General features: G+C 40.4%; 3 protein-coding genes and 1 non-coding gene across 7 annotated transcripts; 2 read left to right on the forward strand and 2 right to left on the reverse strand.

The window, feature by feature from the left end:
- The first annotated feature begins 33,724 nt into the window (after positions 1-33,724).
- Positions 33,725-41,454, forward strand: VGLL2 (vestigial like family member 2). The gene is made up of 4 exons (XM_030314603.1): positions 33,725-33,907; positions 36,145-36,451; positions 38,473-38,994; positions 40,272-41,454. Exons 1-4 carry the CDS (start codon positions 33,827-33,829, stop codon positions 40,310-40,312), a joined length of 951 nt encoding a protein of 316 aa, XP_030170463.1. The 5' UTR covers positions 33,725-33,826; the 3' UTR covers positions 40,313-41,454.
- A 17,204-nt stretch (positions 41,455-58,658) lies between these two features.
- On the reverse strand, positions 58,659-176,183 carry ROS1 (ROS proto-oncogene 1, receptor tyrosine kinase). Of its 4 annotated transcripts, none has more exons than XM_030316230.1 (45): positions 175,875-176,183; positions 175,703-175,739; positions 169,364-169,408; positions 168,169-168,228; positions 166,439-166,465; positions 159,714-159,774; positions 152,150-152,298; positions 151,335-151,473; positions 147,902-148,103; positions 147,165-147,241; positions 145,706-145,828; positions 145,349-145,533; positions 143,864-143,961; positions 139,468-139,964; positions 137,805-138,017; positions 136,725-136,835; positions 135,539-135,717; positions 132,022-132,213; positions 128,509-128,609; positions 120,827-121,044; positions 120,006-120,166; positions 119,016-119,160; positions 116,559-116,821; positions 113,334-113,397; positions 112,820-113,022; positions 111,059-111,264; positions 109,899-110,185; positions 106,910-107,086; positions 105,061-105,263; positions 103,235-103,379; positions 102,233-102,465; positions 101,969-102,145; positions 97,972-98,140; positions 97,121-97,238; positions 93,553-93,743; positions 91,670-91,753; positions 88,572-88,707; positions 86,896-87,058; positions 84,975-85,039; positions 83,911-84,040; positions 77,344-77,441; positions 76,925-77,128; positions 75,836-75,970; positions 68,474-68,637; positions 58,659-59,843 (listed from the first exon to the last, which is right to left on the reverse strand). In XM_030316230.1, the coding sequence occupies exons 3-45, from the start codon at positions 169,385-169,387 to the stop codon at positions 59,533-59,535; spliced, it is 6,888 nt and encodes a 2,295-aa protein (XP_030172090.1). In that variant the 5' UTR covers positions 169,388-169,408; positions 175,703-175,739; positions 175,875-176,183; the 3' UTR covers positions 58,659-59,532. The 4 variants fall into 4 exon arrangements, with proteins under 4 accessions (XP_030172090.1, XP_030172089.1, XP_030172088.1 ...); XM_030316229.1 differs by having other exon boundaries at positions 175,855-176,183; XM_030316228.1 differs by lacking the exon at positions 175,703-175,739 and having other exon boundaries at positions 120,827-121,041; positions 175,774-176,183.
- A 2,391-nt stretch (positions 176,184-178,574) lies between these two features.
- On the reverse strand, positions 178,575-178,681 carry LOC115515199. Its single transcript, XR_003969230.1, has one exon. It is a non-coding gene; the product is annotated as a U6 spliceosomal RNA (small nuclear RNA).
- Positions 178,682-221,556: 42,875 nt separating this feature from the next.
- On the forward strand, positions 221,557-281,365 carry DCBLD1 (discoidin, CUB and LCCL domain containing 1). Its single transcript, XM_030316232.1, has 15 exons — positions 221,557-221,692; positions 231,275-231,487; positions 248,107-248,241; positions 249,951-250,002; positions 252,373-252,445; positions 263,365-263,498; positions 269,468-269,508; positions 271,110-271,319; positions 271,924-272,048; positions 272,321-272,468; positions 272,569-272,676; positions 275,045-275,129; positions 275,365-275,414; positions 276,283-276,402; positions 279,333-281,365. The coding sequence occupies exons 1-15, from the start codon at positions 221,572-221,574 to the stop codon at positions 279,821-279,823; spliced, it is 2,106 nt and encodes a 701-aa protein (XP_030172092.1). The 5' UTR covers positions 221,557-221,571; the 3' UTR covers positions 279,824-281,365.
- Positions 281,366-288,358: the final 6,993 nt, after the last annotated feature.

The following is a 288,358-nucleotide window of genomic DNA, read 5'->3' on the forward strand; positions in this document are numbered from 1 at the left end:
TGTAAACTGTTTCTCACTTTCTTCAAGTCTTTTAATATTGCCTTCCCACACCTAATTCAACACCAATATTTGTAGTGACTTGCCTTTCACAAAGCATTCAACAAAGCGTTTTCAAAATATTCAATTGACTTTTCAGATGAAAACACCTCTTATCTCGCACATATTTTATTAGTTTACTTAAAATTCAATTAAATGACATAATGACAGCATGCACTTCATAATTTGTATTTCTATAATAGTTGTGTTCGTCTTCTAGGGCTGCCATAACCAAACCCACAAATAGGGTGGCTTAAACAACAGAAATTTCTCCCAGTTCTGGATGCTAGAAGCCCAAGATCAAAGAGCCATCATGTTTGGCTTTTGGTGACTTCTCATCCTGGCTTGTAGACAGCCGCCTTCTGGCTATGCCCTCATATGTCCTCTTTTCTGTAGATGTTCTGATGCCTTTTCCTCTTCCTATAAGGACATCAGTCCTCTTGGCTTAGGGCCCCACCCTTATGGACTCATTTAGCCTTAACTCCTTTCCTAAAAGTCCTGTCTCCAAATATAGTCACACTGGGGGTTAGGGCCTCAACATATGAGTTTGGTGAGGGGGACATATTTCCATCTAAAACAACAACATATGTATTTCACATGCAGATATGGGATTTTTCTCATCATGTTTGGTAATAAATAGATGTGGGGCAATACAACGGACTCTCAGGTAAGTTTACAAATCAGTACATAAGCACTAAAGGGCAGAGATATCTAGAGTGGCCTACTCACCATCAGTCAGTCTGTTAGAAATGAAATGGTGAGCATTGTTCAGCCACCCTAAATGAGGTCATTTACAGGAATATCTGCAGTATTATGCTTATATTTTTTTCAATGTGTCAACTTTTAAAAGATCCTAGTGACTCCAATGAGCCCTACTCTACGTCTCACTTCCCCCTCCTCCCTCCTTTTGCTACTAATATTATTTCAATTCTTCTATAATTTTCCTCTATAACTTAGTGCTTGAAATTCTATTTCTTGTTTCAGTAATTTTAGAGAGTTTATCTTGACACCATCATCTGCCAGATGAGCAAATTAGTACCCTCATAATTGCCTTCCATATTTCCCCCGTCTCCATGTCCCAACCTCTAAACACTATATTATTATTTTTGCAATGTCTGGGTTTCTAATATTAGTTTTCCAATCTGCAACTGTACTTAACTCATAAGTGTTTATACAATGATTCTAAAAATTGGGGGAGGGGACGGGAAATAAGCATTAAGAGTCTGTAAGCATTAACAACAAAAACAATAGTATGGTTGGGCCCATAAAGAAGGAAATGGCAATTCTATCTCCACAAATCTGGGTTGCTTAAGGAAGCATGATACAAGTATTACAGGCAAAGGGATCTTCATTTCTTATATCCATCCAGTGTGACAGAAAAAAGTAACAGATGCTGATCTGATTCATATTCTGCTTTGATAACCTCTTTTCATTTTAAAGCTTCTATGATTGTCTCTTTATTTTTAATGTTCTAAAATTGAATGATGATGTGTCTAAAGGTGAATCTTTTGTTTCCATCCATCCAGCTGAGTATTCAGTGCCATGTTGTCACTCTAAAGATTGCATCCTTCAAGTCTGGGAATTTTTTTTCTATTATTTATTACTTTCTCTCCTTTTTTCTCTCTTTTTTTCCACAGTGGTGGATAACATGGAGCTCAGGGCCATCTAATTGTGTGCCTTATTTCTGCCCTCTACCCCTGCTCATACCTAAGCCAAGAGGTACCAGCTCCATTTTACAATGATTTCTGCTAGGCATTCCTGACTCTATAATTTGGTGAATTTGACAAAACGCAGTTCATGATGTGCAGTCCTAGCCCAATGGTCATTTAATGTCTCATGGACAGGTGGTGCTCCATCTCTCCCAGGGCTCTGTATCACATCAGTGATTTTTGAAAGATTCCAGAATGTTATGTGTCTGCACTGTGATTTTTCTGTTGAGGTTGGCTGTAAACTGCACATGGTATCTTCTCTACATCTAGTAGTCTGCCAAGTTGTATGGCCCAAGAGGCAGAGCTGCTGGCAATACAATCTGGACCTGTTGAAAGCCTTTTTCTGTTCTGGGCCCCACTTGAATTTGGCAGCTTTTTCTCTTATCAACATATAGTTCAGAGCAGTATTAACAGTATGGGACTTGCTATCTCCATAGCCTAAAAGGAATTTACGACATTGTCTTTCCTCCTTAGTGGGAGGAGATACAAAATCCAATATTTTTTTCTCTAACTTGGAGAGGTTGCTCCAGCAAGCCCCACATTGGGCTTTTAAAAAGTTCAGTAATGTGGCATGCTCCTGCACCTTCATAGGGTTTATCACTGCTCACCTTCTGGAGCACAGTTGCACTTCCTGCTCCTTGCTCATCTGGTCTGATTAAACTGCTGTTATCAATACAGTGAACCAGGTAACGTTCTATGGGGTTTCTAGATGGCTTGGATCCCTTCAGACTATATTATAATAGAAAGCAGAGAATTAACATAGCCTGGGGCTGATACTAGCTTCAGGCTATGTTAATTCTCTGCTTTCTGTGTAATATGTATTATTCTAATCAAAATAAGTCAGAGAAAGACAAATATATAATTTCCCTCATTACATGAAATTTAGGAAACAAATGTTTATAGCAGTGTCATCAGCAATAGCCAAATTATGGAGAGACCAAATGTCCATTGATTGATGAATGGATTAAAAATATGAGGTGTGTGTATATATATATATATATATATATATATATATATATCACACTCTCGGCATATTACTCAGCAATCAAAAAGAATGAAATCTTGCCATTAGCAACAACGTGGATGGAACTATGCTAATCAAATATGCTAATCAAAATAAGTCAGTCAGAGAAAGATAAATATATGGTTTCACTCACATGTGGAATTTAAGAAACAAAATAGATAAACATAGGGGAAGGGAAGGAAAAATAAGGTAAAAACAGAGAGGGAGGCAAACCATAAGAGACTCTTAAAGACAGAGAAAAAACTGAGGGTTGCTGGAGGGGAGGTCAGTTGGGGGTGGGCTAAATGGGTGATGGACATTAGGAGGGCACTTGTTGGGATGAGCACTGGGTGTTCTAGGTGAGTGATGAATCATTGGGTTCTACTCCTGAAACCAATACTACACTGCATGTTAGCTAACTTGAATTTAAGTAAAGAAATTTTTTTAAAAAACATAGCCTGAGCCTAAACTATAAATGTATGCTACTGTCCTTCCTTATCCTTTCTGACAGGGATAGAAAGGATGGCACTCATCAGATAAGTGACCACATACCATGTACCTGAGGCTGTTATCTGCAGTGGCAAAGATATTACATCTGATATAGCTGCTGCAATCATGGCCATTAATTGGTGACGTTCACTGTTATCTTCCAGAATCTACCTGAGTTGTGTAGAAACCAGATTGGTGAATTAAATGAAGATACGATGGGAGCCACTATCTCTTGATCCATCAGGTCTTTAAGGATGGCAGTAATCTCTGCCTTTCCCCCTGGATTCAATATTAGTTTTAATTTACTCACTTGACCTGAGTTTTCTTTTTGTACTGTTTTACTACAATACTCTTATAGCACATGCCAAGGGAAAATTTCACAATTGTAAATACATTCCAGTTGTACATCATGGGATGGGGTTAATATCTGACCTCCACTCTAATAGAGGATTCAGGATGATGCTTCTGGTCCCCTGGTATCAATGCCACCTAGGAACCTCTGTCCAAGAATTCTTGGGAACTGAACATATTTCCCTTTCCCCATTGTCTGGTTACATGACTGAATAGCTAAGATTCCTTTGAAAAAGAGTTGAGGAACCATATGTTATAATGTTGCAGTCTTTCCTCCTGAAGACCTGACTATTGCTTCACTCTAATGGATCCCAGGCCTGAAAACCAGCTCATGGCTAGAAATTGGGCAAAGGTTTATGACTTTTTATTGTTCCAGTTTCCCTCTACTACCTGATCATCTATCCTTGATTTATTTTTGTTGTATAGATTGAGCAATACCCTTGGTGGCTGCCCAAATATCTTTCTCCTAGGAACACTGTGCTTTGTTAACCATCTGCATCATTCTCTATAGACCAGCCACCTTTGGCTCTCAGTTTGAACTTGGTGCTCATTACATGAATGGCATCCACCTCACTCTGATGGTTAAGTGCCACCACCTGACTTCTGTTATTTTGCTCTTCTGGTATTTTGGTATCATGTCCATTGCCACCAGTGAGTAGAGTTCTGATATCACATCTTCCACCATTCATCTTGGGCTGCAAAGGACAACTGTAATTGGGCTTCTCTTTGATGCTGATGACCCTCTCACCCCTTGCAGACCTTATAGCTTTGCTGGCAGCCTGTATCTAGATTGGTCAATAAAGGAGTGTACAAGACCCAGATTCCTCTCTCTTCAACAATTTTGAAGCGCCATCCTAGCTCCAGAGCTCCCTCTAGGATTCACTGGGGTCTTTGTTAACAACTTCATCACTCTACCTTTTCCCTCCATTCAATACCGCTTTCTTCACTCCCCAACAGGCACTGGCCCAAGGAGCACTCCCCAGTAATTCCCTGGATGGAGATCTTTTCCTCAAAATCTTCTTCCCAGCAACTGAGAAAGTGGACCCTAAAATGAGATTTTGGCACTGAACCAACAACTGATTACCTAGCGAAGACGACCCCATTGTGATCATGGGCCAACTGACTCCCTTCAGCTGAGGCAAGGATTAGAGGACTCATCTAAGAGCTACTGGACATCAATAATATCCTAGAAGCTTGGGGAATGAAAGTTTCAATTCTAGAAGAGGGAGCCTGGACAGTACACCAACAGCATCTACTACCTTTGTGTTCTCCAATCACTCCTTTTTCTTAGTAGACCATTCCTGTTTTATGTTGCAATATATTTTTTACTTCCTCATAGAATGCTAATTAAAAATTTTAAAAATACTCTTTCTGTTCCTTAAAGTAACTGCTTCCATTAAGGTCAGCAACCTTTATGGTCTATTTTGTTTTTGTCTTTCTTTCCGCACCCCCCCCCCCACTTTGGTATTTCTGGTTGTCCTCAAAATATAGTGCTTCTTGGTTGTTTAAGAATGAAAGACCATGGAGGCCCCTGGCTGGATCAGTTGGTAGAGCTTGTGACTCTTGATCTCAGGGTTGTGACTTTCAGCCCCACGTTGGAGGTAGAATTTACTTAAAAAAAAAAAAAAGACTATGCTGATTTGCATGGGAGTCCACTGGTCTTTTATAAGTCTGTTTCCCCAGCATGCCTTTCTACTAATTGGGAGTGTTGACCACAAACCAGTGGTGATATTAACTGGCAGGTTTCTCTTTGGGTGATCTGGAGGGGTCCACATAAGCAGTCGGGGGTGCCTTCATCCCAAATGTCCAAACAAGTGAGGATTTGTCCTGGAGCGCTAAATCCTGCTTAAAACCCTAAATTTTCCCATGTAGAGAGTTCAAATTCTTTAAAGAACAGTCTTTGGGTTTTATCCTGGGAGTAAATAATATTGCCACTAGTCACTATGCATGTGTAGGGAGTCCAGAATATTTTTACAGATTTTCATACTTGGTGTTAAACTGTCCTACATAAAAACTTGCCAATTTATTTGCCAACTTATTCTTGCCATTTCACCACACTCTTGAAAGCACAAGCTATTACTGACTTGTAAGTGTTTGCCAGTTTTATAAGTAAAATATTATAGTATCATTTAATTTGCATCAAACTTTTTTTCGTATATTGATGAGCTCCTACAGGTGTTCAAACCTGTAGGAAGACTAGGACAGCGAGACAAGCTTTGACATTCATAGCATTGTGTTTTTCTGTTCATTTTCATATTTCAGAGAGGTCACAGCTAGAAAAACATGTTTATCGCTATGCCGTTTTCGAAAATATTCACCTCTTAGCATATTTATAGTCCATCTGAAGGGTAAATGAATTCCGCACTGTTTTTACCAGCCAGGTATGATTTGTAACAATTTATGCTTCCTGTCTCAAATCCTTAACATTAAGGATATATTTAGGCAGCTGTATGAGCTATGTCATTTTTCCCAAAATAACACACTGACCCTAAACCAGGCAATCAGATAATAAGGAATTACTGTGCAATGAACACTGTAAACAGACAAAATATTTCTGCACGTGAGGAGGATTTGACCTGTCCAAGGAGCTCTGTCATATTCAGATGTTCCATCATGATATTTCTGGGTTTCTCTTGCAAGCTTCAGCTATGATTTCTTCATCTGCCAGTCAGGAGTCAGCCTATCCTGCCCACAGGCACGTCCTGCACTCTTCCCATTGGCCCAGGAGAGAGTGACGGATGGCAGCAGCTGTGGCCTCTGTCAGTCCCGGGCTCCACCTTCAGCCTACAGAGATCACTGATTGAAATGCATCAGAGACCACTCAGCTGTTCATTTAAGAGCCCACCTAGAGGGCCAGCATCTCGTGCACTTACACGTGAACTGAATCTAGAAGGTCTGGTTCAGAGAAAAACCAATATCCAGCCCTATCCCCTTCCCCCCCCACCCCCACCTGGCAACGCAGAGCACAAACTAGGGCCTAGTGCCGCAGGCATGTCAGACATGTGTGTGCAAACTGGCAATCAGTAGATCAACCTTAGTTCCTGAGAGAAAAGTAGGCAAAATGGAAAGGGTCTGACCAAGCATTCTGGAGTTGGGTCGGCAAGAACCTGTGGATAGTGTTCCACAAACAGGTGTTTGCAACACTCGCCGGGTATGTCTCAGGAACTCCACAGTCACTAAATCTGGAACTAGAGTAAAGTGATGAGGAGGAAGTGGGATGAGAAACAGGCAACATCCCATAGTGCTAAGACCTCTCAGGGACCCTGGAATGAAGAGATCAGTGATTTTTATCCAGCTGCTTTTCTGAGCGTGCAGCTTTTGGGGTATATGTGCAGCATTAGTTTTGAGGTGATGACTGGATCCTAGCATTCTGTGCATAGGGCTGAGGGCCGACTGCCTTCTAAGAGCTCCAATATTCTGAATTTGGGACCCATATTGACCCCAGGGCTCCTCTACTGCACTAGAGTATCAATAATCTCTGCAGGCTGAGCGACAGGGCGAGGCTGACAGCAGCATCTGCTGCTCGTCCATCATCTCTTCTGGCCAATAGAAACAGCGCATGGTCCCTGTGGCCTGGGAAGGCCCTCATTCTCCCTCTCCAGTGGTTGTGCCAGATGAAGAAGTCATTACTACTCAGGGCTGGAAAAGAAACCAAGGATGCCTGGAGGGAATAAAAGAATGAGAGAACAGGATACAGTCAGCCAGTTGGTCACTGGGGCACATTACAGCCTCTGGGCACTCTTTCCAGATGCCTTGCATTTTTCAGTGTGCAGCCGCTTTCCCCATCCCTGCACTAGGGGAGTTCAAGGTTTCAACATCCTTGTACACTGTAGCAATTGGGAGAGTGATAGGGATGTCTTGAGAAAGAGAAAGCAATGTGGGAGCCCAAGAAGAGATTCAACATACGCTCATTGTTTTGAGATTAATTCAGGAAGCTCAGGAAAGGAGCCATGGGTCAATGTGTGTCTTTTCTGGTTGCCTTTCATCACTATTTTCATGTGCTGTTTCTCAAAACCCTTATGGTTATTATCAGTGATGATAATACTAATAATATCTCCTTTCTGAACCATGCACAACATTGACAAAGATTTTTCACATTCATGACTTCACCTGAAGCCCTAGGAAATAAAGGAAGTGTGTGGTATCATGCCCATTTTAGAGATAAAAACCCAAAAGGTCAAAAAAGGTGACAGGAGTCCCAGGTAACAGAACTGAGAAGAGGCCAAGATGGAACCCGACCTCAGATGTTATGCTTCCAAGTCCAGGGCTCTTTCCACACTCACGGCTCACTTTACATCGGTCTTGTCTGCAACTCAAGTAACACCAGTCAACTGTGATCCAGAAGCAGGGGCAAGGTGAAATACCCAGCACCTAGGAAGTTTGGGGGATGTTTTCATCATGATGTAATTTCCATGAAGGGAGCCACACCCATGCTGTTAGTGGGGGGTAGGGAGGGCGCTCACACACACATAATACACTGCAATGCTTCCACTCTCCAGATCAATGACTGCTACACTGGAGTCTCTGATAATCTCAGTCCCTTTATGAAGAACATCCCCTCTCATGTGAGATTCGACGTCATTTTCTCAAATCTTTACTAACTGAAAAAGGGACTCAGTAACAAACAAAATAAGTCAGTTGATTTATACTGAACGCTGAAAGGTAGAGTCCTACATGCTCATGTATGTGCATATGTGCTTTCAAAAGCAATATGATTCACTTCACTAGCCCACAGAACACAATACTGAACATTTAAGAATAGAATTCATACAGAAAACATTTAGATATGGCAGAGCACACACAGAGCAGAAAGTTAGCTGTCCTCAAACCATTGTCAACTTCTAATAAATGATGTTTCAGTTTCCCTCCCTCAGCATTCATACTTTTAAATGTTCTTTTCTTTGCCTTTTACCTCGCTTAATTAAAATGGAATATATGACAATAAAATCTTTTCCCCTAGACCTTCTAAAATATGTAAGAAAAGAATTCTGTTGCTAGCTTGAACTAAATAAAGTAAAACAGCATGACCAACCAGTGTCTCACTATTTTGAAGAGGATCTTTTTGCTGTTTTGACTTTCCACACTAATTAAGAGATTTGGATTAGACCCTGGAGCTTGGACAGACTTTCACAAGCCCTCAGAGTAACTCTTAGCATACTTTGATTCATAAACCCTAGAGTGCATGACATTGCCTGAAAAAGATCCACAAAGTACATCAGTTAACCAAGAAGAATAACAATTCTTGATCTCTTTTAGATAGTTGTCAGAAGGATTAGGGATACGAGATAAGACCATTAAGAATGTATAAAAATGGAAATTCCACTAAGATCCAAATTATTCTCTGTACTAGAAAAGCAATGAAATCTTTGATCTTTCTCTAACTTGATCCCAGAGCAGATTTCTACTCTTAAGTCCATTTTCCTCTCAAGTTGTAGGAGCTGAAACAAAGAAGAGGAAGGAATAGGAAAAAGTAAGGAAAAATTAAAAACCATACCCCTGAAGCATACCATCACCTCCTCTAAGCACAAATAAACTGTAAAATGTATTGAGCCAATTATATAATATACTCTCTTATTGAGGAACAGGCAAGAAGCTATAACTCTATTCTTTAAAGTATATCAAAGATTGTCTTTATGTTCGATTTTGGAATAAAATTAAGCAGCAGTTCTAGAGTAATGTATGATCAATATCATTCAAAATGTCCATACTAAAAAAGAAAAAGAAAAAGCATTCTAGCATTCAATGTGCCTTTACTGCAAATCACAGTGGGACTGTAAAATTTAAAAAGTAACTCCCAATACCAGCTCCTATATTCCTTAGAGCAGTGGTTCTCAAACTTTATCATGCATCTGAATCACTTAGAGGGCTTATGAAAACAGATCCCAGGTCCCACCCCCAGAGCATCTGATTCAATAGGCCTGAGAATTTGCATTTCCAATAAGTTACCAGATGCTGTTGATGCTTCTAGACTGGGGACCATACTTAGAGTACCACTTCTATAGAGGAATTAAGAAAACAGGAAATAATAAAGGGCCTTTGGCTTTGGGCCAAAGAAATTTATTGATTAAATAGAGGGAAAAGTTTCAGAATAGTCAATTCATTCAACAAATATTTAGGTTCCTACTAGAGGCCAGTAACTGTTCTAGATACTGGAGATACAGTGGTAAACAAAACTGGCAAGATCCCTGGAGTAGATGCATGATAAGTGGGTAGTCAAGAGTGGTGGTATAGGGGCACCTGGGTGGCTCAGTCCATTGGGTGTCCGACTTCGGCTCAGGTCATGATCTCACAGTTCGTGGGTTCGAGCCCCATGTGGGGTTCTGTGGTGATGGCTCAGAGCCTGGAACCTGCTTCAGATTCTGTCTCCCTCTCTCTGCCCCTCCCCATGCTCTGTCTCTCTCTCTCTCTCTCTCTCTCTCTCTCAAATAAATAAAATAAAAATTAAAAGAAAAGGATGATATAAAGAAAAATGAAGTAGAATAAGTGGGCGAAAATGATGGAGGTGGGGTACTATTAGACCTGGTGTTTAGAAAAAGCCTCTTTGTATAGGGGCTTGAATTAAGTGAAGAAGGAAGCCGTGGCAAGGAAGACTGCAGGAGCAGTCTAGGCAGAGGAATAGCAAAGTTCAAATACATGTTCTACCATTGCTTCTACGTGTTTCATGACCAACCTTCATTCAACAAAGAAATTAAATGTCAGTGTAGCATACTAATTTTTTATTAAAAGAAAAATGTCATGTGAACATCATTTAGCCAAATAATGGACCTATCGGTATGATATATACAGAAAACAGTGAACATTTTTTTTTTTTTTTTTTTTTTAATTTTTTTTTTCTTTTTTTTTCAACGTTTATTTACTTTTTGGGGGGACAGAGAGAGACAAAGCATGAACAGGGGAGGGGCAGAGAGAGAGGGAGACACAGAATCGGAAACAGGCTCCAGGCTCTGAGCCATCAGCCCAGAGCCTGATGCGGGGCTCAAACTCACGGACCGCGAGATCGTGACCTGGCTGAAGTCGGACGCTTAACCGACTGCGCCACCCAGGCGCCCCAACATTTTCTAAATTGAATGGAAAGGATCTCAAAATTCGATGCTAGAATGGCTAAACATTTAAGATGGATGAAAATAATAAAGCAATGGATCACTGACTCATGTGAAGACTTCAATGTGGGATTAATTTAATGAGTAATAAAATGAAAAAATATATACAGATAAAATTTGAAAAAGCAGGTGTTACTCCATTAAACTATATTGTACCAAAGATAAAGCCACATTTAAAAGTTAACATTGTTTTCATGTACTGTTGGACTCTTAGAGAAGAAAACAAGAATATCACAATGAATTCGTGTTTCCTTACACTAATGTAAACCGAATGTTTACACCTAATGTAAGCATTAAAGAGTTTTCTTTTTTTTTTTTGCAAAGGTGTTGACTGCATGAAGAATGAAACAATAACCTTAAATTGTAGGTGTTAATTTTAAAATTTGGAGAGGGGAGGCCAAAGATAATGACACTAATGTTGGAGAAGAAAAAGGCATTCAAGTCACAATTTTAGCTGAAAACCGGAAAGGATTCTTTCTGCCAAGTACAATGCATACTTTGAATTTGTTACTAAGAGACATGGCCTCAACTGTGCAGCTAGTAATGGCTTTTGCGGAACAATTTAACAATTATAAACAACATTTTCTGTATCCACTCAAAATAGAACATCTTGATGAAACATACCAAATGGGACTTTAAAACTACTCTTGGACACATGACAGGAATCCTGACTAAATGTTGTCAAAGCAATTAAATTTAATTTAGTCGAGATATGGGATGCAGACTGAGAGTTAAGCCAAACCACAGAAGATCCTCAAAGAGTGAATCATGGACATTGGCAGGAAATAAAATTAATTTTGAACTTGTAGTGGCCACAGTTATTGGTATGAACTGTTGCTTGCTGTTAATAATGTTAGCAAAATTTACCAAAAAAAAATAATTATAACTTTAGCAGTTTCACTTTGTAAAGGATTTTTTAACTTTTTTAAAATTTAAAGATAATTTAAATATGTACATATAATATGCTACTACAAAAGTAACATTCCAATAAATTATAAGGAAATTAAAACATGAAGGGAAAGTTCACAGGAGTATGAAGTTGATGATTCACATACAAATAATTCTGAAAAGAATTTCCATTCATACTATTTCCTGGCCATTGTCAATCAGGTTATAGTTGATCAATATACTGCTTTTTTTTCCCCTTGGAATAAAATGATGTTAACACTTTTGAAAGAAAAGAACTTAAGAAATATTGTGTTTGATTGACATACTGCTTTTAAAGTTGATGAACAATTGTGATATAAATGATAGCAATTTACATGAAATTAAAATATCTTTTAACATTTTCTATAATAACAATACTTTCTCACACGCTAAACCATAACAAAGTTTGAACCTGATTTATAAAATTCATGGTTCGGGGCACCTCGGTGGCTCAATCAGTTAAGTGTCCAACTCTCGGTTTTGGCTCAGGTCATGATCTCATGGTTTCATGGGTTCGAGCCACATGTCAGGCTCCACAATAAAAAATAAAAATATATAAATAATAAAATAAAATAAAATTCATGGTTCATTTCAAATCTAATTATTCCTTTAAGAAACTTATTGACAGTTCCAATAAATACTGCCTTATTGACAATTCCAGTAAATACATATTGAGAGCCTACTATGGGCTCTGCACTGTGCTCAGTCCTGCGGTAAGAGTGTCCAGCAAAAGGAGACAAGGTCCCCTCTCATGGAGCCTAAAAGCAAGTAGGAAGCATAGAAATTGATCAAATACTCACACCACTGAATATATTATTTCAAGTTGAGTTCTGAGATAAAGTCATCCTTCCATGAAAAGAGAATTAGTGAACTTGAGAACATATGGAAAGGTTTGAAAAGGCAGTCTCAAGTCAGCATAATATTCTTGAACTTAGTAGAGAAACCAAAGAAAAACACAGGAAAAGAGTAAGACTCAGCACCATATCTGAAGGCAGTTCATATCTCATCCCTAAAAGAGACCACTGTGTGACTGGGAAATCACCTGTCAGATAGTTTTATTCTTGTATAAATTGTGGCTTACTTTTGGTCTTAAAAAAATGGACAGTAAAAAAGAAATATTCAAAAACCAGAAGAAAAAAACCCACAAATGTTCTTACAAGTGAATAAGTGAGCAAATCATGAGTGAACTATTAACTCACATAATAACTTGGGTGAATCTCAAATGCATTTTGCTAAGTCAAAGAAGCCACACAAAGAAAGGTTACAAACTGCATGATTCCATTTCTATGATATTCTGGAACAACTACAGCGACAGAAAAGATATCAGTGGTTGCCACAGTCTGGGGCTGGGAGGCATCAGGAGGTGACTACAAAGAAGTTTGAGAGGATTTTTTTTTTGAGTGATAAAACTTTTATATTTTGATGTAGTGGGGGATATATTCTTATATGCATTCATCAAAACTCATATAACTATATACTGCAAAGGTAAACTTTTCTGATGCAAATTATACCTTAATTAAAAATTTTTGTTTTATTTATTTTAAAGTTTATTTACTTATTTTTGAGGAGGGGGAGAATGAGTGGGGGAAGGGCAGAGAGAGAGAGGGAGAGAGAGAATCTCAAGCACGAACTGTGAGATCATGACCTGAGCCAAAATCAAGAGTTGGATGCTTAACCAACTGAGCCACCCAGATGCCCCTAAAAATTTTGTTTTAATGTACCCAAAGAAAAATGAAAAGAACAAAAATATAAAGAAATCTTGCAGTGCCGCAGCTTGGTTGGTGATTTTTCTCCAATTTACTGCATCTTCCATTTTGGAGACACCACTCCCTGCCTGTGAAATCTAGTTAGATCCTAACTGCAAGTGGGAAGTCAAGAGTAAGTGCAAGTGGTTATCTTCAGACTCTCTTGACAAACTTCCGCAGGTAGAATGAAAATGCAAATTCAAGGTAGGTCACTCTTGTGTGGTTCGCTCATTTATTCCACTCTGTTTAGATTCTGAAGTGCACTTATGTGTCAGAGTTAACCCAGACTAGAAAGGCATCTAATTTGAAGGCTATCTTGTTGATGTAGAAATGGAATGTGCTCAGTAAAATGTTTTGCAAGTCTTTGTTATGAAACCGAAGAACATAAATGAGCAGTTACTACAAGCAGTAACCTAATCTTCTAGCAGTTGTAAAGGAGCTGAACTTTGACAATAAAGGTTTTATGGGAAATATGTCTGGAATTGGTTGCCATAATAATCCATTGGTAGAAATTGGTATGGTGACCCAATTTAACAACTGTGGGCTTCAACCATGCAATAGCTAAACAAAGAACACTTGTTCCTGAAGAAGATAATTATTCTCTGTGCTCCCTGACTTTCAGAGGAAAATGTATTTGATTACCTATGCTAAAGTATATTTCCTGCCTTTTCCAACAGCTGAGGATCGTAAGAGTTGAGGTACAATTATTTCCCCAAGCCTGTTTCCCAAATAATTTGCAAGTCGACCCACACTTCTCAGCAAGGAATTCACTAAATTTTAACAAGCAGACTTTTTTTTCCCCTCAAATTGCTGGACACTTTCCAAGACTACTGATCAGTTAAGAGATGGTGAATTAGTATCTCCCTTTTCCCCTGTATCTAACTTTTATCAGACTCCGTATACATTACTATTTTCCCTGTATCTGACTATTGTTTGACTCTTTATACAAATGTGAACTACCCTATAGCCCAGATGTGAATTGGTTCCATCATAAAGGAGAATCCAGATTTTAAAAAAAAAAAAAAAAGTAAGCAATACTAGATCCAACCCATTGACTATAATTTCTTTGCTGCTATAATTGCCCAAAACTTGAATCTTTTAAAGATAAAAATCTTCAATTAATTGCCCAAAACTTGAATCTTTTAAAGATGAAAAATTTTCAATTTCCTTTCAACGGACACACGCAATGTCTTTCTAAATGACTCTAGGAATAGGTTTGGCTGCTTTGATATTGACATCTGGAAGTAATATTTGCTAGAATACAAAAGAAAGAACATCCTGATTTCTTTATATGAGGCTAGCATAGTCTTGGTAACAAAACCAGCTAAACATAATACAAGACAGGAAAACAGCAATATAAGTTTATTCTTGAACATAAATGAAAAATCCCAAACCAGATATTAGCAACCAAGTCCAAAGAAGTATGAGAGAGATGAGGCATCACAACCTTTGTTGGTTAATACTAGGAAACCAATTAATGTAATTAATCACATTCACAGATTAAGGAGAAAATCTGTCTGGTCATCTTAATGACCTCAATGCGAGAAGAAAATTGGCATCATTTACCAATGATGTTATTGCTCACGTAAACTAGACAAAAAAATCTATAAGCAACTTATTGGTATTGATAAGCAAATTTAGATATAAAAGCAACCAACATACAATTGTATCTCTCTTCACTAGCAGAAATAAATTAGAAAATGTAATTTAATAAATACCATTAAGATAAAAAGGGGGAGCATCTGGGTGGCTCAGTAGGTTGAGTGTCTGACTCTTGATTTCAGCTCAAGTTCTGATCTCAGAGTCATGGGATCATGTTCCACATGGGGCTCCTCACGGAGTGTGGAGTCTGCTTAAGATTCTCTCTCCTTCTCCCTCTACCCTACTCACTCTCTCTCTCTCTCTCAAAATAGATAAATACATAAATACATACATAAAATTAAAAATAAAAAAATACCATTAACAAGAGCAATAAGAAGTGTAAAGTGCCTAGAATACATCTTGAAAGACATTTTCAAAGATCTAAATGAATAGAGAACTATTTCATGTTCTTTTACAGAAAGATCCAATAGGAAAAGGCTATTCCTAAATAGATCTAGAAGATTTTTCATGGAACTTAGCAAGCTAATTAAGAAACTTATATGGTAATTCAAAAATCCAAAAATAGTCTGGCTACTCTAAAGATTTAAAAAAAAATCATGTAGGAACATGCCTTACTGTATATGAAGACTTATAAAGCATACTCGTTAAGGCTCACTTAGAATAAGCATGCTCACATAAAAAAAAAAATATATATATATGTATATATATATATATATATATATATATATAATTTGTACTTTGTATTGTAAAATGTGGTGTTTTCTGGGGTGCCTGGGTGGCTCAGTTGGTTAAACGTCTGACTCTTGATTTCAGCTCAGGTCATGATCTCACGGTTTGGAGCCTGCTTGGGATTATCTCTCTCCCTCTCTCTCTCTGCTCCTCCTCTGCTCACACGCTCATAAATAAATATAAATAAATTAATAAATAAATAAAATACTATAGTATTTTCAAAGGAAGAAACAACTTAACAGAAGAGAAATGCCAGAAATAAAATCATGCATATATAAAAACTTGATTCTTGTCAGATACCAGGTTGGTAAGGAAAGAGTAAACTATTCAATAAATATTGCTAGGACAATAGATTACCCATATGGAAAAAATATTAATTAAAGTCCCAACCTCACACTCTACTAAAAACTACTAAAAATCAATTTCTGGTGAATTAGAGAATAAACGTGAAAAGAAAAATTCAAAATATTAGGAAGATAACATAGAACAATATTATGATCTCAGGGAAAAAAGCATTTAGTAAGCAAAACATAACAAAACCATAAAGGAAAAAATGACCATTTTCAACATTAAAATTAAGAGCTTTTGTTCATCAAAAGAAACCATAAAGGAAGGAAAATACAAGTTACAAACGGGAGAAGATATTTACATTATCTATAACAAAGGGTTAGTATCCAATCTATATGTGAATGTACAAGAAGATAAGCAATCACATAGAAAACAATGTGAAAAATACATAACAGACTTTTCACAGAAGAGTAAACATTAATACCTCATTGTCAGAAGCGATTAGAAAATGAAAATGAATATCAAACTCCAGCGCGCACGTAACATATTGGCCAATTTAAGAATCAGCAAGACCATGCACTGGCAAGAATGTGTAGAGGTAAGAACTTTCTCATTTCCTGTTAGTGAGGAATGTATCTAAATGATACAGTCATTTAGAAAAACATTTTGGCACTCCTTGGTAAAGTTGAACATGCATAAACCACATGACTAGTAATTTCATTCCCAAGTATATACTGCAGAGAAATTCTTTTTTTTTTTTTTTGAGAGAGAGAGAGAGAGAGAGAGAGAGAGAGAGAGTGTGTGTGTGTGTGTAAGCAGAGGAGGAGCAAAGGCAGAGCGAGAGAGAGAATCTTAAGCAGGCTCCCTGACCAGGGCAGAGACTGCCATGGCTCAATCCCACCACTGTGAGATCAGGACATGAGCCAAAAACAAGAGACGAATGCTTCTCCAACTGAGCCACCCAGGAGGCCCTGTAGAGAAATATTATCGTATAGCAATGTATACAGCATAAAATGAATGGACTTCGGCTTTATATATCAATATGGATGAGAGGCAAAATCATAAATTTGAGGAAAAGAAGCAGGTCACAGAAGAATACATGAAGTATGAATCAATTTACATGAAGTTCACAGATGAAGCTAAACAGTGTGTATTGTTTAAAAAATACCCATCACAAATGGTAAAACAAAGGGAAATAGACAAAGAAATGCCTTATTTAGAAAATCGTATACTTTCCTCACTCTGTTAAATCTCTATATTTTATAATCGGTTCTTCACCTCAGTGATCTCAGGACTTAGGTTAGGAATTGTGCCCTTATCCCATGGGACTCTGACCCATATTATTGTTTACAAAATGAAAGGATATCTGGTTCAAAATAAACCTAGGAAAAGTGGCCAGTAGCCTCTAACTTCATACAGTAGAAGTAATTTATAAATTTCCAGTTTCTTGTTGTCAGACTCTAATGAGGGCATACTTTTTACACATAAGAAAAATAGAAATACAGGGGCGGCTGGGTGGTTCAGTCGGTGAAGCGTTAACTCCCGCTCAGGTCATGATCTCATAGCTTGTGGGTTTGAGCCTCGCATCAGGTTCTGTCAGCACAGAGCCTGGGGCCTGCTTCAGATTCTGTGTCCCCCTCCCCTGCTTGTGGTCTGTGTGTCTCTCTTTCTCAAAAATAAATAAAACATTTAAAAATTTTAAAAAATAAATACAAAGAATGTGTTGTGATAAACCTACTAAAATCTACTTAGTACCTTCAAGGTATTTGTACAAGCCCATGCTTATCAAGATACAAAATATTAGTAGATGTTTAAGCCCCAGGCCCTGCTAAGTAAATACTGGAACATTATACAACCAATAACGTCTTTTACCTGAGCATTTATGTAGCAATTCCCTAGACAAAACCAATACCTACGGCAAATCCTTCTTGTGACTCAGAGTGAGAAACTGTGCTAACCCACTTCTAGAAAAGAGGTCATAGAACCAGTAACGTGCACGAGCACTGGCTCTCTATTTTTTGGCTGATCTCAGGATGTTTTTCCGTGATCTCAGGATTACTGAACTCCTAAACATCAGCTCCCTAAACACATAAAATGAACATAATAACAGGGCGGTTAGAAAGATTGAGTAAAATATATGTGAAGTGCCAACTAAGTATTCAAAAATGTTATTATTAATGCAATTATTAAAATATTGTATCAGTAACATCTAAATTTATCTGGAGCCCTTACAATTGAGAATGCCCAAAAGACACTTTTTGCTGCTGTTTGAGTTTTTCTTACACGAGCTCATTGGCCTAAACATTTTTCTTACATGAGCTCACTGGCCTAAAAATTCTTTATGCAAAGAAATGGAGGTAGAAATTAATTTATTGATTAACTGGAAAATTCAATGATTCCTTTTGCTGTCTATACAGTTTGTATGTGCAGTTATAGCTTGAAGTGATAGAGTGTAAGTTTTCAGAAACTCCAAGGAACAGATACATTTGATCCATCTCTCATAAAGAGGCATTTCATTTCAAACTATAATCAATAGACAAAAAAGACAAACTATAATCAAAAGACAAAAAAATTGCTTCATCTTAAGGAAACATCCAAAACTTGCCTTTAAAGATGCATAATAATTTTTGCATATACTTCTTGTTGTAACACATTTCAAAAGAAAGAGAAAGACACAACCATAATAAAACTCTTGTACTCACTCCCCAGCCCTATCAAATTTTGCTAGGTTTGCCTCAGGCTCTTTTAAATCATAGAAATCCCCTGTGCACCTCTCCGTATTCCCATTTCCCTCCCTTCCCAGTAGTAGCTTAATCCTATTTCTTTTGTGGTTTTCATGTTATTAGCGTCTATATATGTACCCATAAAAATATACAGCATTGTTTCACAGGTTTTCAACTTCTACAGAAACAGTATAATCCCATTTTGTCAACTATCTTTTATTTATTAGCAATGCTGTTAGATTTAACCATGTTGGTACTTATAGTTCTATCTGCTGCAGAGTGTTTCATTGTATTGATTAATGCATCACAATTCATTTATTCTTTTCACTTTTATAAGTTTGTTGGCTTTTTATTTTACCTTGTTTTGTTTGAGGTGGGTTTGTTTTGTTTTGTTTTTTTTTTTTTTTTGGTTATGTTTTGTTTCGTTTTTGCTACTTCAAAATACAGACCTACCTCCTTTCATTGAACTTCACTCTATTGTGCTTCACAGATACTGCGGTTTTTTTGGAAATTGAAGGTTTGTGGCATCCTAGCAGCATTTGCCCACTTCATGTCTTGTGTCATATTTTGGTAATTCTCACAATATTTCAACGTTTTCATTATTATTAGATTTGTTATGGTGATCTGTGATCAGTGATCTCTGATGTTAGTATGGTAATTGTTTGGGGGCACCACAAACCACGCCCATATAGGATGGTGAACTTCACAAGTGCTGTGTGTGTTCTGACTCCTCCATCAATTGGTTGTTCCCTTGTCTTTCTCTCTCCTTGGGCCTCCCTATTTCCTGAGACACAGCAATACCGAAATTAAGCCAGTTAATAGTCCTAAGTCTTCAAATACAATTGCCTCTAAGTGTTCAAATGAAAGGAAGAGCCACACATCTCTCAATTGAAGTCCAAAGCTAGAAATGATTAAGTTTAGTGAGGAAGGCATGTTGAAAGCCAAGACAGGCCAAATGCTAGACTTCTTGTGCCAAAGAGCCACGTTGTGAGCGCAAAGGAAAAGTTCTTGAAGGTAATTAAAAGTGCTACCCCAGTGAACAGATGAATAATTAAAAAAAAAAAAAGCAAAGCAACCTTATTGCTGATGTGAAGAAAATTTTAGTGGCCTGGATAGAAGATCAAACCAGCTACAACATTCTTTTAATCATCTAGCACAAGTCCTTAACTCTCTTCAATTCTATGAAGGCTGAGAGAGGTGAGGAAGCTACAGAAAAAAATATTTGAAGTGAGCAGATTTAAGGGAATAAGCCATCTCTGTAACAGAATAGGACAAGGTGAAGCAGCAGGTGCTGATGACAGGCTGCAGCAAGTTACCCAGAAGATCTAGCCAAGATCATTAACGAAGGTGGCTGCACTAAACAACAGATTTTCAGTGTAGACAGAAGAGCTCTCAAGTGAAAGAAGATGCCATCTGGGAATTTCATAGCTAGAGAAGAGAAGTCAGTGCCTGGCTTACCAGCTTCAAAGGACAGGCTGACTCTCTTGCTAGGGGTTACTGCAGCTGGTGACTTGAATGCTCACTTACCATTCTGAAAATCGTAGGGCCCTCAAGAATTATACTAAATCTCCTCTGCCTATGCTTTATAAATGGAATAACAAAGCCTGGATAACAGTACATCTGTTTACAACATACTTTACTGAATATTTTCAGCCCACTGTTGAGACCTACTGCCCAGAAGAAAATGATTGCTCATGTATCTGGTGGCTCAAAAGCTCTGATGGAGATCTACAACTAGATGAGGTTGTTTTCATGCCTGCTAACCCAATATTCATTTCGCAGCCCATGGATCAGAGTAATTGCAAATTTCAAGTCTTATTATTTAAGATACACATTTCACAAGGCTGCAGCTGCCATTGATAGTGATTCTTCTGATGGATGTGGGCAAAATAAATTGAAAACGCTCTGGAAAGCATTCATTTTTCTAGGTGCCATTAAGAAATTTTATGATTCATGGGAAGAGGGCAAACTGTCAACATTCACAGGAGTTTGGAAGAAGTTGACACCAACACTCATGGATAACTTTGAGGGGTTCAAGACTTCAGTGGAGGAAGTAACTGCAGATTGGGGGGAAATAGCAAAAGGACTAGAATTAAAAGTGGAGTCTTAAGATGTGACTGAATTGCTGCAAGCTCATGATGAAACCTGAATGCATAAGGAGTTGCTTCTTAGGAATGAGCAAAGAAGGTCGTCTCTTAAGATGGAATCGACTCCTGGTAAAGGTTTTGTGAAGATTGTTGAAATGACCGCAAAGAATTTAGAATAGTACAAGAACTTACTTGATAAGGAGGCATCAGGATTTGAGAGGATTGACTCCAATTTTGGGGGTTTTTTTGTTTTGTTTTTTTTTTTCGATATATGAAATTTATTGTCAAATTGGTTTCCATACAACACCCAGTGCTCATCCCAAAAGGTGCCCTCCTCAATACCCATCACCCACCCTCCCCTCCCTCCCACCCCCCATCAACCCTCAGTTTGTTCTCAGTTTTTAACAGTCTCTTATGCTTTGGCTCTCTCCCACTCTAACCTCTTTTTTTTTTTTTTTCTTTTTTTTCCTTCCCCTCCCCCATGGGTTTCTGTTAAGTTTCTCAGGATCCACATAAGAGTGAAAACATATGGTATCTGTCTTTCTCTGTATGGCTTATTTCACTTAACATCACACTCTCCAGTTCCATCCATGTTGCTACAAAGGGCCATATTTCATTCTTTCTCATTGCCCTGTAGTACTCCATTGTGTATATAAACCACAATTTCTTTATCCATTCATCAGTTGATGGACATTTAGGCTCTTTCCATAATGTGGCTATTGTTGAGAGTGCTGCTATAAACATTGGGGTGCAAGTGTCCCTATGCATCAGTACTCCTGTATCCCTTGGGTAAATTCCTAGCAGTGCTATTGCTGGGTCATAGGGTAGATCTATTTTTTTTTTTCAACGTTTATTTAATTTTGGGACAGAGAGAGACAGAGCATGAACGGGGGAGGAGCAGAGAGAGAGGGAGACACAGAATCGGAAACAGGCTCCAGGCTCTGAGCCATCAGCCCAGAGCCTGACGCGGGGCTCGAACTCCCGGACTGCGAGATCGTGACCTGGCTGAAGTCGGACGCTTAACCGACTGCGCCACCCAGGCGCCCCTATTTTTAATTTTCTGAGGAACCTCCACACTGCTTTCCAGAGTGGCTGTACCAATTTGCATTCCCACCAACAGTGCAAGAGGGTTCCCGTTTCTCCACATCCTCTCCAGCATCTATAGTCTCCTGATTTGTTCATTTTGGCCACTCTGACTGGCGTGAGGTGATATCTGAGTGTGGTTTTGATTTGTATTTCCCTGATAAGGAGCGACATTGAGCATCTTTTCATGTGCCTGTTGGCCATCTGGATGTCTTCTTTAGAGAAGTGTCTATTCATGTTTTCTGCCCATTTCTTCACTGGGTTATTTGTTTTTCGGGTGTGGAGTTTGGTGAGCTCTTTATAGATTTTGGATACTAGCCCTTTGTCCGATATGTCATTTGCAAATATCTTTTCCCATTCCGTTGGTTGCCTTTTAGTTTTGTTGGTTGTTTCCTTTGCTGTGCAGAAGCTTTTTATCTTCATAAGGTCCCAGTAATTCATTTTTGCTTTTAATTCCCTTGCCTTTGGGGATGTGTCAAATGAGAAATTGCAATGGCTGAGGTCAGAGAGGTCTTTTCCTGCTTTCTCCTCTAGGGTTTTGATGGTTTCCTGTCTCACATTCAGGTCCTTTATCCATTTTGAGTTTATTTTTGTGAATGGTGTGAGAAAGTGGTCTAGTTTCAACCTTCTGCATGTTGCTGTCCAGTTCTCCCAGCACCATTTGTTAAAGAGACTGTCTTTTTTCCATTGGATGTTCTTTCCTGCTTTGTCAAAGATTAGTTGGCCATACGTTTGTGGATCTAGTTCTGGGGTTTCTATTCTATTCCATTGGTCTATGTGTCTGTTTTTGTGCCATCCAATTTTGAAAGAAGTTCCACTGTTGGTAAAATGTCATCAAACAACATCTCAAGTTACAGAGAAACCATTTGTGAGAGAGAAGAATTGATGGATGTGGCAAACTTCATTGTTGTCATACTTTAAGAAATTGCCACAACTACCCCAACCTTCAGCAATCACTAGTGCTGATGAGTCAGCAGCCATCAACATGGAGGCAAGACCACACACACCAGTAAAAGGATTACAATTCACTGAAAGCTCAGATGATGGTTACCATTTTTAACAATAAAATATTTTTAATTTTTTTAATGTTTATTCATTTTTGAAAGAGAGAGAGAGACGGAGTGCAAGCGGGGGAGGGGCAGAGAGAGAAGGAGACACAGAAACCAAAGCAGGGTCCAGGCTCTGAGCTGTAAGCACAGAGCCCAATGCAGGGCTGGAACCCACAAACCATGAGATCATGACCCGAGCCAAAGTCGAATGCTTAACTGACTGAGCCACCCAGGCACCCCAACAATAAAGTACTTTTAACTGAGGTATGTACACTTTAATGACATAACGCTACTGCACATTTAATAGATTATAGTGTAAACATAACTTTTATATGCACCGGGAAACCAAAAAATTCATTTGACTCACTTTATTATTGCAAAATTCACTTTATTGCCGTGGTCTGAACCAACTCCACAATATCTCCAAAATATGTCTGTAAATGTTTCAGAAACTTCCCATAAGTACTTCATTGCGCTCACATGCACGAAATTCCCTGGAGTATATATCTAGAAATGTAAGCACTGGATTGCAGGACATATGAATCTTCAAGATACGCTACTATTGCCAGAGTTCTTTAAAACTGGACTTTATTAATGTATGTTCTCATCAAAAAAGTTAGAAAATTTCCTTTATTTCAGAACTTCGCCAAGATCTGGTTGTTAGGTTTTGTAATATTTTCCCAAAACAGATGGTTAAGGTATCTTACTGGTGACTCATTACTCTGGTGACCATTTTTAATAAGACTAAATATCTTAAAGTTTCTAAGTACACAATCATATTATTTACAAATAAGGATATTTTGTCTCTTCCTCTCCGATTCTCACACTACTTTCCCCCTTGTCTTATTAGATTGGCTAGCATGACTAATAAAATGACTAGAAGTAATGATAGCAGGCATCCTTATCTTGTTCTAATATTTAGTAGAAAAGCTTCTTAAATTTATCCATTATGCATAATTTCTACACAATATTTTTGATGACTACCCTTAATCAAATTAAAGAAGTTTCCATATATTTTGATGTTTATAATGAATGAGGGTTAAAGCTCACTGAGTGCATTTTTCTACATCCACAGAGGTATGGGTTCTTTTTTTTTTTCTTTCTTTCTTTTTTTTTTTTTTTTGTCTTTTTATCTGCTAATGTGGTATGTGCCAATTAATAGATTTTCTTCACTTGAATTCCTAGGATAAGACCTTCCTACCCAGTCACCATGTATCTTTCTCTAAGCTCTACTGAAACCAAAATGCTAGTATTCTATTTAGAATTTTTGCATCAATGTTTCCAGAAAATGCTGGTCAATGACTTTATTTTGTTGTTGTTCCTTAGTCTGGTTTTGGTATCAAGACCTTTAGGTGGCTAAAATTAACAAATCAGGAAATAACAGATGCTGTCGAGGATGTGGAGAAAAGGGAACCCTCTTGCACTGTTGGTGGGAATGCAAACTGGTGCAGCCACTCTGGAAAACGGTGTGGAGGTTCATCAAAAAAATAAAAATAGAACGACCCTACAACCGAGAAATAGCACTACTAGGAATTTATCCAAAAGATACAGGAGTGCTGATGCATAGGGGCCCATGTACCCCAATGTTTATAGCACCACTTTCAACAATAGCTAAATTATGGAAAGAGCCCAAATGTCCATCATCTGATGAATGGAAAAAGAAGATGTGGTTTATATATACAATGGAATGCTACTTGGCAATGAGAAAGAATGAAATCTGGCCATTTGTAGCAACGTGGATGGAACTGGAAGGTATTATGCTAAGTGAAATAAGTCAGGCAGAGAAGGACAGATATCATGTTTTCACTCATATGTGGATCTTGAGAAACTTAACAGGAGACCATGGGGGAATAAAAGGGGGAAAAATAGTTACAGAGAGGGAGGGAAGTAAACCATAGGAGACTCTTAAATACAGAGAACAATCTGAGGGTTGATGGGGGCGGTGGGGGAGAGGTGAAAATGGGTGATGGGCATTGAGGAGGGCATTTGTGGGGATGAGCACTGGGTGTTGTATGTAAGCGATGAATCACGGGAATCTGCCCCAAAATCCAAGAGCACACTTTACACACTGTATGTTAGCCAATCTGACAATAAATTATATTTTTTAAAAAAGACCTTTAGTATTCTCTCAAGCACTCTGGGAAACAGAAAATTAGATAAAACTTGTCTTCAGATTCTATAGAACAATATTATATGTTGTCTTTTGAATGAAACAATACAATTTTTAAATCCTTTTATTTCATGCAAGATACTTTTAGCTATCTACTCAATATCATTCTCCCTTTTTTTCTTTGCTAAGAGAACCCTAATTTTGCTGGAGGTTGAGATATATATGTGAGTATATAATGTATATATACACACATACATACATTCACATACATGTATAAACATATACTATATATATACATATATGCACATATACTATATCATATGCATATGTTATATATGCACATATACTATATATACACGTTTACAAATGTCACATATGTATATATGTTTGTTTTATCACGTAAGTGTTGACTAAAAAATAATGTATTTTAGTATATAAGCATTTACTCCCTTGTCCTCCCTAACACTTTTCCAGTTGCCTCCACCTGCCCCTCCCACCATCAGATGTACACATCTTAGTCCATATCTTGTTCTTACTCATATATTTCAGACCTCCTGCTCCATTGGGATAACAAAGATGACACAAACCCAGACATGGAGTCAGAAGGCCATCTAGCCCAGTCTGAGGTCATGAAGCTGTTTACCTGCCAAGCCAGGAAGAGCGCTTTAATAAAGATATAGCCAAGGGCAGCAAATCAACAGCCATTTTTATCAGCCTCCTTTGTGGGGCTGGGAGTCCTTGGTTTCAGGTTGTGGGTCCAGCTCAGGACTTTTCATCCCATTTCCCTGCAGGAGCCAAGAGCCTGACTGCCAGCTCTCAGCCCAGAGCCCCACAAGCCCATGGCAACTGGCCCTGCTCATAGCTTTCGGTTTCTGTTTTATTTTTTGCCTTAGAATGTGTATTCTATTTTGGAGTCTGGTCAGGTTTTCTGGCTATCTCTTCTTACATTTTCTTTATTATTTCTATGGGTGTGAACAAAAGGGGTGAGTCTAATGGTAACCTTACTGTCATCTCTACAGGAAGTGATTTTCAAATATTCCTTAGGATAAACAAAGCATCAAAATTCTTATATATGCTAAGACTCCTGACATAGTGTGGGTTATCGCTCATTTTCTTCCAGAAATCTATGTAAGCATTCACCTGTCATGGGCAGGAGAATTTGCAGTACTAATCACCAAATAAGATGTTGTGACCAGGGGCGCCTGGGTGGCTCAGTCGGTTAAGCGTCCGACTTCAACTCAGGTCACAGATCTCGCAGTCCGTGAGTTCGGGCCATTGTCGGGCTCTGGGCTGATGGCTCAGAGCCTGGAGCCTGCTTCTGATTCTGTGTCTCCCTCTCTCTCTGCCCCTCCCCCGTTCATGCTCTGTCTCTCTCTGTCTCAAAAATAAATAAACGTTAAAAAAAATTAAAAAAAAAGATGTTGTGACTAATAACTTCTAGTAAACTTATTTCCTCTATTACATAAGCTACATATTACTGCACCTTGAAATACGCAGTAATTATGAAATGTGATAAAAAATGAAAAAAATTCTAGTTTCAAAACCCCAACTTTCCAAATGAAAGAATGGTTATTTTTCTGTTCTCAGTCTCGTGAAAGTTCAGAAAAGTTGAATTTTTATTTCCCAAGAAGCAGACACTAGATGTACACACACATGCACTGGGGCCCCCAGAAAGCAAGTGAAAGGGCAGTTTTGTTTCCAATACTGTGTACCAGAGACTTCAACTTCATTCATTCAGTGCTTGAAAGACACAACTCCCTTTTGTATTACATTTCCCTGAAATTCTAAAAGATCTCTGGCTAACTAGTTCTGTCCAAACTTTGAGATTAGGCCTTTGTTTGGTAAGGATTTCGGGACACAAAATTATTCATTTTCTTTTTTTTTTTTAATTTTTTTTTTTAACGTTTATTTATTTTTGAGACAGAGAGAGACAGAGCATGAATGGGGGAGGGCCAGAGAGAGGGAGACACAGAATATGAAACAGGCTTCAGGCCCCGAGCTGTCAGCACAGAGCCCGACGTGGGGCTCGAACTCACAGACCGCGAGATCATGACCTGAGCCGAAGTCGGCCGCCCAACCGACTGAGCCACCCAGGCGCCCCAAATTATTCATTTTCAAGTAAAGTTTGTAAGGTGCTATTTTTCTTTTTTTTTTTTTTTCAACGTTTATTTATTTTTGGGACAGAGAGAGACAGAGCATGAACGGGGGAGGGGCAGAGAGAGAGGGAGACACAGAATCGGAATCAGGCTCCAGGCTCTGAGCCATCAGCCCAGAGCCTGACGCGGGGCTCGAACTCCCAGACCGCGAGATCGTGACCTGGCTGAAGTCGGCCGCTTAACCGACTGCGCCACCCAGGCGCCCCAAGGTGCTATTTTTCAAGAAGGATGTGAGGTTGGAAATAACACTCATATTGAAAATGCTCATAAATATTGCACACTGTTTTTAAATCAAACGTGAATCTGTTCTGATTTCAGAGTTTGGAGCCATTAACATCTTTATGTAGAGATGGTCTAGTCGAGTGTCTTTGCCGTAAAGGTGAACAAACTGAGGGCTTGAAGGGATGACGACGTTTCACACCCTGGGTGAGAACCCAAGGTCCTGATGGGCTGGATATCCGGTCCATACAATGTCATCAGGATGAGGCTGTATTGCTTTCACAGAGAAGTAAGGGCAACGTCCCAGGAAATGTGGTCAATGGGCTGAGTTCCCAAAGTATGTGACCTTTAGAACTAGAGGCACTCAGGAATTAAGCGTGCCACCTCATGTGCTTTAAAGGTGGCAATCAGCGGCATGCCCTTCAACCTTTCCCTTCCCCTTCTAAGAGCTGATGGTTCCCTCCAGTTCTCCAGCTACTTACCCACATCACAATTTGACAACATGTGCTTTGAAATGTCTTCTTTTTGACACCTACTGTTGGGAGTTTCCTTCTGGTGAAATAACTCTTCATAGCTCTCAGGCTTACTACCAGAGGTAAAAAAGAACCTTTGTTTCTCTTTGATTTGTTGGTATGGTTGCTTTAATTTAGCACTTTATTTTCAATGCACAGATACAGCCTATTTTTCTAAATACAATAACTGTTTGGTAATAGAGTCATTACACTGCATTACTGAAAGGCTGCTTTAAAACATTCATTACTAAAAATAATAACAGGCAGTGCCCTCATATATACAGGGGCTAAGCTACTGATGCACATTAGGGCTTCAAATTTAGTTTGCCACTGAATATCCACAGAGAGAAAAAAAGCTACACGGTAAAAAACAGGTGTTCATTTTTAACCATTTCAGAATCACTCTCTTCTTAAAATAGTTACAAAACCAACAGATATTGTTAAGGTCACAGCCAAATACTGAGGATACATACATTTGGATAAAGAATTAGCCGTGCTTAGGAGCATAGGCATTAATTAGCTAATATGGAAAGAAGTTTCCTTGGTGAAAGCCCACTTTGAGACCTGAATTTTTCACTTTGATTTATTACATGATCTTTAGCTGGTTTTCACTCCAAATTATCTGGACAGCTGCCAAATTTCTACTTTGATTCACTGAGTGGCAATATTCTGCATGAGGCAGATAAAATGATATACTCTTCTTTAAATTTTACATTTCAAATTGTAAAAACTTAAAAAAAAATTTTAGGTAATGTTACAGGTTAGATTATTTTACAAATTGATTGATTCATGCATCTTCTAAGGAAATAAGAAAAAATAATAATATCAGCCAGTGAAATTTAAATATCATAGTCAACAACCTGACTTTTACTTTAAAATATGATGTACAGGGGGGCGCCTGGGGGGCGCAGTCAGTTAAGGGTCCGACTTCAGCTCAGGTCACGATCTCGCGGTCCGTGAGTTCGAGCCCCGCGTCGGGCTCTGGGCTGATGGCTCAGAGCCTGGAGCCTGCTTCCAATTCTGTGTCTCCCTCTCTCGCTGCCCCTCCCCCTTCATGTTCTGTCTCTCTCTGTCTCAAAAATAAATAAACGTTAAATAAATAAATAAATAAATAAATAAATAAATAAATAAATAAAATATGATGTACAGGATTTGTAGTATAAAGTTAAGAACAAAAATAAACAACATAGTCTGCTTTGGGCTCTGCAGGCTAAATGTCCTGATGCACCATTAGACTTCATACTACATGTTGTACTTAAGGCATTGTTAAGCCTCATTTACTTATGTCATCATGAAATTTACTTAAAAGTCAGTCACGATAACCAAAGAAATTAAGGTGGTCAATGCCAGTTGGTGTTAAAAATTCTTCCACATGTGCCAAGAGAAACTTCCTATGAGAGAATTTCTAAGAAGCTGTTTCAAGACCTCTTGAAGCATGTGACAGGACATCACACTCAGATGGATATCCTCACCTTCTGTCTGTTATTGCTGTGGTGTCCTTTTAATCCCTTTAGCATCCTGCTGAAATGAAGTTTATAAACACAAGTTTGGGGATGGATCAACACCAATACTGTCAAATATCTAAGTCACCAGTTTAAATCCTTCCGTCTCCTTCCAACCTTCTGAATCTGCAAATTCCCCAATGTCTCTATATCTCACAAAAGGAGTTTCACAGATATGTTAGCTTCTAGGATGTCACCAGACTGTGTGTCTTTTTTTTTCAAAAATTGTTTTCACTATAATCAGAAATTAAAGGCAATTAGAGTGGCTTTTCCAGTCAAATAAAGATGAAAACTCCTCCCCACTAAGAAATAATTGATACATGCTCTCTGACTTAACTCTTTGTGTCCAAGTAAATAGCAGAGAATGTAAATTTCCTTCTAACTCTTACTCTCTTGTAAAAAACATAGCAAGCCAAAATATTACACACATATCTATTCCAAATCTCTCTTCTTGCCATTTGTATGCTACCAGTTTGAAAGGTTTGAATCATATGAATTTATGTAATAATATCTTTATACTAAGCATTTCATAGAGACTCATTAAAAAGAACTCATTTCTAAAAGAACAAATTTCTAAAAATTTGTTCTATTCATACACCCTTCCTTGAAAGCTGTCTCTTTGCCATTTTCAGAATAAGATGGCACAGGTGGACAGAAAAATTCAGAAGGTATTGGGAAAATGATGAGCAACCCTTCTGAAGAGAAAATAAACTACTTCATTGAGATGCTATCTTTAAACATATGGTCACTCAAAAGTAATTGAATGTCACTTATTAACTTCAAAATAAAGGCACCTTTTATTTTCAGTTCTAGCTATGGTTAGAATTGCACACTAGAATTGGATAGTACAATGTTTTCATATGGCAAACTCCCTCCTCACAGTTCAATATATTGCCAAAAAGCTATCATAAAGTGAAATTCATTTCTAAAAGAAGTTTGGATATTCCTTCTGCCCAATTAGGAGGTTTAAGGGTAATTAGGCTAGCTGTAATAGTAATAGCTGACCTTTCTGGGGATGTTGATACATTTGTGAGGGACATCTAACTGTCTGGCATAGTCTCTTCTAAAATTACTGGGAAAGAGAGAGGGAAAGAGAGGAAGGAAGCGAGAGACTTTCTGTCCTCCACTCCCACCCGAGGCTCTGAATCAAAACCTCACTTACTTGATGACTTAATGTCCTGGTGGTTTGAATATCTGGGAGAGGAGAGGGTGTTAAATTTAGTTGTTTTACCTTCTATTTCAGCACAGAAACAAGACACAATCTCATCAGATTGAGAAATATCACCTTTTTGTAAATGACAGCTTTCCAGATATACGGAAAAGACTGACCTTGCTCCAATCAGTGGGCTTACTTTAAAACCACAGGCTCTTCATTTTTCTTCCTTTACCTTGGATTTGGGGGGAGGCAAGTGTTTTCCTGCCTAAATTCAAACTGATGCTCACTGGCCCCAATTCCCTGGGTTCCTTTAAACTCCTGTGCAGCGAGTGCCCTTACTGAGCTTAGGCGAGGTTTTTAAAAACTGTTTTAAGTAAGAGGAGACTGAGAAACGTGAACAGAAAGCAACCTCGGGCAACTGGCATCACATTCTCTTCGTTTTCTTTGTTCAAAATGTGGGCTGTCACTGCTCCTGTAATCCTTTTCAAAAAGAACCTGCATTTTGCTGGGCCTTGCTGGATCCGGGGAGGTTGTCGTTATTTTCTCCCCAATTTGTGGGAAATCAAAGTTCCTCTGGTACCAGGGTCAGAGTAAAATAAAAATGTCAAAGTGGGTGGGTACAGGGTTTAGGATGAGCTATTGCAGGTGTGCGGGGACGAGAGTCGAGCTTGTCTGAGCGGGCAAGCCCTCACACACACACACACCCCACACACACACCATTGCTTTTTCGCGCAGTGCTGCGGTCAGCCAGCTACGCCGCCAAGCCTGGGCTTCGAGGGAAGGGGCGGGCTTCGGCGAAGATTGCTGGGTCCCCGAGATGCCCTAGCTGCAGCCAGCCAAGGTAGAACCTCTATGTCCACAGATAGACAGCGGGACCTGAGCGGGGGGGTGGGGGGGGGGCGGAAGAGTGTGACCCTCAGTGATCACGCCTATTGGCCTCGATCTGTCCTGGTCTCCGCGGCTGCGTGGGCACCTGGGCTCCTGGGCTCCTGCTCAGACCAGACCCTGGGCGCGCGGGCCAGGGCTAAGCCAGGACCTGGCGCAGGGGAGGGCGGAACAGGCCCCTGCAGCCAGCTTGCGCCTAGGCGGCAAGTGACACTGGAAGCTACACGCCCACTTCCCGCCTCTAGGAGGGCACTGTGTGGATGTTTGGTTCAGGTTCGCTCTTTTGCCTCCAGAGAAAACAAAGGTGGTTTTTGCCGTTTTCCCAAACATCCAAGGCGGGAGGGTTGGGGTAGGGGCAGGAAGGATGTTATGCTCCACCTGTGCGCCTAGGTCGCCAGAAGCTCTAAGGAGCCTGCAGAACTCGACACCAAGGCAAGCTGGCTTCCAAAAAGGCTTGCGCAAAACTGGGCTGAATGGTGTCCTTATTTATTTATTTTTATTTAAATCTTCTTTAAAATCGGTTACCGCGCTCGGCACGGCTCACCATTTATAAACCGAACTGAAGACTGGGAGCCATTACCCATTTATTATTCGGGCAAAACCAAAACCTCAGCCCCGAAACAATTTGGCTTAAAATATTCACATCTTGAAGACAAATATATCTTTAAGGGTGCATTTGTTTCCAGTGTTGCAGCCTGAGAATCGATGTCAGACTTTTTGTTTTTGTTTTTGTTTTAATGGGTAATAACCGGAGTTCCCTAATGCACGCGGCGTCTCCCTTGGTTCTGGGCTCTCCGAGCTCCCAAGCCCTGCCCCCGCCGCCACCTCAGGTCTCACCACCGCTATCTCCTTAACGCTCTTTCCACCACCTGCCCCAGCCGTACGGACAGCCTAGTCTCGATTCGCCCCTAAACTTACGGGATGCAGGACTCCCCTGTGACACCCTCCTCCCCAGGGGGCTGTGATGGGAGTGGGGAGTGCTTGGGGAGGATGGAGAGCAACGCCAGAAGCCGGTCCAAGCCTGCCGAGCTCTCAGAGAAGGAAAGGGAACAACGACGCACGTTTCGCAATCAAAATGCATCCTTTCAACGCTTCGAAAATGAAACCTAAAATCCCAGCAGCTGTTTTACTGGTTGAAGAGACTACATACAACAGCCCTCTCTGACCTCCCTGCATTCTCTAGGCCGACTCCTCTTGCAGTCCCCAAAAGTTACCGCAACTTTAAAGGACTCACGCCGAGGAGACCGGGGGCTGCCGGGGGCTGCCGGGGGCTGGGTAAGGCCTCCTGGACTCCTCGAAAGCAGCTCGCACGGGAGGGGCCGGATGCGGGGCGCCAACAACGCAGATGGGGCGGGTTCGGGTGGGGGACTTCAAAGAGAAAGTGCCGGGATCGAACACTAACGAGGCAGAAGGGACCGACCCCAGAGAGCTGAACTGAAGTGTGGGAGCTGGAGGCGGTCGGGCGGGCGGGGTCGGTAGAGGTGCAGGGGCGGTCAGTACTGGCTTCAGCCACCGCCTTCCCCCCCCCCCCCCCCCCCCCCCCCAGAGGGAGCTGCTCCGCTCCCGGGAGGAGTCTTCGGACTCCCTGGACTTCCTGTCTGAGACAACGAGGATCCCCTAGGGGATTCCTGGGGAAGGCGCTACCCTCCCGGCGCTCACCAGGCGCGGAGAGCCCACCTCCTGCCCCACCTCGCCAACCCCGGGCGCACACACTCTCAAATCTCCAGTGTGAGGCCGGGGCTCTCCCAAGGGACCTTTGCCACCACGCATCAAACTTTTTTCTCTCCCCAAGTGCGAGAACCCCCATTTCCCCCCTTCCACACTCCCCCCCTCCTTCTCTCCCATTCCGTCTCTCTCTGGGTTTCTCTGTCTCGCTCTCTCTCGCTTTAGCCTGAGAGTCCTACTCCTCGCGGTGCAAAGCCTCCAGCCTCAAGCTCGGGGGTGCGCCGTTCGCGGTACCCTTGGCCCCCAGCTCGCCGCCGGGCAGCCCCGAGAAACACCTCGGTAGCCCCTCGGCCCCGGTCCCCGGCTCCCTATTGGCCCCCGGTCCCCCCCCCCCCCCCCACGGCCCCCTCCCCCTTCCGCGGCCCAGAGTGGCGTCAGCACGCCTTCCCGGCGTGGGGTTTAAATGCCCACTAGCGGGAGCACCGGCGCTTCTGTCCCGGAGCAGCGTCCGGGTTGAAATTGCCGGGTGGGAGGGGAGCCTGCGAGCAAGCGGGATCCCGAGCCGCGGAGCGCGCTGCCCACCGCTCCGCCCGCAGATGACTCGGGAGCTCGAGCCCAAGCGCCGCCCATGCAGCATCCCTGCGCTCCACCGACCGAGAGTTGATGATAAAATACTTAGCCGTCTCCGCTGCGGGGAGCCATGAGCTGTCTGGATGTTATGTACCAAGTCTATGGTCCTCCCCAGCCTTACTTTGCAGCCGCCTACACCCCCTACCACCAGGTACGTGTCTCCCCCGGGCCGGGACCTCGGAGACGGGTGGCGCGCCCCCGCTGCCTGGAGCACCGCCTGTACCCCGAGGTCCGGGACGCCTCCGCACGGGTCCGGGGCGTCCTACCAGCGGCGGGAGCCTCGGGGATGCGGCGATTGCCGGCGCTGCCACACGGTCGCTTGAGCTAACCCTTTAGCGTGTCCACTTGCGCTCCCGGGAAAGCAGCTAAGCCCTGTTAATGCGTGCCCCGTCCTTCCGGGGAACAATCAGACGAGGTTCGTGTGAGCTGAATTGCCTCCTTAGAGTCTGTCGGACTCCAGATTCTTCGGTGCGGGGTAAGGGGAGCGGCGATCAACGCTCACGCAGGAAAAACCAAACTTTGGTATCAAAGGTGAGAGTGACAAGAGAACAAAAGTAAAGACCTGCCTGTGTCTCTTTCTGTCTGAAATGCAAAGATCTGGCCACTCATCCCTGCAAGCTTATCTAAGGAGTAACTTTATTCCGTTTAAATTCTCAAGGGATCAGGCCAATTAATTCCGGAACCAGAGAATTCGTTACAAAGAGAACTGCGCAAAAGCATGGGTTTTATCATCTTTGCTCTGCAAAGTTCTGGGGATTATTATTGGGGTGCAGTTGACCTGGCAGAGGAGGGCTTCAAAGATAATATACTTTTCGCTTTTCTTGAGGCTGAGTAGCTGCATCTGGCTGTCCTGCTCTCCACAGGACAGTGGTTACCTGTAAGAAGACCACTTAACCCCAACTGGGCAAACTCTTGAAGTTTCCTTTAATTATTCCATTTTCTCTCTTCTCCGAGCTGAGTCTAGGCGACCAGTTTTTCTTCCCATTTCCTCAGCTAGTGTAGTAAAAACTGAGGACCGTAGTCCAGTAAAAGAGTAAGTTCACACACCCAGGAGGCCGTAGGGGTCCCAAGCAGATTTCAAAGTGAGGGCTTGGACCCCTGCTTCAGAGAGACAGAAGTACATCCGGACCCCCAGTCCAAGTTTTTGCCCATTTTGCTTGCAAATTCGGAACGTCTATTCGAAAATTTCCTGCTGAATTAATGATGGAAGGAGTAGGTTTTGCTTTTTCCTTTTTTCCTTCTACCTCCCCCCTTTTTAAACTTTCCATCCAGGGAGTTTGTTTAGTCTCACAATATTCATTTGGGGAATCCTCAGAGTCCCTCATTATAAGCCAAGCGGGAATGTGGTGAAAGTGGTGATATTGCTAAATAACTACAGTCTTTTGGCTTCAGTGTCTGAGATGGTTCCTTCCCAGGCTGTGACTATTGCAAAGAGGAGAGGTGGGTTGATTTTCTGTCTGCTTGGTCCTTTCTCCCCCCTGGGCCTGGACCAATAATCTATTCCATTAAGATCTCCGTTCATCTTTGTATGATCAGCCCGCTTTGAGGCCATCTCTCCCTGCATAAATGCTTTAACACTGCATTCAGTCCATTGCTCACTTCTAAGAAAATATTTCAGCAACCACACTTGGTTTTTAAAATCGCTACCAGACAGCCATAATTCACTCAACCTCACAGCCAAGATCTTCTTCTCTCCCTTTTATTACTTGTTTCCCCAATGTGCATAGAGATGGTGAAGGCAGAAGTGCTCAGGTTTTTCCTTACTCAAAAGAAGAGCTCTTTAAAAACTGAGCTAGACTCTTGAGTGGACATTTTATGGGTGACCAAACAAATATCAACTTGCATTTATTTAAATGATTCATGTCAGGATGTCATTCCACGTTTGTACCCCACATGATTCCTTCCCAAATAGAACTACCTCATACCTCTTCGCAGTTCTTCATTCACATTCCTGGCTGTGCTGCACAGAGTGGATTTTGGTGTTTTCGTGCTCTGTCACAACGATGCTTAAAGTCTTGCATCTTGTGCATCTACCTTGGATTCTTAAGCAGGGGACAATCAGGCCCAAACTGGAATTGGATGCCCTTCACCCTTGGAGCCTGATTTTAAAAATACATCTGCCCTGAGCCTGGCTCTGCGGTCAAACTCCGCTTATATCCTGGCTGCTTAGGCATCTTCTGGGACCTTTACCCTGACACCTTCAGAGAGCTTTCCGTGTGGTCTAGCGGCGATTCTGGGGAGACAGAGACACCAAGAAAGGCAGTCTGCCTGTCAAGAAGCTCGCACAAGAAGCACAGGGGCGTATGCATGAATGTCAGTTTTCCCCTGGATACCTTAGGGATCTGACCCCAACTTGCCATCTCCTCTATTCTTTCTCTCTTTGAGCAGAAACTAGCCTATTACTCCAAAATGCAGGAAGCCCAAGAGTGCAACGCCAGCCCCAGCAACAGCAGCGGCAGCTCCTCCTTTTCCAGCCAAACTCCAGCCAGCATAAAAGAGGAAGAAGGCAGCCCAGAGAAAGAGCGCCCACCAGAGGCAGAGTACATCAACTCCCGCTGCGTCCTCTTCACCTATTTCCAGGGAGACATCAGCTCCGTGGTGGATGAGCACTTCAGCAGAGCCCTGAGCCAGCCTAGCAGCTATTCCCCAAGCTGTACAAGCAGCAAAGCACCCAGGAGCTCGGGGCCCTGGCGGGGTGAGTAAAGGGCCCGCTTCTAGGGGCAAATAGAGAGCCCTCTCAGCCTGGGGCCCAGCCACAGAGGCTCGAGGGAAGGCAGCTGAAGGAATCCTAGGTGTCAGAGGAGTTGAGGATGGGCATGTGGGGAGAGTAAGTAAAAGGAAGGAAGAAAGACCTCTCCTTGCAGAGGCAGAGCGGAGTAGAGCAGCGACCTAGAAAAACCACCAGCCTTGGAATTGGGAGTCCTGGGTTTCGTGCTGGCTCCACCAACTTCCTAGCAACATGACCTTGGGCAAGTCTCTTAACCTCTTTGAGGTCACTCTATTTACTGGTCTCTAAAATTAGAATGATACCTGCCCTCTTAACTATCCCTGGAGATGGCTGTTCAGCAAACAGAAAACTGTGTGTAAATGTGCTGCGGAAATGTGAGGTTTCCAACACTCTCCCAAGCCCTGAGGGAGATCTGCATCTACAACAACTTACAGGGCACTTGTAAGTTCCTGAAAATTTGCCCAGAGAACCCCACTGTCAGCAAAACCTGCTGAAGAATGTCTCCTAAACTGTCCGTATGCTTTTTGCCAGGTTTGAATTCCTTAGGAAATTTTGAAGCAGAAAATGTCTTTCAGAAAGAAAATTAAAGTACCAAAAAAATAAAAATTTAGGTACAGCTGAAACATCTCTAAGGATTTTCGCCAAACACACCCCCCTCTTTATTCTACCCTTCTCACAAAGCACTGCTTTCTCTAGCCTGGGAGAATGATTTATTGGACAAGTCAACTAAATCTCCCTTCCATTCTGAAATCTCAATCTCCTTTAATTTCCAGGACAAGGAAACAAACTTTCTCACTAAACTTAATTCTTGATGTGTACCAAGCTGAGAAACAAAGACTTTGCTGTAAAAAGGAACACAAGTATTACATTTTATGGGGAAATGACAACCCCCACCCTCCCTTTTTTTCTTAAGAGTGTCTGACAGTTTGTACAAGCCTTGCCTAGATAAGATCCCCAAATCATGAGTTTTGAACACAGAACATTCTTTTTATTCTCCAGTTACCTAAATATTTTTAACAGGAAGACAGTTCACCACTTAGAATGCATTTTTAATTTTTAATTCTTTAGAATGTTCTGCAGATGCCTTCCCCAGAGGAGATGCTCAGTACAGGTCCCTAGGATTAAATCTTTCTTTCCCTCCCCTTCCACTAAAGGCAACACATTTGACCTAAATGCTGTTCTCTTAAAAATGCCTCCAGGCACTAGGGGTCAACAGTGATACTGGCAATAATAATTATTATTCCTGGCGTCCACACTTTAACGAACAAATATTATTAATTAAAACGTAAAAGATCTGTCCCTTTGTGTCCCTCTGCAAATAATACAGCTGCCCTTTTAGTAAGTCTAGTTTACTCTTTTGCTTGAGTTCTTGGAAAAAAATATTTGAAAGAAGGTTTCTAGAAAGGAGGCTAATAATAGCAAGACTTCGAAATATGTCGATGGACTTCCAGTCTATCAGAGGCCCTGGAGGGGCACATTTTCTGGAGCTGGGGAGGGTGAAACGCGAGAGGGGGTAGTGAAATCTCTAGGCTGCCGACCAAGAGTGGGAAGAGGTATCTTTAGCTAGGGGAGAGAGAGGCTGCGGGTTGGGAATGGGAGGCCGTGTCTGCCCCGGAGCCGCCGAGGCAGCGCAGCCCGCAGTGGAGGAAGCTCCCAGCGCCCCAAAACTGGAACTGCAGAGGGGAATCTCACCGCTCTGCCTCCCCAGCCTGTTCTGGGGTTTCCGCACTGGAAACGCGTCTGCGAAATCCGAGGAAGCCGCCCTCCTTCCCAAAGAGTTTCTCCCATTTTGCGGTGCCTCGACCTCGAATTCGCAGGGTGCATCCGCCTCCGAAAGACGCCGCCCCCGTGGGCGGGCAGCGGGTCGGCTCCCGGCCGCGGCTCGCCCGCACTTTGCCCGCCTGGCGCGTTCAGCGCTCCCGCTTCCATCTACCTGCGGTGACGCGCTCCTCTCTTCCTTTCCTCCCCTCCGCCTCGCCTGCCTGCAGACGGCTCCTTCCCGATGAGCCAGCGCAGCTTCCCCGCCTCCTTCTGGAACAGCGCGTACCAGGCTCCGGTGCCCGCGCCGCTGGGCAGCCCGCTGGCCACCGCGCACTCGGAGTTGCCCTTCGCCGCCGCCGACCCCTACTCGCCCGCCGCGCTGCACGGCCACCTGCACCAGGGCGCGGCCGAGCCCTGGCACCACGCGCACCCGCACCACGCGCACCCGCACCACCCCTACGCCCTGGGCGGCGCCCTCGGCGCCCAGGCCGCCGCCTACCCGCGGCCCGCCGCCGTGCACGAGGTCTACGCGCCGCACTTCGACCCGCGCTACGGGCCGCTGCTGATGCCGGCAGCCTCGGGGCGCCCGGCCCGCCTCGCGCCCGCGCCGGCGCCCGCGCCCGGCAGCCCGCCCTGCGAGCTCTCCGCCAAGGGCGAGCCGACCGGCGCAGCGTGGGCCGCGCCCGGGGGACCCTTCGCGAGCCCCGCGGGGGACGTGGCCCAGGGTCTGGGACTCAGCGTGGACTCAGGTAAGCGGGAGAGGGACCTTGGCCTCCCCGGACCCCTCCTGCCCTGTGTCCGACCCTGGGTTGAGCCCCGGACCTCCCTTAGTTCTCCTTGGAGACCCCAGTGACCTTGTGGCCCAGGGGTCTGCATGGCAGGGTTGTGCTTCAGTAAACAGATGACCCAGTGTCATCGGTGTGGGCAGAATGAGAAAGTGGGCTTTTCCCCCCCAAATTAAATTTAAATAAATAAATAAGTAATAAATAAATTTGTTGGAAAGGTTCTATAGCTCTGCGCTGTTCAATCCTGTAGCCGCTAGCCACTTGAAAGGTGGCCAGGAGGAACTGGGATGTGCTTACGTGCCTGACACACACTGGATTTCAAAACTGTACCAAAAAAGAATGTGAAATTCATCTCACTGGTATTTTTATGTTGACTGCATGTTGAAATACTTTCGACACGTTGCATATTGAACATACTGGGTTAAATAAAATATATTGCGAAGATTCATTCTCACCTGGTTCTTTTTACTCTTTTTCAACGTGGCTGCTAGAAAATTTAGAATTATGCCTGTGGCCCCCATTGTGTTTTTATTGGACAGCGCTGATCTAGAGGACCTGCTCAGAGTGTAGTTCATAATCTTCTAAAGTGGGGGGGGGGGGGTACTGTCTCCTGGTGACAGTTATAAGGAAAGGAAAATATGATTTTGTTATCAACTTAATCGCCAATTAAATAGGTGTCTTAAAATGTAAAACTTAAGAAGGAGAATGTGCTCTTAATGACGATACTGAATTTCTGACTTAAGGAGTTGAATTTGAAAGGTACATTCAAATAAGGGTTTACTCTTCTGCTTGCTTTACTTTTAGAGCATAACCAAAAAAATGGTTATATTATAAATGCAATCATTGGCTTGTAGTCTTGCCCACTCGCCCTTCCTGCAGGTGAAGATTTGACATTTCTGTTTGCTTTGCTTTTACTTTCATTCATGCCCTTTAGATGAATTCTGCGACATTTGCAATAAAACTGTGGCGTTTGTCTTTCTCTTTCCTTAAATACCTGTGCCTTCCCGTCCCCAACCCCTTCTCTCTCCCTCTCTTGTTTTTCTTCTCCGTCTCTCTCTCTCTCTCTCTCTCTCTCTCTTGTTTTCTCTCTGTTTTCAGGTTTGCAGCCTCAGGACAAAAGCAAGGATCTGTACTGGTTTTAGACAGCCCACCTTCTTCCCTGTAGGTCTCTGCATAGCGCACTTGATGGCACTCAGCTGAAATCGAGTGGGTTTGTAACAGCTTCTGATCTTGGTTTGCAGCTCGTCGCTATTCCCTCTGTGGTGCATCCCTCCTGAGCTGATCTGCTGACCCAGGGTTTCCCCTTCCCTTTCCCTTCTGACCAGCTGTGGAGGCTCAGCATCTGTGCCTCTCACTTCATGGATGAGGACATGGGGGAAGGCAGAGACTTCAAACTTCTCCGTGTATTGGGAAAACCAAAACACACATCTACAGAAATATTATCAAACCATAATTCCTTCTGTGGAAAGAGCAGATCCAAAGACTGAATTATGTTGAATGACTTTTGGGCACATCACTGGAAATATCTGCGGTGAGGTCACTTAGATGATACGATGTCATAAATTTTCCTGGAAAGAGGAGGAAAAAAAGAGACTTTTTGGTGTGAATATTTTTTATGCTGATGTGAATTATTTCATTAAGTAGTGTGGCCGTAGCACTACGGATGTCAGTATCCTCACATTTGAAATGTATTTGTATTTGCATCAAAGACTGTGGTAGAGAAGTAAAAGAGGCCAATTCCTTCTTCCTCACCTCATAGCCTCCAGTTCCCTTCCTGCCAGCTCCCTCGCTGCAATACCCACTCCAGACACAAAGACACACTTTTTTCCTTTGGACTGTGAACATGGAAGCCTCAGGCTAAATGTGAGTGGCAAGTGGCTTATCTGGAGCCACCTGCCCAAGTCTTACTGAAATGCAGCTGTTGTAGGACAACTGTTTAAAACTCCAGAAATACATCGACCAAGGTGGCACTTCCCAGTGTTTGGCACAACAATTGCAATTTCACTGGATATATTTTATATGTGTGTGTGTGTGTAGATATATATCATATTTTTTACGAGGAACGTTTTACGATGAAAGAAGAAACCCTTCTCTGCCTTCTCTCCCACAAATTCTGCCTCTCCTTCTATCCTCCTCTGGATGAAAAGAAGCAACAAGAGATCCCCAACTGTCTCTGTGAAGAACTAGGAATCACCACAAGGGGAAGAAATGTCCATGGAGTCTCTAATACCTCGAATATTCCTCTCAGTCTCTATGGTCATGATTTGGGCACTTCAGTTTTGGGACAGGGGAAGGGGTCTGTGCGTGGGCAAAATTGAAGGTGATGAGGAAGAAGGAACAAACATTAAAGATGTCTCTTTACTACAAGGTAACTGTGTTATTTCATAAGAAGAAAATAAATGTCCTAGTCTTTCTCCAGTAGAATAAAATAATTTATAGTAGTACAATCTGATGTCAGTAAGTACCATTACTTTATATGTAGAGTGTCTGTGTTTTTCCAAAGTGTTTGCCATTCTGTGAAAGCTGATAACTCTTTTCCACTTCCCATCAACCCTGGAGGTGAGAAGTTAGGTAGCCCACCTCTGTTTCACAAATGAGAAAATTGTGGCCCACGGAAGCCCAGGGCTTATCTGTCAGCATTCACTGGGTTAAAAGCAGAGATGATGCTGAAAAGGCTACCTGTGCACCATTCAGTCAGGTACATTATTATTGTTACTTTGTAAATTCTAGACTCTTAAAACAGTATTCAGTTAAAAGGTGTTTTGGGAATATTGGTTATATTATATTTTAATAAGGTAGGCTATGAAACCAAACCTACCAGGAGGAAGAAAAAAAAAAAGGAAAAGCGAGAAAGAGAGAGAGAGAGAGAGAGAGATTATCTAAGAAATTAGTGGTCTTTCTCTTAATTTTCTCTTGATGCCAAAGTTGCGTTCACTCACTTCATTCACTAAAATGCCCAAGGGAGAGATTTTGTGTTATGTTCCAATTGCCCTTGCAGATTGTGAAAACATAAAAAGATGAGTTCAAACATTGACCTCCATTGTAACGTGAGAAACAAATTTATCTTGGATGATCATCTCAGGAGTTGGGGCGGTAAGGGACCCTATTCAGTGTATGGCTTAGGGGAGTTACCCAGCCCCTCTTTCCATCATTATGGTCATCACAAGAACCTATCACTGGTGTTGCTCATACGGAAGGTACTCTCTGGTCATGGTGCCCAGATGTGATAACACTCATAACAACTAATGCTGTTTCTCAGGCACTGGTCTGAGGGCTTTGCATGTAGGTTAACTCATTTAAGTCTCACAACAATTCTATGTTATATTTATTATCATGATCCCCTTCTTACTGAGACAACAGAGGCTCACAGAGGAGAAATAATTTGCCCAGCCACACAGCCATTAAATGGCAGAGCCAGGGTTCCAACCCACTGTGGTAACTACTACTTGCCCTCTTCTAATTTGTCTTCAGTGGCTCAACTTTGGGTCCACTTTGCCCTCCACAGTAGATGAATAAGGAAGGGAAGGAGGCAGGGCAGCCAAGGATGACACATCATAGAACTTACAAAATCCCTGGTCTCAAAGGAACTATCCTAAGACATTTTCACACCCTTTCATCAAATGATACTAACTATAGACCATTCAGTCAGAGGCAGATATCCATTCTCCTCCAGGAGGCAATTATTATTGCTTCTCTTATTAATTCACTTCAGTATTTTCCAGACTTCACTGCTCTGAAGCTCCTCACACCCAACCCGACCAAGTCGTGTCAGAGTTAGCCTGAGGTTTGGACATTGAAGCAATAACTAAAATTAACTTTGGACTTCTCTGTGGATTTTTTTAATCCATGTTCCATTGGCACGGATCACCGGTATATACAAGCATAAATAAAATGCATTAAGTTCCGGCTCGCTTTTTAGAATTTGCCGCTGAGTATGCAGTTAGGGAAGGAAGCACGGTGGTAGTGCGTTCTTTGCTGGACATGGTCTCCAAGTGTCCCCATTGGAAGAGGCTGTGCCCGTGCCCCACTGCGACAGCGCTCACAGGATCTCTGATCAGGACCCACAGGGAGCACTTTCCCAGCCACGGGCCCCTGGTTACTGAAACCTCTCTCCTGAGCTGCATCTGACCTGAATATCAGGTTGCTGGTGAGGAGACTCATTCACTGGAACTGGCCTTTGGGGCAGTCCTGAACAGACCATCCAGACTCCAGCGACCTGGCACATAGGACACACGGATCACAGCATTTTCCTCCGTGTTGTATGTTCCCAAAGTAGAAATGCACAATAACCTAGAACTAGAAGGATTCTGTCCGTGTAATAAGAGCATCAAAGAGAACCTCGGTGAAAGAAGAGTCCTGACTGACAGGCGGTAGGCCCACCAAACCCACGCAAAATACGAATTCCCATGCCTGTCATTAATTTTCATGAAATGAGGCAGCTTTGAGAAGGCAAACTAGTGGTTGACAAAAGGACATTCAAGGGAATGAAAGATGACAGGAGACAAGGCAAACAGGACGTTTTCACGTGTGTTACACCTGGTTGGGAGCCCGAGGGAAAGATAAGCTTCTGCTCCCCTCATCCCCGCTGGCACTGGCGGCCTCCTCACGCACTCTTCCCTCCGCGCTTGGCCTCCGCTGAGCCAGAGGTGATGAAAAGGGGAGAGACAGCTCTGCGCCACCAAGTAATCCTTTTGCCGATTGCCCTCTGGCTGAGAACTCAGTCACCCAGCTTCAGGGAACTCTATCTGTTCTACTCCTTTAGTTTAAAAGGAGTTTCCAGCCTGTCTCATTTCCCCCTTTGAAGTTCTATTTCAATGTGTGGCAAATTCTAGCAATGACTTAAGATTGATTTGGGCCTGGATGGGAAGGAGGGCAGAGGTGGTGGATGTGAGGACTTAGATCCCCTGACTGGAAGCTTCTCTTGACACTCTTTCTGGGTAAGTACTGCACTTTCTGTGCTCATTTTTATCTGAGGAAACAACTCTTAAGATCAATTTAACCTCCAGTTTGCTCAGAATCATAAACCCTGCATTCATGTGCAGACACCCATAACCCTCCTATCGAAATAAACAAGAATTTTTTTTAACACGTAGCGATTGATCACTGTGGGGTTGGAGGAGATAAAAAAAAAATTAATACAACTTAGACAAACTGCTTTCCATATAAATGCTTTTTCTGTAAATTACACTTTAATTTTTTTTTAAGTTTATTTACTTTGGGAGAGAGACGGAGAGAAAGCAAGCAGGGGAGGAGCAGAGAGAGGGAGAGACAGAATCCCAAGCAAGCTCCAAGCTAACAGCGCAGAGCCCTACATGGGCCTTGAACTCACAAACGTTGAAATCATGACCTGAGCCGAACTCAGGAGTTGGATGCTTAACAGACTGAACCACCCAGGCGCCCCTCTATAAATTCCATTTTAAATGTAATTCTTATAGTCAAAGCATTAAAGAAAAATTGAAAGATATTTGCAAAGACTTTAAAAATAAATGAAACCAGGGGCACCTGGTTGGCTCAGTCCATTAAGCAACCAACTCTTGATTTCGGCTCAGGTCAGGATCTCTCCATTCATGAGACTGAGCCCCAACTAGAGCTCCATGCATGGAGCCTGCTTGGGATCCTCTCTCTCCCCCTCTCCCTGCCCCTCCCCAGTCGTGCTCTCTCTCAATAATAAATAAATAAACTTTAAAAAAAAATAACTGAAACCAAAAAACCTAAGATTTGTTTATAAAATTGCATTAACTCTGTTAATAATATACCTGCAAATAATTCACATTTTGATCATACTTATCAAAGTCCATACTCTATATATTCCATTTTCCTTGCAAGACTTTTAGGAATTAATATTATTCATTATTTATTACATACTCCTAAAATCTGGAGTAAAGGAATAAAAGTCCTGAAGGCAGTATCATTATTAGATTTGCTGTTTATACGTAACTGAAGTTTTGACATTTATACAAGCAACATGGTTAGGCAAACATAAATCTCCCATTTCCCCATGAATAAATTAAACTCTAACAATATAAATATGGTCTCCTCACAACAGAATCTATCTACAAATCTTTCTCTCTCTTTCACACACACACACACACACACACACACACACACACTGATGCAGGCCTAAAGGGAAATCAGAGACACCGTGCCCTCAGACAGGCACAGACACAAATGATTATTCTCACTTGACAGACCAACTGTACCGCTCTTTCCTTGTATTTCACTCCAGCCCCAGAGGGCTGGATCAGGAAAGAGACACTTGATAGCTGCTGGTTCCGTGGCTGAAATATTTGTAAAGTTAACGCATAATCTGAAAGCAGAAGCTAATAAATTATAGAGTGCTAATTGGAGCTGGAGTGGAGCTGTCAATCACGTTATCCCAAACAGAGAGACCCTCATACCCTAAAAAGGCAAAGCAGCCTACAGGAACAGCTCCCAGTTGTTTCCAGCCTTCACCTGAACCCCAGCATAAACATTGAGTCCAGGCAGCGTGGCCTCAGGCAGAGCTGGCAGAAGTGATTCTGCTAATCCAACCTCACTTTAAGAAGACACAGATTCTCTTTTAGGAGGAGAGAGTAAAATGGTTTCACCAAAGTATTGTGTTCCGAGTAAAATAGTTTTACCGAAGTATTAATGTTTAGAGAAACATATTTACAGAAATATATATATATATATATATATATATATATATCTCAAATTTACTAGGACACTACTCGGGTAAAATGTTAACCTTTATTTGGAGTTTTTCACTTAAACAAGTTTAACTCAATAAGAGAAAAATCTCAAGTTCTCCACAAATTAATGTCATATCTACCTCAAGTTAGAGTACCTCTAGGAGTTTTCCAATATACTCTTACAGAACCCAGTCCTATAGAACAAAAATAAGATGTCCACACTTCTAATGCCTTACTGGAACTCATTCAGTTCCTCCTGAAAGAGCAGCAGCAGATTTTTTATTCTTTTGTTTTGTTCTTATAAAATCTTGGTGATCTCTGGTTCTACTTATCTCCCACTGTTTCAGATGGCTAAAGTCATTTTGTTCAAACTGTCCTCCTCTGTCATCATCATTTCCTACCCATCGTTTCCTACCCAAACCGTATAAATCAATAAATATATAATTATTACATATAAGAAAATTTAGGTTGAAGGTAAACTAAATTTTTGGAAAACAAAACTAAAGAATTAAAATGTTTTGATTCCTAATCAATATTTGTGTGACTCTCATGACCTAGTTACCAGGTAGAAATTTTTACCAACATTTACGTATGGGATCTATGCTTTGGTCTTTATGTGTATTTACAACTAGTAAAATACTCTTATAATTTAGAAACTTCTTTAGAATGCTTGAAATAAAAATAGTTCTCACTCGGGCAAAGCAAATCGCACATCTTAAAATTTCAAACACACAATGGCTCAAATCAACAATTATAATAATGGGAATGTCATAAGCTTATTTCTTTTCCGGCTAATTCTCATTGCTATAGCCTTGCCCTTATTTTTGGCAACTACGTTACTGGCCCTGTGCCAATAATGGCACTATCATGAAATGGGATGGAAAACAAAAATACGTATTTTGTTGTTGCTGCTGTTTAGTTTTACTAGGTGCAATAGTATTTCTTTTTTTCTTCATCTACCACATTTTACGCAATGTGTTATGCATCCCACAAAATGATTGGATGTTTTTCATCTAGTATCATATGACTTTTTTTTATATTGTACCTGCTTTTTTTAATGGAGGTTCTGATATCTGAAGAAGCACTGCCTAAAGGTTCTGTATTATTAGTGTTATCCCACCTTGCTTGGTGGAGTGTGAAATCCTGTTTTTACTTCAGGCAGTTTCTCCTCCATACCCAGAAACTGATGGACAGATTTTGGTAACAAACATAGAGAATAGAGCTTATGATATTTGTTCTTCCTTGTCAAAGACTTCTAAGAACACATTTTTTTGCTTGCACTTTAAAAAGAGAATTTTTTTTAATGTTTTATTCTCTAGAGAGAGAGAGACAGAGCGTGAGAGGGGGGAAGGACAGAGAAAGAGGGAAACACAGAATCTGAAGCAGGCTCCAGGCTCCAAGCTGTCTGCACAGAACCCTCACGAACCGTGAGATCATGACCTGAGCCGAAGTCGGACGCTCAACCAACTGAGCCACCCAGGCGCCCTTTGCTTGCACTTTTTTAAAGGAATAAGAGAAGAGTCTAGGGAAATGTCAGATTTATACCCTGAGGGAAAACCACAATGAAACTGTATTCAATTGGAATTGGTGAGAAGGAAAATTATTCACAATTTTATGTTTAACAGTTCCAAACTATGTAGTTAATAAATAAAAGTTACTAATACTGACACCTTCATCTTGCATTGAAGAGATGTCTGGTTATTTGATATTTAAGGAGCGGTGTTATTATAAATATGACCGAAAAATTTTTAAATCCACCATTGGGATACTGCCATCTCCCTTTTTTGCCTGAGATATAAAGTGTATTGGAACTAAAAAGGAAAAATAAACAATGCTTCCCAGCCACAAAATGTACCAGGCCGCAGGTTAATATAGTCTTTAGGTCTTGGGAGAAAAAAGAAAATACAGGTACCACTGAATCTCCCTATGTTACAGAACAGCAATAAGGGCAATACATTAAATGTTAAAATAAAACAAAATTAGACAGTTTAATAGTGTGTAATTTTTCGGGTCCTAAAAGCTTATGAGAACATTTCTTACTGCTATTTTAGAGTCCATATTTAATTTTTGTCACCTCCTTTATTAGAGGAATTTCTAACTTGAACTCAGTTACACACCATTTATTCTTTTTCTCCTTAACATAAACAGAAAAGTCCTACAAGTGACAGGAGAGAAAATACTTTGTATGTTGTCTTTTCATTTTCTGATCTACTTCTTATGCTTTCTTGTCCTGTGTATCCATAGCAACACTCAGAATGAAGTTAGAGCTACTTTGTCTCAGTTTTCAGGAGGACATCAAACTCACCTTCAGCTCAACAATGCACAATGTAGAAATTAACAGTACCTAAACACAACTCTAGTTGACTGTTCTGGGTTAGAGCAGTTTGCAATGTTTAATCATATTCCACACTTCCATGGAATTGTAAATTCCTTGTAAATTCCTACCTCCTGCTGTATTAGAAAACCTTCACTCTAACTACCCTGTTACCCAAATGTTATCTCTTCTTCGAAATCTAACAAGTTCTGCCTCTTCCGTGAAGCCTTGTCTCCACCCCAGACCCGGTGAGTATTCTCGTCTTTATCAGGACTCTTCCCATCTAATGTCTGTGACATTCACTTGGCATTTATTTTCTAACCTCTTGGGACAAAAGTTCAGAATTTAAGAGGTTGCGGTAACCCTAAAGATCATCCCATTCACCCTTGAGTTGTAATATTCTTTACCTCCTTAACTAGATAGTAAATACATTGGGCAGGGACCACCAATTATTTTGTGAAAAACACACTCAAATTATTGCATTAATTTTTTTATATTTTATTAGGTGCAAGTGAATTTAAAAATAGAAGTTGAGCTGAAGTTTGAAGTAAAAGTTAAAAAAAAAAAAAAGAAAAGGAAAGGAAAACTATCTGGAAGCCCGCTTCGGTAAAGAAAATCCTTTTGTTAAAAGGAGTGGGGAGCTCACCACTTTTAGTAGGAGCCAGTTAGGGTCAAATATCATTTTTCTTCACTTGTTTCCCACTCCTTGTGCTCAAGACATCACTTCAACAATTACCGTCTCTTCTCCCTGTATCATCAGTCTGCCCCCTCTACTGGATCATTCCCACTAATACAAAACAGGTTGCAATATTCCTGCCTTTATACAAACGAAAACAAAACAAAACAAAAAACTCCCTTAACCCCATCTCCTTCCAGTTATTTCTGTTCCCTTTAAATGACAAAACACCTGACATGAGTCATCTGCTTGCTCCCTCCATTTACTTATTCATTTTCCTTTTACCCACTCTAAGTTTCCTCTACATACGCAACAGTCAAGGCCATCGGTTAGCTCCCTATGTCTAAATCTGAAGGTCAGTTCTCAGTAATCCTTTTACCTGTCTCATCAATAGGGTGATACACCAGTTATGATTTTCTGATAAGCAGATGCCAAGACACGTACCACGTGCTGGAGGCCTTATTATGTTCTAGCAAAGATACTACATCTGGCAGAGCAACTATAATTGGAGCTCTATTTGATTTAACTGCGGGTATGCTTGTTCTTTTCCAGGAGCCATGCAGTTTCTGTAGGACCTCTGGTGAATTAAATAGCAAGACGACAGAAACCTTGAACCCTGCAACCTTTAGATCTTTACTGATGGCACTAACCGCTGTCATCCGCTGGGTTTTGACTTTTTTTTTTTTTTTTTTTTTTATTTTTGGGACAGAGAGAGACAGAGCATGAACGGGGGAGGGGCAGAGAGAGAGGGAGACACAGAATCAGAAACAGGCTCCAGGCTCTGAGCCATCAGCCCAGAGCCTGACGCGGGGCTCGAACTCCCGGACCTCGAGATCGTGACCTGGCTGAAGTCGGACGCTTAACCGACTGCGCCACCCAGGCGCCCCTGGGTTTTGACTTTTTATTTGACTTTGTTTCGACTCGGCCAGGGGAGGGAAACTAGGAGGGCCGGAGTTTCAGAGGTTCCCACTTGGCCTGACACCTTTCAAGGAGAGAGAGAAAGGAGGATGGGATAGAAAAGAACCTCCGATGACAGTGCCATTCTGGGAAAGTCTCAGCTGAACTGAAAGAAAGTCCCCAAGTCAAAATGGCCAGTTAGCGGCCAGTAACGTCCACTTTGGGCAGGAATGGCACATTTCTGGTACTCCTCCGTATTCAGTCATTGGAGGGAAATGGCCTGAGGGAAGCATGACCTGGCATAAATGTCACAGTAGATCTGAAAGTACAGCAGCTGGAGGTGTCAATTAGCCACGCTCCCAATAGCAGGTTCTCTTGAAAGATGATCCAAATAGCACACCTCCACGTCCACCACAGGGGACCATACAATTTATGGTCTGAACAAGATCACTTTCTAATTTTTTTTTTCAACTTTTTAATTTATTTTTGGGACAGAGAGAGACAGAGCATGAACGGGGGAGGGGCAGAGAGAGAGGGAGACACAGAATCGGAAACAGGCTCCAGGCTCTGAGCCATCAGCCCAGAGCCCGACGCGGGGCTCGAACACACGGACCGCGAGATCGTGACCTGGCTGAAGTCGGACGCTTAACCGACTGCGCCACCCAGGTGCCCCTGAACAAGATCACTTTCAAGTGTGAAAGGGACACTGGTAGTAATTAATCGAGGATGAAGGCATACAGGGGGACTATCCTGGACAAGCTGGTCCATAAGGCTACCTTCCTTATCAATAATATTTGACACAGTTCATAATTCCATCCTTCTTCAAACACTTTTTCCACTTGGTTTCCAGGATTCCACTCTCTTGATCTTCATACTACTCTTCTGAGTCTTCCTTCTCAGTCTCTGCTAGTCTTTCCTTCGCTCCCTAATATCTAAATATGGAGTGACTCTGGCCTCATGCTTAGATGTTCTCTCTTATTTACATGAGGCCCTGGCTGAGCTGAGCCAGTCTCCTGGCTAGTCTCAACCTTCTGTACATACTGACAACTCTTGAGCCCGAGTCCACCCTCCTTCATCCCTCTCCACCTGCACACTCAGCCTCTCCCCAGAGATATCAACAACCATCTCAGAGCGAACACACCCCAACTGAACCTCTGCTGGCCACCCCGCCTCTCAACATGATCAGCTCTCCGGCAGCCTCCCGCACCTGAGTAAGTGACAACTTCCATTCTTCCTACTGCTCAGGTTAACGTCTTAAGCTTTCTTCTCCTGTACCCTCTATCGGATTCACCAGCGAAGCCTTCCCAAAACCCAAAGGCAACCACTTCCGTCACTTTCACCGCTCCTTCATCACCTTCACGGTCAAGTCATCATCATCTCTTGCCTGCTGGCTCATAGATTCTAGCTGATCTTGCTGCTTCTACCTCTCAGCCCCGCCCTACTCTCAGACTTCTCTCCACACATCTGGAACGATCCTTTCAAAACCTAGGTCACGCTATAGCTCTTGTTTGCTCAGAACTCTTCCGCGTCTTCTATCACATGCAGGGAAAAGACCAAAGTCCTCCTAATGGCTTACCATGGCCTGCATGATGTAACCACCAGCCCCACACCCTCTTCCTTCAAGTCATTCCCGACCCTGGTGCTACTTCTTTCTCGGGCCAGGCAGACTTTCATTTCAGGGAGCTTTTGAATTTGCTTTTCCCTCTATGATATAGTCATATGGCTACTATTTTATTTATTTCAGGTCTTTAAGTATCTCTTTATCAAAGCGGCCTTCCCTGGCTATCATACATAAAATAACAACTGCCCTCACTTTCTCTCCCTCTAGCTATGTCTCATCCCCTGATTCATAGTTCTATTAGCACTCAACATTCTCTGACATATCATATATGTCACATACACACACACATACACACACACACACACACACATACATATACAATAAAAGAGATATTTATTAAGCACTTACTTACAGTAGGAATGTTCTAGACTATTGGGACTATGCTCAAAATGGACAAAAAATATAATTCTCTCGATAACAACAAAAAACAGTTTGAATTTTTCAAAGATGAATGGGAAGAAGTTAGAATGAAGTCTAATGTAGTTATGGAGGTTTGGCTCAGAATATGTAATCCAGTTTTCTTCTCTTGTGACTTCCCTTTTCTGTGGAGAGCCGAAAGCTAAAACAAATGTTTCCCCAATCCATGCTCAGCTGGTGATCCAGGTTTTATTCAGGTTCTATATCAGAGGCAATCACATGACACTCGAAATTTGAGCTGAGATAAATGGGATGTTGGGCACATATTTTATCAGTGGGTGTTCTGGCAAATGTGGCAAAGTTCTGCTTCCACACTCTGTCTCTAAGGCTTGTTGATTTGGCAGAAATGGCTTCTTAATTCTAGAAAAGGTGGCATGATGTGGGACCCCGAAGCTTCCTGATTTTGCTACAGGAAGTTTCCTGACTGGAGCGATGTTGTTCCAGAACCAATAACTGCAGCTAATTTAGCAGCTCCGACTGAGGCAGCCCTGTGTTTATATGCATAAGAAGGGACGCCTCCGGATTTGACAAGCAGTTTCCTGATCATGGTAAGAGAAGCAGCTTCTTTAGCAGCCTGGTTCTGCGGTACAGACCTGGAAATAGATTCTGGAATTTCATCTTACAGAGTTCTATTCAACCATCTCAATTCTGAAAAGCCATCTGACATGCTGTAATAAATCCTTTTATTCAAAATTGTCTAGAGTGGAATCTGTTCTCTGCCTCAGAATATTGACCAATATGAAACCTTAAGCAGAACATACTGAACACATAAAAGGACAGTTTTAAAGGGTGTTTTTTAAAGTAAATCAAATAATTGAGTTGAATAATAAGATGACCTCTCTTTTTCACTCTCAGCTATTTTCTGCTGCTTCTCTCTATTATTGCTGTCTGTTACCTTGCCATTCAGAGGAAAGGTAAAAAAAAAAAAAGTAGACTATACAGGCAGCTATAATATCAGCAAGCAAATGTTCTTTTGATATGTAATGCTTTTATTTTTAGTTTTTTACTCTCCTCAATATGGTATAAGATATCAATTCAAGTCAAACTTATTTCCCATCTTATCATCAAGTGTACATTCTTAGATTTTTCTTTCATTTAAAAAAATCCTTACTGCTAAACTTGTTTCCTTTTAGTCCTCATTCCCTTTTTACTTTTGAAAAATTACACTTTTGTAAAAAAAAAAAATCTTATTCAATTTCTTTAAACTCCTCCCCTGCAAAACAGTTCACTATCTTTCCTGGTTCCTCACTCCCACCTCTTGCAAACACCAATCTGTTCTCTGTATCTATGAGCTTGAGTTTTTTTTCTCTCTCTCTTTTTTCTTTTAAGAGTTCACAAATAAGAAAGATCGTACAGGGGCGCCTGGGTGGCTCAGTCAGTTGAGCATCTGACTTTGGCTCAGGTCATGATCTCACAGTCTGTGAGTTCAAGCCCTGCATGGCGCTCTGTGCTGATGGCTCAGAGCCTAGAGCCTGCTTTGGATTCTGTGTCTCCCTCTCTCTCTATTCCTCCCCCACTCACACTCAGTCTCTCCTTCTCTCTCAAAAATAAAGATCAAAAAATTAAAAAAAAGAAGAAAGATCGTACAATATTTGTCTTTCTCTGTCTGGTTTGTTTCACTTAGCAATGCCCTCAAGGTCAATCTATGTTATCATAAATGGCAATGGACATTTAGGTTCTTTCCATAGCTTGGCTATTGTAAGTAATGCTGCATTGAACAAGGCATGCATACATCTTTTCCAATTAGTGTTTTCGTTTTCTTCTGATAAATACCCAGAAGAGAATTGCTGGATCAAATGGTAGTTATCTTTTTAATTTTTTGAGGAACCTCCATACCCTTTCCCGTAGGGGTTGTACCGATTTACATCCCCATCAACAATGCATAAGGGTTACGTTTCTTCCCTATCTTTGCCAACACTTGTTCTTGTCTTTTTGATAATAGCCATTCTAACAGAAATGATATCTTACTGTGGTTTTGATTTTCATTTCCCTGATGGTTAATGATTTCCCATCTTTCCATGTACCTGTTGGCCATCTGTATATGTCTTCTTTGGAAAAATGTCTATTCAGATCTTCTGCCCTTTTTTTCAGTTTTTATTTTAATTCCAGTTGATTGATATCCAGTGTTATATTAGTTTTAGGTGTACGATATAGTGATTCAACAATTCCATACAGCACCCAGTGCTCATCATGACAAGTGCCCTCCTTAATCCCCATCACCTATTTCACCCATTCCCCCACCCCCTCTCCTCTGTTAACCATGAGTTTGTTCTCTACAATTAAGAGTCTGTTTCTTGATTTGTCTCTCTCTTTCTTTTTGCCCTTTGCTCATTTGTTTTGTTTCTTAAATTCCACATATGAGTGAAATCGTATGGTATTTGTCTTTCTCTAACTTATTTTGCCTAGAGTTATACCCTCTAGCTCCATCCATGTCATTGCAAATTCTTCTACCCAGATTGTCTTTGAGCTATTGAGTTGTATGAGTTTTTTGTCTATTTTGGATATTAGCCCCTTATCAGATATACAATTTGCAATAATCTTCTCCCATTCAATAGGTTGTCTTTTCATTTTGTTGATGGGTTCCTTTTTTGTCCAGGAGTTTTATACTTTCATGTAGTTCCATTTGTTTATTTTTGCTTTTGTTGCTTTTGTTTTTGGTGTCAGATTCAAAAAATCATGAACAAGACCTATGTCAAGGAGCTTACTGCCTATGTTTTCTTCTAGTTTTATGGTTTCAGGTCTTATATTCAAGTCTCTAATCCATTTTCTGATCCATTGTGTAAGTAGTGGTCCAGTTCCAGTCTTTTGCATGTGGCTGTCCAATTTTCCTAACACCTTTATGGAAGTGACTGTCCTTTCTCCATTGTATGTTCTTGTCTTCTTAGTCATCAATTAATCAACCATGTATGTGTGTCTCTCTGTTCTGTTCCATTGATCTATGTGTCCGGTTTTGTGCCAATATCATATTGTTTTAATTACTATAGCTTTGTAATATAGTTTGAAAGTAAGAAGCATGATGCCTCCAGATTTTTTCTTTTTTAAAATTTCCTTGGATATTTGGGGTTCTGTGGCTTCACACAAATTTTAGCATTGTTTGTGCTGTAAAAAATACCATTGGAATTTTGATAGGGATTGCATTGAGTCTATATATTGCTCTGGGTAATATGGATATTTTTAATAATATAAATTCTTCAAATCCCTAAGCACAGAATATCTTTCCATTTATTTATGTCTTCTTCAGTTTGTTTCACTAATGTCTTGTGGTTTTAAATATACAGGTCTTTCACCTCCTTGGCTAAATTTATACTTATCTTATTCTTTTTGATGCAATTGCAAATTGCATGAATTTCTCTTTCCGATAGTTTGTTATTAGTGTAAAAAACACAACAGATTTTGTGTATTGATTTTTGTATCCTGCAACATTACTGAATTTGTTTATTAGTTCTAGCAGTATTTTGATAGAGTACTTAGTGTTTTCTATATATAATATCATCTCATCTGCAAACAGTGACAATTTTACTTGTTTGTTCCCAATTTGGGTGCCTTTTATTTCCTTTACTTGCCTAATTGTTCTGGCTAGGACGTCCGATACTAGGTTGAACAAAAGTGGTGAGAGTGGACATCCTTGTCTTGTTTATGATCTTAGAGGAAAAGCTTTTAGCTTTTCACCATTGAGTGTGAGCCAGCTGTGGGCTGGCTATAAATAGTCTTTATTATGTTCAGGTACATTTCCTCCATACTCAACTTTGTTGTGAGTTTTCATCATAAATGGATGTCAAATTTTGTCAAATGTTTTTTCTGCATCTATTGAGATGACTATATGATTTTTATCCTCCATTCTGTCAATGTTGTGTGTCACATTGACTGCTTTGTGGATATTGAAACATCCTTGGATCTCTGGAATAAGTTCCACTTGACCATGGTGTAACACACTTTTAGTGTATTGTCATATATGTTTTGATTTACTCATTATGTCTTCTCCCCCAGCTAGAATGCTAGAACATAATCTCCATCAAGACAGAGACTTTGCTTCGTTTATTACTCTAGTATAGTGCCTATAACAATGCTTGCTATATGTAAGCACTCCAAAAATATTGAATGTGGGACGCCTGGATGGCTCAGTAGATTAAGTATCGACTCTTGGTTTTGGTTCAGGTCATGATCTCAAAGTTTCGTGAGAGCCCTGCGTCAGACTCTGTACTGGCAGCACAGAGCCTGCTTGGGATTCTCTCTCCCTATCTCTCTGTCTCTCCCTTCCCCACTTGTGCTCTCTCTGTCTCTCTCAAATAAATAAATAAACAAAAAAATATTGAATGAGTGAATGAATGAATGAGCAGATCTACAAGGGAGCAATAAACCACAACATATCCATCCTAAGAGATTTTATGGAGCCATTAGAAACATTTACAAAAAAAAAAAAATTGTAAGGGGAAAGCATACACAGTAATGTTAAATGAAAAACAAAAGCAAAAACAGAAGAGATAGAACTACTTCAGCCAAGAACATAAGCTCACATGGGGGAAGGAAACAAAACAAGTTGAAAGGAAATACCCTAAAATATTTACGGTAGAGTTTGGGTGGTATATTTTGGCCCCTTGATTCTTCTGCTGATTGTGAAGAAGCCTGGAAAGATTGGGATAGGTCATCTGGTTCAGGCGTACTGTAGCCCTGATCAACTGTAAAAAGCAAAATTAGATGGGCTTTTCATTTTACCAAGGAAAGAAGGTCAAACAGAAGTCAAGAGCACCATAACATTTATTCCACACTCATAAAGGCCATTATGAGAATAACAGGCCATTTGAGACAGGGAAGAAACTGATAGTGGTAAAATAAATTTTTGCCTCCTTTAGCATATGTTCACCATCATTTCAAGGGCTTTCAGAATTTCAGGACTTGCCTAAGTCTGACCTGAACCACAAAGCAGTCTCCTACCTTCTATACTCTATCTAGGTCTTAGGAGATGACTCAAGATCAAAAGAATCCTCTTGAGTCCCCCATGGCATTAGACCAATTTTCTGGCATCCTTTCTAAAAGCTACAAGTAAAGACTTGTCATGAAATGTGTTGTAAAAGGGTGATGAGAAAATCAACCAATTAATCCATTAAACATGAACACCTATTTTGGCTTAGAGAAGATACAAAGGGTTAAAAGACATCACCTTGACTTCAGAGAGCTTGCAATTTATTCCAGTTGGTAAGATACATAGAAATTGGATGGAAATAAATGTGGTTACTGCTAAATGAGATGTGAAGATGAGAAGGACAACAGTAATTCTGAGAAGGGAGAAGAGAAGGAGTTAGGGACAAGCCCTTCCAAAAACTTGGCATATGAGCTGATCCTACTTGACGACTGGGATTTAGACAAGAAGAAAATAGGTAAGGAGTTCCAATAGGCCAGGCAAAACCAGTATGGGTAAACAACAGACAGCACATCTGGGCCCAGGAACAGACTCTTGTCTTAAGAGCGTTTCAAGTAAAGCATTTTCATCAGAATTATATCAACATATTCATTTTATCTAGGTAAATCTTTGTCCAGTTGGCAATGTTAAATCATTAACAACATTTATTTCTTTTCTTTTTTGTACCTGTCAATCCCTTTCATCTACTTCACCGATCCCTCTGCCCCCCTCCCCTCTGGCAGCCACTAGTTTGTTCTCTATAATTATGAGTCTGTTTTTCTCTGTTGTGTTTTGTTGTTGTTTGCGAACAATATTTTTCATTTGCAACTCACTCTTCCTTATGAATTATTTCTTTTCCTTGAACAATTTAAAATGAAGGTAAGAGGGGCTTCCTGGATGGCTCAGTCAGTTAAGCATCTGCCTCGTGATTTTGGCTCAGGTCGTGATCTCACAGTTTGTGAGTTTGAGCCCCGCATTGGGCTCCATGCTGACAGTGTAGGGCCTTCTTGGGATTCTCTCTCTCTGCCCCTCCCCTGCTCGCTCTCTCTGTCTCTCTCTCAAAAAATATCCCCTCAGACATTCTATAAATTTCTCTGTTGTCCAAATTGTGATGCACATGGACTGAAAATCCAATTCTTCTATACACTTCTGACTTCTTTGTGTCTTCCAAAATAAAGGTCCATACCACTGGCGGAGCAAAAGTCCCAGCTGCAAGCAACAGAAACAGACTCTGGTTGATTTAAAAGAAAAGCATTTCTTAAAAGGATCTGAGGGTAACTCACAGAATCACCAGAGAGGGCTTCAGAGCCAGACTAGAGCCAGGAGCACTGGCTCAAAACAGCAGAACCAGTCTAATCTGGCTACCCCGACTGCTAGAAGCACCAGGCTCCAGATTTGCTCTGCAGACTCTCCTGGCCCTGGACACCGGATGCCAGGAATCAGACCAGCTGCAGTTGCCACCAACCACCACTGTGGTCCCTGTTTCTTTGCTTCCTTACCTCTCAATTTTAGAAGCTTGTGGTGGGGATGTCTGAGTGGTGGGGGTCACATGCCTGCCTTCTTGCTGCAAGAGATCTTGGGGAAGCAAATGGAACATAGCTCCCACCCAGGAGATAAAGGTGGAGGAGCCCTCCAACAAGGGAAGGGGCGTCATATGCCAGGCTATCAAAAAGAATGATAAATGTCCAGTAGAACATCAGATCAGACAGAAAATATCCTGCCCCGTTCAGTGGAATAACAGATGTAGCAGGGGACACAGATCCTGGACCTTTATTTGGGGGCTGTTCGCCACAGAACTCACACATTGACTTCCCTGTGTTCCTCACCACACAGCCAATTATCCATGCAGCTTCTCAGGCCGTAAGCAAGTTACAAAATGAACTAAATGATCCAAAGTGGAGATGCACAGGTGATCCTCTTCCAGGAGTGGCTTTTAGCAAATTTTATAATCAAAGTGTTTTCTATATCTAGCAAGCATCCTGTATACTGCAGTGGAATAACAAACAGAATGCTTTCATTAATGTTGCTGCTAGAGTACTTGAAGCATTCAAATTTAAGTGGGTAACTGCAAAAAAAAAAAAAAAAGATTGGCTTTAAATCAGAGTGTTTCTCTGAAGAAATGTTTTTAATAGCTCTCATTTCAATATGTATTATTTCATGTATTTTTAAAAATCATAGAGCTTAAATTAACATCATATAGTCATTTATATTTAAGGATACTCGATACTAAATGTAATCGTAAGTATTTTATGTGTAAGACACACGTGGCAAATAAAAACGATTCTCCATATTAGCGAATTTCCATAGCAGCACACAATCACAGAGCTATTTTTATACAACCCAAAGTCCGTGGAATGCTAAACCTTAGGATTTAGAGTGGTCTTCATGGTCCTATGCTCAATAGAAGCTACTGTTCCAAGCCTCCAAAATACAAAGTACTTTAGAGTAGTCATAAAGACAATTATTTTATAGTGATAGCTTTCCAAATGATTTCTCATGTCCTAGATGCTGGTTCCTTCTGTAGACGTAGGGTTATTTAGTCATTTCCTCATGTATATATATACATCCTTTGGGGATAATCTGTAGTTCAGTCGGCCCCCTGAGCACACTCTTCATCGCCCTCCTTCAGGTCCCTAAACGTAGCTATTTGGTCTCTCCCCATCTAACCAAGATGCTTCTGGTGCAGCCCAGACTGAAGGGTGAGCAATGGACTAAGGGACCTCAGGGGAGAAGGGGAGCAGTTTCCTTCCAGAGTCTTGAGTCTTCCTAAGCTTTCCGATGTTTAGTGGTTCACGTCAGAATTCTACTGAAGGTTAGGCAGTTGTTATGGGGATTGCCACAGTTGAAATCAAACGGCTCTTGGAACCAAGAATTCAGGAATTCAGGAACTTTTCAGTGTTAATTTGGAGTCATGGACTACCACAGCATCTATCGTTCTACCAGGGTTTTCTTTCAGTAACTACTTAATGGGAGTGTTTATCTCAGCCCTGCATTTCCCAAACAGAGCTATTAATCAGACCCATCTCTATATCCACTGTGAGTGAGACAGGCATAGTTCAGGCCTTCGGGCTTGCCAGGAGGGCAGTAAGCCACTTGTTTTTCTTGGCAGATATCTTTGTCTGCATGTGGTTCCATCTCTTCTTTCCTCAGACCACAAGATTCAGATTCCTTGGAGCCTAGAGGACCCTCAGAATTTCCTTCACCTTGGCTACACTCTGTAGCAAGTACCATATAGTTTAACCCTTCTTGGTTCTTGGTTTCCATTAAAGCAACTGACGTAACGTCACCTGAATTCAAACAGATCACACTGCCATCTTCATCTGTGAAAAAAAAAATGTAAAATTATGCTAGTTTCTATTTGACTTCTGTATCTGTAATATACAGACTGTACAGGAATTGTAACAATGCCAACCTTACGCATGGGCTCAGCAAGCATTTATGAGGGCCACCAAGAGAATACAAAAATAAGCAAGACCTGCTCCTTGTCCTTGAAGCTATCATAGTCTTGTAGAGGAGCAGAAACATTACTATAGATGACAAGGTGTGCTGTATGTAATAAAGGAATATGTAAAAGGTGGTGAGAGCTCAGAGATGATAACTCTACCAAACTGAACAGGTCACCACCTTGGTGATAGGAATTAAGTGCCCTTATGTTGGCTTTTTTGTCTGAAGTCCTTACGTTTCCATCCCGCTGGCTAAAATACCCCCCTTTAAATTAAAGATTAAGTAATTTAGTCATTTATTAAGATAATATTTATCAGATGCCTACCACGTGCCAGGCTGTGTTCTAGGTATCGATGAAGCAAGAATGGACAAAACAAAGTTGTCCCTCTTTGGGGTTTACATTCTGATGGGAGGAGACAGACAATAAACTAACAGACAGCTAAGCCTATGTCAGGGGGTGATGAGCACTATGAAGGAAAATTTGGCAGAAAAACGGAATGAGAAAATAATGGTGGGGGTGGAGGGGGCTGCTATTTTAGATGAAATGTCAGCGAAGTCCTCTCTAGCAAGGTAAAATTCAAGTAGAAACCTGAATTAAGTGAGAGAATTGGACACGTGGATATCTGAGGGAGAACATTCAAGGAAAGGAGAACACCAAGTATGGACTTGTGTGGCTGGTCCCCCTCAACTATCTCCCTGGGATAAGGTGCGTTAACACTAATTAGCAAATACATACACCAGCATGCTTATGACCTCATAGGGCTGACAGGGAATGGGTAGGCCTGGCAAGTTTTGATGACAGAGTTGAGGGAGAAGGAAAATAACATGAAAGATAATAGTGATTATTGTTGTTGTTAACATAGAGCACGTACTACATACCAGGCACTGTTCTAAACTATATACATATAGGGGCGCCTGGGTGGCTCAGTCGGTTAAGCGTCCGACTTCAGCTCGGGTCACGATCTCACGGTCCGTGAGTTCGAGCCCCGCATCGGGCTCTGGGCTGATGGCTCAGAGCCTGAAGCCTGCTTCCTATTCTGTGTCTCCCTCTCTCTCTGCCCCTCCCCCGTTCATGCTCTGTCTCTCTCTGTCTCAAAAATAAATAAACGTTAAAAAAATTTTTTAATAAAAAATAAATAAATAAAATAAATAAACTATATACATATATTTACTCATTCTTCTATTAAATAAATGCTAGTATTATCCCCATTTAACAGTTAAGGAAACTGAGGCACAGAGGGGCTAAATAATTTGTCCAAGGTCACAGAGCTGTAATTTGAATCCAGATTGTGTCCCCATATTCACCCTCCCCAGTGGGAGGGCAGAGCTGCTGTTCTCTGTGAGGAGGAATCAGGTGGGTGGGCAGTGTGCCCTGTAGGAGTCCTTGAAAGACACTCTGGACATGTGTGTGGGGGGTCAGGGCGGCAGCAGAAAAATGGGCAGCCAGAGGGTAATCGGCCTTCTTCACAATTATGCTCATATTATTTTGTCTTCTTTACTTACAGACTGACCTTTTTACAGAGAAAAGTACAAGAACTCTTGCTGAAACCTAACAGCAGAGCTTCTGAAACATTTCACAAGATTCTAGGTAATCAAAAGGGACAAATACACAATCTAAACATAAATATATAAATGTGTATTATGAGGATGGTTTTTGATCAGTGCTTTTCAACTTCTGAGTGTCAGTACCTAAAAGAAAAATTTATGATCAGAAATATTACTGTTCTTGGGGATGCCTGGGTGTCTCAGTTGGTTAAGCATCTGACTTCAGCTCAGGTCACGATTTCATGGTCCATGAGTTCAAGCCCCACGTAGGGCTCTGTGCTGACACTCAGAGCCTGGAGCCTGCTTCTGATTCTGTGTCTCCCTCTCTCTCTGACCCCTCCCCTGACTCATTCTCTCTCTCTCTCTCTCTCTGTCTCAAAAATAACCATTAAATTTTTTTTAAAAAGGAATATTACTGTTCTTTCAGAACATATCATATTTTACAAATCAGAAACATTTCAGGCCACAGATGATGCTCCTTCCTTTGTCCTTATCATCCTTCCAGCAAAAGAGCATCCAAATGTGTGTCGCTAAGGAAGGTGACACCTGCATTTAGCCCTGATGTACACCCAGGCTGGGTTTATTTGGAATGAATTTAAATGGAAATATGAGGACAAGAAACAACTTCAAAGGACTAAGGGAGGTACCATTATACCTACTTTTTGCCAATGGAATTTAATGGATCTGCATATTTATCAAGTTCCAAACCTGACCTACGAAGCTTATTTTATTATAAGAGCTTGTGAACTCTGTCCCTGCTCTGTCTTACTAGGTGCATGTTTCTTTTGCAGAACTTCCCACTGGGCTGAAGGACACAATGGCTGAGCTACAGGCTCACAGACTCCTTGCCATCATTTCATGTTCCTCTTCATCCTTCAAACATCATCATAGCATATTGCAAACCACATGGATAGTCACGTAGTGTTATAAAATATCTCTCCCATAGAAATAACTTTATCAGATGCCAAGGTTCGTTAATGCCTAAGTGCTGAATATCTATGGAAACATCCTGCTGTTATGATTATGGTCAATATGTACTAAGAGCCATTGAGAAACTCGTAAGAATAATTTCCTACATATGATAATAGCAATCCAAAATATCAAAAAGTGATAGGAAGAGATAATAGATTTAACTCTAAATAGTCCAGTGACCCAGATTGAGGAAAGTAGGATGTTCCTGAAGGGCTTAAAGAAATTAGACTAGGGGCACCTGGGTGGCTCAGTCGGTTAAGCATCTGACTTCAGCTCAGGTCATGATCTCGCAGTTCGTGGGTTCAAGCCCCATGTTGGGCTCTGTGCTGACAGCTCAGAGCCTGGAGCCTGCTTCAGATTCTGTGTCTCCCTCTCTCTCTGCTCCTCCCCTGCTGGTACTCTGTCTCTCTTTCTCTCCCAAAAATAAGTAAACAAAAAAAATAAAATAAAAAATAAATTAAGCTAAAGGAAAGTTTAGAAAATTTCAAAACTAAACCTACAATATAGGTCTAACTGCTCATGTTATCAGACGCTTCATTTTCTTAAGTTTAATTCATTAAATAGCATACTGGGAAACTTTCTACCGATACATGATTTAAATTTTCTTTTGCCTCTTGTTATTTCAAAAACAATTTTTATACGAGGCAAATGAACTCTTCTTACAAATTCTGGCACCGTGTGTCAAAGAAAAATCATTAGCTAACTACTCCACTGGTTTATAGTACTTAGAGCAATATTTAGTAACTTGACCCTGGCAAGCTTTCAGCAATTAGTACATCTTATTGCATAAAGAACTTATGAAAGATGGTGGGGAGGAGGGTGTTTTGTTTGTTTATTTTTGTTGAAAACGAAATAGAAAGCCCGCAGTTCAGACCTTAAAGCAGAGATCCTGAACAAAGATAGCATGTGCTCAGCAAGTCTTTCTTTAAGAGGGAAATATTAAAATAAAGACTTCCAAGCAAGACGGGGTATTTACAGACGAGACATATGCCGGCTGACTGGCTATGTTTAGAACAGCAGAGGAGCATTTAGATTTGTTTCCTGTAGAACTCTCTGGGACTGATGAGGTGATGTTTACAAAAATGTTTGGATGAAGTCACTGGGATATTTTTACTAGATGCCCAGATACGTTACTAATCTTCTCTCCCTATCCCTTCTCTACCCCATTAGGTCAGTAGGACCATAGGATAGGCATGGTATTATTGCTCCTTGTAAGCCTACCCCCCCTTTTTTTTTCCAAAAAAGTCTTTCCAGTGACTTTCTTATCTTCTTATGTATCTCCAGTAATAACAGTCAAGACAGACGACATCTTCCTGCTTTGCTAAATATGCCCAGCAGTCTGCAGGGCAGTAAACTATTATTAAACACATTCTCTCTTATTAAAAAGGTAATTAAGTTTAGGCTTCCCTTGAAGGCACTGTTTTGTGATTTCTATCCTTTGCAAATATGCAAACTCTGCCTGGCAGTCTATTTCTTCTCTCTGCCCCTTTTGCTCAGTCGTATCTCCACAACCAAAAACTTTAGCGATTCCCATATCCCTTTCCATTCCTTATCTTCTGGATTTACATTCATTGTAAATAATGGAACAAGAATTTCTCTTCTACTAAAATTGAATTTCTGTCCTGGCACAGAATTGCTTGTTTCTGGCTAAATTATCAAAGTTTGGTTATATTCCCCGTTAAGCTCTTCCTGCTTCGTTATTGTGCATGTTTGTCTGCTTCTCTGTTTTTTGAACATTATTTAAAATTTTAATTCAGTCTGCCAACCATGTGGCATCTAAATAACCAGGATAAACTGGTGTATCTTTTCTAGCAAGCCACAAGTCATAAGTTCTTTCATTACACCTAGCTGCCCAGCACACTATTAGTAACAAATTGGGGAAAGTGTGTGGGTATGTTCCTCACCTCAGCCATGTCTCTGTGAAGGCTGAGAGCAAAGGTTCTGGAACAGAAGCATACACCAGCCCCACCTCAGCAGTATGACCGTTGGCAGGTTGCTAAACCTCAGTCTTCTCATCTATAAAATGGTGATATAATAATATCCATGTCATAGGGCTGTTGTGAGGATTTAACAAGTTAACCCACATAGCACAGTGAATTACACATAAAAAGTACTAAAATAAGATTAGCTAATATGACAATTAAAAGCCATTCCCAAAAAAAGTTTTGTTCTATGTATTTAATGTGAGCATTGTTACTTATCTCGGCCTCACGGATGAGCTAAGTAATGCAACATAGTAAAAAGGTCTTAAGTGTTCATAGAGACTTCTGAGAGAGGCTAAGGTAAAGCTCAGATCTCGGGCCCTCCTAAACCCATCATGGCAGCCTCTATGATTTTTATAGCTGTCTGCACACGTTAGAAGGAAAGGATTCCATAAGTAAAGAGTGAGATTTAAAATACAAGTCAACTGTAAAATCCTTACAGCCCTCTGGAACTCTTTACTTCTGCAGCATTTGACCACTCCCTCCTTCATGAGCCTCTCTCTTTTGGATTTGACAATACTCTCTTATGACCTTCCTGTCCCCTTCTGGCTTCTCTCGGTCCACCATCTTTCTTTGTCCGTCGCTAATATATTTATTGGCTGTTCCTAGGTCCCATCCACCGTTCACCTCTCTTCTTATTTTATACACCCTCGTTGAATGACCTCATCTATACCCTTGACTTCAACTACCTGTATTTACAGGACAGACCTTTCAGCTGAATACTAGGCTTCTTCACTTATCCCATAACCAACTCCAACCAAACACGTGCAAAGCTATTCTTCCTGCTATGCCCCCCATCTTTGGAAACAGCACTACTCTTTACGTACTTTCACAAATCACTGGGACTCACCATTGTCTCCTCTCTCTGTCACTCAATTAGATGCCAAGTATTACAACATCTACCTCTGGCCTTCATTTCCTCCTCTCTACACCTATTATCATTCATTAATTCAGCTTCCATTAATTTCCAATTTTTTACCTGGTCATTTATGTACAACCACTATCCCTCCAATTTCATCACTTGCCCCCCCCCCCCCCCGTGTGATAAACTACATGCAGTTTTGTGAACACCCCCATTCACTGTTATCCCATGCCTTTCTACATATTGTTCCTTCCACCCTGAAATATTATTTTTCTGACCTCCCTGCAAAACTCAGCTTGGAAATAACCTCTTCCCAGTGGCTTTTATTGACTCTCTGACACACAGTATGGATTTGGCATCCCTCCTCTGGAGGCCCACAGAACATGGATTCCCTCTCAATGGCAATAGAGAATGCCTCCTGGATTTCTGAAAAAGATATAGCATAAAGTCATCCGCTCCCTGAATCCTTACACATCATCTCACTTGTAAGAAAAAAAAAAAGTATAAAAACTGACCAGAGAATCTATATCCCACTCATTTCTCTAGATTACATAAATTTTACCTCTAAATCCAGCCAATACATACATAAATATATATAAATGAACATTTCGGTCAATGGTTGTATATGCGTATAAAATATCTAAAAGCATATAACCAAATTGCTAACTATGGCTAGCATCAGAGAGTAAGAATAAGGAGGAAGTAGGAGACTTTGCTTTTTAGTCTGTTTAGATCATGTTATATGCTTTTCAACAATAAACAAAAATCACTTTCATAACAAAGATCCTTAAAATGTAGACACAGTTATAAAATAATATAGCAAGAGGAGTTACTATGAGCAATTGCTGGAGAAGTTCAAAGGAAAACTGGAAAGGACTCAGGAGTCATTTTGACGATTGATGTAAAATAACATAGAAACTATTTTTTAAGCCCTTAAAAAGATAATAGTTGTGCTTAATTTTGGAAAGTCTACTAAAAGGATATTCACAAACAAATTCAAATCTGAGTCTTATCAGTTAAGTGCTGCTTGCAGAAGTAAGAGCAGTCATCTAGTTGTGAGGGTACCAAAAGTAAGAACGAGGCCGGGCAAGCGCAGGTTCAAATGGAGTCAGCAAAAACACTAGGGATAGAGACATCATCCTATGACAAGAAGAGCCAATGAAAGCAGCACTCCTATTAAACTTTATATACAAAGTTAAAGAAACTTTCTCAAGGGAAAGAAATATTCTTGCCTCCTTTTTTTTTCCTTAAAGCAAACCCACTGGAATACATTAAATGTAGGTGCTTAACACTATGCCTTGCAACAAGTCAATAAGTATCTGTTGAAATAATTTTTCAAAATTCTTACCGAATTGCATTTAGAAAAATACGTTAAGTAAACACTTAGAAAATGAGAAGGACTTGATAGTGTCTAGAATGGGTTACAATCTGTTTTTTCCTTATCCTGTGTGATCGTCACCCAGGCACGTGTCTGTACAGAAACCCCCAAAAGGCTGGGGCTGCTGCAGCAGTTGTAACCCCTCAGGGCTCGGTCACTGGAGGTGAGAAGACAGGTGCAGCTCATGTGAGACCATGAAGAAGGCTCAGCTGACAAGGGTTACGACGCCCGCTCAAGACAAGCACAGCCCTTTCCAGTCTGTCGCTTGGCTATTCATGTTAAAGAAGCCAAACCACCAGTTTTATTTCCATGCATGTCATGGATCCTAATTTACCCCAAATATGTATTCAGAAATACAGCATGCAAGACAAGTAGATGTTCACCCTGTGCTGCTTATTCTTCCCTGCTATTTATTAGTCAAGTGCATCACTCCACAGAGGTCTCACGCCCGACTCCACGTCGGTCTTCAGCCTCTTGTAATCAGTTACCACAAACACTAAGAGGCCTGATTGCTGAGAGATTTCTGACTCATGGTCCATCTTGCCAGCTTTATTTTTAAGCAAAAATGTCTGCATTCACAAAGGGCCCTGTGAACGTTTAATAGCTGGAAGGAGTTCTAGAGCAGCTGGAGAGGATCATTTGACAATTCAGTTTTCTGCAGCCAGTACACAAAGGTATGATAAATCTGATTTTGAAAATGAATTAAGTGACTGCTGCATTTTAATTCCATTTTGTGCTTTTCACTGAACTAAAAAAGGTTAGTCTGTCTATCCCAGTTGAATGGTTCCAAAGGATCATTGCCTTATTTACAAAGTTCCTAAAATTGTGGTATCAGACTAGACCTTCACAAGGCGTGAGCCACTACAATAATCCTAGCAAAATTCCTAAGCCAACGATTAGACATACGCACAGCAACACGGATGGCTCTTAAAAACATAGTGTTCAACGAAAAAGAAGAGAAGCTTTACAAACACAATAGTATCTGTGTGTACAAAACAGTACACGTTTTGTAGCAAAACACACAAATGAAAAGATGCACATTAAAGACACTAGAATGGTTGCCTGGCAAGAGGAAGGAGAAACTAGAACAGGAGAAGAGGGAGATAAAAGGACTAAACAAACAAACAGGAGTGAAGCCCTGCATACACCAATGATCATGATGTACCATCAACTAACAGTCTATAATTAACTCAGCTCTGTACTTGAGGGTGAAACGGGTATGAGGGGTGGAGGGGAAGGAAAATAGATCTCATAAGAATATAGTTTAACATGTTCATTCTCCTCCTTACTATCTGAGATTGTAAAGTCCAGGGGCCATGTCACTATTCTTTATTATTTTTTTTAATTTAGTGCCCAATTCAAAATAATTTCCAGGGCCATGCAGGTGTCTCAGCCAGTTGAGTATCTGATTCTTTATTTTGGCTCAGGTCTTGGTTGCAGGGTCATGGGATTGAGCCCTGACTCTGGCTCAGTGCTGACCATGGAGCCTACTTAAGGTTCTCTCTCTCTCTCTTTTTCTCTTTCTCTCCCTCTGCCCTTCCCCCGCACATGCATGCGTGTGTGTGCATTGCCACGCTCTAAAAAATTTTTTTAAATAAAGAAATCATAGTAATTTCCAAAGAGGAGTACAATGAATACATAGTACCAGTATATTCTTCTTCTTCCTCACCATAAAATGTCTTCTATGCATATATATACCCCCATTTTAACCTGTTCAGTTCAGACTAGAGAGAAAACCAGAAAATTCTGAAAAAGAATCAAACTTACATTCAAAGCCCTCATTTATGACTCCACTGGGGTCTGTTTCTTCTCTGCGTTGAGAAATACTATTTAAGGAAACATTTTTGAATAACTGAAGCTGATCTTGTATTTTGTGGAAAGTAGGTCTTTGGTCAGGTTCTTGAGCCCAGCATTGGGTCAACAGATTCCACCTGGATACACAGGTAAAGGCACAAAAATAAGTGGTGATTGGAGATCATTAGGCAACCAGTACTGATAACCCAGGTAAGGTCATTTCAGAAGGCAACAAATTTGAGTTATTGCCAGTTTTCCATAATTAGTATAAATAAGCCAGAACAAAATCTTTGGTTTCCACTTAATAGTGTCTTCCAATATTACTACCTTTGTTAGATAACACCTTTCTTTCAAAAAGCCATTACTTTGAACAGTCATTAACCCAAATAAATAAATAAAATAGATTGTTGGAAAATGATTGCTTAACACGTAAGGGCACTAACAGCTATAGAAATTACTGAAGAATATGAAGACTTTATACTCATACATTGATATCTAGAACAAAATCTAAGATTACTCTAAACCACATAGATCTTTAGCGGCAGAACCCGAGGTAGAAACCACATTCAGTTCTAATGCTTTTAACTCCTCATTATACTGTCAAATTAAGTAAGAGACTCAGTTTCCTCAGACATTAGTAGCTGGTTTATTAAACATTATTTTTTCCTTAACAGTTGTCTAAGAAATATCTGTGTAACACTCTTAACTGTGTTCATTCATTCAGCAAAGACTTGGAAACTTATTGTATACTGGCAGTATATAAAGAGCTAGGGATGTGGTTGTCCTCATAGAAATACATATAGTAAATGTAAGAAGGTGACAAAAATTTATCTCACTACAACTCATATGAGCTGGAAAAAAAAATGTAGTTTTTTTATATTGTCTGCTACTAATTGGGTCTTTCTTAGAGCCCTCACCTAGAAGGAAAAAAGTTAACCTCGTTAAATACAATGGTATTTAAAACCTGGCGCAATTCAATATTTTAAACAATCTTTTTAGGTAATGCTCAGTCTTTTCTGGATAATAAATCAACCTCTAATTTTAGTCTATTCCTACTCCCTCTGTCCTCTTCTAAAAGATGGTGGCAGGATATATGTTGGGTGAAAGTCTTACGTGACTTATGATGGCACAGTGAAAAATTCTTTGGACTGCACTGTGCCCTCCAGATCATTGCTGGTCTCAGAATAGAATGATCAGGAATTCAGTAAGGAGTGACTGGTCTGGCCCATTCTGCAGGCATCAGCTGCTATCTGCAGTCTCCGATTTCTTTACCTTTGTATCCTTCAGCTCCCCCCTCCCCCCACCCCACCCTCCCACTCCCCCACCCCCCCCCCACCCCTGCCCCGTGAACTGGTCTTCCCTTTCCTCTCTCTAACCATAACCATCTCTGAGACTGCCTCATGCCCTGTATATGCTGACAAGGCCCAGGGAATCCCTACCTGTTTCTGTTGTGTGACTAAAGGATGCTCCTTGCCCTAATGTCTAGCTTTCAACAAAATGTCCACGCTGAATGGGAAACAAAGGAAGATGGGAAGTGCAACTTGACCTTCTCTGTCTGGACATGCCCTTCTACCTTACTCATGATGCTGGGTCTCCATGTCAATGGGATGAGGCTGGGTGGGGAGTCCCCAGCTCAATGATCAACTTGCCATCCTCCCAAATTGGGAGAGGTGGGCAGTTTTCCACCTTTAGTCTAACTGAAGCTTACACAGAAGGTTTTTCAGGACCTAGATATCCAACATCTTCATCCTCCAACCTCTATCTATCAAGGTCTCTTCTTCCTACACTTCCTTAGGGCTTCGAAGAAATGGGCTTCTACTACTCCCTCTTTTTAATTAGATTATCCTTATATAGAATTATAGGTTCTAGTCATTCAAACCTGGCATTTAGCATACTAACAAGAAGCTAAAGGATTCTAGATAACCACGCCTTCCTCCAAACCTGGCTTTCAAGTCTACTGATTTACTAAAAAGGTCAAGTACCTGCTTTTTTTTTTTTTTCTTACTCTCTGGAGCTAGAAGGCATACTGGGGACAGGGAGAGAAAAACTGGTAAAGAAATGTAAGATGGAAAGTATTTAAAAATATTAGTACTACTATATCAACAGATTACTATACAATTACAAATTACAAGTTCTAAAAAAAGTACTAAAGAAAACAAATGTGAGATCTAATAGAGATGGAACATTTTTAGTAAGTTGCTGTCAGAAGGACACTCTGAAAAGGTGACATTTAAGCCAAAGAACTTCGTAGGAAAATAAGATGCAAGTCACGGGAATAGGGTGGGGATGGGAGTCAGGGAACACATTAGAAGAGGGAAAAACATGTGTAAATTCCTAAATTAGGAAAGAACGTGGCTCATTTTAGAATCTGAAAGAAAGCCAGCTTGGCCGAAGAGCGGTCATTGGAAGGGGAGAGTGTTAAGAGAGGAGATCGGAAGAGGAAGGAGAAATCATGCAGGTCTCACAGGCCAGACTAGGAGTTGGATTTTATGGCACTACAATGGGAAGCTGTTGAAGGTTTTTAAGAAGGCATGATCTTAAATTCTTAAAGAAGTTACTCCAGCTGATATATGTGGAGAGTGAATTGTAGAGGGGAAAGTTAGAAGCAAAGAAGTTATTAAAGAAGACAAAGTGAGAGATCATGAAGGTATGGACTAAGGTAATGGCAATGGTAGTAGAGTAAGGATGTCTCCAGTCACTAGACGACAATGACCAAGAAATCATTACAGGTACTGTACTCAAAGTAGCTAGTGTCTATGTTAGAAATTATAATGGAATCTCCATTCCCTTATAGTATGGTGCAAAGTCCACTTCTGTCTCATTTCTTGACAAGCACTTCAGGTCAGAGTAAGTACTCAAAATCAGAGTATTATGGGGAAATCTAATATTGGTCGATTTTCCAGTATTCATCTGACAACTTCACATATATTACAAGGAATTTACATTCTGGAAATAGAATGTGAAACTTGACTCTATTTCTTAAAAATGAGAATCACAGCCGAGAACCTACCTTTTACATATTTCTTTATAACCTCTCATTTAAAAATAGGGATGATACAAAGATTTGAATGAAGGATGATTAGACTCTGAAATAAAATAGTACAACTTATATGGAATCATGAAATTTAAACCAATATTTAAAGTAGAATCTTGAGAGGAGAAAGTCTAATTCACCACAGGAATCATATCCCTTCTGAAAATAAAGTTGTGATTCAAAGTTATTGCCAAAATGTAAGTAGAATCTTTCAAGACTTGCCATATTTTAATTATGGAGTTTTTTTACTTATTTATTTATAAGGTGTCTCGTTTCTACAAAGGACTCAAGATACTTAATGAAGATTATTTAGGAGAGAAAAGACAAAGCAAGAAATGGGGCGCCTTGGTGACTTAGTTAATTAAGCGTCTGACTCTTGGTTTCAGCTCAGATCATGATCTCACGGTTGCCAAGTTCAAGCCCCACACCAGATTCTCTCTCCCTCTCTCTCTCTGCCCCTTGCCTTCTCTCTCCCTCTCTCTCTCTCTCAAAATAAATAAATAAACTTTTTAAAAAAGTGAGACAGAACAAGGAAAGGGAGAAGGAGGGAGAGTGGAAGGAAGAAAGCCATCCCTTCAGTTGCCAGACCTAGCTAGTCTGTTTCTCATCCACTCACACTACCCTCCAAAACTTCAGCCTCTTGTTTAATCCATGTAAAGTATTTAAACAGACTTTCCTCTTGTCTTTCTTCTATGGATGCTTTCATTTACATTGAACCCAATCATTATTCTAAACTTTCTGATGGCAAAAATATATGACCTGATAGTATATCAAATCTTCCTCTCCCACCATCCAGGAATGAACGTGGAATTGCTCTAGATTAAGAAAAGAGGAGCTTTATAAAGCAACAGCTATTTAAAAGTAAAGCGCACAACCTGTGCTCTGAAACAGCATTAAGCTGGCAATGGAATGAAAAGGCTTTTATGAATTTAACAGCTTCTAAAAAATGGATTACTTAGGGTGCCAGGGTGGCTCAGTTGGTTGAGCATCCCACTCTTGAGTTCAGCTCAGGTCATGATCTCGAGGTTTATGGGTTTGAGCCTCACATCAGGCTCTGCACTGTCAGTGCAGAGCCTGCTTGGGATTCTCTCTCTCTCTCCTTCTCTCTCTGCCCCTCCCCTGCTTACACTCACTCACTCTCAAAATAAACAAATAAAAACTTTTTTAAAAACTGGATCTCTAATATCTTTCAGATAAATTAATAACAACAACTATACGTTTGGCATCCGGTCTTCCCTCACAAATATGCACTTGTCACTATTCAATATCATGTATTCGATACCTGTACTAAGTTTTAGTTACAAATCTTTGAGAATGTTACCTAAAATAAATTTACAGGTCATTCACTTTGTAAAAATTTCCCTACCCTGGTTTTTCTAGCTAGGTAAAATACTCACTTATACATGAAATATCTCACTTGGCTAAATGTTCAAGTTCAAATTCCTCCATTCACTATGCCAACCCTTTACTCTTCCTCGCCTCATGGGTTTTTAAAATAGCATGAGACTCATTAGCCATGTGCATTATTGGTCTCTATGAGTATTAAAGTCCTTGAATTCATAAAGCAATCAAAATTCAACAGATGAAAATTTCATATCATCTTTCAGTATTAAGGGGATGAATTTCCATAGGAATTGAAACAAAGCACATAAAATACAGATTTGTAAGTATTCTCTTACTCACTATGCCCAATCCCAGAGAGACCCAGCTAGCATCTAAATGTACATATCTTTTAAGAGGTAAAAATAAGATGGTGAACCTTCATGTTCTCCCATTGTTGCCTCCTACATATGAGAGACCCTCCAGTAATTCCAGTTGCCCCTCTGATACATCCATCACAGAACCCCAAAGAGCTCGCACTTGAAGTAGGTTGCCCTTTGATCCCGTTTCTTCTCAAGAGTGGTGTGGCTGTTGTGCAAACTGAAAGTTGAAGAGAGTACTGAGGACTGAGCTTTCCACCATACATCCCAGGCTACGGAAAGAAGGGCAGGAATGCTCTGAACTCCTGCATTCCATTAATAGCTGAGCACAACGTGGCCCTGTATGGACTCACCTGACCCAGAGTGCATCCAGGTGCTGAGCATTTAGGCAGTGAATGGAAGGTGCAGCATGGCTCAGTGAAGACTTTCAACCCTCTAAGCTGGGCCTGTGATCTCAGAGAACTGCTTCAAATAAAAATCAGTTCCCTCTGTACTCTAAGGAGAGTAGTTAATCTTTATCATGACAACTTAAGGCCACGGCCAGATTGAATGGCATGGCTGAGAGATCCATTTCCTAGCACAGCTTGTTTTCCTGGTTGGCAACAGATCCTTAACCCTTCCCAGGGCTCTGAGAGCATGTAACACTCGGGGGTGGGGGGGTGGGGGTGGCTGGGAGCATTGTTGACTTTTTAATCACAGATGTTCAAATGAACTTCAAAACCAACAATGGAAAATTTTGGCTTTAAGGAAACTATATTTTTATAAAGTTACAGCAATAATGTGTTCAACCAATGAATTAGTCAAGATAAAGTTATGTAGAATATTAAGTTATATATTTATATGTTATATAAATATATGCTTTATAAACATATAATATCAATGTTGTATAGAGTATATGTTTCTGCCTATAAACAGGAGTGTTCTTCTAAGCAATTTTCTAGGATCTCTTCCTCCTCCTTCTAGTTGCGTTTTGGGATCCATTTGGGCAAAGTACATACCTACGTTTTTCTGCTCCACAACCGCCATGTAATCATCCACCTCCATCCTCCCCATAATAAAGGTAGGTATGATTTGCGTCAATCAAAATGTAGAATTCTGTGATTGAATCCTAAACTGTCTATCCAATAAAATTGCATCATTGTGATGAGGTACCCTCTAGGGGGGAAAGAGGCCAGATAAAATTCTAACGGGATAATGCAAATTTTGTGCAATTGAAATTCTGGGGAAAATTTCTGAGCGTTTGACAGATATGTAAGAGCTGCACAGCAGTGGTCAGTTTGCTACCTAATAAAAATGTATTTCATGCTTAGGTATGCTGGGGATTTCCTCAAGCCCTAGGTCAAAGGCTTTCCATTTTTGTATAATTTCTTACTTCTAATTTTGAGAATTTTTTCTGTCTCCCCCAAAAGGATCACAAATCATTTTTAAGCACTGTCGCCAAACTTGGTCAGGTATGTGTACATCTGATCTCCCTGTAAATGTCCCAGTAAAAGCTAAATCAGAAAGAAGCAGTGACTCAAATCTTCTTATTCCGACTGGAAGATTTAAATAATACAAAACCATTCACCAGTAGAACATCCAACCAAGGTGCCCGGTTCTTAATCATCTTTTGGCTCCAGTCTGAATAATCCTCTAAAATAACACAGCATAGTCAAGGCAATACAACCACGGTGTGTATCCGCATACTGCTAATTCCTTTTGCACTTCTCTGTACCACACAGTTTAGCACTTTATTACGTGTTGGCTTGTTATCCAACTGTTCCATGTGTGTTTCTTCTCCTTCAAAATACATTCTGAGACGCTGAAGCCCTGGGGCTATTAGTTAGACACCCATGTATTCCAGACAATGCATGGCATGGTACTGTGCACATAACAGAAGAGTTTATACTTGTTCAGTACTTGTTCCTTTCCAAACATGTCTTGGAAAAAGTTTCAAAACTTGTTTATTTCTGCTGACGTTCTTCACAAGAAGGTAGATTACTACTCAGCAAAATAACTGAGCTTATTTTTCTTTTGTAATTAGATCAAAATCACCTACTCTCCTGAGAATCATGAATTATTAGACTTCAAGAGGAGCCAGGATCAGTTTGATAGAGTCACTAATACTTAGTCACTTTGAGCTAAGTTCATAAATAGATCGCAACCTGTATAACTTTTAGTAGTACTATATCCCAATATCAACTGCACCAACAAAGGCAATCCAACTTTTAAACAATATATTCCTCTTTAATGGAATCTCTTAATATGCAAATAAAAATATTAGCCAAATTAGATCTTCCAAAGTCAAATGAGTATGTGTGTGTATATGCATACACACACAAGCCTTTTATTTATTTATTAGGATTCATCTCTCAAAAGTATAAATATATTCTATGCTTCTAAATTTGTTTCTGAAATGAAATATCATGGATATACATAAAAGAGACCATCATGTATTTAGTAAATTAAATGTTACAATCAACTTACATTTGATGTAGACAACACAAATATCCAAATTCCAGTTTTTATTTTAAAATACCATGCCAATGAGGCATAAGATTGCATAGGTACATGTGGTTTTGTTGTTGTTTTTAGGTGTTTATATTAGCATAATTAACTTACAAATCATCAGGACAATTTCTCGGTGGCTGCAGTCTCCCTCCTGTTTGCACATAGTTTAAAACATCAAGGTTGGAATGAGCTGGATAAGGCTGATGACCAAGAGTTAAAATCTCCCAAATCAGAATTCCAAAAGACCTAAGGATGTTAAAGAGTTTACTTTAATTCTACTTACTACAAGCATCATGTTTACAGTAGTTTCTCCAATGTAACTATTCCTGGGGCTATCCGGGTCTACTTTGTGATTGGCATTATTGGCCCCATAAAAGGCAAATGGGAGACTTAAAAGCAAGTTGACCTCAAGAAAAAGTAGAAAAAGCAACTGCCTACTAGCAATACTTCAAAGGTGATAGGTGATAGGAAGGCTTAGTGGGGACACACACGCGCACACACACACACACACACACACACATTTTTTCCTTCTCCCCAGCTGAAACTGCACCACAGACCTCCACTAAAGGTTTGCATAGCATCAATATGCAGACTCACATGGGGATAAGCAAGAAAGCAGTTCACCCCTTTCTCCCTGACTTTGAATGCTGGTAAACGTGGAGGGGAAAGGCATGAATGTGAACTGGCCACACTGGGGACCAATTTTATCTCATCACCAATTTTGTCTATGGCCAGTTCAGCTTGAAAGTCGTTAAACAAATCTTTACATTTTGAGTAGCTCTAATCAAGATTTGGGATCAAAAAGCAAAAATGAGGGATCCTATTCTAATACTAAAGACATGTCCAAACCTCCTCAATGTCATAATGTTTTTGAGATGCATGATTTAAAATCTACCTATAAATTAACGATCATAAATGCCAAAAGAGTAGGCATTTGGACATATACTTGGACATCAATTCATATGTACCAATTCCTATTAGTCATAGCCTCTATGCTTTTGGACTGTGATAAAATACTTGAAGTAAATGTATATATTTCACATATACGTGTAAGACAACGGATCAAAACTAATTAGGGTGAGAAGGGAAAATGTTGAGATCCAGGAATAGTCTCACCAGGTTAGATGACCTTTTAAATTCCCTTCTGGCCCTGACACTGGGTGGTTCTGCCCAAATTTCTCCGTGTCCTGTTAAACTCACCATACGTCAGACTGAGTAGTGAAGATTCCATCCATCAAACTTTCTGGAGCCATCCACCGAACGGGGAGTAGGCCTTCCCCTCTCTTTCTATAATAATCATTTTTATAGATGTCCCTTGCAAGTCCAAAGTCCCCAATCTTCACTACCCGTGATGGACTGGTATAGTCTTTCACAGAGACAAGGCAATTCCGAGCTGCCAGATCCCTATGGCAGAAGCTATATTTAATAATGCTAAGAATAAAGTTCCAGAGATCAGACAAGTAACCCAAGTCGGTCTTTAGAGAAGGGAGACTTTTTAGGGAAACGTTTGCTATTTTGAAGTAATGAAAATGTTTAATTATCCTACATGTTTTACACAAACTGCAGGTAATTGTTGTGCCGATGTCCGTAGGAACCTCGTATCTAGAATATCACTGTACCTGTGAATGAAGTGCATCTGTTCCAAGTAGACACAACCTTTTGAAATATCCACACACAGATCTACAAGGTCAACCAAGGTGAGTAAAGGACCATGAAACTGTAAGAAATGAAAGAAAAGTTACAGGTACTTTTACAGTTTGTACAAAACATATACATATACATATGTACACACACATATGTGATGTCTCAAAGGTATTTTTAGTTATGGTTATAAGAATTCAAATAAGGAGTAAAAGAACTAGGTTTACATACTTTCTACTGAAATAAACATAAATAAGACTATTTTTATTAAGCAGAGGCAATATCGGATCTTTATTGGAAAGATCTCAGGGTGTCAGGTCATACAGACCAAGATTTGAAACCTAGTTCTGGTACTTACTAGTTGTGTGAACTTGTTTACATTGTTAAATTCATTAAGTAACTTTCTCATTTGTAAAATGGGAATAACACTGACCATATAGGATTTGAGATAAGATATGTAATCTGGCTGGTATATAGCAACTTAATAAATAGTAGCTTCTTCCCTAAGTAGTAATAATGCTAATTTAATCAGTACTAGCTAGTTTAGTCATTGGCCCAATGTCACACTGTAATGTCAGTCATGACAATGGGCTTGTTTCTCAGGTGAACCCCCATCTGTTAGCAATTGTTAACAATACTCTAGTTCAAGGTCACAGATCACTCCTCTCCTCCATGAGAGCCAGCATGAATATATAGTTGAGCCTATACTGCTTGCAATGATTTCAACACGAAAAAAAGCCAGTTGAAGTTTTTATTGGCACCACATGGAAAAAATTCAATATTCCTTCCTCAAGGCTACATTCATATATTGTCTTTCCCTTGCCATTTCCCTAAAATAACCCTAGCTCAGGTCTTTATCGTTTCTATCTGACACATCCCAAACTTGTGTCCAGTCTCTTGTGCTTTAATCAGCCCTCTTCGTTGTGACCTACTGCCTGTGGAGTCTATTACAGGTTCCAAAGCACAGCCTCCATGGCAGCCCTGGGCTGCACCAGTCTCTTTTTGCCTCCACTTATGACCCTAGTGTCTCTTCTCACAATCTGTGCTTCAGTCATGCCGGGACACTGGCAGTCCTTTATCCCTGCTCTGCATTTCTCAACCTCTCTTCTTTTTTTTTTTTTTTTCAATATATGAAATTTATTGTCAAATTGGTTTCCATACAACACCCAGTGCTCATCCCAACAGGTGCCCTCCTCAATACCCATCACCCACCCACCCCTCCCTCCCACCCCCCATCAACCCTCAGTTTGTTCTCAGTTTTTAAGAGTCTCTTATGCTTTGGCTCTCTCCCACTCTAACCTCTTTTTTTTTTCCTATCCCTCCCCCATGGTCAACCTCTCTTCTTTAATTCTGCTATCATTCTAGAATGCCCTTATTCTTGATTTCCATCCACATCCTTCATTGAGCACCTCAAATGATTCCCACCTTCCCTCAATTTCTCTTAGATGAGTGCTTTTACGTGCTGCTCCCCCTTGCCTCCCCCAACAAGCCCATGTCTTGTCCCAAAACTAAGAAGACTCCTCGTGTTCTCGGACTCAACATTGCCATGGTCCTGCTCAACCGTACCTCAATCCGACACTGAGTCTTGATCTTACTCCCAAGAATCAATCCCCCCACAACACTGTTTGGGTCCAGCAGACACCAGACACTGGTCTCTTGGCCTATGTCTGAGTCCCTGCTGGGGGTCCCGACTGGCTCATTGGTTCCTCTGTGAGTGGAAGCCTGCTTTGCTATTGGCAAAACCCACTCTACTGAAGATGTTCCTCACTTTGAACCTTGCTTCTGAACTTCAGTGTGGTGGCTAACACCACGTTCCCTGCCAACGGGTTTTTAGAATGCTGCTTGCCTGCCTCAATCTCTATCACTTGCTCCTGATAGCCCCTGTGACAACCTGTTGGGATACCCCCATGTTGGGTCTCCTTGATTCCAGATGCTGCTGCTCTGGGCTCACCTGTCATCTTTCTCTTGCCAGCCTCCCCCTAGGCACATTCAACCTCCACCTGGGTCTGATCCTAGTCATGGCTTTTCATGACTCACATGGGAAGGTATAGTTTCAGAGACTGTTCTATCCCCTACTTTAGTTGTGTCTCAAACAGAAGACCTCCTCCATGAAGCCTTCCCAGGACTCCTCAGTTGGAAATCATCTCTCTCCTCTGTGTTCACAGTATATTCTCTATTGCATTCCAGTACGCCCTCCCACTTTCTATCTTAAATGAGTTCTTTATATTGACTTACCTCCCTACCATGTGGCAAGGTCCTTGAAAGAAAGAGTCACAGCCCTCACTATTGTATAATAAAAATGCAGCAAAAAATGGATAACTTGATGGTATCTGACTACATATTTATACTGTTTTGATGGGTTGGTTTTTGGTTTTGTCTTTTACTTTCTTCCATGTGAATATAATCTTAGGATATCAAAGCTAAAAAACGCCTGAGGACGTTGTCAGTTCAATACCCCATTCTAAAGACACAGAAACTGAGGTCCTGAAAATAAAAGACTAAACTAAGGTTTATGGGCCTACTTGCAGTCAATCTTTCTGTATTAGACCCAGCACTGTAGTCTTGGAGCAGGGCTAGGCAGAAGGATGCTTGCGGCCCTTCTGGAATGTTGCCTCTGAGCACTTCCTGTGGAGAGAAGGCTGCTTCCAAATGAGCTGAGCATGATGGGAACATAGAGCCCGCAGCGTTCTGGCACTCTGCACCTAACAGCATCCTGTTGTCTGGCTGGGGTGAGGGCAGTGAGGCATGGAAGCTGTCCTGGGCTGGAAAGGCAGTGGAAGAACTCTTGAGGACCAATCAGCATAACCATCAGGCCCCTGACTAAATAGGAATAATTTGGAAAGAGCAGGTCCATATTTTTATTTAGTCTTTATCCCCTCTTCTCTACCCAAAACAAACAACATCTACAGATAAACTTCTTGTTAAAGATGGAGGACTCAGGATGTGCATTTTTAGTTCTACTCCCTCCCCAAACCTTACTACAATGGCAATATAGGGGAAATGTGTATAACCACACAAGGATAAATGTATCAGGAAGCTAGATTTAGTGCACGAAACATTTTGGGAAAGGGAAGCAGATGGAAGGGTGGTCATTCAGCAGAGCCAAGAGAGAGCCTGGCTGCCTGCAGGGGGGAAGACAAGAATTAAGCTGTGTTTCACTATAAAACCCCCTAAGGCTCTGCAACTGGAGATAGCAGGTATCTCTGGATGTAGGGGTGTGGGGCAAGGCTGGAATCAAGAGGAATGTTTAGAAGTATATTTTAGGAGCTAACTAGATCCTAGACCCTCCCATGACAGCAGGAGGCTTTCCTCTTCAAAACACACACACATACACACACACACACACACACACACACACACACACACACACTGAACCAGAACAACTCCACGTCCAAAGATACCAGTCGCACTAAGGCTCTGTGCTGAAAATGGAGAGGAAAATTAAACAAGAGTCCAGATACTCAGCCTTGAGACCTCCACCCCCTTCCCATCTCACCTCCCTGAACTGAGGCTTAGGCATTTATCACTCAGGCAGGAGACTAGCAGATTCCCCTCTGGTGAACCTGGCGTGTGCCAGGAAAGACACACAAATACTGTCATTTGAGGATTAGGGAGACCCCCAACGAGAAAGCAGGGTCCCACATAACAACCAAAAGGCAGCTGCCACAGACACAGCTTCCAGTCGGCTTCTTAGGCCTCACTGTCAAAGAGGAAGACCAGCCACAAATCACCAAACATTTGAGAAAAGCTTCTCACGTTACAAACAGATTCCAGAACAAAGAGGATAAAGGAAATCAGGACAATGCAGGAAGCAAATTAATACTTAAAAAAAACCATAATTAGTATCTTAGGAAAGATTAGAGAAGATTTTTCACCTATGAAAAAAAAACAATACTATTTTAAGAAGAATGAGTCTGTGGAAAATTAAAATTTTTAATTTTATTTAAAAATGTATGGAAATCTACCAGAATTGAGAGCAAAGATACAAAGATGTAGAAAACAGGAGAAAACAACTATAGAACAAAGGATAAAACAGAGGGTTTTTCTAGAACCAATGGTGTTTCTAGAACAAGGAAGCAGAGGGGACAAAGAATTTTATTTATTATCCCAAAAAATAACATAGGGGCGCCTGGGTGGCTCAGTCAGCTAAGCATTTGACTCCTAATTTTGGCTCAGGTGATGATCTCACGGTTTGTGGGTTCAAGCCCCACATAGGTCTCTGCGGTGACAGCACAGAGCCTGCTTGGGATGCTCTCTCTTCCTCTCTCTCTCTCTGCCCCTATTACACATGCTCTCTCTCTGTCTCAAAATACATAAATAAACTTTAAATAATAACAATAATAATAATAATAGTAATAGTAATATCCCAGAACTGAAGGAGGTGATTTTTCCAGGGTGAGTGTCCAGATTGGTTAAAAAAAAAAAAAAAGTACCACACATAAGAAGTTCCTAAACTTTTCCAGAGAGGAGGGGCAAAAAGCAGGTCACTGATCATCAGTCCAGGACTCAGAATGGCATGAGACTTCTTTTTTTTTTTAATGTTTATTTATTTTTGAGAGAGACAGAGACAGAACACAAGCAAGGAGTGCTTCTCAAAAAGAGGAGGGGAAAGGAGATTTTTCCTTCAGATGCGTGTTTTCTCATGCTTTCTCTCTTCTAAAAGAGAACAAAGAAGTCATGGAATAGAGGAAGGTAAGCTCCAGCAAGGAAATCACCAAGGTAAATGTGAAGCAAAGCCCTGGGATCACGGCTAGTCAGCTAACCCAGAGGACAAGCACCACACTGCCTCTAGGAGGAAAGTGTGCAAGAAAAACACCATTAGGTGCTGGATCATGTGATATATTTAACATATACATTGATAGAAGTGTTACAATTCTGTCCAAGAGTTTAGTTAGGTATACAGAAAACTAAGCAAAGGGGGGAAAACAAGAGGCATTTATTATTTTAGCCCAAGGGGGGAATAAACCCCACAGTCACAGTATTTGAATAACTTAGCTGCAAGTAATTGTCATAGTAATGTAAATCTGCAATACTGATTTATCTGAAAAGTGTGACACAGTTTTTGATGGGTGGAGCTGGTGGGGTTGGGACTGATAATGAGTAAGTCTAAGGGAGTGAAAGCCTCACCTCTCATAGTAGGTAGTCAGTAGATTTCCCCCAAGACTGAAAATTCAATGTGCAGCAGTATAAACAGAGTTTGTAGGAACATGAGGTAAACACCAGAAGAAATTGGACAGATCTGGGATGAGATAGTCTTTCTTTCTTTTTTTTTTTCAATGTTTATTTATTTATTTTGAGAGAGAGAGAGAGTGAGCAGGGGAGGGGCAGAGAGAGAGGGAGAGAGAATCTCAAGCAGGCTCTGCACTGTCAGCTCAGAGCCTGATGCGGGGCTCAAACCCATGAACCGTGAGATCACGACCTCAGCCGAAATCAAGAGTAGGATGCTTAACCGACTGAGCCAACCAGGTGCCCCCAAAATAGTCTTTCGCTATAAACCTTGTTATATATTTCAAAGTTTTAGCCATATAATGTGTACTTTGACAGAAATAAAAACAAAGAATAAAAAAATAAAAATAAAAATAAATAATTTTTTTTTTGAAATCTACGTTTAAATATTAGTTACTTGTTTTGTCTCATGTGTTTCTCATTGGAGATAAAAAGTAGGTTCCCACAGGTGCTGTCACCCCTGGCCCTCCTTCCACGGTGTTTGCAGTGCCCTCGCTGTTCCAGGCACTGCTGTAGGTAAGCACAGGGGAAGGAGGGGTGGGCAGAACTACTGACCGGGCTTGTTAGTGTGACCGTGGAAGAGAAAGCAAGGAACTGGATGGATGGCATGAAGGAGGAGATAGGAAATCAAGAATTCAGTTCTGGCCAACATAAGTTTGAGATGCCCATTAAAATCCAAACAGGGGCAGCTGGGTGGCTCAGTCTGTTAAGCGTCCAACTTCAGCTCAGGTCATGATCTCGCAGTTCATGAGTTCCAGCCCTGAGTAGGACTCTGTGCTGACAGCTCAGAGCCTGGAGCCTGCTTCAGATTCTCTGTCTCCCTCTCTCTCTGCCCTTCCCCTGCTCATTCCCTTTATCCCTCTCTCTCTCTCTCTCTCACAAATAAATAAAGCCATTAAAAATTAAAACAAAATCCAGATATGCCAACTGGGTAGGGACATATAGTTCGCAATAAAGACATAAGGGGTTGCAAATATCAATTTGGGACAGACAGGCATATAGATAAAGTGCGGAGAAAGATGTGCCTTTCCAACTCCACACAATCTCTGTTCTCCAGAAAACATGATTCGGGCAGTGAGGTACCTATTTTCCCATTAGATACTAAAAACGGGCTCAAATAATCAGAAAATGCCAGAAGTTAGCCCAGGATTCTAATTGTCTTAATCCAAATGAAGGAAATACAAGAATTCTCTCTACAGAAGTCTTCAGAGGTTCTACCATCAGTCCAGATTGAATCAGCCTATTGAATTTAAATACATTTAGCAGGAAATTATAGAGCATTTGCATTACAAAACCAATACCGGGACCCCATTTCCTACCTTTGTCATCCGGGCTTTACGCAAATAGGTAAGAAGGTCTCCTCCTTCCATCAGTTCCAGGATAATGTACTGGGGTTCATTCAGCAGACAAACTCCAAGCTGCTTCAGAATGTTGGGATGGTTAAATTTGCTAAAAGGTGGAAAGAGACAGACAGGATGTTGTGACAGTAACAGACACCCTGGCTGAGAGCCTTTGGGAAATAGAGCAATTCTTTATCGTTTCCTCCAAAATTCCTGTTGTTGTTGTTGTTGTTGTTCTCTAATAAATGGAAGTCTCCTTTTCCCAGTACTGTCCTGTGTGCCTGCCTTAGAGAGATGATACGGCAACCCCTAGTGGCCAATGCATACCGATAGAATAGGGTGATCTTTAGAAAAAACGTTTATATTTCATGTTTTGGAAAAGAAAGTAATTTTAACTAGTATCCTTCTTCAAAAGATATTTGGAAGTATTACCTTTTGGGTCATCACAGGTATGGAATGTTATTCTCTTCCTTTTGGAGAAGCAAGTCAGACATGCAGGTTTGGCTTCAACCAACTTTCTCAATGCGTTAAAGCCAGTAAGCCCTGACCTGCTGATTAGAACCCACAGCATGGATCCCATAGACCATGGCCTCAGGCCATCCCTTTAAGATGCCTCTGAGCAGTTTTCATGACCAGCAACTGACTCTACCCTTGAAGACAAGTTTACCAAGACAGAGGATATTTTCCCTGACATCGTTGTACTTAGAGCTCTCCCTTCCTCCGTCTACTTGACCCATTATCACACGGTTCAAAGAACATAAGCATGCTTAAAGCTAAACAGCTTCAGAAGTCACTTGAACAACACACTTCTTATCGAAGGTAAAAGAAGAGAAGACCTTTTGCCAGAGGACTGCCTTTTGAAAGACTGGCTTCTGTATAATACTCGTCACTACAGACTATTTATTTATGTTTAAACTTGAGCCATGTTTATTTTGGGCATGATCTGTTACGTCAGGTCATTTTGAATGTTAAAAATTTACCAATTGGATATAAAAGCTTGCCACTCATACCAAGGAAAAATTAATCCAGAGCTGCCCCAATACCTCATCAGATGTGCCTCTTTCAGGAATTCAATCTTCTCCTGGTCTGTGGAGCCCTTCTTCAAAGTCTATGCAACATAAAAAGAAGCCAGGAATCAGTATAGCAGACATTTCTGTGCTCAGTGGGTTAATGGAGACCATCTTTGTTTTGTTTTGTAATATTCACCCTGACAGCTGGAAACAGATCATGGGTAATACGTGCGCATGTGCTCTGTAAACTTAAAGTTAGCCGGTGTTATACCCAGTGTTCACGTGAGAAAACCTGACAGATAAATGATTGAGTATCACTTAAACAAATTCTCTCCAAAATGTAGACATTTTTACAAATTTGGTATGTAGGTCAGTTTCTTGCTTTTCAAAGTTTTCTACTCAATATCTGTTTCCCCCTGCATCCTTGTTAACAATACTCAATTTGTTTCTTAGAGGCATGATGCCCAGTCCCAAACAATTGGTCTAAGCTAATCATGAAAATTGTGTTTTGTGATTCTCCGGCCTCCCTTGCAAATAGGGGCGGTCATCTTTCATCTGACTGAAAGTTGTGGAAAACTTTCACTTTTTGAACATATACGTCTAACGTTATCCTTACCCTTTCCCTTAACCTGAATGAAGATGTGATGCCTGATCTTTGGCAACCATCTTGGGACCATGAGGCAACACACATGTACAAAGTCAAGAGAATTTCAGATTTACTGGTTCTGACCTAACACAGTACTGCACAAAGCCAGCAGTCCTCTCATTAGGTGAGAAAAATAAACACTTGTCTACACCAGTTGAGGCTACAGTAATTTAAGTCCTTTTAGATGATATCATTTGGAAGTGGAGAAGATTTTGCTAACTTTTCTAGTTGTATAGCCCACCCTCAAAGCAACAAATTCCTAAAAAGCAGTGACTAGGATATTGCTCAGTTCCATAAAGGATTCATCATCCCTCAATCAAAAGGTTTTACACAAATATGAGAATATACCCAGTGCTTCCTTAAAACTACATTAAATACACCATGATGAATAACCCTATAGTACAGTGGTCAGCAAACTATAGCTTACAGAACGATTCCAGCCTGTCACCTATTTTTGTACAGCTTGAGATCTGAAAATAATTGTTAACTTTTAATTTTGTATTTTCCCAGCTTTACTCAGGTATATTTGACATGTTACTTCTTCAAATGTTTGGGGGAAAAGTAAAAAAAAAAAAAAAAAAAAAGAATATTTCTTAACACATGAAAATTATATGAAATTCAAATTTCAATTCTCACAAACAAAATTTTACTGGAACACAATCACACTCATTAGTTTACGTATTGACTGGAGCTGCTTTTGCACCACGATGGCGGAGTTGCATAGTTAAAACTGACACCAAATGGTTAACAAGCCATCGTTGTTTACTATCTGCCATAGAACCTAAGACACTGAGAAGGTGCTTTTACAACCCTCATTCTAAGTATATTTGCAGGGGAAAACTGCCTGCTGAGTCTTAGCAAATTAGTAACTTTAGAGGTAAGTGAATTACAGGGCTTATGTAAGAAATGGAAGAAAAATTATAATTTCTGGAGTCAGGCGTGGACTTCCACCTTCTACCAGTTCTCTTTCCAATTAAGATCACTCATGTTTTGGGGCGCCTGGGTGGCGCAGTCGGTTAAGCGTCCGACTTCAGCCAGGTCACGATCTCTCGGTCCGTGAGTTCGAGCCCTGCGTCAGGCTCTGGGCTGATGGCTCAGAGCCTGGAGCCTGTTTCCGATTCTGTGTCTCCCTCTCTCTCTGCCCCTCCCCCGTTCATGCTCTGTCTCTCTCTGTCCCAAAAATAAATAAACGTTGAAAAAAAAAAAAAAAAAAAAAAAGATCACTCATGTTTTATTATAGTTTCGTCCATGTAAATTCATGTAGATATGTTGAGCCAGCATGTCAAGGAATTAAAAGATCCACGTTACCTTCACTGCTACTTTGGTTTCTCCACTTCCAGCCCCTAAGATGTCTACTGCTGTCCCTTCATACACTTCTCCAAAGGCCCCGCTTCCCAACAGGAGACGCAGAGTCAGTTTTTCCCGAGGGAAGGCAGGAAGACTTTCAATCTCCTCTTGGGTTGGAAGAGTACTGGAAAACAATATTTTTGGTTTCCCAAAATACATCTGGTTTACAAGTTGGTGTTGGTGTCAGTGTTTGAGAAATAAAGAGTATGAGAAAGAGAAAGGGAAATCTCATGACTTTGCAACATTGTTCTATGTAATATAGCGATGTGGAATTTTGTGTTTCTATTCCTTCCCTATTCCACCAACCAGAATATTCCTTCCCTATTCCAAAACACAGACAGAGCATGTCACTTCACTTCAAGTCACCGTTATCTTGATAGAAACATGCATATGCGTGCATTGCCTCAAGAGTTTTAACTGTAGTTTGTTTTGTTAAAGTTATGAGTTATTAATTTCTTTGGGTTATCAATTCATGTAAAAAGCTACTGCAAATTAGTAATAAATATATCTGGGTTTATGAGCCTAAAAACTTTCATGTTAACTATTTCACACACCTGATCTCTTATGTAGAACAACATTTAGCATGACCACAAAAATCAACTCTTTCTCCATAAGGTTAACTTTTAGAAGCCAACTCTCACCTGGAATATTATGAGGGGGAAAAATTGTCTGAATTTAAAATGCTTTGAGTGTTTGAAACAGAATCTTGAATATAGATTTGCGGAGTATTTTCTCAAGGAAAAGTCACCTCTGAATCACTAATTTAGATCGCCTCTGTGTCTACTTTTCAACTTCCATCTTTATGTCTTGGAATTATAAATTTCAAGGCCTATGACTATATAATTCTTTTTGCATAGGCCATAATACAGTGTCTTGTATAAACCGCAATATAGTGTCTTGGATAAAAAGACATTTAAATATTTTCTTTAACTAATGACAGCAACATAAGTTCAAATTCAACGATCTTAAAGAGCTTTTGTAGGCAATCACCATACAACGTTTGAAAACAGATGAGGATTGGGGCGCCTGGGTGGCGCAGTCGGTTAAGCGTCCGACTTCAGCCAGGTCACGATCTCTCGGTCCGTGAGTTCGAGCCCCGCATCAGGCTCTGGGCTGATGGCTCAGAGCCTGGAGCCTGTTTCTGATTCTGTGTCTCCCTCTCTCTCTGCCCCTCCCCTGTTCATGCTCTGTTTCTCTCTGTCCCAAAAATAAATAAACGTTGAAAAAAAAAAATTAAAAAAAAAAAAAAAGAAAACAGATGAGGATTGACTTAACGGCACAGGCATGGGACCCTTGGAGTTCCTCTCTTCTAGTTGCCTCCAGTTGAACCAAGCGTGTTACCATCTGTTCTCTTCAATACAGTATTTATTTCCTTGTTTCATTTATTTTTTAACTATGTGATAAAACACTGGAAAACAATGACATTTTGATGATCTTCCTTACACTAGCATAACCACATAATTTGCCATCCATCTCAGGTCACATTTGAAAATGGAAGGGGTTGTTATTAATAATTATGCCAGAGTAATGAGCATTACTCTGGACAGGACCAGGACAATCCTGGGATCCATGAGCACTCTCTTTATAGTTGCCCACTGTTCTCTAAGTGCCCCATAATGATGGCCCCGGTTACATACTGTATTGCATAGCAGGCATTAGCCAGTCCTACTCCAGCGGCCAGCCCTCGAAGTTCAGCCAACTCTTTGTCTTCGTGTATGAGACCCGTCAGCCCTTCCGTGGGAGTTTTTTGCTTCTTTAATTTTCTATGCCAGACTATAAAATAAAAAAGGACATAATTTACAAAATGAAACATTGCTTTATTTCTGAAGAAATGTTAACAATACATTTGAAACGTTTAGATGTAAGAACACCATTGATAGGATAACAGAATTTGATTGAAAAATTTGTCCAGAGCAGAAAATCAAATTAAATCTAGGTAGAAAGACATATAAAAACACATAAATTATACCACGTCCCTTCTTACCTTGTGTCGCAAACCAAAGCTTAATGCATTTCTTATTGCTGTTATAAACAAGTTGAAGTCTCTTAATAACAGAACTTATTTCTCAAAATCACCCCTAAACTAGAGTCAAAATAAGGCAAAACTAATTTGCATTATAATTATTAGTGAAACAAATTTATATCTGAGTCCAGATATGTCCAGGTTATACTCTTAGAGTAGATCTGAGGAACACTTTCAATATAATGGCATGCTTTTTTTTTTTCAGAGTACAAGAGTTTATACCATTGTTGTTCATACACACACACTCCAATATACAGGAAAAACTATTGCAATAAAACTCATCAAATATAAATTATCTTCCCTAAGCTGTGAAATCATGGATGATTTATATTGTCTTCTTCATACAATGAGCACATATTATTTTCATAATCATAAAGATAAGTGATTTTTGGAAGATTAAAATACAATTATAAGGTCAACCATCTATACTAGAACATTGGCTCAAAAGTTGAAAACAGCAAAGATGTTTTGTAAGATGATCGTTAAAGTCTGAATTTCATTCCAGAGTAGCTTCTGTTTCCAACAGGTTAGAGTTTCGTTCGAGCGAAATTCCATCTGAGGGACCACATGGGGGAAAGATCTTAAGTACCTTTGCCAATGCAATTTTTCAAACCTGAAAAGCTCTCACTCCCCCCTTTCATTTTTAAAGGCACAGCTCAGGCCCCCATCCTCATCCTCAGCGATGCCTTCTAAGACCTCTGCAACTCTGCTGATCTCTCATTTACGAATTTACAAGACCACTTGTAGCTCTCAGCACTTCTATGTCAGTGTCCAGTGCATTTCCTGTACTATTGCCTTTTATATCTCACTCTTTATAGTTTCACACAGGTTATGTCTCATTAAACGGCAAGCTGCCATGATAAGCAATTGCATTTTACAACTTATTTCCCTCTGCTCCCAACATGAGGCTAATGTTGCATGTTAGATATGACCACTCACCAAAGCGAAGGCTGTCGATGTTTATTTTTAAATACTTGCTTCAATTTTATATTTGTAAGTACGATTGCTGAGAGCCCTCCGCCCAACACAGATTTTTAAACAATTGCCACTTCTCATTACTTTAATAACTCAATCTTTTCTCATGCACTCACACACTCAGACTAGTCAAACCACATGCACTGCTGCTAAAAGCAAAGAACCAAATTAGCTTAACTGTACTACAAAATTCGTAAGTTCCAAATAGAATAGAGACCTTTAAATCCTGAGAAAGTCAGATATCCATGGGATGTCTCGAAAGCACAATATAGGTTGTCTGGAATTATCTCATGCTCACCCACTAGAGTTATGGGTTTAAACAGTGGTGATGTACAGTAGGCAAGCAAAGGTCAGATGGAAGACTCTTCCTGTAATACTCCTTCCCCGTAGGAAAGCAGACAAGCAGTCAAGCCTATATGCCAACTGCCAAATATACTACAGCCGTATGTGTAATTCTGGAGGGGCCGGCTTAGTGGCACTAGCATCAGCTGTGCAATACTTAGACTCCCTGGAACCACAGGTTAAGATCCTGGCAGGGTCAGCTGAAATTTTTAGCTTTCCAAGTGAGCTAAAGGAGTTCCGTATATTATCTGGGTGGAATCTGTGAAAAGAAATCTCAATTCAAGTGTCAGTGTGCTCTCTGATAGCTTACCACTCCAATCAGTTTGGGGAAAGAATAAAGATTCAGACCAGTTAGTAAAATCCTGGCTTTCTTTATCCTGAGTTTTACATTGGTAACTTTTCCTTAAACTTTCCCTTCTTTCCCTTATGCAGGAAAAAAAAAAAAAAAAACAAGCCAAAGTTTCCTAAATATGTACTTGAGTATTCTTTTCTGGTAAGTATTGTGTCTTTCTTACAATGCTTCAGCATGTCAGGGACTCATAATATTAGTAAGTGATAATAGGATGATATCTTGTAATCCAAACCAGGATATTTGGGGCACTGAAAGAAAGTCCTATTAATGTTTATGCTGAAACAAAAGGAATGATCCACGATATATGATCACCAAGATAACCCTATAGGCCCAATATTTGACCCCAATATTTCTGGAGTTGTCACTATATTTTCTCATCATTAAACCAAATCTTAAAAAAAAATTTAGGACTAGCACATTAGTATAAAAATGAGTAGAGAGAAACAGCTACCTTTCTATCCACCTAACAAATTCTTCTGCTTTCCTGGTCATTTATAAATGAGCAGGGATTTGAAATAAGTAAGTTAGACATCTGAAAGCCAGTGTGGACCCTACAAGTCAGAGATGGGTTGTCTGCAAAGGAAGAGCTATTCCTTCCAAACCAGTCTGTCTGCCCAGAGACCCAAACTATCCCAGCAAGGACTGTCACTGGTCTCCTATTAATCCTACACTTTTTTTTTTTTTTTTTTGCATCCAGAGTTATTTTTCTTTTACTTATTTAAAACTATAAGCCACAAAGCACTTGGCATGTAGCCAATCCAAAATACTGTTTTAAAGAAAGCTAAAAGTTGGTGCCCTTATAATTAGTTTTATCTAAAGTACACCATGAAGTATAAGTGCAGATATATTTTTCATAAAATAGTTACTCCAAGAGCAGAAAACAATTCACAGAAGTTAGTGGTTATGAAAATCTAGCCAAAAGTAACTGTGAAATTTGTGAATTTATTTCATGTGGGAAATACACTAAGTGCTAAATCAACTAAATATGATCAAGTAAATAGTTTACTACTTATATTTTTAAATCAATTTATTATTATACTTACCAAAAATCAATGAGATTATAACAACCAGAAATATTCCAATTATAATAATAAGTATAAAGCTTCTTTCTGACATCCAAAAACCATCTAATAAAATAAATGAAAAAAAAAGTAAATTTGCAGAATAAAGCTAGGTAGTTTCAGATATGCCTGAACCAGCTCCTACTAGATTTTTGCAAGCCACTTGTTAAACCACTGGTAGTTTGAAATCACCCACAGAAAAAGTGCTTAATACCACAGGAAATTAAAATCAAGGTTTTGGTTTTGTTTTGTTTTCCAAAGATCTGGCTTACCAATACACCATTGTTATGTGCCCACCCAATCTACTTAAAAATAGCGGAGGAAACACCTATAATCTTTTTAATGAATTTGGAACAAAGAAATCTCAATCTTCATATAGTATATAATCAGAATTATTGTTTCTTCTATACCGTCTTGCATTCCATTCAATTCTATAGGTGTTAAACTGAGGAATAGAACCATGGAAACATGGTACCTTCTCTTGGTAGTTTCAGCTGAGGAGAGGTGAGACATGTAGGGCAGAGCTTGGCAAACCATAACCTGTGGGTCAAGTCTGGCCATAGTCTGATTTGCACTACCCATTAGCTAAGAATTATTTTTACATTTTTAAAGCATTATTTGAAGAAGGAGGAGAAGGAGAAGGAGAAGGAGAAGGAAGGGGAGGAGTAGAAGGAGAAAGGGAAAAAAGAGGGGGATGGAGAGGAAAAGAATGGGAAGAAGAAGAAACAGCAGCCACAGACATCAGATGTAGCCTGCAAAATGTAAAATATCAACTATTTTGTGTTTTTTTTTTTTTCAGAAAAAAAATTGCTGAGGTTTTATCCAGGTAACTAATTATAATACAAATAAGAATGATGCAAACATTATATAGAATAATATAGGCTGTGTGTATGTGAAATGCAATAATTCATCTTGCCTAAAGATCATCAGTTAAGCAACAGCTCTGGGTTCATTTAATTTAGGCCTTGAAGGATGAGAAGGATGAGAAGAATTTCAACTGACAGAAAGTAAGGGAAAGGAAAACCCAGCTAAGGGGTGAATGGTAGGTGGTGGGAACCCACATTCTAGGCTGAGGGAAACAAAAGCTTAAAGACCTAGTGTCATAAAAAGGTTTTTACCAGTATGGCTACAACATAGGGGCAACTATTGAGAACAATGAACATGGAAGGCCTTAAATGTCACACACACAAGTTTCCACTTGACTCTGAAGGCAGTGAACGGAGAGTCGTTTTAGGGATTTCAGAGATGGGTTAAGTGATCCAGCTTGTGCTTCAGCTAGATTAACCATCAGCAGTGTGATTAAGCCTAGAGCACAGACAAGAAATGATAAATTAGGAAAGCCAAAGTGGAAATAAGAAGATGACCCCCCCATTAAACAGAAATCAAGATGGTAAATAAATAGAACTTGGTGAAAGAGTAGCGCGAAAATTAAATATGGTATTGAGATTTCTAGGCTCTGTGATCAGACAGATGATATAGCACCACCTACAATGGGATACACAATGGAAGATGAAGATATTGAGGAAGAGTCAAAGCATAGTTTTAGGCCTGTTGTGTAGCAGGTGAGAATATCAGGAAAAGGAACACAAGGCTGGATCCAGACCAGACTGTGGACAGCCTAGGAAGCCTATCCAGGAACACGGACTTGATGTGCCGGGCATTAAGAAGTAGCTGATTATTACTGAAGAGAAAAATGACACGAGGACACTGATGTTTTAGGAAGATCACATCACATGAAATGAATAGTTCCATAGTCTAGATGATAAATTATACAGTCATCCAACTCATTTCTATTGTTAAGAATTCACTTATCTTTCTCTCTGAACCTTTATGTAATCAGTTAGAGCGTAGACATCGTAACATACCTCCAACTAATATAATATTCTCACTGATTCCACTATAGTCACCAAATCCCAGATTATTTGCAGCTACCACTCTGAACTGAAATGTTCCTTTCAGGTTTTTGGACTTCCATGTGCAAATACTACCGCAGGATCCATTATATGCCATCCTCCACATTAAATTCTGGTTCTGTGAATCATTTGAAGTACCCTTTCAAAAAAAAAAAAAAAAAAAAAAAAGAGCAAAATGGTCAATATAGAAAATATAAAAGAGACAATATATGTGTTGTTTCTAGATGCTCCTGTACCATTTCAGCAACAGAAATCAAGAGCATCTCCTACTGCACACTTTACCTTTGATCTCATTCCTCCCACACAGCATAATCCTGTAAAGACATCCTGGCAATGCATGGAGCCAACAAACTCAGCCCATTGGGAAAATAACAAATAGTGAATGGCCAGGAGAGAGCTGAAGAGGTTTTTCCTACTATTAGAATGTATAAACTTTCTTCAGAATTCCAAACACATCGGACAGTTGTTCCATAATTTCTAACCTGGAATTTTTTATACTTTCTTAATTCTCAGTCTCTTATGCCATGTGTAGTTTATGTATACCATAGCTCTGCATAAAATGAAATACAGGACATAAAATTGATAAGGAAGGTGTAATAGTTTGAATACCAAAATTATCATTATACCTGAGATTCCAAGGTTTATTTCTTCCATTTTTATTGGCATCTACTCCACCTCAAGTCAACCCACATTATTCTTTATATGAAACATGGAAAGAGCACAAGAGTGGGGCTCAAAAGATATAAATGGAATGGCTTTTAACAGAATCGTAGACTGAGGACAAGCTCCAGGCCTTCCAGTTATGTCCTGACAATGAAGAACTTTTCAAGTCTGGGACTTTTCAGACAACAACAGTTTTAGGACTTGGTACCAACCCACAGTAAGCTTAGGGATAGCTAGTTCCGCTTCTACAAACTGAGTGGACATCCTGAAAGGGATGGGAAGGCTCAGCCCTTGAAGGACAGGGAAAAGACAAGAACTTCAGGACGATCAGGGCAGCAGAGTTGTTCATAACTGTTGCCAGGAGCTAAGTGTCCTAGGGACCATCCTGCATAAGACTCTTTGTACAATGTCTTCGTACATTTTGTGAAGTCTTGTGTTAGGCACTGGCAATTTCATTGTTCAATTCCAACAACTCTGATCCAAAGGAAAGAAACACTTAAAAATTCATAAAATGGCTCTTCACAGTTATTGGCCATTGAGGAAGACAAGAAAGAATTTTGATATTGGTTGAGAATCTTCTATTTATAACACACCATACTGATGCTTTTATTTCATTTCCTGTTGTTGAGTTTTCACAACAACCTAAAGAGGTAAATACCATCATCCCATTTTACAGTTGAGAAAACTTAAATTCAAAAAAAAGAGTAAAGTAAGTACTTAAACACGGTACGGGGTTGAGTAGTATCCCCCAAAACTTACACCTACCCAGACTTTGTGAATGTGACCTTGTTTGGAAATAAGGTCTTTTAGATGTAAGCAAGTTAAGATGAGGTCATATTGGATTAGGGTAGGCTTAAATCCAATGACTAGTGCCTTCTTTTAGTTTCTTTAAGTTCATTTTTTTACTTTGAGAGAGAGAGAGAGAGAGTGCAGGGGGGTGGTGCAGGGAGAGAGAGGGAGACAGAGAGAATCCCAAACAGGCTCTACCCTGTCAGCCCAGATCCCAGTGTGGGGCTTGACCCAAGAACCATAAAATCATGACCTGAACCGAAGTCAGATGCTTAACCATCTGAGCCACCTAGATGCCCCATTGACCAGTGCCTTCTTTTTTTTTTTTTTTTTAATTTTTTTTTCAACATTTATTTATTTTTTGGGACAGACAGAGACAGAGCATGAACGGGGGAGGGGCAGAGAGAGAGGGAGACACAGAATCGGAAACAAGCTCCAGGCTCTGAGCCATCAGCCCAGAGCCCGACGCGGGGCTCGAACTCACAGACCGCGAGATCGTGACCTGGCTGAAGTCGGACGCTTAACCGACTGCGCCACCCAGGCGCCCCGACCAGTGCCTTCTTAAGAAGAGAGGAATATCGGCACAGATATACACAGAGAACTCCATGTGATGACAGAGCCAGAGTTGGAAGTGATACATCTGCAAGCCAAGGAATACCAAGGATTGCTGGGAAGTCTGGATCACCAGAGGCTAAGAAGCAGCAAGGAAGGATTCTTCCCTAGAAACTTCAGAAAGTGCATGGTCCTACTGATACCTTGATTTCCGACTTCAAGTCCCCAAAACTGTGAAAGAATAAATGCTGTTTCAAGCCACCCAGTGGTGGTACTTTCTCATGGCAATGTTAGGACACTAATACAGTGTATTCGGCTTCCACGTTCACACACTATCACTATGACTGTACCACCAGCAAGTACCTAGTGTATACTAGTATCCTGAATGAAGAAGTGACTTTGAGATACAGCAATTCATTCTATTATTATCCCATTATCCCTGTCATGAGAGTAGAGGCTTGGGGCAAGAAAATGCAAAGAATGTATGGAGTTCTGCTCTTAAGGAGTCACTGAAGGGAACACACTAAATGGTTCCTAGCAAGACAGTGGTATGGGCTGGCTGGCGAATATAATTAGAGTCCCAGACCACCAACACAGTTCTGCAGATCAGAATGCATTGGACTCTGCATGAAAAACAGTAACAGAATTTACAAGAAGGTTTCAGTTAGAAATATGGCCAGTGTAATCCTCTGCCATGAGCAGGAAAATTTTTTAAGGTTATGGGAATGCCAGATCAAGATGGAGCAAAAATAGATCTAAAGCTCAAATTGCCAGGACTATAATTATGGAAGTGACTTTTGTCCTTGGAACTTCTTAAAAGATAGCTTCATAGATCCATGAGAGGAGTGTCTGTGGAATTTGGAATTCTCCCCTCAAGCTGGCATGAAATCAGTTCATCTGAGCCAGTTACCATTATACAGAGCTCCCCATACTGGCCAGCTCTGAGGTTGTACATGTTCACTAGCTGCCTGGTTTTCATTGAAGGCACGCTTTCAGACCCTCGGGCACATAGTGCAAGTTATACTCTTCACAAAGGATAAAGAATCCAGTGTAACTTATATAGTTCAGACCATTTCTGTGCTTGACCTGTTTTCACATTCTGAAATATACCTGGTTCACTGCCAGTTCTCACCAGACGTTATTCATCTTGCTAAAACAAATTATCATCAGAAATTTGCATGCATACCATCGTCTAACATCAAATATCAGCCCTGTTTCTTGGACAGAATAGAAATTAAATAAATATTAGCTGCACGTGCCAATGACTGGATTATTTCCATAACGTTTTGACAAGTAGTTGCAGATTTCTGAGAAGGATGATGTGATCTCCTTCTGATCGGAGTGCCAAGGCTGACCACTAGGCATTGGGCAGAGAGCACAATGGTGCACTGAAGATCCTTAAGCTAAAGATCCTTCATATTTATTTATAAATATTGCTAATTTTGATCTAATAATACCTTACAATTAACCACTTAGCTCTTTGTAGTTTACAAAGCACTTTTGCAAACAGACATACCTGACCTCAAGGACATAGTACATAAGCCGGCTTCCATTATCTTCAGCTTTTTCCCACTGTATTGAATCTTTACTCCCTTCTAATAATTTTGGAATGCCTGGTTTACTTGGGACTCCAGCTTTGGAAACATAAGAAAGTACTGATTGGTATGTCGGAAGTAGAAAATATTCTGCATAACATCTTTCCACAGAATATATTTACTGAGAGGAAAGTCAAATACTTAATGAAATATTCAGAAATATTCTCATATGAGTGCATATTTTTAAATGAGTATCTGAAGTTTTTATTAGTGATGGATTAGATGGACCAGTGATAGGAATAACAGTATTATGTTAGCTCACCACAAAATGAGTGATGTGAATAAAGAAAACTGTAAATTTTGGAGCATTTTCCCCTTGATTCTTACAGGGATCAACTTGGAATTACAGTATACCTTTGAAAACACTAATTAGCATTCTTTTTAGATTTTTTAATTTTTAGCATCTAGAATACAGTAGTCAGTAAGTTAATATTTGTTGAACACTCAACCACACCATTTAACTTTTGTTCTCAATGCAAAACGTCACAGATAGACAAGAAAGTAGAGAATACTGGAAGGTGGAATCATCTTGCTCAGTTCAGGATTCTGCAAAACCTGGCATTATCTCAGTATTATCTCATTAGTGCCTGTAAAGACTCCGGATTCTTTTCAACTCTTACCTCAAACTCTAGAAATAATTTACTCCTCTTCAAAAAGAAAAGAAAAGAAAAAGGTTAACCTCTAGCATTAGTGAAATAAGTGATAAGAAACTAATTGAGAAACTTACAGGGCTTTTTGAGTATTGAGGATTATTGAGGCTATCAGTACTCACCTTTTGTCTTAAAGCTTTCTGGGAGTGAGGTGCTATTTTCTCCCGTCCTATAAACCACCACTACGCGGATGTTATAGGACATATAAGGCTGTAGATCTGTGATGCTACAGACATAAGTAGGGCCTTGGATGCATGAAGTGTTCACACGGTAAAACTCATTATACTTCCACTGGAAAAAAGAAGTCTCAATTAATATTTTTGGTTCTTTAAGAAAACCTTCTTAAGCATAGAAATTCACAAGTCTATGGCAAGCAATTAAAAATTTAAATAAAATTTATTTTCAATTAAAATAAGTGCTCCTTTATGAATGTTTGATCCCAAACATTATCTCCACCACTGACCACCATTTTAAGTTTGTGACAAGCTATAACTGACTTGAATAACAGTTCTTAGGATGAGTTCAAGGTGGGACAGGCACCTCTTATTACATAGATGTCCTTAGGGAAGATCTGGACCTTGGCTTTTTGTTATCCCTCCTTGGAGACACCTACATTAAATTAGGATGGCTGAGAATGCAAATCCATAGCTGAGGGACCATGCTGGATCAAAATAATGACATTTTCAATTCCATGGATTTGTTAATTTCAAAATTATAATGTTTTTACACATTTTGATTCTATCAACAGGTCTACAGTGACTTATAAATTAAAACATGTAGTTTTTCCCTTCAAACTCTTTTCAGTCTAACCAGCGTTCCTTATTTTTTATACATATGAAGCCTAGTTCCCTAAAAGAGGGAAATTTTTGTCTATCATCACTCAGTCACTGAGTAGAAGTGTTAGAAGTTAAACATAGGAAATCTTACTTTAATTCCAATGTAGATACTGGGTCTCTAATTATAGCTATCTTACACTTTCTTTGTGCATGGCTTTTGAAAAATCTGTGTATTTGGACCCTTCATGTGTTATTTGAAAATGGTGATTTTTTTTTCAATGTACAAATAGGGAAAGACAGAGGATGTGGCATTTTGTCAAGGGTTCTTAGTGTATTTTCTCCAGTAGAGTTTCCTAAGAAGGTCAGTTTCCATAAATAAACCTTACTTTACATCTCGTTTTTCATTTAGCACTCACAAGGTCACATCATTTCATTGGATGGACACTTTATATTAGTTTTCTATTCAACTAGGAATGATTCCTACAGCACCTTCAAGAAGTAGACCACCTTGTTACAAAAAAAAAAAAAAAAGAGGAAAATGGGAATGGAAGGAATGAAAAAAAATTAAAAAACAAAAATGCTGATGTCCAGGCCATTGCCTGCTAAACTCATAAATGTATCAATCCTACTAAAACATACAGGCTAAAGAAACAGACGCATTGGATCCCTAATATCTACTCTGAACTGAGGGAAAGAAAGAGGGACAGACAGACAGACAAATATTGATTTCTACCTCAAAAATTTTAGCCCTTTGTGATCCTGCCTCCTTAATAATCTGCTATATAAACTACCTTAAGTGAATAGATGGCCCAACATTCCATACCCTCCAGAAATTATCAAAGCTCCTTGGAAGGTCAGATGTTTGACCAAGGGTTCTGCTGGAAAACAGTAGACTATTGGCCTTACCACAGCAATGAATGTTCTGGGCAGACCACCAACTTGGGGAGGTGCCACAGCTACCCCAGTAAATCACAGTGGAGTCAAGACCTTCCACTTGTTAGAGGCCAAGAAGTGCAGGAGTGAAAGCTACCACAGAGAGATTTGAAAATTATTTGGATGGGGGGTGAGAAGGAAATGGTGCAGCCTATCATGTCTCAGAGACCAGAACTTCAGAAATGTAGGAATTTTCCTGGACAATTGAGAAAAACTCAATTTTAATGCACAACCAGGAAAATAATTTACCAAAATGAAACTACTTGTTTCTTCTCCTTAATCTCAAATTAAATATGTTCTTCTTCCATACACTGTTGTGATTTAAAAAAAAAAAAAAATCTATGGAATTTAAGACCTAGATAGAAATTTAGCCTTGTGCTTTAATTCCTTCATTTTCCACATAAGGAAAATTTGACAGAAAAGATGAAAATTGGAAATTTATCTTTTTCTCCTCCTTTCTAAAAAAAAAAATTCTTAATTAAAAAGACACATATTCACCCTTATCAGTCCCCTCTTAGAGTTCCAGTATGGAGTTATACCATCATTCCCAGGTATCCTATCTTTATGAGATAGGTTCAAGTTGCTCTAAAGATATAGAACTTTCTGACTGGAGGTACTCATCAACCCTCTCGGAACACAGCCTCCTACTGTGCTCATCAGTTAGTAGTTGTAGATGGTCACATGTGATGATTACTGTATCCCACATTTTCAGCTTCATGATGTTCTAAGTGGTATATCTAGAACCTGTTTTCAGCAAGTGTAGGGGAAGTTTTGAAACAAACAAAAAAAACTTTGTGTAAAAGTCACAAGGACTGAACCAGACAGTCCCAGAACTGTCCTTTTCCCAAACTTTGAGGATTGGGGTAGGTGTCTTAGTGACTCACATTCCTTCCATGGATAGTACCCAAGTAGGACTGCTGTAGGATGAGTCAGCCCCTGGGGCTCTTCCCTGCCTGGCTGGTGATATCTGACTCACTATGGCACCTGTCTGGATCTCCGACTTCTCATCAGTAACAGGAGGGGCTTAGAGTCACCAGCTATAAGGTCCTTCCCCATCACATTTCTTTGATGTCAGAAGTAAACTTCACATCCCCCACTTTGCCTTTAAACTGAACTGCACTGAGCTTCCTTAAATAGATGTCTAATAAAAGGTGATCCTCCAATTTCTCCAATTTAACTGCATTTTTATAAGATGACACTTTTTTAAATAGGCAGCAAATCATCATAAGCACGCTCGATGAAAAAAGTCCAATAAACTACAGCTTTTGGTTTTATGAACTCGACATTCACTATTGTTTCATAGTTTTCATGGATTTTATCTTAAAAATGTAAGATCATAGAAAAAAATCTTACATAGTAAAATTTAAAAACATCCCGGGAAGCAACTCCATTTTTGAAAAAAAAGCGAGGCCATGACTATACTGATTCGTTTTTGTTACAACTGAACAAAAGATTCCTAACCAAACTTTACTAATGTAGACACACAAAATAAATAATACTGAAAATGAAATGTAGCAATTCTAAAAAATAATCCATTTTAAGTGTATCAATACAAAAATCAACCTAGACTTTCCTCAGCAGTGAATTAATTAGATTAATTGATATTTGAAATTCAGTGGATATTTTTATATTAGTTAAAGCATGGAGAATTTTGGATGAAGAACAGTTTAAAGTTTATAAGTCAAGATCCAACTGGTTCAGAATAAACTGGTCTTATATTTTACTTCTCTCCTGTTGCTATACAGCCTTTAAACGGTTGAAAGAACATTTCTAGACAAGGATTTGGGTTTTGTTTGCTTGTCCATTCCTTTTCTTTTTCTTCATTGGAAATACCAAATTGCTGGACACTAGACAGCCATGCTGATAACATCTAAACTAAGTAAAATATTATGAAAACCAGTAAACCGTAGCTTATAACCCTTTCCACGGAGCCTTTTAAGAGCAACCAATGTCTCTAGGAATTCTTTCCATCAGAAATGAGTCTAGATAGATTCTGTAAATGGCAAGCCAGCCTAAATCAATGAGTGTTGTCAAATATATTGTTGGTTTATACAAGAGAATACTCTAGAGATATGAAAAAAGGTCTTCTAATTTATCCCATAGCACAAAACATAGATTTGCATTAAAAGAGTATGGTGAGGGGGCGCCTGGGTGGCACAGTCGGTTAAGCGTCCGACTTCAGCCAGGTCACGATCTCGCGGTCCGTGGGTTCGAGCCCCGCGTCAGGCTCTGGGCTGGGCTGATGGCTCAGAGCCTGGAGCCTGTTTCCGATTCTGTGTCTCCCTCTCTCTCTGCCCCTCCCCCGTTCATGCTCTGTCTCGCTCTGTCCCAAAAATAAATAAAAAACGTTGAAAAAAAATTTTTTTAAATAAATAAATAAATAAAAATAAAAGAGTATGGTGAGATCTACCTTCTGGAGTTCAAACCAAAATCTGATGAGGTTAACATTAGATGGAGCCTTCCATTCTAATTGCAAACTAGTGTTCTCTGGAACCAAGGCACAGGGTTTCTCTGGTGTGTCAAACATTTTGACAGTGACAGGATGACTCTCGGCACACCACATTTCCTCAGCATGGCAGGCCAGAACCTTTTTGTAAAAAAGAACAATTGCTTAACCTTTTCGGAACCTTGCACTTGAGCATGGCAATAAAAGTGCCCCATACACTTACTATACCTTTAACACATATGGTTTTCCACCAGATAGTCTAGTAACAAGGAGAGAGAGTTTTCCATTTGGATATTCACTTTGTCTTAGAGGAGTCTCTGGAATTAGGGCCAGATGTGAGATTTCCAGCTGATAGCGAACTGACTCCATAGGTCCATTTGGCTTGTGAGATTCTTCCCAGGATACAAGTAGGCGGGTGTCTGACTGCACAGTTGTGTTAATGAGCCTAACTGCTTCTGGCACTGAAATAAATAGCAATGCATGATAAGTGATATTGCATCAGCACTGAAAGATGGAAGAAGGAATGGGGTCCTGGTTGAGGAATAATCATATCATGTGAGCAGAACGAATGGCCAATATTCTAAAGGAAAGCCAAACTCTTATAAAATGGTAAGTTAACAGGCTGCCTGAAAGGCTCTTGCTTATTTTTGCCTAATGACTAAATCATTCTCTGACTCCAGCTCAATGATATGGCCAATGATGATGAACAAACCAATTCAGATTAGTTTTGGGAATGTCATCAGAGACCTCTGAAAGAAATGGTGTGACCTCAAAATAATCACCACCTCTCAGAAAACCTTTTTAGATCTAGATTCATTTTCTTTCAGGCAATGATGTTATTTACTTTAAATCTCAAGTGTCCTGAGTAAAATTCACACAGAGAAAAGGCTTAATTCTGCATCGCCACAGGATGAGACCTGTGAATATGTGGGGAGAGGGTGACACTATGTGGTGAGACTGGAAAATGTGTTTCTTGGTCAAACAGTATTGATTCTGATGTTTCACCTTCTAGTTGTGTTTCATTCTGATGGAGTATTATTCATCTTCTGTTGTTAGAGCAAAAACCAGGTTATCAGAGTATTGTCAATAATACATTTTCTTATTAAGTTTAAAAAGCTCACATAATAGAGATTACTTAGCATCCAAATTTTAAAACCCACAAATATAGATGTATATGTCACGTATATCACAAAATGCCTGTCTAGAAACCCACCCAAGCCCATAACTCACCTCCACTTTTAGTTTTTCCCCAAATCTCCTTTCCCAGAGGTAACTGTTCCACAGCATCTGAATAATAATTCTTTACAGCTGTCTGTATCACATATGTTGAAAATGGTTGTAAACCTTCAATAAAGGCTATCCTCTCCTGAAATTCCTGTAATTAATTTTTAAAACTCAATATCGGATTCTTATTTTTTCATACAAATGAGGAGAAATTAACCAAAGGGATACAATAATTAAAAGATATTTTAAGTTAATTTATTTTTTGATATTGGATCAAGAGAATGATAATGTTCACTGCCCTAATCTGCCCAGACCTGAGTTGCTTACTATCTCCAAGAATCAATACCAAATGATCGGTCAATTTTCAATCACATGCTCATTTCACATAGGAAGCTAAGTTCTCAGAAGAAGATACTAATTCACTAGCTTTGCATACAAAGGTCAGCAAGATGGTATGGTAAAGATGTGACACAGGGGTGCCTGGATGTCCAACTTTGGCTCAGGTCATGATCTCATGGTTCGGTCCGTGAGTTCAAGCCCAGTGTTGGGCTCTGTCCTGACAGCTCGTAGCCTGGAGCCTGCTTCGGATTCTGTGTGTCCTTCTCTCTCTCTCTGCCCCACCCTGCTCATGCTCTGTCTCACTTTTCTCAAAAATAAATAAACATTAAAAAAATTGTTAAATAGATTTGACACATAAGTGAATATGATAAAATATTTGGCTGAATGACTTAATCATTATTAAAGATAAAGTTTAATAAAATAAAAACACTGTCCTTAGACCAACAGTTCTCAATTTTGGTTGTATTTTGGAATCAACTGGAAAGTTTTAAGAAAACACTTGTGCCTGGGTCCCACCCCCAGAGATTCTGATTGCATTGGTCTGAGGTGAAGTGTGGGCCCAGAGGTTTTTAAAACTCCAATGTGCAGTCAGGTTTGAGACCCATTGCCTTTGACCCATATTAATCAATGTGTAGGATAGACTGGCTGTGGTAACAGAAACATCCAGTGCCACCAGCCTAATCTTGGTCAGCCAAATGATCCAATCTGTCTCTGAAACATTGAAATGTGTAAAGAGAGGTTAAAATAGACAAAGGAAATAACAAGAATCATGTGTCCTTTCTGGTGAAGTATATAGTGTTTAACTTCCAACAGATGATGATGGTCAATTTCACCTCTTGATGTGGTTGAATAGCAAGCACAGAGCAAAATATTGAATACATATGACTCCATCACAAGGACAACTGAAACATCAGTGCCAACAATGGAGTGAATTGTGCCAACTAATTCACCCACTCAAGAAATAACTAGTGAAAGCCTCTACAAAGCCAACTACTATGCTAGGTGCTAAGAATACAATGATGAAAAAAAAACCGACATACTCCCTACATAACAGCATACAGGAAATGACAGACAAAAATAGAACATACCATTTTTATATTAAATAGATGCTATGGAGGAGGGTTCTACAGTAATGTTCTTTCTGTCTAATCATTTCTTACCCTTCAATCTGCAATCTGCTGCATAGGCCATAAAAACAGATCTCTATCACTTTATGGGGATAATTAGGGAAGACAACAAACCAGTTCTCCCAGGACACTCAGGAAACTGTCACTATGGCAATCCACCACTGGTCATAGTTAATAAATATATTTCCTTGAAGCTTAACTCCCAGACAAGACTAGAACACAACTTGCTTTGATGGATCAGCCGTAAAAGCTTGCACAGTAGCGTGCTTCAGGATATAATATAGAAAACAGTTTACTGTGAGCGAGAATTTTATATCAGAAACAGGTATCTTGTGAAAAGACAAAGACCACCAGCTCCAATCTTACCAGCATTTTATATTTCAGCCCAGAGCTATTTTTCCCGCCATTAACTTCTTGGTAATAAACCAGGTATGTTGGAGTAGGGCAAGTGATGCTGTGCCACGTGAGATTTGCCCTGGTGGGTGGTAATCGGATTGTGAGGCTGCTGTTAGTGGTGTTAAGTATAGTTGGCTCTGCGACATCTGAAGCTAGACACAGTAATGCTTTATCTAAAATAATAAGAAAAGATTCAAAATATACACATATTTCATACATATATGTATGAAAGAGGAACAGCAGATTTATTTAACATCAAGGGTAATAACACGTTTTTATACTTGGCTGACAAGGTATGATATATTGAAGTATTGGAAATGTTATTCAGGAAAGAAAGACGGGTGTTTTTCCCACACATTTTGAACTGGTTAAATGCCTCAGAAAAAAGGGAGCAAGGTAACGGATCATTGATTAAAATTTCCAGCAGGGGGAGCTAAAGTACACTGAATAAGGTGCACAGATCACAGCAAAATCAAGCTGAGCCTTTTTTTACTTTGAAGACTGTACTGACATGACAGCACATTAGTCAAATTGGGAAGGGGGCACCTGGGTGGCTCAGTCTGTTAAGCGTCCGACTTCAGCTCAGGTCATGACCTCACAGTTCATGGGTTCCAGTTCTGCCGTCAGGCTCTGTGCTGACAGCTCAGAGCCTGGACTCTTCTTCGGATTCTGTGTCTCCCTCTCTCTCTGCCCCACCCCCACTTATGCTCTGTCTCTCTTTCTCAAAAATAAATAAATGTTAAAAAAAATTGTTTAAATATTAACCATATTTTTTAAATTAATTCCAGTTAAAAAAAACTCATGCTAGCTTTAGAACTTTTATTTTTAAGGATGTGCGGGTATATGTGTGCGTTCCAATTTCAAACAGACTTTTAATGGACTTACCAAATCTCCTAAATTTCTCAAAATGAAAAGTGAGACTACTTTACCAAAATAGGTACCTGGCTTATTTATAAATTCTCCCATTTTTTTCCTATTTTATAACTGAATACATTTAAGCAGAGAGAGTGTGTTCAATTCTTTCTGCCCCTCTCTAGGGGGTAATTATGCTTAATTTAAAATGATATTGCCACCCTAATGGCAGATAGCTTGAGAAAAAACTAAAAACCTCTTTAGGTGTGAAGGCCACCCTCAGTGTATGTAATGTTTTTAATTTTGGTCGGTTGGCTTTTAGAGTTCAAACTTTTTTATTAGTATTATGACTCTCAGAAAATATATAGCTAGTTCCGCCATAGTGCCATCCACGCATTCCTAAAAGTCATTGCATTTTACAAAATTGTACAATAAAATCCATAGGGTTTCTGAGGGAGATAGAGTTAGAAGCACAACACTAAAAAACTTAACGAGTGACACATTTAAAAAAAGGGAGGAACTTAGCAAAAATGATAGCACACATATACACATGATGAACAGTTGACATACATAATACCACAACAAATAAAGCACTTTACCTTGAAAAAGACCTGAAATTTTATGCAGTGCTTTTTGACACAACGGGGATTTCTAAAAATATTGTCAGAGGAGAAAAAAAGACAGAAAAGAAATTATGAGAATGCAAAGAGAAAAGGAGACAGACAGAATGATAGACAAGGGTTTCCCATGTCTAAAACTTTCTAAGACGACTCAAGTCATGTATACACACGGAGATCAATTGTGACCCAGGGCAAACAGCAATCGCAGCGTGCACCCATCCTGGCAGTTTGGACCAACACTGAGCACACAACGAAGGGCTTGAGGGGGCAGCCTGGAGGAGATATTCTGAGACTTTTCTGCCCCCCCAGACGGGAGAACGTGCTGATGAACAGTGTGATTTTATTACCTGGAAAAGGCTGCAGAACTGAACTGTAAGCCAAGATATGCTTACTCCCTTGGGCCTTCACCCGGGAGAGGATGGCCCCATTGTTTTTCTTTGCTTGATAAATCTGTGTGCTGTCCTTTGCTGAGGAGATCCAGTAGAGAAATTCCCCATCCACAGTTAAACTTTCAAGCATTTCTCCTGCTCATGAAAAACATAAAATAAAGAACAGAAAAAACAAAATACGTAACTCACGTTTTCTACTCAAAACAATATGTGAAATCCTTTTTCTGTATTGTAATTGCTAATTTTTAATCTTTTATCATTTCAATAAGAAAAAAAAATACCACCTTTGTTTTATGTCATTAGGCCAAGGATTTTACAGATGTTTTCTCATTTTAGTTCCATACCAAGCCAATAAGGTAAATACTATTATAATTGGCCTCATTTTCTAGAAGTGTAAACTGAGGCTTTAAGGAGTTAAATAATCTCCTCAAGGCCACAAAGTTAGTAAAGACCAGAGCCAAGATTTTCAACTTAACCTGTGTGACTCCACATCAAACAATACCTATCGGAAGGGAGGTGTTGGACGACAGGCCCAGGGCTCAGTGTCTTGCTCAATATTTTTTATCAGTAATTTGGAATAAACACAGAGTAAGTACACTTACCAATTTTGTAGATGATACCTGATTCTTACTGACACTAGTATGTTCAATTACTGGCTTAAACTTTGAAAATATCTCTACAAAATCAGGAAATGGATTGAAATGTAATAGGAATAAATGTGACACCCTAAATTCAAGTTTAAGATCAATTCTAAAAATAACAAATGAAAGGAATCTGGCTTAATAATAGTTAACATGAAAAAAACTATGGGTTTTTCAAACGGCAGGCAGCCAAAAGACCTGATGCCACCTTCAGCTTCAATAAAAGAAGACAGAGGAAGTCAGAGACCCCCTGCGCTAACCAGAACACATCGACAGTACAGGGGGTCATTATGGGGGTGACACTTAAGAGGATATTAAGCAGCTGGGGTGAAACAACAGGAGGGTTACTAGGGCAAAGAAAGATCTAGAAGCCACATCATGTGAGGAGTAGTTACAAATACATGAATTTTTCCTCCAAAGGAAAATGAGCTATGACAGAAGTCACTACATACTTGAATGGCTATCATGTAGAAAGTTATTGATTTATTCTGTATAAAATTAGAGGTCAGAACTCAGATCAATGAATGGGAGAAATGGGGAGAAAATTTTGGCTAAATGTAAGGAAAAAATCTAATATTTAGAATTATTCAAAAAATAAAAAATTTCCTTATAAAGACATATTTTTTTATAAATGGGTATTATTCAAGCAAGGGTGTAGAGGGGATTTCTTCCAATATCATTCCAGCTAAAACATCTCTAAAGTCATTCAAATTTTCTAATTTTAGGGTTATAAATTTCAATTGTGGATTCCTGAAAGACTAACCAATTCTATATCTATAAGATAATGGCCTACTAGATAATTCTTGTGTATCAGATGGTAAAGAAAATTTATTCTGACACTTGTTTAAATGGTAAGAAAGACTTTAGTTAAGACTGTTGCAATATTGCAATAGGAGAGAGAGATGTGCTCAACTTCACATACAAAAAAGCAAGCTGGGGATTCAGAGCCAACAAGCAAAATTATGGAGTCAGTGGATAGAAAATTACTAAGAGAAGACATCGAGGGTAGGGAGATTCTTGCTAATCTTCCCATGATTTTTGCTAAAGGCAACCCAAGAAATCAAGTGTGGGAGATGAAGGACTTGATCAGATACCAAGGGTGGGGGGTTATCCCTAAACTGATTTAGCAAGATTCTTGCTAAAACTAGACTCAACAATGACAGACAAGGAAGACTCAGGTCAAGGCCCAGTTGAGAAAAGGGGAACATTTGATCGAGGAAGGAGTCTGTGTCACAGATTCAACAGAAACAAGTAATTCTCCTAATACGAGAAGTTCAAAATATATCTCTACTCTTAAGCCCACTGAAAGTATATTAGAAAAGGCTCTGGGTAACATGTCAACAAAACCATATGTGCAGTTATAACACACACACACACACACACACACACACATACACATGCACACACATACGTTTGTAATTTCAAAACTTTAATATAAAGACCAGCAATGTCCAAAAACACTTCTGATGATGGCAATATTTTATGTCTACACTGACCAATACAGTAACCATTAGCCACTTGTGGTTTGAGTATTTAAAATGTGGCTAACATGACTGCAGAATTAAACTTTTAATTTTGTTTAATCTTAATTAACTTGAACTTAAATCACATGTGACTAGTTGCTACTACCTTGAACAGTGAAGAGTAGACTCTTAACAATGTATGGAGGTATTTAGAGTGCATTTTTTTTTCTGCTGCAATTACTCCTAATTAGGAGACCTCCAAATCACTTCAGACATTTAAGTATTTCCTCCACAAGCACGTGATGTCAAGTATTGATAAACTCATGCTGAATGTGGAGTCAATGAGATCATCAAAACAGAAGTAAAGTAGGGTACTGGTAGTAAGATCACAGATGTTGTAGTTAGGCCCACTTTCCAACCGCAGATCCTCCTCTAATTGTAGCCTTTTGGACAAATACCTTACCTTTCTGGGTCTCAGTTTTCTCATCTGTAAAATGAGCATACTATTATCTACTTCATCAAGGTGTTTTGAAAATTAAATGAGATAATACATTTGGTAGCTTGGTTAGGCTATGTAGTTAAACTTAATAAATTATAGCTCTACTGTTAATTATAAGATAACAACAACAATGAAACCACAGATCCAGAAAATTGTGTGAACGTCTGTGCACAATTTGCCTGGAAACAACTTGACTTGAATTCTTTGGGAACATTTGGCATGGTCCAGAGCAAATAACCATGTGTGTATTCTTTTGAATACATGTAGAATGCACACCCTTTTTAATTGAACAGGAAGGGCCACCATCACTAATGGGTATCTATGTACACACATAGATATCTTACCAAGCAGAGTAGGCACCATGATAACTCGCCAACACCGACATCCTTCCAGATCCATGGCCCAGATCTCTTGCCCTTTCACAAAATATATCTGTGGTCTCTCTAGATCAGAGGTGTCAATAGTCATTGCTCCACTAAACTCGAATTGAGTAATGCTGCAAAAACACTGTTTCCTTCCATTTGAATGGTTTGTGGCTGTGGGTGGAAGAATGTGACTCAAGGTCTGGTTGATAATACTGTAGTAGAACATCTGAGGGCCCAAATCGGAAACTTCTGTCCAATACAGGCGACTATGGGGGAAAAAAAAGACCCTCCAACTTAATGAGTAAAGCATATTATTGCAAATGTTAGTTTCCAATGAAGATTAATCATTCCTAACGACTGGAGAGACAAACACAGCCTTTGGAGAGAATGTGTCCACATGTACAATAATCTTCTGAGATGGAGGAGGCCAAAAGCAATCTAGTTTGTACCATTTTCCCATGATTTCTCAATAAAGTGTTTACAACTAAAGCTTTGGACTAAAATGACCTGAGGGTGGTATACTGAATGGTTCATTAACGGCTGTACATGTGAAATACATTTGCCTACTCTTCATCAACACCCATCTCCATTCCCCTCCTCTCAAGTTTGTTTCTGCTTCTTAATGCCGGTTAACAATCTAGTTTCAAAATAGAATAACCATGCTTATGACACAAACAAAATACATCTTTCAGCATGAAAAACTGCTATCAGTTGGTGAATGGAGGCCTTAAAACTCATCTTACAAGGACATTAATTACAGATGGGTGAGCCCAGAATAGCATTAGCATGACATGCTGTGTATCTCCTGTTCATCTCCTGCCACTGTCTCAGTCCTCTTCTCATCCTTATCATCTGAGGTTATTAGGAAATCCACTGGTATGAAAATCTGCTTTAGTTTCCTATTGGTAATGACCCTAACTTTAGGTTAGCCAAATCGTCAGTATGGATTAAATTTGCATATTTGTGGCTATGGGCTCATAATTAATGTGTGGAGTTACTTACTATAAGTTAATATAGCTAGTCAAGGACCGTAAGCATCTTATTTTCCCATCAATAGCTTCTAATATTAAACCAAAGATATTGTATTGGATATGCCTCTATTTAGTCACAACAGAAACAGATACTCATACTTTACATACCTTAAAAAAGGATATACAGAAAAAGAGATTATTGTTGAATTTCTATTGCAAATGTCCAGCTTTCTGGGGTACTTCACCTTGTGTTCAAGATCAACATCAAATATTTGCATGCCATTTTGTGATTCTTCTAGCACAAAGTAGAGATGCCTTGAAATCCAGTCAATTGTAATAATTGTGATATCAAAGACCAGTGCATCTCGGAAAATCTTAACAATAGGTAGAAAACACAGCCAAGGAGAGAGTGGTCATTTTTTTTCCCCCAAATCTGAGGACTTTTCGGTAATCTACCATATTACTTGTTTACTGCACTTCTCTGTAATCCAAAACGTCAATAGCTCTGTACTGTGTACCATTATAACACTGGTCCTCTTCTCTTCTCACATTGTATTCTTTCTCCTGGTTAGCTTCCACTACCTTGACTTCAACTGTAATCCATAGACCAGTGCTACAAGAACAGTAGCAATATCCCTCACCGAGTTACTGATCCAAACTGACTACTGAACATCTCCATATGAATGATCCCAGGAAACAGAATTCATTACTCCACCCCCAAACCCTTCTTTTCTCCTACAGATTATATTTTTATGGATTTCCAACATCCACCTGAGCAGCAATCCTGACAAATGTGGTTCATCCTTGACATCTTCCTCTCATGACTCCCCACGGTGAACTAGTCCCGTTTGAAATATGTCCCAAATTGGTCCTCTCCTTTCTCACCTCACTGGCTCTCATTTCCTGCCTGACATTTCCTGTCTGGCTTTCTGTGATAGCCTCCTAAGTGTCACAGATTTAACGTTCTCTAAGTCATGATTCACACCACGAATGGAGAGGTCTTTCTAAAACATAACTTGATCATGTGAATGACCCACTAAATTTCTTTAATGGCTTGATGTTGGCTTCAGGATTGGCCCTCCACACCTTAGCACAGTTAAAGAGGCCCATTATATTCAGGCTCCTGCCTACTACTTCAGCTTTTTCACCTGTCTTTTGTTCACCCTCACTCCCACCTTCATTCCAAGCTCACTATTTTCAGCCTCCTGGATGTGCTATGGCTCTCTTGTATTCCTGTCTTTGCACTTGCTACCCCTTAAGTTTTTCCCACCTTCCCCTGGCTCATCTTCCCAAGGTGTCTTTCCACTCAACCACTCCAACCTGGATTGATCATCCATTTTCTGTGATGCCACCACATCCTGCCCTCAGCATAGCACGATAACGTCTTCTGTCTGTCTGTTCCACTAGCTGACACTCCATGAACGCCACCACATGCCAGGCATCGTGCTAAGTGCCTTACGTCGGTCATCTCATTTAATCTTCACAGGAACCATGTGAAGAGATGCCACAAGTTAAATAACTTGCTGATGGTCACAGATCTAGTAAATGGCGAAGCCAGATTTAAGTTCTAAATTTCAGATCCCAAAGCTCAGCCATGAATCATTACACACTACTGTCCTCCTAGTGTTAGGCTAATACCAGACTGGGTTTGTTCAAAGACTGTGATTCTTTTTTTCTTTTTTACCTCTATCCCAGGAACTAACACAGTGCCTTAAACCAAATAAAACTATTTGCAAAATTAATCCTGAATGATATTTGCCCAAAATCTAATCACTATTCATTTGTGACTAAATAATTACGCAACATTTGTCCTTTCCAACCGTTCTAATCTTAATGGCTCGACCACTGACCAGCCTATTTAATTATAGAGTGGTGTGATATGTAAATTATCCATGTCCTTCCTTCCAGAATAGTTACATAGTGAAATACCTCAGAGCTGGATCTGTTGTGCATGTTCAGAAGGCAGAGTGAGTCTCCTTGAGCATAATATCCCATTCCATTATCAGCTGTGTAGCCCATGGTACTGATGTCTCCTTCTGCTGAAAATGTCCATACAACGTGATTTTGATCCATATCTAATAAAACGATCTTGCTGTCAAAAAGAGTCATGAGATATGGAAATGGGTTGATTTCTGAAAACAAAAAACAAGTAGATAATACACATAAGAGAAAAAAAAAACTTTCATTTGGCAAAATCCCTTGATTCACCATCAGCCTATTCTGAAATCCATGGGTCTTCTCTGGGTTCATCTACTGTTCCAGTCTCAATCAACACTGCCAGGTGCCCTAAGCTCAGATTTGTTAAGTGTGTTTGGTGATAAAAATTGGTTATTTGACTTTAACTTCAGCTCAGAAACAGTATTCATATCCCTGAGAATACCAAGGGTCAAAAATGTTTTTAAAATACGAATTGTTTTTTGCACAGGTTTTAGGTAATGAATACCTGAGGTTCTGGACTTTACTGTGTCAGAAAATGGTCCAGGTCCTTTGGATGTGAAGGCTCGAACCTAGAGAAAGAAAAGGATACCAGAAAAATTGCATTCAACAGTGTCCTCAGTGACAGCAATTACATTCTGGACTGATAAATTATCGAAGGTTTCATTTCACAATTTTGGTATCAGTTATGAATAGTTTCTTTTTTCTGTCAGGTTTTTACTTAAATTCCAGTTAGTTAACACACAGTTAGTTTCCAGTGTAGAATTTAGTGATTCATCACTTACACACAATACCCTGTGCTCATCTGGACAAGTCTCCTTAATCCCCATCACCCATCCAGCCCATTCCCCACCCACCTCCCCTCCAGCAATCCTCAGTTCGCTCTCTGTAGTTAAGAGTCTGTTTCCTGGTTTGCCTTTCCTTCCCACCCCCATGTTCTTCTTCTGTTTTGTTTCTTCAGTTCCACATAGGAGTGAAATCATAGGGGTTTTTGTCTTTCTCTGACTGAATAGTTTCAAATAGTTACTTCCATCTGAGTATAAAGCAATAAATCACTAAAAGGTAAGTATTGCCCCACATTCATGCCGGTGGTGTGGGTTTTATCATTGCTATTGTTGTCCGGAACAGTACAAAATATTGGCACAAATCTCCCCTGCAAAAGATTTGAATTTCTAAAAAAGGTCTTTAGCTATTTCCAAAATGAAATTATATAGAACGTTTAACAGAAACAAAACTATGCATATTATGGTAAACTCCCACAGACTGTGAAATAAACAACTAGAAGCTTTAAACAACCAAATTTACTGTACCTTTTAAAAAATGAGATTTGTAAAAGAAAAATAATAATTAAAACTTACATTTGAATATTAATTATGCATTTCAAACCACTTTTACATACGTTATCTCTTTTAGTTCTCACAATTACTAAGAGCAGAAACTAGACAAAATCAGAATTAAGTAAGTAACTCATCCACAATGACATACACAGAAACTGGCATAAAAATCAAGTCTTGTGGGGTTTGTATACTTGTATACTGTACCACTCTGCATCCCGCTACCAAAGCTTTTTAAAAACAGCTTTTAGGGGTGCCTGGGTGGCTCAGTCGGTTAAGCACCTGACTTCAGCTCAGGTCATGAGCTTGCAGTTTGTGAGTTCAAGCACCATGTCAGGCTCTGACAGCTCAAAGCCTGGAGCCTGCTTCGGACTCTGTGTTTCCCTCTCTCTCTGCCTCTCCTCCTCACACACTCTGTCTCTGTCTCTCTCTCAAAAATAAATACGTACTAAAAATTAAAAAAAAAGAGGGGCGCCTGGGTGGCTCAGTCGGTTGGGCGTCCGACTTCACGATCTCACAGTCCGTGAGTCTGAGCCCCGCATCAGGCTCTGTGCTGACAGCTCAGAGGCTGGAACCTGCTTCAGATTCTGTGTCTCCCTCTCTCTCTGCCCCTCCCCTGCTCATGCTCTGTCTCTCTCTGTCTCAAAAATAAATAAAACATTTTAAAAAATTAAGAAAAAAAAAGAAAACAGCTTTTAGTAGACGTCTTTTATTGTGTAATAAATCATTTCCACTTCCCAACCTTGCATGTGTATAACAGCCTATAAAGGAAATTGACACCCATAATGATGGACCCAAAAGGTAGATCCTCAAGTGCCCTCTCAGTCAACAAAGTATTAGATTATTTTTATTATACTTCTACTGTTAAATATATTTTACCATATTATACATACTACTATCTGTACATGGGGTGTGTGTATGTGTGTGTGTGTGTGTGCATCATGGTATGTACATATACCAAGACGTCTTCAGTTTTGCACAAGACCACATTAAGTGAAACTCATGCATATCCGTGCATATCACCTTGCACAATCCTGCGATGACTGAGATCTGAAACTATATGTACATTTAGACAGATACACTTAACCAGAATATTTATTTAACCAGAACACACATAATTCTCAACAAATAAGAATGTGTACTATCTTTAACTTTTATGTACAACTTCTTCGATTAGTATATGTTGAACAAATATATTAACAAAATAACTATTAAATTAGAATTTTACAAGGAGAAAACAGATCCCTAGGAAACTCAAATCTCTAAAACACTCCCCAAAGCATTATGTTCCCCAAAAAGAAACGGGAAATAATTCTAAATATGTACAACATTGTCACCTGTAAGGGCGGACCTACCCCGTCCGACTCCATCTTGTTCTGTGTCCTCCACCTTGACCACGCCTCCTCCCCTTGAGTAACCTCCCGCTCACCCATTCAAACTTCCCGATCAAAACACGCCCAGTGACCTGCGTAACAGGACTCCGACCCTTCCCCAGCCAATCCGCCAAGGCCACGACCCTTCCCCAGCCAATCGGCTGAGGCCACAGCCATTACCTCACCAACTGCCCCTAGACCCCAATAAAACCTTTGTGCTTTTGAAACTCGCTCTCTCTCCCTGGCATCTCACCCCTGCGTCGGTGCAGGTAGGGGATTGAGCTCGAGCTAGCTCGAATAAAGGCTCTTTTGCTTTTGCATCGGACTCGGCTCCCTGGTAGTCTTTGGGGATCGCGAATTCTGGGCATAACATCACCAACTTGGTATTTAATGAAGATAAGAAAATCATCAAGCCATCTATCATAAGTAGAAAGCTATTTCATATGAAAGTTAAAATGCCCAAATGGGGTGGCAGTAACTTGTTATTCTTGACTCCTATTCTCACTTTCTCGTCTATCAGCAGCCAGACAGTAACTCTGAGATATCAACTACCTAGACCCTCAGGTTTTATTTCCAGCAGTAGCTCCAAGTTGGGGCATCCAGAGGATTCACCGTAGTGATGTGATCCGGGGGAAAGGATTCTAGCAGCCGGACTACAGAACACCACTTCCTAGCCATGCAGCTTTGGTAACTCACTGACACACCCAGGGTCATGGCTCTTTCTTCACAGACAGTAAGGGGATCAAATGAGATAAGGAATATAAAAGCATCTACCCAGGTACACGACCTATAGTGATTACAGGGAAAAATAGTGGTTTGTTCTGAATCTGAAAGCAAGAAAGCTGTCAAGCTGTCCTTCACCCTAGCTGTCCCCTCTCCCCTCTCTATCTTTGCCACCCACTTGACTTCCGTGACCATAGTGGATCTCAAATTATTGACAGAGTGGCAGAATTCTTAACCTAGTCCTTTAATCAGCCTTCTGTTTGCACCACTGAGACCCCTGTATCCCTGTTTTCACTCTTATACCTGGAAGGCAACAGTGTACCCGGGACTCATGCCTTCAAGCTGAAAAGACATCTCTGAGGGGGTTGCATTGACAGCCATCCAGTCTTCAAATGTTTTATTTGTGTCTCTCTGGTTGGATATTTGATAGAACATTTCAAATCTCGTTAACACACCGTTTTCATGCTTAGGCTTATTCCATCTAAATTCCACCACAACTTTGTTCTGGTTATGGTATTTCCCACTTGGTAATATAAATATCCTGGGATTCTGGGGTGCCGACGGAACTGAAAAGCAGAGACACAGATAGGGTAGAAAAAAATACAAAGTTGACTTTTTACCATTCATGATGAGGAGATGGAGAAACAGTAATAAATACTTCTCATTCCAGAAATCGAAGTGTATCTATCTTATTCTTCAGGAGAGAAGATTCCACAGATTTCTTCAGGAACCTATCCTGATATTTCAGCAAATCTTTCTTATCTGCAACCCAAATCCCTCTTACCACCACTTGGGCACATCTTTCTCATCTGTGCCCTGTATAGATGAAAGGTGGCTGGTTCTCCTTAAAAATACAATATTTACTCTCATCCTGCCACAGTGACTTAGCTGGTGGTGGAAATGGCAGTCACAGGATGAAAGGCAGCAACTTGGCCTGGCCTTCAGCCAGTTCAGGATGTAAAATCCAGCATGTCACAGATCCAGGCCCTCTCACCTTGAACCCTTCCATGGAGCAGGGTATACCCCAAGAGTATGGTTTGGAGGCTACCATTTATCCTAGAGCCGAACCAAGCAATTTAATGTCTCCCAGCCCTTCAATGAATTTATCTCCCTCTTAATCAAGAGAAATTCCTCTGCCTGATGTCCATGTCATTTCATGCAAGATGCCTGTCTTCCTTCTTCGGACTCCTCTACAAGGTCCCTTTCCACTATCCACTCCAGTCACATCGCTTCTCAATGTTCAACACTCACATCATTATCCAATCTCCAGGCCTTCTTACACTGTGCTTATACGGGATACCTTTCCTTGCATCATTCCCTAGAGCCCAGCTAGAATTCCCCCTCCCCAAAGGCCTTCGGTGGCCATTCCAGTCTATGACCATTGTCACCTCCTGAGAGTGGTGGGGCTGCTTGATAGAGATGAAGCATTCTGTCTTGTCTATTTACTCTATGCCATTGAAACTCAGTTCTCACTGTCTCATTTCTGTTATTGTTGGAAGCCTGTGTTTATCTCTCTACTGTTTTATGAGCTCCATCAGAGAAAGCACTTCTCCTTATTCCTTGTTAAATCCCCTCAAATCTAGTATAGGACTAGCACCCTCTAAGCGCTTAATAAATATTTGTCCATTTGAATAATTTCCCAACTATATTGTAAATTTCCTGAATGCAAAGGCCAAATCTTTTCATTTTTTATTGCCCCCCAACATCCAGCAGAATGCTGATGACCCTAGGTCCCCAGTACATCCCCTGACAGACGCAGGCAAAACCATTTCCATGGAACAATCCTACCAAAGCTGACATCCCAAGATGATCTCAAAGAGAGCATACCTGGATTCAAATGCTAACTGCTCCAGGACCTACCCAGGCTCTACTATGTTCCTGTTGTGAGACTCATGGGTAAATATTGTTGAAAGAAACTTAACAGTTAAAAACAAACATACAAAAAATGCATATCTATGCCTATTGAGCTCTTTCTGCCTGCCAGGTCCTGTGCTAATAAGTTCATAGTGAATAAATCAATATGATACTGTCATTTACCAGCATTTGAAGACAGGACTGAGTGGAGACTTGATAAAACGGCAGTGGAAAGTCTGGATTAAGTCCCAGCTATTCTACATTGGGCAACCTCTAGGCTTCTGCTTTCTCATTTGCATAACTGAGATAGTAACACCTGTGCTACCTTTCAGGGAGCAGGGGGAGGATCAAATGCAAGGAGGAAATGATGCTCTGACACGTAATAGGTGTGCAGTAAACGTTTAATAAAGGAGTGATACATATAAATGTGCTTTGTACATTTTGTAGTGATACACATGTAAAGACACGACTACTATCCTTTTTAAAACATATTCCAAAGGAAAACATTAAATTCAGGCATGAGTTATCCACCTGTGGAAGCTTCTGAGTTACCATCTGTGAGAACATCTTCAGACAAGCCTGACTTCCATGAAACTGTCCCTGCTATTATATTCCCGTTTTCCTTCTCAAGTGTTTCACAAGTTACCTGAAACAGGTTTCTGCATCATATGTATTATTATAATCAAGTGAAACAATCTTTAAGAAATCTTTGGAATATGCTTTTGGAATAAATGATGCAGACTGATACTAATGGTGTTATTCTCACCTCCAAAAAGTCATTGAAAAGGTATTGAATCTCAACACATCTACAGAACTGAAAGTTATTTTTAAAAATTATTAGCCATTTACTGTAGAGCATAGAAAATGAGGCTCTGCCCTTTTAAAAAGATCTTTTAACCCCTGTACCTGTTTCAGGTGCTCGAAGTGACAGAGATGTTTGGGGGCCCTTTCCCCAGTACGTATAAGGAGTGACAGAGAGATTAAATAAGGCATAGGGCTCCAGCCCTTCCACAGTAAATACAGGCGAAAGCTGCTGCTCACTAGCCAGGAACTAAAATATAAGAACAAAACATTATTTTCTTAGTGAGGGAGTCATAAAACCTTTTATTCCTAATGAACTAAAATCTCCAAACTTTGGTTCACCTGTGAACCAAAAGTGCAATTTTGGAAATGCTAATGTTGCTAAGTTCCATGTGGTTCCACATAGACCAGTTAAAATGTACCTAACATACCAGTCGTTAACATTAACCACAAAACAATCAGAGACTGGCTGCAAACAAGGGTTCTCAGGGGGCCCCTGGGTGGCTCAGTCAACTGAGTATCTGACTTTGGCTAAGGTCATGATCTCACAGTTCATGGGTTTGAGCCCCGCTTCGGTCTCTGTGCTGACAGCTCAGAGCCTGGAGCTTGCTTCAGATTTGGTGTCTCCCTCTCTTTCTGCCCCTCTCCTGCTCATTCTCATTTATTCTCTCTCTCTCGCTCTCTCTCTCTCTTTCAAAAAATAAACTTTTTTTTTTAATTTTTAAAAAACATTCTCAGGAAAAATCTTTTCTTTTTTTAATTTTTTTTTATTTTAGAGAGAGAGCATGAGTGGGGGAGAGGGGCAGAGGGAGAGAGAGAAAATCTTAAGCAGTCTCCACACTCAGCATGGAGACCAATGAGGGGCTCAGTCCCACAACCCTGGGATCATGACCTGAACCAAAATCAAGAGTCAAATGCTCAACCAACTGAGCCAGGCAGGCGGCCCTCAGGAAAAATCTTAATAATCAAATGAATTGGGAGCAACAAAGGAAATAGGCTTGGCTAAATGAAGGAAGCACAAATTAGTGTGGGCAGGGCTGATACAGTTGGTACAGCCTGTTTGAGAAATGGAAGTTACTAGAACCAACACTATACCTTAGAATGAGAACTGAAATCCACACTGTAGAAAATTATACCCCAATCCACTGCTGGGGGAGCATTCCACAGGATTTGAAAACTTGAAGCATTTCCTTCAATCCTAAAGGAAGATTCTTGAACAGAATCTGGGATAACCTTGGGGGTAACAGAAAAGTTCCCTATGGGATGAAAGAAAGAATAGAGGGGGAAAGAATTTAGGATTCTCAAACATCATAGAGAACATGGATAATTAACAGAAATTACTAATAATTAATACGAAAATAAATTTTCCCTTTCTTTTAATATATCCTAACAATCTTCTTTTTCTGACTGTTCCATGCTGCAAATTTGGATTAAGAGTAAAATGCAAGCAAACCAAGAGAAACTACCAAAGCCTTTTTCTTTTTAAAACTTTTTTTTTAACATTTTATTTATTTATTTTTTTGAGAGGCAGAGAGAGACAGAGCATGGGGGGGGAGGGGCAAAGAAAGAGGGAGACACAGAATGCAAAGCAGTCTCCAGGTTCTGCAATGTCAGCACAGAGCTAGATGCAGGGCTCAAAGTCTGAGCTGAAGTCAGACACTTAACCGACTGAGCCACCTAGGCACCTCTAAAATTTAATTCTTAAGAAAAAATTCCCAAAGGGGCACCTGAGTGGCTCAGGCGGTTGGCTGTCCAACTTTGGCTCAGGTCATGATCTCACAGTTCATGAGTTCAAGCCCCGCTTCAGGGCTTAAATATTTTTTTAAGAAAACAAAACAAAACAAATCCCAAAGTAAACACTTATTTAACAAAACATGCTTGGAGGCAAGAGGGTAAACAGAAATAATATACTGTACCTGGCAGAGGCTTGAGGGATGTCTGAATGATTGTGAACTGATTAAATTTGGCTGGTTCCAAAACAGAGACACTGGTTCTCTGACTTATTTCCTGAGCTGTGATAATCCTAAAGCCATTGATCCAGAAGAGCCGACCACTATAGTACATCAGTGTATTCTGGGAAATTTCAGAAGTACTCCAGGCTGCAAACTCCGTGATGTTGGTATCTCCAGCACTGCTAAAACATGGCACCAATTAGCCTGTGAATCTCAAGTTGGGGAAGGGCTGGTACATTCACGTACTGGAGAGAATGTATGTTTGTGAGGGTGTGTGTTTGTGGATGCAAAAACAAAAAGAAAATACTTTGCAACAATAATTATCGTTATTTTTAGTTCCGTATAAAGTTGATTTTTGTTACGCTTTTCTTAAAGTATACCTAAAGCAAGTCTTCTAGGACTTTTCTCATTAATGTGATATTGCAATGGCAAGAGTATTACACAGATTTTAAGAAATACTGGTGATTCTCGGTAGTACCTACCTTAGAGGTGCAACCTACTGGCTGGTTTCTCCTCATCGGGCCACGCCCCCCTTTACACTTGGTTAATCATGTTATTTATTTGCCACCCATTATTCTCTCCTGTTTCGTCCCTCAATATATACTATTCACAACTGCTGCTTCAATGATACTTACTAACTTCGTTAGCTCGTGCAGAATGCTTCTTTTCAGACTGGGGAATTCAAGTTAACAGACTATTATTTACATTGATGCTAGAGTTTTCTCTCCATGACACAGAATTGGGGTATAATTTTCACTTTAAAAATCTGCTTGGGGGGCGCCTGGTGGCGCAGTCGGTTAAGCGTCCGACTTCAGCCAGGTCACGATCTCGCGGTCCGTGAGTTCGAGCCCCGCGTCGGGCTCTGGGCTGATGGCTCAGAGCCTGGAGCCTGTTTCCGATTCTGTGTCTCCCTCTCTCTCTGCCCCTCCCCCGTTCATGCTCTGTCTCTCTCTGTCCCAAAAATAAATAAAAACGTTGAAAAAAAAATTAAAAAAATAAATAAATAAATAAAAATCTGCTTGGTAGTTTCTAAAAATCTCTCTTTCCTGGTACTCAATAAATAAAAACCACCTCAATGATTTTCAGTCTTTTGAAGTGGTGGTTTGACTATTTCTTTTCAAGATTTCTCGACATCTTTTTAGAGTGTTGACAGTTCCTTCTTTAGAAAAGTAGAAAGAATGGCACTTAAAATCAAAACAAATAAAGGTTTTGATTTGAGAATTTCACAATATCTCCTTGACAAAACTGTGACTACCTGAGAGGGCCAAAACTGGAAGTTGGGAACCTTATAAAGAGGTATATTCACCAGGACGATTCACATTGTCCTTTTTCTAGTGAAATACTCTATTTATACCTACGCAGTTCTGAAGACAGCATCTGGTTTGCCTTGTGGACTTTGACTTGCTTGTCTAATTTCACACCTTGTTATTTCTACTTCTCATTAGAACTTTCCAGCAACCTTGTGAAATACATAAAACCCAGTTCCAAATGGAGGGAAGCTCACTAAACAGGATGCACTTGGGCTAGGAGGCTGGCCCTTCTGGACCACCCACAGAGCTGCTGATGCCTGTATCCTGTGAATGCCCTTGTGTTAGTTTAGCCCACCCGGTTGTTTGTTTCAGCATTTCCAAAGTGTCCCTAGGACAGCGGGTTTCCCCGCAGGGTGAGCCTGGATATCCCTTAGCTGCTCCTGGCATGGATGACCCTTTATTTCCAGTTGAAGACTCCTCCCCTATAAAAATCTCATGGACTAACCGGGAAATTCTTGACCTCCAATGTTCACGGCACTTCAGCAAAACCTCCTCACTTTCGAGAGGTCAGTATCGGGCTTCGTTCTACCTGTAATTTCAAACCCTTCAGTCCTCCACAACAAGTAAAGCTGGATTTAAATCGAAGCTCAACAAAAAAGTCATAAAAAGTCAAACTCTTCCATAAAGGGTGAAATATAGAGGTCAGCTGAGGTTGCTGTGCTGAGGGTTCATTCATTTACTCATTCAGTCAACAAGTGTTTTGTGCCCTGTTCTGTGTTAGCCACTAGGAATACAGTGGTAAATAGACAAATACAATCCCTGCCCTTATAGAATACACAGGATAGCAGAAAAGGCAGTCTGGAAGAAGATGAGCAAACAACCACACCACTGAATGGCACCGTAAAAGGAAAAGTAGAGTGGATTCCTTAACAAGGAGACCTACTGGGATCTGGTCAGAAAAAGTCTGGTCACGTTAGAGAACATGCTTAAACTGAGCCATACAGACCGGATACCAATTAACCAAGGGAACTGAGTCTGGGAACATTGCAGGCAGAGGGAACAGCAAGGGCATAGGGTCCCTTGGAGCATGTAATCAGTTCTGACATAACCAAATACATCTGAATTGTTGACGGGTGCACCCTCTTCAACTTCCAGGTCAGATATGTTGTTATACTTGTACCTGATTAATTCTTTTATAAACTAAAGGAAATTGATGGATTTAGGAGTAGGAAGAGCAATTTCAAAAGTAGATCCATCACGGGCACCTGGGTGGCGCATTCAGTTGAGCATCTGACTTCAGGACTGGGCTCAGAGGTCATGATCTCTCTAGTTTGAGCCCTGCATCAGGCTCTGCGCTGACAGCGTGGAGCCTGCTTGGGATTCTCTGTCTCCCTCTCTCTCTGACCCTCCCCCACTCACTCTCTATCTCTAATTAATTAATTAATTGATTGATTAAAGCTGCTGTGGCTATACTACTATCAGACAAAGTGGTCTCTAAGCAATGAGCATTACCATAGACTGATGAGGGCATTTTATAGTGACAAAAAGCAATATAATCAAGTATATAGATAATAATATAAATACAAAGCACCCAGATGAAGATGAAGAGAATCACCATAGACTAATGAGGGCATTTTATGTGATAAAAAGGCAATACACTCAAGTACACAGATAATAATATAAATACAAAGGACCCAGGTATATCAACTGTAGAGAACCATAGGCAAATCTACAATCATAGTTGAAGACTATGGCACCTCTTTCTCAGTGACAGATAGTACAAGTAGACACAAATATTTAAACTACACTATCAACTAATTTATGTACTTGACAGTTATAGACTACTATACCAGCTATTAATCTAATGATAATTAATCTAATAATCCAACAGATTATTAGCTGAATAAATATTCTTCTAGTGCACATGGAACATTCATCTTGATATACCCAATGGTGGGCCATAAAATAAGCCTAAATAAATGTCAAAAGATTGAAATTATATGGTGTATGTTTTTCAGCCACAATGATATTAAATTAGAAATTGATAGAAATAATACCCAAACAATCCCAAAATACTTCACAATTAAGCAACGTACATTTTAAAAACACATGGATCAAAGAAAACTAATGAGAGAAATTAGAAAATATTTAGAAATTAGAAATTAGGAAAGATAATAAAACACAACATACTAAATTTTGTGGAATACCAACTAACACAGTCTTTAAAAAAAATATACAGCTTTAAATGTCAATATTATAAATATATTAACAGAATGATGTGAACACAATTTCTTCTTTCATCTTAAAAAGCTAGAAATAGGGGCGCCTGGGTGGCTCAGTCGGTTGAGCGTCCAACTTCAGCTCAGGTCACGATCTCACGGTTCGTGAGTTCGAGCCCCGCGTCAGGCTCTGGGCTGATGGCTCAGAGCCTGGAGCCTGCTTCTGATTCTGTGTCTCCCTCTCTCTCTGCCCCTCCCCCATTCATGCTCTGTCTCTCTCTGTCTCAAAAATGAATAAACATTAAAAAAAAAATTTTTTTTAAAAAGCTAGAAATAGAAGAGGCTATTATAAAAGAAGAAGAAATAATAAAAATAATACTGGAAAAGAGTAAAATTGAAAATGGAAAATCAACAAAACTAAAAGCTAGTTCTTTAAAAACATTAATAAATTTGATAAACCCTTAACAGGAGTGATCAAAAAAAAAAATGTATCGGGGCACCTGGGTGGCGCAGTCGGTTAAGCGTCCGACTTCAGCCAGGTCACGATCTCGCGGTCCGTGAGTTCGAGCCCCGCGTCGGGCTCTGGGCTGATGGCTCAGAGCCTGGAGCCTGTTTCCGATTCTGTGTCTCCTTCTCTCTCTGCCCCTCCCCCGTTCATGCTCTGTCTCTCTCTGTCCCAAAAATAAATAAACGTTGAAAAAAAAAAATTAAAAAAAAAATGTATCAATATCAGAGATATGAGGACACCACTAACGACCTTATAGACATTAAAGTGATAACACGGGACTATTATTAAATTTAATCTGACAACTCATTCAAACTGGATAAATCCCTTAAAAGACATGAATTACCAAAATTGATTCAAGAAGAAATAAAAATTTAAATAACCTTATACCCCTAAAATACATTAAATTTAAAGTCAAACAATTTTCCACAAAGAAAATTCCAGGCCCAGATGGATTCACTGGTGGATACTATCAAAATTTAAGGAGGAATTAATATCAAAAACTCAGAAAATTGAGGAGGAGAGAATGTTTCCTAATTCATTGTAAAAGACCTTTATAACCCCCTAAAGCATTTCTGCATGAAACCAGAACAGTGAATTTAGCAATGAATCAAGATACCAAGTCAATATACAAAAATCAATTGAATTTCTCCATACTAGTAATAAGAATTTAGAAAATGAAATTTTTGAAAACACCACTTATAAAGCATCAAAAAAAAAAAAAAATCAGAGGGGAGCCTGGGTGGCTCAGTCAGATGGGTGTCCATCTTCAGCTCAGGTCATGGTCTCATGGTTCATGAGTTCAGGCCCCGCATTGGGCTTTCTGCTGTCAGCACAAAGCCCACTTTGAGTCCTCTGATAAACCTCTCTCTCTGCCCCTCCCCTGCTCACACAACTCTCTCTGAAAAATAAATAAACATTTTTTTTATTTTAAAAAGCAGACACTTCAGGATTAATTAATGAAAGAAGTGCAAAATTTCTAAATTTCTTGGAATGCCTGCCTGTCTCAGTTGTTGGAGCCACACGGCTTGTAATCTTGGAGTTGTGAATTCAAGTCCCAGGTTGGGCATGGAGCCTACTCTAAACAAAACAACAAAACAAAACAAAACAAAACTTCTACACTGAAAATACAAAACACTGCTGAATAAAATTAAAGAAAACCAAAACAAATGAAGAGAGATACCATTTTTATTGATTGAAAGACTCAATATTTTATGATATCCGTTCTCCCTAAATTGATAAGAGATTTAAAATTCCAACAGGCTTTATTCTAGGAATTAGTGAGATGATTTTTAAATTTATTTGGAAAAGCAAAAGATCAAGAATAGCCAGAATTAAAATATTGAAAAAGAAAAACAAACTGAGGACTGAATATTAGCTATCTTTAAGTCTTTTTCTAAATTTATAGTAATCAAGAAAATGTAGTATTGGCACGAGATTAGACAAATATAATAAAGGAACAGAATAGAGAATCCAGAAATAGACCAAAATATATTCGGTCAAATAATTTTGAACAAGGGCACAAAGCAATTAAATAACAAAAGGCAAATATTTTTAACAAATGGTACTGGAACAATTGGATATTCATATGAAAAGGAAAGAAACATCTAAAAACCTATTTTAAGTGGATCACATATTTAAATATGGAAGCTAAAACAATAAAAAGCACATCATAGGGGCACCTGGGTGGCTCAGTCGGTTGAGTGTCTGACTTCAGCTCAGGTCGTGATCTCACGGTTTGTGAGTTCGAGCCCTGCATCGGGCTCTGTGCTGACAGCTCAGAGCCTGGAGCTTGCTTCAGATTCTATGTCTCCCTCTCTCTGCCCCTCCCCCACTCACACTCTGTCTCTCTCTCCTTCAAAAATAAATAAACATTAAAAAAGTTTAAAAAAAAGTACTTCATATAAAATTCTCACAACCTTGGGATAGGCAAAGATACCTTATAGAAGGCACAGAAAACACAAACCATAAAGACAATAATTGATAAATTGGGTAAGTCAAAATTAAAAACTTCTGCTCACCAAAATATACCACCAACAAATATATAGGTAAGCCAAACACTGAGAGAAAAATTTCACAACACATATATTTTACAAAGGACTTATATACAGAATACATAAAGATCTCCTGCATCTCAATATGGAAAAGATATTCAGCCAATTAAATAGTGAGAAAAATACTTGAAGAGTCACTTCACAACAGACAATATATAAATAGTCAATAACAAATTAAAAAGTGGTGAAAATTATTAGTTATTGGTGAAGTGTAAATTAAAAGCACAATGATATATTGCTACATACACCAATGAATGGTGAAAATTTGAAAGATTGCCAAAGCCAACTGTTGGGAGGATGTGGATGAACCAGAACTCTCATATATCTCTGGAGGAAATGTAAAATGGTATAAACCCTCTGAAAACCAGGAAATTATTTAAGAATTAAGCATATATCTTCCATATCACCCAGCAATTCTACTCATAGGTATTTATCCAACAATACATCCAAAGCCTTGGGTATAAATATTTATACAATTTTATCCATAATAACCAAAATCGGGAAGCAATCCAAATGTCCATAAAGAGAAGAATGGATATGCCAACTATGGTATGTTCATGCAATGGAATACTACTCAGCAATAAAAAGGAAAGACTAATACTCTTAACAACATGGATGAATCATAAAGATATTATGCTAAGTAAAAGAAGCCAGACACAAAAGGTACATATTTCAGGGGTAGGGGGGATTGATTGGGTAGGGGCACAGGAAAATTTCTGTGATGATGGACATATATATGTCTGTTTTAAAAATTTTCTTTATTGTGCTTATTTATTTATTTTTGAGAGAGAGAGAGCTTGAGCAGGGGAGGGGCAGAGAGAGAGGGAGAGAGAGAATCCCAAGCAGGCTCCACACTGTCAAAACAGAGCCCTATGTGAGGCTCAAACTCATGAACCATAAGATCATGACCTTATTCAAAACAAAGAGTCAAACACATAACCAGCTGAGCTACCCAGGCGCCCCTCAACATATCTGTGTACTTGTCAAAACTGATATCATGGAATACTGTACTTAAATGTACTTGTCAAAATGTACTTAAAATGTACTTGTCAAAACTGAGATCATGGAATACTGAAGATCTGAACATTTCATATTATGTACATTACACCTAATTTTAATAAGCAAAAATGTTAAAAAAAAAAAAGAAAAGAAAGTGTAGGAAAAATACTAGAAAAAAAATACCTTACAGTATTATTATGGAAGATGTGGAAATGCCAACAAGAGAACCAGGGGCTTAGTTTGAGGACACAGATTGAGAGAATAATTCATGTGCTTCTTTCGACTCCAGTCTTCATGTGTGCCGTGCAGGATGATTCCTGCCTAACTCCATCATGTTAAGAAGAAGAAAAACACATCTATCCATTTCTTGGGCTCTTGAGAAGCATTCTTCTCAGTGTCTCCACTGTATTCTCTTTCTACCCCATCACAGTATTCACCATATTCTACTGTCATTAGTTGTTTACAAACCTATCTTTCCCCACAAGCACAATGCCTGCAAAAACAGTGGACAACTAGTAAGTGCTTATTGGAAGAATAATGAATGCTCATGCACTGTCACATGACTGAGGGGTAAGTCATTCTCATCCTCAACAGATTGTTTTCAAGAGATATTACTTACCTCCGCCCTCGAAGAACAGCTGTGTACAGGTGAATGCATTGACTGTCTTGAACCAACCAATACAGGAGTCCATCACTAAGGTCTAAAGTTAGAGCAACTACCTAAATAGAAAATAAGAAAATGAATCAAATACATGTTTGGAGGAGACTTTTGTGAATAAGTCACACTTAAACTATAGATTTCTCTTTAATGTCCTCTTTGGAATAATAAACTCGATAATTGTTACCTTTCGCTGAATAAAAAAATTATGTGAGGGGCGCCTGGGTGGCTCAGTCGGTTAAGCGGCCGACTTCGGCTCAGGTCATGATCTCGCGGTCCGTGAGTTCGAGCCCTGCGTCGGGCTCTGTGCTGACAGCTCAGAGCCCGGAGCCTGTTTCGGATTCTGTGTCTCCCTCTCTCTGACCCTCCCCCGTTCATGCTCTGTCTCTGTCTCAAAAATAAATAAACATTAAAAAAAATTTAAAAAAAATTATGTGAGATGCCTATTCCTATGTAACTTGGATATAAACACAAGTTTCCTAAAAATCCTCAGAAGGCAGGGACTTCCACAGACTTAGCTTTGGTGGTTCTCAAAGTATGATTTTTGGACCAGCAGCATCAGCAGCACCTGCAAAGTTATTACAAATTTTCAACCACACTCCAGGTCCTACAGATGTCCAGATGACATCTGAAAACCACTCCTTACTAATCTTTCTTTGTCTTTTTGTTACAGTCCGTGCCTTAATTTTATGTCCCGTCATCCAGGAAAGGCCTGAGGAAAGACTGCTTCTCCTGTGAAATAGATTGCATGAGACAGAAGTTACAATTCAAGGGAACACTTTTGCTTTCTTTGGCTTTGTAGGAATTTTTCAAATAAGCTGAGATGGCCAGGTATATGACCTCAGAGTGGTGAAGTCTTTCTATAGCAGACCTAGAGGCTAAGAGAGATCAAGGATTAAAGTTGATGGCTACATCTCTAACAAAATTGCAAAACCTCCAGCTGTCATATAAATCACAGCCTCTGTCTTCAAGGAAACTCAGTCTACTCCTTACCCACAAAATAAAAAACAAAAAACAAACAAAAAACTCTCTAGCAATCCCCAGCCTTTTGGGAGTTGAATCATGTCCTTGCCTCAGGCTAAAAGAAATTTATTGATTATTGTGTCAGTTAAAGTGAAATCAGGTTAATCTTGTTTCATTATTCATAATGAGATGCACTCAAGTTTTCTAAATCAAAAAGTCTGTTTTATCTCTTAAAAAAAGAATATTCTACAACTCCCTGTTCTAGAATACAGCAAACTATTCGAGTCATAGATAACATTCAGGTGTTGGGTCATTACCAATTCCTTTGCATCAGTCATTTGAGCCCATATTTAAACAGAGCCAGAGGACATTCCATAAATCTTTGGTAACCACTGTTGTCTAATAACAGCCATGCCTTGGAAATGCCAACAAGGCATAACTATAAACTTGAGGTTTAATCCTGTGGTAACGTGCACTACATATATATATGAGCCCGCCCGATCCATCAGATGTGGCAGCGGCTATCTTTTCACTTTAGATGAGTGTCTCACTGCATTCTCCCTTTTAATCACACAAATACCAAGCCTTTCTATAAATAATTGGCTGTTTATTTTATTACACCTACTGACTGCACAGTATCTCATGGCTCCATGATAAATTTATGCATAACATATGAAGGGATGAATGACAGTGAAATGAAGAGTTTTGCTCAGTGCAAAATATGTTACCTTCAAAACACCCACTAGCATTAATGGAGGCAGATGGGTAAGACATCAAACCATGGGACCAAACTATAGATTTGTACAAGCAGCACTCCCCAGCCTGTGAAGGATTTGGAGTGGGAATTTAAAGAAGGATGTGTTTCCCCAAACATGCTGAGAAATCTAGTTTTCCACTCATTTACAAAAAAGTCCCTATGGCCACTGTAGAACTTTCCAGAGTGAACATTACTCAAACAACAAGATCAGAGCACTGGGGGACATTACTGACAAAGTCCCAGGAACAGACAGAAAGTTACTCTTGAGATAGTATTTTTTTTTATCTTTAATATGCTTTTACAAAAATAAAAGTGCTTTCCCCCAGCACTTATAGAGACATAAAAAGATATACTTTTCCTATATTCAGACTCAAAGTTTCCAAAATAAAATTAAGGGATGTTTTCATTATTTGACAGAAATGATTAATCTCTGCGTAAATTTGTATTTCTTTTAGGGGAGTGTGGGTGGCTCAGTTGGTTAAGTGTCTGACTCTTGATTTCAGCTCAGGTCATGATCTCATGGTTTGTGAGTTCAAGCCCCATACAGGGCTTTATGCTAACAGTGCAGATCCTGCTTGAGATTCTCTCCCTCTCTCTCTCTCTCTCTTTCTTGCTGCCCCTTCTCTGCTCACTCTCTTTTTTTTTTTCTTTCAAAGTAAATAAGTAAAACTTAAAACAAAATGCCTGTGGAAAAAAATTGCATTTCTTTTAAATATCTGTGCTATAATCTGTATATACAACTGAAACTAATGTAATGTTCTATGTCAATTATATCTCAATTAAAAAAATAAATAAATAAATAAATAAATAAATAAATAATTTTTAAATATCCTAGAATTGGGGATCATGTGACTCAATAATTTGTTTATAAATGATCTGGCTTATTTATATTATGGGTGATTTATCTCTACTGGCAGAAAAAAAATGATTAAAGCAATAAGAAAAAAATTAAGGAATATCCTAGGTAGAAATAGTATGAGTGCTTTCTTTCTTTTTCATGCTTTTCTGTGATTTCTAAATTTCCTACAGGAAACACAAAATTCAGAAATTTCAGATGATAGCTATAGGGTATCAAGAAGATAGGTATTGCTTGTAGAAGTTGAAGATCAAGAAAAATAAGTTTTGCTTCTAGAAGCTGAGGAAGTAACATCTGTTTTAGAAATGTTCCTATATCAGGTGTGCTTTTCAGATTTAGTTGCAATAATAAGAGCTTAACCACTGAGTAGTTACCATGTGCCTCGCGCTGTTCTCAGCATCTCACATTAATTATCTCATTTAATCTTTGCAACAACCCTAAGAGGTAGGACAATTGCTAACATTCCCATTTTTCAGACAAGGAAGCAAAGAGAAGTGAAATAATTTGCTAGGAGTCACAGTTTTTAGAGCAGTCAGTACCCAAAATTGATCAAAGATAATAAAACATCTACTCATTACTCAATAAGAAGCTCTAAAATAGCCAATACAATTCCTGAAGATTATAAAAACAGTCAGAAATTAAAGTGCTTTTAAGTGCGGGTCCTTTCAAGATACAGCAAAGTGTAAACATCTCCATATTGTATCTTAATGTGTTTAATTATTATGACAATCAAATAAGACTTAGAAAAAATTTGGTTACACCAAGATCTTACTGTAACAGTATTTCCTTTCAGATTCTACCTTAACTATTCCCAACAAGCAGAAACAGTATTATCGTAACTATTCGATAGCACTATTTAGTATGACTAAATGATCAGGTCTTATTTTTAAGTTGTCACCTTTTTCCCAGAAAACCAAGGCTGTGCCTGTATTACAAGGGAACTTTCTCCGTTTAGCCTGGTGCTTTCAACTGAGTGTAGTGTGGTCCAATAGAGATATCCTCCGACCGAATCCACCGCCATGTCGTTCACCAGCAACTTCACATGGGTCACAATGTCCGTGTGCCCTGTCAACAGAGACTGCCTTTGTATCTATAAAACATAATAGTAGGGTTGATTAATAACTTTCAAATGACACTGTCATTTCTTAATAGTGTGTTGCAGAGGTGCCTGGGTGGCTCAGTCGGTTAAGCGACCGACTTCGGCTCAGGTCATGATCTCACGGTCCGTGAGTTCGAGCCCCGTGTCGGGCTCTGTGCCGACAGCTCAGAGCCTGGAGCCTGTTTCAGATTCTGTGTCTCCCTCTTTCTCTGACCCTCCCCTGTTCATGCTCTCTCTGTGTCTCAAACATAAATAAATGCTAAAAAAAAAAAATTTAATAGTGTGTTGCAATCGTTAGTAAATTGTTACATTCTTCCCACTGCGAATGTTTATTAGCACTGTGTACTGGGTAGTGTGCAAAGCCTTGGGAGCAAAACAGTCATGGAAGCTGCCCTCGTTGAGCTTCTCTCTTTTCAGGACTCTAGGGAAAAAAAGGAGGCAAATTTACTTTGAATTAAAATACTTATTTTTCCTAATCATACAACCCCACAATTCAAACACTGCTAGATAAGAATGTATTGGATAGCAATTGCATTACTAGGTATTTATACAAAGGATACAAAGATGTCAATTTGAAGGGGCACATGCACCCCAATATTTATAGTAGTGCTATCAACAATAGCCAAATTATATGGAAAGAGCCTAAAAGTCCATCGACTGATGAATGGATAAAGAAGATGTGGTATATACATACAATGGATTGTTACTCAGCAATCAAAAAGAATAAAATCTTGCCATTTGCAACAACGTGGATGGAACTAGAGTGTATTATGCTAAGCGAAATAAGTCAGAGAGAGACAAATGTCACATGATTTCATTCATATGTGGAATTTAAGAAACAAAACAGATGAACATAAAGGAAAGGAAAGAAAAAAAATAAGATCAAAGCAGAGAAGGAGGCAGCCCACATGACACTTTTAAAGACAGAGAACAAACTAAGGGTTGCTGGAGGGGAGGTCGGTGGGGAGGATAAGCTAAATGGACGATAGGCACTAAGGAGGGCACTTGTTGGGATGAGCACTGAGTGTTGTATGTAAGTGATGAATCACTAAATTCTACTCCTGAAACCATTATTACACTATATGTTAGCCAACTTGGATTAAAATGTTTAAAAAGAGAGAGATATTTTAAAAAGAGTGTATTTGATTAGACTCCTGGAGAAGATGTATACATCCTGATAAATGATGACATCTCTCCTTGCTGCTTGCTTTCAGTATATTTCCCTGATATTAATTACTGCCATTACTGAGTACTTATTGGGTGTCAGGCACAGAACATTTTTATCTTGAAATATTAGCTTTTGTAACCCTAACATTATGCCTCTAAAGGATTTCTGTCACAAGTTAACTAGGTTCAAGGAATTTAAGTAATTTTTCCTAGAGTTAAACAGTTTTATAAGAGACAGAGAAAATACTTGAAAGCAGTTTTTATATTCACTCTTACACTTCCTCCTTCAAAACTTTTTTTTTAACTATTTTTAAACTAATCAATTTTAGGGTGTATTCTCGGATTTACCCCACTCAACTCCATTCCACCTGCATATCACTGGCACTTATGAATTCAGACTACACCACATTGCTGCCTCTAAATACATTGCTTTGTATGCTTCTTCTATTATTTTTTTGAGGGGAGGGTGTAGAAAGAGGGAGAGAGAGAATCCTAAGCAGGCTCCATGCTGTCAGTGCAGAGCCCAAAGCAGGGTTCAAATCCATGAACCATGAGATCAGACCTAGCCAAAATCAAGAGTCAGCTGCTTAACTGACTGAGCCACCCCTCCTTCTATTATTTATATATGTATTTTATCTCATCAAAAGAGCAAGGACAACAAGGGTTGGTTGCACAACACTGGACATACTAAAACCCAGCACATTTTATACAATAAATTAATTTTATTGTATGTGAGTTATGCCTCCTAAAGCTGATTTTTTAAAACAGATACATATCTACTATTAACTTTATATTCCCTACTATGCCTATCTTCATGGCTCCCAACACATTGGTAACAGATAAATGATTGTTGAATGAATAAATAAGTGGACAACAAGCACCCTCCTGATTAGAAAATGATTCCAGGACTGTATTCCTTGATCTTTCAGACCAGTATGCTCATCGCTAACCATCCCTCTCTTCAAAATGTACCACACCTCAGTCGGTTGAGCATCCAACTTCAGCTCAGGTCACGATCTCGCGGTCCGTGAGTTCGAGCCCCGCGTTGGGCTCTGGGCTGATGGCTCAGAGCCTGGAGCCTGCTTTCGATTCTGTGTCTCCCCCTCTCTCTGACCCTCCCCCGTTCATGCTCTGTCTCTCTCTGTCTCAAAAATAAATAAAATGTTAAAAAAAAATTAAAAAAAAAAATGTACCACAACACAGACGTACACGACGTCTTCAGGTTGCATCCAGCTACACTCTCCGTCCTCCCCACCCCACTCTATAACTGCAGAGGCTGGTGTCCATAGACTACACCAACTGGACTCTCACTCTCTGGCTTCCAGTGGCATGCAGCCAATGGAAGTAAGGGCAGATCAGAGGGAAGAAAGAAAGAGGGTTCAGGTGCTTACTCCCCCAGGCCACTCCTTTCCAGAACATACCTTTTGACAGTGGCTGGGTTTCACGTCAACAACTCCCATAGCTACAGCCCTTACCATGTTCTTCCCCCTTCGTCCCCGTGCCCCCATGTGCCTAAAGGTGGTTCTAACTTCCCACACTTACTAGCCCAGGGCATGTTTCACCATCCTTTGCTCATTTTCCTTAGCCCTCTCCACACCTTTGAAAATAGTCCCTCCATTGGGTTTCCTTCACTGGGTCTTTGGAGTATGCCATCTTCCTCCAGGGCACTGACCCACATGTGAACATTTTAATATATTTAAGATATTATGGAGCACCTGGGTGGCTCAGTCGGGTAAGCACCCCACTTTGGCTCAGGTCATGATCTCACGGTCCGTGGGCTCAAGCCCCGCATCGGGCTCGGTGCTGACAGCTCAGAGTCTGGAGCCCGCTTTGAATTCTGTGTCTCCCTCTCTCTCTTCATCTCCCCCACTCACACTCTGCCTCTCTCTCTCTCAAAAATAAATAAACATTAAAAAGTTTTTTAAAAAAGCTATTATTGAAAATATATAACTAGTACAACAAAGAGCGATATAAAGTTTTCTTTACCCATAAATCCCTTTTAGCTAAAAAGTGAGTATGTTTAGAGACAAATATTAAATAAATAATAGCATAGGTGGCACACAAGTATGAAAAACGACATGAAAACTCCCAGCCACTGAAGTGGTTGGGTATTGTTCTAGAGCATCCAGAATGCTGAGCTTTAACTTACCACATACGTCCTTCCAGCCCAGTAGAGAAATTGACCCAGCCAATCAAAAGCTAAAGCCCCTGCTCCTGCAATGTTGGGTATGCGATAATTCTCTGAGATATCCGTCCCATTCAGCAGCCACACATGAACATCACCTTTCGTGTCGCTGTAGTAGAGGCTGTTGTTATACCAGTCCATGTCTCAAAACAAAATGAATTAGTAGCAGTTATTTTTCATGTATGCCAGCATAAACATGGTGAGTCAGCAAATCACTCCTGCACCTCCACATAATTTGAAAGCACATACTAACATGATATCCATTAGAACTTCAGGGATCTATCAAGAATACTTCTATAATGTTATCTCAAAAGCTCAACCCCAGGGGACTAGGAAGAGGAATTGATATTCACCAAGCACCTCTCTTTGCCAAACATTGTCCCAGGCACTTTACGTATCTCACTTAAATCTGAAAACAAAGGTATGAAGTAGGAATTATCCCCATTTTTGACACGGGGAACCCAAGACTCAGTGAGATTATCTATTCTTCCCAAGGCCTCACAGATAAAAATGGGGAGCCCAGAGTGAAGACAACTCCAAAGCATCATTCTTCGTACCATTACCATGCTACCTCCTAAGTCCAACTCCTACGTTGGTCAGAAATGCTGCTGTACTTTTAGTGGCCCAGCAAATAGATCAAATAAGTAATATGGTTATAGAAGGTGCCATCTGCAGGCAAGTTCACTGTTGCATCATCCTACAACGAAGACTTTTCCTTCATTCTAATGTGTTCTAGGCAAAATGACCCACTTCTTACTTAATATTCCTCTGTGTCAAGAAATTGTTTCTTACATTGTATTTAGAACTTCATGCGACCATTCCGCGCTTCAGTCTTACAGCAAACATAACAAATTACTTAAGTATAGCTGTTTTTAAGTGGAACCAGATAGGCTGTTACCATGAGACAACATTGACAGATTCAAATACATTCAAATACATCAATAAAAAGCCTCACCTTTTGTGAAATAATAAATAGCACCTATACCTGAGAACTGATATTTCTACACTGGCAGTGTAGTTCACTGAATGCTTTTTCCTTTCATCATTGTCCTACTACCCAAACACTCAATTCTTTCAATGTATTGAAGAGCGCAGGAAGCCTTATAAGTAGAATCCTGACGTCCAAGTGAACAAGGGATTTGGTGTTTACCTGACACATTTCCTATATCAGAGGACAGGAACTCTCCTGGGCCAAAGCTATTTAATGGCTTACTCCAAAGCCCATCTTCTTTCACGGCCATGATAAACGGTGGTTCTGAAGCTGTTTGGGAAAAAAAAAAAAGAAATACTGCAGAAGGCACACGTTTTAAGGGACACATCTTATACCCCAAGATTTCCTTTATAAAGTAGAAGAATATCAACGTTTGAAAAACACTGTGGAAGGACATGGATGGCTACATGTGCCTAATAGAATTACCTATCATATTAAACACGTTTTGTGATTTTTGGATAAATAATTGAAGTTGAATGTGAAGAGAAGTGTGTGGTGACATTGCCTCTAATGCAATGTCATCGTCGTGGCACAATCCTCCTGCCCCGTTGGATACTGGTTGCCGTGATCCCATGCAGAGCACCCAAGAGCCACCGTGGTAACAATAACAATACAAACGTAATAGTTATCTTTCCGTTTCCTTTTCAGCCAAGAGGATGGAATTCAGCATAATTCAGAGCCCCTCAACTTCTCTCACTATGACCTTCTGAGTTCCAGGGGTATTATCACTTAACAAACCACGAGAAAGAAGAGAGCCATAAAGAAGAAGAAACGATATTGTTTCCTCAAAAATATCTTGAAAAGTTTAAAATAACAATTTAGAAACGTAAATTCAATATCACACAATGCCTTATTTGCTTTCCTAATCCAGATAATGAACACATACTCAAGTGACAAATGCACCCTCATTCTAATTTCTTTACCACCCTGGAGGAGAGGAACTCTTAAGGACACAGAGAATAAGCCTATTTTGTCAGAATTACTCCCTAAATCAAGGACATTTTCAGTGTACCTGGGTGGCTCAGTCAGTTCAGCATCTGACTCTTGATCTCGGCTCAGGTCATGATCTCACAGTTCATGAGATCAAGCCCCACGTCAGGCTTTGTGCTGACAGCATGAAGCCTGCTTGGAGGGCTCTCTCTCCTTCTCTCTCTGCCTCTCTCCCACTTGTTTTCTCCCTCTCTCTCTCTCTCTCTCAAAATAAATAAACTTTAAAAAATAAAAAGACCGTTTCCTCACCTGGCACCAGAGTGGTGCCCACTAAGGGCTCTGACCAAGGGCCTGGCCCCTTGGGAGAACCGGCTCTCACAGAAACCTTGTATCTTGCAGCACTCTGCAGCTCAGGCACGTTAAGCACGGTCCCACTTATGTTAGAGAAAATCCGAGTGATTTCAGGAAAGTCCTCGGTTGATACTTTCACCTCATAATTCCAGTTCTGCCAGGCGGAGGGGCCTAATGAGAAGAGTTAAACAACATTACTGACCAGGATGACATAGACAAGGGCAAACAAAAAATTGACAGTAAATTCATCTACACCTTCATCTTGAGTGGAAGGGTAATTGGCAGTAAAACCTGTTACCCCGCCAGTCATCAGGGTTAGCCTCATGATATGACTAGGACACTGTCCATTCCAGCCACACCATAGCTTTTGCTCTGTCAAAGGAGACATCATTTCTAACCAATCAGAGTCAAGCTCAGTCGAAGCTAGATGTGTGGCTACGTAAAATTGTCAGGAGGGTGTTCTACAATACCGCTAAGTGTAACCAGGCTCCTAAAGAAAAAATGTTCAATGATGAATCTCTACTACAACTCTCAGTGTTTGCATAGCACCTTCCTCTAGAAATCCAAACTATACAAGAACAAACAAACAAACAACAACAACAACAAAAACTTCCTATACGGCAGTTGAAATATACAGCAAACAGGCGTAGTTAGCTTTGTCGTAAGGTAAAAAATATTCCATGTTTGCTAAATAGTCTAGAATCAGGAGTTGGCAAACTACAGCCCACAGGCCAGATCTGGCCCTCTGCCTGTTTTTGTAAATAAAGTTGTACTGGAACACAGCCACAGTTCCTCATTTACATATCATCTATGGCTGTTTACACACTGTAACGGCAGACTTGAGTAGCTATGACAGAGACCATATGGCCCACAGAGCTGAACATATGTACTATCTAGTCCTTCCTTTACAGAAGAAGTTTGCCCACCTCTGTGCTAGATACTAAGTGTTCTACATAAGCACCTTAATTCTTTTTTTCAATATATGAAGTTCATTGTCAAATTGGTTTCCATACAACACCCAGTGCTCATCCCAAAAGGTGCCCTCCTTAAGCACCTTAATTTAATCTGCATGACAATCCCACAGAAATATGTAACATTCTGGTTTTCCAGCAGTGGAAAACAACGCATGGGCTGGTTAAGTAGCACGCCCAGGATCATTCTACTAATAAATGACAAGGTCTGCCTTTGAAACCATGTAGGCTGGCCCCAGAGCCCACCTGCTGACCCTCCATACACACCGCCTCTCCAGAGATGAAAGTTCAAGTTCAAAGAGCTTTAAGAAATTGCTCCAATTCATGTCAGGCCTACATGGGTCCAAATCTCAACCCACCTTCTCTATCCCTCTGGCTAATACATTCACTCAGACCACAATGTCAGTGCCTGGCCCCTGGGTGACATTCAATGAATGTGCAAACTATTCTGTTGGGATATACATGGTGAATACAGAGATCCTAATAATAAATGCAGAACAAATGTATAAGCACTTTTTCTGAAGTTAAAAAGCATTTCTGGTTGATGACTGAATAATCACCTACGGGTTCTCAAAATTGAGTCGCATGTCAAGCAGTTCAAACTCTCCTTCCATCAAGGCCAGAAACCACACTGGGGAGGGGGCACTCACTGGCTCCTATGGCGAGGGCAGGGGGTTTCCACTGAACCAGGGCCTGGTGGGAGCCAAAGAGCACGGAGAGCCGCTGGGGGCGGCCCGGCATGGGGTGCGGCTGGGCGTAGGAGCCAAAGATGACCAAGTTCCCAAATCCAAACTCTTCTATGTGACTCAGGTCGCATCCCACGATGAACTCATTGAAAGACAAAGAGTCTTGTTGGAAAACAGCCTTGCCGTCTGTGACAAGGAAGTCATTGTTTTCACAAGCAAAGCTCTTCACATCGGCAAAGGAGACATGAGCTAGGACAGGATGGGAAGCAGAGCCGTCCAGAAACGTTGACATGAAGACACGAGCGGTGTCATTGAAATAAATGATTCGTTTGGACTGTGGCTTCACTGCAAAGTCCTTTAACGTGCAACTCTCCACAATACGCAGGGCTTCTGAGTCCCGACCAGATGGCACAGGGAGATCTACTCTATAAATGCCGTCTTTCAGGAGATAAAACGCGTACCTGACATAGGAGCAAAATAAGCCGGGTGTGATCCAATGCAAGGGTGAGGGTAACACTTTGTCCTGTTGTGCAGTCAGAACCTCTGATCTTACCAGTCACTGAATCCAGGGTGTCACAAGGTGCAAAAGAGTAAAGGTATTTACTAAACATACGCACTATTCATTTAAGTTAGAGGCTGAAACATTGCAAAATTTCAGTCTCACTTAACAATGCTTTGTCTCTAACCATATATGTGACTTTCTAAGGAATCAGAAAATTTAAGACCAGAAAGGGTCTTTAAGATTTTCTAATGAAGCCTACTTTTTTTTTATGTTTAATTATATTTTGAGAGAGTGCAAGCAGGGGAGGGGCAGACAGAGGGGGACAGAGGAAGCAGGCTTTGCACTAACAGCAGCAACCCCCATGTGGGGCTCGAACTTGCGAACCACGAGATCACAACCTGAACCCAAGTCAGACGCTCACCTGATTGAGCCACCCAGACGCCCCCTAATGAAGCTTACTTTTAAAGGAAAGCATATTATATAAAAATTACATGCCTACATGTGTTATTTATTGTAAAACACTTTTCTCCATAATGCACATATTCTTAAATCTAATTCTTTCAATAAATTTTCCCATGCATTGTGAATGATAAAATAAAGCAAAAATCCTATTTTAAAGCCACAGTTATTATTTTGCTATAAATATCTTATAGTATATAAATATAATAGTAAAACTACTTTGCATTTTGGAGTAGACTAAGTTTTTTTTTTTAATATTTACAGTTGAGTGGGGCAATAGAGCTACCATTTTACAAATCATAAAGATTAAAACCCCACAAGACAGCAAAACAGCTGGGATGGACCACCCAGCAGTTAGGAGAAGCCAATGGAAATCTCATGGCAACAGTGAAGGTAAGTTTTTAATAATAAAAACACCACCAAAATATTTCACTGATAAACCAAATCTGTAAATAGAATTTGAACTAAAACATAAAACTATTAATTTGGATGAAGCTAATTTTGAATGGGTGATCATGGAGACAGATGCTAACAAAAGTATACTTCTGCTGAGTAAATCTTTCTTATCACAACCCTGCGGATTGACAGGATTCCAACATTTCATCACAACTGTCCAATCATTTTCTTTGTCCTATTCAGTCCCGTTCTTGTTCTCCTTGATGGCTGTCCCAAATCTTTATCAATATGCTCCACTCCTGTGCTAGAATAATATCTGTGATATAAACTCAACGCTGAGATGTTAACCTATGTTTCTTGTCTTAAGAAAGGGTTGTAGCGGGGCGCCTGGGTGGCTCAGTCAGTTAAGTGGCCGACTTCGGCCCAGGTCATGATCTCGCGGTCCGTGAGTTCGAGCCCCGCGTCGGGCTCTGTGCTGACAGCTCAGAGCCTGGAGCCTGTTTCAGATTCTGTGTCTCCCTCTCTCTGACCCTCCCCTGTTCATGCTTTGTCTCTCTCTGTCTCAAAAATAAATAAACGCTAAAAAAAAAAAAAAAAAATTTTTTTTAAAAAGAAAGGGTTGTAGCAGGCAAAAAGCAGAAACCACTTGGCTCTTAACTGCCTGCTTTTGTTTACCAAATTCAAAGCTATTAAGGGAATATAAAGGGATTTCAGGGTAGATAAGAGGAAGATTTGGCATGAAGATTACAATCCTTGTACTGAAGTAAAGAGGAGTGTGGGTCTTTAATACTCTTTGCCACTTTGGAGGGGAAAGAAAAGAGAGTGAAAGTTAATAGAGCTGGGGTGTGTAGGGGGGAGGGGGGAAGAAGGCAGAGGGGAAAGAAAAGAGAGTGAAAGTTAACAGAGCTGGGGTGTGGGGGGGGAGGGGAAAAGAAGGCAGAGAGAGGAAAGGGGAGGGGGGAAGAAGGCAGAGGGAAGAAGGGAAGAAGTTTAGAAGCCTCAATGAGTGAATAATTCACTGGTGCAAAATAACAACATAAACCATTCTTTAATGCTTTTTTTTAATGTTTATTTTTGAGAGGGAGAGTGGGGGAGGGGAGAGGGGGACCGAGGATATGAAGCGGGCTCTGCGCGCTGACAGCAGAGAGCCCGATCCAGGGCTTGAACTACTGAACTGTGAGATCATGACCTGTGCCAAAGTCGGACACTTAACAGACTGAGCCACCCAGGAGTCCAAAGGAAACCATTTTTAATGCCAGGAGAATAAATGATTTCACACATTTGGAGTTCCTTAGGATCACTACAAGCAAAGTGTTGCTGAAAGTTATATGCTGATTTTTACAGAAACCCTATTATTGTATAGGGAGATGATTAGAAGACAGACATTGGGAGCCAAGTACTGGTCCCATTGCAAAAGAGCCGTGCGATCTTGGGTCATTACTAACCTGTGCCTTACTTTCCTATCTGTAAACTGACATAGCAAAAGTACCTACTTCATAGGGATGAACAAGAACTAAATGAATTTTTGGAAGTAATACACTTAGAAGCACATACTAAGTGCCCAATTAATATCAATTATCGTTAATATTTCTAGTCACATTTCAAAATCTAAGCACAAAACAGTTTTATCCTAATGGGAAAAAAAGAGCCACCAAAAACCTCACTAAGATGAATTTTGAGTGATTGATGTAATGGGTGAATTTTATTATCCTTATTACATTTATTATACGTAATATTATAAATATAATAATATAATATTATTACACATAATAGTATAAATATATTTATTATTATTTTAGTAGGTGAAGTTTATTTATAAAATGAGGCTTTCTGTGTAATGGCCAGCAACAAAGTTCCATTTCATAGGATCTTAGACTTTTACAAATGAGAAAAATAATATTCAGGGAATCCAAAAGACTTATCCTACATCACAGTGTTTTTCAAACACATTCTTGAATTCAGTGATTCATTCAATCCTAAGATAAAATAAGTAACTAGTAAAATACGAACAAATATGAATAGAAAACTTGATTTCAGATCAACAATGAGCAACCTTTGTTTTTAATGTCAATTCATGAAAAATAAAAAGCGCCTTGGGCTATATACTTTGTTTTCATTCAAAACGAAAACAATTTTACTCCTACAGGAAAGAAAAAAAAAGTAATCTTACAAACATTGGCCTTGCTTATTGTTATTAACCTGTTATTATCCGGTCACATTTAAGAAATAACATTCACAAAATAATTTTCTGTGTTTGCATCCTTCACATTTATGTGCATTTGGAGATCACAACATATATTCACAGGGAATACCTCATGTCATACTCAAAATAACCCAACCGGGCCAGCATTGTTATCTTCCACATATGAATAGATAAACGAAAAGTTACTTGCTACAAGTCGTACTGCAATTTAAGGAGGACAGCTGAGCTAAAATGTGTCTATTTCATTTGTGGAGGGGAAAAATAGATATTTATAGCGGGAAATTTTTCCTTGTTATTAACCATCAATACCTGTGTCCAAAGGTGGGTGATAGCAGCTATCTTGCAAAGCCAGCTTCTGATAGGTGTGAGAACCAGACCAGAGAAATGAATTGGTGTTGAATTGCTCAGTAAAAGAAACAGTACGATGAAAGGAAGCAGTCAGAAAGGACTTCCCGCGGGGAATGTTGAGGGGGCAAAGGGACCCGGAGTCATGCCATAAAATGACAAATCCAGGACTGGAACCTATCCCTGAGTCCCCCACAAGAGGTCTTTCCCATATACCCATATTTTACCGTGAAGGAGAGGAAAATCTACTCAACTTGAGAAGTTGTAGTTCAAGTTTGCAAGAAATTTCCTCGTGGCTCTATAAAAGGAAAACTTTGCCTAAAATTATATTTTATTTTATTTGAAATAAGATCTGTAGATTGGTTCCTCTAATTCTATGATGTTTCATTGTCAAGCAAGTTTCCCAAAGATTCTTGCCAAGGAAGAGAATCCATCATCATAAGGTTAACACTTACCCATTGTACGAATCAGCCACAATTTTTTGAGGTGTGGTAATTGATGGAGGAGTAATTTCCTCAGTGTTTGAGCAGTTCTCTAAATCACAGGTGTATACCTAGAGAATCAAGCATGAATCAGTATAGATCAGTGTCTGTCTATGTTCAGTTTGGCAACAAGTATTTCTTTTTTAATTTTTTCACTGTGTCCCCTACCCTCACACCCTCTCTAACAATAAGTATTCCTGAGCATCTGTTCTGTGCTTAGAATTTGCTAGTCACTGATCACTTTTCAAAGTATAAGAAAGAAAAAAAACCTTAAAAGTCAGTTTTATATCCTATATCCTAATGAGTGTGTATCTTGTTTACATCAATAAAATACAAAAACCTATTTTTCTGGCTTGTGGAAGCACTCAACTACTTTTTTTAAGATTTTTTTTTTATTTGAAAGAGAAAGAGAACACAAGCAGGGGAGACAGGCAGGGGGAGGGGGGAGAGAGAGAGAGAGAGAGAGAGAGAATCCTAAGCAGGCTCTACACTTAGCTCAGAGTCCAACACAGGGCTCAATCCCATGACCCTGGGACCATGACCTGAGCTGAAATCAAGAGTTGGACACTCAACCAACTGAGCCACCCAGGCACCCCAGAGATTTTTAAGTAATCTGTACAGCCAAGGTGGAGCTTGAACTTACAACCCCGAGATCAAGAGTCACATGCTCGACTGACTGAACCAGTCAGGCACTCCTCAACTATTTTTTAATATTTAAGCTATATCCAAGTTTATGGGCTTCCAGCAATGGTGATTGTAATAAGCTTGTCCCTTTGAAATAAGGAAACTTGAAACACATCAAGTGTGTCTCCTTAAAGATGTCAGTTATACTGTATTTTCAGAAACCTACTAAAGTTATCCCTGGCTATTGTCTAATTTAAACTGCCTGCAGTTGATTTTAATCATGATCGGTAGTCTCACCTAGTGATAGCACAGAGACCACCACTCTCTTATGGAAAGTGAGTTATCACAAATGTAATAAACCCGTGGCTCTAAAAAATCACAAATAAAGATGACTTAAAGGTAGGTCAGGATTAGTCCTAGGTAAATTCTAGACCCGCCCATAGACCAGATCTGTGATTCATTGCTAACCCAGCGTCTAGAACGTAGCAAATATTCAGTGAGTATTTATTGAATGAATTATGTTTACTTGTAAATATACCGAGAAATGCATGTGTCAATATCTAGCTGTTCACTTTATTTTTTTTTTAATTTTTTTTTCAACGTTTATTTATTTTTGGGACAGAGAGAGACAGAGCATGAACAGGGGAGGGGCAGAGAGAGAGGGAGACACAGAATGGGAAACAGGCTCCAGGCTCTGAGCCATCAGCCCAGAGCCCGACACGGGGCTCGAACCCACGGACCGCGAGATCGTGACCTGGCTGAAGTCGGACGCTCAACCGACTGCGCCACCCAGGCGCCCCTATCTAGCTGTTCACTTTAAATTCTCCGACTAACCCGTTCATCCATGATGAAATACATCCTCTGATAAAGCCAGTCTACGGAGATGGAAGAAATTAATCCTGAGCCTCTGTAAAAAATTCTCAGGTCAGACACATCAGACATGTTGGCAACCTCTTTCACCCATATGAGAGTTCCTTCAGAGAAATACACAACTTGCTGGTGGACATTAATCGTTATTCCTAGAAGAGCCATGCAAATACATGTCTGTTACTATACAACAACCAGGAAAAAAAAAGTACGTGACAGAAAATGTATTTCTTTTCATTTTTAATAAGGAGATCATAACAGAAGTCAGTCTGGATCTTTTTTTTGTTTTTCACACTAAGGGAACATTTCTTTCATTATACTGACCTGTAATATTACTGTATATAGCATCTGAATGAAGGCAATGTGCTTCATCTACCAGATGTTTTAAAGATCTCTTTCTTAGAGAAGATTTTCTGGATAAAAAGAGCCACTGTTCCTCTTCTTGAACTAAAACAATAACACGATTTACAGACAGACCAACCATATACACATTGACACACACGCAAAAGAACCCATTACCATCCTTCAAAGCAAGATAACTAATGCTTGAAAGAGGCTGGTCAGATTTTTGTCTGAAGACACTGGGACATTTCAACTGCAGTACAAATCACATTTAGTCCATGATGAGGGGAGCGAAGTACAGTGTCAATCAAGTAGGATTTATATATATGTGCCCCAGAGGGCCCCCAGAATAAGATCACATAAGGGATCACCGTTTTCAACAGCCTTGCCCCAAGTGGGAGCTCAGCTCGTTACCCCCAGCCATGAGAATGTGACTGCTTGGTGGAGGTGGGCCAGCCCAGGCCAGACTGGCTTGTTGCATAACACCAGACAGACATTGCTTGTCTCTTTTTTCTTCAATGATCTCTCCCTTTGAGGCCAGAGAGAAGTCCTTAGAGCAATGAAATCTGAGGACTGCAGAGCTCTGCTTGACGTCCCACTCAACTGGAGACTGATGCCGTGTGCGTCGACGAACACTTTTAGGGCAATTAATAAAAGTTATGCAATAATTGCAGTAACAACAACCTCAAGCCTGTTCTATATTTAACTCGCCCTTCGGATGCTTCTTGCATAACAGAAATGTCTCTCCTTTCCTAGAGTCTGGTAACAGCCAAAAAACCAAAGGCCGGCGATAGATGACATTGAATACACACTGGCATAGATGCGTGCAGATAATTCATTATTGTTTTTCCCACACGGGCCTCATACAGGAAGTACTCAATCTCTCAAGGCAGTTGTTGAAATGCCAAAATGAAAACAAAAATGACACTGGCAAAAAAATAACAAAAGCTAATTTGGTAGATTGAATATTAAAAATGGTAAAATGTCAATTATTAAATCCAGATATATTTTAAAACCTTAAGGAGAATGGAAGAAACAAATATCTGATATGTATTAATTGATGATACATAATATGAAACGGGGTTGAGGGCAAAAAGATTATATGTGTCCCTAAGTATCTAAATATGAGTCACAATCACTAGTGATTTCATCTGAAACTAAGGATTTGCTTGAGGCCATTTTTTAATCCCTAAATTTTTCATTCTAAGTTTTAAATTTCTAAATTCTGACTTAAGAACATGGGTCTCATAACTTCCTTCTGTTTGCCAAATAAGGGGATTCATTTAAAACCGAAAGCTTACCAAGTTGCAAAAGACAGTGTTTATCTGGGCAGAAGAGGTGGGGTTCTTGGGCTCCACCAGATGACCCCGGACTCTGAGCGCTGAACCCACCCTTGCCACCCCTCAGTTCCAAGTAACAAAGGAGCATTCCCAGGCTGTACCTGCTGAGGATGGAGTGGTAATACTAGATTCTGCTTCTGGCCCCTCACCAACTTCATTTACTGCTGCAATGGAAAACCTATTCCAAAAACAATTTGGAGAGATGTGTTTCACATGGCATGGTGTGAACATGAGATAAAAAGAGAAGGAGCAATATTTCTATTTAAAGAACAATGTGGCAATGCATGTATCTAGTTTCTCGGTACGACTGCTCAGCCCTGAAAAGACCATCAATCACATCCTTATTTGCATTCCCCGTAGACCAGGTCAGGGTCACAGGGGTCAAAAGCTGAACTCTGCTATCTACATGACCCCCATTCCTACCCTAATTTAAAGAGGTGTTAGTAAATGCTAGAAAAGCTAACAGTAATAAAATAATCTCCCTAACGATTAATTAAAAAAATAAATAAATAAAGCACCACTAACAGAATTTCACCTCCCTACTTTTTTCATGTTGGATTAAATAAAGAAATGGTATCATGGTGTATATGGTGTCTTTATTAGTGCCTCTTTATAAGGATCTTCTGAATATAATAGAAATACTTCAGAATGTTTTTGCTTAGGGCACTGTAATCTAACACACAAACTTGAGGAAAGCTACAAGAACTTCAACCCAACAGCACAAAGTCAAGGGGAGTTCTCCAAATACATTTAAACAACTTTGGGGCCATAGTTCTTCAATAATTACTATGCCTGCAGCCATGCTGGCTACAATTACCTTGCACCACTTAATTCTTACCTGTAGGTGGTGTTTGGTAGAGTGGAGTAAAACTGGAAACTGGTTCTCTGTGTCCCTGAATCTAATTGTTGATTTTTGCTGATCAGCCTTAAGTTGTAACCCAAAATAGGTCCTCCTGGGAATTGTGGTGGAGCCCAACTGACTTCCACGGTGTCAGGACTTGAGCTCTCGATATTTCTGATGGAAGGAGCAGTTTCCGGAACTAGAAGAAGTAATGGTGACATGGTGAGCAGGAAAATTACAGGCACAAATTTAAATAGGATAGGAAAAAAGTTTTGTGTTTTGAAGTGTAAATTAAATATTTGTATTAATATTCAAAGTAAGTGATAGGACGTGGTAAGATATCTATGAGGTGCAACTCTTGATCCCTGACTGAGACCAGTTAGCTACTTTCCTGAGGGACTCTTTCAAGTATTATTTTCCTTGCATCTCCTTTATGAAATAAAATTAAATGTGGAGGTACGTAAATAGGAGAAATGTTCTGGAAAAGAATTATCAAAAATCTCCGGAGAGCTGAATGAATTGAAACTGTAGGGTGGTGCCCGGTGCGGAAGGAGAGGAGAAGCTATAATAAAACAGGAGTCAATGATTAACGCGAGTTGGAAGAAGTGAATCCTGGGCCTTCTCACTCAGGAGGGTGCTATAGCCTTACTAGTTCCAGCTGAAGATACAGGTTCAGATAAGCAAGATTTAGAACAGTGTGCTTCCCTCTTGCTGGCCTCAGCTGTGCTGGCCCAGACTGTGTGTTCCTTACCCCAGCTCCCAGGGTCCCTTGGAATCCAAGTTGACTGTGTTTAAGGCAGGACCCTCTCCCTTATGAAGGATTCAAGGAACATGCGTGAATTAATTAAGCATTCACTCACAGACTTTAGAAGCTATCTAAGTAGCAAAGAGCAGACAGAAAAACAAATGATCTAACAGCCTATCTGCCTTCATGCCTCCACCTACTTCTCATAACTCCCACCCCTGAAACCACACTCTTTTATTTCCTCTTCCCAGAGAAAGACATACTCTGATGTCACTTTGTTCTTGTGTAGACTTCGCTCCCTCTGAACACGTTTGGCAAATGCTCTGCATCACTCCTGACTAATGAGAGTTGGTAGAAATAAGACAGTTCAACTTTCACAGTGGATGAGTTTTTAAAGGGCCTGTTAATTGATCTCTTGGCCTTTCTCTGATACAATTCCTCCTCAACTCTCAGACTAATCTTTGAAAAACACAAACCTCATTGTGTCCACTCCTCTGCTCCACGCATTCAGTCACCTTGGTGAGCAGAGGGGTACAAATCATCTTCCACTAATCAGAATCAGGATGTCAAAAAACCTAATTCTTTAGGGCCAATGTTCAGACATGATCTGCTTCACTTTGAGCAAGTTAGATGCCACCTACATGGTGAGCTGTGATTCTTGTCCAAATCTCTCCCACAAAAATCCTCCCCAAAAGGCTGGTCAGGTTGGGCAAGATAATCCCTGACTAATAACAATTCCACTTGGTTAAGAAATTATCTTCGTCAGGGTACCATCTAGAATCATACATTTCCCATCAAGAAAAGAAGAGGGCCATGAAGCATGAAACACAAAACAGAGACCTATAAGTTTTAATGTGGCTAGAAAAGTGAGAAAGAATTGAAGAATAAGGTGCTATTCACGAAAAGGATACCCAGTGTAGGTCCAGAATACCTGGAGGGCCTGAGAGCTTACAAATCCAGAAGAAAGGCCCAGAAATGGAAAGCAAAATTTGCCTTCTTCATTATTTTGATTTGACTAGCCATGCACCCTGGATCATGTTATGTCTCCAGCATCAGAAAATGCTCCAGCGCTGTTAGGATGCATGAGACACTAGTTTGAACAAAGAAGGATCCATGTATTCTACTCTGCCTGGGAACATTACAAATACTGTCCTAGGCCAGTGTCTGACCTGAGGTTCTGAGGATGGTCAGGGAATAATCAGCAGAGGTGGCCACACACAGCCTAAAATCTGATCAACAATAAGAGGTCACTAGTCAGGAAGGGGAAAAATTCCTCAACCAGCTTCATCAGCTGTCCAGCTATGCTTCCGGGCATGGCCTAGTTCAGTGTGAGGCTCTTTGCACACTGCCAAATCTCCAGAACTAAGGCGTAGGGACATCTAACATCTGCCTGGAGTAAGCCCCCCAGGTCCATTCAGCTAACCCTGCAGGTAAAGGCACCAGACAACTCTCCTTCATTGTCCGTCCCAGGCATTTATCCCCCTGAAATGCTCTAAGCTTGAATCCTTTTCCTGGTGTGGAAGTCACATCTTCAAAAGAAGAAATCAGAAACCGCTCCAAAAAATGTGCTATTTTTTTTAAAAATCATGTCTGTTAAAATATTAAAGTATTATCATAACCTCCATGCTGGTCACACTACGTCTGTGCTTTCAAATCTCTCTCATTCCCTCAATTCATTCTATGTGTAGTTGACAAAATTACCTCTTTAAGAAGCATGTGAAGCAATTACTTCTCTGCTTTAAAACCATCCTTAACTCTTAGTGGCTTATTGAGGTTTATACTGACTACCTTATTTAATACCTGATGTCCTTCACCCCATGTCCCATTTCCAAATCCCTGACAGACGCTGTTCAAAATGTTCCTCTTACCCAGGTGCCTGGGTGGCTCAGACAGTTAAGTGTCTGACTCCTGATTTTGACTCAGGTCATGATCTCATGGTTTGTGAGTGTGATCCCTGCATCGAGCCCAGCGTGCAGCCCCTCTAGGAGACCCGCATGGAGCCCTGCATGGGGCTCCAGGCTGAGAGCATGGAGCCTGCTTGAGATTCTCTCTCTCCCTGTCTCTCTGACCCTCCCCCAGTCTCTTTCAAAAATAAATAAATAAATTTTTTTTAAAAATGTTCCTCTTACCATAGTACACAGCACCTTCCCAATTACAATCTACTTTCCTTATTTATTATGTTTACTCCTTAGAGTTATGTCTCCTCCTCCAAAAAGTGAACAGCACAAGAACAGGGAGTTCTGTATTGACCACAGAGGTACAGGGAGCACCTAGAATGCCAGTTGATCCCAGAGGTATAGCGACTTGACATATAGTGAGGTACTCAGTTACTGAACGGATCGATTGATGAAGGAATCATTTATTTCGTTATTTAAAATAAACACAAACCGGGGCGCCTGGGTGGCGCAGTCGGTTAAGCGTCCGACTTCAGCCAGGTCACGATCTCGCGGCCCGTGAGTTCGAGCCCCGCGTCGGGCTCTGGGCTGATGGCTCAGAGCCTGGAGCCTGTTTCCGATTCTGTGTCTCCCTCTCTCTCTGCCCCTCCCCCGTTCATGCTCTGTCTCTCTCTGTCCCAAAAATAAATAAATAAACGTTGAAAAAAAAATAAATAAAATAAATAAATAAAATAAACACAAACCAAACTAAAACTTTGGAATAATCTCCTCATTTCATAAGCAACCATACCTCCATAAGGATGAGTCCTGTAACTGGGACTTGGCAGAGAAGACAGCTGTAGCTGGGCTGTGAGGATCCAGACCACTCGGAAAATATACTCAGTGAAGGGATGCAGGGATTCTACCGTGTATGAGAGCTTGGACACAGCCTACATCAATGAGAGATTAATAGTCAGCATTTACAGAATCACCACTGCACGGTGCGACTCAAGAACACAGATTAGTTTGTAAAAGATGCATGACTTTTTTGGCTATGGGGTGACCCAGGGCCCGTCAGACCAGGAAAAAACAGAGGCCTGGAGCTTAGAGCTGAGCCATCCAGATGTCAGTCAACATAATTCACACCAAAAGTCCCTCCTTCTTCAAAATTACAAAAGTATGGATTCAGCCCTCTGCCATGTACCTCAAGGTTTTACTTTAACTTTTCTATGTTAATATACTTAGTGTCTTGGGATTATTCTCTGAACTTGCTTATGCTTGCTTTCCTAAAAGGGACAGTTCTAAGTGACCTTCTTGCCCTCCCTCCTAGTTGGAATCACTGTGGGTGGGATGGGCAGATAAGGATCAATGTTTATGAGTATTGAGTATGTGATGTTGTGCTGAAGGAACAAAATATGTGTCTAATAATATGTTTTCTTCTATAATAAAGGATTTAGCATCAACGTGTGGGAGTACTAGAGATTAAAATACATCTAATCCAACCACTCACATTATACTTGAATCTTCTCCAAAATGTTTTTATGCCTATAATATATGCAGTAATTTGGCACTGCTAATAATTTGGAAAAAAAATCTGTGTGTATGTACATAGGCAGCTTTTCACACCTCAGTATAAGTCCAGCTTCCAGGAAGTTGTGCATATTTCCACTGAATGATGTATTTGACTCCAGAGATGTTGGCAGATTTCCATCGTAACGTCACACTATGGCTTCCGATGGAAGAAGCAAAGGGTGCTGTGGGGAGGTCTGCATTTTCTGGGGAGAAAGGAAGGTTTCATTCGCCATGCACCTCTGTCTGTCATATCAGAAGAAAGGGTGTCCGTTTCATCTAGTGCTCTCAGGACTCTCTTGTTACAACTACATCTTGCCACAAAAACCCACCTGAATAATAAAAGATGCATATAGTCAACTGGTTAATATTCTGAAAATCAGCGAATCAGTCTGGCTTCTTGTTTTCCCCATAGTATTCATTAATATGTTTTTTGGTTTTTTTACAGGCAAGGACCATGGAGCGTTCTGAGAATGTCCAGTTTTCTCTTACTAAACCACTTCCTTCTAGGTGAGGGGGCTGGGTGCCAGGAATATGGTACATAACAGAACCATCCATTGTCCCAGAACGTGTATCCCAATTCACACTACAATTCTTGTTATTGCTCATCTTGTCAATAAATCATTTTTATTGTTTTTAATTTATTTATTTTTGAAAGAGAGGGAGACAGAGACAGAGCATAAGTGTGGGAGGCGCAGAGAGAGAAAGGGAGACACAGAATCTGAAGCAGGCTCCATGCTCCAAGCTGTCAGCACAGAGCCCAACGTGGGGATCAAACTCACAAACCGTGAGATCATGACCTGAACCGAAGTCAGACGCTTAACAGGCTGATCCTCCCAGGTGTCCCAGTAAGTTATTTTTATATGTACAAGTAGTTGTACTCCAAAGGATTCTATATTCAGTTGTTCTATAATGTAAAATATCTTGTGTCTTCTAAACATCAGTAACATCACAACTGGCAACACACATTTATTGGTGCTAATTTCAGGCACTGTACAAGGGGCTAGAATTTGGAATGGTATGTTCCCCGGGGATGAAGTTATTTCACTTTACTTTTTCTATTTTCCAAAACTGTGACTGATTTACTACTTGAGCTTGCTTCCCCCACCCCAATTATTTATTGTGTAAGATACACATGACAAAAATTTACTGTCTTAACATTTTTAAGTGTGTTCAGTGGTATTAAGTACATTTATATTGTTGTGCAACCATAACCGCCATCCATCTCCAGAACTCTTTTCCTCTTGCAAAACTGAAACTTGCCCATTAAACACGAACTTCCCATTCTTTACCCCCACCCGCACCCCCGCCTCTGGCAGACACCATTCTACTTTCTGTCTCTGTGATTTTGAATACTCTGATCCCTCACATAAGTGTCATCAAACACTATTTGCCTTTTTGTGACAGGGCTGATCTCACTTAACATAATGTCCTTAAGATTCATCCATGTTGAACATGGCATCCTTGCCTTGTTCCTGACCTTAGAGGATACAATTTCTTTTATAAAAAAATAAATAATCACTACTCTGGTTGAGAAAACATAATAGTCAATTTCCTTCATTTTTAAGGGTGAATAACGTTCCATTGTATGTATGTATCAAAGTTTGCTTATCCATTCCTCCATCAATGGACACTTGGATTGCTTTCATGTTTTAGCTATTGTGAATTCAATAAGAAGTGGGTAGATAGCATCAGTGTATAAATATCACTTCATGACCCCGCTTTATTTTGAGTATATACCCACAAGGGGAATTGCTGGATTATATGGTAAATCTATTTTTAATTTTTTAAGGAACCACCATGCTGTTTAGCACAGAGGTTATGCCATTTTACATTGCCACCAACAATGCACAAGTGTTCCAACTGCTTCACATCCTCATTAACACTTTTAGTTTTCTGGATTTTTTTTTTTTTTTGAGAGTAACCATTCTAGTTTTAATTTGCATTTCCCCAATTGTTTAGTGATGTTGAGTATCATTTCCTGTGCTTATCGATCATTTGTATATCTTCTTTGGAGAAATATCCATTCAAATCCTCCACCTATTTTTGAATTGGATTGTTTGGTTTGTTTTGGTTGTTAAATTTTAAGAGTCTTAATATATTCTGGATATGAATCCCTTATCAGATATATGATTTACAAGTATTTTCTTCCATTATGTTGTTGCCTTTTTGCTCTATTGACAGTGTCTATTGATGCATATTTTTTTAATTTTACTGAAGTCCAATTTGTCTATTTTTTTCTCTTGTTGCTTTTGTTTTGTGCCATATCCAATAAGTCATTGCCAAATCCAATGTTGTAAAGCTTTTGCTCTATTTTTAATTCTAAGAGTGGTATAGTTTTAGGTCTTACATTTAGGTCATGAATCCATTTTGAGTTAATTTTTTCATATGATATTATGTAAGGGTCCAACTTCATTCTTTTGTATGTGGATATCCAGTTTCCCAACACCATTTCTTGAAAAGACTGTCTTTTTCCCTTTGAATAGTCTAGGCACACTTGTCAAAAATCATTTGACTATCCAAATAGGATTTATTTCTGGACTCTAGTCTAATCCATTGATCTATATGTCTGTCTTTTTGCCAATGTCGCACTATTTTGATGACTGTAACTTATCACTCTAAGTTTGAAATCAGGAAGTATGGGTCATCCAGCTTTGTTCTTCTGTTTAGGGTTTGGGGTCCCTTTAGATTCCATATGAATTTTAGAACATGTCTTTCTATTTCTACAAAAGATACTGGGATTTTAATAGGGATTACATTAGATCTGTAGGTTGCTATGTGTTAGCACTGACATCTTAACTATATTGTCTTTCTATCCAAGAATATGGGATGTCTATTTATGTCTTCTTTGTTTCAGAAATGCCTTATAGTTTTATTTTGCAAGACTTTGACCTCCTTGGTTAAGTTAGTTCCTAAGTATTGTGTGCTTATTGATGCTATTATAAATGGAATTGCTTCTTTAAATTCCTTTTCAGATTGTTCATTATTAGAGGATAGAAATGCAACTGATTTTCATGTGTTGACTTTGTACAAATTTATTAGTTCTAACAGTTTTTTGTGCTATCTTTAGCACTGTCTACATATAACATCATATTATCTGCAAACAGGGATAATCTTCCTTCCCCATTTCAAATTTGGATGGTTTATTTCTTTTTCCTGCCTCATTGCTCTGGTTAGAATTTCCTGTACAATGTTGAATAGAAGTGTCAAAAGCAGGCATCCTTGCCTTGTTCCTGACCTTAGGGGATACAATTTCTTTAAAAAAAAAAAAATAATCACTACTCTGGTTGAGAAAACATAATAAGTTTTTGTAAGAAACTTAAAATGGGTAAATACAAACTTCCACGACCTCACTCTTTCTGATTAAAAGTTGACACCATTCTGATCATTATAGATACTGAATCTGGACTAATTAAAGTCCATAGTACCAGAATATCCCGTGATCCAGAAAAAAGATAGCCACCATCATCTGAGGTTCTGGCCCACAGAGAGGCTTAGCACAACCCTTCTCTGCTGATTCTTTTATTTATAGTTCATTTTTAGCTTTTATAACTACACAAACAAAGCACAGCTCCATTTCCCCCCCTGTTTTATGGTGTGAGACACTTAATCGTGGGGACTGGAATATGCAGTGGAAAACCTTTTTCAAAAAATAAAGGAAACCTCATTTAAAGTGGAATCAAGAGGGGCGCCTGGGTGGCTCAGTCGGTTAAGCGTCTGACTTCGGCTCAGGTCATGATCTCACGGCTCGTGAGTTCGAGCCCCGCGTCGGGCTCTGTGCTGACAGCTCAGAGCCTGGAGCCTGTTTCAGATTCTGTGTCTCCCTCTCTCTCTCTCTGACCCTCCCCCGTTCATGCTCTGTCTCTCTCTGTCTCAAAAGTAAATAAACGTTAAAAAAAATTTAAAAAAATAATAAATAAAGTGGAATCAAGAAGCCCTGATGGGGGGAGCTCTCACACACGTACCATTCATTGCACCCTGTATAACCAGCAGCAAGAAGGAGGATAAGAATTATCTTGACAAGGAGGACATTTTTTACACGGGATTTTTTTTTAAAGAAAAAGAAGGAAGATCCCTCCACACTCCAGCAACAATGCACTAACACAATCTCGAACTCCTGTTCTTCTCCAGTGAACTTTTGTTCAAAACAACCCTCCCCAGTTTCCCTCTTTCCTCTATAAAAACCTACATTCCCTCTGTTCTCTGGGCTTACCTACAGTTTGCCATAGTTTGTTCACCCCAAATTGCAATTCCTTTGCTAATTCCTGAATAAACCCATATTGCTAGTGAAATAACTGGCTACTTTATTTTTAAGGTTGACATGCTAAAGAAGAGTCCAGTGTGGAGTTGTCAGCAAAGAGGAAGATCCGAAAGAATCAGAAAGAAGGTAAGTTGAGACCTGGGCAGAAGGGACCAGAGTTATATCAGTAAATGCAAGTAAAGGTAAACTTCATAACTAGATGTAGAGATGTTTCCAAGCCATGGCAATGCGCGTGGACAATCAGAGGTCAAGTAGGTTTGTTCTAAAATATCAGGACAAGAGTCAACTAAATGAGAAAAAGAAGCTGAGGGGCGCCTGGGTGGCTCAGTCGGTTAAGCGCCCGACTTCGGCTCAGGTCACGATCTCACTGTCCGTGAGTTCGAGCCCTGCGTCGGCCTCTGTGCTGATGGCTCAGAGCCTGGAGCCTGTTTCGGATTCTGTATCTCCCTCTCTCTCTGACCCTCCCCCGTTCATGCTCTGTCTCTCCCTGTCTCAAAAATAAATAAAAATAAATAAAACGTTAAAATTAAAAAAAAAAAAAAGAAAAAGAAAAAGAAGCTGAACTGAGCTGTATAACGACTTTCAATACACAGCTGAGTGGGTAAGAAAAGCCCCTGAAATCAGACAGTTGGGTTAAAATCAAGTTACTCCCTCTCTAGTTCATTCAATACCATCCCTTTCTATGCAGCCCTAAGCAAATATATATACTTTTGTGCCTCATTTTTCTCATCTGTAAAATGGGGATTAAAAATAGTATTTATACCTCTGAGCGCAAAAAGAGCTAATATCTATAAATTACTTTTAGCAGTGCCTGACTCATAAATACCTAACAAATATTAGTTCTTTTTATTTCACCATTGCTATTTCCACCACGTGGAAGAGAGACACGGACGGTATCTAAAACAGAATAATACAGCAGACTCAGAGATAGGCGAACTGGGTACTGGGTGTGTTAGAGACTAAAAAGGATCTTAGGTGTTTGGGCAAAAAGATTCATTATAACAAACTGAAGATATGGCCTGTAAGCACAATTGTTTTTATGTAGACTTGATACATATCATTTGTTAATGGTACATAGACATTGATCCATAACCAGTGTGAAATATTAAATAAAGCACCAATTACACTTGTATTATAAAAATATATAATTAAGTTGTTAGTATAATTCTGGAATATAAGAAAGGAACGCAACTCAAAGCTTTCCGCACTTTCTCAGTTCCGGCATCTTTAGTTTCTCAGTAATTTTTGCATAACTCCCTGGACCAAAAGAATTAGCAAACAGCTGCATGTATTAAGTATAACTTAAGTTATGCGTGTCCTTTCACCTTAGCAGATATTTGAAAAAAAATAGTAACACACATAAATAGAAAGACAATATATGTATTTAATCCTTCAATAAAGAGAATTGCACACTGGTGTGCCTGGATGGCTCAAGCGGTTCAGCGTCCAACTCTTGAGTTCCACTCAGGTCATGATCTCACAGTTCAGGGGTTCAAGCCCCACATCGGGCTCCGTGCTGACACTGTGGAGCCTGCTTGGGATTCTCTTTCTCTCTGCCTCTCTCTCTGCCCTTCCCCTGCTGGTGCTCTCTCTCTCAAAATGAAGAAATAAACTTAAAAAACAATGAATTGCACACTAATGGGATCTGTGTGCCTATTGGGCAACCTGTTCCAAGTTGAGTTCCTTATGGTACTTGCTTTTATCCCAGTAATCACCAAAAAAACTCATCGTTGCAAAGATACGATATAGAAAGGAATGTAGCTCATTTCATTGTTTATACCATGAACTACCTACAACTAGTAGTTCCAATAATGTCCAGAAGATCAACTACCCCTATGTTTCCCTTAAATGTTTAAAATGACCCCATGCGTTCCTATGAGGTATGTGTGATGCACTGGGAGGGGGGAGGGGGAGGGGGAAGAGGGAGGGGGAGGGGGGAGGGAGGTTCTTTGGAGCACAGTTTGGAAACCATAGAATATAAATGTTATCCATAGCTAATTCCCACTACACAGAAGGAAAAGAATGTACTATCACTTATCTCTCCACAGAAATGTCAAGGGGGTTCTTTTGTGGGATACCAAAGGGCAGAAGCAAATCAGGACAGCCAGGCAAGATCCTCCTTCCAGTTTCCATCAGTCACTGAGAGCAAGGAGCAAGCCATTGAAGCAAAGAGCACAACTTACAGGAGAATCAATCATTCCCCCGTCTGGAGGGAACAGTCTACCTCTTCGTGGGAGGAAGACCCTGGAAATTCTGGAAAAGAAAGCTACTAACATCCAGGCTGTGACTTACCAAAGAGTTGGTTCTTCAGAAACCACTAGAGAATTAACACACTAGGGCAAATTCACTAAGACACACCCAACCTGCTCTGAAATCAAAGGGGACTGGAGACGTATAGCCAAGTACCCTACTTAATCAGAATCTAAAAGCAAGAAGCATAGTTTCTAGACATTCAGCAAACTTCCCAGGGCCTTGAAGGGAGCCAGGCAGATAGTAGATACTCTGCTGACTAGCTGTTAGCTGAATAATTAACTGCATATTAAATAAAATATTCTTATGCTTTTGGTTCATTAAAACAGTGGCATTTCCTGACCTCAAATCTAGTTAGGATTCATAGTTGTCTCTTTCATTAAGATGGAAGTGATCTCACCTACTGAAGTGAGCGCAAAACCTCCGGATTTTAAACCTCGGTCATGTGCTCTGCACCCTATTTTGCTCTAAAAGAAGAGTTTTGCGGGGCGTCTGGGTGGCTCAGTCGGTTAAGCGGCCGACTTCACCTCAGGTCATGATCTCACGGTCTGTGAGTTCGAGCCCCGCGTCGGCTCTGTGCTGACAGCTCAGAGCCTGGAGCCTGTTTCAGATTCTGTGTCTCCCTCTCTCTGACCCTCCCCCGTTCATGCTCTGTCTCTCTCTGTCCCAAAAATAAATACATTTTAAAAAAAAATTTTTTTTAATAAAAGAAGAGTTTTGCTGAGTTTCTATCACAACGGCTTCCACATTTGAAAATATTGAATTTTTTTCTATATATGTATATATTTTTTATTACACTGAGATAGAGAAGTCTAAATATTTTTTAAAAATTTTTAACGTTTATTTATTTTTGAGACAAAGTGCGAGTCAGGGAGGGGCAGAAAGAGGGAGACAGAGGATCCGAAGCAGGCTCCATGCTGGGAGCGCAGAGCCCCATGTGATGTGGGCTTGAACCCACAACCTGAGCCGAAATCAGGAGTTGGCCGCTTAACCGACTGAGCCATCCAGGCGCCCCAGAAGTCTAGATAGTTTAAAAGGTGGCTCATTCTTACATACGCACAGTCCCTCGAGTGGTGTTATTTTCAATAATAGTGGCGCGCATCTGCTTACCCAGCACTTCCTCTTCGTATGCACCTTCAGCACCGCTGCAGCCAACCTCACATGATTCTCGCTAAGGAAGACAGGGACCATACCAGTCAGTGCAGCCCAGGAACTGCTTTCGCTGATACATGTCAACTAAATTGTGAAATGCGAATGCCTGCTATATAAGTATACCGGTGTATCAATTATTTCCACCACAGTACTTAAAATTTCCATTTGCTAGTGGAATTAGAACATCACCTTTCAAACTTTTTTGATCATGTCCCAGATTCCAAAACACATTTTCACAAAACAACTTGGCACACACATACAGGTTGGGGGGTGGGGAGGGGGGGAATCTTGAAACAGCACTTACTTTTTTTCTTTTTTTTTTTTAACAGTTTTACTGAGATCTATTTCATATGCCATAAAATTCAGCCATTTAAAGCACACAGTTCAGTGGTTTTTCACTATACTCATAAAATTGGGCAACCATCACCACAATCTAATTTTAGAACAACTTTATCCCATTAAGAAACCCCATACCTGTGATGCACTCATATATGTTCTGTTCTATTCTATTCATTTAATTTGTTGTGACTCTTTATTCACCAAATTGATTTCATGACCCTATAATATGTGACACCCCACAGTGGGGGAAAAAAACGCTGACCTCAACCATGCAATTATATGTTTGCCACCTTGGTCAAAGGTCAGTGAGTTAATCACTTTAAACTTTAGCTTAAAATGATGACTATTTATTTTATATACCCATGCTTTCCTTGAGAAATTAAAAACTGACTACATTTCTTAATAACTTGAACATTTTAATAAATATCTTAATACCAATGTTAAAGACACTTTTCCAGAGAAGACATTCAGATGGCTAACAGACACATGAGAAGATGCTCAACATCACTGCTCATCAGAGAACTACAAATCAAAACCACCTGACAGAATGGCTAAAATTAACAACCCAGGAAACAATAGATGTTGGCAAGGATGTGGAAAAAGGGGAACCCTTTTGCTGAGTCGGTGGGAATGCAGACTGTATGGAGAACAGTATGGAGGTTCTTCAAAAAACTAAAAATAGAACTACCTTATGACCCAGCAATTGCACTACTAGGTATTTATCCAAAGGATACAGGAGAGCTGATTCGGAGGGGCACATGCACCCCAATGTTTACGGCAACACTATCAACAATAGCCAAATTATGGAAAGAGCTCAAATGTCCATCAACTGATGAATAGATAAAGAAGATATGGTTTATATATACAATGGAATGTTACTAGTGATCAAAAAGAATGAAATCTTGACATTTGCAACAACATGGATAGAATTAGAATGTATAATGCTAAGCAAAAATAGTCAGAGAATGGCAAATATCATATTTCACTCATATGTGGAATTTAAGAAACAAAACAGATGAACATAGGGGAAGGGAAGGAAAAATAGAATAAAAATAGAGGGAGCAAACCATAAGAGACTCTTAATATACAGAGAAAAAACTGAGGGTTGCTGGAAAGGTGTTGAGTGGGAGAATGGGCTAGACGGGTGATAGGTGTTAAGGAGGGCACTTGTTATGATGAGCACTGGGTGTTATATGTAAGTGATGAATCACTAAATTCTACTTTTGAAACCATTATTACACCATATGTTAACTAACTTGGATTTAAGTTAAATAAATAAATATTAAAAATAATAAAAATCTATTCACCAATTCCATTAACAAGTATTTTTAGCCACATGACACACAGTCACTGAATGATGTGTATCACTTTCCATATCATAGAAGGTATACACCATATACTCATATGTTATAATTATGTATTTCCTAATAATAGATGGATGAGCACTGGGTGTTATATGTAAGTGATGAATCACTGAATTCTACTCCTGAAAAAGTTATCACACTATATGTTAACTAACTTGAATTTAAATTTAAAAACTTTAAAAATTTTAAAAAATAGTAATGTTAAATTTTAAGGTCTACAAAAACCTAACAATGATTAACATTTTGTTTCATTAACTGAAAAGAGTAAACATTTTCATAACTAAGACACAAATTTCCTGCAACTCTTAATAGATACATTAGCATTCAAGATGAAAGAAAGAAAGAAAGAAAGAAAGAAAGAAAGAAAGAAAGAAAGAAAGAGGGGAGGGAGGGGGAGGGAGGAAAGAAGGAAGAAAGAAAGAAAACAAAACAAGAAAGAGAAAAGAAAGGAAGGGGAAAAAACTCTTGGAGAAAAGGCACAAATTGTGACTGTAGCACAATCATGATCCATATTCCTGCTCTCAATTTGCAATTATAATACCTAAGACAACATGCTATTGTTTCTCATGATGATGGTGGAAACGATGACACAACACATTTGCCCTAAACATCCCAGGTAATTTACAAATACTAGCTGCACAATGTTTGACCTGGGCACTCAAAGGAAGTACAGGCTGATAAGCTCGGGTTTGCTTAGTTAAGGATTAATTTAAATACTTCAGTCTGGGCTCAGGATTATTTAACTTAAGGGTTTAGTATACTTTTCACATCCTTATTGCAGGTTTCAATAAAATGCATTCAACGTGTTCATTACCTGAGGAGAGAATAAATATACCAAGTGGCAACAAAATTATCATGTAACATGGAAATTTTTTTCCAAGTCACCAAGGAAGAAGAAAGGAGATGGAATAGTGTTTATTTGGAAATACAGCTAGTACTGACTGCCCAGGAAATTGTGGGCTTATTTTTCCTGCATTTTTTTTTTCAGGGGAAAATACATAAGTAAAATTCTGATCTATCTAGGAGTTTAAATGTTTCGTTACTTTGTGAACCTTGTATTTTTTTTCAGCCTTATTGAGATGTAATTGACATATAAATTGTGTAAATTTAAGGTCTACAACATGTTAATCTGATATATTTATATGTTGCAAAATGATTAACACAATGGCATTTGCTAACATCTCCATCCCATCACACAATGACCATTTCTTTTCTGGGGTGAGAACATTTAAGATCTACTTTCTTGGCAACATTCAGGTATATAATGCAGTATTATTAGCTATAATCACCATGCTGTACATAGCTCTCCGGAACTTGTAGTCATAAAACTGGAAGTTTCTGCTCTAAGGAGTTTAAATATTATATCAAGTGGACACAACACTGTATATTAGACTTCCTCTCTCTATCTAACGTTGGACTTCGCATGACATTACCCAGTGCTCAAATTGCCTAGAGAGCATCTAAAGGTTTTGGATTTAAGGAATCCAGAGAATCTGAGCCCAGAGCCCGTGGATGGGGCAATTATACAGTGTATTTATTCCGGGCTACTGAGCTACCATTCCCACTGCAGAAGCCAAGTGCATGCTTCCCAGGGGCTACATCGACCTGCTGTCTCTGTTTTAGTCCCTACTGCCATTTCTCCCATTGTAGTAAAACCACTTGTCTCATTGTCCTCTGGCTCCACTCCTGTGTTTATCAGACTGGCTCACTTGCTGCAAAATGCCTTTTCTTACTCCTGTAGCACAAGGAGGACACACCTACCACCCTCCTGGGATGCCCCTAGTTACAGACTCTCCATATGAATTGTGGCTTCTTTCCCTAAAACACTGTTCGTTCATTCATTCAAAACGTGTTTGCTGAGTACATTTTTTGTGTGTGCCAAGCACGGGTTTAGGCTTGAAGGAGCAAGACCAGTAAGTTCCCTACCTTCATGGAATGTACGTTCTCTTAGAAGAGGACCGACAACAACAGAGTAAAAATTCTTTTAAACAAAATACATTCAGGGGTGATTGATTGGGTGGCTCAGTTGCTTAAGCAACTGACTTGGGCTCAGGTCATGAACTCCCAGTTCCTGAGTTCAAGCCCCGAATCGGGCTATTTGCTCTCACCACAGAGCCCACTTTGGATCCTCTGTCTCCGTCTCTCTCTGCCCCTCCCCAGCTTGTTCTCTCTCTCTCTGTCTCTGTCTCTCTCTCTCTCAATAAATAAATAAATAAATAAACAAACAAACTTACAAAAGAAAAAAAGCCATAAAAAAATAAAATAAAATAAAATAAAATTCAGATAATGAAAAGTACTATGAAGAAAATAAGACAAGTTGAAGGCATAAGTCCTGACTGGGCAGGAAGGCTGTCTCATCAGGGCTCTCAGAAAGAACCATGCAAAGATGACCCTAGAGCAAGGCCTAAGTGATTTCAAGGAGCTGGGCTCCTATGGGTCTTAAGGGTAAAAGCTGGGAGGCAGGAATGTGCCTCCTGTGCTCAGAAGAGGGAAAGGCCAGTGTGGCCGGCACAGAGAACAGGGAGAGGGGTGCAAGAAGAGGCCGGGGAGGCAGCAAACGGTAGTTCGTAATTTTTCTGAAACAGCAATGCGAAGCCATAAAAAGATTTTTAGGAACAATATGATCTAATTTGTGTTTTTAATTACCAGGGATAAGCCCTCTCATGGGCTAACATCATTTTCCAACTTATACTTTGTTAAGCTAACATTTTCAAGACTATTTCCTCCAAGGACCATGTGCAGAAATGCCCAGCTTCCTGGGTTGACGCATTAATGGTTGAAGAGTTTGATTTCCTGCAGGTGTGGGTAGCTGAGTTTAAGTCTCCATCCACATACCTATCTCGATCTCCATAGCTATAAAGCATGTATTGCTATTCAGTTCTACTTTATTTAAAGTGTAAAATAGCAAAGTATCTGGGCAACTGGGTGGCTCAGTCGGTTAAGCAGCTGACTTAGGCTCAGGTCATCATCTCATGATTGGTGGGTTTGAGCCCCACATGGGGCTCTGCGCTGACAGCTCGGAGCCTGGAGTCTGCTTCGAATTCTGCGTCTCCTTCTCTCCCTGCCCCTCCCCCACTTGTGCTCTGCTCTCTCTCTCTCTCTCTCTCTCTCTCTCTCTCTCTCTTTTTCTCTCTCAACAATAAACATTCAAAAAAATTGTAAGCGTAAAATAGCCAAGTATTAATAGAAAAGAACAGAATAATTATGGAAGTTATAACACTGCGAGAAAAGATATACATTATATAAATACAGGCAACTGGGCAGCACAATGATTGCCTGGGAGCTACAGCATTAGAAATCCAATCCTGGGCTGCTTCAGCACTTGAGAGCCTTGAACTCTCTCTGCCTTTCTTGACACAGTCTCCCCAGGGATGGTTTGGGGAGAGGGGGAGGTAATTTTACTTTAATCATATAAAAAGATTCTCAGGCAGTTTTTTTTTATCTCAATCAAGAAAGACCTATAATTGTTTTGTTTACATATGGAGTGAATTTTCCCCTCTGTTTTATCACTTCTTAGCCAACCCTGACCCTTCCATCTATCCCCAAGGAAAAAAATCACTTGAGGTGAAAAGTAAGCACAGACTATTGAGAATATGTTCCAGTGTAATGTTTTTTGTTTTTTATTTTTATTCTCTAGTAAAAAGACATTGTCCTATTTTACTAATTGATGATAATTTATACTCCTTTCCCAGGCAGAAGAAAATAGTTCCGCTCCCCGGTTTCAAGGACATTTGCATAGAATACAACATAAACTTTAAGCTGAGAAATAATGCAGTTTCTTCATAAACATCTGTTGTCAACCTAAAACTAATTCTGAGGGCCATAGAATCCAAAACAGTTGAGGAAGATCAAATAAGAAATGATCAAAATCTCTACAGTCTTTCTGAAAAAGAAGAGAAAATCCAATGCAGGGGAGGGACCAGCATGGGCAGGGGGAACAGGCAGTGTGCTGAGAAGAGATCTGAACAGCCAGAGTCAGCATCAAGTGTCATATTATCACAGCAGGGGAAACAAATAAAAAATAAAATATTTTAAAAGCTGTGCTTTAAAATGTTGTCAAAGGAGTTTGTTGAATAAGGAAGAAAATTGCAACTACAGTGTTCTTTTTTTAATGTTCTGTATTTAATGACAGACCACTGTGATTTGTGGGGAAGAAAATGAGATCAGCAGAGGTAAGGGTATCCCTAGATGTGCACTTTCCCCCTTCCCCAACCACCCTTTCCCCCACCAGACACTCAGAATAGAAACTGTCCAATCAAATTAGAGTAATATATATGTATATATGTGAAGGTGTGTATACATATACACACATATATATATGCACATGGGTATATAAAACAGCAAATATTTGTGTCAAAAATGGAATCTCACAGTCATTTTTATACCCACATTTATAGCACTCCAGGTGAGCATTTCTGTGCTCTGAGAATTACTAAGTCTTCTTCATTCTTTTTTTTGTTTTAATGTTTTTTTTTTATTTTTGAGAGAGAGACAGAAAGAGAGAGCAAGCAGGGAAAGGGGAGAGAGATAGGAGGACAGAAGATCCCAAGCAGGCTCTGTGCTGACAGCAAAGAGCCCAATGCAGGGCTCAAACTAACAAACCAAGGGATCATGACCTGAGCCAAAGTCGGATGGACACTTAACTGACTGAGCCACCCAAGTGCCTCTCTCTCTCTCTCTCTCTCTCTTTTTAATTAATTTATTTTGAAAGAGACACAGTGCAAGCAGGGGAGAGTCAGAGAGAAGGAGAGAGGGAGAATCCCAAGTTGACTCTACTCAATTGGTATGCAGAGTCCAACACAGGGCTCAAACTCAGGAAACCGTGAGATCATGACCTGAGCCGAAATCAAGTGTCCCATACTTAAGCACTTAACTGAGGCACCCAGATGCCCTGGCTTCTTCATTCTTATTTCAATAGCTTTTTAAATATAATAGATGAAAACATGGAGTTTGATGACATCTCTGTGATTGCCAACTCACCTCACAAACAGTGGTATATGTGTCGTTCTGCATGGAAGAAAAGAAAAAGAAAACCACTTAAAATCCTTAAAGTTGTAAATAACTTTAATGACACTTTGGTATATTTTTCTTTCAAATTAATTTCTTGCCTCACCATTGACAAATAACCAATAAAAACAATCAAGACCAAGAAGCCCAGAGTTGGGCCTTCTCTCCAGGCAGGCCACACTGTATGAACAGCTATAAAAATCATGTTTGCATCACTGGAAAAATGGAGGAGCCTGATGTCTACTAGAAAATCCCAGGCAACTAAGAGGTAATCTGTGATGGACCAGGTTAGCGAATGAAGAGGTGTTGGCAGATGCCCAGTGGAGACAGAAGCTGAAATGGAAACCACCCACCACTCTGGCTAGCAAAGGCCAGTAGGTTCCCCTGCCCAGACTGGCTGCTCCGGTGCCCACTCTATTGCCTGGACTGTTGCCAGCAACAAATGGTACTTCCCATTCATTCACCCAGCAAGTGCTCTCTGAGCACCTGCTATGTGCCCCTCACTGTGTTCTGTGCGGTAGACACAGTGTGAACCAGAAGGAGAGAGACCCACTCTGATGTGTTTACGTGTCAGAGCAAAAGATAGCAAACACAAACTAAACAAGTAACGATCTTAGCTGAAATTTGTATAAAGTGGTACCAAAAGAAAGGTAAGAGTGCTTTTAGAATGTGTAATAGCTCCAAAATCCAGATAGCACCTGTTCCACGTTTTGGTAACTTCCATTCTATGGGGCACATAGTCACAAATGTGAGAGTCGGCCTAAGCAACTCCCATAATAGTGACTTCTGCGGACATATCATACAGGAAGAGCTATGAGCACCATTTGTAAGGAAAAGTTAATGTCCTTATTTAAATTTCAACGATATAGTTTCACTTATTAATAGAAAACAATATTAAAATTACCCCCAAATTATCATGATTTAACCTCCAACCTGAACAATCTGAAAAAAGGAGCCAACTCACTTTTAAATAACAAAATTCTTATTCATTAGATCTGAGTAATTACAGTGTATCGGGCCTTGTCTTTAGGGAGGAGATTCTATTATTATCCTAATTTATTGATAAGGAAAGAAAGTACCCAGAGGTTAAGTACCTTACCTAGTTACACACTAAATGGCAAAGCTGGGATAAATTAAAAATCAACTATTTGGGGATGTATTTTCTACATAGAGTGGAGTGAATGTAGGGGCTATGATTCCTGGATTAGGTTGCTGCCGTGTTCCCTGCAGAGAAACTTTCAACATGATCTAGGGCCTTGCTATCCAAGTGTAATCCAAGGGCTACGAGCATCACATCACCTGGGAGCATGTTACAAGTACAGAATCTCATGTCCCACCCAAGATCTACAGAATCAGAATCTGCATTTTAACCAGATCCTCAGATCCTTAGATTATTGTGCTTTAAATTTTGAGAAGCGTAAGACTAGGAAATTTAACACAGGCCTGACATTCTACTAAAAGGCCTTTATGGTTTGGAGCAATTGAACATTCCTGGGTTCCATGGTTTTCATTAAACTCCCTTGGTCTCCAGTTGCATTAGTAATGTTTATCTCAAATTATGTATCATTCAGGCTATCATACTTTTCCTTTAGAGTCAAGCAAACTAATTGAAAGCCAGTGGGAATTCAAATGGGAATCCTCCTAGATGACTTTTCTCTTGAAGGCATTATTAGTATCAAAACAGAAACATAATTAATACTTACACACTTTAAAGGACAGTTTTCCTGATCTACAGAGTTCCAAAAATGACATCCTTGGATGCACTGCAAAAGATAATAAAGAGACAATGGTGACTAAAGAATGGTGACTTTTTCTTGTTACCTGGTAATACAACTTAGTAACAAAAAGTATTTTAGAAATAGATATCTACCCAGGAATCCGTGGCCTCAGAAGGATCAAGACTTTTGGAATTCTAAGCAGAGCCCTCATATCTACAGGCAGAGCAGGGCTTGGTGTGATTCACTACAGGGCTGCGGGATTGTTGAGTACAGGTGGGGTGGGGGGGCAGGCCTAGAAGCCAGAGAGCCTTCAGGGAACACACTGTCCACCGGGTGGCTGGCAGCAGGTAAAGTCCTGGACAACATGGCATCGAGCATACTGTGCGTCCTTGCCATGTCTTCACGCACAAGTCAAGCCCAAGGGTGCCTGGGTGGCTCAATTGGTTAAGCATCTGGCTCTTGGTTTTGGCTCAGGTCATGATCTTAAAGTTCATGAGTTTGAGCTCCACATCGGGGCTGTCAGTGCAGAGTCTGCTTAGAATTCTCTGTCCTCCTCTCTCTGCCCCCACCCCACTTGTGTGCTCGCTCTCTCTCTCTCTCTCCCTCTCTCTCTCTCTCAAAAGAAAGAAATAAACTTAAATAGTTAAAAAAAAAAAAAAAAAAAAACAAGCAAAACTCAAAACTGGGAACTCAACCAGAAGGCAGCATATCAAAACCTAAATAGATCAACAGCTTGGGAAGTCTGTTCATGTTTATATTTTGAGTCACTAAACACTTGTTGAATAAATGGATACAGGTGCAGGAAAGTAATAAAACCATAAGTGTAATTGTTAGAGGAAACACTGGAGACCATCTAATCCAACCCTCTCAGACAGCATATAATAAAACTAAGTCTCAGACATATTAAGTATTTATCCAAAGCCACACAGTAATGTAGAACCAAAATCACAGAGTTGGATTTGTCCTGTGTTCTTTCCTCTTCAAGACACTGTGCCTGAGTTCATTTTTGAATATTCTATAATTCTGACGTCTCACTATTTTCAGTTGAGTTTCCTCCATCAAGGACCAATAAATGAGACTTTACTTAGGGAACATTTTCATTGTAATAAAACCTGACCATTGCCCCATTTTTATCAATACAAACACTATGAACTTCCAGACAATGGAAGCGATTACTCACCGGTTCACTCAGGTTATATGGCATGCCAATGTCAAGCTGCCTGCCCTGAAGTGAAGAAGGAGATAATAAATACCAGCTATCAATATTGTGTTCAGTACAACTACCACACCTTTTTGTAAAAAGCTTCCTGGAATAGCGTTGCCTCCTCCATGCTTTCTGACTAGAAAGTACAATGTTTTAAAGTCATTAAATCAGTCCCGAAATCAGGTAAAATGCCAGTGCAAATTGTAAGATGGAATGTCTAAGAACTCTGCAGAAATGATAAAGGTGGGAGTGGGGATATGACTGTAAGGAGTGGTTGAGGACATTGGATAGATTCTCACATGGTATTAAATAAACCTGCGACTTTAGTCAATTCATCCATTTAAAGGACTCATAGGTTAAAGATGAATTATGTTCAGATTTTTTAAAAGTCACCTTACTAAGAAGAGAGAAGAAATACAAATTCAGAATTTTACATATAGGAAAACATCAGATTACTCTTTTTTTCTCATATTTTCACAAATTTTAAGATCTTTTTGTGCTGGGGTAAAATAAAAGAAATAGGAACTAAGAGGGAAAAATCCATAAATTGTTCATCCTTTCCCTGATCATCATGTGAGTGGAGCCCTTGGCAAATAGAAAAGGCTTACAAAAGATGGCAATATTAGGCCTATGATAATCATACATGTGCCCGAACAGTGTTCTATGGATATGATCTAATTTAGATCACTGCCTCACTGACTGATTTAGAATTAGGAGCAGAGGATAACTAAGTGAATACTCCTAGTACCTCTATATTGCTCAGAACCTCCCCTGAAAAGTTGCTGAATTTGAACCATTGAATTGGAAAAGACAATTAATCCAGCAAAGAGCATGCCATCTATCCTAGCTGTCCCAGCACTGCAAGCAAGATATGTTCCAGGAGATGGTAGAAAATCCCAAGGGGCCCTGTATGTGGTTTAAGCATCTCTTGTGGCTTTCTGAATAGCCCACTATTTTCAGAGGAAAGAGAAGATCTGTTTATCACTATGTTCACTGAGCACTCTCTCCCCTTCTATGTAAGCACCATTCATTTTGTGCTTCACTCTGTCCTTAGTACCTATAACAGTCCAGAATGATAAGAGGTGTTCAATAAATACATATGGAAGGAATAAACACATAAATTCAAGATGGTCTATTCCACAGGAATGCTCCAGAAGTCCTATCTCTTGGAAGTCTTATACAGTGGCCTACCACTGTGGGGATTTACTTGAGAAGTAATCAGACACAGGAGCCAAAGAACCAATGTTGCCTTTTCCACTCTCATTTGATGTGTCAGTGAAGATTCCTCTAACCTCCATTCCTTAACCACTTATGCTTAACATGTTTTGTTTTTACATAATAAGTACTTAGAGAGTAAGAACTGTATCTTTTAGATTAATTTTACAACCAGGTGCACAATAGTACTTTGTTTCCACAATTTTGTTCAAAATGAAGCTTTTGATTCTCCTTTACATGATTGAACCACAATCATATAAAATCAAATGTAAGAGTCATTTTGCAATCGAATTTTCATATCCCTTCAAAAATCTGTTAGCTCATAAAAACAACAGGGTGGATGCTGGGTAGATTCTCCATTCCATTTTATTTTATCTTTTTTTCATTTGTAAAGGTTTTATTTTTAAGCAATCTCTACACCCAACATGGGGCTTGAATTCACACTCCCAAGATCAAGAGTCCCACGCTCCACTGACTGAGCCAGCCAGGCACCCCTCTCCGTTCCATTTTAAACAGTAAGTTAACAGATGTTTCTTGGTGACCATAAAGCCATATTGTAACAGTACTGAGTCAAGACTAAATTTAACAGGCTGAATGGAAAGCCCATCAAGTGGTCTTGGGCAAGGTAGCCTCATGAGTCAGGTCTATAGGGTTCTGATGAAACAGAGTTTGTCAACACACTTCTCTAATCTCATGGTATTCTCCACCCCACTCTTCATCATCATTATAGCCACCATGCAGTGAGTGGCTCCTATGTTCCAGGCACTCTACAAGGTGTTTTACACTAAATCTCATTCAACATCTCAACAGCCCTACTAAGTAGGCATTATTTTTAACTCCATTGTACAACTGAGACACAGGGAGGTTTAGCAAATTGCCCAAGAGTTAAAATTTAGAGATCTGAAAGTTGTCTCCAGAGCCTGTGCTCTTAACCAAAGCACAACACCTTCTATAATCTTCACCAAATTCATGTTCCTTACTTTACAGTTAGGATCCTTACCAGTTTACCTTAGCTCCATCTATTCCAGTGATCTGCTTAAAACACGCAATCCCAGTCCTGGATCTCAAATCTTCTTAACCCATACCTACTTCTGGGCACAACCTTGTCTACTCTGCCCACCTCAGCCAGAACTAATATCATTTCCATACTTTCAACCCTGGTAAATGCAGAATAGTCTGCCTTTTAGTCCCATATGCGACACTTGCTCGTGATGTGATATTTTCAAAGTCACCTGTGCTGTCTAAACTTAGTACTCTCATCAGAGACATAAATGAGATAATATTTAGTTCACAAAACTCTGCAAGGACTCAAATAATAATGTATTAGTTATCATAGTACAGTACCAGGAACTTGGAAATCTAGTGGTAATGTTATGTGCAAACATGCTGTAAACAGCTTTTTGCAGATGTATCTTTGGTTAGTTAAGTAATAATCTCAGATACATTTCTTGATGTGCAATTGTACATGAGAGTGCTGGTTTATCCCAACTTTGCCAACTATAAATGTTTTTCATCTTTGCCAACATAATGCATATTTTTGAATCAGGCTTCCTAAGGCATTCCCACTTCAAGATTGTAGAAATATTCTTCCATAATTTATGCTAAAATTTCTATGGGGTAAAGTTTTGTTTTCTTTTTGTTATTTGTGTATATTTTTTTTAATTTTTTTTCAACATTTTTTATTTATTTTTGGGACAGAGAGAGACAGAGCATGAACGGGGGAGGGGCAGAGAGAGAGGGAGACACAGAATCGGAAACAGGCTCCAGGCTCCAAGCCATCAGCCCAGAGCCTGATGCGGGGCTCGAACTCATGGACCGCGAGATCGTGACCTGGCTGAAGTCGGACGCTTAACCGACTGCGCCACCCAGGCGCCCCTATTTGTGTATATTTAAATCACACTACTTTTTTAAAGCACACTATTTTTTAATACCTCCTGGAATCTATTTTGAATCTGCCAGTATTGTAGTTAGGTTTTTAAAATTTTGTTTAAACTTTTTTTAAAGGCTTTATCTTAGAGCAGCTTTAGACTTAGAGCATAATTGAGATTAAGGTATGGAGATTTCCCAAATACCTTCTGCTCCCACACATGCATAGTCTCCCCCTGTTATCAATATCACTCATCAGAAGAGTACAATTTTTACTAAGGATAAATCTACATGGACACAATATAATCACTCCAAGTCCGTAGCGTGCCTTAGAGCTCACTCATGGAGTCATATATTCTGTGGGTTCGGACAAATACATAGTGACGTATATCTATTGCTGTATCACACAGAGTATTTTCACTATTCTAACAATCCTCAGTGCTCTATTCATCACCCCACCACCACCACCACCACATACAAACCCATTCCTCACAACCACAGGTCTTTTTGTTGCTTCCATAGTTATGCCTTTTCTAAAATGTCATGTAGTTGGAATCATACGGTATGTAGTCTTTACAGATTGGCCTTCTTTCACTTAGTATATACCTTGAAGTTTCCTCCATGTCTTTTCATGGCTTGAGAGCTCATTTCTTTTTAGCTCTGAATAATATTTCCTTGTCTGGATGTGCCACAATTTACTTATCCATTCACCTACTGAAGGAAGGTATTTTTTGTTCTAAATAAATAGCTCTACTTTGGTCTGAATTGCCATCTTTATCATATTCCCCACACCCTTAAGTGCCTGGTTTAATTTCTAGACTGTCTTCTGTTTTACTGGTCTGCCCATTTGCACACCAATACAAATGGGGCTAATTTCTGGATATTTTATGGAATGTTTGGATTGTTCTATTATCTTGTTATAAAGTTATATATCAATATACGAGAAAGGTACTGATGTTTGTGCTTTTTTAAACAGGATAACCTTCTGAACTCTATTGTTTCTAACAGTCTTTTATTGAGTTGAATTGATGCTTCTAACAGCATTTCTCAACAGCAGTTCCTCAGTTGTTGGGACTTGTTACTCAAAAAAAAAAAAAAAAAAACGTTTTGTTGCCAAAGAAGATCAGAAAACTATGATTAAACAAATCCATTAATATATTGTTGTGGCCTGTGAATCTACAAAAAGCTGGCAAAAAGCATTTCCATAAGTTATTTGACCATAAGTCCCTTTTGTCTCTCTTTCATAAAGGATCCCACAATACTAGGGTTCTGAAGACCACTAATTATTTTTTGTTCTCTGCAGCACAGGCACATATAACTCAAAAATGTCAAGTCAGTTAACACACTCAACTAACATACAGATCCCCAACTGATGTAAAATACTCCTGTTCATGCGTAGAACTATGATTTGTGCATTAATGGACAGCAATTCTAACATTCCTTTGGACCAGACTTCGTGTTTCTTTTTAAAAGGCAAAGATGCCTCACTATCAAGAACTACCCGGTGACATCAAAGATTTTACCTTCACAGCCAATGTCCAGGCTAAAAGAATGGAGCACAAAAAAATTCACACAGTATAATAAACTCCAGCACTTTCCATATCCTTTCCCCTGATCCATGGCTATGCTCACTGTTTATTCACCTAGCTTTTGTCACTCCAGGTCCTGTGTGGGAGGCCCAGATGGAGAACATTTATTACAGTCACCAGTGAAATTGGCAGACCGTGTCTCTTGCAGCCGCCACCACATCAGCTGTGCCTTTGTCTGTAGGTGGTAAATGGAAGGCAGTGCAACAGGGAACAAACTGTCCACTCCTACTGCCTGAGACCAAAGGAGCCCACACAAAGGCAAGAGAAAACTAAACCTAACTGAAAAATAAAAGAAAAAAAAATAAAACAAATAAACGGGAGACTACAATCATGGAAGCAACCAACATCAGTTTTGATAGTGTGGGGAAATTAACAAATTATGGTGGTACATTTATTGGATGGAAATATTCTAAATATATTCAAGATCTTGTTTCCATAAAAACTTCAGGATATAGGAAAAACTTACAATGTAATGTTAAATGGAAAAGGTGAGGGCCCAACTGTATGTAAAATTACATACATGTTAGAAGAAAGAATACTCTTTTCTTTATTCTCTATTTCTTCTCTATCTTATAAATATTTTACAATGAGTATATGTTCTTATTATGATCAGAGAAAATGTTTAATTTTTTTAGTAAAGAAAACATTTAATAGTCTTATTCTTCCATTTTTAAGTTTGGATGACAACTGTGAAAACCTAAAGCATACAATTCACATTAATGGCAATAAAGTCTTCAACAATGAATTGTATAAAATACCAAACTTCTTTAAAAAGTGCTACTATCCATAGCAAGCTTAGGTAGTGTTTTAAACTATATTTTAAATGAAGCCAGAAGAGTGTGACATGAATAAGTCTGTTTTTTATCTGCCACGGATTTCTACCTCCAATACTTTAACATGACAATGAGTACTGTATTTGGTACTTTTATTATTCTAAAAAGTAGGACTATAAGCAGTATAACCTTTTAAGCTATCTTGCTATTTCCTTTGTCTTTACATAAGAAGGGTGCATCTTTCCATGGCTACAATGTATTTAGTTTTTACGGTTGATTCAGTGGCTGTTTTAAGGACAACTGAGTCACAATAACTGAAAGATATGAAACAATGTATACAGGAAGGGCGACACCCAGAAATGAGAAGGAAAACATAAATTTTCTAACCAAAACACTCATAACTGAAAAAAATTACAAATGCACAGACAGAAGTAAAGCAATTTAAAAACGATTCTTGCTTTTCAAATAAAATGTTGTTCTATATGGCATCTGTATCTGCTTCCTTGGGCATCCACCTGCCGATACCTCCATCCATCCACAATATAAACAGTACTGCCTGCCATCTGCAGCTAGTAGGCATTGCCCTGTGGCCAAACCTATTTCTGACTTCAAGACAAACAAACGGTTTTGTAATAAATGAGTTTAAATGGATACTTTTAAAGCATGCAAAATTTATTGCATTGAAGCCTCTGTAACCCAAGTCCCATGCCTCCTCACACACACACAAATCTATGAACAGATAACTTAAAGAACTAAAAGAGCTCCCCTACCTTCTGTAATTAAAAACATCCCTAATTTATTTTGGAAAAAGAATCTTTCTGGCCTCGCTACCACTTCTTAGGAGAATATCTCATAAAGAAAAAATAACTCACTCATTTGCACCAAGCTGAATTTTCCATGTTCCAGTTCCTGCAAAGACAAATATTAGACCAGCAAAACTTACCAGGTTAGTCACACATGACTTTAGGCAGCTGTTTAAAACTGTACACTGTACCACAGAAATCCATATGCAGCCAAGACTCACAAAACTGACAAGTTTCGCACCAAGCCAGGAAATGTTCTTCATCACTTCACCAATGGCGACTTTCAGGCGACTGTTCTCATTTTCTCCATTTCACTACATCAGTTCTTTAAGTTTCAGTTGAAAGGGTGGCTGGTGGAGTTTGGGGTTTGTTTTTTTTTTTTTTGACATGTTAGAATATCTTTGCCTTATAAAATAATATTTACGTCTTTTGCTTTAGACCTTTGAATCGTAGACAGCTTGTAACATTCACAGAGCAGCTATTTCATAATTTCGTTTCCTTTTACTCTCATAAAGATCACCTGCTGTCTAAAGGTTAGAGCTTAGAAGTGCGCTTCGCAGGGGGAAGGAAACCACGTAGAAAACGCAAACTGCATTTCAGCAAGCGTGTGACACGTGCGCAGTCTGAAACCGGAACACTCGAGATCATCCACCCCTTCACTTCTCTGAGGTTGGTTCAGCTACGCAGGAAACTGGGTTTGGACCGTCTACGCTTTAGCAAACGGTGACACTATTATAATGAAGAATTATCAGAAAAATGGAATCAAACGATGCTACGGGGGGGGGGAACAGAACGCTTTGAAATACATATTTTGAAAATAAAAAGGAAATAAAGCTGAAATTAATAGACAAATACTCAGAGGGTGAGTAAAGACAAGGAAGTTTGTTAGCGCACTTTGAGAACTTCACTACATATTAACTAAAATACTGCCTTATCAAGGCTATTGAGACAGAGAGCTAAAACTAGCCACTCTCTAAGATACGTACAAGTGTAGCTCTCTTGAAAAGGAAATACTGTACAATTTCAATGAGTCGGACATCAAGATAAAGTTAAGAATTTCAAATCCACAAGGTACAGAAGTGAGTCATTCTGGAGAGCTACTTTTTAGATTGCTGGGGGTTAACTCGTTAAGGCCAGATAGTTTTGTGTTTGCTGTTTTTTCTTATGACTTAAGTATCCATGTCTTTTTTCCTAAATTTGTTTTATGTTTTATTTTATATTTGAGACAGAGAGAAAGACAGAGCGCTAGCAGGGGAAGGTCAGAGAGACGGAGACAGAATCTGAAGCAGACTCTAGGCTGTGAGCTTTCAGCACAGAGCCTGACATGGGGCTTTAACTCTTGAGCAGTGAGGTCATGACCTGAGCCGAAGACAGACGCTCAACCTACTGAGCCACCCAGGTACCCCAAACTTCCATGTCTTCTTCTTCCTCTTCTTCTCCTTCTTCTTCTTCTTCCTCTCCTTCTTCCTCTTCTTCTTCTTCTTTGCCTTTGTCTTCATCTTCATCTTCTTCTTTTTCTTTTTAATTAAAAAAACAAAACTTTGAAAAAAACTTTGAAAAAAGCTTTAATAATAAAAAAAAATGAGGTAATTGCTTTGGGCCCTAATCCAATATGATGGGTGTCTTTTTTTTTTTTTAATTTACATCCAAGTTAGTTGACATATAGCTCTATACCATGTCTTCTTAAATAAATTATACTAACATAACAAGCTTTTCTTATTGGCCCCAGGTTCTCATTGTGAGCAATACATGCCTGGGTTTTTATTTTTTTATTTTTTTTTTTTAAAGTTTATTTATTTTTGAGACAGAGAGAGACAGAGCATGAACGAGGGAGGGTCAGAGAGAGAGGAAGACACAGAATCCGAAGCTGGCTCCAGGGTCTGAGCTGTCAGCACAGAGCCCGACGCGGGGCTCGAACTCACAGACCGCGAGATCATGACCTGAGCCGAAGTCGGAGGCCCAACCAACTGAGCCACCCAGGCGCCCTGGGTATTTCTTTTTAAAGCTAAACATCTTTGAGCAAATGTTGACGAAACTGCTCTATAACATAAAGACAAACGGTACTGACTCCAGAATTGACCCCTAAAGCTTGTTGTCTTGAAAAAACTTCTACCTGATCTTTGCCACCTGGTCTTTGTTCATTCTCTCCATTTTATTTTTATTTTTTTTAACATTTATTTATTTTTGAGACAGAGAGAGAGCATGAACAGGGGAGGGTCAGAGAAAGAGGGAGACACAGAATCTGAAACAGGCTCCAGGCTCTGAGCAGTCAGCACAGAGCCCGATGCGGGGCTCGAACCCACGGACCGCGCGTGACATCATGACCTGAGCCGAAGTCGGATGCTTAACCGACTGAGCCACCCAGGGGCCCCCATTCTCTCCATTTTAAAGAATGCAGATTAAAGAATATACAACCCTCTGATTTCTTGGTCAGAGGAAAATGGCCATCTTTCCACAAAATACACATTTAGGTCAGAGAATAAACTTCCTTGTCTAAGGGATTTCCTCATTCTAACGAAAGTCATCTTCTTCACTGTGCTACCTATGTCTTGTGCCACATTAGCACAAATAATATTTATAACATTTACTTCCTTAACAGAATGGACCGCTAGGTACTTCCTTGATGTAGCTTTATTGGGGGGAAGGTGAAAAAGAAATAACCTTCAATTCTTTTTTTTTTTTTTTTTTGGATACTAACTAGGTATGTATGTATTATGAAATATAAAAATTCTGATTTTGCTACCTCTAGGTACACTGTACATATATAAGATCAATACAATACAATACAAATGACACAGTCCCTGAGGACACTTTTCACTTATTATTTGCATTTTAACACTAAATTTAATCTCAAAATTTTATAGATATAACTTATACCCTTTTTGTTGGTTTCACTCAAACTTAAAAAGTATGATTTGTTAAAAAAGACTGCAAACAAATAAAAAATGTGGAACGTTTCATGAATTTGTGTGTCATCCTTATGCAGGGGCCGTGCTAATCTTCTCCGTATCGTTCCAGTTTTAGTATATGTGCTGCCCAAGCGAGCACAAAATAGCCTTCAATTTCAAGTTCTTGTGCTTATTCTGTTTTTTGGAATTTAACTGGCATTTAGTTACACTCATGAAAAATGGACTGTGTTCAAAGATATTTGTTATGGAATTACTTACATCAAGAGATTGGAAACAATCTAACAGTCCAATAATATAATACTGGATCTCAATCAATTCCTATATCTTCTCCAGGTGATTTCTCTGCATGGGCTTGTTTGGACTTCTTCCCAGCATGATGGTCTCCAAGCAATTGGAGAGCTTACACGGTGACTCAGAGATTTTGTGCAAGTGCTCCAGTGCTAAGCTGCGTTGTCTTTTATGATTCAGCTTTAGAAATCATAGTTACCTTTGCTGCATTTTATTGGTTGCCAGAGAGTCATAAAACTGCCCAGAATCGAGGAGAAGGAAATAGGTCCCACCTCTTGATGTGAAAATAGTGAGATTTGAGAAGAACATGTAGAATGGAAGAGATTGTTGCACTACCTTTGGAAAATACAATCGGCCACCAAATGGGCAGTCATCACTTGCATCGTTCTAAAAGGCAGACATTTTATTATTTTTTTAAAGTAATCTCTACTCCCAACATGGGTTCAAACTCATGACCCCGAGATCAAGAGTCACATACTCTATCCACTAAGCCAGCAAGATACCCCTGAAAGGCAGAAATTTTAGTTACCACAGTTTAGTTAAATAATACCAGTCCTCACACAATACAATCCAAACTTTAGTTAGGATAATATATTAACTGTGAGGAGTTTCATTAAGTACAAACTTCTCTGCTATTTCTTTATTAGAATGAGTTTTACAATTCATTAGCAACAGCATTGATTTGATATGATCAAATATACCTGAGTTCTAAAATTATATTCATTGAAAATATAGAGTGTACATTCTGAAACTCAATTGTACTCCATCAGTATCATATAACGCCAGAGAAATGAAATTTTACAGTCATCAAAAGGAGTTCCAAACAATGACCTGTTAGACTACCAGACTGAAGAGGGGCCACACCAATATTCAAGGTCTTAAGAATTTGCCCTTGAATTCTTATTCATGACCTACCTCTGCCATCATCCCTTACTCCTTATCAGGCCCGCTAGAACCTGGTCATTGTCTACCATGGCACATAAGCTGAAACATGAAAATGGCCCAAAGATATATACTGGTTATCACCAGGGCAATAACTGTTTCTCTGGGGGGATATTTGGTGGCATGGTGGGGGGTGTGGGGTGGGGAGAAGGACGTCAGGGTCTGTCTTGTAAGTTCCTTGCACCCAGTGCATCTCATCTTTATGCCTCAGGGAAGGGATGATGCTACAGAATGAAAGAAGGAAAATATTAAACAATTAGCTTTTGAGTTTCAAGAACCAAGGTCCCAGCCTAGAGGAATGGAAACTTTTTAAAAAAGACACAGTTCAGTTTCTAGTCTGCAATTTCATTTTACTACATTATTATGAAATTAAAATTTCATTTTAGCCTGGGACCTCAGTGGTTGAAATGCAAAAGTGAGCTATTTGACATTCTTGTTCTCTGCATTCCTCCCCTGAGGCTTGAAAATGGAAATGGGATCAATCAGTGCCTGCCTTTTGCTTCCTATAATGAAAGATAAAATCACAATGCAAAGGCTTAATTTGGGGTCTGGGTTGTTTTTGTTGTTTGGGGGGGGGGGTTGTTTGTTTTGTTTTGTTTTTTGTCTCTTTTCAAACTTTTATTCACCTCTAGGTGCTCAGGGGATTTCATTACCATTGCTGTTATTGCTACTATTGTGGTTCAGAGCCTATACCCTGCTGCTGCCATTCTGGAGCTTTTTCAGAAGCCATAAATTCAAAAAGGCTGTTTTTTTAAGTGGTCACTCCTTCTTTGTATGAGTTATTGAACAGTCATTAAAAACCAGCCCAGAATTCTGCAGGTACAGTTAACCCCAGGACAGCATGAGAGTTAGGGGCACCGGGAGCCCTCCACAGTCAAAAAATCTGCACGTAACTTTTACCTCCCCCAAAACGTAGTTCCTAATAGCCTACTGCTGACCAGAAACCTCACTGAGAACATAAATAGTTGATTAGCATGTATTTTGTATGTTATAGCTATCATACACTGTATTTTTACTACAAATTAAGAAAAGAAACTAGAGAAAAGAAAATCTGAAAAATCAGCGTAATAAAGAGTTTTTAATGGTTGAAGGAAACCCGTGCCATAATGTTAGGTAGAAAGAAGTACATAAATCTCTATTATGTATTCTAAGACTGTCTCAATTATGAAAAACAAAAAGAAAAAAATGGGTAGAGATATACCAAAACATGTTTCTCTAGGTGGTGGTGGTGGTGGGTGGGTGGGTGTGTGTGTGTGTGTTTTAAGAAAACCTTCTGTTTCTTGATATTTTCTGCATTTCCCGTATTGTCTATGAGCCACACACTACAATAAGCGTGTCATACATCCATTGCAGTCTTCAAACACATTTCACAGCACCCTCCCTCATCTGCTCCCCTGACTCCCTGTGTCCATGGCCCCCACCCCCTCTCAGGTGAACTTCCAAACAGCTGACTCACTTGTGTCGCCAGGTTGGGCTCTCAATCCTATCATCGGCTAGAATTTAAGGCACCCTCCTCATTCCATAGATGAGGGCTGCACAGAATCAATTTTGGCTGGATTTCTCCCTTTAAGCTTGTGATTCACTTGCCATTTATTGAGCTTCTGCTCAGAGTCGGGGGTTCCATAAACTTCGGATAGACATCTGCAGGTTAGTATCTTCACAAATAATGTGCTCCTTGACCCCTGGTTCCTGCCACGCACTAGCTGCTGGCTGGACATCCTCCATCACCTCCACTAACCTCCACGGCTCACTTTTGTGTTCAGAGTGCTGACACCCCTAAGGTTTGTCCTGACCCTGCTGTCTATAGACGAAGGACATCCCCCCACCACTCCTTCCAGGCACCCAGTGCCTTCTTAACCCTTGTTCGCAAGAAAAGTATTGCTTTTTATTTAATTCCCTCAAATACTTGCATTTTTGAGCCTTTTAATCTGATCATAGGCTAAAAGACATTAGGTCTTCATGGAAGATATTTTCAGTGGTTCAGACCAGATATTGGATGACAGTTTAAACATTTTACCCAAATCCAACCCTGGAGTGAAATGCTTTGGTAATAAAGAGGTTTTCAAATGCAAAGTCAGGCTCCTAAAATTTTCCTCTGCTCCCAGCCTCCAGAGGTAGAGAAGCCAGAGTCTATGGAGGGTTTTCACAGTTCCCCACCCTCAAGAGTGCTGCAACCTTTGTTCTCAATGAAGTTTCTCCATCCCCTGAGGTGCTGAGGCCCAGGGATCCCTTATCACACAGCATCACCAATGACCCTGCACATGGTCCCCCACACCCCGCACTGCCACCATCTTCTTGGGCTAGAATTGCTGCCGTTTCAAACCCTTACCCCAGGCAGGAAATACAGGACTGAGAAAAGAAAACAACTGCCCAAGGACAGATGGTGGGCGGAGGTCAGGAAAGCACCCACGCAGATCAGATCGCAGATCGCAGATCTCCAAGGCAGGGAACTGACAGGAGATGGAGGTAAGGGAGGGAGGCGGAGACTTTGACCCATGAGAGCCAAGCCCCAGGACTTGCTTCTTCTAATGCAGTCACACATTTTAAGAAACGTCTGATCATAGTTGTAATTATTAAGTGACATGAGAAAAACTCCAACAGTGGCCTTATTCCAGATACTGAGAAAATAATAAAGGGGGAGGAAAAAAAGAAACCCTACTACTAATTAAATCACTTATATTACTGACCATTTATGACTAAGTAGTCAGAGCACAAAACCAAATAGTTTTGAATACCAACTTCAGACTTAAAAATGTCCTCCTTGGGGGCGCCTGGGTGGCTCAGTCGTTTAAGCGTCCAACTTTGGCTCCAGTCATGATCTCGCAGTTTGTGGGTTCGAGCCCCATGTCAGGCTCTGTGCTGACAGCTCAGAGCCTGGAGCCTGCTTCAGGATTCTGTCTCTCTCTCTCTCTCTCTCTCTGAAAAATAAAATAAAACATTAAAAAAATTGTTTTTAAATGTCCTCCCAAGAGTACATCAAAGTTCACCTAGGAAAGAGAAGAATGGGAATCTTTAAGATTTCCTTGCTTCAAAAATTATTGCAGTGGTAAAGAGAGGCTCTTGGTACAGCAGGAAATGGAGAGTTTATGAGGTGGTAGACACGGTATTAGGTTCCAGTGCACTTTATTTCTCTTTCCCCACCACAGGTCTCTAGAGCCAAAGCCCACACCTTTTCTATCTTCTGGAACTAGTACAGTAGTTAGAACATGGACTCCCATGTATGCCTACATCCAAACCTGGCTCCACCTGTGAGCTCAGTGACCTTGGCAGTTACTTCACTTCTGTCCTCATCTGGAAAGGCAGACAACAGATTCAATCTCAAAGTTTTAGTACCTGCCACGTGGTAAGTTCTTAATAAATTTCTTCCTGTTTAAGAATTTTGTCACCTGAGATACTCTGGTTGGTCCAGTTGAAATGGTCATAATGATTTGTTAAATGAATACTCGACAGTTATTGAGTACTTACTATTTGCCAAAGAATCTGCAAGGCACTATGAAGACAACAGTAAACCAAACAGATCAAAATCCTTGCCCTTATTTGGATAGGGGCCAGAGAAGGACAAAACAGATGTACACAGGTAAAACGTGTGCACAGTTGTTATATGGTAATAAATTCTAAAGAGAAAAAGGACAGGTTTGCAGGAACAGAGGGCTAAGTTTGCAGGTTGCTAGTTTAGATATTATAGCATTATGTAAACTCTCCATAAGTTTGTTTATTATGAAGTGAGATATAAATTTGTTATTTTAATTGGAATGGTGAACTAGCCTTTGCTAATATAAAATGGGTTACCTGCTCACAAATTATGAACGTTTGCACATTGTTTTCGTTAGCTATTTATATAACTCAAAAGGTTTCTCAATCTCCTCAACTACTTTCAAAGAGAGTACTTTGACCACTTACAAGTAAAGATTACAGCTGAGAGCCAAGTGCTTTCTTTCAGAAGCTCTCACGGCTACTAAAATGATATAGGCAGTTTAAACTCAGGGAGGATGAAGAAACAGGAAACCATGACTTCAGATTTAGTTCTTCATTAAATCACCTGATCTGCATTTGCAAATATTGCACAAGTCTGTCAGACAAAGTTTCCAATTGTATCCTTTGCTACAAAGAAAGAAGTTTTACAATGCAAAATGATTGCAAACCCCTTCTAAAAGGGGGGTTTATAATAACACAACTTACATTTAAAATAATTAATATTTATTGGGGCGCCTGGGTGGCTCAGTCGGTTAAGCATCTGACTTCAGCTCAGGTCACGATCTCACAGTTTGGGAGTTTGAACCCTGCATCGTGCTCTGCACTCAGTGTGGAGCCTGCTTGGGATTCTCTCTCTCTCTCCCTGGCTCTCTGCTCCTTCCCCCACCTGCACTCTTTTTCTCTCTCTCTCAAAATAAATAAATAGACTTTAAAAAAATAAATAAACAAAATAATTCATATTTATATAAATTGCTGTTATCTGTAAATCATTATGTTTATATTCTTAATTCTTATATTTAAATTGTTGAATTTTGAGTTGAATTGTTGAATTGTTTAATTATTACTAAAATATAATTTATGATATATTATTTTTAATTCAATAATATAATATAATATACTCAAATATTATTAAATATATTAAATAGTACAATTTAGTATTACTAAAAATATATTTCACAACATAATTTAGACCACCACGTTCCCAAGATCTCCATGCCCTATGTTTTTTAATCTTCTCCCTGGGAGAACCCTGATAGCAAAGCAGAATTAATGAGTTAAGTGGGGGATAATGGCCATCACTGGACTTAAGCTTTGAGTTTTGAGCTTCTTATGAGCTCAAATTTTCTTTGTATCTCCAATTTTGGTTTTAAAATTCATGTCAAATTAGCATTTTATTCCATAACATGTTTTAATATAAATAGCAGTGAAAAATTGAGGGAACACTGGACCTACCTAGTTGCAGATTTCTTCAAGCGAGATCATATTTGTGTTAAGACATTTTCAGTTTTCAGTTTCTTATTCTGATTCTTAGCCAAGAGCTTCTAAATTGATACAGTGTAATAAAAGTCAGAATGTAAACTGATAACAGATAATATGAAACCCTCACTCCACTCACATCTTGCAGGTGATACAGAAATGTTTGTGGGTGATGACTATGGGTATCAAACGGGAAAAGTTTTGATGTCAAAAATTCACAGTAAGAACTCAATATTTTCCCTGGTAGTTTGTTCTACCCACATGGGAGGGATGGGTCCTAATTAAGCCTCAGGAGCACAGGGCTGTTATTTACTAGTAAGATTTGTCCCAGATATTAAACATTCTTATCCAACCACAGTGCACCATATTCAGCCAAGATGGCTGTGTGTTCTAATATTACAGGTAGTGTGATTGCACAAAGCAGAAGAGCTCCTGTAGTCATTATTGTGCTTTTCCAGTTGCTTTTATATCTGCCTTGAATTCTCACTGAAATAGTCACTCCAAAACCCTGGCCCAGATGTTTTCAGGGTTCTGCTCAAGAGCCCAGCAATCCACTCCAAGCGATTTATTTCAAGCGTGTCACAAAAGAACTGTGATGTCTTCCTTATGCAACCTCCATTCCGAATCTCTACTTCCATCTGTTCCTCTGGAAACTGAATAGTCAGAGTTGCTCAGAGGAACCAGAAAGCCAGTAAATGAATCTCAAGTGACCCAGCTGGGAGGGCTGTGGTAAGAAAGCTGCCTCCCCGTTCACCAGGACAAGCGCTGCCCTGGTCAGGAGCGGACAGTCTGCCTGAAGGAACAGGTGCACAGCTTCTCTACTCCCGACATGTGGGTCGCCAGATGCCAGTTCAGACTTCAGACACTTCAGTCTGTTCAGATCTTATTGCAGCACTTGGAAATGTGGACAAGACAGTCTGCTGAAAACTAATTCTATACCAATACGCGGTGTAAAACTCTGTTGCTCCCCTGCTTACGCCACTTTGGTGCCTTCCCATTTCCCTTAGGATTGTTAAATTAATTGAATAAGAAAGCCATTAGACTGAAGTGGCTCTAAGGCTTTAGTTGCTTAAATAAGCAAACCAAAACCAAAGCCTGGAAATGCCTCAAGTTTAAGAAACTGAAACCTAGGAGCAACCAGTCACGAACGAATGACCGGCTAGTCTTTTCCCAAATAAGGCAACTGTTTAATCAGATAATTTCCTTGCTTTGCTCCTACACCTTCTCTACATAAGGACTTTCCCTAACTCCTGTTGGCAGAGTGCTCCTACCCGCTTCCAGCTCAGCACGGCCTGATTAGAATCTATATTTACTCCAATAAACTCTTAAAATTGTTGATATGCCTCAGTTTACCTTTTGAGAGTTCCAGGTTTAAAGTCCCTAAAATGTACGTGTTAGCAAAGATCTCCTCAGTCTACCTGCTCAGCTTTTCTCCCTCTGCTTTCCTTCTCCTACCTCACCCTCCAAGTAGCCAGAACTCCTTCTGGTTTCTTCTCGTTCCCTTGGGCCTTCCCTCATCAGTCTTCACTGCCCAGGAGACCCATACCTGTCTCCATCGGACTTATTCTACCCATCCTTCCATATCACTTTCCCAGGGGCACCTTCACTGACCCCTGAGACTAGGTTTGATTTCTTCATTGAACAGGACTGTGGCTCCTTGTATGTTTTTGGTTTATTTTTGGTTTGGTTTTGTTTTTGTGGGGTTTTCTTCTTCTTCTTCTTCTTCTTCTTCTTCTTCTTCTTCTTCTTCTTTTTTTTTTTTTTTGCTTAGAGTCGACACACATGTAGTTATTTGTTGACTGATTACTCTTTATTTGTATAAAGGTTGTATTCCATAGTATATTATAAATCCCTTGAGGGTAGGAGAGTTTTGTTTTGTTTTGCTTTGTTTTGTTTTGTTTTTTCACTGCTGATTCCTTGAACAATTTTAACCATAGGTTCAACCATGTGGAATGGCTGATATTTGAATATTTTGACCTTAAAAAAATACCAGTTTCAGATGCTTCAATCTAGTACCTGTTCAATAAATATTTATTTAAAACTGTGTCAAAAAGGCATCCATGTGAGGGGCACCTGGATGACTCAGTCGATTAAGCATCCCACTCTTAATTTTGGCTCAGGTGATGATCTCACAGTTTGTGGGACTGAGCTCCGCATCGGGCTCTGTGCTGACAGTGAGAAGCCTGCTTGGGATTCTCTCTCTCCCTCTCTCTCTGCCCCTTCCCCTTCAAAAGTAAATAAATAAACTTAAAAAGACTTTTTAAAGTCATTCATGTGGTTTTTAGGCTGTGTGTGTGTGTGTGTGTGTGTGTGTGTGTGTGTGACAGAGACAGAGATGAGAGAGAGAGAGATCAGCTATTAGTATAACTGTTACTAGAAGAATCTTTTAAGTACCACTATTTTTTAAAAATTTCATTGGGTTTTACAGAGATTTTTCAAAGATAAATATAATAACAAATTCCAAAAATGGGTCCCATTTGAAATACAATTTCAGCAGTTTCCCTCTGCCGCTTTGATCTTAGGTCAATTTTCTATTTACCTAAATTTTCCCCTTCCATGAGATCGAACTCCCAACAGTCATCACTTGAGCTCCCTGGAGCCTCGTAGGTGAGTTCTGTGTGATTTCCTCCTGACCTGTGGAAGACGACCCAGGACCAGATGGAGATTTTTCACTGCCCTCCCCAACTCCCATGCTGAGCCTCAGGACAGATGGTAGGGCCAGAAGCCCTACTTCATTGTCCCCTCCTGAAATTGAACTGTTTAAATCCGTGACTGGTTCTCCCACACGGGAGCTCCCCTCCAGAAACGCCTTATAAATCCCCGTAACATTTATAACTCTCCAGAATGCCTCTGGTTCAAGCACAACAACAAAAAATTAGTGGCACAGTAACACCAAGTCTAAGGCATCTGAGTTAAAGTCACTCTAAGGCATTTTTTAAAATATTCAGTTTTATTCCCCTCATAAATTCACCACCTCAGAGACTCTGGTGGATAAGGGGAATTTTGAGGGAAGAAATCATTGAGGAGAATGAAAAAAGGCAGTAACAGGGGACATGACAAATACTGCATAGAAGCCTGTCCCCCAGCCCAAAGGCCCATCGTTGTAAATTAAACAGTTTGTTCATCTCAAGTAAGCATTCAAGAGCTTACTCTTGCCAGCTCTGTGATAGTCGGTGCTTTAGAGGCACTGGCTCCCTGCCTTATGAATAAATCTTCCTGAAGGAGCTGCTTCCTTCTGCTTACAATAATTTGTTCTTCCTTCATCTTTGTTTTCTTGTAAACAGCCACTAGTGTTATTTTATGATTCATACCACTATCTTTTGCCTTATATTTAAAATGAGATTGTTTCTCTCAGGAGCTACTCCTCCAGGAGCTCTTTCTCACAGAAAGTTTGGGATGAACAGCTGTCTTCAGTGACAATCTACTGATTTGAACTTTTTATTTTTATTTTTTTTATTTTAAGAGACAGCACAAGCAGGGAAGGGGCAGAGAGGAAGAGAGAGAATCCCAAGCAGGCTCCGCACTGTTAGCGCAAAGCCCGATGTGGGGCTTGAACTCACGAACTGCAAGATCATGACCTGAGCTGAAATCAAGAGTTGGGCCCTTAAATGGGGCGCCTGGGTGGCTCAGTCCGTTAAGCGTCTGACTTCAGCTCAGCTCACGGTTCGTGAGTTCTAGCCCCACATCGGGCTCTGTGCTGACAGCTCGGAGCCTGGAGCCTGCTTCAGATTCTGTCTCCCTCTCTCTCTGCCCCTCCCCTGCTTATGTTCTCTCTGTCTCTCACAGATACATAAACATTAAAAAAAATTTTTTTTAAGAGTTGGGCACTTAACTGACTGAGCCACCCAGGCGCCCCATTGATTTGAATTTCTGATGAATGGCAACTCTGAGGAGCTTATCAACATACTCAGACCACAGCCATCCACCCCCTTAAAGGACAAAAGCCCTGTGTGGCCTGAAAGGGGAGGCTTTCCTGCTTTCCCCAAGACTCAGCACTTGGTTGCACCTGGGGTGACAACAACAGTAGGAAAGGTAGGATGCTTGCAAAAAACAGCCGTGAGAATCCCGCCTCAGGAGGCCAACCACCTCACCCAACACCCACACTTCTTTACTCCTCACAGCTCAACTTGGTGAACATGTTGTATCTGATGCTAAATCTCCAAATTTCCACACAGGTAAAGGTTGCATCTGAAATTGATGGCTTCTTTACTCTCTTAAACCATTTAAAAGTTAATCGATTCCATAGTTTATAGACCTGAAAGGAGTTAATCATGGAAACTTACATATAAATTGGGTTTTCGTGTTTCCAAACCACTCATCATACTTTTTGCCAACAGTCTACTGCAGTAGAGCCCTGACACCAAGGATCTATTTACTTTTTTCAAAAAACAGCTTTACTGAAATATGATTCACCTACCATGCAACTCGCCCATTTAAAGTGTGCTATTGAATGGCTTTTAGTATATTTACAGAACTGTGCTATCATTACCACTATCTAATCTGAGAACATTTTCTTATCCAAAAAAGAAACTCCTATCTTTTTTCCCTTCATTCTCCCTGCCTCCAGCCCCCAGCAACCACTGATCTACCTTCTATTTCTATGGATTTGCCTAGTCTGAATATTTCATATAAATGGAAATAATACATGTGGCTTTTTGTGACCGTTTTTATTGACTTAGAATCCTGTCTTCAAGGTTTATCCATTTTGTAGCATGTATCGGTAGTTCATTACTTTTATTGCTGAGTAATATTCCATTGTATGAATATAACACATTCATTTATCCACTCGGCAGTTGACAGACTTTTGGATTGCTTCCACTTTGGGGCAATTGTGAATAATGCTTCTCAAGACATTGGCCCTATTTACTTTTAATTCATCAGACTCTCCTTTTACCCTAAAGAGGGCACTGTGAACTCCCATAATTCTGTGACAAATTGCTAGAAACAAAGAAGACTGCAATCCTTAGGCAAGACAGCAATCTGTGTGTCATACTTAGTGTGATCCATTCTTCCTGGTTTCTCTAGAACTTTCCCAGTTTTAGTGCTGAATGTACTGTGACCTGGGAAAACTTTTAGTCACAAGCAAACCAGGACAGTTGGTCTTCCTAGACTGGAACTTAGTCAGAAGGCAATTCTAGAAAAGCCCATCTTTGAGTTTTATGGTTTCTGGTGAAGGTATAGTTATATTTTTAAAAACTGGCTCATGCAGTATCTATCTCTTTACAGAGTTTCATTTTAGTGAGAAACAATTATTGTTTTATTGCCTACATAATAAACAATGTCTGAAATTTCACATATATTAATTTTAAGCTTAAAGCATACATATATTATGTATTAAGTTTAAAGCATATATGAAGCACATTTATATACATTATATATAATGCAGGATGTGTGTGTGTGTGTGTGTGTGTGTGTGTGTGTGTAGGCATATGATATTTTTAAGACTTTGTGTTTTGGAGCCATTTTAGGTTCACAGCAAAATTAAGAGGAAGGTACAGAGATTTCTCATATACCGTCTGCCCGCACACATGTATTGCCTCCCACATTATCAAAATCCCCCACCAGAGCGGTACATTTGTTACAATGCTTAAGCCCTGCCTATGTTTTAGATGGAGTACTAATTATGAAGACCTCCCTAAAAGCTGAAAAGTCTCATGTCCACAAGGTGGCAGTGTGACACCCATAAACCCAAATAGAATTGGAGTAAAAGCTGTGTTCATAAAACCTAATCTTTGGTTGGAACTATGTAGTTTGATAGGAAAATGAGTAAGTCCAACCAACTACTTGTGAGATCTATGGCTTTAGTTTATACTGGTAAACAGCCTCACATGGTTTAACCATCGATGTCTCCAAACCATAAGTTTAAGATAAAAAAATGCAAATTCAATCAAATAGTTCAAAGGCTATTGATTCCAGCATTCTTTAAAGTTTTTTAATTGCAGCTGAAAGAATTATAGAATATGAGCCTTAGAAATCACAAGATTCAATGTTTTATGCATTTTTCCACTGAAAAATTGAACAGTCACATTTTCAGATACTATGCCTATGGTATTTTTCATGGAATGTAACTTTACCCCTTTTCCTCCTCTTCAGCAAGGTATTTAAAATTCAGGTGAGTGATAGGAATGTAATAAGGATAATATCAAATCTCCTTTTTAAGTCAGTCATTCACTAGCTTCAATACTTGATTTTTAGAAATAAATTACTTTAACATGCTCTACACCCAATCTGGACACATGAGTGTCTTAAAATTCTTAAACTGAGAAAGTGTGATTCTAGTACAACCTTTCACTGAATGCTGAACTTGTCTTCTAGAATGTTCTTAACGGTTACCTATCTGGGAAATAGCCAACTTGCATTGGCTTCATTAGCAAAATCCCACTGTTTACAGGCCTGATATTCATAAATTATATGTGTTTCTGCATTCACATTAAAAAAGGAAAATGAAGAAAAGGTATAATTTTTCCTACACAAAACAACAGACTTGGAATTTGGAAACTGTCTTATTTATTCACATCAGTAAAGGTAAGGGTACAGGGAAGTGTGGGCTAGTTTCTTTTACATGAAAATAAAGGACACTTTCTTCTTCATGAAAATATTGAAATTGCTGAGAAAAACAGCTTTCCTGTTACAGGTTCTAACTGGCACATTAGGCCAGTGTTCACCTTCTTCTGTTAATAAGGAGGCACTATAGACTCAACAGCTGAGTAAAGATAAATTAGCAAAGGAGGAAAAAAGAAAATGCAGTCTCCATATGAATCTAGTGACATGTATACATAGTTTCTTCTTTTTTGATGTCAGGTCACAATATCTATGGAACAAAAAACAGTCTGATCTCCAAGTGCCATTCATGCTGGAATCTGTCTTTTTCTAGGAGTCTTTGGTCCTAATCTTAGTTGTTTGTCTTCTGTCTGTCCATGTTGACTCAGCCATTTATCATGGTATTGCTGAAGTTCAAATATGTAGACAGTAAGACTCTAATCTAAGAGAGAATAAGATAGCATATGTTTAAATTCTTATCCTGTTCTATGAACTTTTGTTTTGAGATTCTAAATGCCCACTTCTACGACTTATCTAAACACAACCACTGAATAATTGTAATTAGATTGAACAGTCATTTTTGTTTGTTTGTAATATTATTTTTAGTATTAACAAGTGCCCTCCAGGACTGCAATCCACTTGTTGCAGAGGATCTTTGAGACATAAAATGTATACCTCGGATGTGAAAAGTGCTTTCCTGAAAAAATAAATGTATTGTCTGCACTAAATGATATATTCTCTACATCGTATTGCCTGATGCATGCGAAGTGATGGATTGCTATTTAGTTGGCCCAATTACTCTCTCTTCTACAAGAGGCCAGGAACTTCCTTCTTACAGAGTTCGTTTCCCAACAGATCCTGAAGTTTATATAGTAACTTCCTGTTTGATAGACTAGGAGGTACAAGCACTCTTCTGATATGAATGATGCTTTGGAGAGCTATGTCTTTGAAGTTTCTTACAGGGATGGTTGCCCACCTTTCAAAGGCCCATTAAGACACTTTGCCTGCTAAGATAATTTGGTTGCTCTGAAATGCAAAGCCAGCCTTCTGAGCTCATGTGGGTTTGTCCCCAGGAACCCTCCCTAGCATTGCCTGTTCCCACCACTAAGAATCTGTGTTGCATTTAGAGAGACCCTGGATGTCAAACTAGAATTGCCTGAAGGTGTCGGTCATAATAGCTACCACTTATTGAATTCTTTATTAACAAGGCTAGCCTTCTAATCCTCCAAGCACTGAAAAGCAGATATTACCCACAGGTGCAGATGAAGAAATTGAGACTTGGATACTCAGTAACCTACCCAGTGCAGAATGTGGATTGATCCAATCCTAATTCTCCTGTAGCACATGGCTGTCCTGGGACTCCTCACACCAGGGATGATGGCCACTTATATCTCTACCCCAAGAGGCAGCATGCTAGAGTGACATAGGTCCTACCTCCCAAGGTGGAGTAGCCTCAGCCCTGAAATACTAAGACAGAACGCTCGCCCTCCATTAAAATAAAATCATTGGGGATTTTTTGTTGTTGTTTTAAGGTATCTGGGTTTCACTTATTTACCTTTTTATGGTGGTAACATAAAATTTACCATCTTAACTGCTTGTAAATGAACAGTGCAGTAGTGTTATCTGTTGTGCAACAGACCTCTAGCATTTTTTCATCTTGCGGAACTGAAACTCTGTACCCATTAAACAACAACTTCCCTTTCCTTTTCTGCCCCAACCCCTGGCAGCCACCATTCCACTTTCTGTTTCTAAGAATTTGACTACTTTAGATACCCCATATAATAGAATCATACAGTATTTGTCTTTTTGTAGCTGGCTTATTTCACTTAGCATAATGTCCTCAAGGTCCATCTATGTTGTGATATATGATAGGATTTTCTTCTTTTTAAAGGCTGAATAATAATCCATTGTATGATTATCCCACATTTTCTTTTTTTTTAATTGAGATATAATTGACATATAACATGGTATTTAATTGACATCACAAGGTGTACACATGTTGATTTGATACATTTATACACTGCAGTATGATTTCCATCATAGTGTTAGCTAACATCTCTATCATGTCACATTTTCTTTATCTAGTCATCTGTCGATGGACATTTAGGTTGCTTCCACCTCTTGGCTGTTGGGAATAATGCTGCCACGAACACGGGTGTGCAACTATCTCTTCAAGATCCTGTTTTCAATTCTTTTGGATACGTACTCAGAAGTGGGATTGCTGGATCACACGGTAATTCTGTTTTTTTATTTTCTGAAGAAACTCCATACTGCTTATGGAGCAGTGGCTCCACCATTTTTGCATTTCTATCAACAGGGCACAAGGATTCCAATTTCTCCACATCCTCACCCAAACTTGTTATTCTCTGTTGTTGTTGTTCTTTTTTTTTTTAATTTTTTTTAACGTTTATTTATTTTTGAGACAGAGAGAGACAGAGCATGAACGGGGGAGGGGCAGAGAGAGAGGGAGGCACAGAATCGGAAGCAGGCTCCAGGCTCTGAGCCATCAGCCCAGAGCCCGACGCGGGGCTCGAACCCATGGACCGTGAGACCATGACCTGAACCGAAGTCGGACGCTTAACCGACTGAGCCACCCAGGCGCCCCTGTTGTTGTTCTTTATAGTAGCCACATTATTTTTTCTTATGGATATGCATGACTCATCCTTTTCTAACTCTGCCCTATTTCAAGGCTCTTTCTACTTTATTCATTTCTATGTTGTTGTTCGAATTTTTATAAATCTATTGCTTTTATATTTTTAAGGCAGCAAAGATACTTTTTTAAAAAAACGTGTTGCAAGAAGTTTGGCCAAAACCAACTTAAAGTGGTGTTTGTTAGTTTTGAGTATAATATATGTCACCAAATACTGAGAGAAGTGATGGCGTTGAATTGTGGGTTTTCTGAACAGTCTGGACCTAAGGGATCAGAGTGTGGTCCAGATATCCCTCCCACCATCATCCATCTTCTCTATATCCAATCAAGTAAGGTAACCATTGTTAGTAAGGCAGGCATTGGAATGCCAAATGAAAATTAGAGTGGCTTCCTTTGTGAAGCAGACAAATACATTCATTAATTGAAGGTAAATAAAAATATTGTGACGTAAAAAATGAAATAGTGGAATGTGAGAGAGAGTTCCCACAGAATGAGGGCCATTCTTGGAGAAGCAAGTGTGGTCAACATACTAGTGCTGGTCATGTGTTCTAGCAGTAAGTGCCTAAGCCCTACCCACACCAGCTCCTCACTGATCCTGACACCAGGGTGATTCAGGCATAGGATGAGCCCCAAGCCTGTTGTACAAATTATTTAAAAATAAGAACAGATGGGGCGCCTGGGTGGCTCAGTCGGTTGAGCGGCTGACTTCGGCTCAGGTCATGATCTTGCGGTCCGTGAGTTCGAGCCCCGCGTCGGGGTCTGTGCTGACAGCTCAGAGCCTGGAGCCTGTTTCAGATTCTGTGTCTCCCTCTCTCTGACCCTCCCCACGTTCATGCTCTGACTCTCTCTGTCTCAAAAATAAATAAATGTTAAAAAAATTTTTTTTTAATTTTTTTTAAATAAATTAAAAAAATAATAAAAATAAGAACAGATAAAAGTTGAGTAACGTAGTTTTTAGAATTCTAAGATGGCCCCATGTCAAATCAACTTATGTCAAACTATCATATGCCCCTGCCACCAACAGGCTCTGTGACTTTGACCAAGTGACTTTAACCTCTCTATACTACTTCCTGTTCCAAAAATGGGGAGGTTAGAATGGATAACTGTGCATTTTCTTCTAGAACTAATGTTCTGGGATTTTAAAGTGTCCTTTCAAAATGTCCATGGGCTCTCAAGATTACTGACAGGATCAGCCTCAAAAGGATCATGAGCACAATACTATCCAGGGTAAGAACACTCCATTCAAGATACCACTCCCCACCATCTCATAGTATCCACTCCCGGTTTCTCACCCCACATCTCTGCACCTCCTCTCTCCTCTGCCCATCCTTCCCCTCACTCCACACTTGAATCAAATAAAAAGGATTGTTACATATGAATTTATCTTGACTCATGAAAATTGACTATTCACCTTAGAACAGAATGCCATTAGCACTTAGCAGTGTTTGCAAAAACTGAGAAAAACTCTCTATACCTCTGCACATATTTTTACCTCATTGACGTATATTAATAGTCACGAACACCTTATAACTGTATCACACTTTGGAATTGCAGAGGCTCTCATGTGCAGTATCTCACTTAATATTCCTGAATAAGCTTGACAGGTAGGTTTCATTGTATCTCTATTGTCGATGAGAAATACAGCATTGAAAAATAGAGCAGACTGATCAAGAACTCATAGTAATTGGCAGATTCAGACCTATTTAATCAAGATCTTCCAGGGTGGGGTATACATTTCTACCTCTTATTTTAGTTCCTGAGACAATTCTCTTCAGGCCTATATAAATCCATTTTTTTGACCTTTTTTTTAGAAACAGTACCCAAAAATCCACTCGAAGAATTTTAACTAGAATGTTGATGTTTAGCTTTATGGGGATGCCATTGATGTTTTATGTGATTTTTTTTGTCTGTTATTTAATTCCCTCACAAGGTCATCTCCAGAGAAGGTGTTCAAAAAGTATGTTTTGAGAAGATGGTAGATGGAAAGATGGATAGATGGATGAATGGTTGGATGCTGTAACAAAACAACAACTGAGTGAATGAATTAATGAATGAACTTAGAACCATTTGTCTTTTTGATTGTTGATGAGAAAATATAACATCCTTGTTAGAACCATTTATTTATCGGGGCGCCTGGGTGGCTCAGTTGGTTGAGCGACCGACTTCAGCTCAGGTCATGATCTCGCGGTCCATGAGTTCGAGCCCCGCGTCTGGGTCTGTGCTGACAGCTCAGAGCCTGGAGCCTGTTTCCGATTCTGTGTCTCCCTCTCTCTGACCCTCCCCCGTTCATGCTCTGTCTCTCTCTGTCTCAAAAATAAATAAACGTTAAAAAAAATTAAAAAAAAAAGAACCATTTATTTATCGATTCATTTAATGAGCACTTTCATCATTTATTTAGTATTTTCTCACTTCAATTAAGCATTGGTAATTAGAAATTGAAAATTGAAAACTGCTGTCCTACTTATATGTACCCATCCCCATTTGATATGCCAAGAATTTTGGTTACAAATCAACAGAGATCGATTATCTACCTCGTTAATCCACTGGAAAGTATAATATGTCAAACTGTTGAGGTTTTGTTATCTATCCAGGACAAAAAGAACTAACCATCCCCAAAGCTTTTCTTACTTTGACAAAAGCAGCTATTGCTTTCATCAAAGTTTAAATAACCAGAACCTGGGGCACCTGGGTGGCGCAGTCGGTTAAGCGTCCGACTTCAGCCAGGTCACGATCTCGAGGTCCGTGAGTTCGAGCCCCGCGTCGGGCTCTGGGCTGATGGCTCAGAGCCTGGAGCCTGTTTCTGATTCTGTGTCTCCCTCTCTCTCTGCCCCTCCCCCGTTCATGCTCTGTCTCTCTCTGTCCCAAAAATAAATAAACGTTGAAAAAAAATTAAAAAAAAAAAAAAAAAAACAGAACCTATACTGGCTCACGCTTTTCCTACACATTAAAGAAGTCAACATGTAGCTTCTCTTAGAATTATTAAAAGTAAAAGCATTCAGGTAGTGCAAAAGTAAGTTTTAACTGGGTGTATAACAATTTTGCGCAAAGCTGGATTGAGCCAGTGAGAGTGTGGGAACTGAGAAAAACAGGCCTAACCAGCTCTTCTTGTACAAAAGAATGGGATCCAAAATGATTCAAGTCTAACACTATAAAATGATTCCTCAAAGTCTTGTTCATAACTTTACACATGTTACATCAAATTTATCTACATTTAGAAAGTTTACCTATCAGGTGGTCAATAGAGTCGTGATATAATAATCATACTTAAATAGCAACGTTCCTGTGGCAAAATGAAGGCTCAATTTTGGAAGTTCTGAAGGAGTCCGAAAATGTCACCATGGTTATCTGGTGAGGAAAAGAAATTAAAAAGACAGAAAACATTCTGTCTTATGCTTCTGAAATGTTTTATCTTTTTATAATAATCGAATATTGCATTTTAAGCAGAAAAAAATAATCTAAAATTTTGTTTATGTTTGGCTTCTGGAGTGACAAATCACTCCCAGAAGATTTCTAGTCTATACTATAAAGATGACTATTCATATTCATATCAATTCCTTCTAATTCAGTGTGCAGAAAGACGTGAGCATCTCAGCTGATATCAGAGCACAGACGCTACAAGATGTATGTTTTTACCACACTAGAAATATTACTGCCAGCCAAAGATTCATAAAGCCACAGTTTCCTCAAACTGGAGCTGTAGAAATTAAAAGTCATTATCATTCTAAGTTGCGAAGAAATTCTGGGAACCTAGCTATATGTGTAATACAAATTTATTACAGATTACTATTTCACTGTGTTTCTGACCAAAGTCTGCAATTACATACTACAAAACACACACACTGCAAATTCCCAACATTCTGTCAGGCAATAGAGTATTCAAAATAATGGCTTGAGTTGAAGACACTTCTTTGTTTGAAGCACTTAACCTGTTTAACTAGTTTTAGAAAAGACCTTGGAACTCATAATAATAACTTGGGTTTATTGCTTAGATAACTGCAGAGAGGAATAAGGTGCACATTTTTAAAGAGTACAAGAAATAGACTTTGTAAATATACTAATTATTTTTAAATAGTAATATCAAATCATAACTCATTTATTGAACAACACTGGAGAATTGGGTGTGGCGCATTAGTGATTTTTTAAACGGCTGTGGTTAACCATTTTAAGTGTTTTTTATTTTTAATGACAACCTATTAAAATTGCATCAGATATGTTCTCACCTAGTTGAACAGAATATATGGAGCAGATATCACCTTTGTCCCGAGATTCAGGGACATCAGTCATTGCAGTGCATGAGGCACTTCACAATTACTAAGGTATTTATAAGCTACCTCCTTTGCGATCTGTTTTTCCCAGCGTGCCTGCAGCCCTCTTTCCATTTTTTTTTCTAAAATACCACACCCTAGGAACTTAGTAATAATTGAAAGTAACCAGTGAGACCTGATAAGCAAGCTTGCTTAATCTGTACCCTTCATTTTACACACAAACCGCAGTCAAAAGGCTCTGATAGGAAACTCTGATAATGACTTCATTCCACTCCGATGGTTTACTTTTACTCCTCAAGTCAGTATGCTACTCTGCCAAAGTCCAGTCTGTATCTTGATCTAGGCGAGTAATATAGAAGGAAAATTGGTTGCCAAATAATAAAAACAACAGAGTCCAGGCTATTTGTGCATCTGTGACAGCTGCAGCCACCTAGAGTGACCTCAATAAATTGTACCCCTCTCCCCTACCCGGTTTTAAACAATTTGAGTAATAAAGTAAACATGGAACCATTACCAGTAGACCTTGGTTGGAAGTGTGAGACCTAACTGGGTGTACGAACTAAACGACAGTATTAGGAAGATTTTCCCACTTGATCCTTGACAGCCCTGAACCTGAGCAGACCTTTGGGATAAGGGCTCCCTCCTAAGAAAAAAGGAAAGTGCTGAGCTGCGCATTCCTTAATGTGTTTTTGTTTTTTTAATTTACCAGTTCCACTAAGCTGATGCTTACAGCTCTCAATTTCATGTACCACCAGCCTTCTATTACTTCCTCATCTCGGCTTCTTTAGTTACCTCAGGTACAGAAGATTGAACTCTGTACTACTCATTCCAAGGCATAATCTCATCAATGTCAAGAGTCTATACAAAGCTCCTTTTTGCTTATTTACACACTACCCGTTTTCTTTCCCACCCCAGGCAATAACACAAATGTAGTTTATAGTTTTCTTGAGTTTGTATACAACGTTGTAGAAAATATTGTTGTTGGAGTGTATATTTTATTATATTTTAAAACTTTATATAAATGTGTATACTCATGGTCCCATTCTATAACTTACTTTTCTTACTCAATATGTTTGTAAGATCTGTCTGTGCTATTATATGTAGCATTAGGTAGTATTATTATATTACTATTATATAATACATATATATTACATATATAATACATTATATACTATTATATGTAGTATTGTATGAACTTGATGTATATGAACTTCATCGCTTCCAAATGTTGCACAGTGCTCCAAGATGTGCAACCATCACATTCCACTTCTCATTCCCCCAAGTGATGGACATTCTGATTCCTCTACATCCTCATGCGTATCCATTATGGTCCTGGCGGGATCATTGAGCTGTGAGTACCTAATTTGGTTGAGCACAGCCAAATCATTGTCTGGTTGGTTGTACCAATCTACATTCCCTCTAGCAACACAAGAGGGCTCATGTTACCCAAAATTCCCACCAAATTTTATATTATCTTTCTATTTTTGCCGTTATCATGGGTATAAACTGGTATCTCATTGATTTAAAATTCACATTTCTCCCCAATCACTAATAAGTTTGGACAGCTCTTTATATACGTGTTAGCCATTAAGGCTTCTGTAAGTAGTATGTCATATCCTTTGCTCATCTTCTGTACATTCCCTGGAATTTTCTGAATGATTTGTAAACACGAATGTATTCCAAATGTTGGTTCCTTGTCTGTTTAGTTTAGTAGATTAACAGTTTAGTCTGTTTAGTAGTTGCAAATATCTTCCTTTAGTCCTTCTTCTACCTCTACATTTTGTTCAGTATGTCCTTTGCAAAATAGAAATCTTTCTCTTTTTTTTCAATCAAATTCTTAAATCATTTTGCCTCATGGTTGTCCTTTTGTTCTCTCTGACATCTAAATGAACGCATACTTCTTCTTATGACAGTTTAGGGGAAGCTGCTCATAGGTATTGTTTCCCACACAATCAAGTTGAAAAGATTCATATGACCTATTTTATCTATATAAAAAGATCACTTTTTGGTTCCAATCAAAGTTGTTTTGTTTTAGTACTGTGTGGTGTGGGCCAACAGATTTATTAACAATATAAATTGAACAAAAACATTCCTCTAATCCTACAGTGAATATAAACCAAATTCTCTGGGCAGTAGACTAGTAAATGGGAAGAGAGGAAGTGGGATGTCTAGAACTGTCCAAAAACTCACACATCAAGCCACCCCTAAATCAAGCCTAAGCCCAAATCTTGAATGTGAGGGTCCAAACTGATTTAGTCTATACATTGACATGGAAGTCACAAGGTCTTTTACTGTGGACCTGCTTTATTGTGGACTTTTGGCACAGTTTATATCCTCAATAGCTTTTTTTTTTTATTTCACTTTTTGAGATAGTTGTGGATTCACATACAGTTGTAAGGAAAAATACAGAGAGATCTGGTATACTCTTTTCCCAGCATTCCCTAATGGTAACAACTTGTACAACTACAGTGTAATATCACAATCAGGATATTAACTTTGATTCTATGTATGTATGTCAGTGTGTTCTCCATTTCTATAATTTTGTCATTTCAAGAATGTTATATTAATGAAATCATACAACATGTGACCTTTTGAGCTTGCATTTTTTCACTTAGAATAATCTGCAACGAATATGGAGATCCATCCCAGTTGTTGTGTATATCAATAGTCTCTTCCCTTTTCTTGCTGAACAATATTTCATGGTACAGAAGTAGACTGTTTAACCATTCATTCACTGCAAGACACCTGGGTTGTTTTTAGTTTTTGACTATTATAAATCAAGCTAGTATAAGCATTTGTGTATGGGTTTTTGTGTGGTCATAAGTCTTCATTTCTCTGGGAAATGTGATTAGTAAGTTGCATAGTGGTTGTATATTTAGTACATTAAGAAATTTGCAAATGATTTTCCAGAGTGGCCATACCACATCCCACCAGGAATGTATGGGGGATTCAGTTCTTCTATTTCCTCACCTGTGTTTGGTGTTGTCACTATTTTTATTTTAGCTATTCTGATAGGCATGTACTGATAGCTCATAGTTTTAACTTGCATTTCCCTTATAGCTAATGATGTTGAATATCTTCTCATGTGCTTATTTATTATCCAAATATTGTGCTTGGTGAACGTCTCTTCATGTCTTTCTCATTTTCTAATTGGAGTGTTTGGGTTTTATACTTTTTTTTAAGTTTATTTATTTATTTTGAGGGGGGAGGGGCAGAGAGAGAGAGGGAGAAAGAATTCCAAGTAGTCTCCGCACTGTCAGATGCGGGGCTTGAACCCCGAACCATGAGATCATAACCTGAGCTAAAGTCAAGAGTTGGATGCTTTTTTAAAAAAATTTTTTTTTGTTTATTTTTGGGAGACAGAGCATGAGTGGGGGGAAGAACAGAGAAAAAGGGAGACACAGAATCCAAAGCAGGCTCCAGGCTCGGAGCTGTCAGCCCAGAGCCGGACACAGGGCTCAAACGCAAGAACTGCAAGATCATGACCCGAGCCGAAGTCGGACACTTAACCAACTGAGCCACCCTGGGTTTTATACTGTTAAATATTAAGAGTTCTTTATTCATTCTAGATACTAGTCCTTTGTCAGATGCGTGGTTTGCAAATATGTTCTTCTACTCTGTAACATATGTTTTCATTCTCTTAGCTGTTTTTTTACCCCCAGAACAAAAGGTTTTAATTTTAAAGTAGTTTAACTTATCAGGTTTTCCTTTTATAGATTGTGCTTTTAGTGCCAAGTATAAGAACTTTCTACCTAGTCCTACATTCAATAGGTTTTCTCTTTTATTTTTTCCTAAGGCTTCATAGTTTTTATGTTTGATATTTAAGACCATGATCCATTTTGAGTTAATTTTTAATTTTCGTATAAGATGTAAAACTTGGATTTAGGTTCTCTTTTTTTCCTGTGGATGTTTAGTTGCCCCAGCACATCATTTGTTGGATTCTCCACTTATTTAGATCCCCTTTTTGATTTTGTTTATCAGTGTTTTTGTAATTTTCAGCATACAGGTCATATACATGTTTTAATAGATTTACCCCATGTATTTCATTTTTTAGCAACTGTAAATTGTATTTTACTTTATTTTTAATTTTTTTAACATTTATTTATTTTTGAGAGACAGACAGAGCATGAGCAGGGGAGGGGCGGAGAGAGAGGGAGACAGAACCTGAAGCAGGCTCCAGGCTCTGAGCTGTCAGCACAGAGCCCAATACAGGGCTTGAACTCACAAACCACAAGATCATGACCTGAGCCGAAGTTGGACACTTAACTGATTGAGCTACCCAGGCACCCCAATGGAATTTTATTTTTAATTTTGACATCCACATTCACTGCTAGTATATAGAAACACAACTGATTTTCGTATGTTTATATTGCATTCTGCAATCTCGCTAAGCTTGCTATGTTGTAAAAGTTTTGGTAGATTTCTTGGGACTTTCTATGTAGACAGTCAAATCATCTGCAAACGAAAACAGTTTTAATTCTTCCTTTCTGATCTGTATGTCCTTTATTTCCTTTTTTTGAGGGGACGGTTCCTTATTGAATTGACTATAATTTTCAGCATTATGTTGAATAAAAATGGAAGAGCAGGGAGAGCAGACATTCCTACCTGTTTCCAATGTCAGTGGGAGAGCATCAGGGTTTCACATTAACTATGATGTTAGCTGTAGGTTTTTACTAGATGTTCTTTATAAAGTTGAGGAACTTTCTATTTCTATTTTCCAGTTGTTTTCATGAATGACTGCTGAATTTTGCCAAGTGTTTTCTCTGCATCAATTAATGGATAGTATGTAATTCAAAGTCTTACTGTTAATGAGGAAGACAGTTGAGTATGTTCCAGTTTTCAGGGTATATATACCTCAGGAATAAAGCCAACTGGGTTTACCTTCAAGAAAACATTGGTCTGAGAAAGTGGAGGTGATGTTGTTGTTTTTCAATAGCCCCTCTGCTATGGACTGACAAATAGGGACAGGGTAGAAAGGGTAGAAACTGTTTAGCTAATATTTTAACCAAAGTCTGCGAAACCTGTATTCTTCAAGATTTCATTTGGCACATTTGAGAAGGCAGCAGAGTGGCTAAGAGCAGGAAGGGGGCGAGGAGGGGAAAGACGAGACAGCCTGGTGTCAGACTGCCAGGCTCTCTATGGGAGTTCTGCTAACAAAGTAGCAAGTCTTTTGGATTCCTTTTAACCTGCCTCTCAATCTCCTCATTCTATGTTCTCTATTCAAATAAAAATTCCATTAACTAAGAGAATTGTTGTCTAAATAAAGACTTCAGAATCAAACCCATAAAAGCCTCTCTGTGTACTTAGAAATTTCTGTGCTAAGAAAAGATTACTCAACTTCTTAATTTCAAGATTTTTATCTTTCTTTTTTCCAACCTATGATCATCTCCATGCGGTCTGGAATCATGATTTTTTTTTTAAGTCATATGACATAAACATTCAGATATTTTAGGGAAAATGGAAAACATCCTCTTTGAAAAGGCAAAGTCTGTCTCTTAAACAAGCTGAAATTCTATCCTTCACTTGTTTAACTAAATGAAGACCTTTTCTTGAGATGAAGCCCATGAAGTAGGAGATAAAAGGCTGTAGAAAAGAAAAGCAGATTCTAGTTTTTAATAGTAGTCTCATTTCCTACTCATTGTTAGGACTTTTTATTTTAAATTTCACTGAGTTTCTGCATTCAAGATGTTTATTAGGATACAAATTAGTAGGTTTGTATGGAATTTACAAAACCCTGTTTGGAGACAGAGCTGAGGGGATCTTAAGGATGGCCAGCCACCTCGGTCAATGTCTTCCTGCTCCAACACTTATCCTGTTGCTTAAGAGAAATGCATCTCCTGCTTAAATGGACTGGTGACTGCAATGGTCTTTGTTTTCTTCAAAATATAAAGTCAAATGATGTGTAGGGATGTGGGGGAAGGAACGAAGATAAAAATCAGTACCTAATCTCTTAGCAGAAGCTGAGATAAATGGCCCAGGCTTTTGGATGGAGAGCCCTCATTTTTCCCAAGCTTCATGATTTCCCTCACTGTCAGCACAGGTGAGGTGTTTGTGGATGCTCTACTCCATCCACAGCAGATGTCTGTTTTATGAAACCCTCAGCCCTCAGGTATATGAGAATCACATGGGCAGCCCAAGGAATGGGATCAATTCTCCTTTAAAGTTTTTATGTTTTCAGCTTCCAAGAATGCTTTCCAGAGATCCCAAGGGATCACCTCCACTTTCCCAGTGGCTTACATTAACATCAAGACAGTATCCTGGATGTCTAAGCAGGAAGTATCACAGACTGTCTGGTCCTCTGAGCTCCATTTTTCAACTAGGTCTTACCGTTGGGCTCTCTTCTGCCTGCCAAGTCAGTTTAGGGAGAATCCTCCACCATATTGGATCACCTTGGATCTTCCTCACCCTTGAAACTTGATCAAGTTTCTCATCCTCCACCTTTAATGTAGGAGTCCTTGACCTGTCTTAACCCTGTTAAGTGAGTTTAGCAAGAATCCCCCTATTCTTGATGTCTCCTCTTAATAATTTTCCATCTATGCCCCCCTTACTCTGTTCATTGGCTGGAAATCCCAGGATGTCTATTCAGAGTTAAGCCTGATCTCTCTTCCCTCTTGCCATAGTCTTGACCCCTGTTGCATTATTCCCATAGAAAGTCTTCCTTACTGAGTGTCAGAATATATATATTTTTTTACTTTAATAGGGATGAGGAATGGGAATGATCCCGCACTCCTACTTGTTGCCTTCACACATGAGAACCACTAAAATAATCAGCCTTGTTTTTCTTCCATGTTCATCTAATAACCTCTGCTGGTTTCTACCTTCCTAAGTTGTTTTAAAGCTGAAGAAAATATCCCTCACCATTTTATAGTTCTCAGTGTCAATAAATTGACATTGATGCTGTCTTATATAATTCCTGTGATTAATTATAGAGCAGTATCCCAAGTTCAAACAAATTGACAAAAATCAACTTTCTGGAGCTGCAAAAGGGAGGACCAGAATGTGAGATCTGACCACAGTGAGCTACAACATTTAAGAATCCATGCTAGATCTTAGATGACACAGCTACCTACTGAACACCAGCAACCAAAAGTCAATAGGGAGTTAGAGATGAGGAAAGAACGTGTGTGATGCAAACTATCTGGGCTGTTGCGTTCAGAATTTAATCTTCCTTCTCCCTCAATGCCTACACCTAAGACTCACCTGTTTCTAATGTCTATCTTTCAGATCTACCAATGGCTTTATCCTGACCTGGAGATCTTACTAAAATGCAGATTCTGCTCAGAGGTCTAGGCAGAGGTGTGGACAGGAGTCTGCATTTCTAAAAAGCTCACGGGTGTTTTGATGCTGCTGGTCCAGTGGTCCCCTGCCCCTTTGAGCACAAGAGGCAGGTGCCATCATCCCTAGGCTTGGAGTATTGCCACAAACTCCTAATTGGTCTCTCTGCCTCTTTCCAATCCATTCCCCGACCCACAGCCAGTGTGCTCTTCCAAAAATCAAATCTGAACAAGTTCCTCCACTTTCCTTGCTTCCCATTGCCCTGGGCACCCTCAGATCCACCGCTGCCTCCTGCCACAACTTCAGGTGCCTACTCCTGTCTCACGCTCACTGTTCCAGCCACAATGAATTCGGCTCAGTTCCTATGAGCACCCTATGATCTCTATCTCCGAGCTTTCTCACAAATTCTTCTCATTTGACAAACAGTATTTCCCTTCTAATTCCCATCTTCACTCCTCCCAACTCTTCCAGGCTTTTGAAACCCCAGCTATATACCTTTCCTTCCTTGGTGATTCTCTAACACTCTGGACTTTTCCCATCATTGTACTTATGAGCCCATGTAATTACTTTTCTCAAGTTTCTACCATTGGATTATGAATGGAGAGAGAGAAGCACCTGTATTTGTTTTCATTGTATCTCCATCAGATTGTTTTGCATACAGAAAAGTTCAAAATGTATTTCTAGGGTTGAATTTATTGAATAACTGAAAAAGAGGGAGCATTCAGGAAGTAGAAGCCTACTTGGGTTTCAAATTTATATCCCATTTGGTCTTCTTCATAGATCACAACAGGGTTACCAAATGTTAAGGATACAATTCATGAGGTTGTCAAATTGAAGCACAATCTAAAGCTTTCTAAATACTTTAGAATAATAGGCTTGCAGTTCTGTTTAAGTTCTGTCTTACCTAAGCAATACAGAATACATATTATGTATGCAAAACAAGGCATCTCTGACCAGCTAGCTGCCCCCTATTTTTACAGAAGAGCTAGCAAATGTAAACATAAACTGCAGTAAGATATGCAAAATATGGAAATACTGGATGGTAAATGAGGAGACAGGTTAAATGTGGAGTTGCTCTGTGAGAAACCCTTCCAGAGAGGTTTCACATGATAAGCAGTTCTTTCATCTTAATATGTGAGATGCTATAAGTGGATCCTAATAATTATAATTTCAATAGAATCTCAAACTTTAAGTTCTGAGATTCCACGATGCATTATTTAAAAAATCATAGTGGGATCTTCTCAAGAGTAAAACAGACACACATGCTGAACATGAAAGTCTATATGATTGAAGTAGATCAATTTGGTAAGGTCTATGTATTTCATTATATACAAAACTATAATTGACTATCTGCTGTATTTTCATAGTTTTCTTTCATTATGCTTTGCTTTTATTTTTTCAAGAAAAGCATGGCATAATGAAAGCCCTAGGATCTAGTTGGCCTTCTTGTTCGGTCATTGTTACCAGATCCTAAACCTGGCCTCTGATCTGGCTCAGGATTCTGTTGTAGAATAGATTAATTCATTCCCATGAAAGTATTACCTGAGATGGAAAAGGTCACCTCTGGGAGCCCACCTGGCTCACCCTGTGAATTCCTCACTTGTAAACAATACTCTCATTGTCTTCATTCATTGTTCACAGATCCTCACCTGTTGGAGGGCAGCAGCAGCTGCCCCAACTCACTTCCTTAGAAGGAATGAAGAGAAAAAGAAAAACAGGGAAAGCTGGAGTTAGGGAGTAATTCAATGTTTTAAAGTATCCTTTATGTTTATTGTGTGAGAATATTCAATATTTTCATGGGTGTGAATTTACTTTTAAATATATATTTTTTAATATTTATTTTGAGAGAGAGAGAGAGAGCACAGGAGCAGGGAAGGGGCACAGAGAGGGAGGGAGAGAATCCCAAGCAGGCTCCCTGCTGTCAGCAAGGAGACCCACGCGGTGGGAGTGGGAGCTGGATCTCACAAATGTGAGATTATAACCTGAGCCAAGATCCAGAGCCCCTTGCTTAACTGACTGAGCCACCAAGGTACCCCTGAATTTACTTTTAATACAAATGTGATAAACCTATTTATTGAGTACTTCTTACATGCTAGAACTGTATATACATACTTTATTTCCTCACTGTGACAGCCAGGACAATTACATATTCTATTCCCCCAAAAAAGTGAGGCCCAGAGAGGATCAATCCTAGTCAGTGGCTGATCCGGGATTCAGGCTTGGATCAGCCTCATTTCTAAAGTCCAAGCTCTTTCCCGTAGGCTCTGCCGTCTTTGAGAAAGCAAAGCCCAAAGACAAACTCATTGGAAATTTCCACAGGGTTTTTCCCTGGTTAAAAAATAATGACAGACGAAAAAATGAATGCATGTGTAAACAGAGTCTATCCGGGTATCCAAAGAGCATGCGGCTGGCGAATATTGGACCTCAGCGGGGACTAGCAGATGTTAACTATGGCTGCGTGTTACCTAGGAAAATTGCAGGGTGCAGCAGTGGAGGAAGCACGGGAGACCTGCAAGCAGGCTGAAGGTATCACAGTCTTTAAAATATGTATTTAATCTGTCCACGTTCATTTGCACTGCCGCTTCCCCATTCAACTACTCGGTAATAGCCTTGTAAATCTCCACTCTTCATGCTTGCCCTCCCCCAGCCCCGCCCCAGCCCTTCTCCACACCCCCGGAGAATCAGTTCGCGCGTCCGAACCTTCCGTGGCTGCTCTCTAGTCCGAGGGTCAAGTTAAACAGCCTTTACGTGGCCTTCCAGGCCCTCCACGTTCTGGCCCCTGCTGCGTGCGCGGGCTTCCACCTCTTGCCATGTAACCACCTGTGCACCCTGCTCCAGACACCCTGGCCTTTTCCTCCCTCAGTTCCTTCGCACTCAGCGGCTGTCTTCCAGTCCCCCGCCCTCTGCTTTCCCAAATCCCACTCAGTCTCAGTTTAGAAGCCACTTTTTAAGTGAGGCCTCTCCTGGCTGATTGCTCCCCCGCGGTCTCTTCACCCGCCATCTAATTAGGTCTTACTGAATGTGCTCCCCGAGTAGTCTTCATGTTACCTATTGCAATTTGCATTATACACTTGCCTGATTATTTTTAACGTCTGCAAGTGTCACAAGGGTTTATTTAGCACTGTGCCTGCCTGCCACACTGCTGGAACTTAATAACTTTTGAATGAATGAATGAATGGAGGGACTTGAATTACATTTTAATTGTCACCATCATCAACCTATCAAACAACATTTCGAGTTCTCCAGTGCTGCTCTCCTGGCTTGCCCGCCCCCGTGGGGTTGGCAAAGCCCTGGTGGAGAGCAGCCTTTCTGACGCACCCACCGCGCGCTCCGGAACTCTGGGGAGGACCTAGGCACAGCGGGGCTCAGGGCAGGTCCTCAGGCCAGGTGTCCCTCTGTCTCCCAGGTTCACGTGCATTGGGGGAAGAGCGGCGGAAGAAAAGGGGAGAGTGAAGCGAGGAGCGCCGGGTACCTACTGGAGACCGCGGGCCGAGTCTGGTGCGCCTCCGGCCTCTCGGCCAGCAGCCGCCAGGGAGCTCGACTTCCTCCTTTGGGGGCCGGCGCGAGGGGCTGGGCTGGGCTGGGCTGGGCTGGGCGGGGCGGGCGACGCCCCCGCCGGGCTGGGCTCCCAGCCGCCCCAATGGGATTCAGTGCGGGGCCGCGGCTGCGCCCAGTCCCGGCGGCGCGCTCGGCCGCGGAGGAGGCGGCCCGGCCGGGGCAGCGGAGCCTCTGCGCCCGCCTAGGGGAGGCCGAGCGAGCCAGGCTGGCGCCCGGGGGGGCCATGGTGGCGGGCGCCCGCGGTCTCCTGGCCCTCCTGCTTGTGGTCTCCGCCCCGCTCCGGCTGCAGGCGGGCGAGCTGGGTGAGTGGAGCGCGGCCGGCGGGGGTGGGCCGGGCCGGGCCTGGAGGGACCCGGCGCGGGAGGAAGTGGGGTCTCCGCCTGCACCCCGAGGAGTCCTGCCCTTTCTGGCCGACGGCGGCTCGAGTATAAAATAAGTTACGGAATTTCGGATCGTTCCCCCACCCAACTCCTTCCTTCTCCGCTCAACGAGAGAAGCAACTCGACGCCTGCCCGCGTTCGCTCTTCTTGCCCTGAAGCCGGGCTCACTCGGCTCCCAGACTTCCTGACTCCGCCGGCCCCGGGAGAAGTGACATGGCCCCGAGGTGGCGACCCCGGCTGCCACAGGGGAGAGTCGTGTGTGGGGACGCTGCGCCCAAGCCTCCCTTGACAAGGCTGCCGAGTTGCTGGGCGGCCGGGGCCCTCCGTGCGCGGCTGCGATCCTAGCGGGTGCGTTCGCGGCTTGTAGGAACCGGGGGCAGATGTTTCCCCGGGGTTGTGGCCAGGGGGCCGGCGGGCCGCCCTGCCGCTCCTCACTCGTGTGCCACCTGCGCCCCAAGTTGGAGTCCTGTGGCTCCTTCTTGGGTGTTTGAGCGAGTCGACTCCCGACCAGGCTGCTCTTTCTGTGGACCTGGTCCTTGGTTTCAGGTTGGACGTAATTAATTAATCCACAGCCCAGTTTGCCTCTGCGCATCCACCTGATTAAAGCAGTAAGCCGTTTCACCAGCCCTAGACAAATCCTTGTTAATTAGTTCTTTCCTGATAGGGCAGCTTTCTGCGGCTTTTCAGTTCATGTTTCTTTCCTTCCCTACTTCTGCCCCTATACAACCGAGGTTATTGAATAGCACTAACCATCTAGAATATTTTGACCGCTCTCCCACCCCCACCCGTGTTTTCTAATGAAGCAAGTTTCACTGCTAAACCAAATGCTGGCTTTTTTTTTTCCCCCACTGAACCACATATCCATTCCCAGTCTGAAGCATGGCTACTTAAGATGTTACTGGTGGTTCCTAAGTTTGCTTACATACCAATTTATTTGTTTCAAAGCTGAAGTTTAGACAAAATATGCCTTGGCACTAATAGAATGCTATGCATGTCCTAAAAATTTAATAAATATGTACGCTTTGGGGGCACCTGGGTGCCTTAGTCGGCTAAGGGTTGGACTTTGGCTCAGGACATGATCTCACAGTCGGTGGGTTCCAGACCCAAGTCTGGTTCTGTGCTGACAGCTCTGAGCCTGGAGCCTGCTTCAGATTCTGTGTCTCCCTCTCTCTGCCCCACCCACTCTCACGCTCTGTCTCTCAAAAATGAATAAACGTTATAAAAAATTTTAAAAACATGTATGCTTTTATTGAATATGTAGGATTTTGATCACAGGTATTTTAAGCACTTAAAAAATGTTTCTCATCACTGTTTGAAGATGCAATTTTCTCTTTTTAAGTTTATTTATTTCTGAGAGAGAGAGGGTAAGAGTGGGAGAGGGATAGAGAGAGAGAAAGAGAGAAAGAGAATCCCAAGCAGGCTCCACCCAGCAGGGAGCTGGATCCTGGGCTTGATCTTACCAACCATGAGATCGTGTCCTGAGCCAAAATCAAGAGTCAGGTGCTGAACCAACAGAGCCACCCAGGTGCTTCCCGAAGATGCACCTTTAATACTGCAGGTCTGTGAATCCCTGTGACACTGTGTCCCTGTACTAATCTGGCCAAAACTGCCATCCATCTTTACAAAGAAGTTTCAGACGTGCAAGATCATCCAGGCTGGTGAACAGGTGCTTGGTAGAGCAGTTCTCAGGGAACAAGTGTGATTGCTTAGATTTTTTATTGAGCTTCAAATTTGAGATTTTATAGCAGTTGACTGGTGGAAGATGATGTTATTCGAGTTTCCATGAAACATCCTATATGTTTAGGATGCTAAAAGAACCAGTAAAAGCCGTAAGTATTCAATCACACAAAAAAAGCAAAACTTAGATTTGGGACATTTACTGAAAAAAAAAAAATCTCCTAGGAACTCTGGTTCTGATACCGCTTGAATGAAGCAATAATCAGTGATTTTTTTTTTTTTGAATATTTCTCACATCTGTGATGTTCCCAGTTAGCCCTGGGTCACCTGTTTGGCAAGTGTCCCTAAGTTTAAGCAGGCACACCCATTTGGTCTTGAGATACGCTACTGGCTGTGGTTGGATGGTGGTCATAGGTGTTATTAGCCATCTTCATGTTTACAAGAGGGCAGCCCTGGCATAACGGTCTGTTTTTGATGAGAAGAGGACCGTTTATTCCATTTTACCTTCATTATTCTTGGAGTCAGCCTAGTCTGGTGCTTCTCCGGGGCCCAACCTGCCTGATCACGACTGTCTCAGGAAGCTTTGTAAAGCCCCAGCTCCGGATTGTGAATCAGAATTGCCCATGGGGTGGGGCCTGGGAATAGGCACTTAAAAAAAAATTCCCCCAGGTAATTCTGATTCAAATCAGCTTTGAGATGGCGGAAACATTTTATAATGTAAGGATTATGATAAATGGCTACCATCTGTGTCATGGACAATTTAATATTACACTTTCATTCATTGTGTTCTGTTTCAGGAAATGAATGTGATACTTTAATCTGAATATTTATAAGCCTAGTCAGTGAAATTATTCCAGTTTTTTATGTCAGAGTCTGGAGAAGCTATACTGGTTCCTTTGTAGGGCTGATGCTTGCCTATCTGGTGCTTTTGCTTTATTTATTTGTTTGTTTGTTTGTTTATTCATTTATTTATGGCCACCTCTTCTAGTGTTTATAGCCTGCCAGGCCCCAGACAGTAGGACTTGATGAGCAGGATTTGGTCTGACGTCTGCTGCTTCTTCTGCCCTGCTCCTCTGGACCTAGTTAACTAAATTGAGATATTTATACAGATTGTTTCACATGGTTTTTGAACTTCATAACACCACATATAAGTTAATCTTTAGTATTGATTCAATTACTATAAATCTGTAGGCTTGGACTTAAGTCTTCTACCTTTATTATAAGTTTTGAGAATAAAATACCCTAATTCATGTGAGGATTTTGTGCTAACTAAACATCCCTGATTCTCCCTTCCCCAGAATATTTGGAGATGTGTATGAAAGATTTCCTCTTTGTGATTGAAGTGTTAGTGAAGAGTAAAAATAAGCAGTCAGTGTCTAAGGAAACTTGTAAGTATAGAACTGGATACTTAAAAATTGCCTTAAAAGTTCTGCCCAACTCTTATTTGTTACTATTGGAAGGTCTGTTCTTAAGTCATCACTTGTGTATATTTGGTTAGAGATGTGACAGCAGATCTCTGATGTTCTAGGTGAGTGGCTTCTTAAAAGGTAAGCACAAGTTAGCACTCTCAACAATAGCCAAATTATGGAAAGAGCCTAAATGTCCATCAACTGATGAATGGATAAAGAAATTGTGGTATATATACACAATGGAGTACTATGTGGCAATGAGAAAAAATGAAATATGGCCCTTTGTAGCAACGTGGATGGAACTGGAGAGTGTAATGCTAAGTGAAATAAGCCATACAGAGAAAGACAGATACCATATGGTTTCACTCTTATGTGGATCCTCAGAAACTTAACAGGAACCCATGGGGGAGGGGAAGGAAAAAAAAAAAAAGAGGTTAGAGTGGGAGAGAGCCAAAGCATAAGAGACTGTTAAAAACTGAAAACAAACTGAGGGTTGATGGGGGGTGGGAGGGAGGGGAGGGTGGGTGGTGGGTATTGAGGAGGGCACCTTTTGGGATGAGCACTGGGTGTTGTATGGAAACCAATTTGTCAATAAATTTCATAAAAAAAAAAAAAAAAAAAAAAGGTAAGCACAAGTTTATTTGGGTAGCTTCTGTATCAGTGTTTGCACCCACCCCAGACTTTCCATCATCTCTAAGGTCTGGGGTTCTGTCTGCCCTTTAGTCTGTAAGTTCTTGAGGGAGTGACTGGGATTGTCGTCATCATCCTGGCACCTGACAGAGGTGCTCAGTAAATGTTTCTTGGGTTGAACTGAACAATCTCTTCATGTTTAGGAGATTATCTTCAAATTGTTTCCTAATTAGTAGAAACTAAGTAATAAAGAATCTACTGAAGTTCTTTATGAAGGTTCATCTGGTGCTTCCATTAATTAATTTGGTTAGCAAGCCCAGCCCCTTGGAATGCTTTATGTCTGTATGTAAGGATGCCTTTTTTTAAAAAAATGTTTATTTATTTATTTTTGAGAGAAAGAGAGCACAAGCACAGGTTGGGGGTGGGGGGCAGAGAGAGAGGGAGACAGAATCTAAAGCAGAGAATCAGAAGCAGGCTCCAGGCTCTGAGCTGTCAGCACAGAGCCTGATGTGGGACTCAAACCCACAAATCATGAGATCATGAGCTGAGCCAAAGTTGGACACTTAACCAACTGAGCCACCCAAATGCCCTGTCAGCTGGGTGGCAAGGATGCCTTTTAAATGAAAGAACATCAGAAAGAAGAGAACATTTGAGCAGAACATGGACGGTGCCTTTTGGCTACAGTAGATGTAATTTGTACCACTCAGAAACATTAAGTTGCACCATATAGTTCAGAAAGGAAGTTGTGTTAAAGGATTCATTAAACCAAAGGATGCTATTATGATTTGAACTCTGAATAGTGTCCTGAACTGTATTTATTAACTTTTTATTTTATAAGTTGAACTCCTTAAACTTGTGGTACTGAAACAGACTTGAAAATCACATACAAAACATAACTTGGAAATAGGCTAGACATCTGACATTTATAAGGAATTATGTTTTTATTTTTAAGACGCATGGGAAAGTGAAATTAACTGCACCATATATCAAAGGTTTTAGTCATGTTAAGGCAGAAAGAACAAAACAAAACCAAAATAGCTTGTTCAGGGAAATATGGAAATATTTCCTGTAAAGTTTTGGACTTACTGCTATGTGTGTCCTATAGCATAAAGTCTACCCTATACATATTAGAGTAACAAATTTTGTGTTTTTTAAGGAGATAATAACATAACCTCTCCGGAGTTGCACTTAGCACATGGTAAAAGCTCAATGAATGTCAGCTATCTTACTTTTCATTTCTGTTTATTACTACTAATTTGAAAAATATGGGGTCCCTTTGTTCTGCCTCCCCCACTGCTTCTAGGACCTCATTTTCTTCCATGCTCCCCCATACTCCCAGCCATACTGGATTTCTTGCCATTTTTCAAAGATAGCAGACATTCTTCTGCCTTAGAGCCTTTGCACATGTTGCCTAGAATAGGCCTGCCCCAAATATCTACATCACTCCCTCCCCCTTCAGTCTTTGTTCAGATGTTACTTTCTCAGGGAGAATGTCCCTAATCACCTGTAACCCTCCTGCCATCCCCCAGGACTCCTTCTCCCCACCTTCCCTGCTTTCATTTTTCTTGGGAGCACTACCATCTTCCAACAGAATATATCATTTACCCTTTTATTTAATTTGTCTGACTTCCCCCTAGAAGAATGTCAGGTTTGGGAGGAACTTTGTGCTTTGAACAGTGGCCACCATATGATGGGGCTCAGGAGGGGATGTGTGCTCCGTGGCGGGGGGGGGGGGGGCGGGGGGAACGCAGTAGAAACACAGTTCCTGCCTTGTTGTTAAAGACTCAAAGCTGTGACTCTAGCTGAGACTCAAAACCAGAACAAGACAAAGTAATAAAATTCTATGTCTAGTCCCATTGTTATTTATAGACAAAAAGTCTGAAATATGGGTTTAAAATAGAAGAATTCATTCTGGTATATTTGAAGTTTGGCTTTGAGGATAAACCCATAAATATCACCAGACCTTCAGATTTTTTTTTTTCTTTAGTATATGGCGTAATCTTGTCTTTTTGCAACTGAAGAGTCATGTTGATGTCATTTTCCAGATGTTCTCTGCTTTGTATATACATAAAAAAATAGTTGTTTGCCGTGGGGGTAGGGGAGTGGGAGAGACTTAATTGTTGGGAAAAACCCACATGGCGATTTCTAGCCCAATGTAGAAATAAATTTTAACTGTGAGCTCTAGTATGCTGAATCCAGACCAACTGTCAAACTTGCCTTTCAGTTGGATTGAAGAGAGTTTATTTTTGTTTTTTGGTTTTGTTGTTGTTGTTTGTTTTTTGTTTTGGCCAGGGGTAAGGGGGAAGGGAGGATAATAGGGGAGAGTAGAGATGAAAGGAGCTTTTTATAGTCTCCACCAGCACCTGGTACAGTTCCTGGTAGAGAAAGGGTTCCAGATAACTATTTCCTACGTCGGCGCATGAATGGTGTGGCTGAGGTTTGAGAGAATGAAGTGAATGGTGATATTCACTAAGTTGTTGTAAACAGAATTGCATACATGACTATCGTGATGACTTAGGAAACACTCTGAACGTATTCAAGAAAATAATTAAATTCAACTCTGAAAAGGTTTGAGAATCTTTGAGACTCCTTTACAGGCAGCACCAGGAAAGCTTCCATGAGTTAGGCAATGGCAGTCTTAAGAATATTGCAGCAGGTGGTATTGGAGCAGGTGAGTCGGAGGTCCCCAAGATCTCCAGATGCTTATACATTGAGGGCATCAGGGGCCTATTTCACCTTGAAAATCACTGGGACAGTGTTTAGACATTTGTGACATTATCACTGTATTAAACCACATTGTCATGTATGCCTTGAGTGTTTACTGCCATTTCAACTTGATCTATTAATCTAGCCTTTGTGAACTATCTCTCTGGGAGCTTTTATGCTGTGTGAAATTGTACCTAATATGTGCAGAAATGTCTTGTGTCTTATGTGTGGTAATTTTAGCTTAGATGGATTTTTTTTTGTAAGAAAAGCTGCAAAGAATAACCTTGAAACAAGGTATTAGCTAAGTGGTTTTATTTTACCCCATTTCTCCCTTTTTATAAAGCTACACTGGAGCTTCACCCCCCCCCAAAAAAAAAAACCCACAAAAAACAAAATCAAAAACAAAAAAATTTCTCTTAGGATGGGACTTTCTTTCCTGACTGCTTTCCCAAACATATTCCCCAATGCTTACAAGGCACAACAGTTGTGGAATAAAGCAGGGTGTGGATAAATAATATTGTACCGACATACTGTAATCCTGCAAGGAAACTGTTGCACAGAGAACCAGTAAGGACAGGTTTTTGGCACACACACACACACACACACAAATACAAATATATATCCCCACAACCAATGTACATATGCACACACACATTTATATACTATCTACTTTTTTTTTTTTTTACTAAATATTGGGTAATAAAATTTCATCTCTAAATATGTGTAAGGTGTAAAGAACAACAATAAAACTAATAAATACCTGGGTACTTATTCTACTACCTAGTCTGTACATGCTTTTATATTCTGCTTCTTTTTCAACTTCACATTTTATTAAAAGCTTTCACCATACTGTTTGGGGAAAAAATTCTAAGTTTATATTTATATTTAGAATTAGCCTTCAGGGAAACCAAAAACTCATTTTCAAGTCCTTTATTGCTACTGAGGAATATCTAATGGGAAAATGGAATTTTTGTCTTGTCCAATCGGCTATGGGTCTTGTCCAGATTTTTGTCTTTTGTGTGTTTCAAATAACCCTTCCTTGCTTTTGGAGTCAGAAGAAATTTGCCCGTACTATATTTGAGAAAATTATTACTCTGAATGTAGTAAGTATCAGAAAGGTAAGATTTCTTGGTCCTTCCTGGATGAAATTCTTAATTCATACTTAAAGGACTCAACTTTGTCAATGATTAGACTATTTGGAGTTTATCTTTACTGATAACCACATTTGTTTTATATGGTTTTATATTCATTTTCCAACTCAAATTACAACCACTATTATGGCCTTTTAATTCAGTGGCCAACATATTTACATTTTACAGGAAGGGAAAAGAACAGTCTCTCTTTCATCACAAAATTAAAATCCTTGGAAATTAGTACTAATCTAGTTCCATTTCATGATTAAGTCTGTTTAGTGGATATGCCTAAAAGTTATGTATGAATTATTTTTTAAAGAGCACTCTTATTCTTGAAAAAAAGGAAAGAAAACTGTATTTCGCTATTCTGTCAAAGTACAAGGCCAATGGATATTAAAAATTAAGAGGTACAGTAAATTTGAATTACTAGTGCGTAAAACTTCCTACAGGAAATGTAGGTAAAATCTCTGTGAGACTCACTTAATTTTTAAATGGCTGAATGGATTTAATTCAGCCTTCTTATGGCTTTTCACAAAAGTAAGCTTGCCTCATATTGAAATGTGGTTGATTTCAGCCCAAAAGAAGAAACTTTTGAGAGTTAATAGTCCATAGGACCACTGAAACATGAGAGCTGTTTATTGAATTGCTCCAATTCTGAGGAGTTTAGAACAGAGGCTGCTTATTTTGAGAATTACATGGACCATGATTTGCCTTTTTTCCCCCTGAAAAAGCCCTTGCTTTGCCAAGAGACTAAAATTGAAGATAGCCTCCAGATAGAGAAATGCCCCAGTATCTACTGTTGCTCCTAGCTCCCTAGGGTCTAAAAATCTATGAAACCTTCTTGCCTTGTGGGTAGGAAATTCTTTTCTCTTTCTGTTTTTCATCTTCTTACCCCCCCCCCCGCCCTTTTCATCCTCTTTGCTACAGTTGCTGTGCTGTATTACTAAGATCTTAACAGAAAAACTTCCCCTCCCTGAGGTATTTGACATCTGTTAAAGACCAAATGGCATTTCTCTCCCAAATATTTCATTTGCGTTTCTAAATAGTCTCTTATATTACTACAGTGCACTGAACACCCCTAAAAATATTGATGGTGCCGTCTTAATATCATCTAATAGTCAAGTCCTATTCAAATTTACCCAGTTGATCTAAACATGCCTTTTTACTGCTGCTTTATACGAAGAAAGATCCAAAGGAGGTCCACACGTTACAGTTAGTTATTCTATCTCTTAAGTCACCCTTTTTAGGTACCAGTGACCACTACACACATGTGTTTTGTTTTCCTGCAAGGAAATCAGGTTCAGCTATTTTGTGACACAGATCAATCTTAAATTAGACCAACTGGCTTCTGAGTTTTGTGTTTTTTACTTGGTGCGCTAGCCACTGTAATTCTCTATAACCTTGAAATTAGACCTAAAGACTTGATTAGATTAATGCTAAGTGTTTTTGGTGAAAGTACCACAAAGGTGTCATGTGCTGCTGATTGTGTCTCAAGATGCATACATTATTATTGTTATTATTGTCCCACTTTCTATCATGCTAAAAATGATCCGTGACTTCAGGAAGTGACAGCTTGATCCCTCCATTGTGAAGCTGCCTTTTTACTTTATGACCTGTAAATAGTCTGTGGAATGATAGTTTCTTACTCAGTAAAATTACTCTTCCCCATCAACATTTCATTTGGTGGTGTAAGCATCCATCGATCATTGCTTTTCCATGTAGATTTTTTTATGTCAATAAAAATGTAAAACCCTACCTTCGTAGGTATGTTGATTTATCAAGTGGTTTTTGCATCTAATTGAATCCCAACAGTTCTGAGAGCTATGAAAGAAAGGAACTGAGATCAGAAAGATTGAATCATTTACCCCAGGCACACTCACTTTTTTAAAAAAAATTTTTTTAATTTTTATTCAGCTTTTGAGAGACAGAGAGAGACAGAGTGAGAACGGGGGAAGGACAGAGAGAGAGGGAGACACAGAATCCAAAGCAGGCTTCAGGCTCCAAGCTGTTAGAGCCCAACACGGGGCTTGAACTCACAAATGATGAAATCATGACTTGAGCCAAAGTCGGATGCCTGACCGACCGACTGAGCCACCCAGGCTTCCCGAGACACACTCACTTTGAGTGTCCATAATGGGATACAGGTGCGTGTCCTACAATCCTAGATACCTTAGGATGGTCTCCTGTCCTTCATCTTCTAGGAAAGCTCTTGTCCTGGGGAGATCAAGTTAAGTCTTAGAGAAACACATTTTCAGGAAGCTATTTATGCAATAAATCTTTAACAGTCTTTGGTTTCTCTTAGAGGTGATCACATTTGCTCCAGAAATATTAAGACTTTTTCAAGTCTCAATTAGTAGTTAACCATGTGTTTTTATTGCATTGTGATAAAGTCTGTGGTACAAGATGTGGAATGTACAAAGGCAGTATACTTTTTGGGGACTGTGCAATGTGATATGAGCTTATAAAGTTTATTTTTTCCTCCATCAACTCTTAATGTTTCATACTTCAGTAGATGCATGATAAGATACCATTTCTTTCCTAACTGAGATTTGCTATTTTCTGGTCAGTAAACATTGATTGCTTTTTACTTCTATATGGTACATATGTGTACGTTCCTAGAAAATTTCTCATCCTATTTCTTTGTGTATTTTCTACCATATGCTCAAATAATTTCTTTAAAAAAATTTTTTTAATGTTTATTTTTGAGAGAGAGACAGACAGAGACAGAGAGCAAGCAGGGAAGGGGCAAAGAGAGAGGGAGACATAGAATCAGAAGCAGGCACCAAGCTCTGAGCTGTCAGCACAGAACCTGACATGGGACTCAAACTCTCAGACTGTGAGGTCATGACCTGAGCTGAAGTTGGTCTCTTAACAGACTGAACCACCGAGTTACCCCTAAATAATTTCTAAATTGACACTTTTTTCCAGGTGTCAGAAATGTCACCCTGGCTTAAATGTAGATCCTGAAATTTCTTATTGCCTGTTCTAGACTTATAAATGAAATCATGAAAATAAGTGTCAAAGAGTTAAGAATATAGACTTGTTCCAATTTTAGGAATAGATATTAAAATAAAACCATATAAAACTGGTATCTCAAGAGTTTTTCATTTTTGAAAAGGTTCACTGCAAGATCCCTATCTATTTTTTTTAAATTTTTTAACATTTATTTTTGAGAGATAGAGTGTGAGTGGGGGAGGGGCAGAGAGAGAGGGAGACACAAAATCCGAAGCAGTCTCCAGGCTCCGAGCTGTCAGCACAGAACCAGACGTGGGGCTCAAACCCACCAACTGTGTGATCCTGACCTAAGCCAAAGTCTGATGCTTAACTGACTGAGCCATCCAGGAACCCCTGGTCCCTATCTATTAATAGGAATTAATTAATAAGGGCTCTTTAAGTCTCTTGCTATTCAGAGTATATCTTTCAGGCATCATTACCAAGAACCTTTTGAACACACAGAATTTCCAGGCCCTGCCTATTACCCAGATCCCAAGATGACTGGTGTGCCCACAGAAGGTTAAGAAGCAGCACTTTGATCCACTGAAAACTTCATTTACAGAGCATCTTTTAGGAGCCACCTTGGTGCTAAGAAAAGTGAACAACCTTTGTTAGAGGTAAAATAGTCACCTCTCATTAGACTGTCCCTTAATAGTGTAGTAAAAAGTACTTGCTTAAATAATTAAAGAGAGAGGGTGATAGAGTTTCTCATAAGTTTTACAAGAATCCCTGAATTAAACATGGCTACTTTCCTCACGTTAATTTTGAGACAAGAAGAGTAAGACTATAAAAAAATAATGTGGGTTTTAATACTAATGGTGCTGCTCAGCAGTCATGTGAGCATGGGCAAGTCTTAAGTCTGTCTGCCTCAGTTTCCTCACCTCCACATTGGGTGACTTTAGCAGCTGCAGCCTTAAAGCGCAGGGACTGAGGTCCGTGGTTTCTGGAATTCAGGAGAGGTTCAGGTGCCAGCTCAGCCACCTGGGCCAAGTTACCCGGCTTCTCAGAGCCTCATGTTCTTCACACATAGAACAGGGGCCATAACAAGAGGGATGTGGGATGGAAAAGGGGTGTTGGGGTCTTCAGTTGTTCTCTATTGGAAATGGCCTATCTTACAAGCTATGGGGTGTATTCTTGGATGTTTGAGATATTACTTTCTATATGTCTGTATGTGTATGTATGAAATGTTTCACAATTTTAAAAAGGGAACTAATATTTATTATTGGTAAAATACGCTTATAAGAAGATTCAGTAACATAAAGTCCCTTAGAATACTCTATCTGCCACCTTTTATAATAAATGTTTAGTAAATGCCAGGTGTTATTAGCATTTTCACAATATTATGGCGATTTTTTTTAACTATTCCAATAACATTTTGGTTCTTGCTGAGTTTTTGAAAAATGTATCTGAAAAAGTGACAACGTGTGTGTATATGTGTGTGTGTGTGTGTGTGTGTGTGTGAGAGAGAGAGAGAGAGAGAGAGAGAGAGAGATGTTTATAGTTTTAACGAACTGAGATTAACTTTATCCACACTTGGTATACTGGATTTTTTTTTTTTTTTTTTTTACTCCAGAGAGAAAAGTCAATGTCCATTTACGCTTTATCTGAATATTGGCGGTGTGTATATTTAACATGGAACCAAGGTTAGAAAATATAGCGCATGGTAGAAACAGGAAAGATTTCCCGCGTTTATCTTCACCCCCAGCAATTGCAACTTGGACATTACATCAACATCCTGACATTATTGGTAAAGGTCAGCAGCTGCTTTTCTCTAACTTCCTTATCCTAAGCATCTATTCAACAGAGATAAAATAGTTGTCTTAGACTTGTTTTGCTGTACAAACAAGTTTTTTCCCCTTTTTATCTCTGAAATTAAGCAACTTCTCTTAAAGAATGCATCCAATTTGTTCCAAATTTCCCCCACAGCACTTGTGAGTTCACAACAGTGGGAAAATTCTTCCTTTTGAATTATCAGATTCACATAGTATAATTTCAGTATCGTTCTTTAAAGTCTCAAGGCCAGAATCCACTTCTGTGCATCTCAGCCTTGATCCCAGAAGTCCCATCATGGAATCCCAGTGTGCATCCCATTTTTGAGAGCCTAGCCCAGGAGTTGGCCGGCCATGTGCCCTATGGAACACTACATCAGGAGACACCCACTGAGGAAGGGGTTCCCTGAGAATATTCCAACCTGTGTCTGCTGTGAGAACGTCACTGTGCATTCTAAGGGCTGTGAGAGGGCCTGTGGCAAAGAAAAAGGTAAAATTCTACTGGTAAAATTTATCTTGCAGATCTTTTTTGGAGATGAAGACTTGACCTCCTTTTAAGTTTCCCAAGGACTCAAAAGCATACAGTGCCCACATTGGGAGATGCTGTCCTAGCAGTCAGTGGGGCCCTGGATACATAATGGGGCAGGGAGCATTCTAATTAAAGCTTCTGACAGACTCTCTAACCCTTAACACAGGCTCATTCATCTTTACCATGCCCAATTGTGGTCAGGCTCTTTTTTAATGTTTGTTTATTTATTTAAAGACGAAGAGAAAGAATCCAAAGCAGGCTCCACGCTCAGTGTGGAGCCTGACATGGGGCTTGATCTCACGACTGTGAGATCATAACCTGAGCTGAAATCAAGAGTCGGATGCTTAATTGACTAAGCCACCCAGGCACATGTGTGGTTAGGCTTTTTAAAGATGAGGAAAATTGATACACAAAAAAATGGTAATTTCTTAAGATCATGGAGCCAGTGAGTGAGGGAACTTGGACAAAGTCAGCGAACCCAAAGCAATATTCTTGCTACTTTAATATGTGTGGTAGTTTTAAATAAAAATATGGCAGTTAAAATATTTTGAATTCTTACTGTATGCTAGCCTTTATGCTTAATACTTTACTACCATTATCTCACTTAATGCTCATGATAACCCTGTGTGTCGAGGGAGGGGGGACGATATCATTGTCTCTGTGATGATGAATTGTAGCTCTTTAAGGGAGGTAAAGGGACTTATCTAAGGTCAAACAGCCAGTACTGGGCAGGAGCCCAGTGTCCTAACCATTGTCATCTGTCACCTCTTAAGTGTATGCAAATACTTTATGAAATTAGAAAAGCAATAGGTGTGCAAGCCCTCTTCCCCCACACCCACACCCACATCCCTTCTGTGATCTTTAACTTTTCCTTGGGAATCACAGAACAGGAGAGTGACCAAGAACTATGCAGTTCTTGCAGTTCTATGTGGTTTTACTTATAGCACATTAATGGATAGCACTAAATTAGGTTTTGAGATTTTTTTTTTTTTTTTTTTACGGTTAGGTATGCTTCTTATGTGAACATTTAAAATGTTTGATGCCCTTGCACCCTGATGGAAACAGCCTCACATTATGTAAGGAGTCTTGGATAGGACCTCTTGAAATGACTCGTTTCATTTTCATGCATTCAAATTGATTTATTTTAAGTGGTTCTTTCAGCTGATAGGAAACACCGTCTTGGGAGTTTACATGGAGAGACTTTTTGACAATAAGTACCTTGTGTTTCCTTTTATTTTACTGCCAAATGTCTTTCATCTGCTGAGGCAAAAGTATCATCTTCTTTAGATCATTAGTCCTATCATTAGCTTCCATTATTGTACTTGGTGGCAATAAGGTCTAAAGAGATTCTAAAACCGTTTTGCAGAACTCGGTCCTATGCTTCTAATCTATAGCTGTGTCTTCTATCAGCATAGTATTATCCATTTTCCTTTCAAGAAAACGAAAAATTTTGAATAATTGAAGTTACCATCACAACTTCATTCTTACTAGCTTTATTCTCACATAACCACTTAGACCCTTCTGCTCTTATTTTTCCATTCCAGGCAACACACAACATAAAAAAGTTAAACACAGCTGAAAAGAGCAAAATTTATGAGAGAGTATGGCTGACAATGAAATTAGTAATACCTTGGGAAATCTGTTCACATTGCCATCAGACAAAGAACTGTAATAATTGCAAACTCCCCTTTGTGGTTGAAAAGATTGTAGTCATCAAGAGCTCACTTGATCTTAGACATGGGAAAAGATGTTCTCACACCCACACACAGGTGATTGTATATGGGTTGAGACCTGTTATAACTTGAGTATTAGAAGAGCAATGATACAACAGGAATGAAATCATGTTTCTAGAAATGGTTTCACTCTTGTGATATTTTAGAGCACTATTTCTCAAATTGCAGGTGGTGACCCATTAGTAGGCAATAAAATTAATTCAGTTGGCACAACCAGCATGCTTTCAATTTAAAAAAATGAAGTGGAATAGGAAAATCATAATGCATTACATACGCTAAAAAGAATTGTAACGTTAGACTTCTGTTTGTTTCTACATGTGTGTGTATGTGTGCTTACTTAGATTGTAATGAAAAATCTTTTTTTTTTTTTTAATTGTTTATTCATTCTTGAGAGAGAGAGTGACAGAGACAGAGACAGACAGAGCACAAGTGAGGGAGGGGCAGAGAGAGAGGGAGACACAGAATCCAAAGCAGATTCCAGGCTCTGAGCTGTCAGCACAGAGCCTGATGCGGGGCTTCAACTCACAAACTGTGAGATCATGACCTGAGCCGAAGTTGGATGCCCAACCGACTGAGCCCCCTAGGTACCCCAAAAAATCTATGTTCTAACTATGGGTCATAAATTTTTTAAAATGTTTGAGGTCTGTTGTTTTCTTGTATGGATTAGTTAATAATTAATCTTAAAGGAATTATTGCGTTATGTATTTTATGTCATCCAATTTTCCACAAGTGCAATTCAGTTGAAAGTTTTCTTCTGAAGCCTAATTCTTGCTTTGTAGTATTACAGAACTTAGTTCATACTAGGTATGTCTTAATTTCACTTTTCTGTTAGTGGAACGTGATTTCTTATCAAAGGGAAATAGTCTTTTAAGGAAGTTATTGTTTTCCTTTCTTAGTGGGTGGAATTAGAGTAGACTAAATAAACAGTTGACGCGTGTAGACAAGCATCTGGGATTTGTTTTAAGCTTATTTAGAAAATACCCTGTATATCCATATTTCCGGAACAGCTGATATTAAAAGCATAGAGACATATGCATTCATTTCAGGCATTTGGAGAATAGATATTGAGCCCATACCTCTGGGAGCTGTCACTATACTCTTAGGAATTACTTGTTAGCACACCCCTCTCCTCTTGCCTGTGAGCTCCTTCAAGTGAGATCTGCATTATTCTAAATTCCTAGCTGTTGAGTGAGTTTTTAATGACAGTCTGTGCGTATTGGTTTAAAGAGACTTCTTTCAGTCTGTACCTTAAGGCTAATGCTAAAAGTAGCTTATGTTACAGAGAATATTAGGTAAATTTGGTATTTTTCATTATACTATTTTTCTGATATCTACATTATGCTTTCATATTGTAGAGAATTTAGAAAATAAATATATCAATAAAATGAAAATCACTTGTAATCCTACATCGTAACACTTCAAACGTTTTCCCTTTATATCTATTAGTACACTATATCCCGTTTTTAAGTTAAAGAGAATTCTAAACCATGACTTTAGCTTTTCCTTATTACCACATGGCTTGGAGATATAGTTTGACCATCCTTTTCTAATTTAGATTGTTTCCAAATGTTCACAAATAAAATACTTAAATTTTGTGTAGAGGTCACTTGGGGATCTATAAACTACTGAGTACTTAGCAGCTTTTTCCAAAATCTCAACTTCATCCAGTTTTGTTTTTTAAGTTGTTTTGAGAAGGGGTTTGGTCAGTCTCACAAGTCGGCTATGGCTCCAAGCAAACCCCAGGATTTAGGCCCATCATGGAGTGACCACTCTTCAAATATTCTGCAGAGGAGAGGAGGAAATGACGGATAGTTTAGTCATCATGTGCTTTGGCCATTAAATTACAGTTCAAAGGAAGAAAAAGATAAACACTGGGTGGTAGCCACTTTTGAAGACTAGACAAGTTCCCTGTGGCAAAGCTTCCTCCTTCCCCTTTATTTCCATGCTCCTCCCCGCCTTTGATGTTAGGTAGGTGACACTTGAACCTAGCGGTCTCACCCCACACTCCTGTATCATGGTGGCTCACTACCCATCAGGCCTCCCAACACCAATGGAGCTTAATCCTCAAAACCAAGGTGATATTTTTTCCCCTAAAGACTGACCTTCATTTCTTTTCATTTCAGTTTTTTTTTTTAAACTGAACCCTCCTCCATAGCAGCCATCAACCTTCTCCCATCTCTTTTTTCTTATCCTGCTTCCTCCCTTTTTTTACTCGAGTATTTTAAGGCAAATCCCAGACTTCATGTTATCATGCCACTTCAGCCCAAATATGTCAGTAGGCTTCCCTAAAAAAAGACATTTCTAACACAGCCTCAACATCATTATCACACCTAATAAAATGAATAATACTTTCCTGATATCAGTACCCCACTTACCTTCTTGAAACAGTTTTATAAGGTTGGTTTTTCAAATCAGGATGCAAATGAGATTCACTTGGTTGCTGTGGTTCTTCAGTTTCCTTTAGTTTAAAACAAATACATTCTTTTATGCCTCTTTATACAATTCATTGTTGAAGAAACTAGGTCAGTTGCACTAGCATATTCCAGCCTAGATTTGGCTAATGGCTTCCTTACGGTGTCAATAAACTTGTGCATTTCCTGTAGCCTGGAAGTTAGGTGTAAAGGCTTGATGATATTTGGAGTCAATTATTGATTCACGTTTTGCTTTTTGGCAAGAGTGCTTCATAGGTGTTGGTGCATAGAGCACATTTTATCCAACCTGGAGACACCTAGTATCTGATTGCCTTACTTGTAGTCATGCTGGGATCCATCAGTGAGTTTAGATGGTAACACATCTGGCACTCAAATTTTGAAGTTCTTCCTCAACTTTCTACCCAATGGTTTTCCATCTGTTTATGACTTGCAGGAGTCAGCTTTCTCTCATTAGGGAACTGTTCATTTTAATAGGAGGGTGTCATCAAAGTATCCAAAGGAAGGTCTGATAGGGCAGCAGTTCAGATGTTTTTTAAAGATTAAGCATAAGTATTTGTTACAAAATCAAAGAAGACAAAAATGTTTTTTAAAATCCTAGAGCCATTGCTAAATCACCTGGGAATTGCAGTCTGGGATCCACCATCAGTAAAGTAGCCTTAAGGAAAGTCAGTATGCATTGTGTTTCCTCATCTGTGTTTCCCGCCCCGCCCCAGACATAACACCCCATGCTCCTTAGACAAATATGAGGAAGATGGGTAATGAATTTGTTACAGAAAGATTTTCAAATAAAAGTGGCCTCCTTTATTGGTTGGCATTCCATATATACTTTTTCAATGTAAATTTGTATATTTTATTTAAGCATAGTTTAAATGGGAGAAACATACAGAATAACAAAATCCAAATAGTGTAGAAACCTATAAAGTAGAAAATGAAAGCCCCCTCATTTTTACCCTCGTCAACCAAAATTAACTACACTGACAGATTTTTTTTCAATTTTTTTAATGAAACTTTTTCTGAGATAACTGTAGATTATATACAATTGCAAGAAATAACAGAGAAATGTCCTGTACCCTTTACCTAGTTACCCTCAATGATAACATCTTGCAAATCACAACCAGGAAATTGACATTGACACACAAGAAATGGAACAAATACTGATAGATTTTTAAATAATTTTTGTTGTCTTCCCTGTCAGTGATTCTTAACTACAGTCAGGTGATGAGTTAAACTACCAGAGTGTTAGGATGAGGTCATGGGAATATTGCTTCTCTATTGTTGATTATTTGCATGAATCTGCCTTATACAATCCATGATATGGTAGCCATTTTCTCTCCCTACCAGTTCTCTATTCTCCCCTTTGGCATATTTCTAGTGCTTTTTTCCTCCAGCTTTATTGAGATATAATTGATATATGACATTGTGTTAGTTCAAATCTACAATGTGTTGATTTGACACACTTCCATATTGCAAAATTATTACCACGACAATGTTAGCTAACCCCTCCATCCCCTCACAAAATTACCATTTCTTTTTTTGTGGTGAGAACATTTAAGATCTACTCTCTCATCCACTTTCAAGTATGTATTACAGTATTATTCTATCTAGTTTTCTTAATCACACTATGGGAGGACAATAGGGTGAAAATTCCTAATGTAGTTAATACCCTGGGATAAATGTATTATATTAGTGTTTGCCACAGAAAACTCTAGAAATAGTCTCTGTCCATAGGCAGAGGTGAAATTACAACTTCTAATGACAGCTTGCTTTTTAACGAATTAGGACTCAGGAGCTCCTTTCAGGGTTGGGTTTTTTTTTTTTGTTTGTTTGTTTTTTTTTTTTTGGCAGAACAAAGACTCCTAGAGTTTCATTCTGATAGTTACTGGAAAAGAGAAATTTTTCCAAGGAGGCACAGATCCCCCAGGCAGAATAACGAGGGAGTGTTGGAGACAAACCTGCTCACTTTCTGCCCCGTATCACCCGGTAAAATTAGCTTCCTCTTGGGCTTTAGAGTGAAAGTGATTGGTAAAAAGTGTAATTACAGGGTTGGATAAACGTGATACCCTGGGATTTTCCTTTGTCATGACATGTCACTTAAAATCAAGAATACAATAATGATATGAAAGTTGATTCACATATAATTACCCTTCATTTTATATTTCTTAGTTGTGTTTTCCAAAAGAGTTCGCTTTTTCTTTTCTTATTAAAGCAGAGAATTTCATAGTAATAAAAGGCATTGACATGTTTGACCAGGTGAACTCTTGGCGGCATAGAGGGGGTTAGTTATGTGTATATTTGTATGCATGATTTTTTGTACACTAGCTTCCCTAGTGTTGCCCTAGCAGCATGCTCAAAATCATTGCCTCCCAAGGTGGGATGTGTTCTAGAAATGAGCAGTCAGGGTCTGGTGGGGAGCTAGGGCACCTGTCTCCTTTAAAGGGGCAGCCACTGTGTCACTAGCCCCATAAGAATGCCTGCTGGCATGATTGCCATGTCTTTCCAGTTTTCAAGAGAAACTGTAAATTGGATTTTTAAACTGATTTTGTATGTTTATTTTTGAGAGACAGAGCGCCAGTGGGGGAAGCACAGAGAGAGAGAGTGGGGGGGGGTGGTGGGGAGAGGGACAGAGAATCCCAAGCAGGCTCTGAGCTGACAGTAGAGAGCCGGACACGGGGCTTGAACTCCCAAACCACAAGATCGTGACCTGAGCTGAACTTGAACGCTTACCCGACTAAGCCCCCCAGGCTCCCCAAAATTGGATTTTTTAAACCAAAGCCTTTACAAGCAGGCAAATAATTCAATTTTAAATCAAAGCCCTGTTCACTATGTGCTTCTGCACCACATGCTTCACTCTAGTATAATTTTCATTTAATTTTTAACTATTTTGTGCTCACTGCCAGAGATGTCAAGAAATAGAGCTGTCACCTCAGCCTTAACCAGACTTACAACGTCTGCCCCCAAACCTGCTCGCTCGCACACGCGCTCGCGCGCGCTCTCTCTCTCTCTCTCTCTCTCTCTCTCGGCTTCTCTTTCTATTTATATTAGCCTCAGTGTTCCAGTCATTTCTAGACTCAGAATCTCAGTGGTTTGTTGTTGTTTTTTTTCTCCCTCCTCTTGTCTTTCCTACTATAAGTAGCCAAAACCCAAGGCCAGTAGTTTTTTTTTTCTTGTGAATATCTGTTTTTCTTTCCCTTCCCTTTCTAGCTGCCCCATTCCTAGCCTTTGTCCTGCTCCTCTGATCCAGATTCTCTTTACATCCTAATTCCTGTAGCATTGCCAAACCAGACTATCTTTTTTTCCAAATACTTCTTTCATTATCTCCTTTCTCAAAAACTTGTATGGGTCTCTATCATCTTCCAGATAAATTGCACAGCTTCTCCCTAGGTGCCCAGGTTTCATAGTAGTTTATCTTAGTGTCCACCTGTGTTTCTGCTGGTTTTCTCTGACCCATCGCTTGGTAAGGTTAATTCTTCTCTCCCCATCCATCCGCCTGTCTGGGGCCCTGGGAATTTTGTGGCAGTTTCTGGATTATGGGTGGATCTTCTCCTTAGACTTGTCTGCTGATAATGGAGTAGATTCTGGAGTTCTGTGCCTCCCCCCCCCCTTTTTTTTTTTTAACTAAGCCTCCATTATCATTTAGGCTGGGAGCCTCAGGGTCAGAAGAGAGTGGGATAAAGGAAGGCCCCAGGCCAATCCTCCTCTAGCTCAGGAAGAGGCTAGAGGAGGAAGAAGGCTGCTCAAGTTGGGGCTTCTCTGTGGGAGACTTTGGGATGCAGAGGCCTCTCATTTTATTATTACTCTGAGAATTCCTTCTTCAGTTAATTTCTGCTTTCTCTCCCTCCAGCTAAGGGCAGAAATTCTTGCTTTTATGTGAAGCCAAACTAACCACAGGAATTTTGCAATTTGAATGCAATGTATGCTAATTTACCTTGCAACCCACCCAATTGTGCATGCACTTAGATATCTGAGTGAATGATTTAGTCATTTTCATCTACTGGAGCAACGAGTTGGTCAATTGATGTTTTTTCCTACTCAGAAAAGTCTTAAGAAAATTTATTTTAGTGAAGTGTGATAATTCACTGAAATCGATTCTCTCCTACCTTCCTCAGCACTTTAAGTTCCAGATATGGCACATAGCACCTAGTATTACATTAGTTGAACATGTGACCGTCTCCCGTTTTGCTCTTAGTTCTGCGAAGCTGCCCTTGCTGCTTTTTTTGTGTCTCTGACAATACCAGGTCTAGTTACGTGGCAAGCGCTCAATGCACTAGACCCTCGACAATCTCTAATGACACATCCTGGGTCTATCAGGAACCTTCACATCTGTGACTGCCATTAACTGAGATACGAATGTCAAATGGCTGCTAGCCTCCTACAGGTTCTCACTCTCCTCTCAGCCTGGGTCTCAGATTCTACCAGCAGCATGTGGAGCACATTTTCTTGTGTAGCAGTATGGTGACCCTCTAAAGCGAGTCAGATTATTTTCTCCATCACAAACTATTGCGTGGCGTTGCCACAAATGGCAAATGTGTGAGTGTCGAGGGCCTACTGTGCAAGTTTCAGTGGGTAGATAAATAGATGGTTAGAAAAAGTAGTGTGATTAAATGATGTGTTTGCCAAGGGCTTTCCATTCTAGTATCGGAAACATTTTGATCAATATTCAGAAGATTAAACTGGGAAACCAGATGAAATACCCTGAAATAGTAAATAATTTCTTCTTCTTCCTCTTCTTTTTTTTTTTTTTTTTTTTTTTTTTTTTAGCTTTTCTCTCTCTGCAAGGAAGGAATAAATACATGACTTGGAGATTGTACTAGACTCTCTCAATGCTCAATAAGAATTAATTTCACTTCTTTCATTCTTTTTTTTCTTTACCAGGTGATGGCTGTGGGCACATAGTAACCTATCAGGACAGCGGCACAATGACGTCTAAGAATTATCCAGGGACTTACCCCAATCACACTGTTTGTGAAAAGACTATCAGAGTACCAAAAGGGAAGAGACTGATTCTGAGGTTAGGAGATTTGGATATTGAATCCCAGACCTGTGCCTCTGACTACCTTCTCTTCACCACCAATTCCGATCAGTATGGTAAGAAAGATATGTAGGTTTCTGTGAGCATGAAATGATTTGAAACTTGAGAGGGAGGGCAAATTGTGTGTTCATTAGTATTATAGCCTGGGAAGATTAGAAGAGAAGCTTGCTTTTTGTAAATTCTTAGCATAGCTCATGTGGATACACTTGCTTTGTAAGTTGCAACAAAGACATCTAAGGAGATTTAGTGTTAGCCTTACATGTATTCCAGGAGCTTTGTTTGCATTTATATCTTGCTGGGAAGAGAATTGGAGATGTATGGGATTTGGCTAAAACATCTACAAGTCATTCATTCATGTGGCAAATATTTATTGAACAGTAATGGGGTATTCACGAACTCTGTGGGATATAGCAGCGAAAAAACAAAGTTCCTCCTTTCATGGAGCTTGCATTGCCGGGGAGGGGAGGTGGAAAATCAAATGCACCTATAATATGAGAGGTAGGGAGAAAGAAAAATAAGAATAAGAGGGGAGCCTGGGTGGCTCAGTCAATTGAGCATCCAACTCTTGGTTTTGGCTCAGGTCATGATCTCATAGTTCATGAGTTCAAGCCTGGCATCGGGCTTGGTACTTACAACACAGAGCCTGCTTGGGATGCTAGCTCTCCCTCTCTCTCTCTGCCCCTCCCCTGCTCATTCTCCATCTCTCCCTCAAATAAACTTAAAAAAAAAATTTTTTTAAAGAAAAATAAGAGTAAGAAAAATAAGCCATCCTAAGGTGATACAGGGCCTGTTTTTGAGTGGGTTTCTACTACTTCACAAGGGACGGTCAGGAAGATTTCTCCAGTAAGAGAACATTTGACCAGAGACCCAAGTGACTCGAGGGAATGGACCGTGCATGTCTGAGGTCAGAGTTTTCAGGGTAACGGAACAGCAAAAGCAAAGGACAGTTTTCAAAATAATCTTTTGAACTAAGCTTTTTTTGTGCTTTGTGGTGTGCAGTTAGTACATTGGAGTCTGCAGTCACTGTAACAGTGACCCTGTGATCCTGAGCCCAAGGAAACAGTGTGGATTTAGACAATTCAAAAACAAAGACAGAATCTTATGTACAGGGTCTATTGAGGTTAGAGGTTTTCTGAAATTCCCTATGCATACAACTCCAAAAATGATGCAAGTTTTGTCTACCTACTAGCTCTACAGGCAACGTCTCAAACACACACAACTTTCAATGTTGTATTTACCTTTGCACACAGATGTGTTTCCTCTCTCCTGGTCCCTCCTCCCAGCGTGGAGGCCCAGACTAGCCTGGAGACCATTCAGATATGTGTGTGTTTATCTAACCCCCATGGGGGGAAGAAAAATCCAAGATTTTTGTATCCCTGGGAATATTATGTCTATTTTAATGATGACTGAATTGCTCTGACCGAGTAAAGATAGTTAATTTCATATGATTGGTTGCAACTTTTTAACTCCACAGTTTGATTCAAATGGGAAAAATGAGAATTCCAGGGTTGCTTAAGGCCCCTGGGAACACTTACTGGTGACCAAATGTGTATTATTTTTTGGAAGCACTCTTCAGGGAAACCCTCATTAGCCAGGAAATTTCATTCACATTCAGAGGAGAGGGTGGAGTGTCAGAGCTCTCCTGTAAAATGTGAGGCAAAGCACTGCAGGGCCAGAATCGGCTTTTCCACCCTGGTGTCTCCAGGGGAACATCTACTTTCTTGAAAGGTGAGCAGTTAATTCCACCTGCTCACAGAGCAGCAGAGTAGTCCTCTGTTGTTTTGGGGCTCTCTCAAATCAGAGGCGAGGTGAGAAGAACTAGAAAGGGGAGCAAATCATTCCGGAGCAGGATTGGAGAGTGGAAGTGGCTTTCCCACACTGTGACTTTACTTCATCATCTCCTATGTGTATTCGCGAATATACAGAAAGGAGGAAAAGCATGGGATTAACTACATATTAGGAGGTAGATTCCCAGGTGCTCATGGTCAGCTTCTGGGCACCGACCTCTACATTTCTAGACTCTTGAATTTTCAAGACTTAGACCCTTCACTAGGAAATGAGTAATGGCTTACAATTCACCTGTAGCAGTAAAGCCAAGTAAATAAAATTTTCTCTTTATATTTTATTATATATGGTTAGGTTTATCTTTTTTTTTTTATTTTTTTTAACGTTTTATTTATTTATTTATTTTTTTTTAAATTTTTTTTTCAACATTTATTTATTTTTGGGACAGAGAGAGACAGAGCATGAACGGGGGAGGGGCAGAGAGAGAGGGAGACACAGAATCAGAAACAGGCTCCAAGGCTCTGAGCCATCAGCCCAGAGCCCGACGCGGGGCTCGAACTCACGGACCGCGAGATCGTGACCTGGCTGAAGTCGGACGCTTAACCGACTGCGCCACCCAGGCGCCCCCGTTTTATTTATTTTTGAGACAGGGAGAGACAGAGCATGAACAGGGGAGGGTCAGAGAGAGGGAGACAAAGAATCTGAAACAGGCTCCAGGCTCTGAGCTGTCAGCACAGAGCCCGACGCAGGGCTTGAACTCACAGACCGCGAGATCATGACCTGAGCCGAAGTCGACCGCTTGACTGACTGAGCCACCCAGGCGCCCCTAGGTTTATCTTTTAAAAACAGAATATATGCTCATTGTGGAAATAAGCATATTCAGTGTCTGTTGTGTGCCAGGCACATGCTTGACCCTTACATAAGTTTTCTAGAACGCTTACATCCACCTTGGAGGTAAATGTTATTTTCTTACCTCCTTTCTACAAGTAGGGAAACTGAAGCACAATGAGTTGGGGTTTTTTGTTGGATTTTTGTTTTCTGTTTTTGACTAACATGCCAAAAATCACACAGCTCAGTAAGGGATGAGAGGAGGATTTATATCGATGTCTTTGTGGCTCTAAGACCTCTGTTTCCAGATGTCTGCTTCTCTGTCCCAGGACCACCCCTCAGAGAAAACCACAACAAAGTCTCAGCCCAGTATTACATCATACAGCAGTTTTGTCTAACATGCAGGTGTAGTTAATGTTTTTGGCTAGGGATTTTTTTTTAATCTTTATTTATTTTTGAGAAAGAGAGACAGAATGTAAATGGGAGAGGAGCAGAGAGAGAGGGAGACAGAATCCGAAGCAGGCTCCAGGCTCCAAGCTGTCAGCACAGAGCCCGATGCAAGGCTCGAACTCGCGAACCACGAGATCATGACCTGAGCCAAAGTTGGAGGCTTAACTGACTGAGCCACCCAGGCGCCCAAATTGGCTAGGGATGTTGTTAAGATGAAACATTTAAAGATGCTCAGTATTTTTCTTCTGTGGCTACTTTAGAGATTTCCTGATCGGTCGTGCTAAGGCAAACCCAGTAGACAAGGATTACAGAAATCAGCAATAAAAGAAATACCTGGAAAGAAAATTAGGATATTTCAGTCCTGTAAGAATATTTTTTTAAAAATTAAATGCTTAGGGCACTCTCAACAATAGCCAAATTATGGAAAGAGCCTAAATGTCCATCAACTGATGAATGGATAAAGAAATTGTGGTTTATATACACAATGGAGTACTACGTGGCAATGAGAAAGAATGAAATATGGCCCTTTGTAGCAACGTGGATGGAACTGGAGAGTGTGATGCTAAGTGAAATAAGCCATACAGAGAAAGACAGATACCATATGGTTTCACTCTTAAGTGGATCCTGAGAAACTTAACAGAAACCCATGGGGGAGGGGAAGGGAAAAAAAAAAGAGGTTAGAGTGGGAGAGAGCCAAAGCATAAGAGACTCTTAAAAACTGAGAACAAACTGAGGGTTGATGGGGGGTGGGAGGGAGGGGAGGGAGGGTGATGGGTATTGAGGAGGGCACCTTTTGAGATGAGTACTGGGTGTTGTATGGAAACCATTTTGACAATAAATTTCATATATTAAAAAAAAATTAAATGCTTAGGGCCACATATAGAAAGTGTAGACATGCATATGCTGTATGTGTTGTGTGTATGTTTGTATCTTTTGTAGTTTTGAAAAGCATTCCGAGAAGAGCCACTGACTCCTATCTATGTGCTTATAATATTGAATCCAGTGACGTGAATGTAGTAGATCGACTCAGTGAATCAATGATTTTTTTAAAAGTGCATCAACAAGTTCAATGATAAGGAACCAGTTCACTAAGACATGTTACAGTTAGTTGGCATATTAAACACATATTTGTTTAAAAGACTATTAATATGGGAAGATGCTTATGATATACTATTAGGTAAAACATGAATATACACTAATATATCAATTGGGAAAAAAAAACCTTCGCATCAACTAAGACAACATAACTTCAGGAGAATCTTTTTTTTCTTAAGTTTATTTCTTACGTTTATTATTATGTCTGAGAGAGACAGAGTGTGAGCAGGGTAGGGGCTGAGAGAGTGGGAGACAAAGAATCCGAAGCAGGCTCCAGGCTCCAAGCTGTCAGCACAGAGCCTGACACAGGCCTCGAACTCACGAACCACAAGATCATGACCTGAGGTGAAGTCAGACACTTAACCGACTGAGCCACCCAGGCACCCCAAAAACTTCTGGAGAATCTTAAAGTGACACTTTAGAAGTTTTAACTATCGGTATTGTTATATCTTCTCTCCACTTTCTATTTTTTCTTTAACAATCAGATGTTGATATGTTAATAAACAATAGATTTCCTTTGACCAAAAATACTAACTAGACCAATATTTTAACTTAGTTAAAATAGTCCCCTGGCCAGTTTGAACTTCCCTAAGGAGTGCAGGCATCTGCAAAGGAGGAGGAAGGAGGAGGAGGGAGGGACAAGTGCTTTGTCATCCTGTGTCCAGCTGGGGGTGGGCATTCCTGTGGGGCTGTTGCCCAGGTCCCTGGGAGAGCGGGAGGTTACTCTGCAGCCAGTGTAGCTACAGGACCTGGCATGACCATGGAGGGAGAGGCCTAGTAGTGCAGGGTCTCCAGGATCCATAACACTTGTCTGGGCTGGTGGTGATGGCACAAAGTGCCTGCCCAAGGGCAGCAGTGGAGAATGTATGTTCTGGAATACCTCTTTGAAATCCCCATATATGACAGCTCTAACAATTACATGCGTGACTGAAATAGCTGAGTAGTTTTAGTTTATCCAACTCAGTTTTTTTCATTAACCAATGAATTGTTAAAACCCATGCCAAGAGATTTTAAGGCTCAACACTATCAGAATTTTGAATGTGGAGTTAATGTTTTGAAAAAGAATAATGTTTTCTGGCATTAGTGTTAGTAAGCTTTGCCAAGAATGGAAGTACTTGGAATGCCGATTGCATTAACAATTGTGAGTATGCTGAAGTTCTGCACTTTTAATTATGATGCAGTTCATTTTTAATAGTTCATCCCCATGCCAATTTTGTTTTAAATGTTTGGTTCATATACTTTGGGCACTTTTGTAATCCACACTCATGGTAGTAAAATGCATTGTAAACAAGTGTAAACCACACCAACTATCACAGTAATCAGGCAAAACATGCACTTGATCTCATTGCTTTTAAAAGGCCTAATAGAGACAAGGTGGGATTATTCTTCTTCTGTTTGTCACATATTATAATTATAGTTGATATTTCAGGTTCAATATCAGTTAGAAGAATTCCATATGTATTTATCACTGAGTTAAGACACTGATTATTCCTTTCAAAATACCCTTGAAACAGCCAGGATGCAGCAAAATTGACAAAGTAAAGGTATATCAACCTTTTTTTGGGAAAACAAATTTTAAGGGCAAAATAAGTTTTTAAAGATATCTTTATTTTTTTATTTTTATTTTTTTAAAAGATATCTTTAAATACAAGTTTTGCTTTTTGTTTTTTTGTTTAATTTTTTTTTTTTTTTTAATGTTTTTTTTTTTTTTTTGGATAGAGAGAGACAGAGCATGAACGGGGGAGGGGCAGAGAGAGAGGGAGACACAGAACCGGAAACAGGCTCCAGGCTCTGAGCCATCAGCCCAGAGCCCGACGCGGGGCTCGAACTCACGGACCGCAAGATCGTGACCTGGCTGAAGTCGGACGCTTAACCGACTGCGCCACCCAGGCGCCCCCAAGTTTTGCTTTTAAACTTACAAAACATTTGGATCTAAAATATATATACACTGACTTTCAAGATCATGTGTGCTAATATCCTGACCACGCCCCCCCCCCCCCCCCCCCCAAAGTAACAAGTACAGTTTGCTTAGTAGAGGTTGTTTTCACTCTAACTGTGGAAATTCTGGGTTTCTGTTCAAGAGACCAAAGAAACTGAGACTACCTTCCAAAGAAACACGAACGTCTCATGAACATCTCTTTTCTGTTCCAGGATTCAGCTAGGGTCACAAAGCATTCAGTTATCATGACTCCTCCATCTGCTTTAATCTGGGAAAGTTCCTCAGTCTTACTTTGTCCCTTGTCCAGTTTTGAAGAGTTCCAGCTATTTATTCTGTAGAATGTTGATTTGGGTTGGTTTGTTGTTCCTTCATGATTAAAGTCAGATTATGCATTTTTGGCAAATATAACATTATACCTTTTTAAAGTGATCTTTGAGGGGCACCTGGGTGGCTCATTCGGTATGAGTGCCCAACTTCAGCTCAGGTCAGGATCTCCCAGTTGGAGAATTCGAGCCCCGCATCACGTGGGGTCTGCTTCAGAATCTGTCTTCCTCTCTCTCTGCCCTTCCCTCACTCGCTCTCTCAAAAATAAATAAACATTTTTAAAAAACTGAAATAAAATGATCTTTGAAAGGCCTGTTTGCAAAAACTTCCAGCATTAGAAATTGTGAGGTCATGTGTTCCCCCCCCCCTCCCCAGGAATGCAAACTAAGACTGCATTGTTTTCTTTGTTTCTTTTCACAGCTCTTTGTCAGGTGGGCTCTTTTTGGCATTCAAGACTACATTCATTTAAGTATTTCTAGTGTCTTCCCAAAACAATTCGATTCCTTGTTGTTCAAAGAGGTCAGTGTACTAGGAGACTTTGAAAAACACAAATCTAAGGTGGCACCTTTTCAGAGGAAACTCATCTTATATTTGGGCACATAAGACCACAGAACCTTCACTGAGGTAGCCAACACTACTCTAGGGTTGAACAGGTTCACTTTTAAGCCTGGATTTGAAGATTAAAACAGAGAGACTATTTAAATAATATATCTTAAAATTTAGAATTGTTTCATAGTACAGTTCAGAGTGCTGCTTTGGTACTGATTCTCCATCTCTGGCCTTTTATATTCACAATGTAAAAAATTAATAGAGGTTAATTATATAAAACATTAAAATATCTTGAACTTTGGGAAAACGTAGATGCTGCTTCAGATACTGTGTTATACCAAAATACCTACATTTAAAGTATGAAATATCTAACTTTTATTTATGACACTAAAGAGGGAGGGCTGTGAATGCATACTAAAGGTCATTATTCTCAACGTTAAAACTCTTTATGACTCATCCGATGGCTAAGTTCCATTTCCCGTCTTGCTGACCAGAAAGGACCTGGAGATTTGAATTCACTCAAGAGTTTTGTTTCTGCTGCCACTGCCCTCAGGGACCCCAGAGGAATTGTCATTTCTGTTTTCCTGATGTTTCAGGAAGATTGACTGGGTCCCAGTTTCCCTTGAAACTTGGCCTTCCCTGGATGTGTGAAGTTTAGGGTTGTTCCTGGACAATGGACTTGCTGGAAGAATCTGGGTGGAAACCAGATAGTGGCTCCTCAGGATCTCAAATGACCTTGCTCTGATGGAATCTCATAGGCTTCCCCACCCGGGTCACTGTGGATCAATAAATCCAGGCTGGCCTTCAGCATTGATTGAGATTAAGGCTGTCATTTCTGCCTAGATTTCTCACTTGTGCTGAAGAGTGTGGACTCTGGAATTAGACTGCCTGCCTTCACATTCCTGCCATACTGCTTATTTTTTAATTGCTTAACCTTGAGCAAGTTATGTAGTCTTTCTCTGTCTCTATCCCCCATGTTTAAAATGGGCAAAACAGTACTATCTAGCTGTATATGGGTAATTGAGGCACATATGTATAACTTAAACGAATGAGGCCTGGCACACAGGAAGCACTCAGCACGTGTGAGCCATCATCCTCATCGCTCCCACCGGTCCACCCTCAGCACCCTGAATACTCCCCTTCCACCCAGTAGAGGCTGAGCTGCCGCACCCTACCCTCCTGGTGCATTCCTGGTCAAATCATTTTGCCCAAAGCATTCCAAGCACGTGACAAGGGTTCCCCAAGCCGGAAACAGCTCCCTCTACAGATTTTCTCCATCCAGCCTTGTGAGATGAACCAAGAACACATATTCTGCAAGCCCACAGTTGGTTGTGTTTCTGTTTGGCTTTTTTATTCTCACTGTCAGGCTACATCTTTGTATCTGTTTCTTGTGGAAAGAGCCTCCCCATGTTTCCCTCTCTCCTTTCACCAGCCTCTCTTCCCTCCAGGCTAGCCAAGGCTATCTTGTTGAATAGAATTATAATTTCTTTCTTTCCGTATTTTGAAAGTTATTAATTGTATCCCCTTGGTTACAGAAACTTGTCAGGGTGGCATTCAAGGCTCACTCACTCTCTTCCCCACCTTCATTTCCAGCTCATTTCTGGGTCTCCCCATGTCTGTGTCTTTTCCACATCACATTGTACACATCACATTGTACAACTTTATGCCATTGTACATTTGTTGACGGTGTTTCTACTATGGGTCTCCTTTCCTTCCCCTGTGTTTCCCACCCCTTCTAACACACACATACACACATGCGCATGCATACGAACTAAATCCAATGCAATTTACCCTACAGCCTTCTCTGATGTCCAATAGCCCCGCTTACTCTCTCTCTGAGGCTTGTGTTGATTTTCTAAGCCTTTACTAGAGCACGAATCTCAGATTGAGATCATTATGTTAGCTTCTTTACACAAGGTACAGGGTTCCTTGAGCAAGAAATTGCATTTTATTCTTTTTTTTTTTTTTTCAGTAGCCCTGATACTTAGCATAGTCTTGGAATTGCTGATGCTTATTGAACATTTAATGAATCTGACTGCATGTAGCTTGGTTTTGGCAAACATATATTTAAAAATCTGGATTTTTACAAAAGCTCTGCAAATATCCCCTCTTCATTTTCAAAAAGACTTGATTAACATAAAATTTTAGGACTCTGCTTATTATATAGAAACGACCATAAAGTACTGTAGAAGGTGCTTACACGTGAGCATTCAGTTATATGCTGTACCCTGGGCTTAGTTCTTTAGAGTCACTATCCCCTTTCACTGTCATGATGGCCCTAAGGACAGGGCCTATTATTAATATCCACAGTTAAGAAAACTGAAGCTCAAAGACCTCAAGTAACTCCCTTATCACTCTACTAGATCTGGGTGGGATTCAAGTCTGGGCATCTGATTACAGAGACTCCACTCTTAAACCCTGTAGTGTCCCAATTCTGCATGACAAAAACCATCCGATCCAGTGGTTTGTGTAGAAGAAAACCTGAGCTATAGTTTTGTCATTTGCTGGAAGAGATGGAAGCTTCTCCAGGCCTCCCCATAGAGGTATCCTGAGGAGAAGTTCTGAGAAATCACTCACATACAGAGTACCAGTATAAAGTTAAGGTTTAAACGAAAATGCTTCCTAGTCAGCATGCTTAAGGAGGCATTGTGGTTAGAGGTAGAAAGAAACCAGCTTACCACAGGAGCCTCACGGTAAATTTGTTAAATCAGTTGTGGTCTGCTAAATGATTTGCGATATAGAAAAACTCGGAACCCCAAGAATTGTTCTCTTAAATTTCCAGCACTTCCACCTCCACTCCCAATATTTTTTTTTAACCGTTGTCCGTGATCTAGAAGTACAGTGATGGGAAGCCAACTGGTAATATTTATATTACACCAGGAACAAGAGAAAAGGGAAAAGTGGGAAATGATACTAAGTGTTTTCATTCCTAACTGCAACACAACTTCTATGATAATTTTTAGAAAGATACACATCTGGCATACTGCATTATACCCTGTCTGTTGATTTTTTAAAAATCCTAAATAGGGAGAAAGCACAAGATTAGTAACTTCTATTTTATAAATGGTTTATGTCTCCCAGCCATATTATGAAGCATGCAAAACTCTTACAACTTTTAAAAATAAAACAAAAGCCTTTGAAGAAATTTCTAGCTTGTGCGAAGTTGTTTTGGGCCTCAGAAGTCTATTTTGTTCTGATTGGGTCTGCGTTTTGGACATTCTTGAGAAAGACTACTTTTTGTTTACTTGTTTTTTTATTTTGTTTTGTCTTTTATGCCATGATAGAATTCAAAAAGAAACTTATTAAGAAAGGTTATATTGAGGTACCTTCCACACAAGGTACCTCATTGACATAACTGTAAGCCTCAGAGAGAAAAAGCTATGGGCCTCCTCCTCCTCCTTTTCCCCAGATCCTTCTTCCCTGGAGACACTGTGATGAGTTTCTGTAACTGCCATCTTTTGTTGGGAGAGAGGGAATGGCCTAGGTGGGTTGTGAGCCCTGGTGTTCCAGCATCTCTTGACCTGCGTCTCATAGCCCCAAGGAAAGCTGCACCTTTGTCTTGGAATCTGCCTGGTTCATTTATCATCTGTCACTGATTTTTGTCTGGGAACCAGAGACCAAAACTCTCCAGGGATACGTATCCACTTACATTCTTACGTGACTATGGTTTTAATAGCATAGTCCAGGAATATCCTTTTTTATGCTAATTTCTCTCCTTTTCAAAGAAAATGGCCCTGAAAATTCTGTAATTTTGTACGATGACCCTACTGCAATTGGCAGGCGAGGACAACCGTGCCATCTGACTGCACTGAAAAAGCAAACGGAAAACAGTCGCAAGTGTGAAGGCGTTTGCAGCTTCAGCATTTCTAGAGATTGCTTTATCAGCACGGCTCCGAGCACAAATCCGGGCCGCTCCAGCTACCACCTTCCTGGCAGCCAGCAGCGTGTGATGTGGCTGGCTCCTCCCGTGACACTCCCTTGGAAGGGTCACTTCGACTCATCGGCACGTTCTTATCTGTCATGAGAAATTAAATGTGTGTTTCAGAGGGTGTTCATCAGGTTAATGAAAGTTTTCAGGAGGTTGTTTTGTTGTTGCTTAATTTGATTTATGACAGAGCTCTCAGGAGTTAGGTTTCTCTTTGGTCTCTGTTTTTGTATGGTTATGGGTGGGCAGGAGTCTTTTTTTTTTTTTTTTTTAATGGCATACCCACCATTTTTAAAACACACCCTTTCACAGAGGAAACAAAAGCTTAGTTTCATCAGTTTCAAAGTGAAATGCATATGCCCACCCAAAATGGCTTGGAGCAGTTATCAACCACACTATTATTGCCTTGTAATGTAGAGTCCCAGACAGTCCTCAGAGAATGTAGCAGTAGCATAAATTGTAGTACAGAACAGATTGTCAGATTGCCAGACAAGCAAGAGGATTCTGGGCTTGGCTCGGGGCAGTTTATTCTTCCTTGTAGGACAGTTTTCTTTTATTCACACGAGGAAAGATAAAGGGTTTTCCTCTCAGCTGCTCATGGAACAGTAGCTCCAGACAAGGGATGTGTTGAGAGGAACTGGCCTACTGTGCTCAATGAAGGCAGCTCCTACGGTTCCTGGCCTTTTATCCTTTTGTCCAAGGAATCAGCCCATTGTCTGCCAGGTCTTGGTCTCCTGTCTGGTGCCAGATGCCACGGTGCTATTCCGTTTGGTGTCACTGATAGCCCTTCCCACCATCCAGGGCTACCAATTCGGTTTCACAAAAGGGAGAGGTGTTTATCTTTCCTGATTTGTCTGCCTACTTGATGAACTAACTGCTTTTCTGCTGTGCCCCAGTCTGGCGGGAACTGGGGATGGCGAAGTAAGAAATCTGCTTCGCCGACAAGGTCAGAGGTGAGGGAGAGTGGGAGCTACCAAGTCCAAGGGCTGCAAAGCACACAGCACCGCCGCTTGTGAAGCAAACGCCCGTGCAGAACTGTGAGTCCTATGTGGAGGTCTGCTCATGTTCTTAAGACCCCCTCAAGAAAGACTAGTTCAGTCTGTGAACTGAGACAGGTTTACCAGTCCAGGAACACTGCCCAGGACAGAGACCATAACCATGGACAGAGTCACCACGCTTTCATTTGGGTTTCCATTGGAATTGTCTTTGTGAATGTCTAAGTATAGGCGTAGACCCTTTTTAAAAGTCGGGATGGAGACCACTAACAGTGACATATATTGTCTGGCCAGCTGAGGGTGGAGACAGGCTTTTTCATAAGAAAAGGTATAATCCTCCACAGAGTTTGGCTGAGAACTGAAAACATTGCTTGGCACAAACTGGTAGGACCCTTCAGTGCTTTCCCATTATTTTTCCCTCTCACAGCCAGTCACATTTTTTCTGTTTTCATCTCTTTCCCTTTTAACTCTAGGAATGCAGTTGTTAACTTTCATTCTGTGAAAGGGAATCTATCTGTCAGGACTTCAGACAGGAAATAATGTGGATGTTTTGCCATAGGCAGTACCACCGTCAGCATTCTACTTCCAGCCTCCACAGGGGACTGAAGCTGCCTTCTGCTGTTGTGAGGGTTGTGCTGTGATGAACCCATCAAAATAACTTCTAATGCTGCGTTGATAGAGGGAGGGTCCATTCCATCCCCTGTAGGGCTTAGTTGCATTTTTGCAATCTGTTTGTAAGAAGAGGAGAAGGTCTGGAGCCTGGGGGGCACAGGTGATTAAAGGAATGTATGTGTTTACATTTTATCTTTGAACTTCTCCCAACCCACATTCCTATCATGACTTTGGGAGGATACAACCGAATTAGAGTTTTACTGTATTTATGTGGTTTTTTGGTGTAGGAAATGATATACATTGCCCGACAACTTAGCATGATGATATACGCTCTTGTCTCTTCTCTGTAAAATATATGCAGTGTTGCAACCGTTACTTTCAACTGTTCCATAAAAATCTGAAAAAAAAAAAAATCCAGTTGTTGAGGCAAGAGAAAGGACATCCTGCCATTTGCAACTACATGGATGGACCAGGAGCACATTATGCTAAGTGGGATAAATCAGACAGAGAAAGACAAGTACTATAAGATATTGCTTATCTATGGAATCTAAAAAAGCCAAGCTCATAAAAACAGAGTAAAATGGCATGGGTACCAGAGGATGGGGATGAGGTGGGGTGGATAAGCCAGATGTTATTTATGGGTACAAGCTTGTAACAAGTAGTAAATAAACCCTAATCTAATTCACAGTATAGTGAATATAGGAAACAGTATTGAGTTAAAGTTGACCCTTGAGCAATGCAGGTTTGAATTATGCAGATCACTTACATATGAGTTGTTTTTTTAATACGGTACTGTAAATGTGTTTTCATGATTTTCTTAATACTTTCTTTTCTTTAGCTTTATTATAAAATATAGTATGTAATACATATAAAATATGTGTTCATTGGCTCTTTATATTATTGGTAAGGCTTCTGATCATCAGTAGGCTATTAGTATGAAAATTAAAAAAAACAGGCTATTAGTAGTCAACTTTTTGGAGACTCAAAAGGTACACACAGGTTTTCAGCTGCACAGGGGTTGGCGCCCCTAACCACCACATTGTTCAAGGGTCCACTGTATAATCACCAAACTTTCTAAGAGACTAATAATTCCAGTTATGTAACATGATGGAAGTGCTAATTATCTTTCCAGTGACAATCACATTAAAGTACATAAATATATCAAATGAATACATAGTATACTTTAGATTTACAGTGTTATATATCAAATATATTTCAACTAAAAAGAATTCAAACAAATTCTTATTGATGATCAATTTAGACTTGCTTACCTCACTGTTTTTATTAGGACTTATTGGAATGCTATAGAAATTTGAGAGATCAATATCATCACCATTTGGAGAGGAGGATATACGTTCTTATTTCGTATTGGAAAAGATAAGTTTGGTTAGAAAAATATTCTCATTTATGAGTAGCAAGAAGTTACTAGTTATTTCATTTTTATTAGATTTGCAAAGCAAGTCTCTTCACTCATCTGCACAAAAAAGGAATTTCAAGTATATGTGAACTAAGAATGAGTTGCAAAAGTGAAGTACAGTAACCTGACTCACTTTAATTTTGAAAAAATGTTCATCCTTCAACTTTATTATACAAAAATGGATTTAGTGTAAATTGCTTATCTACCATGCTGTGAGCACTATTAAAGTTCATAAACATCTATATATTTATTACACGAATGATTTTCTTTCCTCCCTTGCTTTTCCACATTTCTTTTCCTGACCTTTTCATGATATTTTTTTTTTCAACGTTTATTTATTTTTGGGACAGAGAGAGACAGAGCATGAACGGGGGAGGGGCAGAGAGAGAGGGAGACACAGAACTGGAAACAGGCTCCAGGCTGTGAGCCATCAGCCCAGAGCCTGACGCGGGGCTCGAACTCACGGACCGCGAGATCGTGACCTGGCTGAAGTCGGACGCTTAACCGACTGTGCCACCCAGGCGCCCCTTCATGATATTTTAAAATGCCAGGATTAGGGGTGCCTGGGTGGCTCAGACAGTTAAGCCCCAGACTTTGGCTCAGGTCATGATCTCATGGTTCATGGGTTCGAACCCTGTGTCAGACTCTGTGCTGACAGCTCAGAGCCTGGAGCCTGCTTGGGATTCTGTTTCTCCCTCTCTCTCTCTCTGCCCCTCCCCTGCTCACACTCGCTCTCATGCATTCTCTCTCTCTCTCTCTCTCTCTCTCTCTCTCAAAAATAAACATTAAAAAATATTTTTAATGCCAGGATTAAATCTTTTATGCATCTTTATAATCAGGTGTGGCTTTTAAAAACTGTTGCAAATAAAAGAACATTTAGGGGGCGCCTGGGTGGCTCAATTGGTTGGGCAGCTGATTTCGGCTCAGGTCATGATCTCACAGCTCGTGAGTTCAAGCCCCGCGTCGGGCTCTGTGCTGACAGCTCAGAGCCTGGAGCCTGCTTCAGATTCTGTGTCTCCCTCTCTCTCTACTCCTCCCACGCTCACGCTCTGTCTCTCTTTCTCTCAAAAATAAATAAACATTAAAAAAAAGAACATTTAGCTTCATTTCAATTCTAACAATATTTGGAAGGCTACCACGTGCCAGGTATTGTACAAGCTGCTGGATAGAAAAAGTGATGGATAGAAAAGTTTCTAACTCCATGGGGTGTAGTCTAAAAGGAAAACAAGCATTGTTTATTTGTTTTAATAGATTTATGTATTTAACTACTCACTACTTACTATGAAGTACTTCTATAGCCCTCATGCGAGGTACTGTTCTAAGCAGTTTGCTAGTATTAACTCATGTAAGTAATTATATATGATGATTGTCTCTAAGTAATCTTTTTCTATTTGGATTTCACTCTCATTCAATAATAGGGAATAACAGAGATTCGAGGCACAAAGGTAAACACATAGCATTTCTCTTTTATTCTGTTACATCTTCTGAAGCTGAAACCTGGAAGGACAGTGGAGAAATCTGGTCCCTTATGGCAGGAGAGGAGTGCCTAGTTGGGTTCATGATCCTCTCCTGGACCTTTTTCTTTCCATCTTCCTCCTTCCTTACCTGATGTTGGCACTGCTGTCTCTTGCCTATTACCTGATGTTGCTGTTGACTCTTCCCATCCTGTTTTATTTGGTTAATGAAGAATACCTGTTGTCAAAATTGGCTTTTGCTAATCCCTATTTTCTTAGGATTATTATGTCTTGCATACGTGACTTAAAATTTTTTTATGTTTATTTATTTTTGAGACCGAGAGAGACAGAGCATGGGTGGGGGAGGGGCAGAGAGAGAGGGAGACACAGAATATGAAGCAGGCTCCGGGCATCAGGCTCCGAGCTGTCAGCACAGAGCCCGATGCAGGGCTCGAACCACGAGCTGTGAGATCATGACTTGAGCTGAAGTCGGTCGTTTCACTGACTCTGCCACTCGGGTGCCCCAACATACATGACTTTTTAAGATGACCGTTTACAAGCTAAACTTGAACTTGAGTAGCCTTAGGAAGATCTGTTTTTCTTGTTCAGTTCAAAATCTAATTTTGTCCTTTGAGAGTTCATTGAGCTTCCTATTGCTTTTCAAGCAACTCAATCTAGAAAACTGTGTTATATTCTAATTGCATGACTTATACTATGGTATTTCAAAAGCCTTTAGAGATTCCTCTGCCTTTTTATAAACTTCATTTTGCAAATCAAAATAAATTATATGGGTTAACCAGAAGGTACTGTAAGAGAGAGATAAATGTATAAATTGCATGAAAACAAGATTGTTACCACGCATTGGCAGTCTTTTAGTTCTGGAACCTCCTTTTAGCTCTGGAACCTCCTTGGAAAAAAATTTGTGAGTTTCTTTGAGCAAATTTAGGAGGTCCCTAGAATATCACTTTTATGATAACATTTTCTTCACTACCTAATGTGTTTAACCTTTGTTAGTCGTCTTTTACAAAAACTAGAACCTATCTCTTGGGTTGTTCACAATTGACTGGGTCTAGCCTATTGCTTATCTGGAGTTAGCCACTTCCCCCCTTGGCTTGTCAGTACAATCAAGTCCACATTCAGGCACTAATCAGCAGTTCCACTATTAAGCAAAACTTCAGTTGGGTAAAGATTACCATCTTATATATGTGTTGTCTGCTAAATTTCACCTTTAAGGAAAGAAATATGCCCATTCTTTGTGCTGGCCTAAATTTTGAATGTGCCAAAAGTGTGCTTTGTTTTTAGGACCATATTGTGGAAGTATGCCTGTTCCCAAAGAACTCCTACTGAACACAAACGAAGTCACTGTTCGCTTTGAGAGTGGATCCCACATTTCCGGGCGGGGATTTTTGCTGACCTATGCCAGCAGCGACCATCCAGGTATAGCAAAAGAATCAACACAAATCTGTAAACGTGTGTCTGTCTATGAATTCCTCTTGCTACTTATAACCGTCTCTGGATAGAATTGTGACCTCAGGTACCGAGTATGTGTAGGAAGAGTAGAATGTTATGTCCTTGTAAGCAGTTAGATCTGAACTCAGAATACATGTATCAAGCTTGTTAGATTGATCAGCTGACCTATATGAGAAAGGGTTGATCTCGTTTTCCTAGAAACCTTGGATGGTACATTTTCAGGTCTATTTTAAGGTCTGGCTGCTAAGGTCTGCCTATTCTCTGGAGCCCTCCACCAACCCTTCTTAGCTTAGGGGACAAACCATTTAGCCAGCGTCACCTTTGCCCTCTGCCCCACCCTCATTCACATATACCAGTGCACCAGCATAGAAGAGGCATGTGAGTGTGAGTCACATGTGGAGTCACTGTCACAGTGTGCCTTAACCATGGAGCTGATACTTGAGCAGGAGAGAAGGGAGCATGAATACTGACAAGGGAGGAAAGCATGGCCTCCTGTCCAGGCCTCTCGTGCCCCGGAGTGATGACTGTGCAGTGCACTCCACGTCTGCCCAGGGTCACAGACGTGCCCAGAGTTTCTGCGCTCAGTCCCGTCTGGCCAGAAATGCTCTGGGAAGGGGGTGCACCATTCATTTCCCTCTCAGCCAATCAAATCTGGCCAATCCCAGCATGGCTAGTGTTCACCATATGTTGTTCCCTAAGAACTATTGAAAATATTAAGGAAAGAAAGAACTATTGCAGCAAGTGTGGAATATTGTGGAAACTATACTAGGTTGAACTAAATGCATCAAAATCCACAGTACCTTAACATCTCTGTTGCTGAGTGTCCATTCAGTTCTATACTCCAAAAGAAAAGAACATCCTCTTTTTAAGTCCTTGGTCCTGACTGATCAAAGTGAAAAGGTTGTATTCTCAGTAAACATGCGGTTCCATGGTCACTCAGATGCCACTAGCTAAATTGCTAAATTAAAATGTTCCCGAATCTTCTCTGTGAACTAAGTCAGGCTTTTGAAATTGTTTTCCTCCTGCCAAGAGAGGTTATGCACATGATCTTTGTAGGCATTTGGTAGACAGTAATGAGTCAATGTTGGTTTTTCTGTTTGAAATAGTTTCTGTTATCATCCATTGGTCAGTTGCTGAAAAACCATCGTTTGTGGTAGAAAAGAGAAATGGAGGAGACTGATTAAATCCTGAAGATAGTGTTCTCAGTGTTGATTTATTTTTAAATGGAAAAAATTCAGATAATAACTAGATAGTGGATAAACACTTTTTATTTTTTTTTTTATTTTTTTTTTTTAAATTTTTTTTTCTTTTTTTTTTTTCAACGTTTTATTTATTTTTGGGACAGAGAGAGACAGAGCATGAACGGGGGAGGGGCAGAGAGAGAGGGAGACACAGAATCGGAAACAGGCTCCAGGCTCCGAGCCATCAGCCCAGAGCCCGACGCGGGGCTCGAACTCACGGACCGCGAGATCGTGACCTGGCTGAAGTCGGACGCTCAACCGACTGCGCCACCCAGGCGCCCCAGATAAACACTTTTTAAAAGTTCTTTTTTATTTAAAATTATTAAATTCTTTTATTTAAAATTCTTTCAAGTTCTTTATTATTTTTTTTTTTTTAGCATGAGTGTCCTAACTTCCATTCAGGCTTCTAATTGCAATTACCTTTATTTACGACAGATTTAATAACATGTTTGGAACGAGCTAACCATTATTTGAAGCCAGAATACAGGTAAGTACACTGTCCTAGCTGTGCTGCAGTCATATGTTGCTGAACATTTTGTTTTCCTTCACATTAAACCAGATAAAGTACCTTATTTGTATTTAATTTTTTTACAGCATTTATGTTCTTTTTTTTTTTTTTTAATTTATTTATTTTGAGAGAGAGAGAGCGAGCACATGCAAGTGAGCAGAGTAGGGGCAGAGAGAGGGGGAGAGAGAGAATACCAAGTAGACTCCACACTGTCAGTGTAGACCGCAGCACGGGGCTCAGTCTCACAAATTGTGAGATCATGACCTGAGCCGAAGTCAGGAATCCCATGCTCAACCTACTGAGGCACCCAAGCACCCATACAGTGTTAATATTCTAACTAATGAGGAATACTTGAAATGATTTCTTATATAGCAGAGTCAGCAGACCTTTTGTCCAGGGCCAGATAGTAAATATTTTCGATTGTGCAGGTCGTCCAGTCTCTTTTGCATCCATTTATAGTTTCTGTTGTTGCTGTAATGCAAAAGCAGTCATAGACAATATGTAAACAAATGTGTAAATAAAACTTTATTTACAAAAAGAAGCAGCAGCACAGATTTGGCCCATGAGCCACAGTTTGCTGACTCCTGAGCTCTACTTTGATACCAATGAGCATAATGGAGCCCAGAGTAGTGTGTATTTTTTTTAACCCAGCCAGCATTTGCAAGTGACTTTTAGAATTTCTTCACTTTCAGAGGGAGCTGATCTTGTCTTTCCCACAGAGGAGAAACCTACTGAGAATAGGAGATGAAATATTTGATCCTAGCTTTACTTTAACTAGAAAATTACTCAATCTCTTTGATGTACCTTTCCTCATCTATATAATAAGAGTCTAGAGCAGGATTTCTCAGCCTTGGCACTATGGTGTTTTGGGTTAGACGATTCTTTGTTTGGAGAGCTGTTCTGTGCATTGTTGGATATTTACCAGTATCCCTGGCCTCTACCCTGTCCGTTCCAGTTGTGATAACAAAAATGTTTCTAGACATTGCCAGAGGTCTTCCAGGGTGGGCAAAATTCACTCCCTGTTGAGAACCAGTGTTCTAGAGAGGATTGTCAACAACACTAACTCCAGCTATAACTCCTTTGAGTGCTTTGTTAATGCCAGTCATAGCTCCCTGGCCTTTGCGTATATAACTCATGTGACTGTTCCAGCATCCCTGCGAGGTAGGTTCTGTGAGATCCTGCAAATAGAGGCACAAACTAGTGAAGTAGCTTGCCCAGGGAGGCCCAAGGGTCTATGGTCCTGACCATCTTAGACATTCTAATAAATAAAATTATTTTATATGCAGAATCAGTTCTAGTGTTATCTATTATTAAGTCTAGTAGAGAAACAAAAATGAAAATGGTCAATAATTTAAATAATTAGAAAACAAAATTGAAAAAAACCAGTAATTAATTACAGCTGCCCTGTAAGGTTGCCATTCATTCAATATAAACACATGCCAACATTCTCTGAGATCTTTCCAGCTGTACCTATAGAGTCCCAGTGGTGAGAGGGCCTGTAGGCATCAATGTTCATTTCCTGTCCTACAGAAAAGAATACATTCGGGCCTACAGAGTGATGTTATGGTGCCAGATCATCTAGGCTGTAACTCAGTTGTTTTGTAGTATTTAAAGATGAGGTACGGTGATATACACGTCCACACTCCCTCACCTATAATCGTGAAATGTAGAAAGCTTTGAAAGTCAAAAGGTTTTTGTAACTCATTTGGTGGCAGTACCTGATTAGTGTGACCTTAAATTCATTTGACAGCAAAACTGAACTAAATTAACGAGTCTATTCAGTCTTTGTGTTGGACTTAATATGACTGTTCATGTATTTGATACAGAGATATTAATGTTTTTGATTAATGTATGCAGCCATAAGATGAATCTAATGTGTAACCTGACTACGCTGACAACGCTATATTATATAATTAAAATTTGCTGAGAGTAGAACTTAAATGTTCTCACCAAAAATATACATATTACATATATTTTAAATGTTTATATATTTAGATATTACAATATGCGAGGTGATGGATATGCTAATTTACTAGTTGGGGAACATAAATCATCACGATATACACTTGAAATGCCTTACAGTTTCTTAATTATACCACAATGAATTACTTCCAATTGCAAAAGTAATCTGTAACTAATGTAGACCGTCATTGTCCAATACTAGCCATGTGTGAATATTAAGCACTTAGGCTGTGGCTAGTCCAAATTTAGATGTGCTATCAGTATCAAATAAACAGCATAATTCCCTCTTGCATGTTCTATAGAGGAGAAATATGTTTAAGTGTAATTTATACTTTTTAGTTTAATTATGATTCAATAAAATACAAATTCTTTATTTTATTTTTCCAGTAAATTCTGCCCGGCTGGTTGTAGAGACATAGCAGGAGACATTTCTGGGAATCTGGTGGATGGATACAGAGATGTAAGTACCTGACAGTAATTATAGGGCATGGTGGAAATTAAAAAGTACTTATTGCTCTGCCTAAATGCATCCTGAAGTAAAGTCAAATAAGATCTCAAACCCCATAGATAAATGTGCAAGTTTCTATTTTCTGAAAATAAATGAAATAATAAGTATAAAAACCAAGGTTATTCATGCATTCATTCCTGTTTTCCCATGCATTTCCACTTAAGCATGCTGTAAATGAAATGGTAGACAAAGCCCTTTTCAACCCTAAGAGTATAATTCCATCTATTTTCTTTATTTTAATGCTCCAGCTGATTCATATAGCATAGCCAAGGACATGAACATTCACATCACAGGATAACAACATTGTGTCTGGGAGCAGTGAAGCCATCTGCCCTGCACTTACATAGTATTCCTTCCTTCCTCACACCCCAGTTTCTTATGCAGAATGAGACTCTCTGGTTACACACATTGTTCCCAGAGAAAAATAAATTCACAAGACATTTTCCCTAAAGTATATGTCCTGTCTCCATATACACAGTCCTTTATTTCTTGTTATTTGCAGATCTCTATCCTGGAAATTTGATATCTGATTTTTGAATATTAACATTGCTATTTAAAATAGTTTCATTCAGGAGCACCTGGGTGGTTCAGTCGGTTAAGAATCCAACTCTTGGTTTCGGCTCAGGTCATGATCTCACAGTTTGTGAGATCGAGCTCTGCACCCGGCTCTGTGCTGTCAGCACAGAATAGAAATGCTGACAGCACAGAGCCTGCTTGGGATTCTCTTTCTCTCTCTCTGTCTCTCTGCCCGTCCTTCTTTCTCTCTCTCTCTCTCTCTCTCTCTCTCTCTCTCTCTCTCCCTCCCTCTCTCTCTCTCTCTCTCTCTCTCCCTCTCCCTCTCTCCCCCCCCCCCTCCCCCCCCCAAAAATAAATAAATATTAAAAAAATAAAATAGTTGAGTTTACAGCATCTGGGAATTGGCTTGAGTTATGAAATGTGAAAATCTGTGTAGTGTTGGAACTTTCCTGAGAGTTACTGACATGTGTCTTCAAGCATGGAAAAAACCATACATGTTCCAGGTGATTGATAATTTTATCTCTAGCAGGGGAAAAACAAACTTGGCTTTAATTTTTGCTTTTAGTATATCCTGATTCTGGAAGCAGCAGATTATGCTCTTTGTTTTCCTTTATTGTGTAGTGTCTTTATTTACAAGATTGGCATAGGATATTCATTTGGCCTATAAATTGTTTGAATCTTAAAATGTTTTACAATACCTCGATTTAAGATATACTTGGTACAGGCTATTTCTTTTTTTTTTTTTTTTTTTCAATATATGAAATTTATTGTCAAATTGGTTTCCATACAACACCCAGTGCTCATCCCAAAAGGTGCCCTCCTCAATACCCATCACCCACCCTCCCCTCCCTCCCATCCCCCACCAACCCTCAGTTTGTTCTCAGTTTTTAACAGTCTCTTATGCTTTGGCTTTCTCCCACTCTAACCTCTTTTTTTTTTTTTTCCTTCCCCTCCCGCATGGGTTTCTGTTAAGTTTCTCGGGATCTACATAAGAGTGAAAACATATGGTATCTGTCTTTCTCTGTATGACTTATTTCACTTAGCATCACACTCTCCAGTTCCATCCACGTTGCTACAAAAGGCCATATTTCATTCTTTCTCCTTGCCATGTAGTATTCCATTGTGTATATAAACCACAATTTCTTTATCCATTCATCAGTTGATGGACATTTAGGCTCTTTCCACAATGTGGCTATTGTTGAGAGTGCTGCTATAAACATTGGGGTACAAGTGCCCCTATGCATCAGTACTCCTGTATCCCTTGGGTAAATTCCTAGCAGTGCTATTGCTGGGTCATAGGGTAGGTCTATTTTTAATTTTCTGAGGAACCTCCACACTGCTTTCCAGAGCGGCTGCACCAATTTGCATTCCCACCAACAGTGCAAGAGGGTTCCCGTTTCTCCACATCCTCTCCAGCATCTATAGTCTCCTGATTTGTTCATTTTGGCCACTCTGACTGGCGTGAGGTGATATCTGAGTGTGGTTTTGATTTGTATTTCCCTGATAAGGAGCGACGTTGAACATCTTTTCATGTGCCTGTTGGCCATCCGGATGTCTTCTTTAGAGAAGTGTCTATTCATGTTTTCTACCCATTTCTTCACTGGGTTATTTGTTTTTCGGGTGTGGAGTTTGGTGAGCTCTTTATAGATTTTGGATACTAGCCCTTTGTCCGATATGTCATTTGCAAATATCTCTTCCCATTCCGTTGGTTGCCTTTTAGTTTTGTTGGTTGTTTCCTTTGCTGTGCAGAAGCTTTTTATCTTCATAAGGTTCCAGTAATTCATTTTTGCTTTTAATTCCCTTGCCTTTGGGGATGTGTCGAGTAAGAGATTGCTACAGCTGAGGTCAGAGAGGTCTTTTCCTGCTTTCTCCTCTAGGGTTTTGATGGTTTCCTGTCTCACATTCAGGTCCTTTATCCATTTTGAATTTATTTTTGTGAATGGTGTGAGAAAGTGATCTAGTTTCAACCTTCTGCATGTTGCTGTCCAGCTCTCCCAGCACCATTTGTTAAAGAGACTGTCTTTTTCCCATTGGATGTTCTTTCCTGCTTTGTCAAAGATTAGTTGGCCATACGTTTGTGGGTCTAGTTCTGAGGTTTCTATTCTATTCCATTGGTCTATGTGTCTGTTTTTGTGCCAATACCATGCTGTCTTGATGATGACAGCTTTGTAGTAGAGGCTAAAGTCTGGGATTGTGATGCCTCCTGCTTTGGTCTTCTTCAAAATTCCTTTGGCTATTCGGGGCCTTTTGTGGTTCCATATGAATTTTAGGATTGCTTGTTCTAGTTTCGAGAAGAATGCTGGTGCAATTTTGATTGGGATTGCATTGAGTGTGTAGATAGCTTTGGGTAGTATTGACATTTTGACAATATTTATTCTTCCAATCCATGAGCAGGGAATGTCTTTCCATTTCTTTATATCTTCTTCAACTACCTTCATAAGCTTTCTATAGTTTTCAGCATACAGATCTTTTACATCTTTGGTTAGATTTATTCCTAGGTATTTTATGCTTCTTGGTGCAATTGTGAACGGGATCAGTTTCTTTATTTGTCTTTCTGTTGCTTCATTGTTAGTGTATAAGAATGCAACTGATTTCTGTACATTGGTTTTGTATCCTGCAACTTTGCTGAATTCATGTATCAGTTCTAGCAGACTTTTGGCGGAGTCTATCGGATTTTCCATGTATAATATCATGTCATCTGCAAAAAGCGAAAGCTTGACTTCATCTTTGCCAATTTTGATGCCTTTGATTTCCTTTTGTTGTCTGATTGCTGATGCTAGAACTTCCAGCACTATGTTAAACAACAGCGGTGAGAGTGGGCATCCCTGTCGTGTTCCTGATCTCAGGGAAAAAGCTCTCAGTTTTTCCCCATTGAGGATGATGTTAGCTGTGGGCTTTTCATAAATGGCTTTTATGATGTGTAAGTATGTTCCTTCTATCCCGACTTTCTCAAGGTTTTTATTAAGAAACGGTGCTGGATTTTGTCAAAGGCCTTTTCTGCATCGATTGACAGGATCATATGGTTCTTCTCTTTTTTTTTTTATTAATGTGATGTATCACGTTGATTGATTTGCGAATGTTGAACCAGCCCTGCATCCCAGGAATGAATCCCACTTGATCATGGTGAATAATTCTTTTTATATGCTGTTGAATTCGATTTGCTAGTATCTTATTGAGAATTTTTGCATCCATATTCATCAGGGTTATTGGCCTGTAGTTCTCTTTTTTTACTGGGTCTCTGTCTGGTTTAGGAATCAAAGTAATACTGGCTTCATAGAATGAGTCTGGAAGTTTTCCTTCCCTTTCTATTTCTTGGAATAGCTTGAGAAGGATAGGTATAGGTATTATCTCTGCTTTAAACGTCTGGTAGAACTCCCCTGGGAAGCCATCTGGTCCTGGACTCTTATTTGTTGGTTGGGAGATTTTTGAAAACCGATTCAATTTCTTTGCTGGTTATGGGTCTGTTCAAGCTTTCTCTTTCCTCCTGATTGAGTTTTGGAAGGGTGTGGGTGTTTAGGAATTTGTCCATTTCTTCCAGGTTGTCCAATTTGTTGGCATATAATTTTTCATAGTATTCCCTGATAATTGTTTGTATCTCTGAGGGATTGGTTGTAATAATTCCATTTTCATTCATGATTTTATCTATTTGGGTCATCTCCCTTTTCTTTTTGAGAAGCCTGGCTAGAGGTTTGTCAATTTTGTTTATTTTTTCAAAAAACCAACTCTTGGTTTCGTTGATCTGCTCTACAGTTTTTTTAGATTCTATATTGTTTATTTCTGCTCTGATCGTTCTTATTTCTCCTCTTCTGCTGGGTTTAGGCTGCCTTTGCTGTTCTGCTTCTATTTCCTTTAGGTGTGCTGTTAGATTTTGTATTTGGGATTTTTCTTGTTTCTTGAGATAGGCCTGGATTGCGATGTATTTTCCTCTCAGGACTGCCTTCGCTGCATCCCAAAGTGTCTGGATTGTTGTATTTTCATTTTCGTTTGTGTCCATATATTTTTTGATTTCTTCTCTAATTGCCTGGTTGACCCACTCATTCTTTAGTAGGGTGTTCTTTAACCTCCATGCTTTTGGAGGTTTTCCAGACTTTTTCCTGTGGTTGATTTCAAGCTTCACAGCATTGTGGTCTGAAAGTACGCATGGTATAATTTCAATTCTTGTAAACTTATGAAAGGCTGTTTTGTGACGGCACAGGCTATTTCTAAATGACTTCAGGAGATTGAGAGAAACAAACAGTCGAAGTGTAGTGTTTCCCTCAGCAATAAAGAGTTTATTTGTTATTTTAACATCCCATGCAAGAAACTTCAGAATTATGTGCAGTAAGAGAGATAGCATCACTTACTTTCTTATTTTAGTTGTTTATCTTTCTCCTCTTGACAGAGTTCTGTTTTTTAGTATAACAGGTAAATGGTTTCCTATCGATCTGAGTACGCCAACTGTAGGTGCTTGCACACAGGTGGCCTATTTGACTCTGTAGCTAGTTTCATATCATTTGCTTTTAGGATGACTTCATCTGGAGGGAAAATTTATATTTTGAAAACTCTTCAAAGAAGTCTTACCAGTGCCTTTTTGGTATATGTTGATCTCGTGGGTGTATTCCATATCTGTTGCTACATAACAATATTACTACCAATTTAAAAGATTAAAACAACACATGTGTTACCTCTCGTGTTCTCTGGGTTAGGCGTTTGGGCACAACTTAGCAGAGTTCTCTGCTTCAGGATCTCACAGGGGTGCATCCAAGCTGTCAGCTGGGGCTGCATTTCATCTGAGGCTCAACTTGGCTTCGAAGCTCACATGGTGTGGGCCGCATTCAGTTACACATGGATTGTTGAACAGAAGACCTCAGTTTCTTCTTCCTGGATTTTGGCTGGAGGCTCTCCTCAGCTCCTTGCCATTCGGGCCTATCTGACATCACTGCTTTCTTCTTCAAAGCCACCCAGGGAGAATTTCCCAACAAAGGAGTCTCCTAGTAAGACAGGTTACAACCTTGTGTAATGTTATCATGGGAGTAGCATCCTACCACTTTTGCTATTGTTCTGTTAATTAGAAGAAGGCCACAGCTCCCACCTAAACCCAGAGGGATTATGCAGTGGGGGAATGCCAGGAGGCAGAGATCCTGGAGGTTATCATAGAGTCTGTCCTCCGTGGTGCCTTCATCTTAGGGAATGTGTTCAGTTGTAGCAAGTTCTTCCTAGAAGGGTCTTTGCAAAACTGAAGCATATTTTGTAGGCCAGGACAACAGAATCTGTAAAACAAGTTACAAGAGAAACTGTTGAAGAAACAGGTTCTCTGCGTCAGAAAAGAAGTATGTTGTCTTAAAGAACAATTACAGAAAAGGAACTGGTTCATTCTATGTTGTTCCCGAAGGCAGAACTAGGGTCAGAGGGTGAAAGTTATAGAGTACCCAGTTTTAGTTACATGTAAGGAATAATTGAGCGGTGCAAAATGGAGTCGGGTATCTCAAGAAATGGTGAGCCCTAGTCCCAGGAAGTGTCAGGTGTAGGCGTTAAACCATTTGTCAGACATGGCCTATATATGTGTAGGAAGGTGCTGTGGGGCGGAGAAAGTGACAGTCTGTCAGGAAGTATCAGCGGAGAACTTTAAAGTTCTTTTTGAATTCTTAAGGTTCTGTGAATCTGTCTCCTTCACTGATGAATTAAGGCATCTGTATTGGTATATGCTTACCACGCTAGCTAAGTAGGATGAGCTTCTCTTTGAGATCTGCCTTACCCAGAAACCAGAAATAAAAAAGGCCTAGAATAGTTTCTCTCTTGGCACCTTCTCCCAAGTCTGCTGACTGTACCATCTGCTTTTAAGACATCACTTAATAACTTGTTTCAGTAAATTCTCCATACCCCCAGAATATTCAAGAAAGACTGTAGAATAATAGAAGACAGTATATGTAGTGCACCCCTGGTTTAGGAGAAGGGGAGAAACCAGGCCTTTGTACACACCCACAAAAAGCCATTACACAGGGAAATACATTATAAAAGCGTGTGATTGTTTCCAGGTGATAGCAAGCAGTGTGAGTGATTTTTTTCATATTTTCCAACATTTCTAAAATGAATTCAAATAACTTGCAAAGAAAATGTTGCCGGGGTGCATGGGTGGCTCAGTTGGTTAAGCGTCTTACTTGGACTCAGGTTATGATCTCGTGTTTCATGTGTTCAAGCCCCACATTCGGCTCTGTGCTGACAGCTGACAGCCTGGAGCCTGCTTTGAATTCTGTGTCTTCCCCTCTCTCTCTGCCCCTCCCCTGCTCGTGTTCTGTCTCTCTCAAAAATATATAAACATTAAAAAAAAATAATAAGAAAATGTTGCCAATACGGTAATTACGAAGACTGTACCAACATAGGAACAATTCATAGGATAGACCGTGGAACATATATATTTAACATTTTACTATCATTTTAAAACATGAGCTTTATTCATGTTTTATTAAATTCAATATGAAGCGTTTACTTTTTTTAAAGTTTTATTTTGAGAGAGAGAAAGAGCATGAGCGGGGGGGGACAAAGAGAAAAAGTGGGGGGAGAGAGAGAGGGAGAGAGGGAGGGAGGAAGAAAGGGAGAGAGAGAGGAAGGGAGAGACAGAGAGAGAGAAAGAGAATCCCAAGCCCCAAGGCAGGGCTCAAACTCATAAACCATGAAATCATGTCCTGAGTCGAAATCAAGAGTTGGACGCATAACTGACTCAGCCACCAAGCACCCCTGAAGTGTTTACTTTTATATTAAATTTTATTTTAATACTTTGTCAATACTTTCCAGTACAAGATGACTTTTCCTAAAGGAAGACATAAGAAAATACTCCAATTCTGGCATGATTTGATAATCACTTTGAAAGTTGATGTAGTCTTGACATTGTCTTGAGACTGTACACTCACAAGCTCTCTCTCTCTCTCAAAATAAATAAACATTTTAAAAAAAGGTTGATGTAGTCTTCATGCTGATCTGTTTAGCCATGTTTTACGGTTTAATGAACTTTAGAAATGTTTAATACCATCACCTGCAATTTTGTGAGCCATGTAGGTGTTCTCAGATGTCTGAGAAAATGTAAATGAAAAATTAGGTTTAAATTATTCTGTTTGAGTTGAAGCCAGTTCACCATTTAACATAGGCTAGTGATGTGACTTTCCTATATTTACATTTCAGTGAGGCTTAGACCTTGAAAATTGCTAGAAAATCAAAGTATAAATTTCCCCTTCCAAAGGAAATTTATAAAAATCAAGTTCAGTGAAAGTAAAAATTTAAAATCAACACCCAAAAGCCCCAATTTAAGTAAACATTTATTTAAGTTGATTGAGTGAGCGAGGAATTTTGTTTTTCTTAAAGAAAATAATCCTGTGATAATTTTATAAAAATGTAACAGCCAGATTTGGTGGTTATTCTCCTGGAGTTGTATCCTGTGGCCTGCATTGAATATCATGGAAAAATGTGAGCTGTAGTTGAATAAATTCCATAAAATGGGTATATACTGCTGGGGTCCCTCAACGCTGATTACTATGGAAAATGGGAATGTATGTTGGCCAATGATGCTGGTAGGTTCTATTGCTAATTGACCTGTGAACCTGTTCTCTTGTAACCAAGGAGTCCTTGGGACATGCCAAGTCCAGTGAGAGCTCTCCACTAGGCAGGGCTCTGGGGATAAAGACTACCCCATCCACAGAACAAATTCCAAGGAACAAACTCCAAATGATCTCAGGGACAGTGGGATTATCTACCCAGTAGACCACTGAACCAATTGCTTTTCATCTTGGGGCTGAGAGACCTAGGCAGGCCGGCAGGGACGTCATAGTAGGTACATAGGGTGCCTATTAGAATCACAAGGTAATAGACCATTAGAAAAGATACTAGACATCATGCAGTCCAGGTTTTTCGTTGTACACAGGAATTGGGGAGCTGGATCCACAGCAGTGACATGACTTATGTACACCTAGTAGAGTTAGACACAAAGCCAAGACAATGAGCTAAATTGCCAAATTTAAATTCAAGGCTTTTCTGTTATAACTGGCTTGCTCCATTTTGTACTCCAAGAATCTACAACAATGATAACAAACCTTTTTAAAGAAGGAACATTCAGAAAAAATAAAAACACAAGCTGCCTATTTAATTTAAAGATCACTATTTTGGGGGCACCTTGTTGACTCAGCTCGTTGAACATCTGACTCTTGATTTGGGCACAGGTCATGATCCCAGGGTGGTAGGATCAAGCCCTTCATTGGGCTCTGTGCTAAGAGTGGAGCCTGCTTCAGATTCTCTCTGTCCTTCTGCCTGTCCCCAGCTCGCACTCACTCCCTCTCTCTAAAAATTAATAAATAAAATAGGGGCTCCTGGGTGGCTCAGTCAGTTGAGCATCTGACTCTTGATTTTGGCTCAGGTCATGATCTCACAGTTCCTGAATTTGAGCCCCGCATCAGGCTCTGTGCTGACAGTGTGGAGCCTGCTTAGGATTCTCTCTCCATCTCTGCCCCTCCTGCACTCACTCTCTCTCTCTCTCTCTCTCTCTCTCTCTCTCTCTCTCTCAAATAAACTTAAAAAGAATAAAAACAAAATAAAATAAAACACTGTCTTTTTCTCATCTTCTAGTATTTCTGTTTTTCTCCAAAATCAAGGAGGGTAATAACCACATCTGTCTTTCAACATTCTCTTATTTCTTCTCTGTCAGGAACTGTCCTTCTCTTTTGTTTCTGAGAGCCATTATTGTAAGACCGACTCATTGTCCCAAATCTAACCTAGTTTGGGAAATATGCACTCTCTAAATTAAAGATCACAGAAGTTCTCAATTTTATTGCAACCACAATTATTACAAAATATTGTTGGTCTCCTTGGTCCCCCAGATATTGTAACCAAAATCCAAGAAATTTTTTCCACTGACAATAAAGTAACAATGTTGTCAACACAAAGAGAAATTCCCAAGTCCGGTTATCAAGACATAATTTCATGAGCTGCTCTTCCCATGTTGGCATTAGCCATCATGGAGAAGTGGGGCATTGCTAAAGATGATTTGGAAAATGATGTTTCTCAGCCCCTCAGTCCTGGGCTCACTGCCTAACCACCCTCCCAGGCAGGTCTGTGCCCATGGGGACCTAAGGGCCTGGGCACCCCATGGAAAAGTTTCAGTCTTTCCTCCAGCCCCACTTCTAATGTGCCAGTGCCAATCCCAAGGCCACCTGCTAATCAGCCAGTCAGGTGGTCCTGCTCAGTCTGTCACTCCAGGCAGCAGACTTGGAGGCCTGGGCAGGTGCCAGCTGTCTGACCCTTCCAGAGGAGACTCAGGAAATGAGGTGGAGGCTGTGGGCCCTGGGTTGCTCATCGTCATTGCCCTAAGACCTTTATGAAGTCTTTTGTTCCATTTCATATTCTGTTCTGTTTTTAATGCCTTGTTCAGTCTCTAAATCAATTGTAAAACGAAGCTATGGTATGGAAGATTCACCTTCTCAACGTTTTTTTTTTTTTTTTTTTTTTTTTTATTTTTGGGACAGAGAGAGACAGAGCATGAACGGGGGAGGGGCAGAGACAGAGGGAGACACAGAACCGGAAACAGGCTCCAGGCTCTGGGCCATCAGCCCAGAGCCCGACGCGGGGCTCGAACCCACGGACCGTGAGATCGTGACCTGGCTGAAGTCGGACGCTTAACCGACTGTGCCACCCAGGCGCCCCAAATTCACCTTCTCAAAGGATCCTTAGTATGTGTATCTGCTAAAGCAGATGTAAAAAACTGATTAGTTATTTCTATTTCTGTTTGAAAAGCCACCCCCAAATTGAGTGGCTTAAAATAACAACCGTTTTATTTGCTGATGAGTTTGAGGGTCAGCATTTGGGCTAGTCAGTTCTTAATCTCCCTTTGCCTAGAATAGCCCCTGTAATCATGTGGGGGGATCATCTGGGGGCAGAGTGTCGAAGGTGGCCACGGTGACATGTGTGGCGGTTGGTTGTGCCGTGTTCTCTGCAGCAGAACAAACAAGCTACCTGGCCCAGTGCAGTCAGTAGGAGGTGCCTACACAAGGGCATGACCATGGGGAGGCGTTTGTTATTCACTGGGGGGTCACCACTACTAAATTACCTACTTCCTCTCTAGTGGATGGGTTCCCAAGTTAGCATAAAATTGGTGACTCTGATGTCATTTTGAGATCTGCTGCAGAGAACATGGCCCAGTCAACTGCTACACATGTCACACGTGTCATAGTAATGCAATAATTTTCCCCTCTTCTTTTTGTTTAATAAGGTACAGTGTAGCAATGTCATGGGTCAACTAGGGATCCTGACCACGTGTTATAACAAAATGGAAAACTCCCACCATGTTTTTAATGTGTTTTTGAGTAGCTGTGAGTGATGATGTTGCTGTATTTCAGACCTCTGTATTGTGCAAAGCCGCCATCCATGCTGGAATAATTGCAGATGAGTTGGGAGGTCAGATCAGCGTGCTTCAGCTCAAAGGGATAAGTCGATATGAAGGAATCCTTGCCAATGGTGTGCTTTCAAAAGAGTAAGTACTTTGTTTTCTGTTTTGAGTGGAAGGTAACCCCAAAAGCATAATTTATCAGCTCACAGTTTTGAAAGGACAGTGGGTGTATGATACCAAGGGTTTGTCAGCTGGGAAGAATGTGTGTGAATGCTTAAAGCAGCATTTATGGTGTGTTTGTAGAAGATAAATGCAGCAATATAAGAGCTCACTGGTTATGCTGACAAGTAAATTAAAATTAAAATGGCACACATCTGAAGTTCTAGGGCAGAGGAGTGTTTCTACTCTCAGGTGCTTTAGTAGGAGAGAACAAAGCCTGTTCCTTTTCAGTTTTTCCAGTTGTAAATTACCTGTTATCTCCAATGTTACCAAAGGTACTGAAGGAGACAGAGAACTGAAATAAGCCCCCATAGAACCACCAAGCTCCCCTGAAAGATCCTTGGAGAGAAGCTCTTAGTGATGAGTAATAGTTGGGAAGTGAAGGAAGATTGTTAATTAGCATTAACCTCTCTGTTCGCTGTTATCCTCTGCTTTTAGCTTTATGAGAAAAAAGTATGTCAGTTGTTCAATTGTTTAAACATTCAACCTGGGCTTTTAATGCGTTTGGGTTTCTTCAGCTTCTGGAGTGGAAAACAAGAGCTAAATATAAGCCCCCCTTGTGGTCCAGGTGTCCACGCATTGAAACAGGCAGCTTGGAGTGGGCCAGAGGGAGGCTTTCCTCGGGTAGATGCCTTATGAGAGAAAGTGATCCTCAAGCCACGTGTTTATCTCTTGCTTCCTCCCTCCCTGTCTGCCTCAGAAATGTCTTCCTGCTACCATGACCCTGTGTTTTTGGGACAGGTTGTCACATAGTCTTGGGCTCAAGGATATGGCACAGGACAGAGACTGCAGACATTTCAGGATCCAAAAGTAGGGAAAAGTAGGTTAGGGCCTGTATTGTCTACCCCTCCCTAGTGTGTATGCGGATCCCCCCCGGCCCTGTCCCGCCATTTTGGTGTGGTTCCTGCTTGTGTGAAGAAAGAACATGATCATCATACTTCCCTGTCCTGTTCTCCCAGTGGATGTAGACCATTTCATCTGGTTAAAAACATAAGGGGGTAGGTAGCTTCCCTAGTTAGCATAAATATAGTACCTCTGATGTCATGTTGAAAAAGTTATGCAATAATTTTTTCCCTTCCCCTCCTACTTTTTATTTACATGTATTCTAGCTTAGTTTAGCAATCTTGTGCTTCACATAGGGATTCTGACCACAAGTTATAGTATTATTTTTATAGGAAAAAGTATCTTAAGTTCCAAAGAACCAATCGATGAACTCACAAGTAAACTTAGACTAAAACTCACTTCTGGATTGAAGCGTTGGCCTAAGCTCACAAGGGAGGGGATTTATTTTTTATTTTATTTTTATTTTTTTTAAATTTTTTTTTCAACGTTTATTTATTTTTGGGACAGAGAGAGACAGAGCATGAACGGGGGAGGGGCAGAGAGAGAGGGAGACACAGAATCGGAAACAGGCTCCAGGCTCTGAGCCATCAGCCCAGAGCCCGACGCGGGGCTCGAACTCACGGACCGCGAGATCGTGACCTGGCTGAAGTCGGACGCTTAACCGACTGCGCCACCCAGGCTCCCCAAGGGAGGGGATTTAGAAGCAGTGACTGAAGTTGGTTAGGTCACCTTCATGAAGGAAGCAAACCTTGGGTTTGGTGGAAGGCAGGAACAAAGCATCTGGGGACCTGGGAGCAGAGCCAAGGCCCAGGGAGGGACACCAGAGGAGTTGTGGTGGTCAGCTCACCATGCTCATGTCCAGGGCCCTGGCTGGTGGGTGGCTGAGGAGAAAAGGCAGAGCCCCTACTGGTAATTCCGAGTCGGGGATGCAGGTGGGGGTAACCAGAAAGGGTGTTCGGTCCAAGTCTTTCACAGGCAATGCAAGTGACCCTGTATGCAATCTGTAAAAGGCAGTCATCCTCACACTCTGATGTGCAGGCTCACCGCAGTGTTTGTGCTCTCTGCTTGCTATGGATAAGACTTCCCTCTACTTTCCCTCTGGATAGGACTTGTAACTTTGACAGGCCCCGAAGTGTTCTTTTTATATTGTTTGAACATTCAGAGGCAAATTACCCCCAAATTTGTGCCACAGTTTAAGATCTAAAAGCTTAGTAACAGAGTGCCTTTAGAAACTAAAATCCTTAAATAAATAAAATATATATACGTGTGTCATAAATTCATTTTTATGTATGCACACACATGTATTTTATACATGCATATATGTACACACACATGTACTATATGTAAATAAAAGTATATATGCATGTAGTGTGTGTGTGTGTGTATACACACACACACACACACACACACACACACATTTTTTTTTCACTTATGTATTTGCCTCAGACTTTTTGGAACATAAATATTATACCTGATTTATAGTAAAAGTGATGCTTATGCAATTACATGAAGACCTGAGAAATCTCCTGGTGATTCTAGTCCAAGAACATCCCATGGGGTAGCCATGGCATCTCGCCATTGGATCACCACCACCATTTGTCCTACACTTGACTCTCAGAAAGGACACCCTCTCCTACAGTTCCTCAAGCTCCCCCTTCACTATGTTGTACAACTCTTTTTCAAACCCAACCTTCCATTGCTTGCATGTTGACTTTTTCAAGGCCTTCCACAATATGTTGACTCCTCTGGGCTCCAAGTCATTCCCCAAAAGGTTCAGGTTAAACAGGTTTTAATGCTTTTGAGAACAGAGGAGAGATACTGGCAGCAAGCAGGCGTCAGGTTGCGTGTCTCCAACCCGAGTATGTTCAATGCACAATTTGGATGCTTTAGGACCTCACACAGGTGTTTCACTCCATCCTCCTGAACATCATTGCCCCCGATATCCAATATTTCACGTTATGATTGTGCTTGAGGGCATTAGCAAGCTCCTGACAGCCCTCCACTGTGAAAGAACAATCTGGCAAATCCAGGTTCTGGAGGCTGCAGTCTGGACAACCCAGGGCCTTACACAGAAACTTCACTGCCTCATCTCTCAGGTTATTCCTCCTCAGGTTCAGGTGGGTCAATCTCGTGTTCTCAAGGAGCAATCTGACAGGTACTGCAACTGGGTACACCGAGCTGGCAGCACCAGAGCACCAATCTCTCCAAGGCACACAGTAAGCACAGTGATCAAAAACCAGCATGATCTTGACCCTTGAGGATCTGTTTCTGTTGACATTTTTTATGGTTTGATGCTACTTCAGGAAGGTATCAGGCTGTGGCCCACATTTGTTGGGCGCTACATCTCCAAATCGGAGTGAAGAATTAACCTCTGGTGTTAAATCTGCTTTTTGGACTCTCTTGCCTATGTTTGTATACATTGCAGTGCTTCCTTTGTAGGAGAATAGGACTGCAAAAAGTTTCACTGTACTACCAGGGTTTTATTTTACTGTTGAAAAAAAATTATTTAAACTGTTGCACAAAAGTAGACATGTTCTGAGTTACTTCTGGGCTGAATACAGATGAAGTCGCTTTATGGTCATCTGAAATTAAACGTTGATGCAAAGATAAGAGTACGGAAATCGAAACCATTAATGGCTTAGGAAGAGTTTCGTTCCGCATTCCATGTAGTTATTGGAACACATTGTCCGATTTTTGTTTTGGTGCGAATAGATAGAAAGTCCAGAATTATATCAAGGTCCCTTCTTTCTAGCTCTGATTTTGCTTTGACTTTTGGTACTGAGCAGAGAAGAGTCCACCACATGCGAATACATCTCCTCCACTCATTTCGATTCCCAAATCTTCAGGGAGCAGTTGTTTTCATCTGCGCTGTTTTGCTGTTGGGGAACCACTGTACGTGTGGTCATTGAACTTCTGTTCCCACACATGATTGTTTGGTGTTCAGGAAAAAACACAGAAGGAAGCAGTACAGCTGAGGAAGGAGTCCCTAAAGTAAATATCTAAGGTTCTTCTGGGATTCATCCGGGTCAGGTCACTTCCTTGATTTGAGGAGACCAGAATGGAATCAGGAAGAGAAGCTGACCTCATACAGAGGGCAAAGGCTCAGACCATCAGCGGGGAAGGCTTTTCTTTCAGTTTGCATCGGACTGTTCTCGATTGCTTCTCTAGTTCTCTGGGAAGGCTGGCAGTACTTGTAATCTGATGGAATTCGTGCACCCTGATGTGTGACTGCCTCAGAACTCCAGCCTCCTGGGGTGTTTTCATTTTTAAAAGAGGAGGCTCATTTACCAATAGAATTCTCTAAGTGATTGTGTTTAGTTAGTTTACTAGAGTGAAATGGAAAAGCATATTCCAGCTGGTAATGGAGAAAAGCCAGGCAGAGGGCTGTTAGGAGCAGCGCCTCCCCTGGCGGCATCTTCCTGGGGTTAACTCCAGTTATCCTTCTTTCCATAACTTCTCTTTTTCGGCAACGGCGAAATAAATATTTTAGTGTCTTATGACAGTGGGAGTGAGTTTAGGTCCTCTGGGTTGCCACAGCATTTTGTGCACTTCTTTGGGTAAAATTTCAAGTGTAATACTTAGTGCAGGAACATTATAAAAAAAAAAGGAAAAAATCAAATAGAGACTCTAAATACATTAATAAAACTTTAAATTGTGAATTGCAACAATGTGCATCTTTTTTTCAAAGTTAGAAGAGCTGGATTTTCACCCAGGCTTGGCCACCCACTGAATTCAGGCAAGTCCTGCGACCCCAGTGGGTCTGCATTTTCATGTCAGAAATGATCGGTGCCTGCATTATATTCAGGATATCGCAGAACCTTTACGTGGAATAGCAGGGCTGTGAAGTCTGCTTGAGAGTGGACAAAGAATGTGAAAGAAAAAGTCCATTCCAGGGAATTTGACTACCTGCTACTTCTAATCAACAACAGCAACCAAGCTTTGATGGAAAGATTCTTATACTCGTGTCCAGTCTGGGTTTTCTGTGGATTTCACAGTTCAGTGGTCTCTCTGTCCATTGTTGCCACATATAATGCAGACTTAAACATTTAAAATTATAAGCAGTACTCTCAGATTGTAAAATAATTGAACACAAAAGTGACATCTATCTCTGTGTTTATCTCTAGTATCTAATATAATACTATGCACATAAGATTAATCTTGAGAACTCTAGATTTTCTATTTATTCTATGTATTTTTACACTGCCAGGTTGGTAAGGGATTTATAGAGGGTAAATATGGTCTCAGGCCTTCGGAATCCCTTCTCCACTGAAGGAGAGAAGTGCGGAGCGAGGTTGATGTGATAAGTTTGCCTGTGTGAATAATACAAGCTGTGAAAGCGCTAGAGTCCACAGGCCCAGGGATGAATGCCAGATCAGCGGTGACGCCCAGGCCAGGGCCAGCTCAGTGAGATGCTATGAGTTTTCTCCAGCTGTACCTTGTCATCCGGACGCAGGAGCTGGTTCATGGCTTGCTTGGCCTTAGTTGCTACAGTAGGTAGGAGTGTGACTGGAGAGAGAATGAGCTGAGGCTGTCCCCAGAGCAGCAGTGCTGGGGCAGAAGCCGTGGTCATTTTTCTAAAAGTGGCCAGTCTTCTTCATGTCTCTCAGTGGTCCTTGATGATCGACAACAATTGGGATGCTTTAAGGTGACTACTGAAGCAAAGGGAATATTCAGGGCAGTCATTCCTTCTGCTTCCGTTGCTGGGTATCAGTTAGTTGGGATTTCAGGCTGCTCCTAAGACGGTGTATGTGCACTTTCCTTCCCAACACAATGTGGCATGATGGAATCCACACAAGATTTTGATCCAACAGCAGCGACTCAGAGTCCTGGCCACTTGTCACCTGGGTGACTTGAGGAAAGTTGCTCACCTTCAGTGGGCCTGAGTTCTTGATCTAGAAAACACCAGTGACAAAGATAATAACAGCCTTGCTGGGGTGCTGTGAGGATCACATGAGGCGAGGGGAGGCTCTGAACCCTGTGCTTGGTGCTGTGTCAGTCATTAAGATCCAGGTAAGCAACTCACCTCCTCATGTTTGTGTTTATTATTTCAGTGGTTCCCTGTCAGACAAGCGATTTCTCTTTACCTCCGATGGTAAGGATCACATTTTCCTTAAGAATTTGATATTTTAGGGGTGCCGGGGTGGCTCAGTCGGTGGCTAAGTGTCTGACTTGATTTCCACTCAGGTCGTGATCTCATGGTCATGAGATCAAGCCCTGCATCAGGCTCCACGCTCAGTGTGGAGCCTGCTTGGGATTCTTTCTCTCTCCCTCTGTCTCTGCCCCTCCCCTGCTCTCAATCTGTCTCTCTCTTTTTCTTTCTCTTTCAAAATAAATAAATACACATTAAAAAAGAGAATTTGTGGGGCACCTGGGTGGCTTAGTCAGTTAGGCATCCAACTCTGTCTCAGGTCATGATCTCTCGGTTTGTAAGTTCGAGCCCCACATCAGGTGAGCTCGAGCCCTGCTTCGGGCTCCCCACTCTCTCTCCCTCTCTCTCTGCCCCTTATGGGATTCTCTCTCTCTCTCTCTCTCTCTCTCTCTCTCTGCCCCTTGCTCACTTATGCTCTCTCTCAAAAACTAAAAATGAATAATAAAAAAAAGAATTTGATATTTTAAAATCTTCAGTGCTAGTTTATTCTTCCATACCCCTCCAATGATGTAGTTTAAAGGATTTTCTTTTTCTTTTTCCACAGGTCAGGCAGCACCAAGTATGATGTGACTTAAAAATACCCAATATTAAAAATACAAAATAGTTCAATTATCATTAAGCAGAAAATATTTTTCTTTATAATCTAAGCTATCTCAAACTTTTGCCAGAAAAGAATGAAAATTTGAAATGATACTTATTTTAAGATAAATTCCTTCATGTTAGATTTTTTTTTTTTAATTTTTTTTTTCAACGTTTATTTATTTTTGGGACAGAGAGAGACAGAGCATGAACGGGGGAGGGGCAGAGAGAGAGGGAGACACAGAATCGGAAACAGGCTCCAGGCTCTGAGCCATCAGCCCAGAGCCCGACGCGGGGCTCGAACTCACGGACCGCGAGATCGTGACCTGGCTGAAGTCGGACGCTTAACCGACTGCGCCACCCAGGTGCCCCTTCATGTTAGATTTTAACAGAAAAACCTTTTGAATATTACAGTTTAATTTGTGGGTTTTTTTTGAATAAAGTGATTAAACAGAAGTATGTAAAATAAAGGCTTTTTAGTCCCTCTGTCATGAAATATAGTCTACGTAAATATTCTCTCAGCATAAAGGAAAGTATTTCAAGCAGAACAGTCTGCATCTGTCTTCTTTGTCCAGGGAGAGGAGTGTGGCCTTTATTTGCTAATGTCCATGTTGCCTTTACAACACATATCACTTTGCTGAAATGAGGGTGAATTTAGAAGTTTAGAAAGGAAAAGCTGTGGTGGGAACAAGGATGTCATTTGTAGGGGAAGTGACTTCAGTGAAGTCCATTAAAAAAAGAAACAGCAATCGTTTCAAGATACTGCAGTACAAATGAATCAAATGAGAGTCTGAGTCATTAAAATACTAGTAATTAAACAGTCGATTTGATATCAGAATGGTAATAAATCAACAGAATAATTCTAGGCGAGGTGAGGTACTACTTTTTTTTTTTTTTGCTTTCATTTCGTGTTTATATCTAAAGGACTTTTTCTGGCTTTTTTTTTTTTTTTTTTTTTTTTTAAGGTTGCAGCAGATCATTGAGTTTGGAGCCTGATACGCAAATCAGAACTACTTGGCAGTGGGTCAGTGAGATGGGAGAACAGCTCCATTGGTCCCCTGGCCAAGCCCAGCTTCAGGACCAAGACCTATCATGGGCTTCGGGGGACAGCAGCAAGAACCGCAAACAGCGAGAATGGCTGGAGACCGATTTGGGAGAGAAAAAGAAAATAACAGGTGATGACACAGTGCAGTTTTACAAATGCAAAATGACTTGCTGTTCAGATTATGTTTTTGAGTTACATAGGTGCCGCTCTCTCTTCCTCAAAGTACTCTGTCTTTTCCAAAAGTAACTACCAAACCTTCTCATTATCTCTTTGGGCAGAACCTGTATGCAGATTGTAAGTATGGATATACGGAGTAGAAAGCCCACACAGCAGGGTGTCTGGGTAGCTCAGTCAGTTAAGCGTCTGACTCTTGATTTTGGCTCAGGTCATGATCCCAGGGTCATGGGATCGAGCCCCACATAGGGCTCTGCACTGATAGCATGTAGTCTGCTTGAGATTCTCCCTCTCTCTCTCTGCCCTTCCCCCACTCATACTCTCTCTCACTCAGAAATAAATAAACTAAAAAAAACCCACACTGCAATGAGGAAACCTTTGTATGGTATATTGTCAGTGTGGAAACACTCATGTGTGATCAGGTTTCTAAATGCAAATAAGGAAATTTGGCTTGTAAAATGATTTGAGATTTCAAGTGAGAAAAGGAAAGGAAACCTAAGATTATAATCCATGCTATATATATTTTAAAAACTAACCTGTCAATAATATTTTCTTACCAGGAATTATGACCACGGGATCCACACAGTCAAATTTCAACTTTTATGTTAAGAGTTTTGTGATGAAGTTCAAAAACAGCAACTCCAAGTGGAGGACCTATAAAGGAATTGCAAATAATAAAGAGAAGGTAAGAGAAACTTTGGAGGAAAGAACTGAGTAGGAGAGCAGGTCTCTAGCTATTCTTATCACTGCGTTTCCAGAAAGCAGATTTGCAGCACCACCTTAGGTAATTCAGCCTTGGTTGGCAAAACCTTGTAAATTCACTCTCAAGTATGTCTACAAAACTACAACAGACATAGAATCCTGGCTTTGGTGTCATATATCCAGGTATGAGTGGGTGGAGAAAGACCTAGGAACTAACTAATAGCATCTTCAGGTAAAAGTTCTTTGTTTCCACAGGTGTTTCAGGGCAACTCTAATTTTCGGGATCCAGTGAGGAATAATTTTATCCCTCCCATCGTGGCCAGATACGTGCGGGTTGTCCCCCAGACATGGCACCAGAGGATCGCCTTGAACGTGGAGCTCTTTGGTTGCCAGATTACACAAGGTAGGACTCAGGGCAAGTCAGCGAGTTATTTGATTCTGATCGTGCCCTTTCACAAATTGTTGTTACTAATGTGGTTTTTCCAATATCTCCTCTACCTCAGATAATGATTCATTGGTGTGGCGCAAAACAAGTCCAAATACTGTTAGTTCAACTAAAAGAGAAGATGAGATCATCACAAGCTCCATCCCCTCAGAAGAAATCCCCACAGGTAGAGCAGTTTGCTGTTTCGTGCTTTCCTAAGGAGTATGACCGGACTCCATGTGATATTACAGTGACTTCAACGAAAACTTTTCTCTGTCATATCAATGTCTGGAGTCAGATGGTTCAGAGGTAGCTGGATATGTGTTAAAGGATGTATATCTGCAACTATTAATCGCAATATTGTAAGTAGAAAAAGTAGCATTTGCCCTTCAAACACTGGGTGAATGTTTATGGAAAAATAATAGCACATGCATGAATTAGAATACCCTGGGGCGCCTGGGTGGCTCAGTCGGTTAAGCGTCCCACTTCAGCTCAGGTCACGATCTCACAGTCCGTGAGTTCGAGCCCCGCATCGGGCTCTGGGCTGATGGCTCGGAGCCTGGAGCCTGCTTCCGATTCTGTGTCTCCCTCTCTCTCTGCCCCTCCCCCGTTCATGCTCTGTCTCTCTCTGTCTCAAAAATAAATAAACGTTAAAAAAAAATTAAAAAAAAAAAGAATACCCTGCAGCCACGAAAAAGAAATGTGTTTGTAATATAGGAAGCTCTCGGAGATGTACTGACAAACTTAAAAAAATAAGCAAGGTATAGGACAGTCTGTATAGCCTACCATGTGTGTAAAAAATGAGGAATAAAGAATGAATATATATGTATAATCATTCCGGCATCTCCAGAAGAATGTCGAGAAATATAATTTGGCTTTCTCTAGAGAAGGAACAGAGGTAGGAGGGAGGCTTTTTTATACTTTTCGAAGTTTGAACATGTAAATGTATCGTCAGTTCAAGCAATAAACATTAAAAGTACATTTACTTTTTCAGAATATAAAATAATATACATATTAATTTTATAAAATTCAGTAAGATTAGAGATAAATAAGAAAATAAAAAGCCATAAATCAGCATTTGTAGATAATCACCATATCCCACTATATCCAGTCAACTATATTTATGTAAATCACCTTGAGGAAAACCTGTAATTTGTTCTGTAGCAAGTATTTTTCACTTCACATTGTATTATGATGATCTTCCAAGGTTATTAAATCGTTGCAAAACACAATTGTTAATATCTTTATAGTATTTTCTCATATGGCTATACCATCATTTAGTTAACCATTCCCCTATTGTTGGATGTTTAAATTGTTAGATTTTTCCCAAATTTCCACTCTTGTAAATAACGTCAGTGTTAGTCACATAACTTTTGTTCCTTTCGAAGGTCCTTATCTCCCCCTTTCACAAACTGTATATTTCCACTCCCGATCATCCCGTTGTTTTCTTCACAGGGATCAAAGATAAAGAAGGGTGAAGAACAAATCTTTCTCCTTTAGTTTGCCTAGTTTCTACAAACTTGGGGCCTGCTTTAGCGGCCGTTCAAGTGATTTCCTTTTTTAAAGTAGGAAGACACGGTGTTCCGTGCGGCAAAGTGGAAATGCTGTTTGAGGTCATCAGGCTGCATTTCCTCTCAGTCCACAGCTCCAAAGCCCTGGTAACGGGAAGCATGGGGCTTCTCTTCCCTTCCCCCTCCCCAGCTGCTGTTATTGTGCAAGTGCAAACGTGCCCACCATCTGGGGGAGACTGGGTACTTGAGCTCCACCCTGTGCTTAAGTCCTTCACCTCTCTGAGTAGCTCCTGTAAACCTTCCCCCTCAATTCTGATTTGGGAGTCTAATATCGTCCAAAGAACAAGCTTAGAGTAAGTGTTAATCCCTGAGGACCATCAAAAATCGCCTTTTGGAGAAAAAAAAAAATTTATTTTCTTTAACTTTAGCCATGATTTTATTTATTTACTTTTTTTTTTAATTTTTTTTTTCAACGTTTATTTATTTTTGGGACAGAGAGAGACAGAGCATGAACGGGGGAGGGGCAGAGAGAGAGGGAGACACAGAATCAGAAACAGGCTCCAGGCTCTGAGCCATCAGCCCAGAGCCCGACGCGGGGCTCGAACTCACGCACCGCGAGATCGTGACCTGGCTGAAGTCGGACGCTTAACCGACTGCGCCACCCAGGCGCCCCTATTTATTTACTTTTTAAATGTTATCTATTTTGAGAGCGGGAGAGGGAGAGAGAAAAATTCCCAAACAGGCTCTGCGCTTGTCAGCACAGAGCCCGATGCAGGCAGGGCTCGATCTCATGAACCGTGAGATCACAACCTGAGCCGAAATCAAGAGTAGATGCTTAACCGACTGAGCCACCCAGGCACCCCTTTAGCCAGGATTTGGAAATCCTCTCTTTTTGCTGTCTGACATCAGTAAATGCCTAGCACATATTCATTTTCCCCGTGTATTAAACTGTGGAAGACTTTTCAAATCAGTGTTCAGTTTTAGATTGAGCAATTTGGTTGCACTTCCTTTCTGTTGTAATGTGTGGCTTTTCCCCCTTCTCAGGAATAAATGTCACAACTGTTGTTATTCCACTGGTGCTCCTGGCTCTGCTGGTTGCTGGAATGGGAATCTTTGCCGCCCTTAGAAAGTATGTGACTTGACATTTTTAAATTTCTCCTCTAATCATGCAACTAATTACAAAACCAAAATGTTTGCTTTTCAGATGCTCATGCATAGAAAAGCAGCATTACTTCGGCCAAGATAAAATGCTAACTTATGTGTTAAAAACAAGTTGTGTAGAGGTAGAAAGTATCAAGTATTATTTTATAAACAGTACTCCTCACTTAGAAACCTTTTCAAGTAGGATTTTTTTGTTTCTGTAGGAGGAAGAAGAAAGGAAATCCATATGGATCAGCTCAGGCCCAGAAAACAGGTTGGTTGACAGAAAACTCCACAGTTTTATTCTGTCTTCGAGAAGGGACAGGGTCTGCTGATTAAAATTATGTGGCTCACACTTACATCGTCAAAAAATGAAGATATGCAGCCTTTAAGTTAGCAAGTCTAAAAGGAATGGAATATTGTGGCCTCTTTATTTTAATGGAGAGTTCTCATGGCCAGTGACCTTTACTTTTGTTCAGTATTATCCCATCACAACATTCTTTTTTTTTTTTTTTTTGGCCACCGGAGTTTAAGCCGCCACACTGCTTGTCATCCAGGAGAAGTTATAAAAGCCGCATCTGTGAACTGAACTTTGTCCGGTACTGCTCTGCATCTCCAGGCTTCCACTGTATTTTCCACTCTGGGAGAGCGAAGGAAGAACCGGGCAGGGTTCACGTTCAGGTTTCAGAGAATCCCCAGGACACAGGGTACCCCAAGCAATGAGTCAGCTGTAGTCCAGAGAGCGCAGCAGGGCAGGACCCCTCAGAATCTCAGGGGCAGCTTGGGACCCCACCTGCACAGGGTCTCAGCAGCCAGCTGTGTTGACTCCTCTGAGACATGAATGCTGTATCTGTGTAGATTACGGAAAACCATGCCCAGGTAGTGTAACAGAGGCATAATCTGGGACCTGCCCTGGTGGCAACCCAGATACAAGTGGAAAACACGGATGGAACAGTGTTTGCTGTTGTCCTAACAACCTCAGCATGCTGTTTCCCTACACATAATCTGGGAGCCATGCCACGCACTCATCACGGTCAGCCGGCAAAAGGCGGCCTGAAGTCCAGCCCATCGAGGAACACGTCAGAGACTATGTGCGTTACCCTTCTGAGATACATGTTGGTTTCGTGTTATCTTTATTCCAGACTGTTGGAAGCAGATCAAGTATCCCTTTGCCAGACACCAGTCGGCTGAGTTTACCATCAGCTATGATAATGAAAAGGAGGTGACACAAAAGTTAGATCTCATCACAAGTGATATGGCAGGTACGTGTCAGGCCTCTGTGACGGTGTTATGAGGCAGCAAGTGCTGCCCATGGGAGTGAGGAGACCAGGAGGGAAATATGACTAAAACCTGGTGTGGAGATGGGGCCCAAGGAATCAGCAATGTGTACGGTCCTCTCTTTCCTCTGCAAAGTGTTACAAATGAACACTGAGAGAGCTACAGCATAGCTATAGCAATGGCCCTGAGGGACCACGAAAATCTTAAATAATCTGTTGCTAAGATTTTGGTTAAGGCACTAAGGAAGGGAGACTGGAAAGATGAATTAAGCCCAGTTCCTGCCCTTGAGAAAAGAGGAGACAGGAGATGAAAGAACCTGTCCAGTGTTCGAATGACCTCTGTGTTCCTGCTAAGCCATCGCTGAGGGTCAGGCTTCTCAAACTGTGGAGAGGGATCCATTTTTTGCCTTTGAAAAAATTATTATTTCTAATCTGTCAGAAACCACTGCTTTTGTAAAATACAATGCAGTTGACCCTTGAACAACAAGGGGTTAAAGATGCCCACCCCCTGCACAAAAATCCATGTATAACTTGACTCCCCCAAAGCTTAACTACTAACAGCCTATTGCTGACCAAAACAACCTACTGTTGCCTCCACCCTTACCAGTAACATAAACAGTGGGTCGACACACATTTTGCATGTGATTTGCATTATATATTGTATTCTTACAATAAAGTAAGTTAGAGAAAATGTTACTAAGAAAATCCTAAGGAAGAGGGCCACTTGGGTAGCTCAGTCAGTTGAGTGTCTGACTCTTGATTTCAGCTCAGGTCATGATCTCCCGATTCATGGGATCCAGCCATGAGTTGGGCTCTGTGCTGACAGCACGGAGCCTGCTTGGGATTCTCTATCTCCCTCTCTCTCTTTCTGCCCCTCCCCTGCCTGCATGCATACGTGCACATGCTCTCTTTCACTCTCTCTCAACATAAAGAAAAAGAAAATCACAGGAAAGAGAAAAATATGTTTCCAGTACTATATACTATATTGAAAAAAACTCACCTATAAGTGGACACACACCGTTCCACCCCTTTGTTTAAGGGTCAGTTGTATAAAGTAGAAGTAATGAATGACATTTTATTTTTTATTTTTATTAAAAAAAAATTTTTTTAACGTTTATTTATTTTTTGAGACAGAGAGAGACAGAGCATGAATGGGGGAGGGGCAGAGAGAGGGAGACACAGAATCGGAAGCAGGCTCCAGGCTCTGAGCCATCAGCCCAGAGCCTGATGCGGGGCTCAAACTCACGGACCGCGAGATCGTGACCTGAGCTGAAGTCGGACGCTTAACCGACTGAGCCACCCAGGCGCCCCAGTAATGACATTTTAAAAAAGACATACAAAATACAAAGCTCTAATTCTTTTATTAGATTCAACAGACATAAGTATACTCTCTCAAGCTGCTGGGAGTTGCTAAACACTTGCTCTCAATTCGTGTGCTTGTCTTTTTGCACACCTGTCTCGGTTCTCAGATACATAGGCATCTGCAGACCACACTCTGGGTCGCCCCGCTTAGCTTCTCGTGACCCAGAGTGCATTCTGAGGACCAGAAGCATCAGGGAACTTGCTAGAAGTGTGGGCTTTCAGGCCATGCCCCAGGCCTACTGACCCAGAAGTTCATAAATATATCAAAGTCAGAAAGCTACCAGTGGAAAGGTTGCTTGAGCTGCTGCAGAACAAAGAGCATCTCTCCACCCAAAATCCATCCTCTTAATTCCTTTCCTGCTGACAGTCTAGTGCTGCCTTGCAGACAAAACAGGGGAGAAAAGGCCCCCATGTCTATCCTTTTCTTCCTTTCTTTTTTCTTTAGCTTCTGGTGCAGCGTGCCCTCCTTCCCCACTGTGTGGTCCTTCTCCAACACCTTGACTGTGTAAGGCCCCCCTAGGGTCTCGCTCTTGCCCTCACTCAGCCACAGTCTCTCTCCTCAGTAGCTGCACCCACCCTGCTCCAGAGCTCCCAATAGAGAGCCCTTCTTTGCACTGTTGTCAGCTAAGCCCAGACTTCCCTCCCTGTCCCGGAGAAGTAATTCTCACCTGCTAGACACCTCTGCCTGTCAGTGTCACCAGTTCCTCAGTGTGTCCAAAATTGAACCTGTTGTTCCTAACCCTCCCCAAGAACGCTCCATATGTTTCCTCTCCCAAGTGGCTTCCGGACTGTGAATCCCAGGCTTCTGGGCTTAACATCCGGGAAGGGGCCTTGGTTCCTCTCTAGCCTCATGACTGACATCGTTGGTAATAACTTTCTCTGATTCCTGTCTCCAAAGTGTGACCTTTCCAAGGCTGCTGCCAGACCCCTAGTGTGTGACTGCTTGATTTTGTTTGTTTCTCATTTTTCAATCTTTACTTTTTTTTTTTTTTTTAAGTTTATTGGGGAGGGGTGGACTGGGGAGGGACAGAGAGAGGTAGAGAGAATCGCAAGCAGGCCCAGGGCTGTCCACACAGAACCCCACTGGTGGGCTCTATCTCTCCAAAGATGAGATCATGACCAGAGCAGAAATCAAGAGTCGAAGCTACACCCACTGAGCCACCCAGGCGCCCCTCTTTCCAGGTTATTTAATCACTGTTGCCTTTTCTCACAGCAACCACCCCCCCCCCCTCCAAAATTTGGCATTTCAAGGGCCAGTTTAAGAGCTCCAGGAGGTATTTCCCCTCTCATTCCCTAGGTGTGAGGAAGCGTAATCTCTGTCTTCTCCGGGTTCTAGTGACCCACTGAGGCTTCCTAAAGCAGCAGTATGGTTGCGCAAGTCCGTGTGTGTGCCATGTACGCCTTTCCCATTCTCGGGCTTTCTCATCCTGCCTGCTACCGGTTAGGCGCTCAGCCGAGTTGGTTCCGCAGAGCACCTCCCTCTGCAAACAACCGGCTTGCCCTCGCATCCGTGTGACACACACACGATGTGTCTCCTGCGCTTTTGATTGCAGATTACCAGCCTCCGCTCATGATTGGCACCGGGACGGTGGCGAGGAAGGGCTCCACCTTCCGTCCGATGGACACCGAGGAGGAGACCCCGCCTAGCGCCGAAGCCTGCGGCCACTACGACCGCCCCCTGCTGGCCGGCCGTCACGAGTACGCCCTGCCCTTGACCAACCCCGAGCCCGAGTACGCCACGCCCATCGTAGAGCGGCACGCGGCGCGCGCGCACACCTTCTCCGGCTACAGGGTGCCCGGGCCCCGGCCGGCGCACACGCAGTCGCTGTCTTCCGGTGGCGCGCCCTACCAGAGGCCGCCTCACCCCGCGCCCGCAGCCGCACGCCCGGGCTACGATCGGCCCACGGCCGGCGGCCAGTCCGCGGACCGCGCCCACCCCGACTACCAGGAGCCGCAGGCAAAGCCAGCCGCCAGCGCCGCCTACGCGGCCCCCAGAGACTGCCTCCGACCCCTCAGCCCCACGGCCATGACCGCTCTTTTGTGAGCACACTGTGAAAGCAACCTGCTGCGGTACCGAGCGGCGGGCTGTGTGCGGCCCTGGAAGAGGGGAGATGTTCAAGTGTGCGTGTGTGAGCGTGTGTGTGTGTGTGTGTGTGTGTGTGTGTGTGTGTGTGTGATTTCATAGGATCCTGCGGTGGAGTCCGAGGGACCACCTCTCCTACTGTTTACAAAGTGGTGCATCTGGTGGTGTTCTGACCCTTAGGGCAGGGGTCTGTTGGTTTTTGTTGGGCTAGAAAAATGAAAATTTCCAGATAGCATTTTCATTTCTCTGTGATATTGAGCTGCTTTGGTATAAAATGTGCAATCTGTACAGAGTTGTATTTAACATGAATTAAAGTAACTTAAGTTCGCTTTATCAGAGTTTTAGTTCTGCACAGTGGTTAAGTGGGAGAATGCAGCTGTTGCGAAATCGTATATAATAGTATGTTTACTTTTTAAGTATATTTTATCCGATACTGTGTTAGCAGCAGGTCTGTTTAAACTTAATCTTGTTATTGTGGCTCATTTCCTCTCCTTTGGTAACTAGAACTAAAAGCATTGCTAACATTCTTCCGGAAGGAATGAAATTACTTGAAGCATGAGAAGCGCACCAGGGTGGTGGTTAGCAATTAGGATTGTAGATTAAAACGGAACACAACACAGCCACCTCAGCAGCTGCCTGTTCCTTAGACTCCACTTCAGATGGGACTTGTGGAGGCCAGTAGGGGGCGCTCGGAGCAGGAGGTCTCTGTGGCCCCCAGGGGCCTCCCTGCCCAAGTGGGACAAAGGCCAGGTCCCACTTTGCCTCTTCCTCACCTCAGGCCTAGCAGATACTGTGCAGCTTTCACGTGCAAATCCACCTCTTGAAACTCTGCAAAGCCAAGTGCTGAGACTTAACAGCAACCAAAACTGCTCTCCCCACAAACTGAACGAAGGCAGCACAGCCATTGTAGACTGAATTACTGTGACAGATGCTTTTGTACCTCAGGTCGAAAATATGGCTGAGGTCAGATGCCCACACTTTTCATGACTTTCTTTAGAAGTAGCACATTGTACTCTGAAGCACAAAGTTATTTAAAGTGTGGTCTTACGAAAGTGACAAAGGCAAAATCCGCGTCGAGCTTTTCTACTGAGATGGTTGGGAAGTGAACTGATTTTGTAAGAAACCATGTTTCCCTTGAGTGTGTGTCTCTAATTCCAGATTAGTCCGGACCTCAGCTGTACCTCATGTTCAGTGCTTTTTGTCTGTTTGCTTTGGGTTCCCTGGGGCGGGGGGGGGGGGGGGGGGGAGTTGACCTCTTTTGCCAAAGAGGAAAGTGTGTGCTTAACAAAATGTGGACCAAAAAAATCCTTGACCTAAAAAACGTATTATAATCCTATTTGTATGACTATGACTCTCTGTGAAAGTATAAATATTAAAATAGTGAGGGTGCTGCAAGTTCACGGCAGACTTTTCGGTTATTTTAGGGGATAAACCGTTTACTTTGTGGAGTTTACATGGTTTTATATGCATACTAAGTGTAAAAATAAACTATGCCAAATCACAGAGCCCTGCCCCTTATTGGTGTCCTGCCTGCCAGGCTATTGAAGGCATTTGAGGCTCAGCCTCCACAAAAGAGCAAGTGGTACGGTGGAAAGAGGCTGGGTTTGGAGTCAGGTAGATCTCGGTTCCAGACCCTGATCTGCCACGATAGCGGAGTTATTTTGGAAATAAGTGAAGCCCCACCAAACCAGCAGAGTCTGTTCAAGCTTGCTATAGGAGGGGAGTCGACCACCATCACTTGCCTTTTTGGCTGAGAGAGACTGAAAGGCAGCAGAGGGGGGTGCAAAGCTTTATCATGGAAAAGAAAGGAGGGCTTTAAGTGATTGGAGGCTGATGACCTAGGGAAGCTGTTGGATGGATTAACTAGATCATTGGTTAGGGATGCGTATTTGGCTTTCTCGGGTTGGCCCTAAGTTGGGAATGGGGACAGAAATTATGGAGGCTGTCAGCTATTAATCAAATCTTAGTGATCCGGGGTTGATGTAGGCATTATTGCTTGGCTTCCTGGATTGTTAACTAGAAATAGCAGTCTGACCTCCTACAAGTCTGACTTAACAGCAAGACTGGCTTTCTGGGCTGGTTACTGTGGATAAAATGGGTTGCTTTTCTGCACTTAACGGCTGTGGGTTGTGAATCAGAGTTCAGTTTTTATTTACCCATTTGTATATTCAGTCTGTTCCGTATAACCCTTGGCTTCAGTTTCCCCGTGTGTAAAAATATTAATGCAGGGCACCTGGGTGGCTCAGTCAGTTACGTGTCTGACTTCGGCTCAGGTCATGATTTCACGGTTATGAGTTCGAGCCCTGCATCGGGCTCTTCACCGACAGTGTGGAGCCTGCTTGGGATTCTCTCTCTCTCTCTTTCTCTCTCTCTCTCTCTCTCTCAAATATATAAAACAAATGTTAATGAAGACTTAACAAGTAAGAATTAATTGGGACATTTATCAAAGTGTTTGTTCTACATGTAGGCCATTTTTCTAATCCAGGCTCTCAGCGGGCTGCATATAGCCTTCTAACATTAAAATATTAGTCCATAAGAATAGAAGTCTTTACATTTTCCTCCCTCACACTTCTTCCCTGTACTCGTGATCTAATCACAACAGAAAGAGAACGGGACTTTGTTTTGGGACAGCACTTCCTCCGGGTGGCCTCACTGTGTAGACCGGGTGGGTTGAGTGGAAAGGTCTGATAAAAACCCTACACTGCCCACCTTAAACTAGAGGATAAGAGGAGGAAAATAGTATGCCTTTCTTTTTCAGTGTTTTGCAACATTGGCACATGTGATAAGGTGAGAATGAGATCATTCTAATTGTCTGGTGTCTTCTATGTTATCAAATCCTATTGGGAGGCAAAGATTGCATTCTATCTTGTACAGTTGTGGCTGCAACACATCTCCAACAAACAAGACGACACAGACCACAGAAGCTGCTGAAACTTTCCTCTGGGCTTTATTACGATCGAAACTTTCATTAATATTTATAATCAGCCTAGAAAACCTCTAGACAGAACGTGAGAGATTGTTCTGTGTTTATTACATTTGCTCTCAAATCTTAGAAAATGCAATCACAATTAGAGACACAACTGTAGACACCGTGAATAGCCTTTCGTAAGTATATCGCTGTAAGGCCTTCTATAAATACATCAGTAGCCCAAGTGTAGGCACCACGTTGGCCTCACTTTTCTCAAAACGCCTCACTTTCATTCATTCATGCACCAAACAGTTCCCAGGATTCACCCTGTACTTACTTGAAAGAGCGTGTACTCGAGACAGCATACCTAAGCTCGCTGCAACCTTGGGACAATGGAGTGCGCTAATGGGAAACTAGGATTGAATACAATCCTGCTAGTGGTCTTCGCCCCAAACAGCCCAGCCCAGCCCCTCACCCAGCGCTCTCCCTGCACCCACACTACTGTGCGCACCGCCAGCCCCAGATCTCTCCTCTCCCACTCTACAGGTCTCTTTCCCAGCCTCCCGGTTCTACAAATAAATTCCCCTAGCGGCTTTAAAGATGTCTGCTCTGTTTCTTGGTATTCTGCGGTCTTAACGACTATGTGTTCAACTGTGAATCCATTTGTATTCACGTTACTTGGGACTCCTGCGTCTTGAATCCTAGGATTCGTCTTTCTCAACCATGACAAATTCTCAGCTATCCTGTTTGCCTCTGCTGTTTTCTTTTCTCACTCCTGGAACTCCTATTGGATTCATTGGACCTTCTCATCCCATCCCCCCAGGTCTCTTAGCCCCTCTCCTTTTCCGTCTCTTTATCTTCTGTGCTGCGTTCTGGGTCAGTTCCTGAGGTACAATATGGCATAGTGGTTGGGTGCACAGACTTGGGATTGCCTGGACAAGGAGCCATAGTCTCTCGGTGCCTGTTTCCATGCTTGTTATGTGGGGAGAAAATACTATCCACCTGCCCATGCCTGCTGTGAAGATTAAACGAAGCTTCTCAAGCATCATTCTAATTGTCTGGTGTCTTCTATGTTATCAAATCCTATTGGGAGGCAAAGATTGCATTCTATCATGTACAGTTGTGGCCCACATGAAACACTGTAAGATTCCACGTTATATTCCAGTTTACTAATTCCTTCTCCTGCTATCTAATCTGCTTCATTTAGCCATTGCGGTTTTAATTTCAATTTTTAAAAAATTTCTATGTTGATTCTTTTTCAAATATGCCTTTTTTTTTTTTTTTAAACACTGTTGCGGTATTTTCTTGGGCTTTGATTCCTTCGTTTAATCATTTGAAACATACTAATTTCATATCCTCTTTCTGATTGTCTTGTTTCCTTCATCTCTGAGTAAGAGCCAGTGTACGATGTTTATAAGGCTCGGTCAGTGCCGTGCAGTAGAACTTTGGTAATGACGGAAACATTCTCTGAGTCGTTCAGCATGGTTCTCATTAACTACACATGGCCATCGAGCACTTGAATGTGGCTGGACTGAGTGAGGAAGACATTTTTGGTTTCCTTGAACTTCAGTTTATTTGAATGTAAATAGCCGCATGTGGCTACCGGCTGCTGTATTGGACAGGACACGTCTGTGACGTGCACCCCCCCCCCCCATCATGTTGCCACCCGTCAGACCTTATCTCCTACTTCTTTGTTCGCCCCACTCCAGCCACACAGGCCTCTTAGCTGTCACTGGAACATACCAGGGACACACCAGTCCTGAAACCTTTGCATGTGCTGCTCTCTCTTCCTGGAAAGCTCTTCCCCCAGATATCTGCATGCACTCATTTCCTGCTAGTCTGCACTCAGACATAATCTTCATGGGGTCCTCTTCCCGCCCCCCCCTCCCCCGTGTAAAAACTAGAGTTCTCCCCCGCACAGTTCCTATCTCCCTTCCTGCTTTACTTTTCTTCCGAACATTTATCGCTAACACAGTGCGCATTTGTGTTTATTGTTCTCAGTCTCCTGTACCAGGTGACATCCCGTGAGGGACGGGAGTTTTGTTTTGTTCCCTGCACGTCCCCAGCACCTAGAACAGTGCTTGATAAATATTTCCTCAATGAACGAATGAGCAGAATTCTTGAGGCTCTGTCCTGTTGTTCCTACCGACTCTTGTTCATGATGGTTTCTGTCTTTGGTTTCACGTTTCTTCTTGTGACCCTTCCCATAGCAGGGCTTTTTTCTCCTTGTGAAAAACCTCATGATACTGTCCTGGCTGGGTGGTTTTGTATCTCTGGCAGGTACACCGGGTGGGGTTGCCAGATAAAATACAGGATATCCAGGTAAATTTGAATTTCAGAGAAACAACAATTTTTCAGTGTATGTTCTGTGTAATATTTGGGGCATATCTATACTAAAAATTATTCATGTCCTGTACTTAAAAAACATTTTTTTTAACGTTTATTTTTGAGAAAGAAAGAGTGCGGGCAGGGGAGGGGCAGAGAGAGGAGACACAGAATCCGAAGCAGGCTCCAGGCTCCAGCCCCCTATGCGGGGCTCGAACCCAGGAACCGTGAGCTTATAACCTGAGCCAAAGTCGGACGCTTAACCGACTGAGCCACCCAGGTGCCCCACGTGTCCTGTATTCTTATTTGCTAAATCTGCCAACACTAACACCAGGAATATCAACCCTGCACCAGTTTTTAGTTTAACTTTTGGGTTGGTGGTTCCTAGACTGCGCCGAAAACTTAGACCCAAACCTGTGTGAGGCACAGGCCCTGGGTTTTAGTCTCTCAGAGTAGACTTCCTTGTCCTCCAGGGCCATTCATCCTTTGTTGTCTGTTTTATCGGGCAGATTTTTTTAGGTTCACCCTTTCACTGTTCCAACTCCTGTCATGCCTAACCCCAAATCTTGTCTGCTATCCCTTCAAGGAGGTTAAATAGCACCTGACTGACCAAAAACCTCCCACCATCCGGGGATGTCCAGAGCCTCTACTCCAGTGTTTGTCACTCTGTTTTAAAGTTTCTTCTCTGAGTAATTCCCTTCTTTCTTTTCCTTTTCTCCTTTTCCTTTTTTTTCCCTTCCTTCCTTCCTTTCTTCCTTCCTCCCTCCCTTCCTTCCTTCCTTCCTTCCTTCCTTTCTTCCTTCCAGGTTTATTTATTTTGAGAGAGAGAGAAAAAGCATGAGTGGGGGAGGGGCAGAAACAGAGAGAGAGAGAGAGAGAGAGAGAGAGAGAATCCCCAGCAGGCTCTGCACTGTCAGCTCAGAGCCCAGTGTGGGGCTCGAACTCAGGCACCGTGAGATCATGACCTGTGCGGAAATCAAGAGTTGGCCGCTTAACCAACCCAGCCATCCAAGGCAGCGTCCCCTTATTTTTAAAAATTAGCTGGGCCTTCTAGAGAATTTTGGTTTTCTTTTCTCTAACATCCCTAGGAACTTACAGACAGGTTTTCATCTCATCTTGCTTGGAAGGATGCCTCCCCAACAGGTAGGGAATACCATGTTTATTTCAAACAGTACAGGATTTAGAACTCAGGTCTAACCTGGGATTTAATCTTTTTAACCACATGATTTCAAGTGCATTTTTGGTGCTCAGTCAGTTGAACAAGAAGCCCATTACTGAGGTGGCTGTAATGCTATGGTGGCCTACGTATGCAAACCAAAGTCTAAACCTGTAAGTGTCCCAGGGTTTCAAAATCAAATGCTAAGGACAACCGGTGACGAGCAGCCAACTAAGATTTAAGCTACAGCCAATGAAATAATGTCCTTTCTTTGCTCCCACACGTCCTCTTGGTCTTTCCCCTGGTTTCTTTGGTGGAGCGCTCCTAAGCACTCCTGGTTTGGCACCTCCCCGACCAGAAGCTAGAAATGATCAAACTTAAAATTTTTAGTAGGCCCCAGTTCATCTCTTAACATTTGTGATTTCTGAACCCACTTCTTAATCCCAAAGTAGAAATGATGACACAAGGCCTGCCGGGAAGACTAATTTATGTCGGTCTTTTGCATACAGCAGGTGATCAATACCTATTAACTCCTTTCTCCCCACCCAATTTGAAGCCTAAATGCCCTCCGACACCATTTCCCTTAGAGTCCTTTTCAAGTGGAGGTCACCTTGTCTCCTCAACAGTTGGCTGCACTCGCTGTGGCCAGGGGGCATTACATGCCTTCCTCCGACACCCACTTCCCATCCATTCACCCTCTCTCTCCGGCGTGCAAAATGCTCTCCCTTTGTGACACCCATGCCCCCCAGCTCTGCCACCTTCTTCCCTCCCCCGCCCCCACTGTGGCATCTAATATCTTCCAAACGAGGTGCCCCATTCACTGAGGCAGCATGGTCACTTGCATGGTTTTCTGACGTCTCCTCTAGTAACCTCCACTCCATTGAAACTACCTCCACACATGTCCACACTCTTGTTGTCAGATCTGAACTCTTACTAATTCTGTCTGCCCCAAACCTCCTATTCTTCGGATTCCTCACCTTTCCTCCTACTTATTCATGGACCTCATGAAGATATTGGATGCCCAGATATCATTTGCCTCTGGTGGTTAAACTTTTTTTTAGTATTTATTTTTGAGAGAGAGAGAGAGAGAGAGAGAGAGAGCATAAGTAGGGGAGGGGCAGAGAGAAAGGGAGACAGAGGATCCAAAGTGGGCTCTGTGCTGACAGCAGAGAGCCCAGCCCGATGAGGGGCTCGAACTCACAAACTTGAGATTGTGACCTGAGCCAAAGTCAGACGCTCAACTGACTGAGCCACCCAGGCGCCCCTGGTTGTTAAACTTTTTAAGTTGCATTTCCTTTCCATCCATCACTTGAACTGTTCTGTCTTAGCATTTTCACTCTGTTGTCTTCCCAGAAACCTTAATCCTTCAGGACCCCTTGACATACCATCCCCACATGTCCACAGAAGCAGGAAAACATTCACACTGACTCTTACCAACTCCTAGTTTCCTCAACCTTATCCAACTGATCTTTGATCTGCTTCTTTTCCCATCCCCCTCAGCAACTGTTCCAAAGCAGCGCCACTCTCCGCACCTTCCCCTTACTGAGGCCTCGCCACGCTCCTTCACCTAGTGGCCATTAAAATCTGATCCTGTAACTGCCTCTCCATCCCTCTTCCCACAGAAAACTGCATCCAATCCAGTCCTTTTCTTCTCCCCTCCGTGTCCACGGGAAAGGCGTTCAAAACCTTCACCGGTGACCTAATCCCCATTGCCTTCTCCCTCACCTCAGACTTTGCTCCAGTTATCTATCCCCCTTTCCCTTGTCTTCATCTTCTCCCTCTCAACCAATGACTTCCTCTTGGCCTATAAACTTGTTCAAATCTCTCTCAAGTGGAAAGCATTCTCCCTTAACATCCCAAGCCCATTTCATTACCTGTCCCCTTTCTTCCCAGAATGATCTCTTTGACTTAGAATTTCCATGTGTCTCAGCTTCATTCATTCTTCATCTGATGTAATCGTTGGTCACACACGGTTATACACTGGTTATATGTCCAAAACGTAGTAATCTTGTCCATTTGTCCAAGGCTTCTTTTGCATCCCTTCGGGGCATTTTAAATGGTTCTCATGTAAGTACTGCACACTTTTTGTTTAAATTATGTTCAGGTC

Source organism: Lynx canadensis, chromosome B2, assembly GCF_007474595.2.
Source record: "Lynx canadensis isolate LIC74 chromosome B2, mLynCan4.pri.v2, whole genome shotgun sequence".
NCBI classification, from domain to species: Eukaryota; Metazoa; Chordata; class Mammalia; order Carnivora; family Felidae; genus Lynx; species Lynx canadensis.

Coding starts and splice junctions, on each gene's coding strand:
- ROS1 (XM_030316226.1), bottom strand. CDS start 175,896: ATGAAGAACATTTCCTGGCTTGGTGCGAAACTTGTCAGTTTTGTGAGT. Junction 113,398..116,558: donor GGTACACTGTTGCCTTCCAG/GTATAAGAGTGA, acceptor TTCTTTCTCTAG/GTTCGAGCCTTCACATCCAA. Junction 93,744..97,120: donor TACTATGTCCTTGAGGTCAG/GTATGTCTGTTT, acceptor TTTTTTTTTTTG/AAAGGGTACTTCAAATGATT.
- VGLL2 (XM_030314603.1), top strand. CDS start 33,827: ATGAGCTGTCTGGATGTTATGTACCAAGTCTATGGTCCTCCCCAGCCT. Junction 33,908..36,144: donor CCTACACCCCCTACCACCAG/GTACGTGTCTCC, acceptor CTCTTTGAGCAG/AAACTAGCCTATTACTCCAA. Junction 38,995..40,271: donor GGGACTCAGCGTGGACTCAG/GTAAGCGGGAGA, acceptor CTTGGTTTGCAG/CTCGTCGCTATTCCCTCTGT.
- DCBLD1 (XM_030316232.1), top strand. CDS start 221,572: ATGGAACCAAGGTTAGAAAATATAGCGCATGGTAGAAACAGGAAAGAT. Junction 231,488..248,106: donor CACCAATTCCGATCAGTATG/GTAAGAAAGATA, acceptor CTTTGTTTTTAG/GACCATATTGTGGAAGTATG. Junction 248,242..249,950: donor TGCCAGCAGCGACCATCCAG/GTATAGCAAAAG, acceptor TATTTACGACAG/ATTTAATAACATGTTTGGAA.